This window comes from Neofelis nebulosa, chromosome 3 (assembly GCF_028018385.1).
Source record: "Neofelis nebulosa isolate mNeoNeb1 chromosome 3, mNeoNeb1.pri, whole genome shotgun sequence".
NCBI lineage: Eukaryota > Metazoa > Chordata > Mammalia > Carnivora > Felidae > Neofelis > Neofelis nebulosa.
In genome coordinates, this window is record NC_080784.1 from 64,211,497 (window position 1) to 64,459,700 (window position 248,204).

General features: G+C 39.0%; 2 protein-coding genes and 3 pseudogenes across 7 annotated transcripts; 1 reads left to right on the forward strand and 4 right to left on the reverse strand.

The window, feature by feature from the left end:
• Positions 1–17,970: 17,970 nt before the first annotated feature.
• MSMO1 (methylsterol monooxygenase 1) lies at positions 17,971–33,721 on the reverse strand. Its single transcript, XM_058720963.1, has 6 exons — positions 33,571–33,721; positions 27,005–27,290; positions 23,135–23,283; positions 21,921–22,047; positions 20,364–20,518; positions 17,971–18,993 (listed from the first exon to the last, which is right to left on the reverse strand). The coding sequence occupies exons 2-6, from the start codon at positions 27,257–27,259 to the stop codon at positions 18,798–18,800; spliced, it is 882 nt and encodes a 293-aa protein (XP_058576946.1). The 5' UTR covers positions 27,260–27,290; positions 33,571–33,721; the 3' UTR covers positions 17,971–18,797.
• Positions 33,722–37,740: 4,019 nt separating this feature from the next.
• KLHL2 (kelch like family member 2) lies at positions 37,741–159,546 on the reverse strand. 6 transcript variants are annotated; one of them, XM_058720954.1, is made up of 15 exons: positions 159,050–159,540; positions 146,069–146,194; positions 135,108–135,214; positions 106,614–106,735; positions 86,205–86,367; positions 66,137–66,246; positions 59,412–59,528; positions 58,047–58,196; positions 51,591–51,708; positions 45,914–46,111; positions 45,182–45,283; positions 43,725–43,853; positions 42,969–43,109; positions 40,020–40,163; positions 37,741–38,860 (listed from the first exon to the last, which is right to left on the reverse strand). In XM_058720954.1, exons 1-15 carry the CDS (start codon positions 159,073–159,075, stop codon positions 38,832–38,834), a joined length of 1,782 nt encoding a protein of 593 aa, XP_058576937.1. In that variant the 5' UTR covers positions 159,076–159,540; the 3' UTR covers positions 37,741–38,831. The 6 variants fall into 6 exon arrangements, with proteins under 6 accessions (XP_058576937.1, XP_058576941.1, XP_058576938.1 ...); XM_058720958.1 differs by lacking the exon at positions 40,020–40,163 and having other exon boundaries at positions 159,050–159,546; XM_058720955.1 differs by lacking the exon at positions 45,182–45,283 and having other exon boundaries at positions 159,050–159,544.
• On the reverse strand, positions 68,918–82,579 carry LOC131506256 (hsc70-interacting protein-like; annotated as a pseudogene).
• A 28,907-nt stretch (positions 159,547–188,453) lies between the features above and the next one.
• Positions 188,454–188,714, reverse strand: LOC131506896 (protein S100-A6-like; annotated as a pseudogene).
• A 7,512-nt stretch (positions 188,715–196,226) lies between these two features.
• On the forward strand, positions 196,227–206,128 carry LOC131507985 (NHP2-like protein 1; annotated as a pseudogene).
• Positions 206,129–248,204: the final 42,076 nt, after the last annotated feature.

The following is a 248,204-nucleotide window of genomic DNA, read 5'->3' on the forward strand; positions in this document are numbered from 1 at the left end:
TCAGCCAGCCTCCCCTCAACCATTCCTCTGCTCACACTCTGGCGGACCCCCGTGTGCCCGGCCAGGGCTGTAGAGGCTCTCCTGTTGCCCTCACTTCTCACTCCTCACATTTCTCGCAGTTGTCTCACCACTGGGTTGTGTGCGTATCAGGGTCAGTCAGGTGTGCCACCACAGTGTTCCTGCCACTTCCACTTGTGCTTGTGTAATTAATCAAAGAGGTGAAGTGATAAATCCAAGAGCAGAAAAAAGTTGAATGCTTTGGATGCACTCAAATTTTCAAAGTGGAATTAAGTGTGGAGAAAACAGTCAAGGACTGCGGAAAACATAAAAATCTCTAAAAATTCTGCTCTTAGATTTGTTCCAAAAGCTGCCACTTTACTATAAAGGAACTGAAACTGTTACCCTAAGGAACAGAACATACATTATCGTGAAAAGGCCTTGTTCCTGAAACTAGCAACCAAGAACCAACCAATGAATGAGCATGTGCTTCTATTTTAAATTTAAATAGATTATTTAAACTGCGCTTGTATGCTTCATTTTTTAATTTTTTAAAGTTTATTTATTTATTTTGAGACAGAGAAAGGTGCCAGTAGGGGAGAGGCAGAGAGAGGGAGAGGAAGAGAATCCCAATCCCGACACAGGGCTCAAACCCATGAACCTGTGAGATCATGACATGAGCTGAAATCGAGTCAGACCTTAACCTCCCGAGCCATGCAGGAGCCTCTGTATGTTTCATTTTTTATGATTCTCTTCTTCAACCGAGTTTTCCTTTAGCCATATTCCAGTTATATGAGGTAAGAAGGTAGATATGTGCCACAGCAGACGGGTAACAAGCAAATGCCTTCTGAATGTGCCACTTGAATGAGTACTGCCAATAATCCATCGCCAAGTATCACCACTAAGCATCTAATTACCACCTCAAATTAAATGTGGTCCAAAAGGTTTATCAATGGTTTTCTACAACTGTATCCTGTACCAATTTCTCTGTAACCTAGTGGCCACCTCAGTATTACCAACCTCCCAGCAACCTCATCCAAAAACATATAATATGAACCATATGTGTACCTTTAAATATTTTGGTAGCCATGTTTTTAGAAAGTAAAAAACAGGTGAAATTAATTTTAATACATTTTGTTTAACCCAATGCCCCCAAATATTATCATCTCAACCGGCAACCGATTTAGAATGTATCAATGAGGGGCACCTGTTAAGAGCCTGACTTCGACTCAGGTCATGATCTCACGGGTCGTGGGTTCAAGCCCCTCCTTGGGCTCTGTTGCTGACAGCTCAGCGCCCGGAGCCTGCTTTGGATTCTGTGTCTGCCTCTCTCTCTGCCCCTCCCCCACTCATGCTCTGTCTCTCTCTCTCTCTCTCTCTCCCTCAAAAATAAATGATCATTAAAAAAATTTTCTTAAAGAATGTATTAACGAACTATTTTTCCATACTAAGTCTTCAAAATCAGTTTTGTAACTTACATCACCACACATCAGTGCAATTCAGCCTAGCCATGTTGAAAGTGCTCAATAGGCACCTGTGGCTAGACAGCTGTATTGGACAGCTGACAAATCTTGCCGTTCTTATATTCCTATCTTCTAAAATTATTCTTTGTGATTTATCTTCACAGTTAATGCCATGGTCCAAGCACTGGTTATTTCTTTGCCTGGACTATGGCAACATCCTCTCCTGGAGGTGACTCTTCTCCATCACTTTAATCAGAGTTTTCAATCTTACTTCTTAAACCTCCTTCATCATTCACCCTGATTCATCATTCACACTATCCACCATCCTGTCACATCCATCACTCGGCGGATCAAAACCAAAGCTGCCAACCCCTTAGTGAAAATAAAAGGAAACCTTGTTTAGAGTGGAGTCAGGAGGCCAGCAGAGGGAGCTCTCAGCCCTACCACTCCTGGTGAGTTTCAGGCCCAACAGGAAGAGACACTAGATACCACTTCATTACCCCAGCCAAAGAAAGGAAGGTTTCCTCCTTCCATGGCAACAGCCCGGCCAATAAGAGACAGTTACAACTCAGGCAATGAAAAGCCACTGTACTTCCAGCTCCCAGTCTACTCCAATGAACTTTCAGTTTCTAACGGTCTCTCCCAACCCCTCCCCTTTTTGCTCTATAAAAGAGTGTTCCCCTCCTTACTTCTCCAGTCTCACCTATGGCTTTGCCCCATCTTGGTTGTCCTGGGCTAAAATTCTTAGCTGTTCCTGAATGAACCCATCTTTTGCTGGTGAAATGACTGGCAGTTTTATTTTTAAGTTTTATTTAACATCTTCGGAGAATTTTATTGGGGAGCCCTAGGAAATCTTACTTCTTGTGTCTCTTGCTGCTTCTTTCACTATTTCATTTACTCTCCCAACCTCATTTTGAATTCCTGCACCACCGTCCCCCAAACTACAACCATAGTGATATCTACACCAGCCTTACCTCCCACTCTGTCGTCCCTCCTCCCGAGGCCAGCCCCATCCCTTAGCTCCTATTCCCATCCTCTTCTCCACCAGGCGATCCTCCTCGCCTATACTTTCAGGTCCTCTTTCTCCCCTTGCAATTCCTCTTTGCACCATTCTCTTAAAAAACAAAAAAAAAAAAACCCTACATTCTGACTTGAGTTCACTTTCCCTAGCTAGCACCCAAATACCTCAACTTTGTCACATCTCATTCACTCTTCCACTCAACATCTACTCTGTAGATTTTATGCATCTAATCAGACTCAACACCAGGGGGCCTGGGTGGCTCGGTTGGTTAGGCCTACAACTTCGGCTAAGGTCACAATCTCACCGTCTGTGAGTTCAAGCCCCACATCAGGCTCTGCACTGTTCGTGCAGAGCCTACTTGGGATTTTCTCTCTCCCCCTCTCTCTCTGCCCCTGTCCTGCTTGGTCTCTCATTCTCTCTCAAAATAAATAAATAAACTTAAAACACAAAAAAGAATCAACGTTCATTGACCTTTCCTGGGCTTCCTCGGGGTCCCACACTCAGCTTAGTGTTCTTCCCTCCCTTGACATGCTCTGGGTGGCCTCTTCCATGCCCGTAGTTTTGGTTATCACCTCCCTGCTCCCGAGATCTAAAGCCTCATCTCCATTCCGTCCCATTTTAGAGATAGAGATGGCCTTTCGTGTGTTTGCCTCCGCGGCCTAACACAGCAGGATCCACAGTTATAGGGGCTCAATATGTTTGCATGTGAATGAATGAATTAGTGAATCTGCTACCAACTCCTGCTAACCATGGTACTCAGACTTCTCCCCAGGTTTGTAATGTTCTGCTTACTCAGTAAGCTCCTGGATTCCCACATTCTCCTCCAGGAACCCTTCCTCAGCATGACACAACTACGACAGCCTTCTCTTCACTCAGCAACCACGTCCACCAAGTTGCTTGCGTGTAATGTGAGTCATTTGCCAATTTTCTCATTTTATCTGTGTACTTGTTCAGTGTAGTTTCTGTTTACATTATTATTGTCCGTGTTATACTTTTAAGTCTACCACACCATAAGTTCAATATTCAGAAGCGAAAAGTGGGTTTTCTATTATGGTTTTACCTTTGGAAACCAAACTGCTGAAATGAAAATCAGATTGCCGATTTTCACTGCCAAAGAATGATTGGCTTTCCCTTCAGCTGCTGGAGGCTGACCAATGCAAAGAATGCATAACAATTTTACGATGTAGGATGCTAACAACTTAATGGGGCTCAGGAATGTTAAGGATTACATAGTATACGGACAAGTACCAGAATGTTTTTGTTATCAATAACAACCATGACTTATCTATTGCCTTATTTTTCAATCCATAATATTTCTTGTACCTTTTAAATTTGAGTGTCCAAAAATGAAAGCTATTTACCTCTGTTTCGTGCAACTTACAAGACATCGGGGTGATGTCACTTATTTAGTGAAAGCTGCTCACTTCTTTACAAGACTACAAAATTAGCAATGCATGTAAACACATTTTGTGCCCACACATGTTTTAAAGTATCTCCTGCCTTCGCCAACACTTTGGAAGCCTCCCTGCTACTAGATGGACTGACCAAAGTGCTAATTAGGTCAAAATTAATGAGGTTAATCATATACACAGAGAACAAAACAAACAAACCTCTTACTCATTGTCAGGACTATACCCTTAATTTCAGAAAAGCTTTGTGCATGACAGCAAACCCAACTCCACTGAAAGTTTAAGTCAGATGGCTGTAGGTGGGTGAGTGGTCAGTCACATTGTTACTGGCAAAAAAGAAAAAAAAAACAACAACATACACAGCACATTCATCAAGTGGATACTCAAACAATGTTCACCAATAGCTATGACTTTAATATAGTACCATACATAATTTTTGCTGTTAGAAACCTCAGTGTTGTCTGATTAGTCCTTGAAGTTAAATCAGGATTCTCCTGCAACCCAAACACAAAAGAACCTTCCACTGGCCCTTTTGTTGAAAAATTAATCTGTATGTGGAGTCTTGGTCCAAGCTTGGTTTGCTCTCCACTTGGTTGCACGATTTACTCCAGGGGCCTGCATCCTGAGATATGTAATTTGGGGGAGGGCAGATCATTCTACCATGTAGATGAGAGGCCAGGAGGTATGGAATGGTCACTGCCCAGCAGAGTCCTATGGGGGGCTGAGCCTAGGTCTTGGGGCCAGGTTTGCCTTCTTGTGAGTGACTTCATGGGTTGTCTTTGTCCGGGAGAATCTGTGGTCAAAAGAATAGAGTTTAGGTGAGAACTTAAGTCACATTTGTGTAAGAGAAGAATGAGGAGTTAGGGGTGGAGAGAGAATAGTGAAATAGCAAAGAAAAAGGAGGAAGAGGAGATGAGGGGGAGGAGGAGAGAAAAAGAAGAGAAGGGAAGAAAAAGCAAAAGTAAGGCAGTTGAAAATCCAGTACTATGTCTATTCAAGGGTCTTAGAAATTTTATAAACTTCATCTTCCTTAGTGTGAAATGTGTAGGAAATTTACCTTCCTTATGGATGATTAGTCCTAAATCAAACCGAAGAATCTCTATATCTTATTCAAGATACACAGCAGCATAACAAAAACAAAAAAAAGCATGACATTTATAAAGCATTTCAGTGTTCACAAAGTGTTTCTCCTGCATTTTCCAACTTTATTCTCAAACTTTTTTTCATTTTATTATCCACTTTTTACAGATAAGCCACCTGAATTCATGGAGGATAAATTCAAAAGCAAAGATATGTGAAATCAAAGAGAAATATTATTAAATCAAAGATGTATTTTAGAACTACCCCTTCATTTAATTTTTTGGACTTGAGCTCATTCTACTCTAGAAAAATGTACTATAAATCTGAAGTCTTAGCATGTTACTAGGAGCCAAGAACAAATTGAATTTCTGTGTCTTCCTCCCCTCTGTGAAAAAATTATTATGTCTGTGCTTTTACCAACGATAAAATGTGGTGTTCATTGGACTTCAACTAAAATTATATACTCTGCTATTTAAAAACAAGATACCAAAAATGGAAATAAAAAGATAATACAATAACTTGCTTATAAAATATAACAGACCCTAGTAGCTAAGGGAATGCATTGCTTTATTGCCCTTAAATTTTCCATTAATATAATACATAGAAAAAAGTCAGAAGTGCATCTTCTCTTATATACCCATGTTTGAGAATGAAATTACCAAAATGAAAATAAAATGTCATGCTCTCGTGAGACAAATGTCACAAAGGATGATTGATTTTCTCTTTGGCTATAAGATGTTGGCCATCTTATACATTTTAAACTCTTATAAATTAATAAATCTTGTAAATAAATAGGGTCTTTAATTAGGGAGTAAGTTAAATTGCTTCAGGAATCTATAATGGTAACTCTAAACTAAACATTACACAGGTGCACACAACACTAACCTTTCATCACAATTAATAATCATATCTACTTGGATCTTTAATACTCTTGTCAAAGTATTGATCCCCACTTCCCCTCCCTGTCGTAGACTCGTTCTTTCTTGTCCAGCAAGAAAGTGGGATGCAGGGGGGCGCCTGGGTGGCTCGGTCGGTTAAGCGTCCGACTTCAGCTCAGGTCACGATCTCACGGTCCGTGAGTTGGAGCCCCGCGTCGGGCTCTGGGCTGATGGCCCAGAGCCTGGAGCCTGCTTCTGATTCTGTGTCTCCCTCTCTCTCTGCTCCTCCCTGGTTCATGCTCTGTCTTTCTCTGTCTCAAAAATAAATAAACGTTAAAAAAAATTAAAAAAAAAAAAAAAAAGAAAAGAAAAGAAAGTGGGATGCAGGATTAAAATGTGAGAAATGGCTAATGTCCAGGAGAAGACAAGAGCCCCGATGAAGGGTTCTTGCTCCATTTTTATTAGGATCAGAGGGCTTACAAAAATGGTGATGGACATGCACAAAGAGGCAATGAAACTGTGAACATTAACCCATGGGCATGAGGTAAAGGGGGTTTTGAAAATATGCGGTGCTAGAGGTTTGGGTTAATACAAAACAAAATCCTGGCTCCGGTTGGAAGGTTGTTTACGGCAGACTGAGGCACTACCTCTGTCTACCTAAACTGGTCTAGGGGACAAAAAAGACAGAGCATGCAACCTCAGGGTCAACAAGGCACCTTTCTTTTGTTAATTAGCTCTGCTCTGGACAACTTCACCCTGCAGAGGTCTTACAGCTCTATTTACCTATCTACCTAATTCGGTCCTTCCTTCCTGTTAAAGCCACTTATTGTACTAAAGTGGGGGCGTTCCTGCCCTGAATACCTAATCTTGTTTACCTCGTATACCTTTGTCCTATACTGGGGTCTTTGCCCTGCCCTATCTATACTGGGGCCTTTGCCCCACCCTCTTTATACCCATTTGCCTAATCTCGTTTACCCAAACTTGGGTGAGAACATACTATGGCTTTCTAATTCTTTATGCCTTGTTAACACATCAGGGAATTCCTAAGCCTATTCCCCACACTTCCCTACACACACATACAACCCCTGTTTCTCCATGGGTATTTCATCTCAGAAATGGCCTCATTTTCTATTTGTTCAATAAAATTCCAATTGACAGCCTTGATCTTCCTTTTTTCCCCATGCCCCACATCAGCACTTTCCATCAATTCTACCATATATATACACACATATATGTATGTAATATGTATATATATATATATATATATATTCCACCCTTTCTTTTTTTTAATTTTTTTTTAATGTTTATTTATTTTTGAGAGAGTGAGAGAGACAGAATGCTAGCAGGGGAGGGGCAGAGAGAGAGGGAGACACAGAATCCAAAGCAGGCTCCAGGCTCTGAGCCATCAGCACAGAGCCAGAAGTGGGGCTCGAACCCATGAACCATGAGATCATGATCTGAGCCACAGTTGGATGCTCAACTGACTGAGCCACCCAGGTGCCCCTATATTCCACCGCTTCTTGCCATAACCACTGCCATTACCCTAATCTTGGCCTCCAACTTTTCTCACATCAACAATTGTGATCGCCTCCTAACTCATCTCCCTGCTTCTACACCCGTCCACCCTGAATTTATTATTCCCACTGCAGCCCATTTTCAAAATTTAAAGCAGATTATATCACTCCCCTGCTGAAAATTTCCAGGAACTTTCTAATGTACTTGGAATAAATTCCCAACTTCTTGCCTTGCCTGCCTCTCCCATCCCATCAATAACCACTCTCTTGGGATCCCTAAATGCAGTGGGGACTCCCAGGTACTATCTATCATATCTTCCTGTTCATTTCCTTCAACACACTTATCACAAAATGCCGTTTCTTTACTTGTGTTGCTTTTTTTTTTTTTTTTCCTATAAAAGATGAGCACCTTGAGGGTAGGTTCTTGACACTAGAGTCTAACTTACAGAAGAGATTCCATAAATATTTGTTGAAAATAATGAGACATATGTCCTGACATTTTAACTCAAGTCCACAAGAACTTTATCCCTTTTAAACTTTAAAGACTTTAAGGAAATAACCAATCCGCATCTAAAAGAAGAATATTATCCCTAATAGACTTAATATCTACAATCTTTTTTTCTTAAGTTTATTTATTTATTTTGAGAGAGAGAGAGAGAGAGAGCATGAGCAGGGGAGGGGTAGAGAGAGAGAGAGAGTCCCAAGACGGTTCCTCACTGACAGTGTGGAACCCGATGTGGGGCTCGAACTCACGAACCTCAAGATCACTACCTGGTCTGAAACCAAAAGCCGGAAGCTTAACCGACTGAGCCACCAAGGCGCCCCACTATCTACAATCTTTGAACAAGACACTGTCCTAATTATTGGCTTTAACTTTCTACCCCTATGCCATATTTCACAAATAAGGAGACTGAAGTTGAGAGATGTTAAATAATTAGTACAAGTTTATATAAACAGGAAGTGATGAAGTCAGGCTGATGGAGAAACTGCATCATTTTCATGGTATGGGCTTTCCATTCATTCATTCATTCAGTCAGTCAACAAACTTATTTAGAACCCACCATATGCCAGGTACTTGGTAGTTACTTGGTGGGATGTGGTCAGTGAGGAATGTAAATGGATTAACATATAGTCCCTGACAGAGAAGAGCTCAGAGCTCACTCTCCAGTGTAGAGACATAAGAGTGCCTTGTCCAGTGATAAACATGTTCTGTGGCTAGAACCAATCACCATGCATAGGAGAGTTTATTTCAATTAGGATGTAGCAGAATTGAAATCTTGGAAAAACACATCCTGTTATGATGTGACCTGTTGAATATTTTAAACACTTTGAAAACTATATACAATATAAAGTCCAATAACTAATTAATTCAGATTCAGAACACACTACACCCCAGCGGCTTGGGAACCGACTTGTGGCAGGGAGTGTTACCAAACACATTGAGTCATTAAGTCTTCTTAGTTGGGTAAAACAATTAGGTTCAGCTGCCACATCGCTCAAAATTGCTTCATGAAGGATTCTTTCAAGATTTAGTGTGCTATTTATTGTCTTGTTCCTTGCCTCAGCGAATTAATATGCTGATTCGTTGATTCGGCTTCAATTTTATTTCATACTTGCAGAATACCCCAACAGCACAACTAAAGCCCCGTCTTTAATCTAGTTTTATCTCTTCCTAGGAAGTAGTTGCTTATCTCCTTATTGTCTTCAGGCTGCCTCCCAACATCTCTGTCTTTCAACATCCACTTAATTGACCCGCCCCTGGATGTCTATGACCAACCCACACTTGGCTAGACAGCCAACTGGGGCCGAAATAACACCACCACATAGAGAAGGGGCTCAAATGGTACCTTGAGCTGATGGGATTATGTAGGAGAGGAAACAGAGGGCAAGAGAGAATGAGTCACAGGTACTCCGCTGGAAAATAAACCACAAGGCCCCTTGGCCATTCTTCTACCTTGGCTTGTCTCATGTATACGCCTCAGAGCAGGGCAAGCTCCCTTGTTTGAAATGCTTCTGGAACAAACTCCAAGTCACATCACGAGCTAGTGTTATTCTGCAACTTCTTTTCCCATTGCTCCCACTGCTTCCATCCATCTCTTAGTATGTGGCATATTCCTGGTCTGACCAGGTCTTAATGCATGTTGTTCACTGTACTGTGATTATTCTTCCCCTTCTGTCCCCACTCCATTTCTGGGTAACTTCTGTTGTTATTCAGGTCTCAGAGATCTTATGGGGGAACGTTCCCTAACAGCCTCCATCAGGTGTGAAAGATCCCATGGCTATGTGATCCCAAAGTTCCTTGTGTCTCTCTCCCTTCTCAGAGCTTTTTACTAATTACTTATTTAATTGACCAAAATCTCCTTTATACTATAAATTTTGTGAAGGCAAGAATCATGTCTCTCATGCCTTCTAGTGTCTTCTACTGCCTAGCATAGGTTGATACAAAACTAAAACTAAGCAAATATTTATTGACTGCATGAATATATAAATTCTTACAGAGATCAAGCAATGCTCCTCAGTTGACACTGGATACTCCACCATTCAAAAATAACTTGCTCAAAATCTACATGCGTTAAACTGCAACTGCTTCCATAGCTACGGGAAACAGCCCATGGTTATGGATGTATGCAGATCTGAGAGAAGTATTGTCCTGAGCTTGAGGAAGAACCATCACCACTGCCTATTTCTGCCAGTTCACATGGAACCTGGAATATAACTCTACTGACTCTGAAGTCCTGAGCAGCTGAACTAGTCAGGACTTGCTTTGTTACAACTTAAACTGAATTCAAAATGGCATAAGCAGGGGCACCTGGGTGACTCAGTTAGTTAAGCATCTGACTTTGGCTCAACCCATGATCTCACAGATCATGGGTTCGAGCCCCGCATAGGGCTCTCTGCTGTCAGCGCGAAGCCTGGCCTGCTTCAGATCCTCTCTCTGCCCCTCCCCCAGTCTCTCTCTCTCTCTCTCTCTCTTTCTCTCTCTCTCTCTCAAAAAAAAAAAACAACAATTTTTTTAATAGCATAAGTAAATAGGAAGTAATATAGGAAGGAAGGACAGAGGGAGGTGGGGAGGGAGGGAAGAAGGAAGGAAACTAATTCACAAAATGGAGCTGGCCTCTTTCCCAACTTCTTCCAAGGACTCCACCAACCCCAGGAATCTCCATCTAGCTATCCATCCACCTATACGTCCCTTTCTTGCCTCAACCTTCTGTGCTAGCTTCATTCTCTCCAGGGAGAAGGACTTCTACAGGGAGTTCTGCAGGCACTTTCAGCACTCTCTGTCAATGCCCATACATAAATTCCCTAAGAAAGATTATGGATCCGTCGGCAGACTTGGGTCAGGTGCCTATTCTCAGGCCAATCCCTGGAGATAAGAAAATGGGGCATTATGGTAGGTTACACCTACAATTTTTTTTTATCTAAAATCCTGGAACAAGGAAAATCTCTATAAAGACTAGAAATACAGGTAAAGATTCATTATCATCAAAAACATATCCAATCTGTAATAAAAATTAAATAATATTATCTGTGTTTTCAGGTTTTATATAAGACTTCATAGACTAGAAACTAGAGTTTTGCCTTTAAATAATGTTCATTATCTAAAAAGAGGTCAAGATTTTGTGTGTGTGGCTTTTTTCTAGCTTGATCTTTGTTTCTGGAAGACAAGCACTTTCCCCAACCATCCCTCAGCCAGAAATGGATGGAAGTCATCACCAAGTTCCCAGTCTGGGACTTTTCAGGCTATAAACAATTAAAGCTGTGGAGCCGACATGTGGCCATATTAGAAAGGAATATTTTTTTTTTTTTTAATTTTTTTTTTTCAACGTTTTTTATTTATTTTTGGGACAGAGAGAGACAGAGCATGAACGGGGGAGGGGCAGAGAGAGAGGGAGACACAGAATCGGAAACAGGCTCCAGGCTCCGAGCCATCAGCCCAGAGCCCGACGCGGGGCTCGAACTCACGGACCGCGAGATCGTGACCTGGCTGAAGTCGGACGCTTAACCGACTGCGCCACCCAGGCGCCCCGAAAGGAATATTTTTTAATGGTTAAGTCTCAGAACAGTGAAGTCTCAGAGTATTTTGTTGTCTTGTGATCTGTCCTCATTCCACTGAATTAGTACTTTAGAAAACCATTCTTACTCAATCCTCACAGTCTGGTGTAAGAAATTCTTTCTAATATGTAAGCTTAGTGTAGTAGGTAAGCGATGGCTATAGACTGCTCTTGGATTAAATGGTAAAAATAAACTGGAGTAGCATGAACAAGACTTAAGAAGATCATTTGCTTTGGTAAACTAAATGGTCTGGGGGCATAGCCACCTGGACAATCTAGTTCCAGAGTTGTTTTATGCTCTCAATCCAGCATCAACACTCCTCACAGCAGGAAAATCACTTCATTTATGAGGTGAAAAAAAAAACAAAACAAAACATGATTCATTTGGACTAAAATAAGAAAAACTGATAAAATGGATGATAAATATGATTTTCATGTAAAACTTCCATCAAGTTGAAAACTTGATTTTTTAAAGTTTTTGTGCATGAGGGTTCCCTTTTCTCCATATCCTTGCTAATACTTGTTATCTCTTGTCTTTGCAATAACAGCCATTCTGACATAAGTGAGGTGATATCTCATTGTGGTTTTGATTTGCATTTCCCTGATGGTGAGTGATGCTGAGCATCTTTCCATGTGCCTGTTGGCCATCTATATGTCTTCTTTGGTAAGATGTCTATTCAGGTCCTCTGCCCATTTTTTAATGGGATTATTTGGTTTTTTCATGTTGAGTTGTATGAATTCTCTATATATTTTGAGTGTTAACCCCCTATTAGATATATCATTTGTGACTATCTTCTCCCATTCACTAGGTTGCCTTTTCATTTTGTTGATGGTTTCCTTTGTTATGCAAAAGCTTTTTAGTTTGCTATAGTCCCATTTGCTTATTTTTGCTTTTTTTCCTTTGCTGGGGGAGACACATCCAGAAAAAAAGTTGCTTCACAGTTGAATTCTACCAAACATTTAAAGGAGAGTTAATACCGATATGTCTCAAACTCTTCCAAAAAAAACTAAAGAGAAGGGAAAGCTTACAAACACATTTTACACGGCCAGAATTACCCTGATACCAAAACCAGCAAAAATGAAACAAAAAAAGAAATTTACAGGTCAATATACCTGATTAATATAGATGAGACAATCCTCAACAAAATATTAGCAAACTGAATCCAACCATATATTAAAAGGATTACATACCACAATCAAGTGGGATTTATCTCAGGGATGCAAGGATGGTTCAACATCGGCAAATCAATCAACATAATACATCACATTAACAAAATAAAAGATAAAATAATATAACCATCTCAATAGACGCAGATAAAGCACTTGAAAAAATTCAACATTCATTCATGATGAAAATTCCCAACAAAGTGAGTATAGAGGAGATATACCTCAACATAATAAAGGTCATATGTTAACATCATACTCAACTTTGAAACTTACAAGACACCGATGAAAAAAACTGAAAAAGACACAAATAAATGGAAAGATATTCTGCGCTCATGGATTGGAAGAATTAACATTGTTAAAATGTCCATATTACCTAAATCAATCTACAGATTCCTTATAATATCTATTGAAATTTCAACAGCATACTTCACAGAACTAGAACAAATCTGAAATTTTCACAGAACTACAAAAGATCCTGAGTAGCCAAACCAATCTTGAGAAAGAAGAAGAAAGCTAAAGGCATCGCTCTTCCTGATTTCAAACTATACTACAAAGCTATAGTAATCAATACAGTCTGGTATTGATATAAAAACAGACACACAGATCAATGGAACAGAATTTGAGAGCCCAGAAACAAATTTATAGATACAAAGAACAGACTAGTGGCTTCCAAAAGCGGAAGGGGGTCAACAGTATGGTGCTGGATGGTAATGAAGTTTGTGGGGGTGATCACTTTGTAGTGCATACAGATGTCAAATCATAAATCTGTACATCTGAAATTTCTATATTAAAAACACAACAAAATGGACTTTATATTTCTGAGACAAATCCCATCTGATAATGTATAATCCTTTTTGTATCATCCTAGATTTGGTTTGCCAATATTTTCTTATGAATTTGTGCATATATACTCAAAAGGGATATTGCTCTGTAGTTTCTCCTTATTGTGATGTTGTTAATCTGGTTTTGGTATCTAGGTAATACTGGTCTCACAGAATGCATGTGAACTGAGTTTTAAACACTGCTGTTCTCTCTCTCTCTCTCTCTCTCTCTCTCTCTCTCTCTCTCTTTCAATTTATCTATCAGGTCACTGCCAAGTGTTTTCACTTTCCTGGAAAGTCCATATACCTATAGGTAAAAAGACTTGGGTCAACAATGATTGATTATACATTCATCCACTTAGTAAATATTTATAATGAAATCATTTTTTAAGAAGCATTTGTCAGCGTATTCTGGTTTCAGTCCAAAATAGCTGTATTTTAATTTTATTTAGCATTCTTAGAACACCAAACACTGTGTAGGAACTGAGATGGCTACTGTTCATAAGATCATCGCTATGACAATCCCTGAGTCTCCTGGGAGATACAGACCAGCACATATCCAGTGTGCTAAGTTCTATGATAGAAGTCAACAGTCAACAGTGTTATGGGAGTACTTCAGAGGAGTACCCATGTCTGACCAGAAGAGAAGAGGTTAGGGGCGCCTGGGTGGCTCAGTCGGTTAAGCATCCGACTTCGGCTCAGGTCATGACCTCACGGTCCGTGGGTTCGAGCCCCGCGTCGGGCTCTGTGCTGACAGCTCGGAGCCTGGAGCCTGTTTCGGATTCTGTGTCTCCCTCTCTCTCTGCCCCTCCCCCGTTCATGCTCTGTCTCTCTCTGTGTCAAAAATAAATAAACATTAAAAAATAAAAAATTAAAAAAATAAATAAAAAAGAAGAGAAGAGGTTAGAAAATGATCACCAGAAGGGAGTAGAAATTGAACAGAAGAGGCTAGGGTATCTCTGGATACTGAGGAGGCCATGGATCAAGTGGGCATGAGGCTAAGAACAGACAGACTCTAAGGTTACCTGCTGAACCGTGGATCCTAAACCTTTTTCCAGAATTGATTCCCAGAATGAATCTGGGCATCAGGATATATTTTTCCCCAGACAGAGATTGAAACTGAACCCAACCTATAGAGAAAGACAAAGGCTGAAAAGACTCTCTTGCTGCCTGATTATCTAAGATGGTTTCACAATCATATTTGCAAATTCTTTCCCCCCTCAGGAACTTGGAAATTTTTAAGTGCATTTAAAGTTATTAGGCACTTGATTAAATATCTCCTCCTCTCTCCTGGGATTCAGCTCTCAATCTTAGCAGGGCAATCTCGCTTCTTTTCCCAACGACAGATCATTTTCCCTTGGTAAGGAAGTGTAAGGGCTGAGTAGCTCCAACTGCTACTCTGTGTACTAACAGTGCATCACCTACTCGTGAGCAGTAACCAACGCCCTATTCTTGCTTCTTACTCTCTACTTCTTCTATTACTAGCAGATGAATTATTTTGTAGCAAAGAAAGCTCACTGAATCTCCATGGGCTACAAGAAGGCGCATTCAAATCTGCCAAAAGGTTAAATAAAATTTAAAATTTTCTTTGTAAGGTGGACACAATCTTTTGTCAAATTCGATAGACACGCGTGCCCTCTACACGTACCAAGCAGCATACTCCATAAGAATCTATGTTACTGAAGTCAAACTCTAAGCTGCCAGAACATTAAAGTGCAGCAGACTTCAACTGACCCAGGCAGCCCCGATGCAGAGTTTCTTTCACCTTTGGCGTGTACTTCAATGGGCATCCCCCTTTGCCCTCTGCTCTCCCCAGCATTTGCTGTTACTTACTTAAGACTTTCTCAATTGATTGTTAAAATGGCAGCACAGTTGCCAAATCCTACATTAAGGTGCTGTTGTGTGCTCTCTTTTTTTAATCGATCGACATTTCTTGAACTCCTATAACATAGGAGGCATCCATCACATCAGATGTGCAAAGGATATGGAGGAAAATACAGAGAATAGGAAAATCCCAGCCTGCCCTGCAGGCAGCTTAGCCGCTCATGACCTGCATGCCTTTGATCATATTAATAACCCTCGCTGCGCCTCTGTTTCAGGCTGAGATTAGCATGAGCAAAGGTACAATAGTACATAGTGCAAAATAGGTAACTTTGGCTAAAAAGAGGTAGCAGCACATAGTAGCCTGTGCTAAGGAGTGATAGAGACGAGTGTTACAGAACCCACCGTGGGGAGAGTGGGGAGAGGTTGCAGTCACCTGAAGCGGGAATAAGACCTTATAGGAGTAAGAAGGAGGGGGCGGTGGAGGGAGGCTTGAGCCGGGTCCTTAAAAGTAGGGAAAGGTACGGAGTTTTTAACAGAACGAATAGCTAACGTTTATTGCCCACAGCAACACATACATACTCCACATGGAGGATCTTACTTAATCCTCACAAAACTCCTATGAATTACTATTATCCTCATTTCATACGTGAGGAAATGGGTTTAGAGGAAGAGGAGGGGAAAAGGCTTTCCAGGAAGTGAAATGACTTATCTGGAGCAAAGGAATGAGACCTGCTATGAGGGCATCTGCGGCTTTGTCTCTCCTGTTCCTGTCCCTGCAGTGCTGGTTTCAGTCCATGAGCAAGCAGCTCCTGTGTTTACTTGTCCCGTGATCCTCTTCTCTGCCACCAGCCCTTTCCTTTCCATACACAGCGAGCCTGCATCTGTCCCCGGAGTTTTGCTTATTCTCCTAGTAGGCTTAAGGTAATTTCAGTTAGTGCATTTTAGCCTCCCACATCCCCTTGCTTTTGACATGTGGACTTCAGCAGTACTCTAAAGACATTTCAAATGGTCCTCTAGTGATTTTATGTAAGAATGTCAGCATTTGCCAGTACCCTGCCATTCATGTGACCAATGGCGTGCCACTCTTCCGAACATTGGCAGAGATGCTAGTCTTTTAGAATGGATTGGGAGTTAAATCCTCAGAGATGAACATACAACCCTCTGCCCCCTTGCTCACAAATGGTTTCGGGTCTTTCTCCAGCTGGGGGGATATGGGACTTGAACATGGATTTAACAGCCCTAGGCTTTACATAAGAGCATAAGAAATGGGAGATGTGGGACAGGGGAGGTCTCATGACACACTGCAAACCCAGGCTTTTTTAAAGGTCTAAATGTCTTTAGCCAGGATATGTAGAAGAGTGAGATACTAGTTCACTGGGACAACACAGATGTAACTCTAACATTCATTTTAGCTACAATATTAACCTTAAGCTTTCAAATTACTTCATTACCACTATCTTTACTTTTGGTAAAATCCAAAATAGATAACCCGAAACAGAATATTTTGCTATTTTCTAGAGTAGGAGAGCTATGTATTTTATTTGTACTCTAGTCTTACTTGTTTCATTTTTGTCTGTCAAGTGTAATAGAGAAGATAGTTTAATCCAGGGAATTTTAAGAGGTCTGGCCAGTAAATCATATTAAAATGTATTTGTACGAAAGTGTTGTGTGAGCCTTGCTTTCTGGGTAGCTACTGATTTAGAACTTTCTTCTCAAAAGCCTGTACATGACAAGGAGAAATTTTGGAGACCCATCCCCTGAGATTTTTATAGAAGATGCAAGTCTCCAGTGTAGTGAGCATAGTAGCCACAAGCACGGCTTCTGAAGTCAAAAGGCTAGCCCTGTGATCGTGAGTCACTTAACCTCTCAGACAATGCCCTCACAGAGAGGCGGAGAGAATGGCATTTGCCTCAGAGACTTAAATGAAACCATACATTAAAAGCTCATGGCAGAAGTCAGGGTATACATTAAGTGCTCAGTAAGTTAACTAGTATGAAAAGAATGAATGAGGTGAACCAAGGTGTTTAGCACCATTTCCAACAGTAGATGTCACCCTCCTCCCAAGTACTGAGTCAAAACGTCTGTGCATTCCATGAACATTAGAGAACAGAGGGTAGAGAATAAAATTTCCTACAGATAGCTTATAATTAAACAGCACGATTTTAAGTACAGCCCCCAAATCGCTGTTTGAGAATTAAGAGCTAACATTTTAAACCACGCCCACACAGGAAGGGAAAGGGATAGAAAGAATGAAAAGGGTCATATGGTCTAGGTACAAATTAGAAAACATGGTCTAGCAGAATGGTCTCAGTTCAACTTTCTGAATCCTTATTTGAATCTCTTTATGTTTGCAAAAGAAGGAAAAGAAACTTACCCAAAAATGGCTCCATATTATAAATAACAATTTGGCAGAATTATCAATTCTTTGAGTTGAAATCTAGGTATGAGATTAAATCAGCTCTAAAAAGTTTAGTTCTATTCTTCCATCTGCACAGAAAACATACACCTCAAAACAGAGAAAAGAGCTGACTCAATATCCTCCATCTTATTAGCTCAATGGAATTGCCTGCAATCATAGCCTTATAAATACATGTTGAAACTGCCAAAGAAGTTCAGCAAATGAAGCACTTAAAAAAGTAGAATTATTCCTTTTATTACAAAACTTAATAATTTAACGATTTCTGTACTTTTCTTTATAAGAATAAAAAAATGACAGCTGATACTCAAAACCGGAAACCAGATAATCAGACAAAAAACATCACATTTATTTCAACAGTTCAAAGTGCAAATACAGCAAGTCAGTCCACAATGTTTCAAGATACAGTTTTAAGTATAATGAAAACTTGATCTACAAAAATGAAAAGGTAAACAGCAGAAATAAAGCTCAATTTTTTTTAAAAATTCAAGTAACCCAAAAACCCTTAGACTAAAACATTCCACTTATGACGATTCAGAAATGCCTTCATTTATGGATACCAGTAATATTTTACAATCCAAAAGGACTTCTCAAAGAAAGAGAATCACCCAAAACCGGTCAGCTTAGGACAAGAGTGGAGGTTCTTGGTGCGGGCTCTCCCTGATTTGGCGGCCTCACTCACACTGTCAATTGATGTGGTCCAACCCATGATACTTTGAGGTTTAGGCAAATTCTAAAAAATGTGTGAAGTTCAATATGAGGCCAACACCCTGCTAAGAGTTTTTGAAACGGCCCCCATAGATTTAAAAGATTTTATAGACCAATTTTCACTTCAGGACTATGGTGTTATTGGGGGAAAGACATAGATTAATACTTCTTCCATTACTTCGCACCTTTCCGTAAGGTTAGCAACATGGCCTTTGAAACTTCCTTGTGACAATCGTCCTTCAGTATCTATTTACTTATTTCCACACATACAGAACTTTTATATAGAGTAGAAAAAGTTCCCACTAGGAAGATAATTAAAGGTTGTTAATGTTCCTTGTATCACCTGGCAGCCAAGACACGTTTATTTCTGCTCCGCAGAAGCAATGTTAGCTACTTGCTTCAATTCAGGAAAGTGTATCTTCAGAAAGGTTTAGATGAGATATTTATTTACTCGGTCTTTTTTCCAACCGTCTTCATCTTTTCATTATAGGCAATAAATTGAGAGTCTGTTCCAAAAATTCTATCCCACCATGTAAATGTTGAAGCATAATTTCCGATGAAGTTCATATGGTGGAAATCATGATGCCGAGAACCAGCATAGAAAGGGATCAGATTTAAAGGGTTGAGAGGAATGTCATAACCACTGAAATAAAAATGATAAAGATTATGAAGGAAATAAACCCACTTCAAATAACTGACATTTTCATTGACAGTCATCTGCCTGTTAACTAATTCGAGTAACATTCCATGTCACCTAAGTCACATTTATTTCCGACATGTTTACAAAGACAAAACCTCACAGAAAAATGGTACATATTCTAGAAACCATTTCAAGAAATTAAAATAAAAACCTTAATAGATCTTTGGAACTTAATTTGATATATCATGGGATCAGAGAGAGGGCTTATAGTAATGAATCTTTAGACACAGCCTTTCAAGAATTATTTTTCTTTTCTGTTTTAGAGGAGCTTTCTCACCACAGTTTGTAATGCCCATAAACGTATGTGTCCTTTAGGAAAAGTTAAATGAAAGGAGTGACTGGGGACTCCTGGGTGGCTCAGTCAGTTAAGTGTCCAACTTTTGATTTCAGCTCAGGTCACGATCTCACGCTTCATGAGATGGAGCCCCGCGTTGGGCTCTGTGCTGACACCACGGAGCCTGCTTGGAATTCTCTCCCTCCCTCTCTCTCAAAAGAAAATAAATAAACAAAAATTCTAAAAAACAAAACATATGTAACAAACAAGGCTAACATGAACCAAGAGGTTACAAGACATATAACCTAACAAAAATGGGCAAACGATATAAAAGGGTTACTCAAAGAAGACAAAACACATCGACTGATGAGCACACACAGACGCACAGCCTCTCAAGTCCCTGAAGAAATGCAGATCACAATACTGAAAACTCTTCAGTTCTCTTAAGGACAAAGAGTAAAGACTGTATCTATCTGGCTTGGAAGGTGTTGCGGGAGGGCAAGCATTCTCGTATATACTCCTCCTGGGGATGTAAATAGGGACCCTTTTGGAAGGCAGTTGGGCAGTATCAATCAAAATTTTATTTCACTTGACCAAGCAATACATGAGTACATTCTAACTGTAAAAATGACAACTGCCAGAGACAGGAATGTAAAAAAAAAAAAAAAAAAAGTTTATCTAATGATTATGTTCTCATGTTTCCTTTAAATAAAAATAACAAAACTAATGTGTCTTATTAGTCTGCTTAGAAAGATCGGGGCGCCCAGGGGAATCAGTCGGTTAAGCATCCGACTTTGGCTCAGGTCATAATCTCGTGGTTTGTGACTTCGAGCCCCACGTTGGGCTCTGTGCTGACCGCTCGGAGCCTGAAGCCTGCTTCAGATTCTGTGTCTCCCTCTCTCTCTGCCCCTTCCATGCTCATGCTCTGTCTCCAAATAATAAATAAACAGTAAAAAAAATTTTAAAAAAGATAATCTTACGACTGTGAAAACAAAGATATATTTTGATACCTTATACCTGAATAGAAACCATAGCTCACCTATGGACGTCAATAGTTTCCATCAAACGAATGGTCACCCATGCCCAAAGGAAAATGACATGATCACATAAAAGCATGATTCCAATAAAAAATCCAGTTCCAAGAATCAGAGTTTCCAAGGGATGTGCATATTCAGCTTCCATTCCAAATGGAGCCTAAAATAAATAGGTAAGAATTACTTAATGTGTTGTGACTGTTAATTTTATGTGTCAGCTTAGCTAGGCTACAGTGCCCAACAGTTTGATTGGTCAAATACCAGTCTGGATACTGTTGTGAAAGTACTTTTTTGATGTGACTAACATTTAACTGAGGAGACTTTGAGTAAAGGAGATTACTCTCCATACTGCAAGTGCTCTTTATCCAATCAGTCGAAGACCTTAAAAGCAAAGACTGAGGCTTCTCAAGGAAGAAAGGATTCTCAAGACTGAAATACAGAAACCCTGCTCAAATTTCCAGCCTGTGGTCTGTCCTACGCATTTCAGACTTGCCAGGCCCCACAATCACATGAGCCAATTCCCTAAAATAAATCTGTGTGTATCTCCTATTGATTTTGTTTCTCTGGAGAACCATGACTAATACATAACATTAAATATATTCTAATTTATTTATACATATGGTTTTATAATATTATATTGTTTCTTTATGTAATGACAGTATACCTAGCTGAAGATATATAAACAATAACCGTAATTCTCAATAAAAACATCTTTTTGTGGGGCCTGGATGGCTTAGTTGGTTGAGTTCAACTCTTGATTTCAGCTCATGATTTCACGGTTCATGAGTTTGAGCCCCGTGTTGGGCTCTGTGCTGACAGTGCGTAACCTGCTTGGGATTCTCTCTCCCTTTCTCTCTGACCCTCCCCTGCTTGCTCATGCGTGCGCGCGCTCTCTCTCTCTCTCTCAAAAATAAAGAAAACTTGAAGCAAACATCTTTTTGTTTCTACCAAACATCAAAAGGTCTAAAGATGTCCCTAATAAAATCTTAATAACTGCCTTTAATGGTGTTAGATAAAAACATTAAACAACTTAAACTCTAATTTTGGTTTATGCAGTTGAATTTGTTCTGCCCAGAAAAGGACACTTGATTTAGCAGACCCTGTCATCAGGATCAATGTGGAACACATTGACATAACCAGTTGGACAAAGGTACATGAAAGCAGTTCTGATCAAATCAGTTTTTGTGGAGGCCAGAATGAGGTGGAACTGTGTTAATCAAACAAGTCAGTAATTGTTTCAGAAGTTTAAAGATGAAAGGTTCATTGTTTTGGGATCCAATTTAAATGACTTTAACATCACTATGGCCTCTATTAATCTGCCACATACCAACTGTGATAGGATAGTGCTCTGGCCCCAAAGATGAGTGACTGAACTATTTCATATAACATTTTTCTTGAAAATTTATAGAACTGGTTGTATGTATGTATGTGCGTGTGTGTGTGTTATGGTCTTAACATGTTCATGCCAAATAAAAAGCAATACAAACATCACTGACAGTTTTTTAAAAGCTTGAAGAAAAACATTTTGCCTCTAATGGAAAACAAAAAAAATTCTAACATACCTGAAACTCATGATGAACTTTATGAATATATTTATATATTCTTTTATGATGTAAGAGTCTATGCAGAAAATAGTGCCAGGTATCTTCAATCACTGCGCAGCCTAAGCATTTTACCAACAGCAGACACCTTTAAGATGAAAATACTGTAATGAGTATACGATAACTTACTTAAACAATCTAGATTTTTCCTTGGGATCACTGCTTGAGGAATTACATGAAACCAAATACCCACCAACCACCTGACCTAACTGGATACACTGACCAGCAAACTCTCAGAACTGATAAGTACAACGTGACTATATTATAGCTGGTATTATAATACCTCTGAAGAAGGGGTAAAGAGATTGACACTGTAGCAATTCTAATTCATTTTTTAAAAATGCACATGTATAGGGGTGCCTGGCTGGTTCACCAGGTAGAACACATAACTCTTGATCTCAGGGTTGTGAGTTTGAGGTCCACATTGCTCCACTTAAAAAAAAAACCAAAAAACAAAAAACAAAAAAACTGAAAAAATTTCACATGTATAAAATCAGAGTTAAACAAAATCCAAAACATCTAGGAAAGGAATAATACTGATGAAGGACTTGAACTGAGATTATTAAGAGTTAAAATCATCACTTCTGTTCCACCAAAGAGAGGGTCATAAGAGCAAGGGGCAAAAACATTTTATATACAAATGAACACATACACAACGCTTTTATACGTTAAACATATATTACAAAGAAAAGAAAAAGTGTACACCTAATATTGGTATATCTGTATTTGGGTATGTCAGGAGCAAACAGTTGAACACAAATATTATTTGAACACAAATACTTGTGCTCAGATAATATATATGTGTCTATATGGACACAACTTTTATAAATCTCACAATTACTCTCTTCTCTTTTTATTCATTATGGACTTAAAATGTAACAGAGTTTTTCTTGGTTGAAGCATATGGATCTGTATACAGTCACATAAAGGGTGCTACTGAAACTTCTGATGTATGTAAGAAATCACTTTCCAATAAAATATTACATTAAAATAGAGAGACATAAAAAATGGGAACATTTTAAGTTTCTACTAATGGTTTACTTTTCTACATTGTATTTACTTCTAAAGTTTAGAATAAACATTAACCAAATGAAGAAAGAAGATCAACATTAAGGATATTTTAACTAGATAAGAAACCATGACTGAGTATCAAAATCAAATCTTTATCTACATACCATCTTGGCATTCTTTCCCAATCATAAGGAATATTAAAATACTCTGTAAAATAATAAGTTCCACATATCAAAGGAAGCTGGATACAAAAGTGATTAAAGAGAAGTACTTTAAAACATTTCCACTGGTTTTCCCATGTTTCTGGTTTATCCTAGGGAGAAAAATCGTAGTATTTAGTATTGTGTCGGTAATTTGACCTGAAAATCAGAGTGAATTCTAATTATTTCTGTAATGTTTCTATGTGACCTTAATTCTACATTATTTAATTAATCTTATATTACAGTGACTATGTTGCAATAAGCAAGGGCCAGGAATCACAGTACCCTCCCCTTCTAAATTCTTGACAACTATGGTAATGAGTTAAAATAGGTGAAGAAACTGTTCCCAAACAAACCCAGGAATAAAGGTCACAAACAAACTGAAAAAAAAAAAACAAAACAAAAAAACACCACACTGTGAATCACTCTTCCGTCTTTGCTGCCCACAGAGCCCTCACTTCTGTCAGCAGGAATTTCAGAGAAGACATGTGTTATGCTGAGATCACAGGCAGGTTCTCCCAGCTGTCATACAGACCGCACTGGAAACCTGGATTACGGAGGTGAAGTGATGCCTCCAGCCATTTAGCGGTACTCAGAAATAAGTGTATTCCCAGAAATAAGTGGATTTTTGTCATTTCCAATGACAGAATTATAACTCTCTGAGCTGGAAGAACGTCAGAAATGAGTCCGGTGGTTCCCAAAGAATGGAGAGCTACTGCCCACAGATGACGACATTCAGAGATGAAAGTCAAAATGAGAAAAGTGAGATCAATGTTGTAAAAATGTTCAGAAAACCTCATCAGGATATCGACTTGGTTAGCAAGCCACATAAAAGAATCTAAACTTATTCGATTTAAAGGGCTGCAGTTAGATAAGAAAAGGTGCTTCTGGTTTCATAAAAAGACGGTGATAATATATAATAGTTATTGCTTTGTTTTGCACGTCCTTACTTAAAAATCCAGACAGCTGCCAGTCAAACTTTTTTAACTAAACCATAATATCCCAAGCAAGGAAACTACTGCTCAGTAGTAGAAGCCCAGAGAGGTCTGCTACCTTGCCCAGGATCACACGGGCAGGGACCCGAACTAGGACTAACTAAAATCTAGGTCTCCAGTTCTGGTCTTAAAATTCTCTTTTTTGTTGCTCTTAAAATTCCTTGAGTTATCCTCTCTAACAAAAAAAAAGAAAAAGCATTTAATAGATAACCAATCTAGAGAGCCAGCCTCCAATCCTAGGGCCACCATCACTAGCTAACTAGCTCTGAGATGCTCACAACTCTGTTTCCTCAACAATAAAATGAAGGGATTAGACAAGATAATTATTAATTAGCTATCTCTACTCTGAGATTATCTGACCTCCTTACTCCAAACCTCCAGTCTGTGATTGGGGACAAAATAAATTAAAGAGCCTAGCTTGGGCAAATTTTCCCTACAAATTCCATTTAACAGACTTTTAATATGCTAGCTTGAATGTGATACCCTAATTTAGCTGCAGAAATTAACACACAAATCAGTCAACTATAAAATCACATGGTTAAAATGTACATAAATTAGTTTAAAAGAAAATGAACAATGGGGGAGCCTGGGTAGATAATGAACAATGGGGGAGCCTGGGGTGGGGGGGTGGTGGGGGTGGGGTGGTGGTAATCTGCTTGGAATTCTCTCCCTCCTCTCTCTGGCCCTCCCCTTGCTAGCTCTCTCTCAAAATAAATAAATAAATAAATATTAGAAAAAAAGATAGTGAACAATCAAAAACTCCTACCTAGTGGAACATCAGAGTTTACTGCATTTTACACTTTATATATCACTGCATCCTAATATGAAGGAATACCATTATTAGGACAATCGAATGTTTTTAGTATACGCGTCCCTGAGGAAAACTGCTAGAGAACTATGAAGACGTGATGTTCTGTAAATTTCCCTCTCACCAGTGAGCACGCGCACTGACTATCCCCTAGTCTATCCTGTTTGAAACTGCTCTCCTCACTGCCAGCAACCTTCTTCCTGTGCCCACAAACAAGGGTTTCAGGGCTTTTGCCTTCAAAATGCATAAACCTGTAATTAACTGTACTGATTCTGTTGCTTGTTTTTAAACCCTTTTATGAGAACTTGTACTGATTTACCAACACAGTTCATTTTGGTATCAAAAAGCTCAAAGCAGGGATTTTGATGGTGTTGAACCTCAAAGGAAGACAAGACAGCATGAGGCCATATACCGGCCCTTTCCATTTCTGTTTCTAAGTCCACCTGTAACCAACTAGACAATTACTTGTACGGTCTTTTGCCACCTTTTAAAGTCATTCATAAAACACTGACTGAAAAAGGTCTTCTTCTCTCTGGAAAAGTGACCACCTTCTGACCAGTGAGTCAAGTGCGGAGGGCAGAAGGAGGCCAGGGACACTCTGGCCTGGCCAGACATACCATGATTCAGCCCTATAAGCAAACAAATCAAGAGGTGACACACTCTAGTCAGAATCATCCCAAACATGCATGAAGACAGACATCCAAATTGAACTCTGCCTTTCAAAGCAGGCCCTGTTATAAAAAGCATTTTGGAACTTCTGTCCTTAATTTAGGGTAAGAGAATACTCCCCTTTGGGCATGTCCCTTTTTCCTTCCTCTCCAATCTTTTTGTTCTTCCCTTGGCTTACAGTCTAGTTGCCTGATCGCCTGCAGTATCCCCGGACAGGATCAATGATGGCCTTTGTGTGAGCACTTAAACTCACTGGGAGAGGCAGCGGGGCAAACAGACCCATGGGGGAGAATGTGCACACCGCCTGCCACCTGATGGGTACTTAGTAAGTGCAAATTAGTCTCCACAAAGGAACACTCTCAAATGTTCTACCAAGACCACGTGTCCTTGAGTTTTAGTCTGGCATGACTTTTTAGAAAAGTAAACAGCAAGCATTAGAAACTATCATGGGTTTGCCAAGTGCTGATAAAGCATCTCTAATAAGCTAGTCCAGACTCTTTGCTGGGACCCCTGTCACACTCTAGTTGACACTCTGGTAGAGCTCACCATTTTCCCTGTGATTAAAACTGAAAAGCAGCACTGTGTATATCTCAACACTTTGTCACGCACGGTGGGATCTCAAGAAATTTAGTGCACTAAAACAAGTATCTAGAAACTAGGGGCCTCAGGACTTCCTCATTTGGGATGACATGAATGCTGCTCAACCACTACCATATTATTTAAGGAAAAAACAAAACGTTTAATAACCCCAATCAAGATCTTAGAATATTAACATACACTTAGCAGCTGAGACATCAGGGGTAGGAGCGAATTGCAAATTATCTACAAATCCCCATAACTTTCCTTTCCAGCTAGTTTAAGAGATTAAAATTTCTAAGCCCAAATTAGACAAATATCACATCTAATGAAAGCATAATTTAACAAATTATTCTTGAAACATTAGCAATAACAATCTAGGGCTGTGCTGTCCAATATGGTAGAACTAGAAATGTGTGGCTATTGAACGTTTTAAATATGGCTAGTCCAAACTGAGATGGGCCAAAATTAATGTAAAATACACAATTGATTTCAGTCTTATTGTGAGAATAAGAACATAAAATATCTCATTAAGTACTTTTATACTGATTACTTAAGATAATAGTTTAGATTTACTGTATTAAATGAAGCATAATACTAAAATTAATTCCCCTATTTCTTTATACTTTTTTATGTATTCTATCAGAAAATATAAAATTATGCATGTTCCTTCACTGAATTTCCATCGGACAGCCGTGATCTAGATTCTCTCAGAACAAAGTTATATTTACTTTTAAAACCTTCCACATCAACGATAACATTGCATTGTAAGTCCATCACACTCACCTTCTGAATTTTGTACTTTTTCATGTAAGGTATAAATTGAAACAAAAATCCAGGTAAACAGAACAAGAAATAAAGCGCCTCATGAACTATCAAAGATCCCCATGTTGCAATCTGGAATTTCGTGTAATTATTCAACATATAGTTCCAAGCATTTTTAAATGGTTCTTGTAGAGGGTTCTCAGGTAACAGGGAATCTACATACTCCACAGCCAAGGATGCCGAACTAAAGATGCTGATACTTTCATTTGTTGCCATTTTCCAAATCTCTGCAGAAAGCCTTAGAATTCTGTAAAAATAGACAAATAAATACATAAAACAGTGAAATTTCAGCAAAATAATTTTTAAAATTCATCTTCTGATAATTTTTAAAACAACAAATAAATACTAAAGAAGTACCAATTCTCAGATCCTAAACATGTGATTAAAAAAAAAAAGTCAACTACTAGATGTCATCACCGTGTCCATTTGAGGACACTGATTTAAAAGCCACACGTTAAGTTTCAAGAGCAGGATCTAAAAGAACACTGGACCACGTTAAGTTTCAAGAGCAGGATCTAAAAGAACACTGGACAAAGAATTTCAGACTATATTTATTTATTTATTTATTTTCAATATATGAAATTTATTGTCAAATTGGTTTCCATACAACACCCAGTGCTCATCCCAAAAAGTGCCCTCCTCAATGCCCATCACTCACCCTCCGTGTGTTCTCAGTTTTTAAGAGTCTCTTATGCTTTGGCTCTCTCCCACTCTAACCTCTTTTTTTTTTTTTTTCCTCCCCCTCCCCCATGGGTTTCTGTTAAGTTTCTCAGGATCCATATAAGAGTGAAACCATATGGTATCCGTCTTTCTCTGTATGGCTTATTTCACTTAGCATCACACTCTCCAGTTCCATCCACGTTGCTACAAAGGGCCAGATTTCATTCTTTCTCATTGCCATGTAGTACTCCATTGTGTATATAAACCACAATTTCTTTATCCATTCATCAGTTGATGGACATTTAGGCTCTTTCCATAATTTGGCTATTGTTGAGAGTGCTGCTATAAACATTTGGGTAAAAGTGCCCCTATGCATCAGCACTCCTGTATCCCTTGGATAAATTCCTAGCAGTGCTATTGCTGGGTCATAGGGTAGGTCTATTTTTAATTTTCTGAGGAACCTCCACACTGCTTTCCAGAGCGGCTGCACCAGTTTGCATTCCCACCAACAGTGCAAGAGGGTTCCCGTTTCTCCACATCCTCTCCAGCATCTATAGTCTCCTGATTTGTTCATTTTGGCCACTCTGACTGGCGTGAGGTGATATCTGAGTGTGGTTTTGATTTCTATTTCCCTGATGAGGAGCGACGTTGAGCATCTTTTCATGTGCCTGTTGGCCATCCAGATGTCAGACTATCTTTATTTTTTTTATTTTTTTTTTTTCCTTTTATTTTTTTTTTATTTTTTATTTTTTTTCTTTTTATTTATTTATTTATTTATTTATTTATTTTTTAATATATGAAATTTACTGTCAAATTGGTTTCCATACAACACCCAGTGCTCATCCCAAAAGGTGCCCTCCTCAATACCCATCACCCACCCTGCCCTCCCTCCCACCCCCCATCAACCCTCAGTTTGTTCTCAGTTTTTAACAGTCTCTTATGCTTTGGCTCTCTCCCACTCTAACCTCTTTTTTTTTTTTTTTTCCCTCAGACTATCTTTAAAGAGACTTTTCAGTGTGGTCTCCTTGGAAAAACTTGTAATTTCAATTAGCAATAATGGAGTTTGAGTGTCACTTAAAACCAAAAAAAAAAAAAAAAAAAATCTGCCAAATAAGACTACATAAAAATTAAATACTTCTGACTGGGGAATAAATAATTATAAGTAAAGTCAAAGATCGAATGACAAACTGGAAAAAATATTTCCAACACTCATGACAAAAGGCTGCCAAGTGTGCTTTAAAGAAAGACTAAAAACCCAACAGAACAATGCCAAAAGACATTCCCAAGGAGTTTATGGAAAAATAAATATAATACAAATGTTCACTAAACAAATATGCAGCTCAGTTCCACTCAAAGAAATACATCCTAAACCAAAAATCTTTAAAAGTTTCATGGTGCTCAGGACCCAATATCGGAAACACACTTTGGGGGAACAGGCATCATTATACATTGCTAATGGAAGGATTAGTATGTCTGAGGAAAAATTCACAGTATTTGTCACAATTAAAAATAAATACACCCTTTGATCCAGCAATTTTCTTACTCAGGTACACTAAGACTGAAGGAAGCATTGCTTATAGCAGCCAAAACAAAGAAAAAAGAAAAACAACATAAATAAGTCCATCAACAAGAAAGGAGTTAAATAAACCCTAAGTCCTTTCACAGGCAATTATACAGCCACTTAAAAGAACAAGGAAAATCTGTATGTTCTTCATAGAAGGATGTCTAAGATACAATGTTAAATGAAACAGCAGGTTGCAGAATAATACCCATAAACAAGAGCCCCCCCACTTTGTTTTTGTGAAAACGTTATATATTTATCTGTGTGTGTGCACACGTGTGTACACACACACACACACACACACACACACACACACACACACACACACGATGTATGGAAGGATATCCAGGAAACAATTGAGAGTGGTGACCTTTAGAGGAAGAGATCAAGAGGAAAAGATGCACACTCTTGTCCATGTGCACACACGGGATGAGGGGCGGTGAGACGGGAGGAGAAAAATTCTACTTTCCATTTTATACCTTTTTGCAATTATAATTTTCTCATGAATATACTTTACCTATATAATAAATAAGCACAACGGGTCATGAAATCAAAAAAGAAAAACTTACAAAGAATGTTACTTTCCTAAAAATGTTCCCTGTTGTTCCTAATGTGCAAATTATGAAGGACAACTTTAAAGACAAATTGTTTAAAGCCTCAGAAGCATTCTTTTTTTTTTTTTAATGTTTATTTATTTTTGAAGCAGAAAGAGAAAGACAGTGTGAGCAGAGGAGGAGCAGAGAGAATCCGAAGCAGCTCCAGGCTCTGAGCTGCCAGCACAGAGCCCGACACGGAGCTAGAACACGAACGGTGAGATCATCACCTGAGCCGAAGCCGGACGCTTAACCCACTGAGTCACCCAGGCGCCCCAGAAGCACTCTTAATAGTGCTCAAAATGCCCCACTCCCAATGCTGACCTCTCACTGTGCCTCACAGAGGATACTGGGGAGCTCAGTCAACTTTCTCAGGTCTCTGAATTCACTTTGTATCCTTAGTTCTTTTGTCCTACTCATTCTCAAATGGCTTATACTATGGGACTACAGTTACATCCTGGCCATTCCAACCTCAAAATTTCTCTTTTCTCACTCACCCTCTCTGAGAGTGACTAGTGTTTTGTTCCCTTCTTACCTTAAGAACTAGTCTGTCACTTATCCTTTCTTACTTTTCATCTTGCCCTCTTCACTGAGTCCATTCCTTCAAGTTTAGAAAACATACTCATGTCTTCATACTCGTACTTTCACAAGAAAGTCTTCCTTTCTTGTGAAAAGTTTTCCTAACCTGTATCCCCCACTTCCCCAAGCCACTGTCCCACTTTTCTTCTTTGAACCAACCTCTTTTTTCTCTAGGGAGAAATCAACAAAAAGCCTCTCCCTGCTTTGTTTGCATCCAAACACGTCACTCAACCACTTGCAATCTAGCTCCCATTCACGCCAAGGTGTCTTCAGTCTCCTAACTCACAAGATAAAAGTCATTCCAATCCTCATTTTTCATGAGATCATCACCAAATTTGACAATGCTTAACCAACATCACTTAGTAGCTGTGTGACGTTAAGCAAGTTATAGAACCTCTCTGAACCTCAGTTTTATCATCTGCAAAATGTACAGAATAGTAACTAGAAGGTGGGATCTTTTCATAATGTATGTGTATGTTTATATATATATATGATATATATATCATATACATATATAGCATTTATATATATATCTCATATATGAGATATATAGAGAGAGATACACATATCACTACAATGTACACCTTAAATATCTTACCTGTCAATTATACCTCAATAAAGCTGAAAAAAGAAAAATAGTTTTAATGAGTCCAAGACATAATACACGTGAAGTACTTAACTTAGGACCTGACACACAGTAGCTAAGCTAACAATAATTGAGCACTTCCTATATGCCAGGAACTGTGTTCTAAGAGCGCTACATGCTCTCTCTATATTAAAGACTTTAATTCTTCACAAAGCAGGTGATTTTATTATTTCCATCTTATAAATGAAAAACTGAGGTTTAGAAAGAGTAATCAACTTCTTTTTTAATGTTTATTTATTTTGAGACAGAGAGAGCATGGGGGGGGGGGGGGGCGTGCAATGAAAGAGGGAGACACAGAATCTGAAACAGGCTCCAGGCTCTGAAAGGTCAGCACAGAACCCAATGCGAGGCTCGAACCCACAAACCGTGAGATCATGACCTGAACCGAAGTTGGTCTTTCAACCAACTGAGCCACCCAGGTGCCCCAGAGTGAGCAACTTTCTTAACCCAAGTTACAAAAATACTAACTGGGGGAGATTATGCTCTCATTCACTATGGTCTATTGTAATCATCAATAATAAAGCATACAACAGGGGAGCCTGGGTGGCTCAGTCTGTTAAGTGTCCGACTTCAGCTCAGGTCATGATTTCAGTTGGTGGGTTGGAGCCCTGCGTCGGGTTCTGTGCTGACAGCTTGGAGCCTGGAGCCTGCTTTGGATTCTGTGTCTCCCTCTCTGCCCCTCCCCTGCTCACGCTGTCTCCTTCAAAAATAAATAAACATTGGGGCACCTGGGTGGCTCAGTCGGTTAAGCGTCCGACTTCGGCTCAGGTCACGATCTCGCGGTCCGTGAGTTCCAGCCCCGCGTCGGGCTCTGGGTTGACGGCTCAGAGCCTGGAGCCTGCTTCCGATTCTGTGTCTCCCTCTCTCTCTGCCCCTCCCCTGTTCATGCTCTGTCTCTGTCTCAAAAATAAATAAACATTAAAAAAAAATTTTTTTTAAAAACAAAAATAAACATTAAAAAAATTTTTGCTAAAAAGAAATTATCTATAGTATCTATAGTCTTTCTGTCCCTAGCCCTTTCTCCTAAACTCCAGGTTCTGATTATCTAAAACTCTACCGGCCATCTTCAATTACACAGTTCAGAGTTCCATCAAACTCAACATGCCCCAAAATTCAGCCAACTGCTCCCTGTAACCCTGCCCAAATATTCTATCTTCCTTAACCTCTAATTTGGGGAACTGCACCATCATCTACTTAGTCATCTCTGAAAGAATGTTCCCGGTCTCTCCTCTGCTGCCTAGGTCAAGCCTTCAAACTTACCCCCAATTTAGAGACTTGGTGTAATTCAGGGGTTTACTCTCCCAACACAGGAAAGGAGAGTTGGATACATCTTTGCCAAATGAACAAAACCAAAAAACTAGGAATTAAACTTAAGGAGAGGGGAGGGGAAATAAAGAGTTCTTTTCCCTTTTCTCATCCTTGTGCAACCTGATTGGGAGCCTGCTCCATTCTCAGGAAGAAAAAAAAATGAGTTATCTGTGTATTCTCTGAGAAACTCTGAAGTTTGGCTGAGCACGGTCGGCCCAGTGTCCGTCCTTTGGCCCATATACCTTGGCTGAGCCCGGACTGCAGCAAACAGTTCCCTCGTTGGCTGGCGTTGCCCAATCTCTTAGCTTGCCCTCCTTAAACACTACCTTTAAGGTACAACGGCAGGGTCTAGCTAAACAGCAGAGTTAACCCCCTTCTTTAAAAAAGATGTCAAAGGGGGCGCCTGGGTGGCGCAGTCGGTTAAGCGTCCGGCTTCAGCCAGGTCACGATCTCACGGTCCGTGAGTTCGAGCCCCGCGTCAGGCTCTGGGCTGATGGCTCAGAGCCTGGAGCCTGTTTCCGATTCTGTGTCTCCCTCTCTCTGTCCCTCCCCCGTTCATGCTCTGTCTCTCTCTGTCCCAAAAATAAATAAACGTTGAAAAAAAAAATTAAAAAAAAAAAAAAAAAAAGATGTCAAGGGAATGCATCCCTGAAAGATAAAAACCAAGGCCCTGAGCGAGGCGAAACAGGCCCTGCCAGGCCTTCACTCTTCACCTCTCTTATCTCCCACCTTCCCGCTGTATTCTCACACTTCACGTGTAACGGGCACAACACTCCCTTGTCGGTAACGTCCGCCATCCAACTCCTATTCATCCTTCAGTGACCTCTCAGACTCCCTTCCCAACCCCACTACCTCCACTGCACATACGCAAGAGACCTTATCTCCCCAGTAGTGCTTCTGCTTTTGCAAAACTTTCATCACTCCCTCACCCTGTGAACTATCTCCTAATATATCCCGTCTTCGGATGACTGTAAACTTTTAAAGGGCAAGAACCATGCCCCAGCCTAAATTCATCATTTGAGATTGCACACGGCTTTCACCTGTTCCCCTTGCCTTCCGTCCTCGCAGCGGGCGCTGGCGCCCTGCGAGCGCGCATCCACGGCCCACCCCGCTCCCCTCAATACCACGGGGCAGCTGGCCGGAGCCCTCCCGCTCCCCCTTCCTGGCCTACCAGTCTCACCTGGACGACCGCGCGGGAACTGCGGGCCACCGTCACCCAGACTCCACCAGGTGCTGCACCTTCGGAACCTGCCTTTCCGGCTCGAGGGTGGAGCTAAGAGGCCGAGGCGGCTTCTTTTGCTGTTATTGGCTTGCGAGGGCTCCCAACCCTCCTTCTCCGCGCTGTGATTGGTCCTTGCAGTAGGCGGACTCGTGTGACTCGCGTGAACAAATCCCTGGCGGTCCCAGCCATTGGCTCTGCGAATGGAGTGAGGATAGTGAGACCGAGGCGTCTAGCCAGTAGCCAGCGCCGCAGCGCGCCTGGAGGCGGGGAAGCGCGAGGACGCGTGACGGCGTGAGGGGGCGGACACTACCACCACTAGAGAGCCGCTGCAAGGAGTTGCCTTGGCAACCGCGGTTCTTGAGGAGTTGCTGCCGGCCCCCGCGCAGTCCCTGGAAGAGGGTACCAGGCCGCCCTCCGCGCGACTTTAAAATGTGACTTGTGTAGCAGTCGCTTGGCAAAAACCTGGGAAGAAAAAGTATAAATGAGTTTTAAGATCTGTTTTGACGGTTTCTTTACAGACAGCCTTGCCTCCCTCTGCTCTACCTTGGATCTAGATCATTCTTCTTCCTTGTTTCCCCAGCCCCAGTGTCCCTTAATAACCCCCTATATGTGGAAGATGGAGAATTTCAAACGCAATATATCTCCTGTGATCATCTAAAGAGTTATGATTACCCCCATTTTCAGATGAGAAAACACGAAGCTCAGAAAAGTTTAGCAAATGGTTTGACTTGGCAGACGGCTGCTCCCTGGGGTGTTTAGGCGTCAATCTAGCCCATAGGCCGTGACCTGAGAACGCCCACGTGGTGTACGTGGTGTAATCCAGGTGTGGGACAAACGGGCAGAGAGCTTGATGCGCTTACAACTTTTCGGGAGCCCTAGCCTCGTCTCCGCCATGTGTCAACAGTAAAATACTTGTGTACGAGGCAATAAGAGTCGTGTGTACAGATGGTGTAATAGTATACGAATTTAAACAGGGCCTTCTAAAAATTCGCACAAAGGCACCATTTGGGCTAGGTGAAAGCACTTGCTATTCAGTAGTTTCTGGAAACAGGATGCCGTTGTTTCTCTCAGGGCTATGCTCAAACTGGTGCTTCTGCCTGAAGTACTCAGCCATCTCTTCCCTTACCCATCACCCATCAACTCAGGCACTATCAGCTTGAGGAAGTCCCCTTTTGGTGGATGTCTCTCGATAAGTTCAGTGACTCTCTCGTCTAACTGTCCCATGTCTGACAACCACGTTCTCTGTAAAGTATCAGGACAGCGAGGTCAAATCAAATGAAAAGCAAATGGATCTGCCCTTTTGGTGGTCAGAACCCTGTAGGACGCCTGTGCAGGCAGGTGAATGGTGTCCTGGAATGGATGCTGTGGTGCACCACCCAAATCCCCCTCTTCAGGACTGAAGCAGGCATTTAGCTTCTGAGTGTTGGCAAGGACAGCCACCTCTCCCCACTGGCACACCCCCTTTCCATGGGACCGGAGTCCAGTGACTGGATGATGCCGCAGTACAAAAGTGCAGCCCCTCATCCTAATTTAGGACTACTTTGCTTGTCCAGCCCAGCTCCAGAGATCCCCCCTCTTATTGGCTGAGGTTACCAGGCTTTCTCAATCAGCAGTGTGCTCTTGGGTAACTTCTCAAAGTCTTATCTAGTACATTTGTAAAATGAGTATTGTAATAATACCTACATCTCATTTGCACAAGTATCTGGAATACAGGAAGTGTTCAGTAAAGTGCTTACTGACCATTTCAGATCATATCCACCATAGTAGATACATTTTCTAAATCAGAGCAGGTGTATGTATTGGAGGGGCCAAATTATTATTTTAAATCTTGGACATTTAGAGCTGAAAGAAAATACAGATATGGCAGCCAACTCAGTTATTTCCCTACAATGAAGAAATGGGATGTTCAGAGAAGAGCAACGAAGGCGGTAATTTATCGAGGGTCCTCTGTATTTCAAGCTTATTATAACACACATCATTTCTTTCAAATCCCACAATAACCTTGTGACACAGGCACTACTGTTGCCATTTTAGAGAAGACAAAATAACAGTCAGAGGTTAAGTAATGTGTTTAAAGTCACAGCAAGCAGCTGTTGGAGAGGGATATAAATTTAGAGCCACCTTCTGATTCTTATGCCCATGGGTTTTCCAGTACACATCTTTTTCTTCTTTAGAGTCATGAGGCCAGGGTTGGAACCCCAGTCTTGATTCAAAGTGTGATTCCACTCTCCCCTGTAACCTCCTCTTCCAACTGAGGCACTGGCAGCCATACAAGCCAATAGGAGGCAATTTGCTCAAGATCAAACTGAAACAAGAGGCAGGCATAGCACATCAATGTGTATTATGCTACCCTTGTCTCTAATAAAATAAGTCTCATAACTCGGGGTGCCTGGGTGGCTCAGGCGGTTGAGCATTTGGCTCTTGGTTTCAGCTCAGGTCATGATCTTATGGTTCGTGGGATGGGGCTCTGTGCTGACAGTGCAGAGCCTGCTTGGAATTCTCACACCCTCCCACTCTCTCCCACTCTCTCTGTGCCTCCCCCTTCTCTCTCCGTCGTTCTCTCTCCAAATAAACAAAAAAAGTCTCATAACTCATCAGCAGCTAAGATTATGAATACCCAGGACCTCATGCTCTAAGAGATGATAATAAAAACCAGGAATCATATGCCAGAGTCTAAAGGAACTCCTAGCAGTATGCACCCCATCCACCGTACCCTTGCCACCAGTGCATTTGGCCAAGAAAGCAGAGATCCACACAAAGCAGGAAGCAGATTTCCTTCCCAATGCAGATGCTCAAATCTAGTCTTGAACTCTGCTCAAACCTGGTGCTGTTTCTTTGGCAGGATTTCTAACATGCCCCTCTGTCTTAAGTTCTGCTCTTTTTTGTACGATAATAGAACATACCAGGAATGGTCTTCTATGCCTTTTTAAAAAGGGGTGGGGGGGGGTGTTCCAAACTGGAAAGACAGAGAGGCATGGGGGAACAGGGTACATCCAAAGCCTCTGAGAACAGTTATGAATCCACCCACTGACAAAACGTGGCAAAACTACGTTATAGTATAGCTATTAAAGCTTCAAAGGAAGTAAAGACAAAGTGGTGTTTGACATTTTAAGTATTTAAGTCTCTGTTACCTTAATAGATTGCATTTTAAGAAAAGCTTACACATTTTTTAGATAAGTCTAATAATGCACAGAGAGTTTCATAGAATATTAGTGTTTGGAAGCGATCAGGAAAGATAATGACACACATTTTCCTTGATGCCACTGTGGGAAACAGCTAATAGTGCTCTAAGTTCATTAGATCCTCAACATGTTCGTTGACAGTAGATGTGCTTGGAGCCACACTAATGCAGAAATTCACTTTTTCATATGGTAAGCAGAGGCTTTTTCTTTTTCTGATTAAGTTCTTTATATTTCCATTTATAATTGGAAGTTCGAGTATTAAATATGGTTGTTTAAATTTCAGTACTCTGTATTAAACTAAATGGAAATTTTATCACAGGTATAATTCTTTCCTCTTGGTTAGCCATTGTTCTGGCTAACGTTCTGTCTATGCTAGCCTTTTAAATTCCTCTTCTGAGGCACAGCCACCATATCCCATCGCACTTTCTCCTTCCCATTCCCCTCCCCACTCGTCCTTCCCCTCTTCCCCTTCCCATCTCCTTCCCTCCCCCTCTGCACCCTGTCAGGGGTCCACAACCTCAGCTGTCCATCTTGCTCCCCCACTCCCAATCCTTCAATTCCTTTTATTTAGTATCAAAATCACAATTCCTTTCTCAGTTACTTTAGAGCAGATTTTTTTTTTTTTCTTTTTGGTCCATTGCTCTTTGTTCTATTGTTATCTTGTGCTTAGATTAGGGGACAGAGGAATATAAAAACTTTAAATTTCACCAATACTTGGGAGACTTTTCTCTGATGGTTGAGGTAACTTTTTCTTGGATAACAATTTTCAGGGACCTCAGTTAATGATAACAGACTTGCCTTATAGGTTACTTTGGCATCAAATTTAAAATACTGATTTGTGAAGTTACAGAAAATGCAAACTTTAAAAAAAGAACAGAAAAACGAAGTCGGCAACTTTCTTAATATGAAACTAAATAGATACAAATCAAGGACAATGTGAAACAAATAATATACAAACTTTTATTCAAAGATATTCAAGAAAGACATGTTTTGGTCATCTTAAAGTGAGATTAATTGAAGATCTCAGAAAAATTGTATTTGATCAACGCACATGGCTACTCACAGAAAGTTCTCTCTTCTGTTAATAGCAGCTAAATTTATACACACAGAAAAAATTCTTAAGACCATGCAAATTCAGTTGAATTCCATACATTCATTATATTCATCAAAAACCTGCAGTAATATTCATGCCAAAGAGTTACTTTAAGAAAAAAATTAAAAATACACACCAAAACATGACCAAGATTAAACTAAAGAAAATAATAAATAAGCATAATTTATATTTCATTTAAAAAAGTTTGGCATCACACACAGTCAAGTGTGTTACACCATGTTCATTCCTCAGAAGTGGCATTTTAAAGTGTTAAGCATTGTTAAATATCAAAAAATACAACTCTGTTTTACAATGTAGTACTGGCATAATTCAAAGTACTGTGCCAATTATAAATAGTATAATCAAGTTTCAAACATCTTTTCAAACATATTTAAAGGAAAGCATATAGACACACATTATATGCACACAATTTATTGTACTCATGTAATCAAAGGTATTTTATAAAAGCAAACAGTTTTATCCCTCACCTAGTTTGTGTACTTACATAGATTTTAATACCTGTTCAAAGATTTTCAGTTCCTGTGTATACAGATTTTCAGGAGAAGGAATAAAGATAAAATTTAATTTTACAAGAACACACATTATTTTATCTTCCTTCACAAAATAATCCATAGTCATTCAAGGTTGGTAAAGAACTAGTCTTTAAGAAAGCAACTGTTGTCTAAAGACTACAGAGTAAGTACTGCAGTCCGGGATTCTTATTAAAACTCAGTCAGCTGCTGCTCATTGCAGAAAAAGCCTATGCGGTGCTTCTACCAAAAATAATCTTCAGTGTCTGAGGCCTCTCAGGGCAGCCGATCGTAGCTTCTGCTGAGACGTAAAGTGCAGCCACAAGTGGAGAAGTGCTAGGCTCTGAGTCACTTCAGAAATACTTGGTGAAGCCTGTCTCTCCAGTATAAATATGCCAACAATGCCCTTCAGGCTCATAGTGGTTTATCAATAACTGTGACTCCTGAGCAAAGACACAAAGAAGTAAGACAGAAGTCACAGGCAGCATTCTGTACCTCTCAGAAAGCAGTGGACTCTTTCCTACAAAAACATCAGGGACTGAACAAATCATGGTGTTTCAAGGTCTCTTTCTTAAACTTTATTTAATACTACTATCATTTTAATCTAAATGACAGCTAAATCTCTGTTCCGGTTATGGACCAGAACCACATCAGACTATTTAATCCAGAACTAACCTTTTGCTCTTTATAGTTATAATTAAAGGAAAATAATTTTATTTTATTCAGGAAATGTCAAAATCCACCTAATACTCAAAGGGACACAAGAGACTTTTGGGGGTGATGGATATTTTCATTATCTTGATTGTGATGATGGGTTCATGGGTATATACACATGTCGAAACTAGTAAAATTCTACATTTTTAATATATGCTGTTTACTTTATGTCCATTATATCTCAATAAAGCTATTTAAAAAATTCACCTAATTTTGAGCTATGTTATTCTGGGATCCTACTATATATAGTTCTTCTATTAGGTGTTTGGATGATACCTAAATAACAGTGATGGTTAGTTAGTATAAACTTCTTTTCTCTCCACTATTGGGTCAATATCAGAATGAATATTAGAATTTAGAGTGATATACATACGTATCTGTCATCAGAATAATATGCAACATACAATTTTAAAGACCCGTCATTATATTTATTATTACTACCAAACTCTTACTAAGACAGTGGGCCAAAAATGGTATTTTATATGATTCAACCACTGTTTTGCTTAAGTAAGAAAAATTATGCCACTGTCTTACTGTAGTACTATCACACGGCACCCTGCCAGGGGAGATGTTCTAGTGGTTATATTTCTTGGATAGCTGAGTAATTAAAGACTTGCCACATAGTGAACTCCACTCTATGTAGATTTTAGCCATATTAAATTTTATTGTACTGTTCTACACTGGAAAGGTTTGGGATTTTGAATTCAAATGACTGTAGAATGACAAAAGAATACCAGTGCCTTATTTTAGAATATATACATCCAGTATTAATTATTTTGAGAAAAGAAATATACTTTGAGAAAATTCTTCTGACAACATTCTTACATAAAAATCAAGATGATGTAATCTTTCTCATATTCCAATAGAAGACAATTAGACAATTATTACCTGCGTAACTTCTCCCTGTGCTCATACAAGATGACACAACTGTCCATTTATCAGTCGTTGGGTTATAATATTCTACTGATGCCAAGTTACAGGAACCATCATCCCCTCCAACTACATATAACAGACCATTAACTGCACAAACTCCTTTAAAAAAATTATGGAGAGAAAAAACAATTAATTTTAAAACTTTGGGGAAATATAAATACCCCTATATGTGTTTGGTGAGGTGTTCCAGAGACACTGATTTCCTTGAAAAGAGGCAAGAAGAGAAGATGGTGAACATGAAAACAATTCCTCTTATATTTGAGAGGTGAACACCACTTCCGAGCTCCTACTCATGCCATGTAGGCAGTAGCTGCTTATGCGGGCACTATTTCAGTTAGTCTTGACAACAACCCTACTTTACGGGTCAGAGACGATTTTAATTCTTATTTTGTTAAAGAAAAATTAAAGGTCAAAACGTTCAGTTAACTTTCCCAAAGTCAGCTTCTTAGGGAACCCTAAAGAAAAAATATATATTGGTAGAAGGTAAAAATGATTTTGAACCCTGAAATGATACTGAATGGTTAGCTATTTTATCTCCTGTAAGAGGAGAGAACACTATTATTTATTACTAGAATAACTCATTTTTTTGGAAAAATTCAAAATACCTAGAAAAGCATATATAAAAAAAGATCACCTCTAATTCTGTACTACTTAGAATAATGGCCAGTGAAATTCTGATCTCTACTCTTGCAGACTCTTTTCTATGCATATATACTCAGATACTTCTTTTTTTAATCTTAAAGTTCCTCATACTACACATGCTACTTTATTACCCACCCACTCCTAAATGATATACCTTGGACACTTCCCTAAGTTAATAAATACAGATCTATGTAATTTATAATGGCTGCATAGTACTCCATCTATAATACCATAATTTGTTTGTCTTTTAGATATTGTTATTTTCAGGTATTTTTGCTCTTATCATGATGTTGCAATGAACAAGGATTCCTCTTGCATACTTTTTTTGCATACTTGTGCAACTATTTCCTAAATATATTTTTTTACAAAGAAAATTGCTGAGTTAAAAAGATAAATACCTTTTTTTAAGATTTTATTTTTAAGTAATCTCTACACTCAGCATGGGGTTCAAGCTTACAACCCCGAAATCCAGAGTCGCATGCTCTACCGACTGAGCCAGCGAGGCATGCCAAGATGAACACCTTTTAAAAGCTCTTTATTTTAGTGTATATTTTAAAAGCATATTTCTAAGAATTTTAAACAAGGTTCAGAGCTATTAATAAACTGGCACTTGGAGGGCATTAAAACATCCAGAGGATGCTGCCCACACACTGGTCTCTGTAGTTTTGTAGATGGTTTTTCTAACATAATGAACAGATGCCTGCGGATTTTTAACATAACAAAATAATGAGTTCAAATCTCTATATGGCATTTAAAAGTGGACAAGCAATAGTATTTTCTGTGCAAATGGAATGGATCTTCTCTACTCAAATTCAATTGTGTTACTATTCTAGTCTCTTGACAGGGAGCAAACTCATACCATTTTAATGTAGCTCAAACACTTGAAAAGCAAGAGCAAGATCGTAGTTCTACATACACAAATGACTACCTTATTCTTCTCACTAGCAGAAATGAACTAATTTTGATTTGAAAACAATAAAACACAGGTAGAGAAGAAAGTCACAGACTATTCCAATCTTTAGGAAAATAATGAAAGCTAAATGCAAATAAATCTCCCAGTCCAGCAAGGCACATGAATGTATTACTGTGGCTTTTCTAACTTTGTATACACCAGGGTCAAGCACTTATTCTACTTAATAATTTGTGGGTCTTACCATAGTTCTGGACTGTCTAAAGCAGAGAGGTTTTTAGCACCTCACCAAATACAACTGACTAGATGAGGGGAAAGGTCAAGTGGAATTAATTATAAATTCTGTTCTGTTACAGACAGTCCTTGCAGTCCCACGTACTTTGTCTCCCCTCATGATCACATTGAATTAAACAGAAATTTTTTTTTAATGTTTATTTTTGAGAGAGAGAGTGTGTGTGTGCCTGTGTGCACGATGGGGAGGGGCAGAGAGAGGAAGAGGAATACAAAGGATCTGAAGTTGGCTCCACGCTGACAGCAGTAAGCCCTAAGCGGGGCTCGAACTAATGAACAACAAGATCATGACCTGAGCCAAAGTTGGACGCTTAACCAACTGAGCCACCCAGGCGTCCCAAATAGAAATTTTTGTAAAAATAAAGAGAAATTCAGAGGAGCATTTTGGGCAGGATCGAGGGTGCATCTTGCGACATCATCCAGTGGTGAACAGTGAGTTTGAGAATCATGAGGAACTTATTTTGGACTGGAAAATGGCATGAAGATAATGGCATTTTCAAATAGACCAGCATTTCCCGAAAAGACAATCTAGCTATCCTGGATCTAGTTTCCATTTCTATTTTCCTTTCATGGATCTTCTTTCTAAGAGGTTAGTTCCCTAATCTTGAAGACCTCAGTTTTCTTAAAATTACTTGTTGCTATTGTTGTTTCAGTTTTTCCATTTTTAGAAATCAAGAACTAGTAAATTAGGGTTAGCTTCTTCAAGCTTCAGATTCAGGTAAACAACTAGCTTTTAACCTGGTACCAATATTTACTCAACCAGACTAAATTGAGAACTGTAGTCTCTAGTACATTATGCATGGTATGCAATAAAAAATGTTTGTGGTTAAGAATGAATGAATTCAAGCATCAAATATAGAGGGCTCTTCCTCTCATTTAGTCACCAAAAAGGAGCCACTAAGCTAGGCATACACTATATAAAATTATTACATAAGCTTCTGTCTTTAAAGAACCAATCTATTAGAAAACCCAAATCACTAAAAGAATAAATATACAGCAATACTAGTAAAACTCTGAATACAAATCAATATACATTTCGTAACTGTAAGCTAGACAGATACCTGCATTTCTTCTGCACATGTTCATATCTGCAACCTGCCTCCATGTATTGGTGGTGGGATCATACACTTCAACACTTTTTCGTACTAAAGGACCATCATGACCCCCTACAGCATACAGTAAATTGTTTAACACACCAACACCTATAAAACACAAAGAACCAAACTAGAGCAGAGTAAAAGGGACAAGAAATTTAGAACATATTGGGGTTTCTACAAATGACTTGTAAAAGTAAGTCAATATTAAAGCATACAATCTAAGAAATGGAAATGAACAGAATTGACAAGTGAGTATCCCAATAAGAACTATTATTCTAAAAGAGGGATGTCAAATAGAATAAAAATAATATGTACGTGAAACACAGAGAGGCAAGTCCTTTAACATGATCTCTTGAAATCAACTTTCATGGTGTAAGCAAACCAGTATTAAAGCACAAAATTTGTAAGAAAAGGATATGAAGAGACTTGATTATTGAGTTCAATAAGCACTCAAAACAAAAACTAAAAGGAATGCCAAACAATATAAATAATTAAATGAAACCCAGAAGAAGCCTTTAATATAGCACTTACGAATTTTACAGTGATATTTAAGTACACCTACTACCACTACCTGCATAATTCAAAAGACATTTGACAGTGGCATTAAAATCAGTATGTATATTTTCCGATGGTATAAAGAGATGCTAATGAATCATTTCACTTGTTTAACTCTTTTCCATCATTTTCATACTTCAATTGCTAAATGAGTTTCCTGCGTACCGGCTCCACTCCGTCTGGTGCTCATTTCTGCTATATAGGTCCACTCATTTGTGGTAGCATTATAGCATTCGACTGTGCTAAGACACTGACGTGACGCTCCATCATACCCCCCTACAGCATAGAGCAAACCTAAACAAGGAATCACAAAGAAAGCCAAATTCATAAAAAGCCATTTTTTCAAGTCATAAAGTATTTTCCTCCACAGTAGCAGTTTCCCTTTTGTTACTCATTTTTATAAATTATGAAGATCTTGCCTAATGGTGACAGTAGAGTTACCAAACTGCATTATGAAGATCTATACGTGATGGTATTAATTTAACATTTTCGTCAATAAATCTGACTATAAAACAGAAACATAAAACTCACTACATCTTTGGATAACATTATTTGGTAAGTGAACAACATCCTGGAAAACAGAATATAGTAATCTTAGTAACTTGGCAAAAAACAGTTAAGTCAAGAATTAGTACCAATATGCAATAGAATATTATTTGGCAATAAAAAGAAATGAGGTACTAGTAAATGTTATAGCATAGATGAACCTTGAAAACTTTATGCTAAATCAAAGAAGCCAGTCACAAAAGAACACATACTATATGACTTCATTAATATGACATTTCCAAAAATGGGAAATTTATCCAGAGACAGAAAGTAGAGTAGTGGCTGCCGAGGTCTAGGGAGAATGGGGATGACAGTTAAGGGGAGTGGACTGCTTCTTGGGTTAAAAATGTTCTAAAATGCATTGTGGTGATGGACGTACATTGAATTGAACACTTTAAATGGCTGAATTGTTTGGTATGTGAATTATATCGCAAGAAAGCTTTTCAAAAAAAAACTCAGTGCAAAGAATTACACCCACAGTAGGGAGGGAGCGAGAACCCACAGATCTGCCCAAGCAAATAAAATAAAAATCACACCAAAAAATAATACTTATAGCCTACTTAAGCTCTGTTGGTAAACAAAGTAGGATATAAATAAATAACTGTGGCAATACATCCTCTTAAATGTGAAATAGCCTTTCTCTAGAATTAAAATGTTTCACTTATGTCATTTGATTTGTTCCCCAAATAATTGTATTAAGATCAGTTAACAGTTTTATGTAAGGTACAGACACACACACACACACACACACACACACACACACACACACACAGAGAGGGAGAGAGAGAGAGAGAGAGAGAGAGAAAGAGGGAGGGAGAGAAAGGGGCAAAGAAGAGGACAGAGGGAGAGAAGGAGGTGAGGGGGAAACAAGGGCCTTACATAGGTTACTTTATATAGACAAACTAATTTAAAAAAATAAATAAAATTTTACGATGGCTACTCCTTTCCTTTTTTAAATGATCATTTGCTTGCTCATTTAGAAAACTGGTGTTTGGATTACTAGAAGAATCACTGCTAGCAATCCAGAAGCCATATGTGCCTGGAAATGTTCACCTAAAAGAACAGTCAGCACCCACCTCCAACAACACCGACACCCACGCTGCTCCTCCTTGTGTTCATGGGAGCCACGTGAAACCACTCATTAGACTTTATATTATATGCCTCCACAGATGATAAACCTATAATAAAGCACAATGCTCTTCATTTCCTCCTCTAAAAAAAAGTGAGGTAATTTTTCTTTTATATATATTATTAGGGAAAAATACTTTAGGTATGTTAAATTGGGCTAAAATGAAAAGAGGAAAATGGTGGAAGGTAAACATGTCAATTACATAATAAATAGGCATAGCCTCTCTTCCCCAGGGCCCCTAACCATGCTACTCACACTTACTAGCTTTTTAAATGTAGTAAGAGGACTGACAGTGATCCATAAGGAAGAAAATTTATATACTTAGTATTCTTACACCATTTAAAAGAGTTCTTTTAACATTTATTTATTTTGAGAGAGAGAGAGAGAACAGGTGCAAGCAGGGGAAGGGGCAGAAAGAGAATTCCAAGCAGACTCTGTGCACTATCAGCACAGATCTCATGAACTGTGAGATCATGACCTGAGCCAAAATTAAGAGTTGGACGCTTAACCACCTCAGCCACCCAGGTGCCCCTAAAAGAATTCTTGATGGGAGTTTTTAAACTTATCTTTATAAATTCCCGTTAAAACACTCAATGTCTAATTTTGCCCCAATTCGTTCCCTAAATGTGATTGTTGTGTTAATTCTAATGCAATGTAGAAAAGATGAAAAGGAAGTTACCTGTACTGCCATCAAAGCCTCCCACAGCATATAACAATCCATTTAATACAGCAGCCCCCAAAGTGCTTCTGCGGTCTCGCATGTTAGCAACACTGGTCCACTGATCTTTCACGGGGTCATAGGAATCTACAGTGCGGACTCTTAAGGAGCCATTAAAGCCACCAACAGCAAAAACGAGCCCAGCCATGTAGACCATCCCTGCAAGAGAAATCCAGCAGTTAACGATGAGTATGCAACCATACTCATACCATAGATAGACTACCATACTGTCTAAAGGCTGCATTCCAGTAAGTCTATAGCTGTTGTCAGAATATAAGCTACTCTTAGGAGAATGCTGACTGAATAGAATTCTACTCATTAGCAAGAGTATCTAACCCATACATTTTCCTCCTTTCTAAGATTATTAAAAAATCCAATGGTATGGGCTGACATATTATTCTGACTCTTGACTTTTTCAAATATTTATTTATAGACTTAAATACTGAGCCAAGAAGTTTGCCAACCACTTGTATACAGCTCCCATGGCTTTCAGTTTTGGATCTTCTACTTTATATGTGTATCTTAATTTGCACAATATACTTCTGGTTTATCACAGTGCGATAAATCAGGGGACAGTAAATTACAGCCTGCAAGCTGATTATTTTTTGTAGAACCTATGAGCTGGGAAGGGGTTTTACATTTTTTTAAATTTATGTATTTATTTTGAAAGAAAGAGACACACACGAGAGGGGCAGAGACAGAGAATCCCAAGCAGGCTCTGCACTGTCAGCGTAGAACCTGATGAGGGACTTGAACTCACCAACCATGAGATCATGACCTGAGATGAAACCAAGAGTCGGACACTTAACCGACTGAGCCACCTAGGTGCCCTTACATTTTTTTAATGGTTGAAAAACCACCAAAAGAAAATTTTGTGACACGTAAAAAATTACATGAAATTCAAATTTCTGCATTCCTAAGTCTTACACAGCCCCACCCATTCATTAATGTAGTATCTATGACTACTTTCACATGATAGTGGGACATGAGTTGTGACAAAAACCATATAACCCCCAGAGCCTAAAATACTCACTCTCTGGTCCCAAAGAAGTTCGCTGACCCTGGGCTAAAGAGAGGTTAGGGCATCCCTGGATGGAGAAGCCAAATTGCTAGCCTCTGGATCTCAACCACCTTTTCACTTTTCTAAGCTTTCTCCTGTGCTTCTCCTGATCTGAGAAGCCCCTCTCACCATCCACTGTGCTTTCTTCGAGTTTAAAGTCCTACTGAAAGTTCCACATTCTCTAGGAGGCCTTCCTCGAACCACTTGAGCCTGAAGAAATTACCTCTAGCTCCTGAACCCCTAGAGCAAATAATACTCTATACAGAACATTTGAGGTTAATAAATCTTACTGAACCTGCATTATCATCACTTTAAATTGTTCAAAGTTTTATTTTTAAATTCTGTAGTGTTTATGTCACTGCTCAGATGAAGGCAGGCATTGTGCCTCACAGTTCTCTGAATCCAGCCGGGAGAACAGGAATCACCAGCTCTGTGTTGACCAGCTCAGTGTTTCCTATGATGGTGTCAGGCAAGCATACATCACTACCCCCGACTGTCTTACCCTCTGATGCTTCATCCCCAGCTCCCAAAATATTTAGGGATGTGTAGTCCTTCATATGGCACGAAGACTCCTACTGTTCAAATGAAGCTGCCCATGTTGGCAGCTCCCTGTCAGAGAAAGGAATGACTTCTCAGTCCCTGCTTCAATCAGGAAATGAAAACTCAAGCTAGTTTCTGGTAAATCTTCAGAGTTTGGGGAGAGCTGTAGGCCCTGGACAATTTAAGTAGGCAGGAGACTAACAAATGCTAGAGAGTAACCCCTGGATTCCTGAGTGCCCTCAGTAGCAGAAAATGTGGTAGATCTCCTGGGAAGGTGGGGGGAGAGGCAGTGAGCAGTGAACACCGCAGGCAATATATTTCACCGTGAAAATGCCCTATATCCCAATTCATAAGGAGCACTGGGGAATGTTCACTGTGAAATTTGGTCCATTTCAATGTTTTCTTTTCTCTACAAACAAAACAAAAATCTATCATTTCTTGCAGACAGTATAATATGCTTACCAAGTGGTAGGGTATAAATGACCAAGTGGTAGGGTATAAATATATGAGTCCAAACACTCTGGGGGAGAGGTGGGTGAACTAAAAGAATTGATACTTGGGGCACCTGGGTGGCTCAGTTGGTTAAGTGTCTGACTTTGGCTCAGGTTGTGATCTTGGAATTCATGAGTTAGAGCCCCACGTCAGGCTCTGCACTGACTGCAGAGCCTGCTTGGGATTCTTTCTCTCTTTCTCTCTCTCTCTCTCTCTCCCTCCCTCCCTCCCTCCCTCTCTGTCTCCCACTTGTGCACTCGCTTGCATGCTCTCTCTCAAAATAAATAAACTTAAAAAAAAATAAATAAAAGAACTGATATTCTTCACAGTTATAGGGAAGCAAAGCACCCAGACGTTTGAGTAATTTGGCCATAATTCCACAGTTAAAGGGCATCAACTCTAATCTAAAGTGGGTAGAGAAGCACACTGTACCTTCATGGGGACACAATGAAAGTAAAATTTACTCATGAACAGTAAACTTTGGAATGGACCCAGGCTAATGACTTATGGTGCAATAAAAAGGAAACTGAATCAGGAATCAGATATGAAGTAAGAAACCAGTTATAAGTATCACAGAAGACTCCAACAGTAACAATAAAGATAAAATACCTAAGAATAAACTTGCCAAGAAACATGTAGAAGCATATGAAGAAAATGTTAAAAATCTACTGAAGAGGGGCACTTGGGTGGCTCAGTTAAGTGTCTGACTTCGGCTCAAGTCATGATCTCACGCTTTGTGAGCTCGAGCACTGCGTCAGGCTCTGTGCTGACAGCTCAGAGCCTGGAGCCTGCTTCACATTCTATGTCTCCCTCTCCCTCTGCCCCACCTCCGCTCACGCTGTTTCTCTCTCTCTCTCAAAAATAAATAAAAACATTAAAAAAATTTTAATAAATAAAAAAATTAAAATCTGAAGAAAGAAGACAGGAGTCCCATCACCAGTCCCATCACATATGAAATTATAAACCACAGTAATTATAACAACAACTGCTCTGTTTTTTTTTTTTTTTAATTTTTTTTTTAACGTTTATTTATTTTTGAGACAGAGAGAGACACAGCATGAACAGGGGAGGGGCAGAGAGAGAGGGAGACACAGAATCGGAAGCAGGCTTCAGGCTCTGAGCCATCAGCCCAGAGCCCGACGCGGGGCTCGAACTCGCAGACCGCGAGATCGTGACCTGAGCTGAAGTCGGACGCTTAACCGACTGCGCCACCCAGGCGCCCCAACAACTGCTCTGTTTTGATGCATAAATTGGCAAGACAAATCAACGGAACACGATATTTAGAATAAAACCAAGTAAATGTAGAAATTTAGTATATGATAAGGGCAGCACTTCAAATGAGTAGAAAGAGCTAGGTTAGCCATTAGAAGTCTTTGGACAACCGGATACCATTAAAAAAACAAACTCTACATCTTACTTCTTATATCAAAATAAAGTCTAGATGTTTTTGATATGAATATAAAAAATAAAACTCTGAAAGTACTAGAAAAATTCGTATTTTAGAATATAATTTTGTTTCAGGGAAGAAACCTAACAGGTACCACCTTAACCAAGTGATTGAGGTTACTATCACCAGAAATACCCCATCTAATCATGAGAAAACATCACACCCAAAACTGAGAGACATTCTTCAGAATACCTGACCAAGTACTCTTCCAAAGAATCAAGGGCATGAAAAATAAGGAAAGACTATGGAACTATTACAGAGGACTATCACAGAGGTCAGAGGAGGCTAAGAAAATATGACAATTAAATACAATGTGGGATCCTGAAACAGAATAAGGACATTAATGAAAAAACTCATAAAATACGAAGTCTGTAGTTTAGTTAACAGTAATGTACCAACACTAATTTCTTAGTTTTGATAATTGTATCACAGTTGTGTAAGATAATAATATTAAGGAATAAATATATCAGAGCTCTTTGTAGCATCTTTGTAACTCTTCTGTAGGTGTAAAATTATTTCAACACAGAAGTAAATAATTTTTTTAACTTAAAAAAATAAAAAACGTGTATGTACATACACACACAGTTTTACAGTAAGGGTTTTCTACACACGAAATAAATCCTTAAGTCTAAAGGCAAAACTCTGATGTACAGGACTTCATAAAAAGGCAAAAATTTGGGGAGCTTGGGTGGCTCAATCAATTGAGCGTCTGACTCCTGATTTCTGCTCAGGTCATGATCTCACAATTCGTGGGATTGAGTCCCCCTTGGGCTCTGCGCTGACAACATGAAGCCTGTTTGGGATTCTTGCTCTCCCTCTCTCTCTGCCATCCCCCTGCTTGTTCACACGCACACACACTCTCTCTCAAAATAAATAAATAAACCAAAAAAAATGGCAAAAATTTTACATGGCAAAAATAACACAGGTAAAATCAACAAAGATTAACACAAATATTCACACATGTGACAGACAAAAATGGTACTTTCCTTACCATATATCTGTCAAATCAATAAAATAATATAATAAGAAATGGCAAAAATCATAAACTGACAATTCAGAAAGATGTTTAACTTTCCTCATAATAAAAGAAGTATAAAGTAAAATAACATTTTTCACCTACCAGACTAGCAAAACTCTAAACATTTAATCACAAGATGTTGTGAGGAATGTAGGGAAATTGACACCTTCATATTTTACTATTAGTAGTAATAATTGGTAGTTCCTCTTAGGATACCCTTTGAATCAGTCATTACAGTTCTAGAGTTTTACACCCCACTAAAATATACTGGCACGTGTACATAATAATGTATATATAAGGAATTCATTCTGGCATTGTTTATAATGTAAATTTAAAAACAATTTTTAATGTTCAATTAAAAATTCACAAAAATTACACTACATCCAGACCGCCCCCCCCCCCCCCCAAAATACTAAACAGCTCTTAAAGAATGAAGTAACTCTATGCTGACAGGTAACAATCACCAAGAAATACTGCTCAAGTACTGCCTTCCATTTTGCTATGGAAGCTATGAATTATGGATCCAAATTTGAGTCCCAGGAAGAATCCTTAGAATTTACAACTGCCTATTCTGACTGCAGTTTTGGCTAAATAAGGTCTATTTCAACAAATGTTTATAAAGTGCATGCTTGGAAGTAGGCAACTTACTGTGGATTACGGCTAAGTCAGGAGTCTCTTAGAACTAAGGGTCCCACTCTACAAAAATTATTTTTCAGCACTTCAGCAAAGGTAACTAGGAAAATACTGACCAAATTGCTAAGCTATGCTGCTTTATATTAGAGAATCAGAAAGGTACGTAAAGATGAAGACTGAGTGGCTGTTCCCAATAACGTCTTGGGACATTAAAGACACGTCTATTTTGGGGCACCTGATTGACTCAGTTGGCTAAGCCTCCAACTCCTGATTTCGGGTCAGGTCATGATCTCATAGTTGGTGGGTTTGAGCCCCACATCAGGCTTTGTGCTGACAGCATGGAGCCTGCTTGGGATTCTCTCTCTATCCTAATTAATAAAACAGGACCTCAGAGAGAAGCTCCCAATGACACAGCAGTAGAGAAATGACCATAATGCATCATGCTTACCTGCCCTACATCTCCTGGAAGGCAATTCTGCTACTTGGTGCCACCGCTCTTCTTTAAAGTCGTAGCATTCCACACTCCGGATAGCCTTTGGTGCTTGGCCCCCAACTACCACCATCAGCTGGAGGGCAGAAATGTAAGCATTTGAATAAACAACTATTGCATTCTGGGGGGATTTAAAATGTCTTACAAAGACATCGATGTGGAGAGTGTTAGGATGAAGATGGTGGGGTGAGCTGGGGAAAAACAACCACCTAATCAACACTTAGTAAACATCAACAAAGGGGGCACATGTTAGAACTACAATTCTATCATCTAGCACATTTAGTCAAAAATAAGGATTTCAGAAACTAAAATAAGTTTCTGATCCTTCAAGCAAAAGCAGAATTAAAGCCAAAAAACAGCAGGCAGTCAGCACTGGCAAGGCTGCAGTACGTCATAGGGCTTGCTATAAACTAAACCCTGGCTTTGTAACGACCGGGGATTAGATCTCCACAATCCAGGAGTACAGACAGAAGTGAAATTTATGTTAGTGGGTAGGTGAGATGAAAAGGATGGTAAGGCATTAAAAGAAACATGGAAGAAGGTGGGGGGAAAAAAACCTACTGAAAAAGGGGGAATAATTGAACTGGGAGTTCACAAGAGAGCACACATTCCTGTATCTCAAATAGGGATGCCACACAAATAAATAATGGAGATGCTAGAAATCATAATGAATGAATGTACAATAACCTAGTGCTGAGAATAAACAAGGTCTACAGATTTCTTCATTTCAACTCAATCCAACAACTATTTACTAAGTGCCTGTCATCCATCTATACTTGTCCAGAACTAAGCTAGGTGTTATACACATAAGAAATATAAGACGTAGTCTCTACCTCCCAAGAGCTTATAGATCTCACTAACGAGACAAGACCCATGAAGTAATTCAAGAACAATATACATTTATTTATGACCAAAAAGGTATACGATTAGTACAGACATTAGTCACTAATGCTGATCAGAAAATGGAATGTTGCCATAATTTAATGAGAGCTTCCTGGAGGGAGTGGAACCTTGAGAGACAGGTGGAATTTAGCAGTCACTGTGTTTGTCTTTTACTGAGTACAAAGGGGCACTTTTTGGCAACAATGGAAACACAGCTGTCAAATCAGAAGAACATAAAAGTTAATGATGTCACATATGGAAAACTTTAAAGAATGGCAAGGACCTTAGGGGAAAGTTGAAATGATGATAGGAGAAAATAGATGTTCAAAGGAAATAAAAAAATCAAAACAAACAGAAAGTGGAATGATTCATACATACAAAGAGGGGAGGTTTGCAACCTTGACTATGACCTACCTGTACTTAGAACTACAGAAAGACAGGTGCACAGAAAACAGGATTCCTTAGAGTAAATCCCAAGTTTCCAAAAAGAATCCTATTTTAGTAATTTATTAACTGGAGAGTTTAAGGAATTTTAAAGGTTTTAAAAAGAAGACTGAGCATAGACCAATTACACGATTTTCTTCAGATGTGTCATTTTTCTAATGTTGATGTAAATAAATAAACGGAAGAATTAACAAAGAAAGTCCACGATATTCTCTCCACATATTACGGAAGAGGAAAGAACAGGGAAGGAGGCAAGGTTGTAAAATCACAGAGGTAGAATAGACAGAAAGATCAACACCATATCCAGGTGTTTATATAAGATCGATCAGAATTTAAACTTCTAAACACTGTCTGGCAGTTAGGCAATAGTTAAGAGGCTTAGTTAACATCTCTGATAAAGATCAATCTAAAAAAATCTCCACACCTGAAAAACATAATCCAGTGAAGAAATGGGCAGAAGACATGAATAGACACTTCTCTAAAGAAGACATCCAGATGGCCAACAGGCACATGAAAAGATGCTCAACGTTGCTCCTCATCAGGGAGATACAAATCAAAACCACACTCAGATACCACCTCACACAGGTCAGAGTGGCTAAAATGAACAAATCAGGAGACTATAGATGCTGGCGAGGATGTGGGGAAACGGGAACCCTCTTACACTGTTGGTGGGAATGCAAACTGGTGCAGCCGCTCTGGAAAACAGTGGGGAGGTTCCTCAAAAAATTAAAAATAGATCTACCCTATGACCCAGCAATAGCACTGCCAGGAATTGACCCAAGGGATACAGGAGTGCTGATGCATAGGGGCACTTGTACCCCAATGTTTATAGCAGCACTCTCAACAATAGCCAAATTATGGAAAGAGCCTAAATGTCCATCAACTGACAAATGGGTAAAGAAGATGTGGTTTATATATACAATGGAATACTACTTGGCAAGGAGAAAGAATGAAATCTGCCCATTTGTAGCAAAGGGGATGGAACTGGAGAGTATTATGCTAAGTGAAATAAGTCAAGCAGAGAAAGACAGATACCATATGTTTTCACTCATATGTGGATCCTGAGAAACTTAACAGAAGACCAGAGGGGAGGGAAAGGGAGTAAAAAAAAAAAGTTACAGAGAGGAAAGGAGGCAAACCATAAGAGACTCTTAAATACTGAGAACTGAGGGTTGATGGAGGGTGGGGGAGAGGGGAAAGTGGGTGATGGGCATTGAGAAGGGCACCTGTTGGGATGAGCACTGGGTGTTGTATGGAAACCAATTTGCCAGTAAATTATACCTACTATCTATCTATCTATAGATAGATAGATATAGATATACATATGAAATAAATCAAGCACATGTTGTTAATGTTCTAGAACAAGATTAAGTCTAAGTATAGTTATACATTTTGAAAACATTGTACTTCTCTATGCTCTGCTTACTTATTAAGGTTTTTGACATGTTCAAAAAAACTAACCAGGCTAATTTTTTAAGTCTATTCTAAATCATTTAAGGGGATTCAATTATTTTTATAATAAGAGTTGAAATATTTAAGGAAGATTAACTTATGAAGTTTATTGGCAATTATTTAATAAATCAAACATTTAAGAAAATGTAAAAAAAAGAATAAAAAGTTTATTATTATTATTTTTTTACAAACCTCTAGCTATTCTACCACTGTTCAATAGAAATGTGATATATATAATGTGCATATCATTGTAAATTTTCTAGCAGCCACATTAAAAAGCATTAAAAGAAAAAAAAAATCTCCAAAGGGAATATTTTTTTAAAAAACCTTGAGAAACAATATGGGTTTATTAGCTTTCATGATTCTTAAACTTTGAATCTCATGTTTTCCACGCAGTAGTTCACTTTTGCGTATCAAAATAAGAATGGAAGAGAAAATGTACTACTGAGTACAGAGAATGCTAGTGTTATCTGTTCTGTACTCACCCAAGTAAAATGGGGTGAGGATTTGGGACTCCAGGAATCAGAGAGAACAGGGGCAAAGAATGTATAATGGGAACACAAGAGAGCAAGGATATTTGTATGACATCAAGAGACTGCACTAATAACCACTATGCTACTAACCATCAAAAGAGGTACTCATGACTCTAACACTCCAGTTATTTGTAAAAGACATTTGATATCATTTGAGAAACACCAAACTAATTATGCTACTGTAAAGAAATAGAAAACTGGGAACACTTTTGGTATGAAAAAATTAAATGTGACATATTTAAGGAAGGCAAGGGGTAGGGAGTTAAAAAAATTCAAGTGGCCATCCTAAAATGTAGATCGATTAAACTTCATTTTTTTTCTTCACCTATTAAGTATTAGTTAGAAATTGCCTCCTGAAAACTCCAGTTTCATAATTTTCCAGTTGGAAATCTCAACACATATGCTGGGTAAAATACGGAAAAATAGATACACAGAACTAATGATAGCATTTGTTAAAAAAAAAAAACAGATTCCAAAGTAAAAAAGAAGCCACAAAGTATAGTAGCAAACACACATAGTTTGTCACTATGATGTCCAAAGCCAAGAGCGCCTTACAAAATCCCAATACTGTTTACTGGAGATGCAAAACTAATGTCTGAGATATACAAAGAATCATTCATGCAAATTTGTATGTATATATCAGAGCCTAATATAAAAAGTACTAAGTCACTGTCATGGTAGACATATTGCCAAAACATTACAAAAGTTTCCTTAGAAACACTACCGCATTTTGTCTGATTTTACTTATCATTACTATGGAATATGTAGGCATGAGAAATTAATCTTTGCTTCATTCTTACCTACTCAGAATTAATCTTGAATATAACCACTTGAAAATGCTGAAAGAGCATCCAACATAAGCACTTTTTCAAAAATATATGTAGATAAGTAAATTTTGAGAAGGGATCATACAAATGCAAGGTCAAAGCAACAGTGGAGTTCACTACCATTTGCCATGTCTGCTGCCCCTCCTCCCTAGCCACCTGAGAAAGCAGAATGAAACAGAACCTTCATGGACGGTATACCAACCACAAAAAAAAAAAAAAAAAAAAAGCTAAAGAATTGAGAAATCCAAAAGTATAATAGATTGGAAGGGCCATTCCAAAGCCATAGCCAGAAAAGCCCAGAAACAATATACACTGAACAGATAATCACAACTCTACAAAAGAGAAAATAAAATACCTGATAAGATTTTACCAAGAACTCTTTAGAAAGTTTCCAAAAGTGACATGTTTATTCCAGAAATTAGAAGAGAGTTAGTTTTCACTCTAAAGGTCTTTGCAGGATAAAGACAGCAATGCTAAAGATGCCAGAAGAGGGGATATACAGATATGAAATGTTTAAAAAAGTATTAAAGATAAAACAAACCAGAAGGAAGCTGACAAAACTAGCATAAAATAGTAATTTAAATGGGCTAAGACTATGAACACTTATTATAATTTTTTTTTAAGAACAAAAACTGACACCAAATAATATGGACAAATATGAAGTGATGAAGATTTATAAAGATGGCTATTTATAAAAGCAGGTAAAAGGGTATTTGGAAAATGTAAACATTTATAAAACCAGCAGACCCAGATGGCATGCATACTAAGATGTTAAGGGAACTAGCTAATGTACTTACTGAGCCACTTACAATTATTTTTGAAAAATCTTGGAGAACTGAGGAGAGATCAGAAAATTTAAAAACGGCAAATACCAATTCTCAAAACAGGGTAGGAAGTGAATGCCTTGTAAATACCTTCTAAGTGATAATAGTTCTGAGTAAAAATTTAGAATATTTTGAGAAAAGCATCCAAACCTCTAGGAGACGACAAAATGATGAGTAACACGCAGAGGGATGTTAAAAAAAAAAAAAAATCATGCCAAATTTGAGTCTATTTGATCCTGAATCTCACTGGACATTACAGGCCAAATTACTTATTTTTGGCTGAGATAAATTATCTCTGTTTAGATAATAAACATAATCATATGGACTGAAATTTTCTGCAAATGGACTATGTCAGTGAGTGGGTATTTCTAGCAAGGTATCACCAGGGAGAGTGCTGAGGTTCATTCTAGATTAAAATGTTTACTAATGATCTAGAAAAAGGAGTAAATAGCATACTGGTAAAATACACAGTTGGTTCTAAATTGAGAACTGATGTTAACACTGGGCAGAACAGAAAAACAGTATCGATAAATATGTGAAGCAATTAAAAATGTAGATTCCAAAAATAAAACTTGAAAAAAACACTAAAAAACATTAAGTGAAAGAATTTAAAAGACATAATTTAATGGAAAGGATAGAGTGGCAACTAAAGATGATATAAAAAAAAAACAATGGGTAACAGATTCTTATTTCTTAATTGATCATTGCCCCAAATGCATACAGGAGCTAAAAAATACATAAATAAAAGCATTACTATGGATCATTCTGATTAGACCCTACACAAAATGACACATAAAGTGCTGGTCTTCCAGTACTGTGAAGATGAAAAATGAGTACAAGAAATTGCAAACAGAGACAGAAATGAGGGGTTTTTCTGAAAGGAAAATTAAATCAGTGAAACATACATGGCTTCAACTAAAAAGATAAAGGTAGAATATGAACGTTGACACAAGGGAAATATGAACACTGGAGATCTGGGAGGACATATGGTGAACCTTGCACTGATGGCTACATAGGAAGTGTGAGTGCACCGTCAAAGAGTATACAACAGGGAATAGGAAGGAAATGTACTGAACAGGCTATTCATCAGCTTTAACTCTAATATGTAATTCTGAGAAACTACTTGGTCTTCAATTATTATCTATATGCACAGCTTCCAGAGAAATCTTTTTACCTACTCTGATTTTCCTTTCTACTCTAACTGAAGCTAATGAGACTCAGAAGGGAAAAAGATCAGTTGCCTTCTGTTCCAGAACAGTGACATCATGCGGTTTATAAAGATTAAATGAACCAAACAATCCCCACCCTCTACAGACAAACCCAACAGGGAAGTTGAGTTATATACACTACAGTGAATTTCCAGGCACATAAAAATTCCAGACGAGTAAAAGTATTAACAGCCTCACTATGGGCCTTTCAGATGAAATAATAAGTGTGAACAATAGATCCTACTTTGGGAAGGTTCATGGGTGTCCTCAGTCGGGTCCGGACACTCTTCATTAATATACGCTGCTCTGTCGGCAGCAAATGATACTTCATAGCTTCAATGAGGTAATCTTTGCAGGCACTGCTATTCTTGACCAATGCCTCCTCTTCAACCCTCTGTAAGAAGAGAGAAGACACACCCCATGAGGGGAACAACTATTTCATGATAAAACGGACAAAGCAACAGAGTAAAGAAGAGGGAAAAAAGCAGTAACTATCCTCTCTGGTTCAGTCTTTCCCTTACAAAGGAACATTTATAAATATCACCAAGAGAAAAATAAATGAAGTCCAAAAATGCTCAAGTATCTGGTGTGCAGAGAAAAACATATGTATGCAACAAAAAGAAGAACTACAATCAAAATTATATACCTCAACATCGGCTACAGAATAATCTTTAGATCATACTATATTTGCCTATTTCTTATCTTTAAACATCAAGCCAAAGAGTAAGAAAAGAATTTAGACAATGAGTTCTTCAGGTAGAGTAGGCAATACTAATAAGCTAAAGACAATTTTTCAAACACAAAAAGGCAAATAAAATATCCAGAAGAGGGACTCAAAATATTCTATAACAATGTGCCTACACCACAACTAAATCTTGTACCTGCTATTCCTGACCTCAAATGCAGGACAGGTTTTTCTGTTCATTTTCTTAATAGTGGAGTATCAATGATTATACAGATCACAACAAATAATGAGGCTTCAAGAAATCCTAAAATGCTCAGACTGAATCTCTTAATAGAGAAGGTTTCCTTGGATGGCTCCAATTATAAAAATGTTGAAATGTTCCAAGTAGGATACTAATAATAAAAAAATAAATTCAAAGTTGTTCATAGACTGCTAAAGATCCATTTATTTCTACTTATTTCAAATATGGTGGTTTTCCTCACCTTAGAAACAAAGACAGAAACCCAATGCATGCCACTATAATACTATGAAGTCAAATTCAATGGTATTTGGGTCACATGTCAAAACTCCATTTCTGCAGGGCAATCAGAAGAAGCTATCAAAGGGAAAGCACAGAAGATGCAGAGCAGGGACACAGAGCCACAGGTGCATTTATTTATGTGTAAATGACCATAAATACTGCCTCAATAAGTTCTAGTATCTGCTTGCCCACATCAGAAGTGGGGAGAAGTAAATTTCCAAGAATGGGGAGTGGTCTAAGTAAAGGAGCAGCTGCCGAGGACTGCAGGTGCCTTTATCATTCTCTGTCCTGCGCCCTGTGGTCTGCATTCTGCAGGTGTTATCACCGTGTTAACAGAGATCTCCATGCTGTCAGCCCAGTGACAAAGTGCTATGTGTATTCAGGTGTTGTGAATATGCTTTTACCTGAACTAAATATTCCCGAGGAAGCAAAGGTAACCGCACATGTTCCATCAGCCGTGCCATAAATTCCTGCCTTACATCCTTGTCATGGTTTACCCAAGCTATTACTGCTTCAAATACCTTGCAGAAAATGTGGGGAAAAGAAAATAAGTAATGAGTTATGTACCAAGGCATCTGAATAAAGTATGATGAGATTACATTTTATATGAAACTCTTGCTAAGACATTCAAGTTTAATACATGGCTCAGGGGCACCTGGGTGGCTCAGTATTTAAAAAGTTATCCAATCTATTTCTTTTTTTTTTTTTTCATTTGACATAAGTACTTTTTTCCCCTGCTTTATTGAAATATAATTGACAGATAACATTGTATAAGTTTAAAGTGTTCATTGATAGACTTGTACATTGTGAAATGATTGCCATCAAAGCTCTAGCTAACCCTTCCATCATGTCACATAATTACTTCTTTTTTTGTGGTGTGAACATTCAAGATCTATTCTCTTAGCAACTTTCAAGTATATAATGCAGTTTTATTAACTATAATCACCATACTATACATTCTCCAGAACTTATTCATCTTATAACGAGAAGTTTGTACCTCTTTGACCAACATCTCCCCATGTCTCTCACCCTCAACCCCATCTACCACCACTCTACTATGTTTCTGTGAGTTGTTTATTTAGATTCCACATATAAATGATACCATACAGTATTTGTCTTTCTCTGTCTTATTTCAATTAGCATAATGCCTTCAAGGTCCACACATGTTGTCACAAATGGCAGTATTTCCTCTTCTCTCATAGTTGAATAATATTCCTGTATATGTGTGTGTGTGTGATACTTCCTTATGCATCCATCCACTGAGGGACAACAGGCTGTTTCCAAATCTTGGCTATTATGAATAATGCTGCAATAAATCAATGCACATGCGAGTGCAGATGTCTCTTCAAGATTCTGTTTTCATTTGCTTTGGCTATATACCCAGAAGTGGCATTGTTGGATCATATGGTAGTTCTATTATTAATGTTGTAAGTACTTTTAGTACTTTTATGTATCTAGTATTTTTCATTTGGTATTAACTAAGCACTGAACCAAGTACCTTATCTAATCTTCTTGAACTTAAGTGGTAGCTGTGATAATCAGATGATACGTGATCTAATTCACTGTTGATGACTTTTCTAAATTGAATTTGGTTCTATTTACTTGATTTAAATCTCAAGTCTCTTGCAATTCCTATCAAAATAACATCAGCATTCTTCACAGAGCTAGAACAAACAATCCTAACATTTAAATGGAACCAGAAAAGACCCCGAATAACAAAAGCAATCTTGAAAAAGAAAACCAAAGCTGGAGGCATCACAATCCTTCAAGACGTATTACGAAGCTGTAATCATCAAGTCAGTATGGTACTAGCACAAAAACACACTCAGATCAATGGAACAGAATAGAAAACCCAGAAATGGACCCACAAACGTATGGCCAACTAATCTTTGACAAAGCAGGAAAGAATATCTAATGGAATAAAGACAGTCTTTTCAGCAAGTGGTGCTGGGAAAACTGGACAGCGACATGCAGAAGAATGAACCTGGGCCACTTTCTTCTACCATACACAAAAATAAACTCGAAATGGATGAAAGACCCAAACATAAAATAAGAAGCCATCAAAACCCTCAACGAGAGAGCAGGCAAAACCTCTTTGACCTTGGCCACAGGAACTTCTTACTCAACATGTCTCCGGAGGCAAGGGAAACAAAAGCAAAAATGAACTACTGGGACCTCGTCAAAATAAAAAGCTTCTGCACAGCAAAGGAAACAATCAGCAAAACTAAAAGGCAACCAACTGACAGAATGGGAGAAGATATTCGCAAATGACATATCAGATAAAGGGTTAGCATCCAAACTCTATAAAGAATTTCTCAAACTCAATACCCACAAAACAAATAATCCAGTGAAGACATGTGTAAAAGACATGAATAGACACTTCTCCAAAGAAGACATCCAGATGGCCAACTGACACATGAAGAAATGCTCAACATCACTCATCATCAGGAAAATACAAATCAAAACAATGAGATACCACCTCACACCTGTCAGAATGGCAAATATTTAACAACTGAGGCAATGACAGATGTTGGCAAGGATGCTGAGAAAGAGGATCTCTTTTGCACTGCTGGTGGGAATGCAAACTGGTATAGGCACTCTGGAAAACAGTATGGGGGCTCCTCAAAAAATTAAAAATAGAACTACCCTATGACCCAGCAATTGCACTACTAGGTATTTTTCCAAGGGATACAGGTATGCTGTTTTGAAGGGGCACATGCACCCCAATGTTTATAGCAGTGCTACCGACAGTAGTCAAAAGTTTGGAAAGAGGGGCGCCTGGGTGGCGCAGTCGGTTAAGCGTCCGACTTCAGCCAGGTCACGATCTCGCGGTCCGTGAGTTCGAGCCCCGCGTCAGGCTCTGGGCTGATGGCTCAGAGCCTGGAGCCTGTTTCCGATTCTGTGTCTCCCTCTCTCTCTCTGCCCCTCCCCCGTTCATGCTCTGTCTCTCTCTGTCCCAAAAATAAATAAAAAACGTTGAAAAAAAAATTTAAAAAAAAAGTTTGGAGGGGCGCCTGGGTGGCGCAGTCGGTTAAGCGTCCGACTTCAGCCAGGTCACGATCTCGCGGTCCGTGAGTTCGAGCCCCGCGTCAGGCTCTGGGCTGATGGCTCGGAGCCTGGAGCCTGTTTCCGATTCTGTGTCTCCCTCTCTCTCTGCCCCTCCCCCGTTCATGCTCTGTCTCTCTCTGTCCCAAAAATAAATAAAAAACGTTGAAAAAAAAAAATTTAAAAAAAAAAAAAAAAAAAAAAAAAAAAAGTTTGGAAAGAGCCCAAATGCCCATCGATGGATGAATGGATAAAGAAGATGTGGTATATATCTACTATGGAGTATTACGCGGCAATCAAAAAGAATGAAATTTTGCCATTTGTAACTACATGGATGGAACTAGAGGGTATTATGCTAAGCAAAATTAGTCACAGAAAGACAAATATCATAAGGCTTCATTCATATGATGAATTTAAGATGCAAAACAGATGAACATAAGGGAAGGGAAGCAAAAATAATATAAAAACAGGGAGGGGGACAAAATATAAGAGACTCTTAAATATAGAGAACAAACAAAGGGTTACTGTGGAGAGGTTGTTGGAGGGGGAGGATAGGCTAAATGGGTAAGGGGCATTAAGGAATCTACTCCTGAAATCATTGTTGCACTATATGCTAACTAATTTGGATGTAAATTAAAAACTAAATTAATTAAAAAAATAAATTTCAAGTCTCTTTGGAATAAAGCACCCAAAATATTAAAGCAAAGTGATGTTGTGGGATGAAAATCATATACCCTTATAAACAACTATTTTTGGCATTTCTTTAGATTTACAAATAGATGTGGACCATACACTTCTAAACTGAGGGTCTGCAAAATAGATGAACTTTCTTTTCTCACAATGGAATATGTTAAAATCTAATATTTGAATTTTTTCAAAAAATGAAATAAGATCATTACAAATTAACAACATAAACCTATGAGAAAGCTAATAAGCTAATATGAAGATAATAATTGACTACATAATTTCCTTCCAGACTGATGAACACATAATCAATAATTTTTAAAGTGTTGTAGAAAATGCTTAATGATGATAGTTAAGTTGATTACCAGGAACAAAAAATATTTATTTTGATACAGGAAAAGAGCGAGAAATTAAAAATAATCTACATTATAATGAACATGCCTCCTTAATTTATTTGGTCAACAAGCACCTACCAAGTACCTCTATGTGTTGGCTGCTAGAAATAGAGGATCCTGTAAATTCTATCTACTATTTCTCAGCTCTGCTTTCTCTTCACCTGTTTATACCATCCTGAATCAGATCCAACTACTCACTGGTTTGACTTCAACATCCTATCTGTCCCTCACCCCATTTCTGGGGTTTTGTTCATTCAGCATATCACCACTGTGACAGGTGGTCTCCAAACTGGTCCCCTAATAAAGTACATCTCTCAGTATCCACATCTTATGCAGTAAACCTCCCACAGGGAATCTAAGCTGTCCCTGTGTAACCAAAAAAAAAAAAAAAAAAAATATTGCAGATGCAGCACTGTGTGACTTCTGAAGCTGGGTCATAAGAAGCTTTTCTCATTCATTATGGTCTCTTGAAATGCTCATTTCAGGGGAAGCCAGATGTCATGTAAGAAGTCTGATTACTTGAGGTGCACCTGGATGGCTCAGTCGGTTAAGTAGCCAACTCTTGATTTCAGCTCAGGTCATGATCTCATGGTCCTTTGAGTTCAAGCCCCACGTCAGGCTCTGCACTGACAGCATGGAGTCTGCTTGGAATTCTCCCTCTCCCTCTCTCCCTGTCCCTCCCCTGTTCACTAATGCTCTCTCTCTCTCTTTCTCAAAATAAATAAACATTAAAAAGAAAAAATAAGTCTGATTACTTAAGATCAATCACCATGCTATGAGGAACCCAAGCTAGCCACAGAGAAGGAGGGTAGGGAAGGGGACGGAGAAAGAGGTCAGAGGAAAGGGAGATACCAACCAAACTTCAGCCCAGGAGCCAGATAAGTGAATGAAGGAGCCATCGTGGATATTCTGGATGGATGTCCAGACGGACTGAAACCCCAGCTATACGGCTAATTTGGTATCACGCTGGTATCTCCAGATATTCAAGCCAAGCCAGCTGAAGCCCCAGACACTACAGACTGTTCCTATATGCCCTGAATGAATTCTGCCCACAGAATTGTGAGCATAATAAAATGGTTATTGTTTTGTGTCACTACACTTTGCAGTGGCTTGTTATGCAGCAGTGGAAAATCAAAACAACCTTCATGGCATTTCTATAATATAGGTATTACCATGGCATTCTCCTACCATTTAAAACCCTTTAAAGGCTTTTTGTTACAAGGATGACGTCAAGTTTCTTTAATACGGCTGAGAAGATATTTTATGTCATCTTCCCATCTTATCTCCCAGCATTCTGCCATACATATTCCAAACTCTAATCACAAAGAACCAACCTAATATAATTATTCTTTCATGCCTTTTTTACATTTATGTATTGTACCTCTTCCTGGAATGCCCTTCCCATTCCCACCCATCCCGACTTCCCTGGAAAACTCATAAACATTTTTAAAAACTTGGATCATAACTTTGGGAACAAGCTGATCTTGTTCCCATCCCTGGAATGATGTAATGTTCCTACAGTACCCTCTACAGCATTCTGTAGTCATCCATTTACCCCGCTGGTTGTCCCTCCAGTGGAGTAAAGAGTTCTATTTTGTTAGTATTGCCATATCTGGGACTCCGTGACAGTGTCTGGTACAAAGTAGGCACTCAATATGCGTCTGTATGCGTCTGAATAGTGATGTTTTCCTCTCCCCTGTATTTCTAAAGTGCTAAGATTATACATCTAACAACCATTTACTGCATGTTTTTTCATATGGTATAGTAAATACGTCTTTTTGTGCCCAGGCAGGAATAAAGCTAAATTTCATACAACTTTAAATGTAAAGCATCAAGGGGGGTGCCTGGGTGGCTGAGTTTGTTAAGCACCTGACTCTTGATTTCGGCTCAGGTCATGGTCTCACAGTTCGAGAGTTTGAATCCTGCATCAGACCCTGCACTGACAGTGCGGAGTCTGCTTGGAATTCTCTCTCTTCCTCTCTCTGCCCCTCCCCTGCTCGTGCGCGTGTGCTCTCTCTCTCTCAAAATAAATAAATAAACTTAAAAAAAAAGTTAAAATTTTTTTTTTAATGTTTTATTTATTCTTGAGAGAGAGAGAGAGACAGAGCATGAGTGGTAGAGAGGCAGAGCAAGAGAGGGACACAGAATCAGAAGCAGGCTCCAGGCTCTGAGCTGCCAGCACAGAGCCCAGTGGAGGGCTTGAACTCACAATCCGTGAGATCATGACCTGAGCTGAAGTCAGATGCTCAACTGACTGAGCCCCTAGGCACCCCTTTAAAAAACGTTTTAAATGTAAAGCATCGAAAGAAAGAAAGTTTCACTTCCTTCAAACTCAGTATGTTCACAAGCTTTTGTGCCCTGATTCCCATAGGATACAACACCTATCCAAAGAATAAAACTCACTAAGAGAAGATTCTTCATCAACAGGAAAGGTACAGGTGGCTGACATAGGTAAGCTCAAAATGTGGAGAGATGGGAGGCTACAACCAGACAAAGCAGTTGCACAGTGCTCTGGAAGGGAGGAGGGAAGCACTGGGCCGGGCAGAGTATAAGTAGTAGGAGATCAGTCTAAAGAGCATGGTCACGAATGTTCAGTCTAGAACAAGCTAAACTTTATTAGCCCTGGTAACTTCCACCAACACACATGATGGTGAAATTACTTTGGTCTGAGAAATACTGCATTTAGATCACAATTTTTACAGACATCTAGCTGTGGGAAGAAACCTAGCACCCATAAGGGCTTATTTCAGTTTAATGTGTTCAGGCACTTGCTGTGGGGTCAAGTACAAAACTCTAATGTCTAGCAATTTAGGGAACTTCCTATGGAGTGAAGAAACACACCAATTTGCACAGATAATCAAGTTGACTGAGTTTTTAATACCTTACAGATCAAAGGTCACTGGCTATCACTACACATATAGGATTACAAAGTTACAAAGCAAAGTGAAATAAAGAAAGGAAAAATATTACATCACTATATACTAGGAAAAAAAATTTTTCCTTACCTTCTCTTCTGAAGAAATGGTAAGTTTGTCGCTTGAGATTAAGCTGCACACTTGTTCAATGCCAAGATTGAGAAATTCTTCACTAAGGACAACATCTGCAAAATGCTGCTCTGTTTGGAGGTTAAAAATAAAATCCATTAACACCAACATTCCATTATCCAGCTTCAAGCTGCTTTAAAAAAGAAGAGGTTTTTCTAAATCTAACCTAAGAATGAAAATAACAAATTACTTCCTCAAAGCAAGAACTAACAAAGCCCAAACAAACTCACCTGGGGAAGTGGTCTCTACTTGAATAACAAAGCAGAAGCATGAGCAGAAAGGCTGCCTTATCACATACTCAGCTGAATCACTTGTGTTTTATGTTGGTATTTTAAACATGTATTCCTTACACAGTAATAAGACTACCAGTATTTAAATCAGTAAAACCTTTTGATTACATAAATCAGAAAAATATATGGCATTATATACTAACACATTTGAATGTATTATGTAAAACATTAGAGGGTTCTAGAACATAATGGAGGAAGGATGGAAACCTGCTTTACTTGAAAACTTTAAACAAAGAAATTTTAAATGCCAGTTTGAATATATGACCATCATTTAAAAAACAGAATTGATTTATAATATAGATAACTCTGGATTCTATGACAGTTTATCTGGGGATGAAATCACACTATTTTTTACTTTCAACCCCTTTCCAAAAACTAGTAAAATTAGTAATTCTTAAAATACTAAAAAAACCTTTCTTTGATTTCAATGATAAAATATTCCCACTTCTCCAAAGGGGGCAAAAAAAAACTATTAGTATAATCAATGACTTTACAACTTTAAGAATAAATCATCTACAAAGTAACCTTTACTGAAACTCCAGCTCTCATTTATAAGACATGAGCTCACAAGGAAATGTGGCACTTTGGAGACAGACACACCAAGGTTAAATCAGAGCTCTGTCACGTACTAACTTGGAAAACCTTGGGCAAGTTATGTCATTTCTCTAAGCCTTGGTTTCCTCATCTATAAAAGGAGAATAATAATACCTTACGTAATAAGACTGCTGTGAGGATTAAATGAACTAAGCACCTAGCATTGTGGCACAGTAGAGAGTAAGGATTTAATAGTATAGCTCTTAAGTGTATTGTAATCCCTAAGTTCTAAGGTAAACCTAGGTATTTTCTAGGTCTTCACAATTAACCATATTCTAATAGTAATTTTGTTAAAAGGCTTCCTTAGGTGAAATAAAGACTTATCTCAAATGTATTTCAACATACCACAGAAACGATTAGTTGGCTTCCCTTTCAGAAACACTTCAAAATCTGGATTTACATAAACCCTATAACTATTCACTTTACAAAAGATTCCTTACAAAATCACTTTAAAAATGATAAGCAGCTCTAGGATAATTATAAAATGATGTGGATTTACAAATAATCTGACACACAATTTTTTTCTGTTGGAAAAAGTTTATTTTATCTTTTTAATTTATTTTTTATTAGAGTTGACAATATTAATATTAGTTTCAGGTGTATAACACAGTGATTCAACAATTCTATACATTATGCAGTACTCACCAAGGAAAGTATAGTTACCATCTGTCATCATGCAGTTATTACACTATTACTGAGTATATTTCCAATTTGAACTTTTCATCCCTATGACTTATTTATTTTGTAACTGCAAGTTTGTACCTCTTAATCCCCTTCAACTATTTCACCCATCCATCTATCTTTTTACCTCTGGCAACCACCAGTTTGTTCTCTGTATTCAAGAGACTGTTTCCAGACTTATGTGTGTGGATTTTGTGTTTTTTAGATTCTGTATGTTAAGTGAAATCATATGGTTTTTGTTTTTCTCTGAGAAAGGGCCATCCATATTATTGCAAGTGGCAAGATTTCATTCTTTTCCATGGCTGAGTCACATTCATTGTATCCATATACTACTTGTTCTTTATCCATTCATCTATCAATAGATACTTCGGCTGCTTCCATATCTTGGCTATTGTAAACAGTGCTGCAATAAACATTGGGGGGGGGCATATAGTTTTGTTTTGCCACAATAAACCTAAGGTTGCATATATCTTTTCAAATTGGTGGTTCGTTTTCTTTAGGTAAATATCCAGCAGTGGAATTACTGGATCAAATAACATTTCTATCTTTAATTTTTGAGAAACCTCCCTACTGTTTTCCACAGTGGCTGCAAGTATTTACATTCCCACCAGCGTGCACTCAAAACACCTTTTCTCCACACCCTTGCCAACATTTGCGTTTCATTTCTTTTCTTTTTAATACTAGTCATTGTGACCGGTGTGAGACGATATCTCTTCATGGTTTTGATTTGTATTTCCCTGATGATTAGTGATGTTGAACAAGCACTTTTTTATGTGTCTGTTGGTTATCTGAATGCCTTCTTTGGAAAACTGCCTATTCAGGTCCTCTGTCCATTTTTAAAACAGATTATTTGGTTTTTTTGTTACAGAGTTATAGGAGTTTTTTTTTTGTTTGTTTATTTATTTTGAGAGACAGAGAGAGAAAAAGAGAGAGAGAGCAAGCAAGCAGGGGAGGGGCAGAGAGAGAGGAAGAGAATCCTAAGCAGGGTCTGCACCATCAACGCAGAACCTGACACTGGGCTTGAACTCACAAACTGCGAGATCATAACTTGAGCTGCAGTCAGACATTTAACTGACTGAGCCCCCAGGTGTTCCATGAGTTCTTTATATGTTTTTCATATTAACCCTTTTTAGGATACAGTATTTGCCAACATCTTCTCCCATTCAGTAGGTTGCCATTCTTTTTTTTTTTTTTTTTTATGGTTTCTCTCACTGTGTAAATGTTTTTAGTTTGATGTAATTCTGGTATTTCATTTTTGCTTTTGTTTCTCCTTGTCTGAGAAGACATATCCAGCAAAACGTTGTGAAAGCTGATGTCAAAGAGAGTATTGTTTATGTTTTCTTTTAGGAGTTTTACGGTTTCAGGCCTTACATTTAGTTCTTTAATCCATTTTGAGTTTACTTTTGTGTATGGCTTAATGAAATTCCAGTTACACTCTTTTGCATGTAACTGTCCAGTTTTCCCAGCACCATTTATCAAAAAGACTATCTTTTCCCTAATGTATATTCTTGCCTCCTTTGTCATAGATTAATCGACCATGTTATTTTGGGGCTCCCAATTCTGTTCCATTGGCCTAAATGTCAATTTTTATGCCAGTACTGCCCTCTTCTGATTATTATACTTTTGTAATATAGTTTGAAATGAGAAAGTGTGATGCCTCCATTTTTGTTCTTTTTTTCCAGTCTGAAACCATAGTTTATTTTTAATGTAGCTAGAAATCCAATAACTGTATATTTTTAAGCAGAAAAAAACTCCTTTACTTTTCTTTCTTTCAGCATTGCTAGCATAAGAAAAAAAACACTTCTGGTTTAGAAATGATACTGAGTTTCTATGAAAATGAAGGTACTTCGTATTTGTGGAAATTAAAAGCACAGGACACATTTTCAGAAGACCACAAATTTTACTTTTACCCCTTTATGGTAATATTTGAAATGTTAGAATGTACTTAGCTAATATATAATTAAGTAAATTAAATAAGGGACCCCAAAAGGAACTGGTCTTCTTGAGTTATTCACAGCACACATTAGAAATTTTTAGAGAGAACACACATTAACAACAACAAAAAAACACTGACAAGCCCAAATGCAAGTTTATATGCTGAGTATTTTTAAAGGGTTTAAAAAGCATGTTAGCAGACAGCCTTTTCTCACTTATACAACAGATGCATTTCTATCTGCTTGTGCACAGCAAAGGGTGAGAACCTGAATCAACTTACTTATGCCTTCAGAAATGTGCTATTTCAGAAATGTATTCCATGGAATTTTATTCACTGCTCCTATCACTGTCTCTTCAAATAAGCAAAGTACAGAGGCTTTTATCCCTTGAAACTGTTTTTAAACATCAGCACTTTAAATTGAAAGATAGGAGGAAACTTAGCAATTCCTGGTACCGCGCCTGGACTTAGTCTTAATAAATGTAAGAGGTGAAATGTGCAACAGAAAATCTATCATTTCTTTATTCTTGGAGGAGAAGGAGGGAGAAACAGGAGAGACGGAGGTACGGTGTAATATTTAAGAGCTGAATAGGAGCACAATGACTCATAATACCATCAACTCCACATTGAAGAACCATGGAACTCATCAATTTTATAATTCATGCTGAACCACAAGTTTGGTTCCCTTCTATGTATATCAATGAATTCAAACCTCACGCTCTCCAAAATATGAAGATGAATAATGGAAGATAAACTCCAACTATAACAGATATTTCATAAGTAGAAGACTAAACACCAAAGGGAATCCCTCTTAGACAGCCAAAGCATAAAAGACTCTTAAAAACTGAGAACAAACTGAGGGCTGATGGGGGGTGGGAGGGAGGGGAGGGTGGGTGATGGGTATTGAGGAGGGCACCTTTTGGGATGAGCACTGGGTGTTGTATGGAAACCAATCTGACAATAAATTTCATATATTGAAAAAAAAAAAAAAAACAAAGGGAATCCCTCTTTCCAACATCTTTTGATATGGTAACATTTCACTGAGGGGGAAACCTAACACTTAACTATGAAATCTTTTGGTCAAGTAAGAAATTACAACTGCTTACATAATCACTATATGTATTACATATTAAATTAAACCCAGCATTACCTATGCTTGCATAATTATGCTGTGAATGATGATAGCAGTGATGATGCCACCAAAAAAAGGACTACTTTTAACCCCAAAAAAGAGTAAGCGTGGGCAGCGGGGGAGGGGAGGTGACAACAAGTAGAAAGCACACAAAGAGATGGGCATTTTCTGACCAGGAAAGGTCATTCTAAACACAGAAATCTAAAAAGAAAAGTATTCCCCTGTGTGGAAATAATGTGAAACATTTATTTTCTGTATCAGACAAGAACACAACTAAGAAATCCAACCCTACTGCAGCATTATAAAAATCATGCCCTCACCAGTGTAAGCGTAAATGCATCTGCACAAGGGCAACGCCACATAAAAGGAGCAAGGTTGCTGCTGTTCTGCCAGTACTTCCGGCCCCTACCCAGGTCCTACTGCAATACTGGTGGTCCCAAAGGTTTTATTGAAATAAATCATGTTTAAAAAATAAAGCACTTAAAAAGACAAGTCAAAATGCCTCAGTAATCATATATCCAACTCAAACTGCATCTATTTAAATGTTATATTTGCCTCTTGCTAATAAACCTCTATTTCACTCAAGCTGAGCAGTAAATCTTCCATACTGAAAAGTATCTTCCTTGCCCAATTAACCCAAAGGGAAAAAACTGAAATCATTAGTGAAGAAAAACGTAGGGGTTAACACCCCCTTTTAATATGTTTTAAAATATTTTTAAGGTTGAAAAAGTGTTTAAAGTTTGTAATTCCCGGTAGGAAATCATTATCTGAATGAACCCCCTAATGGCAAGCCACTGTAAAATGTTTCAGTTGCATGCGAGGCAGAAGGGTAGGGATTATCTTCACAGCACCCCAGCTTTCTCCATGAGAAGGTCAGAGGGACGCTGACTCCTTCTCCTCCAGGGTTTGTATTATTGCAGCATCCAATAGGTGGTCTACATTGCTTTTCCTTCAGCAAGGGCTTTATTTGTCAGAAGGGCATTATGCCTGACCTCCAAATTTGGCTGACGATTTACCCATGAGATTCATAACATTTGGGTTGCTCTGATATCCAGACATATTTGCTGGGTTCTGGGTCACATCCTGGAAGGCCACCATAACTTCTGGATACTGCATGGCTTCTGGGTCACTGAGAATTTCATGGAGCCCAGGCATTCCTGCCATTCCAGGCCTTCCTTGAGGAAAATTACCAGGCATTAAGAAGAAAGTTATCTGGGAAAGAGCCATAGTGAGCTCCTGATTGTCCTCTGGCTTCTTCCTCCCTCCGGGCTCTCTCATGTTCTTCCAGAGCCTTCTTAACCCTTTCTATTCTTTCTTTGATCTCTTGCTCTTTCAGTTTTTGCTCATACTTTGTTCGATATTCAGCAATTTTCTGGGCCCTTGGTTGAACTTCTTTCAGCATTGCACTAGCATCTTCGTCATAATCCAGTTTACAAGTAAGGGCAAGATCACGTAGTCCAGAAGTCTGTGGTGCTTTCCCTCACCACTTGTAAGGCTGAGCTGAATCAGGATTTATTTCAATAGCTCTATCACAGTCTCGGATGGCAGCATTTGGCTTCTGTAATTTGATGAAGACACTGGCTCTCTTGACATACAGAACAGCCAAGCGAGGATTCAGCTTGATGGCATCTGTGAACAAGTCAATGGCTTTCTGTAGTTCACCATCATTCAGGGCATCAATGGCAGCCACCGTTCTATCATTTGCCTGATCCATCATTTCCTCAGTTATCTCTATATTTTCATCCCCCATTTCTTGAGGGGCATCAGTATCCGGTTCAATCACACCACCATTGTCAATTTCTAGATCATTTTCCTCACTTGAAGGTTCATCTGTCTTTGTTTTCCTCTGCCTTCTCACTGTGTTTTCTTCCTCGATATGGTCTTCTCATTTAGTTTTATGGGTAGCAGGTGCTCCACTCACTCATGGAAAACACATTTCCTCAGTGTGTAGAACCCTCGGGTCCTGCTTACACATTTTCACAAAGGCCCCAAAGCTTCCTCACTTTGCGGGGTCCATGGTCCAAAGGTGGCAGGCGGTGGGCACGACTAAGGTTGTGGCTGATTCCAGGCGTGGGTACTAGCTCTGCATGACCATGTGGAAGGAAGCTGTTCTTCTTTCTTAAGAAGGATTGCTTGGGCTATTTGGAGTCCTTTGTGATTCCATAAAATTTTTAGGAATTTTTTTTTTTCTATTTGTTGAACAATACCACTGGCATTCTGATACGGACTGTACTGAATCTATAGGTAGCTTTGGATGGTATGGACATTTTGATAATATTAATTCTTCTGATTCATGAACACAGGATGTCATTCCATTTATTTGTATCTTTTTCAATTTCTTTCATCTAAGTCTTGCAGTTTTCAATGTACAGATCTTTCACCTCTTTGGTTAAATTTATTCCTAAGTATTTTGTTGTTTTTGATGCTATTACAAACGGGATTGTTTATCTGTTTTTCAGATATTTCATTGTTAGCATACAGAAAGTCAAGTTTGCGTGTTGATTTTGTATCACATAACTTCACTGAATTTGTTGATTAGTTCTAAGTTGTTTTTTTTTTTTATGGAATCTTAGGATTTTCTATATATATGAGATCATACCATCTGCAAAGACAATTTTACTTCTTCATTTCCAATTCAATACCTGTTATTTCTCTCTCTTGCCTGATTGCTTGGCTAGGACTTCCAGTACTATGGTGAATAGGAGTGGTAAGAGTGGGCATCCTTGTGTTCCTGATCTTGAAGGAAAACTTTTCAGCTCTTTCACTGCTGAGTATGATGTTAGCTATGTGTTTGCCATACATGACCTTTACTATATTAAGGTTTAATATATTAAGGTATGCTCCTTCTATACCTAATTTGTTGAGAGTTTGTCTCATGGAAGGATGCTGTATTTTGTCAAATACTTTTTCAGCATCTGAGATGATCACATAATTTTTATCCTTCATTCTATTCATGTGTTGTACCACATGTATTGATTTGCAGATGTTGAACTATGTTTGAATCCTCTGGATAAATCTCATTTGATCATGATGTATGATTCTTCTAATGAGCTGTTGAAATCAGTTTGCTAATATTTCAATGGGAAATTTTGCATCTATATTCATCAGTGATATCGGGCTATAGCTTTCTCATTCTCTGGAAGAACATGAGAGAGCCCAGAGGAAGGAAAAAGCCAGAGGACAATCAGGAGCTCACTATGGCTCTCTCCCAGGTGGCTTTCCTCAGAATGCCTGGAAGAACAGGAATGCCTGGGCTCAATGAAATTCTCAGACAGTATTCTCAGATAATGTCCTTATCTGGCTTTGGTAGTTTTAACCCTTGCAAAATGAGTTTGGGAATATTCCCTCCTCTTCTATGTTTTGGAAGAATTGGAGGATTAGTGCTAATTCTTTAAATGTTTGATAGCATTCATCAGTGAAGCCATATGGTCATGGACTTTTCTTTTGGGGAGTTTTTGATTACTGATTTGTCTTTGATTTTTGACTGCTTTATTATAATGTGTCTTGAAGAAAATTTCTTTAAGTTGATTTTGTTTGGTGTCCTACAAAAGCTTCATGAACTTAAATTAAATATCCAAATCTTCATCCAGATTCGGGTAGTTCTCAGCCATTATTTCTTTAAATAAACTTTCTGCCCCTTCTCCCTTTCTTCTCCTTCTCAACTACAGTGATTCGCCAGTTGGTCCTTTTGATGGTCTCTCATAGATCATGTATTCTTGCATTCTTTTTCCCTTGTTCTCCTCAGACTAGATAGTTTCAAACTTCCTGTCTTCAATTTCACGGGTTCTTTCTTCTGCTTGATCAAGTCTGTTGTTGTTGCTCTCCACTGCATTTTTCATTTCATTCACTGAATTCTTCAGCTCCAAAACTTTTTTTTATGATTTCTTTTTGTTAAACTTTTCATTTTATTCATGTATTGTTTTCCTGAAATCACTGAATTATCTGTGTTTTCTTGTAGCTCATTGAGTTTTCTTAAAACAGCTACTTTGAATTCTTTATCAGGAAAATCACAGATCTCAATGTTTTTGGGTTTGGTTATGGGAAGATTGCTATAATCTTTTGGTGGTGTCATGTTATCTTGATTTTTCATGTTTCTTGGCGTTGTGTGCTGCTGTCTTTACATCTGAAGTGCAATCATCTCCTCCAATCTTAACTGGAGTAATACCTTCCTTCAGCCCTGCTAGAGATTCCGAGGATAATCTTAAAAGCAAAAAAGGGAGGGGGGGGGACCTTGTAACACACAAGGGAGTTCCCATAAGGCTATCAAGGAGATTTCTCAGCAAAAACCGTATGGGCTAGGAGAGAGTGGGATGATCTATTCAAGGTGCTGAGAGAAAACAAACACAAAAAAACCTGCCAACCAAGAATATTTGGCAAAGTTGTCCTTCATAAATGTAGGAGAAATACTTTCCCAGATAAAAAAGCTAAGGTAATTCACCATCACTAGACCTGCCTTAGTAATGCTGACAGGGGTGCCTGGGTGGCTCAGTCAGTTAGTTGAGTGTCCGACTTTGACTCAGGTCATGATCTTGTAGTTCGTGAGTTAGAGCCTTGCATCAGGCTCTGTGCTGACAGCTCAGAGCCCAGAGTCTGCTTCAGATTCTGTGTGTCTCTCTCTCTCTTTGCCCACCCTACCCTCCGATTGCGCGCGCGCTCTCTCTCTCTCTCTCCCAAAAATAAACTTTAAAAAAAAGAAATGTTGACAGGAGTTCATCAAGCTGAAATGAAAAGATCCTAATTATTAGTAATATGAAAACATATGGAAATATGCAACACTTTGTTCATGGATAGATACAGAATATTTGTTGTTGGGGGTGGTGGGGCAAAAACAAGGGATGTCTTATGCCACTGTGATAAAAAAAAAAATGTTTCAGGGGCACCTGGGTGACTCAGTGGGTTAAGCATCTGACTCTTAATTTTGGCTCAGAGCATGATGCCGCAGTGTGTGGGTTTGAGCCCTGCATCAGTCTCTGCACTGACAGTGTGGAGCCTGATTGAGATTTTCTCTCTCTCTCTCTCTCTCCCTGCCCTTCACCTGCTTGTGCTCTTTCTTTCAAATTAAACTTAAAAAAAGAAAAGGTTTTTAATCATATGAAAATATTAATGATTAAAATTTTTAAACAAAGAAAAAAAAACCAAAATATTCCCAAACTAGGCCTAGTTTTCTTCCCCAATAAGAAAGAAAAGCATTGCTATAGACAATCGATGTATTTTACTGTCTTGACTTCAGTGGACAAATGCTGTCCTAAGAAAAAAACAACTGCTTACCCTCCTCATCCTGGGCCACTGCCCCACTTTGCTGGCCTTTATGCCAAACTTCTTTAGGGCAGATCTTAATAATGAAGCCTCTGTATTTTGATTCACACTCACGTCTTTATCTGTTGTAACACAGCCTTTGGCCCATCCTTCTTCCCCTGAATTTGTTCTTTGGAAGTCCTTTTCTTGAGATTAAAACTTCTCAACCCCTGCACAGTGTTTAACCCTAAGGTCACTCTCTCCCAGTCTGGATTCTATTAATACTTTTTTGAAAAAAATTTTTAAAAGATTTTATTTTTTTAAGTAATCTCTATACCCAACATGTGAGTTCAGGCCTGAACTCATAACCCCAAGAACAAGAGTCACATGCTCTACGAACTGAGCCAGCCAGGTGCCCCTCTAATCTTTCTGATCACTCGGTCTGTCTCCTTCAGCTCCCTAAAACTGGGTATTACTTACAGTTCTGACTGCCCTGAGCCCTCTTTTCATTCTTTGCTTCTTCTCCCTTAAGTATCTCATCCACATTTTTGTGTCCCAGTTATCTTTAACTAGCACTCCAGTATGGTTGCTCCCAGATCCAACCTCTCTCCCCAAACTCAATATTTGAATTTCCAGCTGTTAGTCCCCACATGATCTCCATCATGGCTCTTTTAAACAGACAGATCCACCCCTTACTGTGTACCCAGCAGTACACATAAGCAGTCCTCTAAAACCCTCACTTTATTCACCACTTTAGGCCACTTACAATGGCCTGCTTTGAGCTGTACTGTCTTAATTTTTCATCATTGTGCATTTTTCTACTCCTTGGCTGGATTCTTAGCTAGGTCTGATTATCTCCTCAAAATAAATCAAGGTCTTCTACTAGCCTGCTGTCTTTGCTTATTGCTAATAAACTTGCCCAGTGGGAGAACTTCTAAAATTGATAGTGCATTTCACTGTTCATTCTCCCTTAAGCCATCAAGACTAAGACCCACCTACACCTCAAACAGGGTCAGTACCTTCCTCCAAACACCTGCTTGCTCTCCTGTACTCCTTTTGTGTCTTAATGGCTCTCCTACCCACACTGATTCCAAGGCTAAATGAAATCTCAGTTGATTCCTCACTCCCTTTTCTCTCTTTTTTATTACAGTAAAACATATAACATAAAATTTAGCATCTTAACCATGTTTAAGTATACAGTTCAGTAGTTTTAAGTACACTTAGATTGTTATGAAACAGATCTCCACAACTTTTTCATCTTGAAAATATGCAGCTCTATAGCCATTAAAGAACTCCCCTTTTCCCCCTTGTACATCCCTTCCTCCCTTTAAACCTGAAAATAAATTGTTTCACAAATCCTATTGATTCTTTCTCTGTAATGCCATAGAAAATCATAAGATTTAGTGGGGTAAGGGATCTGAAAGGTCCCCAGACACAACTTTTATTATGTCAGGGTAATCTCTAAAACTTTTATATTCAGTGGATATCTGGTATAGTTCACAGATATCAGCAGACATCAAGGCATTCACACCATTCTTGAACACTGACTGTAAGTGGAAGTTCTGCTTTATGTTGCACTAAAATATTTTCCCCTCTGATTCTGTAGCACTGATTCTAACTCTGCCCACCACAGAACAAGATTACTCTCTCTTGCCCATGAAATTCCTTCAGACTTTTACAGAGCATTATATTCTCCCAAATTTCCCTCCCAAGGTCTGTAACTCTTAAGTCTTTCAAGCATTCCTTGTATAATATCATTTGGGGTCTTCGGTTTGTCAGTCTCTCTCAAAATATGTAACCTGAAAATGAACTCAATTTCACAGATACGGTCCGACCCGGGAAGAACAGAATGAGATAATCACCATACATCTTTCCAGACACAGTTACAGTACTGTTATTGAATACACTATCAACTAAAACCCTAACATCTTTGGATTGGTTTGGCTAATACAAACCTAATACTTGTCATTAAGCCAAGATAAGAACTTCTTTCTTTTCACTGAATGAATTCTGATTCAGCTTGCTGCACCTCAGCAAGGTAAGGTATTAATTAACAGCTACTGCAAACTGGAAATATGCACACACTAAAATGCACTCACAAAATATTTATTTAAAATGTAATGCTAAAGGGCAGATCACATCAGAGTTTAGTGTGTTTCCTTTACTCACATCCAGGGTTAGTTTCCACATCCCCAATCTTGCTTCAGTCACCTCCTCTCTATCTTCATTATCATGGTTCTCTGTTGCCAACTTCAACTATTGTTTCCAATCCTTTCACTGACATGCTGACAGACTACTCTTGTTTAACAGCACAGAGCTTTCACTGTGACTTCAGTAACTTGCTCTTACTAGTTTACCACCGCTGCTGAGTAAAACCAAGCTAGTTAAAAATTTTTTTTAACATTTATTTATTTTTGAGACAGAGAGCATGAACAGGGGAGGGTCAGAGAAAGAGGGAGACACAGAATCTGAAACAGGCTCTAGGCTCTGAGCTGTCAGCACAGAGCCCGACGTGGGGCCCAAACCCACGGACCGCGAGATCATGACCTGAGCCGAAGTCGGACGCTTAACCGACTGAGCCACCCAGGCGCCCCTAAAACCAAGCTAGTTAAACTGGCATTCAACAATCAGTTCCTTTTTTTCTAAAAAAAAAATCCCATGACTGCAGTAGGGCATAATTCCCAGCAGTACAGACTACACCATGAATATGCAATATACATTAAACACATACATTGTACATATAGGATATACAGAGGTATTCTTCCTTATTGGTAAGGATTCTCTTCACTCTCTAGTAGGACAGCTGCACTTTGCTGTCTGCTTCCCTTCTGCAACTAAAATAAACTTATCAAGAAATGACTACCCTATGATACAGCAATTGCACTATTAGGTATTTGTCCAAAGAAGACAAAAATACAGATTCAAAGGGGATACATGCACCCCGATGTGTATAGCAGCATTATCAACAATAACCAGATTATATAGAGAGCCCAAATATCCACCAACTGATGAATGGATAAAGATGTGTTGGTGCACCTGGGTGGCTTAGTCAGTTAAGTGTCTGACACTTGATTTCAGCTCAGGTCATGATCATATGGTTTCGTGAGTTCAAGCCCCGCTTCGGTCTCGGTGCTCACAGTACAAAGCCTTCTTGGGATTCTTCCCCTCTTTCTGTCCCTCCTCTGCTTGCATTCTCTCTCTTAAAAATAAATAAACTTAAAAAAAAAAAAAAGATGTGGTGCATATATACAATGGAATATTACTCAGTCATCAAAAAAATGAAATCTTGCCACTTGCAACAATGTGGATGGAGCTAGAATGTATTATGCTAAGTGAAATAAGTTAATCAGAGAAAGACAAATATCATATGATTTCAGTCATATGGAAGTTAAGAAACAAAATAAAAGAACATGGGAAGGGGAAGAGAAGAGATGGAAACAAATCACAAGAGACTCTTAATGACAGAGAACAAACTGAAGGTTGATGGAGGGAGGTGGGTGGGAGATGGGCTAGATGGGTGATGGGCATTACAGAGGGCACTTATTGTGATGAGCACTGGGTGTTGTATGTAAGCGATGCATCACTGACTTCTAGTCCTGAAACCAGTATTACACTGTATATTAACCAAAATTTAAATTTAAAAAATTCTGAAAAAAAAAAAAAAAGACAACCCATAGGATTTGTTACACCAGGTTTATTGGGTTCATTAGTTCTGGTCTCTCATCCAAAATTAAGTCCAATGAAAGTGATAATAAATGTCCAAAGTTTTTCTTGTTCCATTTTGTACACAGTGATAAGCCACAAAGTACCCTTTAGGTTTGATTTCTCAATACCAAACACCTTGTTGATCAAAATTAAGCCATGAAGAATTCCTATAATTTCTCTATATTCCATCTGGCGCAGAATTCCATCTGAGAAGTGAGGTAAGTGCATGGATAACAATAGTATTTTAACACACAAACAGCTCATCCCTGAGAGAGAAAGTATTTTTGGGAAAATAAAAGTCTCTCTGGTCTTCATCTTCCTAATTAATAAAACAAAAGTTATCTTAGCAGATAACTGCTAAGGTTCCTACAAGTGCTAATACTCTGTGATTCTTTCATTCTGAATACTATTTAGTCTCTAGGGAAAAAAAATTACACATATATATCCAGCAGCTCCATTAACACAGATAGCTTTGGTAATATCTAAAAACAGCTAACTCATCTCAATGAGAAAAACTATCAACAAAGCAGAGCAGAAGAGACTGCATGTTTACCAGGACACAAATGAGGACCATAATGAATGTAAAAATATAAAAATGATTAATTCTTGTAAGAAGCATCAATTAACTTGGCATGAATTCAAGAAGTGCTGTACATCAAATTCTTTCACAGTTTTCCAAAGGAAGAATCTTCTGTAGCAGTAAATTAACATTGCAATAGACCCTCAAATAATCAGCACCTATTCTTCATTGCATATCATACAATCTAGGCTAGTAATACTATTAATTAAAACCACCCTCTTGGGTGTCTAGGTGGCTCAGTCGGTTAAGCATCAGACTTCGGCTCAGGTCATGATCTCACGGTTCGGTTGGTGAGTTTGAGTCCTGCACTGGGTTCTGTCCTGACGGCTCAGAGCCTGAAGCCTGCTTCGGATTCTGTGTCTCCCTCTCTCTCTCTGCCCCTTCCCTACTTGCACTGTGTCTCTCTCTTAAAATTAAACATTAAAAACAAAAAATAAAAAATACTCTCTTAACACAAGTTTCTTTCAAAAAGGCAGGCTTCAAAATCATGGGCTTATTTTGACAGATGTTTACCCCAAGCAGTGATTCCTAGCCTAAATTACAGAAGAGTGAGCAAATGACTAAAGCAAATTGATTGGAAAGGAAAACAAAACAAAAAAAAAGTTACAGGAACTACTTTTACAAGAGAATAAGGCAAAATGTGGATATAGTGAATCTGGGTGTAAGTGGAATATTACTGGCCTATAAACTCCTTATAAGCAGGGGTTACATCGCACTGAGCTTATCACCCCCAGCAGTCTGGGTGGAGTTAGGTGCATAAAGAGGGTAGCTTTGAAATGACTGACGATTGAGTCTAGGTGGAACAGCCAAAAGATTACTGGGGTACTGGCATCAGAGAGCACACAGATTTATGAAGAAATACAAAAGTATGAAAAGGCAGGAATATAGTCAGCACAAAGGTTGAGACCTTGGCATTCCAAATAGCAGCAAGGTTCAACATGCCCCAGAATTGTGTTCTAAGGTGGCAGGTAGGTTTATATAGGAAAGATGGCAGTCACAAGCAACTATGAGGAAGGAGTCTCAAGGAAGTCAACAATATAGATCTTGAACTTGCTGATGGCAGTAGAAAAGAAGTAGAGAGGGAAGAAACACTCTAGGTGTCAAAGACAGAGGTAGACACAGGCCTGGAGAGAAAACAGGCTGCAGAGAGAATGCTGTAGGCTGACAGCCAGCCAGTGCAGAGCCGAGGATGGTGCCTGGAACGGAACAGTCTGAAGTCGTATCCCTTTACCCACCTTCCCCGTGAGTCGGGGGAGTAGTCTCCTAAAAAAGTTTGCCCCCAACATGCAGGTTTGCAGGGAGGGAGCAAAGTTTTATTTAAGACAAAGGGAGAGGGAACATACATGAAAGCAGGGGGGCATGTGGAAAGTTTGATCACTGTACAAGCACAGTGCAAAGGCTAAGTGGAGGGCAGCCCAGGCATCCAGGCCCAGGATGTAAAGAGATAACAGGGTTAAGAGCAAGAGTAGAATGAGAAATAAACTGAAAAGTATGGCAGTGACTGGAGAAGACTTCTTTGCAGGTTGTCCTAATACCGAAGAATGAGGAGTGTTCACCAAGCCCAGAATTTCAGTTGGAGCACTGGCTTGAAAACGATACGGCAAATTTCCCCAGAGATCACTTAGAACTAATAGTAAGCAGCTTCTCAAATTTTTCATATAGGGAGTGGTGAGATGAAGAAATGACTAAGAATCTAAAACTATTGTTCCCCTTAAGTGTGTTTGAAATTCTTTTATAATTCTACAACTGGCAACTTTTATTTATCAACATAGAAGGTTAAAATCTAACTTTCAAGTTCAAATCTAACTTCCGAAACAGTGTGGGACTATTAAAATGCATCAAAACCAGTAAGTTCGGTTTTTATCTCCTCTATATTTTTATCCTGAGGAAAATGCTAAAGGTATTTGTGATTTGGGACATGGTTAAATACGGATGCCACTCAAAACATGGGAAGTAAAAGCATCCACAATCCAGCATTATCGAAACAAGTCTATACAACTTGGAATTAAGTGTGAAAGTTTTCTTTTTCAGGCTTGAAGCAAACATAATTTCATATAGCTTTTTAGCTAAGAAAATAGTCATTCAAGACCATAACAAAGGCTGATTACAGTCCAGAACACCATGCCTCAACATGCAAATCATTTCCTTGGCTGGTCTGGTTGCCCTCAGTTGTCCAGGATTTGAAGAACATATCACTACATGCCCTGGTGAAGCGGTGTGGGCCAGTGTGACAGGCTGTGACTGCCAGCATCATGCTGCGGAAGCCATGAGTGTACAGCAGGATGAATAGAAGGATTTATACCCTCCCTGCCCAGACTTTCTATCCTGCCTACTTGGTTTCTCACATTTTTACTTTCTTCAAAAATGCGATATTATGAAAAAATAACAAGTTCATAGAAGACATTTCCATGGGACACCTTAATTCTTTCATTATACCTGTATAATTTAATTTAACTATAATAAACATCAGAGAGCTCTTTTCCAATCTGCAAGAGAAAGGAATAAAGCAGATCTTATGTCCAGAATCTCTGGTGAGTTTTCAAAGGACAGGAGTGCTCCAGTCTCTGAAGTGCAGGCTATGCTGGATCAGAAAGTGCCCTGAGGTTAAGCAAGGCTTCTTTCCTCTCCTTCCCCATTCTTCCTCTCTGCCAGCTCCCCTCTCTCCTCCCTTCTTCTTTCCTTGTATGTATGTCTGTATGAACCCTTCTATTATTGCTCTGTATTCCTTCCTTCCTTCCCCTTTCCTTTACTTTCCTTTCCTTTCCTTCCTAGAAAGGCCTGTCACAGGCCTACCTAGCCCACTATCTAGGACAGAAAAATGAAAAGGTAACATATTAACTTTCTCAGTTGTCACTGTCTCCCTTCACCGCACCCCCCCCCCCCCCCCCCCCCGCCGAGATCATTTCACATGCTGGATTGTTTGAACGTGAAAGTAACTGAAGAATTTGGGCAGATTTTCTGGATGCAAAAAGTGCTTGAATTGTACAAAGAAAGAAGGGAAGGACTAAAAAACTATCATTTGTTCACAACAGAAAAAAAAAGTTACCTTCCTGCAAGGACTCCTGACCTCCCCACCTCCTATCTGCTTAAGATATAAACAACAATCAGATATTTTCACTAGGAAGAACAACTGTTTTTTAGTAGTCTACTGAATTACATAATTCAGAAAGCTTGTTATTAATATACCAAAGTATATGGAGATAGTTTCATTATATGAAGTTGGTCAATGCAATTTTATTTCTTTAAAATTATGAGTGAAATATATAGATAATATGACAGAATGGCTTCAAATAATACAAGATGCAAAAATTCATCAAGATGTAGACCTACCATTTGTACTCTTCTACATATACATTAGATTTCATTAAAAATAACATAAAAAATAACAACAGAGGGGGGGATAGTTAATAACAGAGGGATATATAGTTGAACAAGATTTTCCATGAATTTACAACATTTAAAGTTCAATGATGAATACTATTCTATTTTTATATGTGTCACAGTTTTTCATAATAAAAAATGCTGTAAAATGTTACTTATAAACTCAAGCAAATATAAGATTCAAATGAATGGTATAAAAACAGTGTATCTTTTAAGACTAGACTTTGATTTAAAATATAGAACATTAAAAGCTAAGAACTGTGGCGCCTGGGTGGCTCAGTCAGTTGAGCATCTGACTCTTCATTTCAGCTAGGTCATGAGCCTCACGTCGAGCTCCACACTGAACATGGAGCCTGCTTGGGATTCTCTTTCTCTCCTTCTCCCCCGCTTGTGCTCTCTCTCTCTCTCTCTCTCTCAAATATTAATTAATTAATTAATTAATTAAGGGGAGCCTGGCTGTCTCAGTTGGTAGAGTATGCAACTCTTGATCTCAGAGTTATGAATTCAAGCCCCACATTGGGCATGGAGTCTAGCTTCAAAAAAAAAGAAAAAAAAGGAATTTTTCTTCATAATTTTGCTGAAAATGACAATAAACTCTCCATGAAAATGTCTTTGCATAATTATGAAGAAAGACTCTACAAACCAAGATACAGAAGTGTTCAAATTCTAGTAGAGAATTGTTCATATTTTATACTTTATAACAATACATTTAAGATTTTAAATAAGAGAAAGAAATAATTAAATCTCATAAAAATCTCCTAAACACACAGTACATGAGTTGGTTCTGACAGGAGAAGAACTAGGAGTTCCAGTATATCATGTGAATTATGGGTGGACATCTTTTGCATGAATCCTGCTTTACTCATTCTGTCCCCAGCCTCTCTCCCTACCTCTTAAAAGTCAGTAATGTGTATCAAGTAATATGAGACAACCAGCTGCCCAAGAAAGATATGTTAAACAGTGATTGTTTCCTGCAGAAAAAAAAAAAAAAAACATCCAAAAATATACAAGCCTCCTTCATTCTCCCAATATAAATCACTTATAACAGGCACATTATGTCTAGAGTTAATGGATCTTACAGATTTAGAAGGAAACTTTTCTATTTAGCTGAAGAACAGCTGAAGAACACTGGAACAGATCACTGAATCCAAATTTATCTTTGGTTTTTCTTAAAATGCCTCATCCCACTCAAAAGGATTACATGAATATCATTACATATTATAGGCATTCCCCAACTTACAGAAGGGTTATGTGCTAAAAGTTCATCTCTAACTAAGCTTTCTGAAATTCAGATCACATTTTCTCACTGAAAGAATTTTATAAAGGGTAGTCAGGTCAGTCAGGTCACCCTAAGAAATCTATGAAGTTCAAACTTACTGGACCTTTTATGTTTCTCTGCAGCACTGTGGTTTTCTTTTCTTTCCAACTAGCCACCTAACCATTATTTCTTTGAAAAAATGCAACAGAGATTCTAGGAATACTCGTCTCCAATGCTTTGTGCGTGCATGCACATGCGCACGCGCACGCGCGCGCGCGCACACACACACACACACACACACACACACACACACACACCTTGCCCAGATCTATGTGCCACGATGTCCCTTACCCATCAGAGTAAGCACAGTGGAACAGTTTAGACAAGGGGCTCTTGCGTTTGAAGGCTGAAGGAAGTTTTAGGGTTCTGTTTTATTGGGTCTCACAAATACAGGACAGAGATGGTGGGTTATAACTTCTATCAGGCTTATCTTCTCAAAGATGATTTAAAAAATTAGAAGCTTCCTAATAATCACTTTTAATACATATATTTTTAAATGCTTATAAACCCAGAGGAAAAATCAATTAGAGGTTACTTTTGTGTACTTTAGCTACATCCAAAGCTATAACAAGAAACTCTCCTCCTAGACTGGAGTGATGGGGGGATCAGAGGGTCCCTACACAGCAACTGAAGTGATGGCTTCCTTGACAAGGGCAAAGGGCTGCCCTCTGCCACAGGAGGGCGCCAGCAGGAGGTCCTGAGAACTGTTGTCTAAGGAGAAAGCTGCCTGTATTTCAAATCTACTTTTCCACTCTACCCAAAGGCAACTAGATTTCATCACCTTGAAAATGGTTAAGCCACTAGATTGTTCTCCTGGGTGCAAGAAAAAGGTGTAAGAAGCCATAGAAATAAAATGACTTAGTTTCATATGCAAATATTTTCTCATATGCCTGTTAATTTGACAGTTTGAAAGAAAGAGATATAGAGATTCAATACTTGCATAAAACTGCTATTCTATTCTTTAGACTCAATACCAATTTATAGAGTTTTTTGAGGTCAGAATTTTATAAGTATGCTTTAATTGTGCAGTGATACATTATAAGATTTTAAATGGATTTTTATAAGGTTCAGATCCAGAAACATGACATAACTTTCCAGAAATTATTACAGAATTTTATCAGAACTCAAGAGTTCCAGATTCCTCCCGGTCTCAAACTCAGCTGAGGTCTACTCTACTTGCCTGCATAGGTGTTGGCTTTGTTCAGGAGGTCTGTGCAAGCGTGCATATCAGCAAAAGCCCGAATTCCTAAGCAGTTGACAGGGTGAAGCTGAGATTCCAAAAATTCACAGCAAGTCTTCTTCACATCCTGTAACTGTAACAGCCCAGCTGCTGGGAGAAGTACCTGCAACATCCAAGGAAGCAGTTAGGCAGGTGGATGAAAGAACAGTCACTACTTACCACTCCTACCCAGGGCACAACAGATGCAGGCAGAATTTATCTGCATCCGGACCCAAACACTCCATAGAAGAGGAATGCAACAACCATTTGCCAAAAGGGTGATGCCCACATTCCCCCATAATTTCTACAGTATTTTTCAAGGATCTCTTCCTGGCCATAAGAATATAAGAGATAGAAGATCATATTAGATTAAGGGTTCTGTTTATAAGCATAAACCAAATGCACCTTTGAATTTTAAAAATATAAATTATTAGGATGCTAGGGGGTGCTATACGGTTCAGTGAAAATGGTTTTTCCCCTTAATTCAAGCAGTCATGAGTTTCAGCGATTTGTAGGGAAGGCATGAGCCCAAAGTAATACATATCACAACAAAGCCTCATTTTGTTCTCCCACTGTCTGAAGAGCACAACAAGCTGCTTTCCTTAAGAGGACAGAGCAGTTTTAAATTCAACAGTCTCTGTACAAGCAGTTTCTCTCAAATGTAATGTATGTGCTAAAAAAGAAAACACAATAGGTAATTACCTAATATTAACTTTTTAATTTGTATTTTTATTTGAGTAACTCCACGAGATTTTGTATTAATTATAAGTTTTTCTATGGGATTTAACCAGTATCTTTACTATAAATACTATATTCAATACCACAACTACTTTTCAAATAGGTCAATAATGGAAATAATTTTTTCTTGTAAGTGAATTAGTGTGAAGCTATGTTAAGTATCACATCTGAAAGTCAAATTAAGTGGGAAAACATAAAAAATGAAGTTCTTGAACATCTGCTGCTCTTTTACAAAGGCAAAAGAAAAAATAAGCCTCAACTATTAGAACAATGGTCAATTTTAGAAAAGATCACATTAGCATAAAAAAATAAATAAAACCTAAGTTCCTTCAGGAATTGACTCTTATATCTGCCAAGCTGTAGCCCAAAGGGAAAAAGAGAAAAGAAACAGTAGTTCTAGAAATGTTTTATAATTTTCCTGTATCTATGTAATAAGTCCTAAATGTGTAAAAAAAAGAATATGTTTGTGTCTTTGCATAACAGAAACTACTCTTTTTTTTTTAAGGAACCACAGTATTACCTCTCAAATCTAAAGGTTGCATGTGTGTTAACCCACATGCATACAAATGGTCATGAATTAAAGACTGAGAAAATAACTTTGTGTTTTAGTGCAACTGTACCAACTAATAGTTTTCTCTAAAAACATACAAACAGTACCTAGTGGGCTTTTCCTTCTGAGTTTAAGAAACATAAAGTGCAAATAATGCTGTTTATGGCCAAATCTTTTGTATAATATGTATAGTGTGTTTCATTATGTTATGAGAAATGATCTCCATGGAAACCTTTAGTTGTTGATAATTTGCAAATGGGAGGTTTTCCCACACGCGTATAATTGTGCTCTGAAGCAACATAAAATACATTCCAAGATGCTTAAGAGTGCTGCCATTTAATTCAGCGAACACATACAGTTAAGAAAGTGGTCTTCAGTGTAAGATTCAATCTCTGTGAAATTTGCACAAGTAGTAATGATCACCCATCTGATCAGCATTTTCCCAGGGACAATCCAGTGAGGTAGAGTAGTATTCAAACTGCTTGGTAATGTAGAAAAGGCAGGAGCTTTGGGGGAAAAACATGGCTGAGCAGAAATGAGCTCACTCATGCACTGGTGGTAGGAGTGTATACTAGCTTCAACGTTCTTGAAAAACAATTTGCCCATTTCAGTCAAAACTACAAATGCACGGGTGTGCCTGAGTGGCTCAGTCGGTTGAGTAGCTGACTCTCGACTTCTGCTCAGGTCATGATCCCAAAGTCATGAGTCTGAGCACCATGCTGGGCTTCACACAGTGTGGAGCCTCTTAAGATTCTCGCTCTTCTTCTCCTCCCCCCTTCCCCCCCCCCCCCCGTTCACAGCGTCTCTCCCTCTCTCTCAAATAATTAAAAGAAAAAAATACAAATGCACAATCCTCTAACCCAGCAATTTAACCTATAGATACACTGATAAATGCACAAAATCTCACATGCACAAGACATTATTTGGAGCACTTGGAGCACTACTCTGGGTAATAGCAAAAGTGAGGGTAAAGCCTAAATGTCCATTGTGAGGAGACCAATTAAACAATATCATCCATTCAATGGAATACTCTGCAGTCATTCAAAAGAATGAGGAAACTATATGAATGGGACAGTTTCTAAAATACATTCTTCAGTGAAAAAAATTAGTGATTGATTCATACTATGCTAACTAATACATATACTCCCTCACATATATATATATATATATATATATATATATATATATATATATCCATCTAAAAAAAGCAGCTACAGCAAGCTTTTAAAATTTTTGTTTCATTACTTGCAACTTCATCACTACCAAGCCCAGATCTACCTCATCAGGAGACTGAAATTCATAAAACTGTGTAATATATACACCAGGAATAGAAAAGTTATTCCAATTGTAAGCCATGTAGCTAGAAATTCACGTATAATTTTAATTTTTAAATGACAATGATGAGTCAAGTGGTTCCATGTTTGGCAAACAATACGTATTAAATACACCTTAAAGGTTAGTCAAATGTATAAAACAAGCTTACTCATAATTTCGTTGTCAGTAAATCCTTTAAAATTGCCTCAGTTTTATGACATAATTTTACTAGGACTAAATTTCAGTAGCTCCTAAGTATTAATTATGTACAGCTTCAAAAACAATGAATAACTAGCCCAGGCTTACTAACATGACCCACAGTCACTCATGCTGAAAACAGGAAAGCAGCCAGGGCCACACCTACTTTATGTATTAGATAGCCAGCAAAAAAACAAAACAAAATAAAAATGCTTCTAATTTCAGATGAACCACCTCTCACAATCAGAACCACTCAGTTGGCAGCCTGTGAGCTAGATGCCTCGAGATCAAATCAAATCAAACCTTCTAATTTGTCTGATAAAGAAATCAAATCCCAGAGGAAGCCAGAAGACATGACCAAGTCATACAGCTGGTCAGTGGAAAGCTGAGAATATAATCAAATTTACCAACTCTTTGGTCTATTGTTCTTTCTACTACCTTGGGCCCTATCTGTAGGTGCAGAATGGAAGTGCTTGTCCAATTTTTAAATCTCCAATACTGCTCTTTTCAGCAAGAGTAATAAAGACCACAATCATTTCAACAACCCATTCTTGCAATTGCTTCCATTTACTGAGTAATTACTACCTCAGGCACTGTGCTAAGCACTTGTCACACAATAATATCTGATTGTCTCCATTTCACACAAGTGAATATAGAGGGTTGGAGAAGATGGGTAACTTGCCCAAAGTCACACACCTCATATGGAACAGGTAGAGTCCGCTCTAAGAGCAGTATTTAACCAAAGTGAGTTGTAACGCTTTTAGATGGCACACATAAACATTGTGGTGTCAATAGTTAGGAATACGATTGTAAATACGATTTATTTAAACAAGAACTGAGCCAATGTAGAGAAAACATCAAGTATTTACCAGTGTCAGCAGTATAGAATATAGCAAAATCATGAAAGTACACACAAATTACTAAACTTTAGAAAACTCTGAATTGAGAGGTCACATTAATCCTTCAATATCTGATAGCATTCTGATTTTTACGGTTTTTACATACCACTAAAAGGAAGGATGTGCTTTAATCTGGGGCTATCACAGTCCCATGGCATATTTTCTACAGAGTGGATAAACTCTACTCTTAGTAACAAATGTCGGTAACACCCAGCAATGTAAAGAAGTGGTTTCTTAATTTGTTATTTAGGTCACAAAAATATCTTGGGCATTGTAATTAAGAGGTCTGAAGAATAAATCTGTGCCTTTAAAACTAATTTTTCTGAGCTCCCTAGAGCAAAGGTACAGCTGAATAGTGCTGCTTCTTATATGAAATGGAATCACATTGACACAATAAACCTCCAGCCACATAGCATTATGACCCAATGGAAATTTCCACTTGTTCCATTTTTCCATACACTAGTATTAACCCTGAAATTGATTAAAATAACCCTACAGTGCTCTATGATCTAAAATATATTCTAAAACATCAAAGAAAAAGCAATTATATTTGTTATATAATACAAATGTTAATGATGTATTCTAAGAATCAAAAAGTGATTAATTCCCATATATTCTATTCCCATATATACTAAAGGGACGGCCACACTCCAAAAGCTGAAATATTTCTCTCGATTATGTTGAGCCCTAAGAAAAAATACAAAGTTGGCAGTGTGTCTTGGGGCCCAGCCTTTACCTCTCCCTCCAGCAGCCTCCTCCCTTGCTTCCCCTTTAGTTCTATTCTATCAACCTGGAGCTTCTCCACTCAGACCCTGGTGTTTTCACCATGATCTCTCAGTCCCTTTCAGGTCACTACTAACAGCATCACACCATTTCATCTGCTTTGTAACACTCACCAATGTCAGAAATGATTTTATGTATCTGCTCTCATGTTTACTGTCTCTCTCTCTGCAAAAGAATATATGCTCTGGGACCACATCTGTTTACCCCCATTGTAACCTCAGGCACTACAAGAATATCTAGATGTATAATAAACGAATCAACCTGAATGTAAATTAACGTGTTACTCTCATAGGTATTTGTATTTTAAAAGAGATACAAATTTGGATGTCCTTTAACCCAGAAATATAAACTGTATTTCTAGGCTGTGTCTATATGGGACATCTGTGACCTACTGCAAATCCTTTCAGCCCCAACTCTTGCTCAAGCCAACACTGCAGCAACCAGGTCCAAGTAGACTTTGATCACCTTTGTGAAAATGTAACTTCACTGTGCCTCACCACACCTCCTACCATAGCTCTCTCTGCCTTCCCAGCCAGGGAATGCACTGGGGACTCACACCTGCGCTATCTGGAAGCACAGGGAAAATAATGCTTATGGGGCCACCCTGACCTATGGAGAATGGTCTAAGGAAAGATGACAGCTAAATGCTTCTCCTCTCTATTCCCAAGCAGATACTTCTGAGACACATTTCATAAGCCTCCTCAGAAGGTCCTGGTAAGAACAAACATCTTACATTTTAGCTGTAACCAGATCTATACCACACTTTGAATTGGTTTTCCCTCCTTTCCAATTCAAATTCCCTATTCATTCACTGTTGCTCTCTTGGATCACTTTCCAAATAAACTAACTGTACGAAATCTTGCTTTCAGGGAAACCCCAGGCCATTACACTGCACATGGAATAAACTGTAAGTGTGAATATACTTAGTTATAAGAATATGAATTATAGTGCTGTTTATACTATTAAAAATTGAAAAGAACTCAAATGTCCAATAACAAGAGACAGATGAAGTAGATTCTGTACTATCAGTAAAACTGAATACTTTGTAAATATTAAAGGACATACAATAGACACATATCTAATGACCTGGAAAAATATTCCAAATACATTCAGTATACAAAGATAATTTCTAAACAAAATATACAATACAATCCGCTTCTTTGTAAACACACAAACACAACAACATAAAGGGCACTAGAGGAATATAAATATACTGCAATTGTTAACAGGGATCATCTCTGGTTAGTGGTAGTGTTAAGACTTTCTATTTACTTCTTTTTATTTGCATTTCCTAAATTTTCAATAATGAATATGTACCATTTAAATAGTCACATATTATTTAAGAGAAAGTCGGGGAGAAACAAACAAAAGACTGTCTTTCTGGATCTCTAGAACTCCAGACAATATAGCAATGGTGAAGGGAGCTATTTATTTAATAATTATCACCCACCGCTTGCCAGACATTGCTTCAGTTTGACCTGTATTCTGAGTATCAGGAGTCTCAAAGGCCTATGATCATCAAACTAGTGTTCTGCAGAGTGTTATGGAGGCTCTACACATTACTCTTCCTGTTCACGTGAATAGCGCTATCTCCAAGTGCTGGGAAAAACATGAAGTAATAGAACATGACCAGCTGATTAAATAAACTTAAAATCGACCACTTCAGCAAATAGAAAAAAATTATTTTCACCTAGATATGCTGATTTCCAAAATAGGGAGACAATAAAAGCCTAAGCATTTTACACTGTGGAAACATTTTCTGCAATGAACAAAAGAAGCAGGGGAAAAGCTACCACTGATTAGAGAAGACAAGTAGAACACTAGACAGAGAAGACACCCGAGACAAACAATTAGCACCCGTGTGACACTCTTACACCAGCTGCACATTTTAAAGTAAGATGCTTTCATCCTACTTCACTTTGTTTGACAAGCCAAATTATACAGAAGATGTTTCGCTTAGACAAGTACACTCCTTCTGCTTGGCTATTAGGATCTGCAATTTATTTTCAGCTCGGGCATTTACTCCATAGGGGGAAATAATTTATGTAGTAAGTCTTTTAAATCCTGAGCCATTAGCAGTGTGTTTATTAGAAGAGACTACCAAGGGGTCTGACTGCTCCATAGACAAGATTTCCAGATGTCTATGAAAGTATGCAAATATGAAACAGCTCAGTCACTGTTAACTTTACAGTAGGTTTACTGCTAAAAAGCAGGGTTTTTGTTCATTTCCCAGCCATTTTATATTCACATGAGAAGCACCTGTTTGTTTACAGAGTAAGGAAGGGCCTTGTGTGTCAGGAATGACCTGGAAACAAAAAAGGAGACAGCTGTTCAAAGAGCATGCAGAGACAGAAGAAATTATCCCCAAACTTAAAGAAGCTCTATGTTGTTGGACCAAAAAAGTCTCACTACGAAAGAAAACCTATAACTTTCATTAGCATATATCTTCCAAAATCTGCATTTAGTCCCCAAATTATAAATAAGTCATGTTTCACAAGTTTACTTTTTCAATTGGCTGCTTACTACTCATTTAATCATAGAAACAGTATTGAAAAGTTATAAATCACAATATCAAAGAATATAATATTACTACTTGACTGCTGTGACCCTATGGGGCACTGGGTGCAGGAAAGAAGGAGAAAGAAAGTTTCCTTCCTCTTTCTGGGGTGCAGGCCTGGCTGGGGGCAGAATTTTGAAATAGGAAGTGTGTGCCCTTGGCATCCTGCCACCTCATTCACACTTTTACAACTCAAAGCCCTAAACCTTGGCCACCAGGAGTCAGCCTCTGCTCTGTGCACCCAGCTATGGTTCTCCACACAGATCTGCCTTTCCTGACTGCTAAGTGTTTCATCCTGTAAATATACTGACCTCACCTCTCTCCTCCCAACACCCCGCACCCCAAGCTCCATCCCCTCGGGATAGCTACTGCCAGCAGAGTCAAAATGAAAGCCGTCTTATTATTAATTCATACTAATTGCTAATAATGCATCACCTTCCAGGACAAATCCCTTCCAGGGATATTTAATGTTTTAAGAGATGCTAACTCTTAAGCAGAATACATCTGTAACTGAGGTCATTTCCAATGGTATAATAAATGAAGCGAAAAGGCAAAAGAAGTATGGAAAGAGGGAATATGTGGGCAATGTGGCTTTCCCACAGGCTGAAAACCACCTATCCTATACTTCCCTTTTAACAACTGCTTTTTCCATTCTTTTTAACCTAAGTTTTCTCTAAAATTTCTAACTTATTCAACAGTGGCTCAAATGTATAACAAAGACAGCACCTACCTTGTAGAGTTGTTGAAAAAAATTAAATAAGATGGCCTACCATTCAACACAGTGCCTGACACATGGTAGAGTAGAGCATTAGCTCCAATTCAAGGCATTGCTTCTCGGATTGAATCCAACATCCAATCCCATGACAAGAGAATGCCAGGATTTCCTTTCTCCCTCACAAGATGATGTTCTATGACAGATCATTTCCAAAGAGCATAAGGTTGCTTTCTTTTTTGAGCAAATATTCCCAAAGTAAAAAATACAATCCAGGACACTTTGGAAAAGAACAAACACAGCATGTGAAAAAGGGAAATACAGGGGCACCTACGTGGGTGGCTCAGTTGGATGAACATCCGACTACAGCTCAGGTCATGATCTTGCAGTTCGTGAGTTTGAGCTCCACACTGGGCTCGCTGCTGTCAGCACAGAGTCCACTTTGGATCCTCTGTTCCCCAGTCTTTGCCCCTCCCCCGCTTGTGCTCTCCCCAAAATAAATATTTTTAAAAAAGAAAATGGGAAATATGTTCGATATCCCACTAGTTATTAAGTAAATATAAATTCAAATAATGAGACCTCACTTTGTAACTATTGCTACTTTTAACAACATATATTCAGGTCAAGGTACGGTAAGCCTTGGCCCCTATCACATTTTTGCCTTCACTGTAAACTAGTCAACTCTCTTAGAAGGGAAATAGACAAGGGGCGCCTAGGTGGCTCAGTCAGTTGAGCGTCCGCCTTCAGCTCAGGTCATAAACTCACGGCCTGTGGGTTCAAGCCCCATGTCAGGCTCTGTGCTAACAGCTCAGAGCCTGGAACCTGCTTCCGATTTTGTCTCGGTCTCTTTCTGCCCCTCTCCCACTTGTGCACCGTCTCTCTCTCTCTCTCTCTCAAATACAAATAAACATTTAAAAAAATTTTTTAAAGAAAGGAAATAGGCAGTATTCATCAAAGGTACCAAAAAATATAAAAGTTTAAAGCATTTGATGCTGGAAGTACGTTCCTAAAAATCTACCCTGAGAAAATAGTTCAAAAATTGGAACAGACTAAATCCATAAATTTTACTTTAGCATTATTTATAAGAGTTCCTGGGGGAAAAACCAGAAACAACTATGGATTTAACAATATGGCAACAATTAAGTGCATTATGTTAAACCACATGATGAAACATTATAATCAATGACAACGAAGACTAATAATGGTTTTAAAAAACTAATATTTCTAAAATATTTGCAATAACATACAATATTATAAAATTGGATTGACACACTGCTCTAACCTATACTCATATTAGAAAAACTTAATAGACATCAAGTTCCTTTGATGTCAAGGAACTTGATTAGTAAAACAACGTTGACAGAGAAAAAACAAACAACAGAACATTTCCACACAACTTATTTTTTCTAACACATAATGGACGTAGAGACAGTGGCGCACTGGTCTTTTTAACAACAGATTGGCTCCCTGCCCTCGCATCTGTCAGTTCTATAGCTGGCAGCACTGGATCTGGATCCAATCCTGTCTCTAATCAGAGAGAACGTCTGGGCTCTAACTAACAAGCAGCACAACCTGGTTGACTTCATGTCAGTGCTAATGTGACACTGGGTACTTTGATGCTTTGTTTCCTGGACAAAGTTCCAGCCCACCTTCCTGTAACTAGGACCCTCTCCTAGTGGGCATCAGCAATGTGGCCCTACTTCACTGTGCATGGAGCAGTTCTCCTGGAGGCTGAAATGCTGCCCCTGGGTGCCAGCCCAGAAAATAAAGCCTTGTTCCCAGGCTCCCTTCTCCTCTTGTTCTGCAAGGACCTCCTGCCGGGCTCAACTTCTATTCATCAAACATGCCTATCCTATGGGCAGTTCCTGATTACTCACCTAAGAAATACTTATTGAGCACATAGTCTAGGGTGTAATCACTAGTGTAGGTTCTAGGGCAATGGCAGTGAACAGAATGTACAAATATACCTGCCATCCTAAAGCTTGGATTCTAATAGGTAGTGCTTCCATTTAGTAAGGGCATGTGTAATTTCCATCATCCCAGCACTCCAGCCCTTCAAAGTGGCCTTTGGATCTCAAAGTCTACAGTCTAGGGGCACGTGGGTGACTTGGTCGGTTAAGCATCTAACTCTTGTTTTTGGCTCAGGTTGTGCTCTCACAGTTCGTGAGTTTGAGTCCTGCATCGGGCTCTGTGCTGATAGCGCAGAGCCTGCCTGGGATTCTCTCTCTCCCTCTCTCTCTCTGCCCCTCCCTTGTTCTTTCGCTTTCTCTCTCTCCCTCAAAATAAATAAATAAATAAACAAACAAAAAATTTTTTTAATAAAAATAAAGTCTAGAGGCACTGGAGGACTCAAGAGCTATAGATTTTAATCCCCATCTGTCACTAAATTCCTATAAAGCCTCAGGAGCAGAATAGAGTTAGCATGAAAGGAATGGAGAATGGAAACCATACCACAGGCTCAAGAGGCAGAGAACTCTGGTCTTGAGTGCCAGCTGTGTGAGCCAAGAAAACCACTTAACCCTTCTGAGCTGCAATTCTCTAAGCTGTAAAAAACAATTCTGTATCCAAGATGTTGTAAAAACTAAATGAGATTAGTACTTTAGCAAAGTGGCTGGAACAGGGAAGGTAGGCAGCCCCTTCTTCCTCAATGAATATTTTATTCTATTTCCACTACCATTTATCAGAATTAATCCACTTTAATTTCCTCTCCTTTAGTCCTTCCTCTCCAAAATCACTACAAATAAAAAAACATGAGTACTAGTCTCTTGACTAACTGATCATGCATTTTACTCCTATTATAGATCAAAATTTCCCCTGTATCTCCCCTGGATTCTCCAGGATTCTTCCTTTCCACAACCTCAGAATTTCATGAATAACCAAAGAACAGACCAACAGACTGTCAGTGATTCCACATCCACCTTCCAAAAACAGAATTTAAACTGGTGGTGAGACTGAGGCATCAATGCACTGTCTAAAGAAGAACACAGGGACCAAAAAGTCCTGTCAGCAGGCTTCAAAAATATTTGTTAAAGAAACAAATAAAAGCAAGCAAGTTTAAGGGGCCAATGTTATCAATAAAGGTGATGAGTCTTAGTACGAGGGACCAGTGACACTTCCGGCTTTTCAAAGGTGCTGCATGGATGTATGTACAACTGTGCATGAGAAATGCCAAACTGTCCCAATAAGTTATCTTCACTGTCTTTCTGTGGCAGTCATTCCTTAGACCAGGGAAAGTAATCCAAATCACTCTCCAGGGTACTATGTTGCTTTATTATACACAACTCCCTCTTCCTCTCCTCCCTCTTGGTCTTTCCCCTCTTCCCCTCTCCCTCTCACCTTTCTGTCTTTGCCCGCTCCTTTTCCATCTTCTTTCTAAATTGATTTCTATTATTCAGAGCCTCTCCACCCCTGCAGATTACCAAGTCTATTCCAGTGGAATTTTTTTAAGAACAAAGAGACTGATAATACTTTTTGAAGATTTTTGTTTGTTTGTTTTCACAAATATAACACTTAAACCACATAGACACCCATGCATGTATGCACACAAACACGCACATCCATAACACACTCTTCCTCCTTAGACAAATGACTTTTTCTGTTGCATGTCATTTTTCACCAAAAATTATTTTATATTCTCTCTTTCCAACCATGTCTGTAATCAATATTCATATACTATCATCTCCCAAACTGTCAAAGCCTAGGCTTGACATGAAAGAGAGATCACAGGATAAAATTATTGCTGGAGAATAAAAAGTGAGAAAATATATGATAAGAAAGCACATGTCAAGCAAAAAAAAAATCACATTTAATAGACAATTTAATAACTTTACCTATCTGATTAGCCTCTCCCTGACCCTAACTACAGCTTAATTATAGACTATGTATTTCTCAACGTTCTTTATCAAAGTGCCTTAAATCCTATTCATAACAGCCCCAAAATTTAATTTTTTTAATGTTTATTTATTTTTGAGAGAGAAAGAGAGAGTGCACACATGCAAGTGAGCAGGGGAGGGGCCCAGAGAGAGGGAGACACAGGATCCAAAGCAGGCTCCAGGCTCTGAGCTGTCAGCACGGAGCCCTATGTGGGGCTTGAACCCACAGACCACGAGATCATGACCTGAGCTGAAGTCAGACGCTCCACTGACTGAGCCACCCAAGCGCTCCAAGACAATCCAAAACGTTAAATACAGGTCCATTATCACCCCCCCCAAACCGCAATAAACCCATACAATGGAACACTCAGTATTTATAAAAAGGAACTAACTACTGAAACTTGCAGCAACACAGATAAATCTCACAAATATTATGTTGTGCCAAAGAAGTCAGCCTCAAAAGAATACATTCTGTGTGATTCTATTTATATTAAGTTCAATAACAGGCAAAACTTAGAAATCTTATCAATGGTTGCCTGGAGTCAGGGGTAAGAAATTTATTAGAAAGAAGCTTGAAATTACAAAGGTTCAATATCCTGATTTGGGTGTATGCATTTGCTAAAACTTAGCAAACTGAACAGTTAAGATGCATGATGTACGAACAATAGCCCACTAGGAAAAAAAAAATGAGTGCTTTAAGCCCACACAAAGATTAACCAGAAGTCAGTGAAAGGCATTTATAAATTATGAAACAAAATTTTTAAATGGAAAATAATAATCCTCTCTGCTAGAATCCCAAATAAGAAAATAAAAACATATTAAAATGTATTTACATGACCAAATCTCTATACTAGTATTTGTAAAGTTAATTTAAAACAATAGCTTTTGAATACATGTTAGTGATACAGCTATCTTCTATTTTCACAAAAAAATAAAGTTTTCATAAATTACATATCCTGGGAAAAGACACATGTACACATGTACACCAGATGATCAGAAGCATATTAATTCTAATGTGACATTGGAATTAAGACTTCGAGGTCCAAAAGGTAGTACTTTTTAAAGCTGTATGTCAATAATGCTAGGATTTACAAAACCTTTGGCTTATTTCAAACCAAATATGCCAGAACCACAGATAATTCAACCACTCTAGGCTCTCACCACCTAAAATGGTTTGAAGAAAGGGACCCTGAACACTGGCAACAACCTGGCACAGATGTACTATGCTCGACGCAGGCTCCAAACCTAAACAACGTGATATAAAGGTCAAAGATCAAGAAAAAAATCCACCTAATAAGGACTTTGATATATATCTAACTTTTCTAACTTTTTTCCCCTGCTCAAATTAGAACACTGCTATAAGATGCTAGGTCATAAACAGGATGGAGTCATTTTTTGCTCATCAAGATAAATTCTTCCTATACACCCCATGAAGCTAATTAAAATATGACTCACAAGATGATTCAACCATGGACATCTTCAAAGATTATGTATTTCAATAACATAAAACCATAAGTACCTTAATTATTAATATTTCTGGAGTACGTAGCTTTTCTCTCAACAAATACTTAAAAAACATTTTAAGTTTGATGTCTATCTAGTTTTATAACATGTTCTTATGATAAAGCTTCTAGATTTTTCTCAAACTAGCTGAACTCCAATGGCTTCTTCTATACTAAATTTTAAATAATAAGCTTTCATTTATTCTATACTCTTAACTTGTACAGAGTAAAACATAATTTAACTGGCATGACTGAAGAACAGATATTCTAGCTGGTCAAGCATTTTCATTAAAATTATAAGGATTACCAAGTTCAGACTTAAAATATAATAAAATACAATTAACATCAAAATTCAATTGTAAATAAATTTAAATTGTCTCGTAATTATTTTTTTAAGTTTATTTTATTTTGAGAGAAAGAGACAGAGAGAGAGAGAGAGAGCACACATACATGAGCAAGTTGAAGGCAGAGAGAAGGAAAAAGAAGTCCAAGCAGGCTCCACACTGTCAACCCAGAGCCCAAAAAGGGGTTGATCTCACGAACTGTGAAATCATGACCTGAGCAGAAATCAGGAGTCAGATGCTTAACCTACTGTGCCACCCAGGTGCCCCTACAGTAATTATTAATATAAAAGAAATTCACCACTTGGGGCCTCTGGATAATAATAAAGTAAAATTATCACTATTCTGGTAAAGTGATAAAATACTAGGTTAAGAGTTTTCTGGGTATTAGGATGTCAGACAAATTCATTTAAGTGATAGGATTTCCCATTGTTATCCCATAAACAACCACTAATCCTCAAAGTTTGATTCAATACATTTTTATGCTTGGGTTTTTTTGGGGGGGTTTTTTGTTTTGTTTTGTTTTTTACCTTTTAACATGTGTTTTCTAAGCACATCATCTGCCAAACTCTTTTAGTCGCAAAGAACTTCCTTTCTATCTCATAAGAAAAAGAGAACATGGGTGGAAAAAACAATAAGGCTTCCATAAACTCTGCTAGGAAAAATATCACTTTTCTTTGAGCCACTGCATGTCAAACCAATAAAAAAGGGTGTTACAAATTATACTGCAATCACCCCAGAGTGCTGCCTCCACACTAACCAAATAAACAAGTCTTGTCGGGTGGAGAGAAATCTATAGCAAATTAAGATTTTTTTTTTTTTTTTTGGTCACAAATATATTTCCTGATTCAGAATATAAAAAATGAGGGTAAGGTTACACGAGCCGTTTTCTTTAACCCAATGATCCCAAACAATCTCAGTGGGTTCTTCTTCCTCATGGTCTCAAGACTTTTTATTGCTGCCTCATTTCTTATTTCTGCTCAACATTTATAGAGCACTTCAATATTTTTATAAGCTTTAACTGGTATATTTTATAGCATTTCTGTGAGATGTCAAAGTAGTATTAGCCTTATTTATAATAGCTGAAAAGCAGAAAGTTAATGTTTTCCTCAAGGCCATTCCTGAAGTCAGTGGTTAAATTCAAGATTTGAACTCTGAATTCTCATACAATAATTAGCCAGAGTTTTTTTTAAGCACATGAAAGTTTTCTAGCAGGGAGCAAGTCTAAGGGGGCTGCATATTATTTTCTGAGTTATTCAGTAATAATTTGAATATGTAGTATTATATACTTAATTTTAATTATCTATTAAACTAAAAACATTTACAAAACTGCTCAATAGATGTTTTGTTCACCCTCAAGAGAAGCATTCTACTGAACTGCTTTGGTACTTAGGCAACTTCTAATTGTGTGGCTAAGAATGGAAAGTGGTCATTCAATCAAGATAACTAAAAAGCAGATCTGGAATGTGACTATAATTAAGGTTAAAACATAACCAAGTGTATAGTTACAGTCTCTGTCAGAAGAAATCACTTTTTTAACGTTTATTTTTGAGAGACCAATAGAGACGGAGCGCCAAGCAGGAGAGGGACAGAGAAAGAAGACACAGTATCTGAAGCAGGCTCCAGGCTTGAGCTGACAGCACAGAACCCGATGCTGGGCTCGAACCCATGAGCCACGAGATCATGACCTGAGCCAAACTCTGACACTTAACAGACTGAGCCACCTAGACTCCCCATGATATTACATAATTTAAATAAACACAAATAATCCAATGAACTGTAAGTGTAAAAGGAGAGCTGTTCCTACGAAAACTAAGTTGACTGCTTTAGAATGACTTGATCAACATGTTACTGCAAAAAAAAAAAAAAAAAAGGGTTTCTCAAATTATACATGGGGAAGGAAAGAGAAATTGTGTAACTGAAAGATGACTTTGCACTGAGATTTCAAGTGTCTGAGCTCTTGCTGTACTTTTTTTTTAAATTTTTTTTAAATTTTTTTTTTTCAACGTTTTTTATTTATTTTTGGGACAGAGAGAGACAGAGCATGAACAGGGGAGGGGCAGAGAGAGAGGGAGACACAGAATCGGAAACAGGCTCCAGGCTCCGAGCCATCAGCCCAGAGCCTGACGCGGGGCTCGAACTCACGGACCGCGAGATCGTGACCTGGCTGAAGTCGGACGCTTAACCGACTGCGCCACCCAGGCGCCCCTTGCTGTACTTTTTTAAAAACTGTAAAATTAGAGTTGATCCATCATTATGATGTCATATGTGTAAAAACACATATGGCTCTCTAAGCAGCTGACCATACTAAGTTTTACAACAAAAGATTGCCATACGATTGTACAGTTGCATATTTTAGGTTAAAATAAAATATCTGGGGTATACATGTATCCTTGTTTGATGATTTCTCCACTTTAACAATATTTTGTTGATCAAGCAGTCAACCACATCAACAGGTCTCCTACTGTGAATGCCCCTCTCTGCGAGGTCTTCTTTTTAGGACCGGCTGGTAAAACGCTATAGAACAACATTCTGTCAGCACTTCTGGTCTGAAACGAACAAAAAAAACCTGCCCTACACCACCAGCAAAATGGACACACTATGTCGAATTTTCTACTGTACTGAGATTGTGTAAAATACTTTGGTGTGTTTGTCGCCAAAAGCTAATTTTAAATGTCTCTTGAAAAACTCTCATTTAAATTCTGTTCCTTTTCTAAAAGGATTGGATTTTCTATTTCAAACAATTTCAATTCATGCAAAACATAGAAGTTTCCTGAACTGTTTAAAACCTATCCATTCACAATTATGAGATGCTTAAGTTCTTCTTAAATGACAAAAGTTCTAATGCAGACAGAACTTGTAGATGAACACTCATAATATTAATTCGGGAATAAGAATTTACTTACATTGGCACTGCCTATTAACATCCGTACCTTTGTTTTTCACACTTACATCAAGTGAAAAAGATTCTTAGCTACTTTTAGCAAGCCAAAACAAATACCCAAAAGCTGAGAAGTCAAAATGTATATAAACCCACAAATTTAGCAATGAAGTAAAGGCTTTTAAAAATTCAAGTTGCTTTAGAAGTCTCCAAAAATGCTGATCAACACATAGAATGAAGAAGAGTTAAAAGGTACTTTTATTTATAAACTCTCTAAGCAACTATTAGTTCATGACAACTTAACAGTTGCTGTATGATAATGAACTAATTACTTAACCTTCTTTAGCTTCCTTAATTGCAAAATGGAGTAAAACCTACCTCAAAAGGTGATGAATATCAAATGAGATTTATGGAAAATACCTAGCACATAGTTGAAAATAAACTCACGTGAAAGCCTTTCATTCATATAAATGTATATATTTATATATTTATTATTTTATATTTTATTTTTATATTTAATATATATTATATTTATATATATATATATATATATATATAATATATATATTATTTTTTCCAAGTATTCCTAAGAGTGGGAGAGTGAGGGAGGGAGAAAGACAAAGTACATGAATTCTCTAAAAGTATATGTGTATATGCAAAACTCTGCGTATAAATGGTTATATGTACTTTACTTGGGAAAAGGTCCATAGTTTTTCATCAGACTCTCAAAGGAATCCACGATAAGCCCCAAATTTAAAAAACTACTTCATAATAGCCCTTGGCTTTATTTTCTCTGTTCCCAGATGTATAGTTTATAAAATTTGACTGGAAACTCTAGACACAAGTTAAATCTAAATTACTCAGTAGCAGCAACAAAAAAAATGTTCAATTAAAAGCATGGTCATGGTAAGATATATATCCTCCTTTTATTTCTCCTTTAAAAAAATACACAAATTCATTTGGCTCAAATTATTCCCCAACCTTGCCATAAATTAAAGCAAATATCTAAACTCAAAGCCAAAGTTAAAAAACCTAAACAAAAAAAACCCAACAGCAACAGCAAAAAATCAGGGAAATCATAAACAGCCAAGAATTAAAGTCCTATTACTTATATAACACTAATGATTATACTGTTTTTGGAGTTAATGCTTGAAATTAATCCATTCCTCATTCTGACTCAAAGTTAACAACCTTTACTTCAAATAGCTGTTATATATTTTTTAAATTTGTGCAATAGGAGACTCACAGAAGGAACCCTAAACTAGGAATCAGGAAAACCAGGGTTATGGTCCTATTCGGTCACGAACTAAGACAGCTGGACCCCAACACTCTATGGCACTATGATTCTACATCAAAACATGCAATCCCAAAGTAAAAGGCTAAGATACCTGCTATCCTAAAATTGTATTTTATTATTGCTAAAACAGAAACATGGTAAAAGAGAGGTGACCTGACAAGAGATTTGATTCTAGGTGTAATGAGAAAATATACCTACAACAACAAATTTTTGAATTACAGGAAGTTCTATCCCCACAGTCAGTTCTCTCAAAGGAGATAGGGTCAGGGTGGGCGTCCAGCTGGCGCCACTTTAAACTTTAGCTTAACATTAATAAGAACACAAGATACCTCCACCCTAACACTCCTTTCCCTAAGGTGAACAGCACTTATAAGAAAGATCTAACAAAGTACAGACAGGCAAAAATACAAAAAACAGTGGAGACAGCAGTTTGTTGTATCTTGATAGGTAAACTCTTACTTTGTATTTCACCGAAAAATTACGGAAAAGGCAACTTGTTTTAATCAATTTTATTTCCAAACTGCCTTTTCTAAAATAAGTATTTTTCGATGGACAAAAATAAGGCTTTGCACACTAAGGTACCCCTATGTTCTCTTCCCCCTTCCCCTCAAAATAAAAACTACATGAATATTAAGCATTTAACAAGTCTGCCAAATACACCTCTTTGAACATATTCCTGTAGGAGCTGAACACATATACAAAAGGCAAATCAGCATGGCAAGAGGTTTTCTGAAAGGCTGCAATGACTAATATTTCAGGACTGGAACGTGATAGTTATTAAAAGAAACACGAGAGGCGAGACGTTCTCCCAGTTCCGCATAGACCCATGTCTCCACTGCAAGAACTACTACAAACAGCATTCAGTGCTGAATTCACACAGTCTATTGTCTCAGGCCTAAATCATCTTTTGCAAATTTCCCTCATGTCACATATTACGTGAATCAAAGAAACCAATCAGCAATTCATTTGCTGAAGGTCAGATATAGGGCACAGTAAGGCCCATGCACTCAAATGAATTTAAAAAGGGAGGAAAAAGAAAACCAAGATAACTTCTTGTTGAAAATGATGCCCTAGAATCCAGCAGACAGTAGAACTATACAGAAAAAATTAGATTGAGATCATACGGTGGTAGTTACCTCCTGACATGTACTAAACACCTTCCTCCAGGTTAAAACAAAAGTTCACCTAGCAAGTGGTTCACACCTTTATACATGACTTGAATATCAACCAAGGTTTTTTCAAATGCCTTCCGTCATGAACTGGATTGCCAAGCAAAGGCAAATGAGGCCACCCATGAAAGACCACCAGAAGGCCTCACCACTGCCAATATTTCAGATTTAATAAAAGCATTCTTAGCAAGTTCATGTCCAAAGATTTCAGTCTCCAAATTCAAATATTTTGCATCCTATTTCAACTAATTACAAAAGCGTTAAAAGACTGAGCTCAGACTTTCCTATTCGAGTAAGTAGAATTTACAGACCACTTCTTAAGAAATAGTCCTAATTTGGGGCGCCTGGGTGACTCAGTCGGTTAGGCATCCAAGTTTGGCTCAGGTCATGATCTCACGGTTTGTGAGTTCAAGCCCCACATCGGGCTCTGTGCTGACAGCTCAGAGCCTGGAGCCTGCTTCGGATTCTGTGTCTCCCTCTCTCTGTTCCTCCCCCACTTGCACTGACTGTCTCTCTCTCTCTCTCTCTCTCTCTCTCAAAAATAAATAAAGATTAAAAAAAAAAGAAAAGAAATAGTCCTCTTTTTTGTTGTCCTCAAGACATACTTTACCTGTTGGAAGGAGTGTAAATAAATATAAACTTTCAGATGGAAGTTTGGCATGCCTATGAAAAATTAAAACATGCATGTACCTTTTGATCCACCAATTACATTTGAGAAGTCTATTATATGACATTTTGGATGTAAATATAAAAATGTTCATTCAATGCAGTATTTTTATAAAGGTAGGAAAATCATATATGCTGATTAACATATGGGATGCCATTCAAAAGAACGGGTTAGACCCACATGTATTGATGTGTAAAGAACTTCAAGAAACTTTGTACAGTGAGAAAAGCAAGTTTCAGAAAAACTGTGCATGTGTGTGAATGCATGTATATATAAAACTGCACAAAAAATGGTCTGAAAGAATTCACACCAAGCAGGTAACAGAAGCTACCCTCTGGGAAGGAGAGTGGATCAATGTGTGTGGGCTGGGGTGGGCGAAAAAGGAAGGGCAGTTTAAAATTGGGACCTTCACTTTCTGTGCTTTATGCACCTGTATTATTCACTTACATCATAGATTACAAAACATTTATTCTTTACAGAAAGCGAGAAAATGCAATGTCAAATTTTAGCTAAGCTCTAGAATCACTTATATGCTGCAACAGGAAAAGAAGTAAAGACCACTGATAGTCAAAAACATCCCTGTAGATTTGAACCTCAAGGGAACAGAGAAATGTAGGCAGCATCAGTCAGTAGTTACAAACGAATATGACAGCATTTTCACAAACAAGCATCACTCAGAGAACTAAAAGATTACAACTTTAAGATTATAAAGGACACTGAAATCAGAAACATTACTCAAAAGATATAATCATTCCAAATGTCTCCTGGAAATTCAGTTTTAACAATGAATTCTATTACTTTGGTACAAAAAGTATACTGTGGGTATGCTCTTTTGACTTAAAAATCTGGCATATACAAAGAGCTAAATGGTATGGGGTGTTTATTCTTACCTGTACATTTTCTTCTGTAACCTGAATTTCTGCAGTGTAAACATAATCAATTAGCATCCTCAGGGTCCAGCCATCTACCTCTTTTATTCGAACTCTCTTTGCTCGGCTCTCACTCATCTCACCTAAAACACAAAAGAGTGAGAGTAATGCTACAGCAAGACACTCTGTGAAAATACCAATGCCAAGACAGATTCATCCATTTTCTTGCCACTCATTGTATTTTGGAGGCAACACAATCCGCCGCTTCTTGCAGACCTGCAACATTTCATCACCTCCCCTGAAAGCTTACCTGAGCAAACCATAATATGTACTTTCATTACCCACTTACACCTGAAAATCACATCACCACACTGAATGTGCCACGTGTCCAACCTGTGACATTGTAAGTTCAGTATCTGATGCTTTCCATGGTTTTTCTGGTCCGTGCTTTTTTTTTTTTTTTTTTTTGTAAGAGAGAGAGAGAGGAGAGAGGAACAGAGGGGCAGAAGGAGAGAAAGAGAGAATCCCAAGCAGGCTCTGCTGACACAGGGCTCAATCCCATGACCCCAGGATCATGACCTGAACCAAAATCAAGAGGCAGAAGTTCAACAGACTGAGGCACCCAGGTGCCTCTGATCCACGCTTCTGAGCATCTTGTTTTCTTTTTGGCTTTCCACCCGTGACTCTTCTAGTCAAACCCCTTTTGGCTAACAGCAACCAGTACTTGCTAAAAAGGACTCACTGGCCTAGCAGCATTCATTCAACAAGCACAGCAGTGCTGGTCATGGGCATGAGTGGCCTGGACACAGAGCCTCTGCCCTGGGGGATGACACAACCTTCATGCAGGAAACAAGTAGAACACACATTACAGAAGATGCTGAGGGAAGACAACACAAAAGAGGGATCATAAAAAGGTTAGTCAATGGCAAGGGCTTGTTATAGGGATCTTCTAGCCCAAGTTCTCATCCGGTTTGTCATCTACAGTCACTTTGCCCACAAATGGTAAGTCATTTCCATACCAACATTTATTACTAAAGCCAGACATTCTTCTACGTCACTGCCTGCTAGAAAGTGCTATACAACCTCTCTCTTTTACTCACTGAACTAATTAAGCATTCAAGGATCATAAATAAGATCCTCTCGTGTGGAAAGAAACAGGAAAGCAGAAAAGAGAAGGGAATGTAGGGAGAGAAAGCAGTAGGTTTGAGCACACATGTGTGGACAAGAGAAAATGACCCAAGACATAGGGAAACACAAACTTTCGAATGGAGGAGAAAGAAAACTTCAATCAAAAATGACACGGGCAGAAAAAAAAAAATGACAGAGGCAGTTTAAAAATTATGATGAGTGCTATAAGACACCTTAAAGAAAAGGTTTGGTTCTAGAATTCTTTAAAGATTAAAGAAGCATGAAAACGATGCTGCCACCCTCACCTTCACCTTAATCCAGCATCTCCTGTTAGAAAAACAACATAATTAAGCCTCAGGATTTCTTGAAAGTTCATTTCTTTTTTAGACACAGTACACTGCCAGCGACCATAAGCTATCAGAAAAGCCTATGGGAATCAATAATTACACCAAATTCCTTCGTAAACACAAACCCTGGGAGGAAAGAAATAATAATGATGTACATTTAACTGCGTGCTTCCCTGGAGATTATTTCTGACAAGATCTCAGAAAGAAGCTGTTTTCCTAAGAGCTAAAATATCTCAAAACTATCCTGCCACTTCCCAGGGGAGGAAACATCCATCTGTATTATAAGGGAAGGGAGCTGGTTAATGAGAAAGAGGTATATATGCCTATACAGCAGAAGACAGGGATTGGGTTACGAGTCTGCTGCCTAAGCACGTTTTTCCCTCTAAAAAAAGGGAGAAAAAAGAAGGGCTGAGAAATACAGAAATATAATTCTTCATCTGCGTATAAGGCACGTTCCTCTATCCTACTCTCCCTGGATCTTGTAGACAGATGGGATTTGTATTATCTGGAAGTTCTTTGGTGCCAAAAGTAAAGACACTTGGGTAATTCTCACTTGGACTTTAGACAAAAGCCACACCTAATTCATCTATAAGGCTCAAGCGATGCATAAAACCCCACAGGGCCTGGGGCCACACGAATATAAAACCATGCACTTAGTTCTCAAGGACTGAATTCACCTCTTAGGACTTAGGCATGACTTAGCTTAGACACAAACACGTCTGACTTTAATTTATATATATATGACTGCCAAGCAATTTTTAATATCATTTCTAAAGTATTACTAGAAGACATACTTTGCTAATTCATACATTCCAAGGATCATTTTTAATATGAATTCTTTCCCCAGAAAACTGCATCTGCTTCCAACAAATTCAATCTCTATCATACACTGCTTTAGAAATGTTTTAATCTTTGTTTCATGTTAACCTGTGAAAGAGTATCAAAACAAATAGCTTGTCACAGATTGCATTAATAGCTTAAGAATTCCAGTAAATACTGAGAATTAATACTAAATACATACTAAAGGCAGTTGTAAAAGGTTTAGATTTAGAGTAAAAGTAGATTTAGATCTAATTCTAGTTTTGTTTTGTTTTTTTTTTAACGTTTATTTATTTTTGAGACAGAGAGAGACAGAGCATGAACGGGGGAGGGTCAGAGAGAGGGAGACACAGAATCCGAAACAGGCTCCAGGCTGTCAGCACAGAGCCCGACGCGGGGCTCGAACTCACGGACCGCGAGATGGTGACCTGAGCCGAAGTTGGCCGCTCAACCGACTGAGCCACCCAGGTGCCCCTCTAATTCTAGTTTTTATATACCACCTGAGTTACTGCTCTTTGCTGTTTATAGAGAAAACCTTTAAGTAGTATGGTTTGTGACATTTACTTTTGACAAGGCATTAAAAAAACATATCCAATGTAGTCAGGTGTCCAACTCTTGATTTTAGCTCAGGTCATGGTCTTGTGGTTTGTGGGATTGAACCCTGTGTAGGACTTCATACTGACAGTGCAGAGTCTACTTGGGATTCTCTCTCCCTCTCTTACTGCCCCTCCCTCCCTCCCTCTCTCAAAATAAATGAATAAACATTTAAAAATTAAAGAAATAGGGGTACCTGGGTGGCTCAGTTGGTTAAACATCTGACTTTGACTCAGGTCATGATCTCACAGCTCATGGGTTCAAGCCCTGTGTCGGGCTCTGGGCTGACAGCTCAGAGCCTGGATCCTGCTTTGGATTCTGTGTTTCCAGCTCTCTCTGTCCCTCCCCACTCATGCTCTGTCTCTCTCTCTCATAAATAAATAAACATTAAAAAAGTTTTTTAATAAAACAGAATAATTAAAAAATATCCAATGATACTGTACAGAGTTTACCTGGTGTCGTTTTTAACTTCACAGAGTCTCTCTCCAAATTAGAGTGTTATGCTTCTGTATTTCGATCATGTAGACCTCTGAAGCTCTATGTGGATATCCACACAGACATCATCACTAAAATTCTGAGAGTCACTTTTGACTCTCCCCTCTTCCTTACCCACCCATGCCATCATTCACTAAAACCTGCAGAATTAAGCCCAGGGAGATCTCAAATCAAATACACCCCCCCTCATCCCTTCCACCACTATGTCACCAGGGTCCCTGCTAACACCACCACAGCAACTTCCTAATTGTTTCCCAACCCCCAGGAGGACTCCACAGATCTAACCATGGCACTCAAAAGCCATGAGCTGCTCTTAGTCCAAGTGTGTGAGCCCCTTCCACATCCCATCCCTGCTTAGCTATCCAGCTTCCTCTCTCCCTCTCCCACTTCTAGCCTTAAAATGTATCAGGAAAGAACTTCCCATAGTTCACATACAGCGAACAATATCCTGCTTTAATGCCTTTGTTGAGTTTTCTCTTTCTCTCCCCATGCTTCCATTTACCAGGCTAATCTCCATTCTTCAAGATTCAGCTGGACCCTCTGCAAATAGGCTTACCTGTTAATGAGCCAAGGCTGGGTTAGGCTCCCAACCTGGGTACACTTGGGTACCTACTGCAAATGCACTCTGTTATACTATACCTAGCTCTCCCCACCTAAATCTTGAACTCCCTGAGAGTGAGATGTCTTTCTCATCTTGTCTCTGTATCCCACAATGACTGACCTATTGTAGATACCCAATAAATTCTGGTTGGATAAATGAATGACTAAAAAAATTAAAAGTAAAGTGTAACAATTTAAAATGTAGGATCTTTACTCAACATAATTAACATGTGAATTAATCTCAAGCATGGGTATTCTAGCTATGAAGGATTTCAGTCAATATTCATTGAATATCCACTATACATCCCAGGCCAAGCTAAGCCCTTCACTAGTGAACACTGCACCATCTCTACTTTTTTTCTTTTGATTTTTTTATTGTTTATTTATTTTTGAAAGACAGAGAGATGGAGCTTGAGTGGGGGAGGGGCAGAGAGAGAGACAGAGAGAGAGACACAGAATCTGAAGCAAGCTCCAGGTTTTGAGCTGTCAGCACAGAGCCCAATGCAGGCTTGAACCCATGGACTGCTGAGATCATGACATGAGCTGTAGAGGGATGCTTAATCTGCTGAGCCACCCACATGCCCCTCATCTCTACTTTCTTTGAGAAAAAAATGAAGTCCTCCAAATTGTAAAAGTTTATGGACATATCTCTGAATAGGAACATTTCCATCTCAAGGACCCTTTAATTAAGACTCCAGAAATCCAGCACAAACTGGTAACTTTATTTATCCATTCTAAAGTTCTAAAAAGTGAATAGGTTGAGACGGCAAACCCTAAGATCTGTTTCAATACAAAAATCCTATGATTCTAACTTCAGTTACTGTTCAGCATATAAAAATACTTGGAAAAAAAACATAAAAACAAAGAATCTTTACTCTGCTGAAACCTTAAGAAGTGAATGACAAATTTATAGCTACATTTAATAAATAAATTTTATTCCATTACTTTCAAGTTCACATATATTCTAATCATTATTCTAATCATGTATTTGCCATTAGTCCTGGGTTACAAAGAAGCTATTGACACACAGGTATTTTCATTCTGGCAACCTGTCCTGGATGCCCCTGCCAGTCATTCCCTATGATGGTCATGGTGCATAACTCCCCAATTCTACCAATAATAAGAGGCAAACATGGTAACTGCATTCCCCTGCCAGTTTTGGTCTAGTTTGAGTAACTTCTGGAAAAGTTCTACTAGACCCTAAAGGGGAGAAAAAAAGAAAAAGCAATCCCTCTCTTTCCTTGAGATGTTGGGTTCACTCTGATAGGCATCTTGCATTCATGAGGGGCAGCAACCTTGGTATAAAATTTTTACTGAGGCTAGCAGACAGAGAGACAGAAGAAAGCAGATCCTTCATGAAATCTTTCAGCTGCAGATCTGACCATGCCTGGTGTCCAGCCTACTTTCCAGTTATGAGAGAAGAGATTTCCTTACTATTTAAACCAGTTTAAGTACAGTTTCTGTTATGTGCAGACTAAAGCATCCTAACTTAGGCTCTTAATACACAAGACCCTATTTAATTCTCTTCACAGCAGTCAATAATATCAGAAATTATATTTTCTTTGAATTTACTCTGTCTAGCCTTTCCTCCTCTTCCAATGACAATCATGAGAACAGGGACCTGTCTTATCCATTTCTAACGTCCCCAAACCTAGGATAATGCCTAGCACATAGAAGATGCTGAACAAATATTCCTTGATGAACAAAAGCATGAATCTTAGACAAATATAACCATACATCTAAAACTCTCACTTCTTGGGGAGAGAAAAGCCATGGAGGGTAGGGAGCTGTTTTTGCAGAGAGGACAAAGGGGGAGAGGGAGGACAGAGAAAGGGGAAGAGTGCAGGAAAAATGCTTCACCTATAGTAGCTGGAGAGAAAGAGTGAAAAATGCTCATGGGGAAATGAACAAGAAATCTGTTCTCCAAAACTATTGATGGGAAGAAAGGCGAGGGTTTCAATACCACCAGGATTCTATAAACCGTGAAATGCAGAGTCTCAAGTTTCAGAGATGGACTCTCTAAGGGGAGAAAAGACAAAACAAAGACTAGAAAGGTCCAGAGATCATCACCAGAAACACCAACTCTACAGGCAACACAATGGCACTAAATTCATATCTTTCACTACTCACTCTAAATGTCGATGGACTAAATGCTCCAATCAAAAGACACTGGGTATCAGAATGGATAAGAAAACAAGACTCATCTATATGCTGCTAAAAAAGAGACTCGTTTTAGATCTAAATACACTTGCAGATTGAAAGTTAAGGGGATGGAGAATAATCTATCATGCTAATAATAGTCACCAAAAGAAAGGTGCAGTAGTCATCCTTGTATCAGGATGAAGATAAAACTTTAAAATAAAAACTATAACAGATGAAGAAGGACACTATATCACAATTAACGGGTCTATCCACCAAGAAGACCTAACAATTGTAAATATTTATTCCTCCAATGTGAAAGCACCCAAATATATAAATCAATCACAAAAATAAAGAAACTCATTGATAATAATACCATAATAGTAGGGGACTTCAACACCCCACTTACAGCAACGGACAAATCATCTAAGCAGAACATCAACAAGGAAACAATGGCTTTGAATGACACACTGGACCAGATAGACTTAACAGATACATTCAGAACATTTCATCCTAAAGCAGGAGAATGCACATTCTTCTTGAGTGTACATGGAACATTCTCTAGAACAGATAGCATATTGGGACACAAATCAGCCATCAACAAGTACAAAAAGATTGAGATCATACTGTGCATATTTTCAGACCACAATGCTATGAAACTCGAAATCAACCACAAGAAAAAATTTGGAAAGACCATGAATACTTGGAGATAAAATAACATCCTACTAAAGAATGGGAACTCTTTCAGAGGAGCCAGGATAGCGGAACAGCATGGAAGATTTTTTGTGTGTCTTGCATCCATGAAATACAGACAGACCAACACTAAATCCTCCTACACACCTAGAAAACTGATTGGAGGATTAACACAGCAGTCTGCACAACCTGAACCACAGAATTCAGCAGGTACACAGCGCGGAGAGGTGGACTAGGGGAGTGAGAAGGCACGGGAAGGGAGGTGCTTTTGCAAGTGGAGAGAGGATGGAGACTGGGGGTGTGGGGGAAAATACGGGAAAAGCACCCCTCCCCAAAAGCAGCTGGAGAGAAAGTGGAAAGTTGGAAACAGCTACAGGGACTAAACTAAAAAGGGAGTAAGGAGAAAGGAGAGGGTTTAAATTCCATTAAGACTGTAAACAAGGGGAACACAAAGTGCGCAACTCCTCAGCTCAATACCTGGTGGTACTCTGGTGAGAAGGGCAAATCCCCAGGAACAGAGTGGGGTCCGGGAGGTTCTTGGGCTACACGGGGATAAGTGGTTCCACTGCTGGAAGGACATTTGGTAGAGACTATTGAAGCCACCTGGTCCCAGCAGACTCCAGAAAACGGCCACATTCGCTGGTGCTGGAACAAGGTCGTTAAGGGTGAAGCCTGGTGCTAGATATATGTTGTGATTTTCCATAACCCCTGAAAAGCTGCTGCTACGCTATCTTGCGAACTTTTTCTGGGGCAGGCTGGAACCTGGCCACAGTCTCTGGGCACTGGAAGCAGCACAGTCCAGCAAGCATTCCGGGGTGCAGCCAACATTCGGCCATTGCTTGGTGAGACCCTCCCACAGAGGGGCAAACAGGTCAAAGCCACCGTCCTTCAGAAGTAAGGGACCAGGGAAAACAGCCGCATCTGAGACAAAACTCGGGAGAGAGGTACTGCCTGGGGCTTGGTCACCGACAGTGAAGAAGCAGGGAGTGGACTAAAGCTGAAGACAGAGGATGGGTGCACGATTGCTGATCAGAGAGAACAGAGTTCCCATACTAGAGACCGGGTAGCTGGGTGACGCCATTTTCACTGCTCCCGCACATACGCACAGACACCTACCAGCGCTAAAACCATCCACCCCAGTAGGCTAGTAGCGCCATCTAGTGGAGAACAGAGTCTTTACACTGAGCCCCGCCCAACTGGGCCAACCTCGCTCTTCAAGAACACAAGTCTCACTGCCTACTTAGTTTATGGACTATAAAGCGCTACATAGACTGATGTCTAGGGGAAAACGAAGTAATTTCAGTCCTATTTCAATCTGTTAGCAGGTCCATCTATTCAATTTTCTTTTTTTTCTCCTTTACACTATTCTTTTTCTTGAATACAGAAAGAGAAAAAATTCATTTTTATTTTCAACTTTTTATTAAAAATATTTTTAATTTTTTTTACTATATTTTTTGTGTCAATTTTTTCAAATTCTATCTTACTTCCATCATTCTATTTTTGTCTACTTCAGTGTATTCACCTTCTCAAATTTTCAAACGATTTCCTTTTCTTTTTTTTTTTTTCATTTCTATTCTTTTTCTTGAGTTCAGAAAAACTTCATTTTTACTTTCAATTGCAACTAAAAATATTTTCCTTTAATTTTTTACTATATTTTTTGCTTTTATATAAATTTTTTCAAATTCCATTTTACTTCCATTTTATTTTAGACTCCCACTACTTTGAAAGTGTATTCACTTTTTAAAACGATTTCCTTTTTTCTTCTTTTTCATTCCTTTTCTTTTTCTTAAACAGAAAGAGAAAAAATTCATTTTTATTTTGAATTATTATTAAAAATATTTTTAATTTTTTTCTACTATATTCTTTACTTTTGTGTAAATCTTTTTAAATTCTATTTTACTCCCATCATCTCATTTTAGTCTACTTGAGTGTATTCATTTTTTCAAATTCTCAATTTCCTTTTTTTTCTTCCCCCTTTTTTTCTCTAATCTGTCAAACCACTTTCAACACCCAGACCAAATCACACCTATGATCTAGCATCATTTACTCGATTTTTTTGTGTATGTTCTTAATTTTTTAATTTTAATTTTTTAATTTTAATTTTTCTACCTTATTAATTCCTTTTCTCCCTTCAAAATCACAAAATGAAGGAATTTACCCCAAAGGAAAAAGCATGAAGAAACAACAGGCAGGGATTTAACCAACACAGATACAAGCAAGATGTCTGAACCAGAATTTAGAATCACGATAATAATACTAGCTGCAGTCGAAAACAGATTAGAATCCCTTTCTGCAGAGATAAAAGAAGTAAAAAATAGAATGAAATTAAAAATGCTATAACTGAACTGCAATCATGGATGGATGCAGCCGCGGCAAGGATGGATGAGGCAGAACAGAGAATCAGTGATATAGAGGACAAACTTATAGAGAATAATGAGGCAGAAAAAAAGAGGGAGATGAAGGCAAAAGAGCATGATTTAAGAATTAGAGAAATCAGTGACTCATTAAAAAGGAACCACATCAGAATCATAGGGGTCCCAGAAGAGGAAGAGAGAGAAATAGGGGTAGAAGGGTTATGTGAGCAAATCATAGCAGAAAACTTTCCTAATCTGGGAAAAGACACAGACGTCAAAATCTGGGAAGCACAGAGAACGACCCCCATTAGATTCAACAAAACCCAACCATCAACAAGGCATATCATAGTCAAATTCACAAAATACTCAGGCAAGGAGAGAATCATGAAGGCAGCAAGGGAAAAAAAGTCCCTAACCTACAAGGGAAGACAGATCAGGTTTGCAGCAGCCCTATCCACAGAAACTTGGCGTGGCAGGATATATTCAATGTGCTGAATCAGAAAAATATGCAGCCAAGAATTCTTTACCCAGCAAGGCTGTCATTCAAAATAGAAGGAAGGATAAAAAGTTTCCCAAACAAAAACTAAAGGAGTTTGTGACCACTAAACCAGCCCTGCAAGAAATTTTAAGGGGGACTCTCTGAGGGGAGAAAAGATGAATACATATACATATACATAGCAACAAAGATTATAAAGGACCAGAAACACCACCAGAAAATCCAACTCCACAAGCATCATAATGGCAATGAATTCGTATCTTTCAGTACTCACTCTAAACGTCAATGGACTCAATGCTCCAATCAAAAAACATAGGGTAACAGAATGGATAAGAAAACAAGATCCATCTATATGCTGTTTACAAGAGACCCACTTTAGACCTAATGACACCTTCAGATTGAAAATAAGGGGATGGAGAACCATCTATCATGCTAATGGTCAACCAAAGAAAGTCAGAGTAGCCATACTTATATCACAAAACCTAGACTTTAAAATAAAGACTGTATCAAGAGATGCAGAAGGGCATTATATCATAATCAAGGGGGTCTATCCACCAAGAAGACCTAACAATTGTAAACATTTATGCACCAAATATGGAAGCACCCAAATATATACATCGATGAATCACAAACATAAAGAAACTCATCAATACTAATACCATAATAGTAGGAGACTTCAATACCCCTCTCACAACAATGGACAGATCATCTAATCAAAAAATCAACAAGGAAACAATGGCCTTGAATGACACACTGGACCAGACGAACTTAACAGATATATTGAGAACATTTCATCCTAAAGCAGCAGAATATACATTATTCTCCAGTGTACATGGAACGTTCTCCAGAATAGACCATATTCTGGACACAAATCAGCCCTAAGTAAGTACAAAAAGATCGAGAGCATACAGTGCCTATTTTCAGACCACAAAGCTATCAAACTCAAAATCAACCACAAGAAAAATTTGAAAGGTAACAAATACTTGGAGACTGAAGAACATCCTACTAAAGAATGAATGGGCTAACCAAGCAGTTTAAGAGGAAATTTAAAAGTATATGGAAGTCAATGAAAATGATAACACCACAACCCAAAACCTTTGGGATGCACCAAAGGCGGTCATAAGAGTAAAGTATATAGCAATCCAGGCCTTCCTAAAGAAGGAAGACAGATCTTAGATACATATCCTAACGTTACGCCTTAAGGAGCTGGAAAAAGAATAGCAAATAAACCCCAAACCAGCAGAAAACAGAAAATAATAAAGATTAGAGCAGAAATTAATGCTATTGAAACAAAAAACAAAACAAAACAAAACAAAACAAAAAAAAAAACAGAACAGATCAATGAAACCAGATGCTGGTTCTTTGAAAGAATTAACAAAATTGATAAACCACTAGCCAGTTTGATCAAAAAGAAAAAGGAAAGGACCCAAATAAATAAAGTCAAGAATGAAACAGGAGAGATCACAACCAACACAGCAGAAATAAAAACAATAATAAGAGAATATTACGGCAATTATATGCCAATAAAATGGGCAATCTGGAAGAAATGGACAAATTCCTAAAAGATATACACCACCAAAACTGAAACAGGAAGAAATAAAAAATTTGAACAGACCTATGACCAGTAAGGAAATCAAAGTAGTAATCAAAAATCTGCCAAAAAACAAGAGTCCGGGGCCAGATGGCTTTCCAGGGAAATTCTACCTAACATTTAAGGAAGAGTGAACACCTATTCTCTTGAAGCTGTTCCAAAAAATAGAAATGGAAGGAAAACTTCCAAACTCTTTCTATGAAGCCAGCATTACGTTCATTCCAAAACCAGACAGAGACCCCACTAAGAAGGAGAACTATATAGACCAATTTCCCTGATGAACATGGATGCAAAAATCCTGAACAAGATATTAGCCAACTGGATCCAAAAATACATTAAAAAAAATGTATTCATCACGACCAAGTGGGATTTATACCTGGGATGCAGGGTTGGTTCAATATCCACAAAACAATTAACGTGATTTATCACACCAATAAAAGAAAGGACAAGAGCCATATGATCATCTCAATAGATGCAGAGAAAGCATGTGACAAAATACAGCATCCTTTCTTGATAAAAACCCTCAAGAGGGGCGCCTGGGTGGCGCAGTCGGTTAAGCGTCTGACTTCAGCCAGGTCACGATCTCGCGGTCCGTGAGTTCGAGCCCCGCGTCAGGCTCTGGGCTGATGGCTCGGAACCTGGAGCCTGTTTCCGATTCTGTGTCTCCCTCTCTCTCTGCCCCTCCCCCGTTCATGCTCTGTCTCTCTCTGTCCCAAAAATAAAAATAATAAAAAAAAATAAAAAATAAAAAATAAAAAAACCCTCAAGAAAGTAGGGATAGAAGGAGCATACCTCGAGATCATAAAAGCCATATAAGAACGACCCAACGTTAATATCATCCTCAATGGGGAAAAACTGAGAGCTTTCCCCCGAACATCAGGAACAAGACAGGGATGTCCACTCTTGCCACTGTTATTCAACATAGGATTGGAAGTCTTAGCCTCTGCAATCAGACAACACAAAGAAATAAAAGGCATCCAAATTGGCCAGGAGGAGGTCAAACTTTCACTCTTTGCAGATGACATGATACTGTATATGGAATACCCAAAAGATTCCACAAAAAAAACTGTTAGAATTGATTCATGAATTCAGCAAAGTTGCAGGATATAAAATCAGTGCACAGAAATCAGGTGCATTCCTATACACCAACAATGAAGCGACAGAAAGAGAAATCAAGGAATTGATCCCATTTACAGTTGCACCAAAACCCATAAAATACCTAGGAATAAATCTAACCAAAGAGGTGAAAAATCTATATGCTGAAAATTATAGAAAGCTTATGAAAGAAAAGACACCAAAAAATGGAAAAAGATTCCCTGCTCCTGGATAGGAAGAACAAATACTGTTAACATGTCAATACTACCCAAAGCAATCTACATATTCAATGAAATCCCTATCAAAATAACACCAGCATTCTTCACAGAGCTACAACAAATAATCCTAAAACTTGTATGGAACCAGAAAAGACCCCGAATAGCCAAAGAGATCTTGAAAAAGAAAACCAAAGCTGGAGGCATCACAATCCCAGACTTCAAGCTATACTACAAAGCTGTAATCATCAAGACAGTATGGTACTGTCACAAGAACAGACACTCAGATCAATGGAACAGAATAGAGAACCCAGAAATGGACCCAAAAACGTACGGCCAACTAATCTTTGACAAAGCGGGAAAGAATATCCAATGAAATAAAGACAGTCTCTTCAGCAAGTTGTGTTGGGAAAACTGGACAGTAACATGCAGAAGAATGAACCTGGACCACTTTCTTACACCATACACAAAAATAAACTCAAAATGGATGAAAGACCTCATCTTTGATCTTGGCCACAGCAACTTCTTACTCAACACGTCTCTGGAGGCAAGGGAAACAAAAGCAAAAATGAACTACTAGGACCTCGTCAAAATAAAAAGCTTCTGCACAGCGAAGAAAACAATCAACAAAACTAAAAGGTAACTGACAGAATGGGAGAAGATATTTGCAAATGACATATCAGATAAAGGGTTAGTATCCAACATCTATGAAGAACTTATCAAACTCAACACCCAAAAAACAAATAATTCAGTGAAGAAATGTGCAAAAGACATGAATAGACACTTCTCCAAGGAAGACACAGATGGCCAATGGACACATGAAAAAATGGTCAACATCACTCACCATCAGGGAAATACAAAGCAGAACCACAATGAGATACCACCTTACACCTGTCAGAATGGCTAACATTAACAACTCAGGCAACAACAGATGTTGGCGAGGATGCAGACAAAGAAGATCTCTTTTGCATTGTTGGTGGGAATGCAAGCTGGTGCAGCCACTCTGGAAAACAGGTTCCTCAAAAAACTAAAAATGGAGCTACCCTACAACCCAGCATTGCACTACTAGGCATTTATCCAAGGGATACAGGTGTGCTGTTTTGAAGGGACACATGCAGCCTCCATGTTTATAGCAGCACTATCAACAATACGCAAAGTATGGAAAGAGCCCAAATGTCCATCGATGGATGAATGGATAAAGAAAATGTGATATATATATTAAATGGAGTATTACTCAGCAATCAAAAAGAATGAAATCTTGCCATTTGCAACTACGTGGAGGGAACTGGAAGGTATTATGCTAAGTGAAATTAGTCAGAGAAAGACAAAAATCGTATGACTTAACTCATATGAGGACTTTAAGAGACAAAACAGATGAACATAAGGGAAGGGAAACAAAAATAATATAAAAACAGGGAGGGGGACAAAACAGAAGAGACTCATAAATATGAAGAACTGAGGGTTACACAAGTGATTGTGAGAGGGGGGATGGGCTAAATGGGTAAGGGGCATTAAGGAGTCTACTCCCGAAATCATTGTTGCACTATATGCTAACTAATTTGCATGTAAATTTTAAGAAATAAAAAATCAAATTAAAAAAAAGAAAAAGTACATGGAAGCCAATGAAAATGAAAACACGAAAACCCCAAACCTCTGGGACACAGCAAAGGAGGTCATAAGAGGGAGGTATATAGCAATCAGGTCTTCTTAAAGAAGGAAGAAAGGTCTCAAATACACAACCTAACCTTACACCTAAAAGAGCTGGAAAAGACCAGCAAATAAAGCCCAAAACCAGCAGAAGTCGGGAAATAATGAAGATTAAAGCAGAAATCAGTAATGTATATTTAAAAAAAAAAAAAAAAAACAGGTGAACAGATCAATGAAACCAGGAGCTGGTTCTCTGAAAGAATTAACAAAAGTCATAAACCCCTAGCCAGTTTCATCAAAAAGAAAAGGGAAAGGACCCAAACAAATAAGATCAAGAATTAAAGACGGGTGATCACAACCAACACCACAGAAATACAAACAATAATAATAAAATATGAGCAACTATATGTCAACACATTTGGCCAATCGGGAACAAACAGAAAAATTCCTAGAAACATATAAACTACCAAAACTCAGATAGGAGGTAGAAAATTTGAACAGACCCACATTCAGTAAAGAAATTGAATCAGTAATCAAAATCTCCCAACAAACGAGAGTCCAGAGCCAGATGGCTTTCCAGGGGAATTCTACCAAACATTTAAAGAAGAGTAGCACCTATTCTTTTGAAGCTGTTCCAAAAAATAGAATGGAAGCAAAAACTTCCAAATTCAGTCTATGCAGCCAGCATTACCTTGATTCCAAAACCTGACAAAGACTCCACTAAAAAGGAGAACTACAGACCAATTTCCCTGATGAACATGGATGCAAAAATTCCCAACTAGAACTAGCCAACAATACATTAAAAGAATTATTCACCAGGATCAAGTGGGATTTATTCCTAGGATTCAGGTCTGGTTCGTATCTGCAAATCAGTGTGATATATCACGTTAATAACAGAAAGGATAAGAATCACATGATCCTCTCAATAGATGCAGAGAAAGCATTTGACAAAATACAGCATCCTTTCTTGATAACCCTTAAGTAGGAATAAAAGGATTATGCCTCAAGATCATAGAGGCCACTACAAAAGACCCACAGGTAATATCATCCTCAATGAGGAAAAACTGAGAGCTTTCCCCCTAAGGTCAGGAACACAAGGATGTCCATTCTCACCACTGTTATTCAACATAGTGTTGCAAGTCATAGCCTCAGCAATAAGACAACACAAAGAAATAAAAAGCATCCTAATGGGCAAAGAGGAAATCAAACTTTCACTCTTGGAGGACGACTTGATACTCTATGTGTAAAACCCAAAAGAGTCCACCAAAAAACTGCTAGAATTGATCCATGAATTCAGCAAAGTCGCAGAATATAAAATCAATGCAAAGAAATCAGCTGCATTTCCATACACCAATAATGAAGCAGCAGAAAAAGAAATCAAGGAATCAATCCCATTTATTGCACCAAAAACCATAAAATATCTAGGAATAAACCTAACCAAAGAGGTGAAAAATCTATACACTGACAATTATAGAAAGCTTATGAAAGAAATTGAAGACACAAAAAATTAGAAAAACATTCTATGCTCATAGATTTGAAGAATACCGTTAAAATGTCAATACCACCCAAAGCAAGCTACATATTCAATACAATCCCTATCAAAATAACACCAGGATTCTTCACAGAGCTACAACACATAATCCTAAAATTTGTATGGAACCAGAAAAGATCCCAAATAGCCAAAGCAATCCTGAAAAAGAAAACCAAAGCTGGAGGCATTACTTCAAGCTGTATTACAAAGCTGTAATCATCAAGACAGTATGGTACTGGCACAAAAACAGACACTTAGATCAGTGGAGCAGAATACAGAACCCAGAAATGGACCCACAAAAGTATGGCCAACTTTGGCAAAGCAGGAAAGAATATCCAATGGAATAAAGACAGTCTCTTCAGCAAATGGGTGTTGGAAACACTGAACAGCAACATGCAGAAGAATGAACCTGGACTATTTTCTTACTCCATACACAAAAATAAACTCAAAATGGATGAAAGACCTAAACATGAGGCAGGAAACCATCAAAATCCTAGAGGAGAAAACAGGCAACAACCTCCTTCACAGTGGCCACAGCAACTTCTTACTTGACATGTCTCCAGAGGCAAGGGAAACAAAAGCAAAAATGAACTATTTGGACCTCTCTGCACAGTAAAGGAAACAATCAGCAAAACTAAAAGGCAGCCAACAGAATGAGAGAAGATATTTGCAAATGACAAATCAGATAAAGGATTAGTATAGAAAGTCTATAAAGAAATTGTCAAACTCAACACCCAAAAACCATGTAATCCAGTGAAGAAATGGGCAAAAGACATAGACACTTTTCCAAAGAATACAACCAGATGTCTAACAGACACATGAAAAGATGCTCAACATCATTCATTATCAGGGAAATACAAATCAAAACCACAATGAGATACCACCTCACGCCTGTCAGAATGGCTCACATTAACAACTCAGGCAACAACAGATGTTGACAAGGATGCGGAGAGAGAGGATCTCTTTTGTACTGCTGGTGGGAATGCAAACTGGTGTAGGCACTCTGGAAAACAGTATGGAGTTTCCTCAAAAAATTAAAAATAGAACTACCTATAACCCAGCAATTGTACTGCTAGGTATTTATCCAAAGGATACAGGAGTGCTGTTTTGAAGGGGCACGTGCACCCCAATGTTTGTAGCAGTGATATTGACAATAGCCAAAGTATGGAAAGAGCCAAAATGTCCATCTACTGATGAATGGATAAAGATGTGGTACGTATGTATGTATATGTGTGTGTGTGTGTGTGTGTGTGTGTGTGTGTGTGTATATATATATATATACACACACACACACACATATACATACATACGTATGTAATGTATACACACACACACACACACACTGGAATATTACTCAGTGATCAAAAAGAATGAAATCTTGCCATTTGTAACAATATGGAAGGAATTAGAGTGTATTATGCTAAGCAAAATAAGTCAGAGAAAGACAAATATCATATGATTTCACTCACATGTGGAATTTAAGATACAAAACAGATGCACATAAGGGAAGGGAAGCAAAAATAATGTAAAAACAGAGTGGGAGACAAACCATAAGAGACTCTTAAATACAGAGAACTGAGGGTTGCTGGAAGGGTGTTGGGTGGGGGAATGAACTACATGAGCAAGGGACATCAAGGAGGACACTTGCTGGGATGAGCACTGGGTGTTATATGTAAGTGACGAATCACTAAAATCTATTCCTGAAATCATTATTATACTATATGTTAACTAACTTGGATTTAAATTTAAAAAAAGAAAGTAAAATAAAATAGAAATCTCACTTATCATTCAAATGATAATCCCCATTTTCCTATTCTACTCACCGAATCATGTTCAATATGACAAAGGAAATCATCAAAAAGCACAAAAGAGTAAAAACAAAAATCCAATTATTTCCTACTAGATGTCAGATATTTTAGCCTGGGGTACTAAATAGGCCTCAAATGTATTTGTAAGAGAAACAACATTTTAAATTCCACATTTATAAGAAACAAGTAATTGAAAAACACAAGAACTCAAATGATATATGCTTCCTTAAGTAAGAATTAAACCACCTGGACTTGCTCTAAATAGGCCCATACTTCACAGAGTAAAATCCTGTGACTGTATCACACAATTACTTTTCACCTCCTTTCTCTACCCAAATACTTGGAACTACAAAGAGTAACACAATCCTTTTTTTAGGTAATAGAATTTGAATAAAAATTCCTCCTACAATTTATAGGAGATTAGAAACAAGGGCCAAAAAAGAACCTCTTCATGTTCCCCATTTCCTAATAGGTGAGGCCTAGGAAAACAAGAATAGGGTAACGACCTATGCCACTGCAAGCACTTCTGATTACCCACCGAGCAGGAGAAAATAAATATACATACTGTACGATGGAATGGCAGCATGCAAAGGTCTACTGGTTTCCTCGCTCTATTTTTTATAATAAAGTTTAACAGGGTTTCAGACCAAAAAACAAAAAACAAAAAACAAAACAAAAAGATACAAGGGATTCATATTCTAGCAAATCACAAAAAAAATATATGTACGCTAAACCACCTACACCAAATCTCCTTATCTTCCTCACCTAATCTCTGACAAGTGATGGGCTATTCAGTGGATTCAAAAGTAGAAATGTACAAAGACTGCCAGAAAAGTGAATAGCATCTATTGCTAAAGAACCAAAAAGTCAGGGGCACCTGGGCAGCTCAGATGGTTAAGCGACCAACTTCAGCTCAGGTCATGATCTCAGCATTTCTCAGCCCACATGGGCTGACAGCTCGGAGCCTGGAGCCTGCTTCAGATTCTGTGTCTCCTTCTCTCTCTACCCCTCCCCTGCTCATGCCCTGTCTCTGTCTCTCTCTCTCTCTGTCTTTCTCTCTCCCTCTCAAAAATAAACATTAAAAAAAATCTTTTTTTAAGTCAAGCCTAATAAGTATATGAAAAGATGTTCATTCAACATCATCACTTATTTGGGAATTGCAAATTAAAACTACAAGAGATGCCATTTTACACCCATTAGAATGACTACAATTAAAAAAAAATTAACAAGTGTTGATGGAGATGTGCAGAAATGGGAACCATCCTACATTAACAGTAGGAATGTAATATGGTACACCTTTAAAAACAGCATAGCAGTCATTGTTAAGTTTAAAGAAATTTACCCAGCAATTCCACTCCTAGGTATCTACTTCCATGAGAAATGAAAATAAATGTCCATGTAAACAATGGCACATGGATATTCACACCAGCATTATTCCCAACAGCCCAAAACTGAAATTAACCCATATGTCCATCAACTGGAGAATGGACAGCCAAAATGTGATACATCCATACAATTTTATCTATTTAGCAATAAAGAAGAACTGATAATAAATACTATAACACAGAAATAATTTACATACATAAACCCAAAATCATTAATGTGGGAATAAAAATGTTCCAAAATTGACTTATGGTGATGACCACTAAATACATTTACTAAAATTCACTGCCACTACACTGGAAATGTGTAAATTTCATAATATGTAAAATATGCATCAAAAAAGTTGTGAAAAAAACACAACTGAGGTATTCAATTCATTTTATATGAATCAGAAATTAACACAGTATCCCTATTTTGCATTTATCTTAGTATACCGCAATCTAAAATTTGACTACATGTAAAAGGTATATTAGACTAAAAACAACAACAACAACAAAAAAAAACAGGGAAAGTGAAATGTAGTTTAGGTCATAAGGTAAACAGAAAAGAAGACAAAGATATAACAAGATCTCCCATCTATCTTTAGCATGCATGTCTCTGGATACCTAAGGGTCAGGGAGATTGGAGACTCTAAGTGCTGCCTTTTGAAGGGAAAGGAAACTAACCTTGATCCTGCAGTTTTAAGTTACTTTGATCTTGCATTTTTAAGTTAATCACTATATATTTGTGTAGCTCTATAAAAAATAAAACATTTATCAAAATAAATTCTAGTCTAAGCGTTCCTCAATCTTCTACTCTTAAAAAATATAAGGACATTTAGAAATTTAGAGTAAAAGAAAAATAATTGATCATATGGTATTCTTATTTTTAATTTTTTGAGGAACCTCCATAGTGTTTTCCACAGTGGCTGCACCAATTTACATTTCCACCAGCAGTGTACAAAAGTTACTTTTTTCCTACATCTTTGCTAACACTTGTTACTTCTTGTCCTTTTGATTCCAGCCATTCTGATAGGTGTGATTTGCATTTCCCTGATGATTAGTGATGTTGAGTACCATTTCATGTGTCTGTTGGCCATCAGTGGTCTTCTTTGGAAATGTCTATTCAGGTCCCTGCACATTTTTTACTGAATTATTTGGTTTTTGATATTCAGTTATAAAGGTTCTTTATATATTTTGGATTTACAAAAAACAACAACAACCAAAAAAACACACCAAAAGCATTAATTCGAACAGATACATTTACCCCTATGTTTACTGCATTATTTACAACAGCCAAGATATAAAAGCAACCCAAATGGCCATCGATAGATGAATGGAAAAAGAACATCTGGTATACAATATTAGCTGTAAAAAAAGAATAAGATCTTGGCATTTGTACCACTATGGGTAGACCTAGAGGGTACCATGCTAAATGAAGTAAGTCAGAGAAAGATATATACCATATGATATCATTTATATATGGTATCTAAAAAACAAAACAACAAACAAGCAGAAACAGACCCATAAATACAAAGAACATAAACAGACCCGTAAATACAAAAAACTTGCCGTCACCAGAGGGGAAAGGGGGGCAGGACAGGCAAAGGGGAGAAGAGGAGTTGGGGATACAGCTTCTAGTAAGGGAATAAGTTAAGAGCATAAAAGATACAGCATAGGGAATACAGTCAATGGTACTGTAATATCATAGTATGGTGACAGATGGTGGCTACAGTTGTGGTGAGCACAGCATAACATATAGAGATGCAGAATTACTATGCTGTACACCTGGAACTAATGTAACATTGTGTGTCTGCTATTCTTCAATTCAAATAATAATAACATAATTCATAATTACTGCCAAAATTAATCATATATTTTCTATGGGCCAAGTAGAGTGCTAAGAAATTCATATATATGATCTGATTTAATTTTTATAAAAATCCTAGAAAGTGGGTAAAATGACCATCCTCCTTCTCCAGATGGGAAAACTGAAGCATAAGTTGATGATGTGAGTTTCCCATGGTTTCCAACAAGGAAATAGCAATAGCAGTGTCATGTGAGAGAATGCCACCTACAGGGGACAGCCCTACACTAGGGAATTCCTAAGTTAGGCTGACACATTCCAGCCAGAACCTTCCTCTCATAAGCCTGGAGACTCTGTTTAGAACACTGTCCAGGGGAAATAAATAAGATGTAAGATGTAAACCATGAGACTGAAATGAACCCTAGGACATAAAAATCTGACTAGTCCCACATTATTAGTATTGACTTTTCAAATCAGCCTCAGCTAAAGGCACCCTCCCAACTTGGCTCACAGCCCCTCCGCTATCATTCCTACATTCTTGATTCTTTAACTCCGTTCAGGAACAGCAAGGCTGCAACACGCTGAATAGTGAGGGCCTTCCAGACTCTCCTCTACTCCCAAAACATTAAGCCCATCCTCTTCAGGTGGCCTTCTGGACTCCTCTTCATTGGTGTGAACCCTTTGAACCTATCTGGCTTCAGGAAATGTCAGATCCCCTTCTCTCAGTGCTGTCCATCACAGCCCTCGCCATCTGCATCACTGCTTGGGCAACCAGATCTTCCATACCCTACTACATACTTAAAGTGTGCGTATTGTTACTGGGGGTGGGAAGCACACTTACACGATTGTATATTCCTGGAAGTATCTAAGCAAAATGTTAGGCACAAGAAATACTTCATGATTTCTAAAGTATGAATATCTTTTATTATTTGCACTTTTTCATGTAACTATATTCGTATTCTTAAGTGTTTTGTTTTGTTTTTTTAGAGAGAGAGCACACGAGGCGGGGAGGGGAAAGAGGGAAAGAAAGAGATCTTAAGCAGGCTCTACACTTAGTTAGTTGGAGTGGAGCCTGACACGGGGATTGGTCCCCCGACCCTGGGATGATGACCTGAGCCAAAATCAAGAGTAAGACACTCAACCAACTGAGCCCCCCAGACACCCCTGTATTTATAAGTATTTTGTTTGTTCTACCAATACTCTTAAGATTATAAGCTCACTGTTCTAATATATGACTTCATTTCTTTGTACAGTAATATGTTTAATTTTTTTAAGAGAATGAGTGGGCAAGCATAAATTACTTTTTTTCCAGAAGTACTGAAGTCATTTCATATATTTTTAGTTACCTAAGTGACCACCATTTATTTTTATATATTTAAATCAAAGGACATTAAATAAACATCTCTTTATTCACTGTAAACAATCAACGAAACATACGTGAAAATCATTTGGAAAAAAAAAGTGGAAAACAGTAAAAGCACTTTTCTTTTGCCAAAATAACCAAGTGTCAAAAGTTGTTATAGGGGAGTTCCGGAAGATGGCGGCGTAGGAGGACGCTGGGCTCACCGCGCGTCCTGCTGATCACTTAGATTCCACCTACACCTGCCTAAAGAACCCAGAAAACTGCCAGAGGATTAGCAGAACGGAGTCTCCGGAGCCAAGCGCTGACGAGAGGCCCACGGAAGAGGGTAGGAAGGGCGGGGAGGCGGTGCGCGCTCCACGGACTGGCGGGAGGGAGCCGGGGCGGAGGGGCGGCTCGCCGGCCAAGCAGAGCTCCCGAGTCGGGCTGGCAAAAGCGGAGGGGCCGGACGGACTGTGTTCCGACAGCAAGCGCGACTTAGCGTCTGGGAGGTCATAAGTTAACAGCTCTGCTCAGAAAGCGGGAAGGCTGGAGGACAAAGGGAGGGAGAGCTGCTGAGCCCCCGGACGGACGGCAGAGCTCAGCTTGGCGGGGAACAAAGGCGCTCGCCAGCGCCATCTCCCCCGCCCATCCCCCAGCCAAAATCCCAAAGAGAACCAGTTCCTGCCAGGGAACTTGCTCGCTCCGCGCAAACACCCAACTCTGTGCTTCTGCGGAGCCAAACCTCCGGCAGCGGATCTGACTCCCTCCCGCTGCCACAGGGCCCCTCCTGAAGTGGATCACCTAAGGAGAAGCGAGCTAAGCCTGCCCCTCCTGCCCCCGTGCACCTTGCCTACCCACCCCAGCTAATACGCCAGATCCCCAGCACCACAAGCCTGGCAGTGTGCAAGTAGCCCAGACGGGCCACGCCACCCCACAGTGAATCCCGCCCCTAGGAGAGGGGAAGAGAAGGCACTCACCAGTCTGACTGTGGCCCCAGCGGTGGGCTGGGGGCAGACATCAGGTCGGACTGTGGCCCTGCCCACCAACTCCAGTTATACACCACAGCACAGGGGAAGTGCCCTGCAGGTCCTCACCGCTCCAGGGACTATCCAAAATGACCAAACGGAAGAATTCCCCTCAGAAGAATCTCCAGGAAATAACAACAGCTAATGAACTGATCAAAAAGGATTTAAATAATATAACAGAAAGTGAATTTAGAATAATAGTCATAAAATTAATCGCTGGGCTTGAAAACAGTATACAGGACAGCAGAGAATCTCTTGCTACAGAGATCAAGGGACTAAGGAACAGTCACGAGGAGCTGAAAAACGCTTTAAACGAAATGCAAAACAAAATGGAAACCACGACGGCTCGGATTGAAGAGGCAGAGGAGAGACTAGGTGAACTAGAAGATAAAGTTATGGAGAAGGAGGAAGCTGAAAGAAAGAGAGATAAAAAAATCCAGGAGTATGAGGGGAAAATTAGAGAACTAAGTGATACACTAAAAAGAAATAATATACGCATAATTGGTATCCCAGAGGAGGAAGAGAGAGGGAAAGGTGCTGAAGGGGTACTTGAAGAAATTATAGCTGAGAACTTCCCTGAACTGGGGAAGGAAAAAGGCATTGAAATCCAAGAGGCACAGAGAACTCCCTTCAGACGTAACTTGAATCGATCTTCTGCACGACATATCATAGTGAAACTGGCAAAATACAAGGATAAAGAGAAAATTCTGAAAGCAGCAAGGGATAAACGTGCCCTCACATATAAAGGGAGACCTATAAGACTCGTGACTGATCTCTCCTTTGAAACTTGGCAGGCCAGAAAGGCTTGGCACGATATCTTCAGTGTGCTAAACAGAAAAAATATGCAGCCGAGAATCCTTTATCCAGCAAGTCTGTCATTTAGAATAGAAGGAGAGATAAAGGTCTTCCCAAACAAACAAAAACTGAAGGAATTTGTCACCACGAAACCAGCCCTACAAGAGATCCTAAGGGGGATCCTGTGAGACAAAGTACCAGAGACATCACTACAAGCATAAAACATACAGACATCACAATGACTCTAAACCCGTATCTTTCTATAATAACACTGAATGTAAATGGATTAAATGCGCCATCCAAAAGACATAGGGTATCAGAATGGATAAAAAAACAAGACCCATCTATTTGCTGTCTACAAGAGACTCATTTGAGATCTGAGGACACCTTTAGATTGAGAGTGAGGGGATGGAGAACTATTTATCATGCTACTGGAAGCCAAAAGAAAGCTGGAGTAGCCATACTTATATCAGACAAACTAGACTTTAAATTAAAGGCTGTAACAAGAGATGAAGAAGGGCATTATATAATAATTACAGGGTCTATCCATCAGGAAGAGCTAACAATTATAAATGTCTATGCGCCAAATACTGGAGCCCCCAGATATATAAAACAGTTACTCATAAACATAAGCAACCTTATTGATAAGAATGTGGTCATTGCAGGGGACTTTAACACCCCACTTACAGAAATGGATAGATCATCTAGACACACAGTCAATAAAGAAACAAGGGCCCTGAATGATACATTGGATCAGATGGACTTGACAGATATATTTAGAACTCTGCATCCCAAAGCAACAGAATATACTTTCTTCTCGAGTGCACATGGAACATTCTCCAAGATAGATCATATACTGGGTCACAAAACAGCCCTTCATAAGTTTACAGGAATTGAAATTATACCATGCATACTTTCAGACCACAATGCTATGAAGCTTGAAATCAACCACAGGAAAAAGTCTGGAAAACTTCCAAAAGCGTGGAGGTTAAAGAACACCCTACTAACGAATGAGTGGGTCAACCAGGCAATTAGAGAAGAAATTAAAAAATATATGGAAACAAACGAAAATGAAAATACAACAATCCAAACGCTTTGGGACGCAGCGAAGGCAGTCCTGAGAGGAAAATACATTGCAATCCAGGCCTATCTCAAGAAACAAGAAAAATCCCAAATACAAAATCTAACAGCACACCTAAAGGAAATAGAAGCAAAACAGCAAAGGCAGCCTAAACCCAGCAGAAGAAGAGAAATCATAAAGATCAGAGCAGAAATAAACAATATAGAATCTAAAAAAACTGTAGAGCAGATCAACAAAACCAAGAGTTGGTTTTTTGAAAAAATAAACAAAATTGACAAACCTCTAGCCAGGCTTCTCAAAAAGAAAAGGGAGATGACCCAAATAGATAAAATCATGAATGAAAATGGAAATATTACAACCAATCCCTCAGAGATACAAACAATTATCAGGGAATACTATGAAAAATTATATGCCAACAAATTGGACAACCTGGAAGAAATGGACAAATTCCTAAACACCCACACTCTTCCAAAACTCAATCAGGAGGAAATAGAAAGCTTGAACAGACCCATAACCGGCGAAGAAATTGAATCAGTTATCAAAAATCTCCCAACAAATAAGAGTCCAGGACCAGATGGCTTCCCAGGGGAGTTCTACCAGACGTTTAAAGCAGAGATAATACCTATCCTTCTCAAGCTATTCCAAGAAATAGAAAGGGAAGGAAAACTTCCAGACTCATTCTATGAAGCCAGTATTACTTTGATTCCTAAACCAGACAGAGACCCAGTAAAAAAAGAGAACTACAGGCCAATATCTCTGATGAATATGGATGCAAAAATTCTCAATAAGATACTAGCAAATCGAATTCAACAGCATATAAAAAGAATTATTCACCATGATCAAGTGGGATTCATTCCTGGGATGCAGGGCTGGTTCAACATTCGCAAATCGATCAACGTGATACATCACATTAACAAAAAAAAAGAGAAGAACCATATGATCCTGTCAATCGATGCAGAAAAGGCCTTTGACAAAATCCAGCACCCTTTCTTAATAAAAACCCTTGAGAAAGTCGGGATAGAAGGAACATACTTAAAGATCATAAAAGCCATTTATGAAAAGCCCACAGCTAACATCATCCTCAATGGGGAAAAACTGAGAGCTTTTTCCCTGAGATCAGGAACACGACAGGGATGCCCACTCTCACCGCTGCTGTTTAATATAGTGCTGGAAGTTCTAGCATCAGCAATCAGACAACAAAAGGAAATCAAAGGCATCCAAATTGGCAAAGATGAAGTCAAGCTTTCGCTTTTTGCAGATGACATGATATTATACATGGAAAATCCGATAGACTCCACCAAAAGTCTGCTAGAACTGATACATGAATTCAGCAAAGTTGCAGGATACAAAATCAATGTACAGAAATCAGTTGCATTCTTATACACTAACAATGAAGCAACAGAAAGACAAATAAAGAAACTGATCCCATTCACAATAGCACCAAGAAGCATAAAATACCTAGGAATAAATCTAACCAAAGATGTAAAAGATCTGTATGCTGAAAACTATAGAAAGCTTATGCAGGTAATTGAAGAAGATATAAAGAAATGGAAAGACATTCCCTGCTCATGGATTGGAAGAATAAATATTGTCAAAATGTCAATACTACCCAAAGCTATCTACACATTCAATGCAATCCCAATCAAAATTGCACCAGCATTCTTCTTGAAACTAGAACAAGCAATCCTAAAATTCATATGGAACCACAAAAGGCCCCGAATAGCCAAAGTAATTTTGAAGAAGAAGACCAAAGCAGGAGGCATCACAATCCCAGACTTTAGCCTCTACTACAAAGCTGTCATCATCAAGACAGCATGGTATTGGCATAAAAACAGACACATAGACCAATGGAATCGAATAGAAACCCCAGAACTAGACCCACAAACGTATGGCCAACTCATTTTTGACAAAGCAGGAAAGAACATCCAATGGAAAAAAGACAGTCTCTTTAACAAATGGTGCTGGGAGAACTGGACAGCAACATGCAGAAGGTTGAAACTAGACCACTTTCTCACACCATTCACAAAAATAAACTCAAAATGGATCAAGGACCTGAATGTGAGACAGGAAACCATCAAAACCTTAGAGGAGAAAGCAGGAAAAGACCTCTCTGACCTCAGCTGTAGCAATCTCTTACTCGGCACATCCCCAAAGGCAAGGGAATTAAAAGCAAAAGTGAATTACTGGGACCTTATGAAGATAAAAAGCTTCTGCACAGCAAAGGAAACAACCAACAAAACTAAAAGGCAACCAACGGAATGGGAAAAGATATTTGCAAATGACATATCGGACAAAGGGCTAGTATCCAAAATCTACAAAGAGCTCATCAAACTCCACACCCGAAAAACAAATAACCCAGTGAAGAAATGGGCAGAAAACATGAATAGACACTTCTCTAAAGAAGACATCCGGATGGCCAACAGGCACATGAAAAGATGTTCGACGTCGCTCCTCATCAGGGAAATACAAATCAAAACCACACTCAGATACCACCTCACGCCAGTCAGAGTGGCCAAAATGAAGAAATCAGGAGACTATAGATGCTGGAGAGGATGTGGAGAGACGGGAACCCTCTTGCACTGTTGGTGGGAATGCAAATTGGTGCAGCCACTCTGGAAAGCAGTGTGGAGGTTCCTCAGAAAATTAAAAATAGACCTACCCTATGACCCAGCAATAGCACTGCTAGGAATTTATCCAAGGGATACAGGAGTACTGATGCATAGGGGCACTTGTACCCCAATGTTTATAGCAGCACTCTCAACAATAGCCAAATTATGGAAAGAGCCTAAATGTCCATCAACTGATGAATGGATAAAGAAATTGTGGTTTATATACACAATGGAATACTACGTGGCAATGAGAAAAAATGAAATATGGCCTTTTGTAGCAACGTGGATGGAACTGGAGAGTGTGATGCTAAGTGAAATAAGCCATACAGAGAAAGACAGATACCATATGGTTTCACTCTTATGTGGATCCTGAGAAACGTAACAGAAACCCATGGGGGAGGGGAAGGGAAAAAAAAAAAAAAAAAGAGGTTAGAGTGGGAGAGAGCCAAAGCATAAGAGACTGTTAAAAACTGAGAACAAACTGAGGGTTGATGGGGGGTGGGAGGGAGGGCAGGGTGGGTGATGGGTATTGAGGAGGGCACCTTTTGGGATGAGCACTGGGTGTTGTATGGAAACCAATTTGACAGTAAATTTCATATATTAAAAAATAAATAAATAAATAAATAAATTAAAAAAAAAAAAAAAAAAAAAAAGTTGTTATAATTGGCAGGCAGGTAAACTCAGCCAGTATATGTAGATGTAAATACAACGGGGCAAAACTAGCATAAAACTATGAGTATGGGAATATAATGCACATATACACACATGATTACAAAACCGAAAAACAACAGGGAGGAGGAATTTGAAACAAAGCAAGAGCGTTTACTTCCATTACAGTACTTCATTTCATAACAATAAAATGTTAATAAGAAAAGAAAATGTGGAAAGAAAAGCCCAGATCTGTATACGTTTGAAAAATACCCAGAACTAAGACATTTCATACCTGTAAACATGGCATGAAAATAAGGACTACAGGCAGCCAGCACCACTCTGTGAGCAGAGATCTCCATGTCTTCAGCCACAATCGTGACATCACACAGCAAGTTTTGACTGTTCACAAAGCAGAGAAAGAGAAAATTTTAATGATACCAATAATAAATGTATTCAGCATCCTGTGCTAAAATATTACAGTAAAAATTGCAACATATTACACTCTTCTGAAGTTGAGACTTTTAAAACTGCCATCCTTTACTTTAAAACAGAACTCCTTAAACGTGAAGCACACAGAAAACAGTCACAACAAAGACCCGACATGCATTGGGCCCTCACTCAGAATCCTAACTTTGTTCAACAGAGAAACCTTTCCCAACTTGATTAATGATTTCTCAACCTAAATAAATTACTGGCAGCAAACCATCAATGGATTGTAAAAGGAGAGGATGTTTGAATTAAGAAGTGGCAGATGGCAGTCTCACATTAAGATGAGACAAAATAAATTGTATGTAGAAAACCAAATTGGGTCAAAGTACCAAAAAAAAAAAAAAAAGATATTTAAAATGATGCTGGGTCATCAAGCAAAGGTAAAACTATATTCCATTACTCCCACTACTTAAAAGGCATAGAAGACATTTGAGGCTTAACTTAATCACAACATTTTACCAATGCAAACTATCTCTTTCCTCAAAGCTGGAAAACATTACCACGTACAAAATTAAAAAGCATTTTGTTACCTTAAAACAAACCATTATTCAGCAAGCATAATTATACCTCCCATTCTGAAATATCCATTTTGAGCCATTCAAAACCATACGGTGAACACTTTCTACATTCTACACAAACTGCTAGATGAGCTTCTCCCGCTAAATAAGAATGTCACAGGATATCTTTTTGGCAAAAAGTGGTGCTGATGCTTATTCCAGAACAAGCAAGGAGGCTGCAGCTCTAAAACTGACCTTACTGGTAGTCATGTCATTAATGACTGAAACAGGTGTGGTGAACCCAAAAGTCCTTTCCACACCTCACACACCCAAGCATGAATTTGTGTGTATCCCACACACAGGTGACACTTGTCCCCTCCTCCACTATTCTATCTCCTACAAGGATGGCCTGCGGCCTGCTATAATTTTCTAATAGCTCACAAGCAACATTTTCACATGAGCTTAACCAAATCCTTGAAGTTTTCCACTTTTCCACACTGCCTGTTTCTGTAGAATTCACACCAAAAGTTTTTGGAGATCCTACTGGCATTGACTTTCCCTCCGTTCTAGGGGAAACTGTAAGAAAAAGGAACACGGAAGCGCCGGTGATAACTGTGCTCCAGAGCCTCCCTGCTGATGAGCCTGCTGTGTCCTTTAGAGCAAAGTATGGCTCATGGGTGTCAATTTAATGGCTCAGGATGCTGTATGAGACATCAGGTAGGTCCCACGTTAGAGTCATGGAAGTTAGAGTCATCAAAGGTGGCATAAGGTCACTCTTCGTGATTCCTCCACTGTGAACACCGACAAAGTCTATGTCTGCTCTGAGAATATAAAAACCATACTGCAATTCTATGAATTCCATGGTTTCACAAGTAACCAGGGTGGGAAAATTCAGTGGTGTTTTCAGGAGGTTACTATGCAAGTGCTTTACCTGCATGTTCTATCTCATTTAGGACCCACCACAATCTTACGAGGTAGGTATTATTATGATTTTTACCCCCAAAATGTACAGCTGGGGAAGTCAAGGTTAAAGATGAACAATCAGCCTTAAGCCCCCACTTGTAGAATGCCAGGATTCAAATCCATGGAGTCTGGCTCCAAAGCCTTTTAACCACTACACAAAACCACCTGTGTGTTTTCAAGACTTGTTAAAGCTTGAATAAAACAGGGAATAAAAAGTATAAATCAAATAACACCAATCTATTATTTGGCATACTATATACTAGAAACAGTTTTAAGTTCTGTTAAACTTAAAATTAAAAGGCACAGTTTTAGTGGGGTTTTAGCACTACAAGAATATTTAGAAAGATCAAATTCAACAAAGCACTGCAATATCATCTCTGACCTTAAGGAGTCTAGCAGAAAGGAATGACCGTGCCAAGATTACAGGATAAAGTAGAAAAAATCACTGTAAAGGTGCTATGGGGAAGCATCTAAAGCAGACTGGGGGTGAGAAAAGTCTTCCTGCAGCTACTGACCTTAAGCTGAGTTTTATAAACAAGTAGGCATTAGCGGGATAGAGAAGGAGCAAGGGAGCTCCTAACAGAGAGAACAGTATGTGCTACTGCATGGAGACGTGAGGCAGCACAGCACAATGGGGAACCCTGGAAAAAGGAAAGCAGAGAGAAAGAAGGGTGATCGAAGAGGAGGTCAGCAGAGATGCACACAGTCTCTCAAGGACGGGGCCATCCAGGTTTTCCTACTATGGCCAGTGCATCTGGACACAACTCAAACATGAGCCAAGTACATTTTTATGCCGATTTTCCTTTTGTCAGTAGTAATCCTTCTTAGTGCTCTAGGTTCAAGATGGAACATAAGTGGAATTACACTTGGACACCCCAAAAATCACATAATTAATTACATTTAGCTTCAATTACAATTACTTATTGATCAAAACCATCTAGCATAACACCTGCTGGCTGTCACATAATTAGCTCAGCCTTACTGGCTTATTAGCTGACATTAGTTAACTAGAAGGTAAAAACACTGCCAAATCAGTATGTAGCCACACCCTGGGTTAGGTCACACAGAATCTAAGGGTCACATTCTAAAACAATAACATATTTGGTTCTAGTGCTTCATTTTTTATCTTTTTGTGTCCAGCAATAACATATTTTATTTTGTAATGTTTTTCAATTTTTTCAATATTTTTTTTTTGAGAGAGAGAAACAGCATGAGCAGGGGAGGAGCAGAGAGAGAGACGGGAACACAGAATCGAAAGCAGGCTCCAGGCTCTGAGCCGTCAGCACAGAGCCTGATGCGGGGCTTGAATCCATGAACCATGAGATCATTACCTGAGCTGAAGTTGGATGCTTAACCGACTGAGCCACCCAGGTGCCCGAACAATAACATATTTTAAAACGGCACTCAAAGACAAGAGAGACCAGGAGCATTTGGGTGGCTCAGTGGGTTAAGCGTCTGACTTTTGATTTCAGTTCAGGTCATGATCCCAGGGTCATGGGATTAAGCCCTGAGTCAGGCTTCACACTCACATGGATTAAGATTCTCTCTCTCCCTTGTCCCTCTCCCCCGCTCCCGCTTGCTCTTAAAAAAAAAAAAGAGAGAGAGAGATCTGACCAGCTTTCTTATCTTTCAGCCAGTGTGTATCTGAGTATGGCCCTTACCTCTTTCCAAATGTGCATGCTTGTAAGTAGTACAATAACTTTTGGATGAGGAGGAGGAGGACAGGTACAAATGAAAAGTTTGGCAATAAAAATTAAAGTGAGTTTCTGAGTTTATATTCCTATTACTTGAAATTCAATGAAAGAATGAATGATAGAAGGAAAAGTCTTCCAGAATAGTAAGACAAATAATTGCTATTTAGCAAAATTTGCATCTATTCATTCATCATCAAATATCCAGAGTGGCTACTGTGCGCCTAGCACTATGTTCATTTACCACAATAGCAAGGCAATGCCCATGACAGCAAGGAGTTCCCAGTGGAGTGGGGAGAAACAGACAAGCTAACAGCTAATTACAAAAATGAAACTGTGACTTTTAAGATGGGGCACGTGTGGCATGTTTGGGAAGATATAAGAGAGGCGAAGCCCAACCTTAAGGTGGCTTTGCAAAGGAAGATGCCTCTAAGCTCAAATGTGGAGAACAAAAATTATATAGGCCTTTTGTAAAACCCAAATTGCCTAGAAAAATGAAAGGCACTCCAGAACCTAAATGAAATAGCATCATGCAAATTGGTCCTTCTCAGGAAAAATGCTGCTTTGAAAATTAATGAAACATGCCTGACATACCAAGACATCCTTTAGTTTCCTGACACAAAGTCACAAATTCCTAAGAGGAGAAAAACCGATCACTGCTGTGTACATATCAGGCTTTCAGAGGTCAAAAATAATTAGTAGTCACATGAAACAAAAATTGACTTTCTACTGGAAGCCGGCAAGGTGAGGCAATCACATGGCATCTGTCCGTCTGTCTTCCTCAGGTGCCACGGAAAACCTAGAGGCACTGCCTGCCACATGGAGTGGACTCGGTGGCTCGTGAGACGAGGCTTCCACCACAGCCCAGGGGCAAACCCCATACCACGGCCTGGAATGTGTCCAAAGTCATCTCTGGAACAGCAACAGGTGTTAGGATAAAGAAACAATAGCAAGACATAAAAAGAAACGAGGCAAGGGGTCAGAGGTCAAGGAAAGAAGCCAAGAAGTTTAAAAACTGGTCAGGAAGCAGAGGGAGAGCCAGATGTGGAGCTGCTGTTCAGGACATGGCTGCATCACTGAGTACTGGTCACTCGGCATGAAGGGAGATGAGCTGGTTTAAAGGCGAAAGGCTGCACAACTGCTGACTTAAATTAGTCATATTTAACCAACCCTCCTCTGACAATTTCATTTAACAGACAAGGGAGATGCAATCTGGCTTATAATGTCAATAATCTCGAAGATCAACAGAACTCCATGGCATGTGTCACCACCATCTTCCTTCTTTTTCTTCTTAAAACTATGATGGTTTGATTTTGATATGAATTTGAATTTCTGTGGCAGTTAAGCACAGGGAAAAATGTAGAGGCTGGGTTTACCCAACACAGATTCACCACCATAGTGTAAGTCCTGATAGCACAGCCCCCTCAACAGATTTGCACCTGCTGAAATTTTCAAACAGAAAGCAGGAAGTGGTGACAATGTGGAAAGTTGTAGGACAACCTACTACAGTCAATAACTTAGAAACTGCCTTAAACTAGCAAGGGTCCCAGAATATAGAGATTATTCTTTTCAAACAGAATCAAGACAGCAGAATGACAGTGAGGGGTGTCTAGGTGGCTCAGTCGGTTAAGCATCCGACTTCAGTTCAGGTCATGATCTTGCAGTTCATGAGTTCGAGCCCTGCATCAGGTAAGTTTAAGCCTCGCTTTGGGTTCCCATGCTGACAGTGAGGAGGCTGTGTGGGATTCTCTCTCTCTCTCTCTCTCTCTCTCCCTCTCTCTGCCTCCTCATGAGATTCTCCCTCTCTCCCTTTCTCTCTCTCAAAAAAGAAAAAAATTAAAAAATAAAAAAGAGTGACAGTGAAAAATGACAAAACGGAGCCACTGGAAGGCACAGAGGAAAGTGTGTTACTAAATACCTGCAGAGAAGGGAAGGTAACATCTCCAGATTTGAGGACCTGCAAAAACACTTGGTCACAGTTGAGAGAAGATGAAAAGAATAACTAGAAATAAAATGAAGGAAGAGATTAGGGACAGAGAAAAGCTGGTGGGGAGAAGAACAGAGAAATGAGGAAGGTGAAGGATTTCGGGGGGTAGGGGCGGGAAGAGTAATGCAGCAGAGATGAGTTTCTGAATATGCAGATGAAAAGCCTCTCTGGTAGAAAGTGTAGGATGCATACAAAGGAAACTTCCTCATTACAAAGTATTTTTTAATTGGTGAAATAAATCATAAGCTACTCTTAGCTATAATAATTTAAAGAAAAAAGCCAGAGTAAGATCTTCTGATTTTCTGATTTAACAGGCATAGTAAAAGCGAGCTCTGAAGCAGGTAGGTATTCAACAACATAAAGAAAGGGAAAAGAAAGGAGTTGGGTCAGTAAACTCATTTATTACTATCCACTATTGGTATTCTTTGAAATGTTCAATGATCCTATCCATGCTCAATAAACACCACTTAAAAAGAGATTAATCACATGTGCTTAAGAAACACTGCAGAAGATTACCAGTTAAAGTGAGACTAGAAGTTTCAAACTGTATCTTAAAATTTCTAAATAAACAAGTCTATTTGATTTGGGGCTATACCCAACTGCTCTATCTTTCAAGGAATGTTTTACATCCTACTCTAGTATAACATGAAAACAAAAGAACCTGGCAATGTTTTACTACAGAAAAAAATATATGTTTGAGCAATAAAAAAAACTCACATCGTATGTAACTTCCTGAAATCTCTTTTAAAAACAGTCACATAAAGGGGTGCCTGGGTAGCTCAGTCAGTTAAGCATTTGACTTTGGCTCAGGTCATGATCTCATGGTTCATGAGTTTGAGCTCCCCCACTTGCACTGTCTTCCTGTCTCTCTCTCTCTCTCTCTCTCTCTCTCTCTCTCTCTCTCTCAAGAATAAACATTAAAAAAAAAATTAAAAACAGTTATATAAAGCTGTGAAGAGAAAGGGAGATTCACTTAAGTTTGTTCTTTAATTCACTTGCCATCTAAGCAACAGAGTATAAATAACTAAAGAGCCACAACTCCAATTTTTCATAGATGCACAATAGAAATCCTACTGGTGATCTGGATCCACAAGGTCTAAATGTCCTGGAGGAAAAATACAATAGGCACTCCTTTAAAAGACAGCTTCAGGCTTTTTTGATTAAATTATACTTGGGAAGGTAAAAACTGCTGTTATAACTGACCTACTAAATATTTATGACTTAGATATGATATATAGAGGAGCACTTGAACTGCTTCAAATGATTTATCCTTACTAAAAACTTTCAACTCCTTAATATAACTTAAGGATCAAAATTCTCTTCCTTCGAAACAAGCAACAGGTTGGCCCTAACTAACAGTCACTGAAATTTTTAAAGCTCAGATACTCTTATCCCATAACCTACAAAACAGAAGTTGTGTGTGTATGTTTAATGTAAAGGCAAAAAGCTATCTCTTGACATTTCCTTTTTGGGGCCACCTCAAAAAGCCCATAGCATAATGTTCTCAATAAAACCTATGTCTGAGATTTAGTCTGCTTGTCTTCTCCACAGACTCACTACAGTGTTTTACACATAATTAGATCTATTGCTTTGATTTTGAAAATGTCAGTATCCTGAAAAATTCCTACCCCCACCAATTCAAGCTTGGGAAGTTGAAAGAGCTGAATTTTCTGCCAGAGATGCGTTGCTAAAAAGACCCATCCTTTCACTACACTGCCAGGTTATGCCTCCAACACCATTCATTTTACAATGCTGCTCCCTTTTTCAAAAACCTTCACTGATTCCCAGTGCCCACAGGATTAAGTCCAAATTCATCACGCTATTTAAGCCTGCACAATTCAGTCCTTCTCCCGCTCCTAACCTTTTCTGCACAGACTCCCCAGCACGAACTCTTGATTCACTTTATCCAACAAGTTATGTTTATCCCCCCCGTAGCTCATGCAGTCATCCAGGCCAGGAACTGCCTTTCCTCTCCTGTCCTTTGTATGAATCCTACTGCCCGCGATCAGGTCCAGCAGAAACCTCTTCTTTGGGCTGCTGTGGATTTCTCCTGTGAAAATCCTCTTCAGCATGCACTGTTCCCCCACCTCATCCTCTCCTCTAGACATCTCCTATAGCAATCTAGACATTCGCAGGGCATGGGCCAAGTCTGATGCTGTTTCTGGCTCCCGCACAGCCGCGCATGCTAGCAGATTTCAAAGGAGAACCAGCTGCTTACAAACACTTGTAGAATACACTGTTTACAAGTAACTGCAGGGTTTTTAAGCCAAGTAATTTTAAGCTATTCAAGCTCATATTGGGCTGGGACATGGAGCTATATCTGGGCCTCCTGTCTAAAAAAGAAAACAAAAACAAAAAACTAGTTTAAAGAAAATGTCACATTCTTTTTCTATAAACTATATTAATTCTCAAACTTAAACTTTACAAAGCTCTTGCCCGCTCACTCCCACTCCCCCAACCACACCTTACAACAACCATAACTAGAAAAAAAAGTTACTTTTACTCCTAAAATATCACTTCCATCAGTCAAACATTCATAAAAACGCTCTCTAGTGTATGGCTGTTATTCTACCAGTTAAAGGCAAGGGCCCAAGAGCAGAGCAATAAGAACAAGGAAGTTCTCTCTTCCCAGAAGTCAGGAAACCACCCTCAGCTACCTCTTCCTGGCAGCAGGAAGTTGATGCAATGGCAGGAAATTAAAGATTTTCAGCTGTTTAAAGAATAGGCTTCCTCCAAGATTTTTTTTTTAATTACTCAAATGGGCCATAAGGGTTAAGAGAGAAGTGAATGATATTTTTAAAATTTTTTAATGTTTATTTTTATTTTTGAGAGACAGAGAGAGAGCATGAGCAGGAGAGCGGCAGAGAGGGAGAGAGACCCAGAATATGAAGCAGGCTCCAGGCTCAGAACCCAATGCGGGGCTGGAACTCACGAGCCATGAAATCACGACCTGAGCCAAAGTCAGACGCTCAACCAACTGAGTCACCCAGGTGCCCCAGAAGTGAATGATATTTAAAACAAAACAAAAGGGTTCTGATGAATCCCAAGAGAGTTTATTTAAAAAAAAAAAAACAAAAAAAAAAACCAATATCAGTTAGTGAGTTTATTAAAACAATCCTGGATATAGAGCTGGCAGCAAACACCCTCTGGCTATTTAAAAGTCGTTCTTTGTGAAAATCAGCATCAACTACCAGCCTGGTGACACGTTGGTTCCTGATATGGTACGACACAAAGAGACAAAGAGTAAGACGCTGTTTCACAGCCATATAGTTCACACCCAAAACGGGACAAATAGGTACATGAAGGCTAGAGCAAAATAAACCCAGGATGAAGCAAGGACACCAGTGCTGTGCATGTAAGCAGGAAAAAATCTCACAGACTCAGAGAAGTCAGAGCAGCAATGAACCTCACATTCCATCCTGTCTCCTCCCTTCATTTTATAGTTAAGCCTCAAAGAAGTAAAACAGTTCGCCCAAGTCCAGAGTGTGTCCCTAAACCGGGGTCATCCACCTCAGGGGAAGGTGTCACCTTCCCTGAAGTTTAGTGAGTCATGCCTAGGTCAACAGAGGCCCTACTCACACCAGTGGAAGGCCATGGTTATGGTGCTCCCACAGAAGGGGGTGGGGAGAGGAAATGTGAACAGGAAAAAGTCAGTCTTTCTAGACTTTTCAAAGAAAGAGAAGAGCCATTAAAAATCTCAGTCTTAAAATGACCAGACTAGGGTCACCTGGGTGGTTTAGTCGGTTAACCGTCCGACTTCAGCTCAGGTTATGATCTCGTGGTTTGTGAGTCTGAGCCCTGTGCTGACAGCTCAGAGCCTGGAGCCTGCTTCAGATTCTGGGTCTCTGTCTCTCTCTGCACCTTCCCCGCTCACACTCTGTCTCTCTGTCTCAAAAATAAACATTAAAAAAAAAACATTTTAATGACTATTTTTCTTACTTTTCAGTTCCATTTAGTAACCACTGCAGTTTACATTCAATAACTACTGTTAAAACGGGATTAAAAAACTAGAACAGCACATCCGGACCTGCTGGGTTATCCCAACTACATATTTTCCCAAAGACTAAATGAAAACATTAGAAATACTATCAGAGCTGGACTAGGAAGCAAATCAAGTATGCTATAGTCGATTTAACTTCCTTGTCCCTCTCCACTTCACTCTCCACCTAGCAGCAAGTATGTTCTTTTCACAGTACAAATCTGATCATGTCACTACCCTGCTTTAACACTCTCCAGTGGCTTCCTCCCATGACAACAAGACTGAAATGTGTAAGGCCCAGAGTATGCTGGGCCCCACCTGCCCACTCAGGCTCCTCTCTTGCCATGACCCCCTTGACATTTGTGCTCCAGCTGCCCCTCATTTCCTCCAATGAGGCCAGCTCTGTCCCACCACCAGACTTGGGCATTGCCATTCCCTGTGCGTGGAACAGTTTTCTAACCTCTCCCACCCCCATCCTGCCTTCATTTCCTTACCTCTGTTTTGCTTTAGTTCTCAGCACAAATATTTCTATCAGGTCGGGAAGCCTTTCCTGACCACTGTTATCAACCTTCACAGCACCAGGCAGCCCTCCTTCATAGCACTTACTGCCATTAAAATTTACAGTAAATTATGTGTGTAATCCTCTGATTAATGCCTGCTCCCTGCATTCAACCATAAGCTATGTGTCTCATGCTCACCATTGTATCTCCAGCACCCAACAGATAAATATTTATTGAATCTTTACGTAAAGAAAAAACAAACAAATGATGGGCCTAAAGGGTGGACTTTTACGAAGACATAGCACATAGAGATTGAAGGACAGTTTAAGTCACTCCCTTCTTTTTAGTCCAAGCTTTTAAATATATGTACTTTCACAAAGAGAACAATGCAGAAAAAAATACTTTCACAAAGGGCTAAGAAAACTAAACCAAGGTTAATACACACATTAGTCTTTTAATTAAAAAAAAAACAACTATTCATTTTCCAATCAACTTTTAAAGTCACTTCTTTCATATCAGTGACCTTTAACATACTTAAGAATAACGTTAACAATGGGCAGGTCACCAGTCCTCAAAATTACTACCACCACCACCACCACCAAAGTATCACATTTTTCCCTTACAGTTTTCTTTCCGTATCTTTGTGATAAGTGAGAAACCCTACACCAAGCCATCCAATAGAACTATGGGAAATATATGTAATATAAAATATAATGCAATTCATAATTTTCTAGTAATCACATTAAAAAAAGAAACAAGTGAAAATAATTTCAATAATATATTCTATTTAACCCAAAATATCCCATATATTATCATTTTTAAATGTAACCAATATTCTTAAAAGTTATTAATAAAACATTGTACATTCTTTTTTGTACTAAATCTTGGAAATCCACTTTGTATTTTCTACTTACAGAACATCTTAATTCAGATTAACCACATATGGCTAGTTGCTACATATCGGAGACCAGCCTTATACCATTCATGCTTCTGATTAAAAAAAAAAAACAAAAAACCGGTAGAAACAGCTTTTAATGTTCTCTATATCAAATAAAGAACCAATGAGGCATGAAGAGCATATTCACTAGAAACAACTACAAAATAAAGGGAAGAGACCCATGTTACATGAATATTAATGTAATAATACCTTCTTAATTCATTCATGACTTTGAAAGCTTTCTTCATATGCCAAGGATTCACTGTCACTGGGCAGTGTTTTTCAGTATTATCATCTTTTGAATCGAGAGGCTTCTGATGACCCTGCTTTGTGCATCTGTACATAAAAGAAAAAAAACAGAAAAGATCTTATTAAAAATAATTTAGTTCTGGCTTGTTAGGCTATAAGAGATACAACAAATCTCTCAAATTCATTTAGAAGAAGTCTTGCAGTATATCCCAATGTAAGATCAAGACACAATTCAGAGCACTTTCTGATGGTCACTACGATTTCAACAAAAAAGTGGGTAACCACCTCCACGGTGTCAAAGCTCTATCACAAAGGAGCACAGAAAATTCAGTAAAAGTGGTTCAGCAGATACTTTGAAATAAAAATGCTGAGAAATGATCTCTGTTGGAAATTAACATGCTTTTAACAATCTGCTGTAGTCATACATTATTTACAAACCAAGACAGAAACAGGACCATATTTTACACAAACTTCAAAAACTTAGACTCTGATTTGAACTTTGCTCTCTACCTGCCAGGCTATTTATTTACCCCATATATTTCAGACCTACTCTTGTAACAAGAGATTAATCCTGTTAGTTAAAGTTTATTGAGTATTTACTATTCAGCAGCCACTGTGCTAAGTTGTTTACTTGTATTATTTGCTTAATCTTCACAACAACTCTGTGAGCTCATTACTATTACCATCCCCATTTAACAGATGAAAAGATGAAGGCAAAAAACAATTTAGGTAACTAAATAGTAGAGCTGGGTAAGAGCAAAGTCAGTCTGACTCTTTGAGCCCATTCTTTTCACTAATGTTCAATACCATTTCCTACATTAAGCAATGATATTTAACTTCATATTTAAACATAATTTTTAAGAGCACAGGCTGTATTAGTATTGCTGTATAAACTACTCTTTTGAGACTTGGGAGCAAAAAAATTAACAAATAAAATCAGGGTACCATGGCAGGGAGTGGGGATTAACTACTAATGGACACAAGGGAACTTTCTGAGAAGACAGTTGCGCAACTCTAGAAATGTACTAAAAAATCACTGAATTGTACAACTGTAATAGGTGAATTTTATGGCATGTAAATTATACCTCAATAAAGCTATTAAAGAAAAAAAATCAGGATACCAAATTAAGCCTAAAGAAGTCATACTTGCATATATATCACACAAAGGACAAGAGGCAAACATCATTATTTATTGCCATATTTCTCTTCGTACCTCTTCCTTTCCTGACCCATTCTGAAAGGATCATTTATTTTTAAAGTATTACCTCTTACGAATTCACTCAGCAAACATTTTTTGAGTCCCAACTATGTACCAAGCACCATTCTAGGCACTTGGAATACAGGTGAACAGTGAACAAAAAAAAGACTCCCACCCTCACAGAGCTTGGAGTCTAGCAGGGGCGATGGGGAGGAGACAATACGCAGAACAAATCAGTAAAACAGGCAGCACATCATAAAATAAGAGCTACGGATATAAGAACAAAGGCAGGGTAAAAAGAATCGAGAGGACGGAGTGATACAACTTGCACTAGTCAAGAGGGTCATCAGAGAAGTGAGATCTGAACCAAGACTAGGAGGTGAGAGAAGGTCCAGAAGGAATGAAGAGCTAGAGCCAAGGCCTACATGTGCCTGGTGTGTTCCAGGAATGGTGAGGACAGGGCTGGGGCTAGGGGGGCAGAGGGGAGTGCAGATCATGTAGGACCTGTGGGACACTGTAAGGACTTTGGCTTTTACCCTGAGTGAATAGGGAGGCATCACAGAAGAATGACACCATCCAAGTTACGTTTTCAATAGGATCATTTGGCTGCTGGGTGAGAATAGTCAATGTGGGCAAAGATAAAAGAGTGTAAACTATTTAGAAGAGTGATTCAGTAGGAGATGCCAGAGGCTCGGAGCACGGTAGTAGCAGTGGAGGTAGGAGCAGTGATGAGAAGTCGCTGGGTTCTGGGTATATTTTAAAGGTAGTGTCAACGAGATTTGTTGACGAAATGCACGTGGTGCATCAAAGAAAATCAGGATGACTCCCAATTTTTTGGTTTGAGCAACTGGAAGGACTGAGTTTCCATTGAGATGGGGAAGGCTGCAGGTGGAACCAGTTTGGGGGTAGGAAGATCAAGAGCTTAGCCTTCACACATGTTGGTTTTAAGATATCAGACATCCAAATGAAGATGTAAAATTGGCATATTAGAGTCTAGAGTTGGAGAGGAAACTTTAGCTGGGTAGAAACGTACACATAGAAGGTACACGAAGCAATGGAACTCAAGCACTCAAACATTAATGTAACCTCTACCATTAACTACAGATGCTATCTTTGCTCAGTCCTCCATTCAACACTAATTGAGGCATCTGATTCTTCAAGGGTTTGCATACCAGAAGTGGAGATAAGTCATGTGTCCCTATCACTTGGGAGTTTTTAAAGGGGGGCCTTACAAGCAAATGAGTACAAGACCCTGCCTCCTGGAGGTGAGCCCACAGCTGGAATGGGAGAATAGGACAGTACATCCTCGTGTGTGTGTGTGTGTGTGTGTGTGTGTGTGTGTGTGTGTGTGTAGAGGGATGAGTTACGCTTGGCCTGAGAAAAAGAGCTAGTAAATCTAGGAGACAAAGATGAAAGAACATTCAGATCTGGTGGAGGGGACTGGGAAACATTTTATAGTTTAAGACATATTCTCATGCTATTCCCCACCACCCTTTCATAAAGAAAACAGTAGGAGGAAAGGGAAATTATATAGATATATTCAACCTATGCAAACTTTCTGACCACATAACACTGAACGTCCGCATGTATAGCAACTTAAGAAGTTTTACATTAGCTTCTAGTTTAATAACTTAAGAGTTTATAACAAAAGGGAAATATAATATTGAGGACTGACAAAACTATCACAGAAGGGCTTTTCAATGCTCAGAATGGAAGTGAGAGCAACTCAGTCCTAGAAAGAATACCATTATTTAAGAGCCAAGAGTGTTTATATTTGCTTAAGAAATTATGAATTAAAACTGCCTGCATTAGAGAATTAACTTTAAGACAGCTACCATACATGGGGCGCCTGGGTGGCTCAGTTGGTTGAGCCTCTGACTTTGGCTCAGGTCATGATCTTGCAGTTCATGGGTTCAAGCCCCTGCTCAGAGCCTGCTTCGGATTCTGTGTCTTACTTTCTCTCTGCCCCTCCCCCGCTCACACTCTGTCTCTCTCAAAAATAAACATTAAAAAAAAATTTCTTTTAAAACTACCATATAGCAATCAATATCTATATAGGTGCATTCTTAAAGCTATGTTCAGCTCCTGCTTTTTCTGATGTACTCCATAAACTCTACAAAGAAAAGACTTTATTCAAAGGCTTAAAGGAATAAGTAAGAAATAACACTGACTTTTTTTTTTTAAGTGTTCTCTGTACTGAGAGCTACTTACAAATACAGCACCCTGCTGCACAGGGCTACATTTTCAACACTAAAGTCCTTTCCATAATTTTCCATTTCCTATATGGTTTTGTGTTAGATAGTCTCTCACTCAGAAGAACTGAGTAACAAAATGATACATCATGCCTAAAACTACAGATGTGGAAAATAAACATACACTAGGAAGCAGCTAAGTGGGAGGTGAAGGTTTACCCTTTCAGGTATACCAGTAAGTGCAGTTAAACCTTCTCCCTGCTTCCCTTCTGAAGCAGGGAGGTAGCCTTTTCCAGAGAAGCTCCTCATTCTGAGAACTGTCTTCTTTTAATTATCTAGAAGAGATACTTTTTCAAAGTTCTTTCATTTTAAGTCTTTCCCCAAGTCTAACTTGCAACCAGTCTTAAAACTTTCCAATAGCTTACTGCTATCAAAACATACTCAACATAGTTGAGGTTTCCAAGGGTCTGGATCCCAATACACAGCTATGTTTTATAAGAATCTTTGAGTCTTCCTTCAATGACTGACTCTTGTGTAAATTTCCAGCTGTGGGTAAGGTTGGCTTCTCAGACCAGGTAACTAGGTAACTCTAACTCTGCCCCAAAACACACTAGTGACAGAAATGAACTCTCAGAGAAGAAGAAAATAAAGTCTCTCACAGGGCTGTCTCCCTCAAAGAGTCAATATCCATAAGCAAAGGTTTAAACCTACTGCAAGAATTCTGTGGCCATCTTAGAAATGAGGCATAGTTTCTTTAGATATACATTACTTGTTCTGGCAGAGTGATTCCTAATGGCAGGGGTCAGAAGGATGAGAAGCAAGGAGTACCTGGGTGGCTCAGTCGGTTAAGTGTCCAACTCCTGATTTTGGCTCAGGTCATGATCTCATGGTTTGTGAGATGGGGTCCCATGTTGAGCTCAGTGCTGTCAGCTTGGGGATTCTCTCTCTCCCACTGTCTCTGTCCCTTCCTCACTCATGCTCTCTCTCTCTCTCTCAAAATAAATAAGCTTCAGAAAAAATTTTAGGAGCACCTGGGTGGCTCAGTTGGTTAAGCATCCAACTTGGGCTCAGGTCATGATCTCACGGTTCGTGAGTTTGAGCCCCGTGTCAGGCTCTAACAGCTCAGAGCCTGGAGCCTGCTTCAGATTCTGTGTGTCCCTCTCTCTCTGCCCCTTCCCTGCGTGTGTGCACTCTCTCTTACTTTCTCTCTCAAAATTAAAAAAAAATTTTTTAATTATTGATTTTTAAAAATCAATGAGCCAAACAATTTTTCAAACTGCACTCAACCATCCCTTTTCCCATGAAGATTTGGGCAAGCCCTTTTTATAGGACTAGGTATATCTGAATGACAGCATCTCCAGAAGCAGGGGTGAAAGGCAGCTATGTATAATTTCAAAACAAAACAAAAAAAGTGATGTAATATGTCCCACCACCCACTTTCCTCCCACCCCGGGACAATCATCTCAGATTGAGAACAAACACTTTAGAACATATGAGTTGTTCATGTTTTTAGGGTTTTCTGGTAGAAACAATGCTGTAACTCATGTGAATGATGCAGCTGCAAAATTTAACAGGGGACCAGACATTTTCACATGCAGGACACAAATACTTAGCCCCTGGGTGGCCACCATCTCTGCTCTCCCCTCTGCCTGTTCACCTCAAAGGCTGTAAGACTCCCTTGCTCACAATGAGTCACCCACCATTACTCACAAACTTCTGCCAAGTTCACATCAGCAGCTGTTGTTTTCAGTCACCATCCATGCTCTACGGCTCTGAAGTTTCTCCATTACTTTATAATATCTCTTCTATTTTCTGTGCTGTCGTCCCTAACTAAACTTCCACTCAGAAGCTGATTATACTAACAACACTCCAGTTTGCAAGTCCAAGACATCAGAAGGCCGATATTTTAACTAGTATGTTATGCTACTCTACAGTTTCCCAACAAAATAGTCTCACATCCTTCATCTCACCCAAATAACCACCGTAGTATTTAGAGGTTGTAAAAATAGAGGGCTTTCTCCACTGGAAACAGGATTTGGTTTGTGGAAGAGTTGTGGCTTCAGTTTTTGCAATTAGCTAAAGACAAAGAGACATGCTCTGCAGATTCTCTTCAATTGTTTGGAATTCAAACTTTCATTAGGTATAGAGCCAGCAGACTAACTATCATCTACAGACATTTATTTGGTCCTATTACCAAATAAATATAGCTTTAAAAAAGTTAGTGTCTATATCTATTTACATGTAAGAATTTGGATTGTACCTTCAGTATGAAGACCTATAGAACTGAATATAAAGCATCTTGTGAGACAAAACAAAATCCCTGCTCTCCAGTCACAGAACACCTTACAAGACATCATAATGATGCCACTGAAATCTTGCCATTTGTGATGACATGGATGAACCTAAAGGGTATTGTGCTAATTGAAAAAAGTCAGACAAAGACAAATGCCACATGATTTCACTTATATGTGCAATCTAAACAAACAAACAACAAAAAAAGAGAAAAAGACTCATAAATATAGAGAGTACAATCTGGTGGTTGCTAGCGAGGAGAAGGTTTGGGGAGTGAGAGAAACAGGTGAAGGGGATTAAGAGGTACCAACTTCCAGTTATAAAATAAGGCACAAGGATGAAAAGTACAGCATAGGAAATATAGTCAATAATATTGTAATAACTTTGCATGGTGACAGAACAAAAGGTAATGCCACGGAATACATCAGTATAGCACATATATTGCCAAAAGTTATGTTTCAGATTTCTCTGAGCTGGAAAAGCTGGAAATGCCCAATTTTCCTAAAATGGATTAGCAATTAAGGGAGAGCACTGAACCTACTGGAGGACAGAGGGAGATCTCACACACACCCTGGACCCACTACTCTCCCCGCTGGGATTTAGTCATGTGGCTTTATGTTAAGTGTGCGGAGAAGCACTGGCAGGAGGACGTGGTTGGGATGTCTGAAGTGGAGAGGTTGATGGAAGTTGGAATATAATTGCTCTCTGATAGTAGAACAATAGAGCTGTAAAAAGCTCTGCTTCAGTTCAACTCAGCTTGCTCTCCCTCTTTCCCTCCCACCTACATGACAAACAGAGCACAATCAGGCACTTTTTGTCCCTGGCAGTGACTATTACCAGGAAAGGGACCAGGGTAAAAAGCATGTCTTATGCAAGATCAATCTTATTTTAAAGAATTTGTTATAAACAAACAGTTAACAAAGCGCTGTCAGAGTGGGATATTTGTGATGTGCTAAAATAGGGAGAAAGAGGTCGGTGATCCATTTCAAACACTTCCGTGTCTTTTATCAACTCTTTTTTCTGGCCTTTCTTTTGCCACTTTCCCTAGTATTACCAGCACTTGGCTAGTAAGAGAGGGCAGCAATTTGATTTCACAATTCAGTTGACTAGGCTACATTTTCTAACACTCGGATGAAAACACACTAGAAGAGGACCAGAATCAGCTGGAAGACCTGAATGGTATTCCTGACGATGCCAAATACTAACCAAGTGACCTTGGGTGTAGTCACTTGGCCTCTCTGGCCTTTAGACTGTTTACTTACAAAATAAGGTGCTGTTATTCCACAAATATGTCTAATACGAAATGTAATAGGAAAGTCAAAGATAATAACACCTCACCTACTTGCCTCAGGGAGCTGTACAAGCATTAAATACTGTATGAATGTAAACACAGAGTTAAGAAGAAAAATGTTGAGGTTAGGAGCTGAACTGAATATAGAGATATATTTTTATGGATGTGACTGGCCTTCCTCCTTTTTAATTGTGACATTCAATTAAAAATTATTAGCAATACTCCACGCAACCACCAGTGTTAATAAATCAAGTAGATAAGCACTGCCTAGATGCTGACTGCATACCCTAACATAAGCAGAATGGGGGAGATGAAGGAGGCTGAACGCAAGAAACTTCTCCAGTTACCATCTAACTGGGGAGGCACATCTGAAACCACCAGGGAATGGCACAAGTCAGCACACAGGTGCAAAATAATGGGCTACCAACACTAGAGGAATGCAAAGAGCAGCTGGAATGAATAAGAGTAAATAGGGAAGACTTTGTGAAGGAAGAGAGGGTTCCAAGTGGGCTTTGGAAGAATTCCAAGTTGTTTTAACTGGGGACAGGCTGGGAAAAGGCTGGGGATTCCTCACTCATGATAAGGCAGAGTTTACTCTAGGAGGTCAAAGCACATAATACTTTTGAACATACTGTAAAATTAGGACAAAATGATCGAGGACTCTGACCATCTATCTGGTTGAGATAACTGGTTTGGTAAGTCACTTGATGTGACTCTAAGATGCTGGGGTCAAAATAGTAAGTGGATTGAAAGGTGAGGAAACAACACATAGAGTTCAACAGGAGAAAAGGTAAAAGAAAAATGCAGGTATCAAGGGATGAAATCTGTTCAGGATAGAAGGAGTCAGAATGGACACTTGAAACCATGAGTATACAGTTTCCAGAAGTTGATTAAGTGTGGAGGATGATGAGAGACAGAGAGACAGAGAGACAGAGAGAGAGAGAGAAATCAAAGACCACGCCAAGGCTTTGGGTATCTGGGACCAAAAGGATGATTATTCCATTGATTATGTGCAGATGTTATAAAGGGAAATCAGTTTGAGAACAAAGGTTACAAACTCAGTTTCAGACATGTTGAATCTGATGTGTAAGCTAAGAGCAGAGAAGTTCTATAAGAAGTTGAAAATCCAAGACTGAGGCACAGATCTAGAGCCTAGGCTTAAGACACAGATGGAGCCACAACTTAGTGATCAATAGTTATTAAAAAGAACTGGCCAAAACCTGCATCTGTGAGGAGCAGCCACTGCCAATGAACCGTAACAGAAGAAAAGCCATCTAAGACAGAAAACAGTGATCAGTGAGAGAGTCCCAACTTCTCCTCCTACTTGATAACCTTCGAAAAGGAATTTACCATCTGAAAAAAGATAAGAACCTACACCAACATAATCTCATGTTCACAAGATTAAATGAGATAAAGTAATAAAGTAAATCACATTTAGCAACCTAAAACCTACGGGAGGGAACCAAGAAAAAGCAGTGTCATAGAAAGCAAGGGCTTATTTTCAAGGCAGGATCAGTGAAAAGAACTGGTCAAAAAAATACTTCAGCAAATGCCAGCCGTCTGAAATGTAAAACAGTAAAGCACATAACACACAAAGTATACTGACCCTAGCACTACGGGAATTGTATTAAATATTTGTTTGCTATCAGTTTCAACCACAATGAAAAAGACTTTGTTTTCTGAGATATTCCCAAAGTCTGGTCATAGTAAGCACCCAATAAATATGAATGAAAAACCTTATCTCCCTTATTATAAATAGTAAACAATATTTAGAATTTGGAAGAATTCTATAGAAGAGCATCTGAAAAGCAATTTTCATTCTCTGTATCACCTGAAAAGAACCTTCTTCCTGGTCTTAAGGAAGAAGTTCAACTGTTTTCATAAACACTTCTAGTGCAGTTCCATTACAGCCACAGATGAGTAAATTTACAGTCACCTTCAAGAAAGCAGGCTTACTGATATTTATTGAATGCCTACTGTGTGTATTATAGAAACAAGAGGTTTGGGGCTATTTAGTGGGAGAGGGAGGAGTGATTTCCCAGCATCAGAAAAATTTAAGACTACTGCATCAATGTTACCTATTTCCAGAATCCACTTCTCAAGTTCCCAAATACACCTCAGAATTTTCCTTACATAACACTTCTTTCAACACACAGTGATCCATGTCTTCTTTCAACATTACCTTGTCAGCCATTATTACTCCTACATATTTTAAACATCTTTGTCTGTCACTGAGGAGATTCACCTATCATCTGACAGATGCCCAATTTACATTCATGCCTACTTAAACAAAACCAAGAATACATTCCAATGTGCTGTAAGACAAACCAATGAATACTGGGGTAACCTGCGTCAAGGTTCCAAATTCACAGTAACTCAATCTTAAAATTAGAAAGAACATTAAACGTCATCTGGTCCGGTGGATCACAAAAGCTGGGCTCCAGTAAACTTTTTATTGATCCGTGACAAAATAAGGAAAATATAGTAAGTTTTCATAAAACTAAATTAATTCAATTTAAAGACTATCCTTTTAAGTCTGAGATTACGTCTTTCTTTGTATTTGGAAAGGGACACTAAACTGTCCTTCCTTTTACAAAAAAAAAAAAAAAATGGTGATAGCTGATAATTATTATTTCATCAATTTTTTTTCTACTAAGCAAAAAAATAAGTTAGCAGTTCTGTGATGGACCTCAGTTTATTTATTTATTTTTTTAACTTTAAAGGTCAGTGAAATCCAAAATTCTGAAAACCTCTGCTCTGATTCAACCAATCTTCTGCTGCCTAAATCCCTATGAACACGGTCAAGAAGATGTCTGTCTGCCTACGCTTGAACAACTCTGATGCCAAGAGTCTCCAGTGATGTGGAATCGCTGATCCAAGATATGGTTGTATGTGAGACATGTTTGCTGAGCTCTCTGAAGGAAAAGCAAAGATGTAAGGCTTGTAAAGAGAAAGCCAACATGTAAAAGCAGAGCCATTAAGAAAACAAGGACCAAAACAATGTTCAGTGAGAGGTGGTCAAAGGGATGCATGCCACCCTATACCTCAGCCTTCCCTCAATTTCATAATTATGAAAATCTTTTACAAAAATAACTATAAAAGCTAGAATATGCAAAACATTCCTGAGGTCAGGGCTGCACGTCTCAGTTTACCACCCAAAATTCCTATACTAACTAACCTACATCTAATTTTTAGTTACACACCTTCAGATTCAATCAGAGGCAAATGTCCCATCATCTTAATATCACCCAGACTCCTAAATGCAAGAGAATCTAAACGTCACATATAAGATCCAAAAAACAACAGGCAGAGAGATATGAAGCCCAGTGACAATATGAGAATCAAAAAGGATGAGGAGAACTTGGAGGCAAAGAGTGAAAGAGTGGAAAGAGTAGAAGAGATCAAAACCTAATTTCAACGAGCCCATCCCATCCCAAAGGAACTAGAGAACCTGGGCAGTCATCCTACCCCTCCAAGACAATGTGCTAACAGGCTGAAGGGCAGCAAGGTGGGATCTGAAAACAGTGTAAAACTAGCTGTCACAAGAGAAGGACGAGCATAAGCTCCTCCACAGTGGCAGGCAGAGACAGGCATTCAAATATTCGCAGAATTAATGAGTTAATAAACAGACACTCACCCAAAGAGGATCTGAGCTCCTGCTTCCAACCACATCACCCAAGGCATTTTAAGTCCACATCAAACATCTTTCCTTGCCTTAAAGCTCAGGTTAAAAATCTAACCTTACAAGAAGCTGAGCCCTCCCAATAACTTTGACTGCCTCCATCTACCCAACTCAAGCCCAGTGAGGCCCAATAAAGCTCCTTCCCAAAGACACTGTCTGCAATCCTCAAATACAGCACCTATGATTTAGTGTGGAAGGAAAAAGTAAGCTAATGGGAGTGAAGGCAAATAGGCCAAGGGGCAGGAAGGGAACCTATTTCTGATTCTAACAAATTCTGGAATGAGGGTTAATTTTAGATGGGCCAAATGAAAATAAACCCCATTTGTATTTAGTATTAAATGAATATCAACAATCAAGAAGTCTCACCAACTTTAGCCACCCCTCATTAAAAGAAGTTTTAACAAATCTTTCATCCCTGCTGACATTCCTTGTTTTCCATTACATCTCAGCCTGTCATTGTTCCAGCATTATTGATGGAGTCTCAATACCAGAGAATTGTGCTGGATACCAAAATTATGATTAATTGATCTGTCCTAGATTCAGTTTATCACTATTTCCATGCACACGTCCATTTCATTTTCAATTATTTCTATTTAAATCATTTTCTATATCTCTAGTCCCTCCCTCCAGAGGCTGCTTTTTGTCCACACCCTTTTTTCCACCTGCATTCTAAGAGCCCCTTGTTCTTTCCTGTAGTTTCCTCTGCTCCAAAAGTAAAAGGGGACTGCAGGAAACTGATATAAAGGGAACAGGCTTAGTATAGATAACATGCCTACATGATATATTCCATATACTATGTGCTACCTACATACAAGAACCATTTCCTGCCTTAATTGTCTCTAAGCCTGGACAGAACCCATGTGCTGGTGCTATATTCATGCTGCTGATGCTAACAATCCACCATCATGTTTCCTAGGGTTTAGGAGCCTTCCCAAACCTGCTAAAGAACATGACCCGATCACAAAGCCCTCAAAGCTAAGTGATCACGAAGCCACTGAGCCCTTGCTTCTACTGGCCAGGAAGGGTCAATTCATCAGTTTTATCATCTACTCCTTAGATCCCCATGACCTGTTCCACTCAAGCTAAAAATTCTGTAAGGCACTTTTAGAAATTACAGTTCCAGGATCTTATAGTTCCAGCTCTCCTTAAAAGGGCTGGACATCAAAAAATTATTCAGTCCAGGCCAAATACCCATATTTTGGCTGGAATTCTGCCAAATAACCACAAGAGGCTGGTGCGGTACAACTGCCATGGAGTGAAGCTGGCCAAATCTAAGTGAAAAACGATAAGGCTCCATGAATAAGCTCTCGTGAAAAGGTACACTGATCTCAGAATGAGGTTTGCTTGAGGTTTGAAAAGTCAGATTCAAGGGGCTCTTGTTCCCTGATAAAGGTTAAACTAAGGAAGGCAAATCAAAATGGAAATTTTCAAAACTCCTGGGGATTTATAGTCCACTTTTACCAAATACTTTCAAAAAATATATACTGCACTGAATAATGCAATTCTTCAGTATCTTCCACGTAATTGTTTAACTGTTATTATTTCTGGAAAGTAGTTTCGCTGCAGGTATCTTGAATGTATTTGGGTACCAAGGAAGAAGACACCTGTGCCTGACAGGTAGCTACACTACTAATTTGCCTAGGGTACCAAGGAAACAGAAGATGCTCTGGTTTCTGGATACAATTTTCTGCAGTGCCAGGTAAAAGAGGTCACATGCCCTGAACAGCCGTGGCTCACTTAGAGTGATGTAAAAGCTCTTCAGATATTAATTTTGCTAGAAATTCGAAGAAGCAAGCAATCTAAGGTCAATTCATTTAGACGCCGGTGTCTGGTACTTTCCAGTTCCCTTTTTTCAACGGACTCCCGTGCAGCATATCTCCATCCCTTAGAAAGGGGTTGGCAAGCTAGGCACCAGCAGCCCAAGCGTTCCAGGGAGGCGCACACAGGACGGGCAGAGTCCCCAAGCCCAGCCCAGCCGGAATCTTCTATTCGCCTGGGATGGGGAAGCCCCTTCCCTAGATACTATCCAGGGTTCTAAGTCACTGCCTGGCCAGGCTGAGTTTCCGCCCGCGTCCGCCTCAGGACTGCGGGAACCGCACCTCGTCACGCCCCGCAGCTCCCACCTCCCGCCGCCCCCAGCGTCCGCTCCCCGGCGGCTCCGGGCGTCTTCCGCCGGCGGGCACCGGGCGGCCGTGCCCGAGCAGCGCCCGTGGCCGGCGACACGCGCCGCAGCGGCGCGCTTATCCGCAGCCGCACAGCCCGCCCGCCTGCCCGCCCGCTCACTCACGCGGGAGGCAGCGGCGGCGTCTCCATTGTGGCTCCTCTCGGGCTTCAGAACGCAGGCACCGACCGCCGCCGCCAGCACCATTCCAGCCGCGGACGCCGGCACTGCCCGCCCGCCGAGCCGCGTTCCATCCGCCCCGGAGGGGGCGCCGCGCTCGCCTCACCGCGCGCCACCACCTGCGGCGGCGGCCCCCGCGGCCATGGCCCGCTCGGCCGGGCGCGCTCCGTCTGCCTGCGCGGCTCCCGCGCTCTCCGGAGTGCGGGGCGGTGGCGGCGGCGGCGGCGGGACGGGCGGGCGCGCGGGCTCGGCCACTTCCGGGTTTGGCCCCGGCCGCGCCGACGCCGTGACGGGACGGCGATGAGGCCTCCCGCGGCGGCCGAGGACCCCTCCCTCGGCGCCTCCCCTTCCTCTTGCTGCTGCTGCTGCTGCTTCTGCTGCTGCTGAGGGTGCTGGCGCTGCGGAGGGTGCTGCTCCTGCTGTTGCTGTTTGAGGGTGCTGCTGCTGCTGCCGCCGCCACTACTGCTGTTGTTGGTGGAGGCGGGCGGGCGCCAGCCAGGAGCGGGCGGGCGTGCCCAGACGCGGGCTCGCGGGGCGGGACGGGGGCGGCGGCCGCCCGCAGCTGGGGTTGTGGGTCACCCGGGCGGGGGAGCTAGAAAATGGGGCGGGGGGCGGGTTGTCTGTGAGGAAAAAGGGCACCCGAAAGCACGGCATATTAGCGCTCGCTATTCACTTACTGCTCTGCTTTGCAAGCGTGTTCACATCCTTCGCTTTTGATTTGAGCCTATGCCTGGGGAGAGGGAAAGGGTAGGCATAACCAACCACTTCCTTTAGAAATGGTGAAACTGAGGCAGGAAGAAATGAATTTGCCTGTCCAGTGTTCCAAGCAGGGACCTGGGCCTCCCCTCTCAGTGTATGATCCCTTCGTTGGAGAAGTGAAATGAGCACCTACTAGACAAGGTGTTGGTACGGAATGCGATGAGAGGGCAAAGCCAGGTCTGTGGGCTCGTGGAGCTGTCAATCTAGACGGGCGGAGAAACAAACGAACGATGCCTGCTATGAAGAAAATCAGAGTGAGGAGCTGGGATGCTATTTTAGGAGTAGCCAGAGAAGGCCCCGCAAATGATGTCATTTAAACAGAGATGGAATAAAATGAATCTTGAGGAAAGCAAAGAGCCCTCAGGGCAAGGGAAGAGTCATGCAAAGACTCCTATGCAAAATCTTGCCTGGCTTGTTGAGGAACTGAAAGGAGAACAATGTAGCAGGTGGTTGTCCAGGTGTGTCCAATAGCATCTGGGAATTTGTTAGAAATACGAATTCTGGAGGCCCACTTCAGATCTACTGAACCAGAAACTCTGGGGTGGAGCCTAGCCGTCTGTGCTATAACAAGCCTTCCAGAAGATGCTGATGCGTGCTAAGGTTTGAGAACCTCCGGTGTAGCTGAAGCAGAGTGAGGACAGGAAACGAGATGTTGTATGGGGCAGACTGGCATATCACAGAGGCCTTGTAGGCCATCATAAAAGATTTGACTCTTACCGAAAAGCAACTGGAAAGTTGTGAGCAGCTTGATCTCATAATTAAAAGGACACCTTTGCTGGTATTTGTTTTAAAATACTCCACCAAGGGGCGCCTGGGTGGCGCAGTCGGTTAAGCGTCCGACTTCAGCCAGGTCAGGATCTCGCGGTCCGTGAGTTCGAGCCCCGCGTCAGGCTCTGGGCTGATGGCTCGGAGCCTGGAGCCTGTTTCCGATTCTGTGTCTCCCTCTCTCTCTGCCCCTCCCCCGTTCATGCTCTGTCTCTCTCTGTCCCAAAAATAAATAAAAAACGTTGAAAAAAAAAATAAAAAAAAAAATAAATAAAATACTCCACCAAAAAAAAAAAAAAAAAAAAAAAAGAGGGTAAAAAATAGGGGGAAAAAAAGATAAGGAAGGGGACACCTGGATGGCTCAGTCCGTTAAGCCTTTCACTTTTGATTTCGGGTCAGGTCATGATGTCACAATTTGTGAGTTCGAGCCCCACATTGGTCTCTGTGCTGACAGCATGGGACCTGTTTGGGATTCTTTCTCCCTGTCTCTCTCTCCCTCTCTCTCTCTCTCTCTCTGCCCCTCTCCTCACTTGCTCTCTCTCTCAAAATAAATAAATAAACACTTAAAAAAGCTTTAGAAAAATATGAGCAAAATGTTAATTTTTGATGCTAGGTGATGGGTACATGGGGGTAGTCATCATTTATGTGTATGTATGTGTATGCTTTTAAAGGTCCATAATAAAAAGTTGTTTTTTTTTTTTTTCCAAACGATGACTGATTGCTATGTGAGCAGTATATATAGGGAAACAAGAGAGCAAGCACAGAGATTAGCCTAACTGGAATAAAAAAATAAGGATGACCTGGACTAAAGTCAGTGTGATGGAGAGAAGTGGTCATATTCCAATCCTATTTAGAAGATAAAGCACACAGGAATTGCTGATAGGTTAGATATGAGTATAAGAGAAAGAACAGAGTCAAAAATGATGCCCAGTGTTTTAGTCTGGGTTCTTGGGAGAATGGAGCTGACATTTACTGAGAATGGGGAAATAGAAAGAAACAGATTTGGTCAGGGGGAGGGGAGTATTTTTAAACTCTGATTTAGACACAGTTAAGTTTGAGGTGTCTATCAAACATCCATGTGAAGATAGGAGTAGACAATTAGATATATGTATCTGGAGGGGATATAAATGTGGAGTTTGTCAGCATAGATATTATTTAAAGTCATGGAACTGGTTGAGATCAACTAGATAACGTAGCTACAGAAAAGAAGAGGACCAAGAATTGAGCCCTGAGGCACTCCAACATTAAGATAATAAGATAAGCAGAATTCAGCAAAGGAGACAGAGAAAGAGCAGTGGGTAAGGTAGGAGGAGGACAAGAAGTTTCTTGGTGGCCTAGTGAAATGTTCTAGGAAAAGGCAATACTTTGGTATGCCTTAACGTGAGCTAACCTTTCTATAATGTGGTGGCATTATTGATCCATCATGAGTAGGAAATGCCTAAGGATGTCATCATTGATGACATTCTCTCATTGATGGTTTTTCTCGGGTCACCAAAAAACCTCCTACTTTATAAGGTCGTTGTAAGAATTAAGTGAAATCATCTATGTAAGCATATAACACTAAATGTACAATGAGGGCACTTAATACATGGTCGTTGCTATTATTTCTACACATTTCCGTGACTGTCCGTTATATCTGTACCTGGCTTTGCTAGGAATTGAGTTTAAATGCTAGTCCCAAGAGATACACACTAACTTAGATTTGATCAAACCTGTGGCCTGACTTCTTTCTTCTGCATGCAAGTTGAGTGAACAGGGCTGTTTGATCAGCCATTTCAGGAACTCTTTCAGGAGAAAACAAAAACAAAAAACAAAAAAGTCTCCTATTGCTTTCGTATACTTCTACCCAAATAAGGAGGTGTCAGTCTGACAAGTAGATACGCAAGTCCAAACCATAGCTCCTTTCACATCTCCCCTGGATTAATTTTATCTGTTATAATTCTCTGCTTGTTAGGGGATCCAGATCATCTAGAATGCTTAATGTCTACCCAAACTTTTTGTTTTTCATATCTATTTCTAAATTTATAGACTTTACAAATGATCTGGGAAAGAATACCTTTTTACCCTCATACAGTTCAACCTCACTGAGAGTTAAACATCAGCCCACAAGCTCTAGTATTCTAGCTTGTTGGCCACCAGGTAGATTTGAAGGCAGTCTATACACGTTTCTTTTCTTTTTTTTAATGTTTATTTTTGAGAGAGAAAGACAGACAGAGCATGAGTGGGGGAAGGGCAGAGAGCGAGGGAGACACAGAATCCGAAGCAGGCTCCAGGCTCTGAGCTGTCAGCACAGAGCCCGATGTGGGGCTCAAACTCACGGACAGCAAGATCATGACCTGAGCTGAAGTCTGACGCCCAACCAACTGAGCCACCTAGGCGCCTTGAAGGCAGTCCATGTTTCTAACTCAAGTCTCTGCCATGGAGCCCGTTCCTTGCGAAGAAGAGGAACAGCCAAACCCACAACTTGGCATCTCATCTGAGAATCTTGAAGCAATTTGAAAATGTTAATTCATCTATGCTGAGCTTTTGTTGTTTTCTGAAAAGACAGTGATGGAACCCTTGGCTTTCAGACATATGTAGACCTGCCTAAGATCAGCAGCAATTTATGAGGCCAGTTTCCATTTTCATCTTTGTGTGGGCCAAGTAACTTCACAAAACTGGCCCTTGGCAATCAAACATCAAGATTTAATGCTGCCTCACCCTTCACGAGGGAAGTAAACAAAAATGCTTGTCAGGATGAACACAAGGGCATCTGTGGGAGAAAAAACTTTTAATATATCTTCCTTTGTATATGAGTTTCACTATTTTCTCAAGTAAAGGATGCAAAAGATTGGGAGTAGCTTTCCAAGGGCCGCTAAGGACTTCTCATTTCTCTTTCCCTTGGAATGGTGCTCACTGGACATGCAAAGGTGTTTGACCTCTCCCTGCTTGGGTTATGAGCTCCACCCACCTGCTGATTATTCTTTGGATGAGCTCCTCGCTCCTTACAGAGGGATGAGACCTTACAAAAGTCCGTCCATTTGTTATACTGTTGAAAGAGAACAATTCCTTAGCCATATTAGTAAGCATAACATAAAGCTAATGTGAATAACCAGATTATATCACTTGTAAAGAAGATGGAACCACACAGAGGAACATGTCCATGACAGGAGCTGGTGGCAAAAATTACTGAGATTCATTTGGAATCCGATATTGCAGTAAAACTAATGACATGACATGGCAGGTGCAAACACATCACGTGGCAAGAATCTGGGAACTGAGAATCGTTCCTGTAAAGAAAAGACTTCACTTCACTAAACAGTATAAAACTGTAAGATCCTGTTTTTGTAGTTCCTTTCAGTGTAAAGATAGCAAGTATGAAAAGCATCACGTGTTCAAAAATATGGTTTTAAAGAAGATGGAGACCTTCTAAACAGTCTCATTTTCTATCATAAAGAGTTAGTTTAAAATGCATTTCTTGAGTTGTTTCTCTAATTTTAAATCAGGGTTTTTTGCTTTTATTCCTCGGATTTGGAAGCAGCTTAGTGTACATAATATACTATGAAGCATTTCAAAGTATCCTTGCAAGATTTTGCTATTTAGCAAATAGGTTTGTCGATACATTAAAAGTATTTATTACAAGCTTTGTGCTGTTAAGTGGGGTGAAGTGTGTCTTCTGCTCCAGACCAATAGACAATTCTAATTGAAGGAATCCTTCATTTTTATGACTCCAGTTTACTATGCAAATGCTTGCTTCCTTGTTTTCATAGTCTTTAAGATACCAACCTTTCTTCCAGCACAGCACACCTGCCCATTACCCTGTATCAGAGGTTCCTGGAGAAATGAAAGCAAATTGTTTGCTGCAAAGTTTAATTGGAAATCTGTTGGAAGTGGTACAGGAAGTATCCAAAAATAGACTTCACACTAATGTATATCAGGTAAGCAGTTTCTCTGTGCTTTTTTAAGAAAAGGAAATCTACTTAATCTATTTTTACTTGTATATAGTTATAAGGTATCTATTTATGTAGTCTAGTGATGTAATACCTCATTATAGAATTATCTAGGACTAAACATCTTTCTACACAGTCAGCAATGCTGGCGGAAAGGAAAAGCAAGTAAAAATTCTTGACAAATTACAGGAAGCATTATTAGCATGCTGTCATTCATCTCAAGTTATGCACACACACACACACACACACACACACACACACACACACACACACACGAGCTTTTATCCACTGCTTCTCTTTGTTCATCACAGCTGACTGTTAATAGCATAGAACCTAAGCAGTACTGTGAAATGAGTTTGTTGCTGGCATTCTCATTTTCCCCATTCTGTTCCTTTTTTTTTCCTTTTGGCATCAATATACCTATCACCTCTAACCATCACCAGCTACAGGTCTCCAGTGTCCTTTCTTCATCCGTAACAAAACCTATAATAACAGTTAACAGAATGATTGATTAGTGGATTACACTTTCATACAATAGCTTTAATATAATGAGGTAACTTCATATTGGTATTACTCTAGCTGAAGAGAATCTTCATCATCTACTCCCTATTCTTTCTCCTAGAATGCATTCCAATGCCTTCTATATTCTCTCAATCACAACATTTTTTGATAATAAAGTGTGATGTTGAAATGTGTCATTTTCATTAATGGAGGTGTTACTGTGCAACACTGTGAATGCTTTACTTAAAGAACAATGCTGACAGAAGAGATGAAAAATATTCTTGAACTCTAGACTTTTTGAGACCAAACCTCCAGGAGTTTGTATTATTTGTTCAACTTGTTCACATGGTAATATGAAAAGATAAGTCTTGAATTTCCACACAAATCCTAAAATTGGAGCTCAGCCCAAGTCTTGGAATTATTTTTGCAAGTGAGGATCTTTTGCCAAGAAATCCTTTCTAGTTCTTAATCTGGTTCTAGTCAGCTTCTGGATGCAGAGAAGCATGTTTAATGCAGGATATAAGTGGTTAGTCAATTCCTGAGGCATCCATATTTCTTCATTTTCCTTGTTAAGATCTTGGTAACAATCCAACCCAAGAAATAGAGTTGAATCCAGGCTGCATATGTATGAGAACTATTCTTCATTGAACTAAAAATGAACCTAAGTTGCCATTTTGAAGTCTTTGTTAAAAGCCAACTAAAATTAAATCATGAGAAAAATATTCATACTCATATTTTCTGAGGCAAACTGGTTCAAGCAAATCTTAATTGTATTATACTTACGTATTATGTCAATTTTGTATGCCAGATAGGGAAAACCCTGACCACCCTATTTTAGGTTACAGCTGTACCCTTAACACTCCCTAAACTCCTTTTCTAATTTATTTTTCCCCAAAGCACTTATCCCAATTTAACAAGCTGTGTTTTACACGTTTATTTCATTTATTGTCTGTCTTCTCCCTTGGAATGTAAGCTCCGTGAAGGCATAGATTTTAGTCTGCTTGGTCCCTGCCATATGCAGGCTTAGAAACATTCTGGCACATAGTATGCGTGCAAACAATACTATTGAATGAGCAAATTGACACGATTTATTGTATTCACCAAGCAAAACATTTACTCCCAAGAACACATATTCTAACTCAGATTCAGGCAATGTGCATTTTAACACCTATATACAACATCTATATATTAATTTTTCTTTCTTTTCTTTTTTTCTTTCTTTTTTTTTCTTTTCTTTTTTCTTTTTTTTTTTTGTCTTTTTTTTTTTGCTTTTGGAAGCATAAAATCAATGCTCCCAAAAATAAGTCACAGAGAAACTTATGTTGATTTCAGTCAGTGAATCAGCCAACATGTGTCAAATGACTTGTTTGATGAATATACTGTGATAGGTTAGGAGTTGCGGGGAGTGGTAGAAATAATAAAAAGCTTAAGCCAAGAGTTCTGCCTTTAAGAAACTTGTAGCGGGGCACCTGGGTGGCTTAGTCGGTTGAGCATTTGACTTTGGCTCAGGTCATGATCTCGCGGTCTATGAGTTCGAGCCCTGCCTCAGGCTCTGTGCTGACGGCTCAGAGCCTGGAGCCTGCTTCAGATTCTTTGTCTCCCTCTCTCTGACCATTCCCCACTCATTCTCTCTCTCTCTCTCTCTCTCTCTCTCTCTCTCTCTCTCTGTCAAAAATAAATAAAACATTTTTTAAAAATTTAAAAAAAAAGAAACTTGTAGCTAACTTCAGACACAAGAAATAAATCCAGTATATTAAATCAAATTAATTAGGGGCGCCTGGGTGGCGCAGTCGGTTAAGCATCCGACTTCAGCCAGGTCACGATCTCACGGTCCGTGAGTTCGAGCCCCGCGTCAGGCTCTGGGCTGATGGCTCGGAGCCTGGAGCCTGTTTCGGATTCTGTGTCTCCCTCTCTCTCTGCCCCTCCCCCGTTCATGCTCTGTCTCTCTCTGTCCCAAAAATAAATAAAAAACGTTGAAAAAAAATTAAAAAAAAATTTAAAAAAAATTAATTGAACAAAAATACCAGACAACAAAGTCTTCACAAATAAGATGAATACTGACTTGAGCACTTAAGAAAGAGAAAGCACATAGTAGGAAAAGAGAATGTATTCATGGACAGTAAAGGGGGATTTTAGACAACAAATGATTTGAAGATGGGTAATAAGAAACAAAGCCAAGATGTTAATGTGAAGGTCAGATTCTAGAGATCCTTGAATAGATTCTGGGCTTTATATGAAGTAAGTAGACAAGTATTAGAGGAATATGCTGTCTGTATGTATGTCTGTGTGTTTGGGCAGGTAGTGGAGTACAAACTCTACTGTAAGAATTTCATGGGGCGCCTGGGTGGCCCAGTCGGTTAAGCAGCTGACTTCCCCTCAGGTCGTGATCTCGAGGTCTGTGAGTTCGAGCCCTGCGTTGGGCTCTGTGCTGACGGCTCAGAGCCTGGAACCTGTTTTGGATTCTGTGTCTGCCTCTCTCTGCCCCTCCCCCGTTCATGCTCTGTCTCTCTCTGTCTCAAAAATAAATAAATGTTAAAAAAAAAGAATTTCAATCTGGCATTGGTGTGCAAAATTAGCAGATGGAAGAGACTGGAAGCAAGAAGATGAGTTGGGAAACTATCTTATACCAAGAGTTCGTGTGTGAGACGACAAAACTTGAAGTAGAGCAGAGTGCTATTAATGAAAAGAAAAGGCCAAATGGCAAAGATGAAATAAGCATGACTTGTTGACTAGTTGGACATGGAGGCAAAGGAACATAAGTCGTCAAACACCCCAGGGTTTTGAACCTAAGAACATGGTGATAGAATTGATAAAAAGAAGAAAAAATCACATGAGCTAAATGATAATGGGTACGGTTGCAGGCCTGCAGAGTTTGCAGTAATGGCAGGATACGGAAGTGAAATGTCCAGCAGGAAGCTGCAGATAAGGCAGGACAAGGCCGCTTGGTACAAAGATACAATCACTCATAGAGTTATCCAACCCCGAAGAAACAGGTAATGCAACTTTCTGTGGCCAGCTACTTTGTTGTAAGAGATAAACTCTCCAGTGTGTTCGCCACATTTTTCTATGCATAGGTTGACGGCCCTGTTTTGTTACTTGTTAACTTCTTAGTTGCTGATTTTTTTTTTAATTAGGGACATAGTACGTGATTCTATTCTTACAGTAAAAACTCAGACCATAAAGTGAAATCTCCCACTGACCTCTTCCCAGTCCCTTCCCAGAGGTAACCCATTAACCGTTTTATGTATGTCCTTTCAAACATTTTTCTGTGCAGTTACATGTGGATATAGTACATACAGAAACACATGTGTTTGTATTTGTTTGGTTTACATAAGCGGAAACACGCTGCATGGTACCATCAGCCCATTAGCAGCTGCTAAGGAAATCTTACTGCCAATTTGCTGTAGCTGTGGGGAACCCAGGCAGGGATAGCTCGGCTGCCAGTTGCCAATACATCCAAGATTTTAACTGATACTAATTTCAGGGAAAATTCTGAACATCGGAAGTTTGGCTAATGCATTAGATTAGATTCAACAGTACCTCGCCAGATAGATACTCCATTGCGTCTCGGTACCACAGACGATTTTTCCCTCCCCTCTCACCAAAACACACACACTCTTTTAGAAATCATATTTTTGTCCTCATCTTTAGGCAATAAGATTCAAGTCACTACTTCTCCAGTAATTTTTTTTAATGAGTTACATTACCAGAAATCCTTAGTATTTCTAGATTCTCTATTTCTGTTTTTTTCATCTCTTTCTAATCTGTACCTTTTCTCGCCATACTTTTTTCATTCCAGTTACTGCTTTTAATTGTTTTCAAGTTTATTTATTTATTTAGAGAGAGCGTGCACACAAGCAGGGAAAGGGCAGAGGGAAAGAGAGGCAGAATCCCAAGCAGGCTCTGTGCCATCAGCACAGAGCCAGATATGGGGCCCGAACCCATCAACTGTGAGAACATGACCTGAGCTGACATCAAGAGTTGGAGGCTTACTCTTAAAAACTGAGAATAAACTGAGGGTTGACGGGGGGGGGGGGGGGGGGGGGTGGGGGGGGGTGGGAGGGAGGGGAAAGTGGGTGATGGGCATTGGGGAGGGCCCCTGTTGGGATGAGCACTGGGTGTTGTATGGAAACCTATTTGACAATAAATTTCATATTAAAAAAAAAAAGTAAATAAAAAAAAGAGTTGGAGGCTTAACCAACTATGCCATCCAGCCTCTCCAAGGGACTGCTTTTAAAAAGAAGGCTTTCTCTTTACAACTCAGAGTATGGGACTGCCTGGGTGGCCCAGTTGGTTAAGCGACCAACTCTTGATGTTGGCTCAGATCATGATCTCATGGTTCGTGAGATCTAGCTCCATGTTGGGCTCTGTACTGACAGTGTGGAGCCTCCTTGGGATTCTCTCTCTCCGTCTCTGTCTGTTCCCCTACCCCGACTTGCTCTAATGCACGCACTCTCTCCCTCACTCTCTCAAAACAAATAAATTTTAAAAAAATTTAAAAATAAAACTCAGGGTATGAGGAAGATCTAGAAGATTTGAGTTATGGTTGATAGCTGTTCATTCTATATTGGTCAAAAGCTGCTGAAATTTCAAATTTCATTCTTTTGTGTTTTTGTTCCTGGTTAAACTTTCCTAAAACCATAGTAATTACATGCCTACTTATAATGATTTACTGATTTACTTTAAAGCGTATTTAAATATTGCAGCAACATGCATTTTATTTAGCACAATCTGTTTTTAAAGTTCTAACTGTGGGAAGCTATATATGCTCATAATTACAGTTTATTTGAATGTGTAATATTTTTGGAAAGTGAAGTACCATACTTTGGGGGGGTGGAATGAAAATAATTTATGTATTTTTAAATGAACTAAAGATTTTTTTTAATGTTCAGTATCTAGGGTAATTTTTAAATTCGTTGGTTCTATTTTATATTTTAAGCCTTGAATAAAAATATCTTTATACAATGAAATCTCACTAATGTTTTCAAAATCCATATCATGTGACCACCTCTAACTACTTTGGTAATTGTGGTGATTAAAATATCATTGAGAGATTTTTTTTCTTATACTGAACTCCATACAAAACCACTTTTGCAAGTAAGTGGATGTGTCTTTCAAAAAACTAGCTGAAAATTATTTACATTTATCAGTAACTAATTATAATCATGGTATTAGAAAAGTATGGCTAAAGCCACTTTGATAACTCATCCCGTCTGTTAGTTTCATATGGGAGTATGACCAACCCTATAAACATTCAGGATATATTTCAGAATGTTCCCCAATAACTCATTCCACACTTTTACAGTCCTTTTCAAGATTTAGTACCTAGCACTGTGTTTACTTTGGAGACAGACGCAAAAAATAACCTGTCTGGGAACAGCTTGTCTACCCTGAGGAAATGAGATATACATACCTAAAATTATAGGGCAATATGGTTTATGACTGTAAAGATATTATGAGTTGGATTATTCCAGAAACACCTTTTGGAAAGTAATAATTTGATTTGAGCCTTGGGGGACATGTAAGATTTACATTAGTAGAGAAGAAAAGGGAACAGTTTCCTCACATAGGGAAGGAAAAAACAAAAAACAGAAAACAAAAAACAAATGGTAGATGTGGGAAAAATTGTAGGTCTACCCTAACTGGAGTTTAAAAAGAATAGGTGAGATTGAACAGGTAAGACAAGGTATTTTCCCAGAGGACCCCCAAGGCCTCAGTGTGGGATGGTTGACAATTGGTCTAATAAACTAGAAGACCGAGGATTTTTAACAAGTGAGTAAAACATTCAGGCATTACTTTATTAAGATTTATCTGGCTGAGGTGGATAGACCAAGTTGTAAGTTGGAAGGTTTTAGAAGGACGGACATTGATTAAAGATGGCTTTACACGTGTATCAAAAGGTTTAAAAAATACATATGTCCTGGGGCACCTGGGTGGCTCAGCTGGTTAAGCGTCCAACTTCGGCTCAGGTCATGATCTCACTGATCGTGAGTTCAAGCCCCTTGTCGGGCTCTGTGCTGACAGCTCAGAGCCTGGAACCTGTTTGAGATGTTGTGTTTTCCTCTCTCTCTGCCCCTCTCCTGCTCAAACTCTGTGTCTGTCTCAAAAATAAAGAAACTTTAAAAGTTGTTTTAAAAATACATATGCCCTGTGACACAGCAGTTCCACTTTTAGGAATTTATCCTAAAGAAGTAATCATAGATGCAGATAAGTCAGCTACCAGGATATTTAATGCAGTGTATTTCAATAACAATAAATTGGAAACTTACATTGGTGACCAAATGTTATTATAATACCAACATATAGTGGCCTGTTATGGGACCATTAAAATTGATACGTTATAAGACTATTTAATGTCATAAAAACACGACATACTGTTGATAGGAAAAGAAAGTTACAAAATTTGTGTATAGTATGATCCTGTGAATGTAAAAGGAAAAAAAGGTGTGTGTGTGACAGAAAGAGAGAGAGCATCTCTGTGTGTAACTGATAAGTTGAGCAAAAATGACACATTTTGATTGGGTGAAAAGTGCAATTTTTATCTTCCAATGTCCTTTTAAGTGTGTGTTCATTGGTGTTCCTGCCCTAAGGTGAAGTGTGGGAGAGCCCCATCACTTTCAGGAAACAAAAATTTCTTCAGCCAGTTACAGTTCTACAAAAACCACAACTCAGTCTCAATAGTCAAAGTTCCAATCCTGGCTTTGTGCTAATTTTTCCTCTCCCCCTCCCCCCCCCCCCCCCCGCCCACTTCTCTGACTACTTCAATCTGAAATCTTGCAAAGGGAAAAGTTGGAGAGGGAGTGAGATCCCTCAGCAATACTCTTTAGACTTTGGATGGCTAATCAGGAAATTTGCATTCGAGAACCACCTCTGTGTATCAAACTAGTAAATTAACCACACCAATTTTTCATCACCTCATGTGAAAAATGGAACTAATAACACTTGGCCTACCTACATCTTAGATTTATTAGGCACATCAAATCATATCGCAGAAGCAGAATTACTTTGCAGAGTTGAAAAGTGTTTTAGCAGTGCATTAGGAGATACAACCCACTAGACGAGGGATCCAGAAGCCAAATGCCGACAGGAGGCCAGGAAGGTAACATAAATGGCTATATCATTGAAGATGTGAGGTCGTAAATAGCAACTGTAACAACGGGCATCTGACCTTAACGTTGAGGATGTGGTACACAGTGGTAGGGAAGATGGTACGAAGGATGGAGAGCTCGTGCCCAGTGGGAGGGAACAGCTGCCCCTCAGATCGAAGCAGCTCGTGCCATGGAGACATGCAGGCCGTATTGAGATGCTCTGATATTTCAAGGGAAGTCCCAATTTCTGATTTTTTGTGAAATTTAATTTTCCAATATTGACAACTGACTTAAATACCAAACGCAACATAGACCAACAATGTGTGATTTGAATTTACAGTGAACAAAGGCTAGATTCAGGCCCCACGACATCACTTCATAATCCTGCGCTAGACTACAAACAACTTGAGGGCAGAGATCTTGACTTTTATCTCTGTGGTCCTGATATTTTATATAATGTCTGACATAGCTGGTGCTTAATATACGCTGGCAAAATGATAGATGTGCACTGCTAAATTGAAAGACTGTTTCTACACATGAAGTCATCCAACAGCTCAAGACTGCCTCGTCATAAGGGTTTTTTTTAATATATATATATAAATTTAATTGTAACAATCCTCCCTTTTATTTTCCCAACCAGTCAAAGTAGAGTAGGGGAAACAAGTAGAAGACAGCTAAAGGAATACCTGCAACATAAAAGGTGAATGTGAGCAAAGAGTTACATTAAATAAATAAATTGTAAGAGGTTTTGTTATTTCTGGTGCTTTGTTTAATCTCCTATAAGGAGATTGGGTTTATCTGATTGAAGTGGGTGGATTTAGTGAACTAAAGAGGTAGGTGAGAAGAACAGCACCTAACTTAGGGGATGTGGGTGTCTGTTGTGGGGACCACGAGTAGTCAGAGAAGACTTCCTAAGGATGTGTTGCCATTTAATTCAACAAGTGATTTAATTGAACAAATATCTATTGAATATTTACTATGGAATATATCAGTGAGCAAAACAAAGACTCTAATCCTCATGGAACTTCTATTTTGCTGGTGGGGACAGACAGACAATAGACATAATGTATTAGAGAATTATATAGTACCAGGGAGCCTGAGTGGCTCAGTCGGTTAAGCATCCGTGATCTCACGGTTTGTGGGTTCGAGCCCCACATCAGGCTGTGTGCTGACAGTTTAGAGCCTGGAGCCTGCTTTGGATTCTGTGTCTGTCTCCCTTCCTCTCTGCCCCTCCCCTGCTCATGCTCTGTCTCTCTCTGCCTCTCAAAAATAAATAACTGTGGAAAAAAGTATTTTAAGAAAAAAAGAAAATTATGTAGTATGTTAGATGGTATGATGGTCAATTTTATGTGCTGGTTGGCTAGGCTATAGCCCCTAGTTATTCAAACACTGATCTAGGTGTTGCTGTGAAGGTTATCCTGGATAATCTGGGTAGACCTGATTCAATCAGTTGAATGACCTTAAGCATAGAACTGAGGTTTCTCCACAGAATGAGAAATTCTGTCTACGGACTTCAACTTCAACTCACATTGGCAAGTTCTAGCCTGCCCTTCCTGACAGCCTGCCCTGTGGATTTTGGACTTGCCCAACTAGCCCCCATAGCTGCGTAAGCCAATTCCTTATACTATATTTTAAAAAAAAGTCATTTGTGTTTGTATCAAACTACTGCCACGAAACAAACCACCCTCCAAATTTAATGACTTCATCACCATTTGCCCAAGATTCGGTGCACTGGCAATTTGGATTTAGCTAGGGTAGTTCATCTCCCCTCCATGCCATGTCAGCTGGAATCACTCATGTGTTTGCAATCGTTTGGCAAGCCAGCTGGGCTGGCTACCACCAACCAAATGGCCTCATTCACAGACAGGTCTAACAGCTGAGTGAGGTGGCCGGGCCTCTGGGACAGCTGTCTTACCAGCAGACTAGCCCAAGCTTCTTTAGGTGATGGCTGGGTTCAAAAAAACAGCAAGCAAGCCAGTGCAAATACTCCATGTTCAGGCACTCATCAAGCCTCTGCTTCTGCTATTGGCCAAAGCAGGCCATATGGCCAAGCCCAAAATCAATGTGGGAGAACACATTACAGGGGCCTGGGTTTAGAGATGCATGACTCATTGGGTTTGCCATTACTTCAACAACCCACCATAGGGGCGCCTGGGTGGCTCAGTCAGTTGAATGTCTGACTCTTGTTTTCGGCTCAGGTCATGATCTCACGGTTTGTGCTTGAGATTCTCTTTCTCCCTCTCTCTCTCTGCCCCTCCCCCACTCACTCTGTCTCTCTGAAAATAAATAAACTTAAAAAGATAATAATAATTGGCTAGGATTTGAGCCAAATCTGACTTCAGGGACTGTGCTCTTAACCACTAAGCTCTACACGAGGGAAAGCCGTGGGAGAGAGACCAGAGGGGTGAGTTGGGGCAGATGGTGATGGGCCCTGAACACCGTCAGGGTCGTTTCCTCCAGGTCCATGCAAACTGCAACAGCAGGTATAGGAAGCAGCAGGTAGAGGATTTGTGGGCTGGGATTCCTGAAAAAAGAGAGAAAAGCTTTAACCAAGAAATAGAGCCAGAGTCATAGCCTGGGAGAAAATGAACCCTGGACCAAACCACAGAAGGCAGGTGGTGGCATAAATAGATGTCAGCATCTAGAAGTAGATACTGAAGAAGGTCAAGAGAAAGGAGTGAAAACAGTGTTCTAGACGTTGCTGCAGACAAACCAGAAGTTAATTTTGCATCTTTAGGGTGAGGTACCCCTAAAAACTGGCATCTGCTTTTGTAACAATTTGTCTGGAGTCATGCTCATCATAGCAGAAATAAATTCAGTTTTACTCCGTTTTCGTGGGGGTGCGGGTGTATGTAAAAGCCGGGAATAGTGGATGTGCCGAAATAACAGTGAGCAGCTTTGAGCAGCCTCTGAGCGTATTTATAGATATCAAGCACACGAAACACGCCCACATCATACACCCTCTCCCCAGGAATCCAGGATGTATGCAGAATAATACAAGGTGTACATTTGGCAGTCTGTACCACACAGGGGTGTGCTGGGTGTAATAATTTTAAAAATCCTTTATCATACCTGACCAGTATTTTATCAAAGCTGTATGATGAATGATTAAAAGGCTTGTAGACAGAATCATTTTGAATGCACAATTTTTCTTTTTTCCAACATTGGTGCGACATAATCTGTCTGAATCTCTTTTTTTTTTTTTATTTATTTTTTTATTTTTTAAATTTACATCCAAGTTAGTTAGCATATAATGCAACAATGATTTCAGGAGTAGACTCCTTAATGCCCCTTACCCATTTAGCCCATACTCCCTCCCATAATCCCTCCAGTAACCCTCTGTTTGTTCTCCATATTTCTGAGTCTCTTATGTTTTTGTCCCCTTCCCTGTCTTTATATTATTTTTCTTCCCTTCCCCCATGTTCATCTGTTTTGTATCTCAAAGTCCTCATATGAGTGAAGTCATATGATTTTTGTCTTTCTCTAACTGACTAATGTCACTTAGCATAATGCCCTCCAGTTACATCCACATAGTTGCAAATGGCAAGATTTCATTCTTTTTGATTGCCAAGTAATACTCCATTATCTTCTTTATCCATTCACCCATCTTCTTTATCCATTCACCCATCGATGGACATTTGGGCTCTTTCCATACTTTGCCTATTGTTGATAGTGCTGCTATAAACATAGAGATGCATGTGTCCCTTCAAAACAGCACACCTGTATCCCGTGGATAAATGCCTAGTAGTGCAATTGCTGGGTCATAGGGTAGTTCTATTTTTAGTTTTTTGAGGAACCTCCATACTGTTTTCCAGAGTGCCTACACCAGTTTGCATTCCCACCAGCAGTGCAAAAGAGATCCTCTCTCTCCACATCCTCGCCAACATCTGTTGTTGCCTGAGTTGTTAATGTGAGCCATTCTGACAGGCGTGAGGTGGTATCTCATTGTGGTTTTGATTTGTATTTCCCTGATGATGAGTGATGTTGAGCATTTTTTCATGTGTCCATTGGCCATCTGGATGTCTTCTTTGGAGAAGTGTCTATTCATGTCTTTTGCCCATTTCTTCACTGGATTATTTGTGTTTTGGGTGTTGAGTTTGATAGGTTCTTCATAGATTTTGGATACTAACCCTTTATCTGATATGTCATTTTCAAATATCTTCTCCCATTCTGTCGGTTGGTTGCCTTTTAGTTTTGCTGATTGTTTCCTTCGCTGTGCAGAAGCTTTTTATTTTGATGAGGTCCCAGTAGTTCATTTTTGCTTTTGTTTCCCTTGCCTCTGGAGATGGGTTGAGTAAGAAGTTGCTGTGGCCAAGATCAAAGAGGTTTTTGCCTGCTTTCTCCTCGAGGATTTTGATGGCTTCCTGTCTTTCATTGATCTTTCATCCATTTTGAGTTTATTTTTGTGTATGGTGGAAGAAAGTGGTCCAGGTTCATTCTTCTGCATGTCGCTGCCCAGTTTTCCCAGCACCACTTGCTGAAGAGACTGTCTTTATTCCATTGGATATTCTTTCCCGCTTTGTCAAAGATTAGTTGGCCATATGTTTGTGTGTCCATTTCTGGGTTCTCTATTCTGTTCCATTGATCTGAGTGTCCGTTCTTGTGACAGTACCATACTGTCTTGATGATTACAGCTTTGTAGTATAGCTTGAAGTCTGGGATTGTGATGCCTCCAGCTTTGGTTTTCTTTTTCAAGATCGCTTTGGCTATTTGGGGTCTTTTCTGGTTCCTTACAAGTTTTAGGATTATTTGTTGTAGCTCCGTGAAGAATGCTGGTGTTAACTTTGATAGGGTGTTGCATTGAATATGTAGATTGCTTTGGGTAGTATCGACATGTTAACAATATTTGTTCTTCCTATCCAGGAGCATGGAATATTTTTCCATTTTTTTTGTGTCTTCTTCAATTTCTTTCATAAGCTTTCTATAGTTTTCAGTGTATAGATTTTTCACCTCTTTGGTTAGATTTATTCCTAGGTATTTTATGGGTTTTGGTGCAACTGTAAATGGGATCGATTACTTGATTTCTCTTTCTGTCGCTTCATTGTTGTGTGTAGAAATGCAACTGATTTCTGTGCACTGATTTTATATCCTGCAACTTTGCTGAATTCATGAAACAATTCTAGCAGTTTTTTGGTGGAATCTTTTAGGTTTTCCATATAGAGTATCATGTCATCTGCGAAGAGTGAAAGTTTGACCTCCTCCTGGCTATTTCGGATGCCTTTTATTTCTTTGTATTGTCTGATTGCTGAGGCTAAGACTTACAATACTATGTTAAATAACAGTGTTGAGGGTGGACATCCCTCACTTTTTCCTGACCTTAGGGGGAAAGCTCTTAGTTTTTCCCCATTGAGGATGATATTGGCATTGGGTCTTTCATATATGGTTTTTATGATCTCAAGTTATACTCCTTCTATCCCTACTTTCTTGAGGGTTTTTTATCAAGAAAGGATGCTGCATTTTGTCAAATGCTTTCTCTGCATCTATTGAGAGGATCGTGTGGTTCTTGTCCTTTCTTTTATTGATGTGATGAATCACATTAATTGTTTTGCGGATATTGAACCAGCCCTGCATCAGGTATAAATCCCACTTGGTCGTGGTGAATAATATTTTTAATGTATTATTGGAACCAGTTGGCTAATATTGTGTTGAGGATTTTCACATCCATGTTCATCAGGGAAATTGGTCTATAGTTCTCCTTTTTAGTGGGATCTTTGTCTGGTTTTGGATGTCTGAATCTCTTAACGTCAAGATATATCAGTTGTGACCTCAGGTGAATGGATTAATGATAAGATGGCAAAGGGTTGAAACTATTCCTTTTTACTCCATTCAGTTCTCTACCATCACTTTTAACAACAACAACAAAAATAGATTGCTTTTATGGTCAAGAAAACCTTACTAAAAAAAAAAAAACTAATGGAATCTCTAGACAGAACTGTCTGGCTCTGTTAGTATGAAACACAAGCAGAGAATTATCAGGGAACAGGGGGTACAGGTACTTTTGTCCGAGGGGTACTCCCCCAGTGCTCCACGCCCCAAATATTGGGAATGGAGTCATTAAATGCTAGGATCAAATTCCAACCAATAATAGTCTCTAGGCATGAAATTTCAGGGCTCTGGTAGCCTTTTGATTTGTTATCTTTATAGGCAATGGAGGCACACATTGTTTATCAGAAAAGACATCAGTTTTTCACTCACCAGGAAAGAAAGAAAGAAAGAAAGAAAGAAAGAAAGAAAGAAAGAAAGAAAGAAAGAAAGAAAGAAAGAAAGAGGGCTGCCTTGGTGGCTCAGTCGGTTAAGCACCCGACTCTTGATTTCAGCTCAGGTCATGATCTTGGCAGTTCGTGAGTTTGAGCTCCACGTTGGGCTCTATGCACGCAGCACGGAACCTGCTTAGGATCCTCTCTGTCCCTCTCTCTCTGCCCGTCTCTCACTTGCAGTCTCTCTTTCTCAAAAATAAAGAAACATTAAAAAAGGAAAGAAAGAAAAAACAAAGAAATTACTGTGAGACCCAGGCTTAAAACAGACAGTACAAAAGATTGAGGGCATCTGCTCTCCTGCCACCAATTTAGTGAGGTGCAAAGAAGAGGAAAGATTGGCAGAGACTCAGAAATGCTTAATATGAGAGAGAACACAGGCATAGGCTTGTCTGTTCTATACCAAGTGTGCCCGAAGTATGTTTTTATTTTTTTTATTATTTTTTTTAATCTTTATTCATTTTTGAGAGGGAGACAGAGTGTGAGCGGGAGAGGAGCAGAGAGAGAGACACAGAATCCGAAGCAGGCCACAGGCCCCGAGCGGAGCCGTCAGCACAGAGCCTGACGCGGGGCTCGAACCCACAAACCGTGAGATCATGACCTGAGCCGAAGTCGGACGCTCAACCGACTGAGCCACCCAGTATGTTTTTAATGATACAAACTTATTGAGCACCTACCCTGCTGCTGAGTGTGACGGGGGATGCACCAGCAAATAAAACACCACTTCTGATCTCAAGAAGGTGATAATTTAACCATCCATGCTGCTCTCTAGGACTTTGTAGCAACTCAAACACTCTCCCCTGTTTCTTGGAATTGGATCTGCTTATTTGCTTGATTTCTTCTTGGTCTCTCGCTACTTCCCGCCACTAGTTTCCCCACATATTTGATGGCTGGTGGACTTTATTTTTTATTTCAAGTCTCTCACATCTGATTTCCTGGGAGAAAAAAAGACAGATTAACATGTTATTGGTTGGGATGTATTCAGTGACTCACTCCTCAGGGTTCCTAACTCACAAGAGCTCAGTGACAGGAGAAAACACCTCTTTTTCCAAGCTGTTAATTCCTTCTTTAGGTATAAACCATCTCTTTTAACATAATTTCATAATGAGTTCTCTTCGGACATAGTAACAGTAGCAAAAGTTATTAATCCAATCTTTCTGACCTTTAAATGATCAGTTAGGTCCTATACATCTGAGTTCTTTGTCTGGCTCTGTGACACCCAGCAATATCACACTACCAGGTTTCAGTTGTACCTGTTACTATCTGACTAACTGTCCAAAGGAGAAAGCAGAGGAAAGCTGAAGCCATCTGGCTTCTGGCTACCACAGGTCCCTAGAACAAATTTTTCCTGCTTGCTTGCTTCTCTTTTTGAATAATAGCATGGAGCTCATGGAATGTTCTGAGGAGAAACGTTAAATAAGCTAGTGCCTGGATTCATAGGAACAGGGAGAAATAAAACACGTAGAATTTCTGAATGTCATTTATTGAAAAGAAGGGGAAAGGGATGAGGCTAGGGCACATTTCATTCTTTTTTTTTTCCTCTGTCGTTTTCCCTTCAGTGTGAGAACACTCTATATATAATATCCTTCCAGCCTGCACATATATCCGTGGTGTCCCGGGTAAAGCTCTGTCTCCTCAAGCTCCAGTAGGCCTTCACTGAGAAGTAGCCCAGGACAGGGAAGGGATAGTAACCCAGGCCAAACAAAAGAAAAGCACACAAAACTATTATTCTTTTAAATTTAGACAGAGTTCAGGAATCTATAGAAATTCAGAGATGAAAGAGCCCATTTTTGGTTAAGAAGACAAGGAAGGGATAACAGAGTGGGTGGCTTTTGAGTTGAGTTTTGAAGGATGAGTAGGATTTCCATGGCAGAGTTGATGGATGGGGAAAGACAAACTACCTGCTTCCGTCGTAGTGTGAGATTGTAACTCCTCCTCCCTGAGATCCATAGCTTCCTCTATAGAATGAAGATGTGAGACTCTGGAAAGTTTCCTCCCAATTCATCTCTTGTTCTAGCATGTGATTCAGTCTCCAAGTGAACTTTGGCTAATATTTGCTTGGATCTTCACCAAGATCTTTCCCACTCCTCTTCTCCTTTATGCTAATTTTTGTCTTTCTCCATTTCCCCCCATTTATCTTCTTTAAGTTAATAATGAGACAATCATAGCTTATATAAATAAGTGTACTTGTTGGCCAGTGCTATGATCATGTTGCATATAAACAACCCCACAGTTTAGTGGCCTTTGACATTAATTCTCCCACTCAGGTTTCTGGGGTAGCTGCTCTGGCCTGGACTTTTCTGGACCCTTCTGGTTCACCTTCCAATCTTAGTCAGCTCTAGTTTATTCTCATTATCACTTCCAGCTAAGGTTTTGTATTCTTACCTTTGGCTATACCATCTCCCAACACATTGTTTATGTGGAAAAAGACAGAGTTAATATTCATTAGCTAAATCAACAAAAAACCCACAAAATTTTCCAGAATCTTGTTTAATGTTGAAATGAATGTTCTAGAAATAGCTAAAATCAAACCATAAGGAACTGCTGTCTGGACCAAGCTGTATACACATGACACAACTACCATTGTTGTGTGGTGAATAAAAGTGATGATGAGGATTTAGTAATATCTCACTAAAAAAAGCTAGTACTTTAAGAAGATGAGATACTTCTAGTAAGGCAAGATCACAACTTCTTCTGAAGAAAGTGTTGGCTAAGTAAATTATTAATGAAAAAAATCCAAGAGGAACCATTAACAGTCTTCAGAAAGTCCTTTCCAGCATTCTTGAAATTCTATGGCAACATTTATTTGCATATGAATGATGAACAAATTAAAAATTATTTTTATCTGTTTGTTAAAACAGGTTCAAAAGAAGCTCTCCTTAGAAGTTTTGTGGAAATTAGCCCACATTGCAGAAGAGCTTTAAAATACAAACTTGTAGATCTCAAAAAGAACTCTATAAAGTCTTTCAGATAATTTTTCTGAATTAGAGTTTTTCCCACATTAAGCAATTTTGCCCACCTACTGATGACTTTTAACAAAGCATTTTAGGAGGGATAGCAAATAGAGGATTACGTTGGATATTTTAACCCAGATAAGTCAGCCCAGACAAACCCCATTACATCATGACACAACTATACCACACTGTACCACACTGAGACCTAACTGTACCAAAACAACCTGAGAAGAAAAATTATGGGAAACACAAAAAATATGAGTATTACGCTCCAGAATTGACTCTGCTTATATCTTTTTTTTTTTTTTTTTGACTCTGCTTGTTTCTTAAAATAAGTCTTCTTCCATGGGACACAGGTAGAATGTCCCTGTTTATTCTCCAGGGAATGCGTTTCTCTAATAGTTCAGTGTAATTGTTGTGCAAGGAATGGTAAACATATGAAAATATGTGCATGTTTGCTATGCTATTTGCCTCCAAATGACATGTGCTTGTGAGTATTATTTGTGATTCTAGTTTCTGGCAGTAATAGACTCATTATCTTAAAATGTTTAATCCCTGGGATGGCTGGGTGGCTCAGTCAGTTAAGCCTCTGACTCTTGATTTTGGTTCAGGTCATAATCTTAAGGTCATGGGATTGAGCCCCACGTCAGGCTCTGCAGTGAGTGTGGAACCTGCTTGATATTCTCTCTCTCCCTCTCTCTCTGCCCCTCCCCCGCTTGCACTCACATGCACAAGCTTTTTCTCTAAAAAAATAAATAGATAAATAAATAAATAAATGGGTGGCTCAGTCGGTTAAGCATCTGACTTTAGCTCAGGTCATGATCTCACAGTCTGTGAGTTCAAGCCCCGTGTAGGGCTCTGTGCTGACAGCTCAGAGCCTGGACCCTGCTTCAGATTCTGTGTCTCCCTCTTTCTCTGCCCCTCCCCTGCTCATGCTCTGTCTTTCTCTGTCTCAAAAATAAATAAAAACATTAAAAAATTTTTAAACAAACAAACAAACAAATGTTTAAAAAAAATGTTTAATCCAGGGGTGCCTGCGTGGTTCAGTCAGTTAAGTGTTCGACTTTGGCTCATGTCATGATCTCACAGTTCATGAGTTCAAGCCTCCAGTGGGGTTCTGTGCTGACAGCTCAGAGCCTGGAGCCTGCTTCAGATTCTGTGCCCCCCTCTCTCTCTGCCCCTCCCCTGCTCATACTCTGTCTCTATCTCTATCTCTCAAAAATAAATAAAAATTTTTAAAAAATTAATGTTTAATCCCTGTGCACTGTAGTAAATAGCATTTTTAAGTACTATATGTTCAATTTGATGATGGTTTATTGTTAGTGATCCTGTGTTTCTTTGTAAACCTAAAAATCAAATAAATTTTTCTTAATTTTCTCTCTCCTTTTCTTCCCAATTGTGTTCATGCATTCTCTCTCTCTCTCTCTCTCTCTCTCTCTCTCTCACTACCACATCTTCCACTGTTTATTTTCCCAACCACCTTAGACCCAGTCAAATACTTTAACCTTTTGGAATTGACATTTGGCAAGGGTTAGTTTTATCTGTTTCATTTCTGAAATGCAGTACCAAAGATTTCAACTGAACTCAGCCTTTTATCACACTAATCAAGGCACAGACTAAGCCTTCCAAATTCACAGTTTGCTCATGAACTCGACAAGTATGGGATGGGGGAGGAAACTAGAACACTCCGTACTGCATGATCCTCCCCATCGCTCTGTCACCTCTTTTACCAAGAAAATTTTCTGAAACTCCAAGCTAAATGACCATTTCTTTTTAACCCTCTTTCCTTCACAGTAGTTTTCAGTATTTATACCTGCTTCTCAAGCTTCTTTTACCTATACACCTAATTTTTCCCGAGTTTTACCTTCTGTGTCTTGTTATAAAAATCAGTGTCTCTGCAAAAATATACAATTATAATTTTTTAAAGTTTATTTATCTATTTTGAGAGAGAGAGAGAGAGAGGACAAGTGGGGGAGGACCAGAGAGAGAGGAAGTGAGAGAGAATCCCAAGCAGGCTCTGCACTGACAGCAGAGAGCCGGACATGGGGCTTGAACTCACAAACCGAGAGATCATGACCTGAGCCAAAACCAAGAGCTGGATGCTTAACCGACTGAGCCACCCAGGCACCCCAATTATAATATTGAATTCTTTTCCATTGACATACCCTGGAGATTCTCATTCACCCCTGAGTGAGGAGTGGAGGGCCTGGGGTTGACTCTGTACTCTGTTTGAGAATCACTGCTCCCACTGTACTGCTCCTGGGAGCTTGGTTAGTAAATCTGCCAAAACTGAAAAAGAAATTCTAAAGGATAAGCCGTTATTGTTGTAGATATTCCAAATTGCATTAAACTAAGAGTTAGGGCTGTAAACTATAAATGAATTGGTCCCTCGGGGAAATATGCAGGTTTCTATGAGGCTCTACAGTTGGTCCTAGAACCTTGCACTGACTTTAGAGATTTTGCAACTAATAAAGACTAGCAGCCCATGATAATCTTTGTTTTGCTAAATAGAATTTAGAGAGCTGTTTGACTAATCTAAGTGAGTTTTCTATTTTCAATCCCTTTTCCAAAATATGTGGTTCTGCATTTCCGTTTTTAAATGAAACTGGCTTATGCACATTCCTTACAAAAATGAGATCCAGAAGTTAGTGATTAACGAATAGATAAGGCTGAACAACATTGGAACAATGTGGTAAGCTTGTCCTCTGTTAGGATTTCTCTGACCTTGGGAACTTGGGTTTCTAAAGCTGAAGGCTTTTTGGTTTTTATTTGTTTACTTTCCTTGGCAAAGCAACAAGGTAGAATTTGTCTATGAATGTGAAACACCAAAAATATTAAAGTTTACACATGCTTTCATTTTTTCCCTTTAGTTATCAATATGGAATAAGTGCACCCATAGCATTTTTTTTCCTTTTCCCAAAAATAGTTTATCAATATTATCTCATTAACCAACACTTACTGCCCCCCTGTGGCATAAGGCAATGTTCTCTTCCCTCTCTGTCTCTATTTAAAAAAAAAAAAAAAATTAATGTTTATTTATTTTTGAGAGAGAGAGAGAGACAGAGACAGAGTGTGAGTGGGGGAGGGGCAGAGAAAGAAGGAGACACAGAATCTAAAGCAGGCTCCAGGCTCTGAGCTGTCAACACAGAGCTGAACACGGGGCTCCAACTCAACAACCATGAGATCATGACCTGAGCTGAAGTCGGTCACTTAACCAACTGAGCCACCCAGGCGCCCCGGCTCTCTGTCTGTTTATTGGGCTGACAAAATCTTCTAGAAATAAAGACATTTGTCCAAACCAAACAGGGTAACACTGCTAGAACTGGAATAGAATTTTAAACAGCAGTGTCTAAAATTTCTCAATCAAATTGCAGTAGAATATGTAATTTGACTCAATGTATATACAGTGTTAAGGAGGCTTATTTAAGACAACATTTTATTTAGAGGATGCCTTTTGGCAGTTTCCTTACATGAAAAAACTAAACCTTAAATAACTATATGTGAAAAATTTTAAGAAATATAAAGCCCATTCTGTTCTATTGCTCTATGTGTCTATTTTTGTGCTAGTACCATACTGTTTTTGATCACTATAGCTTTGCAATATAGCTTGAAGTCTGGAAGTGTGATGCCTCCACCTTTGCTTTTATTTTTCAGGGTTGCTTTGGCTCTTTGGGGTCTTTTGCGGGAGTTCTATACAAATTTTAGGATTGTTTGTTCTAGCTCTGTGAAAAATGCTACTGGTATTTTGGTAAGGCACAAAAATAGACACGTAGATCCGTAAATAAAACAGAATAGGGGCGCCTGGGTGGCTCAGTTGGATGAGCTTCCGACTTCAGCTCAGGTCATGATCTCACGGTTCATGGGTTTGAGCCCCTCATCGGGCTCTGTGCTGGCAGCTCAGAGCCTGGATCCTGCTTCCAATTCTGTGTATCACGCTCACTCGCGTGCACTTTCTCTCTCTCTCCCCCCTCGTAATCTGTTTCTCCCTCTCTCTCTCTCAAAAATAAACATTTAATAAATAAATAAATAGAACAGAATAGAAAACCAGAAATGAACCCACAACTGTATGGTCAATTAATCTTCACCAAAGCAGGAAAGAATATCCAATGGCAGAAACAACAGTCTCTTCAACAAAGGTGTTGGAAAAACTGGACCGCAACGTGCAAAAGAATGAAACTAGACCACTTTCTTACACCATACACTAAAACAAGTTCAAAATGGATTAAAGACCTAAGTGTGAGACCTGAAACCATAAAAATCCTGGGAGAGAACACAGGCAGTAACTTTTTTTACTCTGACCATAGCAACTTCTTTCTAGATATGTCTCCCAGGGCAAGAGAAACAAAAGCAAAACTAAATGATTGAGAATTCATCAAAATAAAAAGCTTCTTCACAGCAAAGGAAACAAAAAACAAAAAGGCAACCTATGGAATGAGAAAAGATATTTGCAAATGACATATATGGTAAAGGGTTAGTATCCAATACTAGAACTTATAAACTCAACACCCGAAACACAAATAATCCAATTTAAAAAATGGGCACAGGACATGAACAGACATTTCCCCAGAGAAGACATCCAGATGGCCAACAGACACATGAAAAGATGCTCAGTATCACTGATCATCAGGGAAATGCAAATCAAAACTACAATGAGATACAACTTCACACCTGTCAGAATGACGAAAATCAGCAACACAAGAAACAACAGGTGTTGAAAAAGATGTGGAGAAAGGGAAACTCTCTCGCACTGTTGCAAACTGGCGCAGCCACTCTGGAAAACAGTATGGAAATTCCTCAAAAAGTTAAAAATAGAACTGCCCTACAATTCAGCAATTGCACTACTGTGTGTTTACCCCCAAAATACAAAAATGCACCCGGATGTTTACAGCAGCATTATCTACAATATCCAAATTATGGAAACAGCCCAAGTAGCCACTGACCTATGAATGGATAAAGAAGATGTGGTATATCCATCAATAAATATGTGGAACTTAAGGAAGAAAGCAAATGAACGAAGGGGGAAAGAGAGAGAGGCAAACAAAGAAACAGGCTCCTAACTATAGAGAACAAACTGATGGTTACCAGAGGGGAGATAGGTGGGGGGATGGGTGAAATAGGTGACGGGGATTAAGAAGTGCACTTGTGATGAGCGCCAGGTGTCATATGGAAGTATTGAGTCACTACATGGTACACCTGAAACCAATATAACACTGTGTTACCTATACAAGGATTAGAATAAAGACTTAAAAAAAAAGAAATATAAAGACCACATTGGTTGCTCTCAATATTATGGAGATCTTGCCTAATAGCTGCTTGTGTTCAGAAATGCTTCAGGTCATGGAAGGGAAGACTAAATCTATTTCTAAATCCAGTCCACTCTTTTGGAACATAATACCCTCTTGAAATACATTTGATAGTTCAATTACCAATTCTGTTTCTTTGCCAGAAATATGCTTCTGGCAATAGTGTGCAATAGACTTGGCCTTGCCCTGATGCTATATTTTGGCCTGTGACTCCGAATGTTTCCTTCATGGAAGTCGATAGTGCTTTACAATGATGCTTTTCCTAGCCTTGTGATGCATCATTTTTGTATATTTCACAGGAATGCAAATATATTTTGTAAATTCAAGAGATTTAAGTTTCTGAATAATGAGTGCCACTTTTGAGTATAAATGTAATATTTTGGTGGTAGAATGTTTTAAAAAGATACATAGATACAATGTGAACTCTTTGAAGCCACATTATTGGGTAGGCAGTCATCTGACCTTATACTAACCACCTTATTTCTAGTGTACTAAATACCTCTCAACATCTCCTGTAGTCACTGAGCTTTTTTTTACATTTTTCTTTAGGACTGAGGGTATTTTAGGGGAGAAGTTTTCCTTGACATGATCACTGTTCCCGTATCTGCTAACATATGCATTGCTGTGCTGAAAGGAGCTGCATTTAGGGTCCTATTTTTTTTTTTTAATTCTTTTTTGATAGCATCAATTTAAAAAAAATTTTTTTTAACGTTTTGTTTATTTTTGAGACAGGGAGAGACAGAGCATGAACAGGGGAGGGTCAGAGAGAGAGGGAGACACAGAATCTGAAACAGGCTCCAGGCTCTGAGCTGTCAGCACAGAGCCCGACGTGGGGCTCGAACTCACGGACCGCGAGGTCGTGACCTGAGCCGAAGTCGGCTGCTTAACCGACTGAGCCACCCAGGCGCCCCTTGATAGCGTCAATTTTTTTTTTTTTAATTTTTTTTTAACGTTTATTTTTGAGACAGAGACAGAGCATGAACGGGGGAGGGTCACAGAGAGAGGGAGACACAGAATCTGAAACAGGCTCCAGGCTCTGAGCTGTCGGCACAGAGCCCGAAGCGGGGCTCGAACTCACGGACTGTGAGATCGTGACCTGAGCCGAAGTCAGACGCTTAACCGACCAAGCCACCCAGGCGCCCCGATAGCATCAATTTTTAAAACTAGCTTGCTGTTTTTAGAACATGATATATGCTCACTATGAACAAAATTTGTTTTTTCTTTTTTTTTCAAAATTTTCTTTAAATTATAGTCAGTTAACATGTAGTGTAATATTGGTTTCAGGAGTAGAATTTAGTGATTCATCACTTACATTTAACACCCAGTGCTCAACGCAACAAGTGCCCTCCTTAGTACCCATCACCCATTTAGCCCATCCCCCCCACACCACCCCTCCAGCAACTTGAACAAAATTCTAACATGACAGAAGAGTACAAATAAGAAAATAAATACACACCTAAAAGCGCATCACCAGAGAAAACATCTGACAGTGTGGTGAACATCCTTTAGGCATATCTACCCATTTGTAGACTAGTGCAATTTTACATAAGGGAAATCACTCACTGTATACACTATTCTGAAACATGCTTCTTTTCATGTTAATCATTTGTCCCTGAGATCCTTCCATACCCATCAATAAAGAACTACTTTCTTGTTTTACAGGCTGCAGTGTTTTCTTTTTTTTTTTTTTAACTAAAAAAAAAAAAAAAAAAAAAGATAATTATCGAACAATTACCCACCACTGGATTTGACTTACGCAGGCCCTATAGAGGGTGTCTCCACCTTCCTGATTTATTTTCAGCCCTTAAGGGCATCATTGTAGATGAAAATCAGGGTGACATAATCCTGGAAGTTTACCACCTGGTCCTTGTTCCAGTCCAGGTCATCCATGAGCTTTGCAATTTCAGTATCCTACACCTTTGGGCCAATGGTGAACTCTTTCTGGATCAGCAACTTCAACTTCTTCTTGCTCAGGGTGTTCTTGTCACCTTCCCTGCCCAAGTACTTGTGGAAGATGGCCACAAAGAGGCCAATAGCCTGATCCAGGGGGTACGCCATGGTTGGACACTAGGTTCAGCGAGCACAGCCTGGAGAGCATGGAGGGACCAGCGGGCGGTGGCCAGCCTACCTCTTTGCCTACAGGCTTCAGTGTATTCTACTGAATTCATGTGTCACCTTGACACAACTTATCTAGGCTATTTCTAAATTTCTACCATTATAAACAAAGCCACGATGAGTATCCTGTGAGAGTATATCTATTCTCACTTATCCCTTTATTTCTTTTGGATAAATTCATGCATGTGTGATTTTGGGTCATTTTTATGAATATTGCCAAACTATCCTCTAGAAATATTGTACCAATTTACATTCTCACCAGTAGGACATGAAAGTATACATTTCCTGAGACTATATCCAACTCTGAATGTTATTAACCTTTTCAATATTTGTTGAGGACCAAACAATAATATTTCATTAATAGTTTACTTAGCTAGCATTTGATTCCTAATAAAATTAAGCATCTCCTATGCTTATTGGTTATTTGGATTACTTCTTTTTATAAATTTCCTCTTCATATTCTTTTGTCATCTTTCTTTTGTTTTTTCCCCCATAAAGGTATGAATGTATGTGTGTGTGTACATATGTGTGTGTATTAGCACTTTGTTATATATCATTTTCCGAAACATTTTTCTAATTTGTCATCTGTCTCTCTCCCTTCCAGATAGTGTGAATTATGAGTTCGTTTTCTATTTGGTTGTCTGCAATGCAAAAGTTTAAAAGGTCAAAGTTAACAATCTTATCCTTTTTGGTTTCTGAGTTTTTGTGACATGGTTTTAAAAAGTTCTCCATATCTCAGGGCACCTGGGTGGCTCAGTCAACTAAGCATGTGACTCTTGGTTTTGGCTCAGGTCATGATCTCACAGCTGCTTGTGTTCAAGCCCCACATCGGGTTCTGTGCTGTCAGTGGGGAGCCTGCTTGGGATTCTCTCTCTCCCTCTCTTGCTGCCCCTCCCCGACTCATGTTGTCTCTGTCTCTCTCAAAATAAATAAATAAACTTAAACAACAATTTTTTAAGGGGTACCTGGGTGGCTCAGTTGGTTAAGCATCAGACTTCGGCTCAGGTCATGATGCAGTTGGTGGGTTCAAGCCTCTCATCAGGCTCTGTGCTGACAGCTCAGAGCCTGGACCCCGCTTTGGATTCTTTGTCTCCCTCTCTGCCCCTCCCCCCACTCATGCTCTGTCTCTCTCTCAAAAATAAATAAACATTAAACAATTTTTTAAAAGTCTCCCATATCTCAAAGGGAAAAATATTCACTCATTTTTTTCCCTCAAGTACTTTTGTTCCATCTATCACACTTACATCTGTGATATATCTAGGAGGTATTTACGCAAAAGGAGTTAAAGTCTGGATCTCTATGTTTTTTGTTTTTGTTTTTTGCTGGATGACTAATCTATTGTCCCAAACCCTTACTGAATGACCTTTCTTTTTTTTTTTTTGTTTATTTTTTTTATTTAAAAAAATTTTTTTTAAGTTTATTTATTTTTGAAACAGAGAGAGACAGAGCATGAATGGGGGAGGGGCAGAGAGCGAGGGAGACACAGAATCGGAAGCAGGCTCCAGGCTCTGAGCCATCAGCCCAGAGCCCGACGTGGGGCTCGAACTCACAGACCGCGAGATTGTGACCTGAACTGAAGTCAGACCTTCAACCGACTGAGCCACTCAGGCGCCCCTGAATGACCTTTCTTTACCACTTATTCAAAATGCTACCTTGGGGTGCCTAGGTGACTCAGTCTGTTAAGTGCCTGACTTCAGCTTAGGTCATGATCTCACAGTTAGTGAGTTCGAGCCCCCATCCAGCTCTGTGCTGATAGCCCATAGCCTGCTTCAGATCCTCTGTCTTCCTCTCTCTGCCCCTTCCCTGTTTGTGCTCGCTCTCTCTCTTTCTCTCTCTGTCTTGAAAATTAAAATAAATAAATAAATAAATAAATAAATAAATATCTAAAAACAAAACAAAAAACCCCACAAAATGCTACCTTTATCTATAAATTAATATGTATGAATATATGCAGTATAGTGATTAACACTGTATTTGGAGTCAAACAGATCTCAATAAAGTTTGATCATTTTCTTCATATAGCACTTATTATTAATGTTTTCTTATGTAATTTAAATTTTTGTGGCTATTGAAATCAACATGTTGTCTGCCAACATATTTTATGATTAGGGATTTTTTTTGTATATAAGCCAACTATTAATTTTATGTATATATAGATTAAAATAACCTGCAAAAATGACAATTTTGCTGCTTCTATTCCAGCTCTTATTGAACTCCTTGTTTTAATATATTAGTGGCCCCTTTATTTTACCCCAGACATTAATGAGTTAAGGAAATATTCATCTAATTCTACTTTACTGAATGTTTTCATTGAAAATGGATATTAAGCTTTATTAAATGCATTTTTGGCATCAATCAAGATGAACATCAGTTTCTCTCCTTTGACCTATAAATATGGTGAATTATATTAATACTTTTATTTAATGCTATAAACTACATTTGCATTTCTGGAATAAATCCCACTTGGTCATGGATTATCAGTCTTTTAATATATTTCTACATTCTGTTCAAGACATGCAAGATTATTTTTGCATTTATAATTTGACTCTAAATAATGTATCCTAACAGTCCCACCATTTTTTTTTGTTCTACTTCAAGTACCAACTTTGAAGTCAATTAATTTAAAATATTATGCTTTATAAAATGGAACTACTAAACAAAATCAGAAATGAGAGAGGAGAAATAACAACCAACACCACAAAAATACAAAGATTATAAGAGAATAATATGAAAAATTATATGCAAAAATATTGTACAACTTAGAAGGAATGGATAAATTCCTAGAAATATATAATCTCCCAAAACAGAATCAGAAAGAAATAGAAAATTTGAACAGATTGATTATCAGCAATGAAATTGAATCAATAATGAAAACACTCCCAGAAAACAAAAGCCCAGGACTACATGGCTCCACAAGTGAATTCTACCAAACATTTAAAGAAGAGTTAATACCTATCCTTCTCAAACTATTCCAAAAAATAGAGGAGGAAGGAAAACTTTCAAATTCACTGTATGAGGCCACAATTACGCTGATACCAAAACCTAATAAAGGCACCACACAAAAAAAGAGACCAATATCTCTGATGAACATAGATGCAAGCATCCTTAACAAAATATTAGCAAACAGAATCCAACAATACATTCAAAACTCATTCACCATAATCAAGTGGTATTTATTCCTGGGTTGCAAGAGTGGTTCAATACATGTAAATCAATCAACATGATACATCGTATTAACAAGAGAAAGGATAAAGGCTGTATGATCATTTCAATAGATGCAGAGAAAGCATTTGACAAACTACAACATCCATTCATGATAAAAATGTTCAGCAAAGTAGGTTTAGAGGGAATATACCTCAACATAATAAAGACCATATGTGAAAAACCCACAGCTAATATCACACTCAATGGTGAAAAGCTTAGAGCTTTTCTCCCAAGATCAGGAACAAGACGAGGATGTCCACTCTCATCACTTCTATTTAACATAGTACAGGAAGTCCTAGCCACAGCAATCACATAACTAAAAGAAATAGAAGTCATCCAAGTTGGTAAAGAAGAAGTTAAACTTTCACTATTGCAGATGACAAGGAGGTGAAAGACCAATACTCTGAACACTAAAACACTGATGAAAGAAATTGAAGAAGACACAAAGGAATGGAAAGATAATCTATACTCGTGCATTGGGAGAACAAATATTGTTAAATTGTCCATGCTACCCAAAGCAGTCTACAGATTTAATGCAATCCCTATTAAAATACCAATAATTTTTTTCACAGAACTAGAAAAAATAATCCTAAAATTTGTGTGGAACCACAAAAGACTAGCCAAAGCAATCTTGAAAAAGAAGAAGACTAGAGGTATCACAATCCCATATTTTATGATATACTACAAAGTAGTGGTAATCAAAACAATATGGTACTGGCACAAAAATAAACACAAAAATCAATAGAACAAAATAGAGAGTCCATAAATAAATCTATGATTGTATGGTCAATTTATCTTTGACAAACAAGGCAAGAATGTGTAATGGGAAAAAGACAGTCTCTTCAATAAACAGTGTTGGGAAAACTGGACAGCTACGTGCAATGGACCACTTTCATACGCTATAGGAAAAAAAAAAACTCAAAATGGATTAAAGACCTAAATGTGAAACCTGAAACCATAAAAATCCTAGAAAAAAGCATAAACAGTAATTTCTGACATTGGCAGTAGCAACATTTTTCTGGATATACCTCTAAGGCAAGGGAATCAAAATAAAAAGTAAAATAGAATATTGGAAAGTTTCTGCACAGAAAAGGAAATGATCAACAAAACAAAAGACAACCTACTGAATAGAAGATATTTGCAAATGATAATATATTCAATAAGGGGTTAGTATCCAAAATATATAAAGACCTTATACAACTCAACACCAAAAGACCCCAAATAATCCAATTTAAAAATGCGCGGAAGACATAAACAGACATTTCTCCAAAGAAGACATCCAGATGGCCAACAGATACATAAAAATATGCCTAACATCACTTACCAACAGGGAAATGCAAATCAAAATTACAATGAGATAGGGGCGCCTGGGTGGCGCAGTCGGTTAAGCGTCCGACTTCAGCCAGGTCACGATCTCGCGGTCCGTGAGTTCGAGCCCTGCGTCAGGCTCTGGGCTGATGGCTCGGAGCCTGGAGCCTGTTTCCGATTCTGTGTCTCCCTCTCTCTGCCCCTCCCCCGTTCATGCTCTGTCTCTCTCTGTCCCAAAAATAAATAAAAACGTTGAAAAAAAAAATTAAAACAAACAAACAAACAAAATTACAATGAGATATCACCTCACACCTGTCAGAATGGCTAAAATCAACAACATAAGAAATAACAGGTGTTGGCAAGGATGTGGAGAAAAAGAAACGTTTGTGCCCTGTTGATGGGAATGCAAACTGGTGCAGCCACTGTGGAAAACCTTAACAAATTAAAAAGACAATTATCATGATTCAGTAATTCTGCCACTAAGTATTTACTCAAAGAATAGGAAAATACTAATTTAAAAAGATACATGCATCCCTTTGTTTATCACAGCACTATTTACAATAACCAAAGTATGAAAGCAACCCAACTGCCATTTGATAGATGAATTAGGATAAAGAAGTGACATCTATATATCTATATCTATATCTATGAACATAGTGGAATATTACTTAACCATAAAAAAAGAATTAAATCTTGCCATTTGCAAAAACATGGACGGATCTAGAAGGTATAATGCTAAGTGAAATAAGTCAGTCAGAGAAAGACAAATACCATATGATTTTACTTATATGAGGAATTTAAGAACCAAAACAAATGAACAAAGTAAAAAGAGACAAAAAACCAAACTCTTAGATGCAGAGAACAAACTGGTGACTATCAGAGGGGAGGTGGGTAGAGGGATGGGTAAAATGGGTGAAGGGAATGAAGACATTTATCATAATGAACACCGAGTAATGTATAGAATTGTTGAATCCCTATATTGTACACCTGAAATTAATATAACACTGTATGTTAATTTATACTGGAATTAGAAAAATTAAAAACAAAAATTAAATAAAATGTATAAATACATAAATAAATGAATAAATAAAATGGAACTACTATCATGTGTGAATTCTACCCTAAGAGAGTGAAATAAATGGTCTATATGAATTTTCTAAAGCATAATTGTGTATTATCTCATAATATATAATTACATTAAAAATTTGAACTTGAAGGTATATCTACAAGAGAGTGATACATATGTCCCACAAAAAATGTGTACACAAATGTCCATAGAATTATTCATAGTAGCCCAACTGGAAACAACCCAAATATCCACCAATTGACAACTGGATAAACAAAATATGGTATTTTGTTTATATATATATAATTTATATATAGATTTATATATTATATATAATTATATATATAAATAATAAATAAATAAATATTTATATATATTTTATATATATTATATATAATATATAAATAAATAATAAATAAATAAATAATATATATATTTATATATATATAATTTATATATAGAAAATTTAGATCCACACAAAAATAGTCAAGTGGTTACCAACAGACATCAAAGCCAATTAATTGAGAAAGATGGTCTTTTCAACAAACATTACTGGAACCAAATAGTTTTCATACAGAAAAAAATGAACCATAAATACTATAAACAAACATTAACTTGCATTAATATAAAAGCCCAAACTTCTGGAAGAAAACGTAGGAGAAAATCTTTGTGATCTTGGGTTAGGCAAGGTCAAAGCACAAACGATTAAAAAAAAAAAAAAGGATAATTTGAACCTCATCATATTTAAAAACTTTTGATCTTTAAAAGACAGAAATTCTGAGCTTCCTTTCTTGCTGGTGATCTGAAGAGGTTGGAGGACTAAGGAAGGACTCATGCACTCATGGATGGGAGATAGATTCACGCACATTCTGAAGAGCAGTCTGGCAGTACTTCATCAAACTAAGTACATGTACAATGTGTGGCCCAGCAGTCTTCCTCATGGGTGTATACGATATCCTCACACAAGTCCAGGAAGTGACATGTCAACCTACTTTCATTGGGGTATTAATGGTGGTAGACACCAAAATAGTATAAAGCAAAAAAAGCAACTATTAATTTATATAGAAAACTTTTTAGCATTCCCAGACCCCCAAAATAACCTCTTTTAGGCTTTTCTGATACGTTCGGACACATCTTGCTAACAGACACACAAATAAACTGAGATAAAGCACAAATGTTCACGAACGATTCAAAGTTACAGCAGCTTGATGTTGAGGTGCTGAGGGTAGTTCCCAGGAAAGAAGCCCACTAGGGTTACTCTTGCTGTTTGGGGGCAGAGATGAGGGGCATGACCCACAAAACAAACTCTGACCGCTATTTGCACTGTTTGTCTTTTTTATAAAAGTGAAAGTCCTCTTTGGATTTCTTTCAAGTTAGCTAAAAGAGTTACTAATGTAGGTCTTTTGTAAGAGTGAAATGGCATAACATGAACTTTTGAGAAATGGGGGAAGACTGTATATAACATCAACCATAATCTTCAAACCTGAAAGCAATTCATCCTGGTAGATTCTACTTTTTTCAGATTACAAAAAAGAAAATGACCCCTCTGCACCCATTAGGATGGCTATTTTTTCTTAAGGAAAATAACAAGTATTGGTGAAAATGTAGGGAGAAATCGGAACCCTTGTGTAATGCTGGTGGGAATGTAAAATGTTGCAACAGCTGTGGAAAACAGGTTGGCTGTTCCTCAAAAAGTTAAACATAGAAGTTTGCAGGGTGGTGGAGTGCAAAGGTCAGGAAAGAATTCTTGAGACATTGTATGGCTCAATTTATTAAGTTTATTGAAGTAGCACAGGGACAGTAGAGAAAGACCTGCACTTGAGCTATGTGAAAGCTGGCGGTTATCTGCTTAGTGCTCAGGGGGGAGGGGACGGGACATGCAAGAAGTATTAGATCATAAATGTCTTCCTCGAATTTCTCCTCACAAAACTACTTTCACAAGATTTCTCTGGTGCTTATCATTCAGTTGGATATTAACTATCGGTAAGATTTACAAGCCGTCATGAGACCCATTAAGAATGTGGCAACCAGGGGCACCTGGCAGATTCAGTCGGTAAAAACATGCGACTCTTGATCTCGGGGTTATGAGTTTGAGCCCCACAGTGGGCGTAGAGATTATTTAAAATAAATTCTTTAAAAAAAAAAAATGTGGCAACCAGCACGTATTTGATCCTTATCGGAACTATGCAGGCTATAGGTCAGCCTTCCAGGCTAAAAGTGAACATTTTTCTGCTTCCAACCCTCATCAGAAGTACCATATGACTCCACAGTTCCGCTTCTGGATTTATACACCTCCAAGAGTTGGAAATAGGGACTTAAACATATACTTGTACACGAATGTTTATAGCAGTGTTACGGTAAGCGTAAGCGAAAGGTGGAAACAACCCAAATGTCCATGGGAATGGATAAACACAACGTGGTATATACATCCAATGGAATATTATTCATCTGTAACAAGGCATGAAATTCTGATACATGCTACAGTGTGGTTAAAACTTGAAAATATTATGCTAAGTGAAAGAAGCCAGACACAAAGGACAACTATTTTATAATTCCACTTATGTAAGGTTCCTAGAATAGGCAAGTTCCTAGAAACAGAAAGTAGAGTAGATGTTGCCAGGGGCTGGGACCAGAAGGAAATGGTGTGTTGTCGTTTAATGGATATAGAGTTTCTGTTTGGGATGATGAAAAATTCTGGAAATGGACAGTGGTCGTGGTTGCAGAATACTGGGAATGCACTTAATACCGCTAAATTGTACATCTAAAAATGGTTGAAATGGCAAATTTTGTGTTATGTCTATTTTTTCCATAATAAAGAGAGACAGCAAACACAAGGTTCAGAAGAGCTAAGTGACTTACCCGAGGCTATCTCCCTAGCAGATGCCAGAATTGGGATCAAACCCCTTCCAACTGCCCCCAGGGTGGGACTTTCTTGCCCTGCCCCCTACTATCTCCATCCTCCTGCCATCTCAGCATCTCAGCATGAGAGCTGAAACAAGGCAGAGGCGCCTCCTTGGACCTCAGCTGGGAACCTGTGCATCAGGCTACTCAAATTTTTCCAGGCTCTGCACATGTCCACAAATGACCATGAAAGTACCACGAGTATTGATTTGGGGATTACAAAGAAATTTTAGCAAGTAGGTGAATCCATGGACACACAATCTGTGAACAACGGGGATCGATCATATTCACTAAAATGTATTTTTAAAATTGGCCAAGTTTCGGAAGTTATCTTCCAACAAAATGGGTACAGATTTATATAAGGTAGTCTCTCTCTGGCTTTACTTGAATGGACATTTCTTCAGCACACGTGGAAAACATGTCAAGCTCTGTATACACTCTTACATGCACGTAACATTCACCTGAGAAGCTTGTTAAAATGCAGCTCCTGGCCCTCTGAAGAGGTTCTAAGTGATCTAGGATTGAACCCAGGCATCTGCATTTTTAAAAGCAAGCTCAGATGATTCTGACAGCTGAAAAGAAAAGAAAGTATATGGCAGTCCTAAACCTGGGCCTAACTCTTATTTATGCACTGCAGCCAAAAACTACAAGTAACACATCTGTAAGTCAAACAGACTTGGTTTCTTGGCTGGTCTCACTGCAACCACACACCATGGAGACCACACACCATGCAGGAACTATGAGGGCATCTCATTAGGACAGAGTTAGAAGGAACTGTCTGTGGGAACTTGGCTCGTGTTAGACATTTTGGAGAAGAGTTCAACACAAGCAGGTGTCTGCCATGGATTGGATGCTGGCAGGAAGTAATTGGGTATCTATAATTGGGTACCTTGATCATTTTTATCTAGAAGGCAGGAGAAACGAAGAGGGGTTAGAGCTGCCATTGGTAAAGAACCAGACCAGGAGTTACTCTGCTGGGAGACAGGACGTTTGATTGTTTTTATGATTTCATAGTGACCTTGTTTTTTGTTAAGCTCAGACCCAACTCCACAGTGGTCTTGCTTTTGTTTCACTTCATTACCAAGACAAAGTGCCCTCATCCAATGTTGGTGCTCTAAGAGATTGTTTATACTCAACAGGAAACCATCATGGCCTGGCTGTGAGCGCCATGAACTCTATGGCCCAGTTGACAGGACCAGGCCAGCTCCCAGCTCTTGAGGGTTATTTTGTTCTTTTTGGTCCTCTTAGACATCAGTTGTTTGTCCCATTTGCCCCTTCTTCCATGGTCCTGTCACTCTCCCTCATTCCATTTTGCCAATGTCTTACCAGATTCAAATTCAGCAATCGGCTTGTCTAACATTCGCATAAAATGTCCCATGCTCAAAAGGGTACCAGCACCTATATTTCCTGATAACACATATACAAATGATAGGGAGAAATGCTCCCCAAACACTCACAGTAAAAGTGAGATGATACTTGAAGTTGCTATCTCAAAGGAAAAATTTTGTCTTTTTTTTTTTTTTATAGCTCTTGGCATATCATAAATGTTAAGCAAATATGAAATGGATTGTGGTGGTGAGCTTGGGAAGAAAAAGGAGGAAGCAGTTGCGTTAAAAGGAGTCAGAGGTGTTTAATCTCATTTTAAATCCTCAGAGAAGTTATAACCACCTCTAACAAACAGCTTTAAGTGAGTTGTGGTAAAAAGGTGTGGATCTAGTGATCAGAGGGTCATTAAGAAAACCATTATGTAGCCTAGATTTCTTAGAAAAACAGTACTTTTTAAGACTTTTAGGAGAGCCAAATTCAATTTCCAGTGGTTCTGGATCTACCTTAGACAGGATGGCTCAAGCTGATGGGTTTGCACAGTGATGCAAATGGTTAATAAAACCTAGATATCTGTAAATGGAGTGACGGTTACCGTAAGTATGCTAATTATTAATAACTACAAATACTTGAGTTTAGGCATTCCCAGGATGCTTTTACTTGCTCAGAATCTGGGAAGTAGAAATGCCAAACATTTACATCATAAAAAACAGGATTTGCCCATTGAAAATACCTGCCTTTGATCATATATTTGGGCAGTATCATCCACCAAAAATTTTTGAATTATTATCTCTATAAACCAAGTCTCTGATAGTTCCAAATAATGACTGAGTGTTTTAGTGACTGAAGAAGAAAATCTACTGTTACCAAAAAGAAAAGGTAAAGATGAAACTAGCCCAGGGAAGGGGCGCCTGGGTGGCGTAGTCGGTTAATCGTCCGACTTCAGCCAGGTCACGATCTCGCGGTCTGTGAGTTCGAGCCCCGCGTCAGGCTCTGGGCTGATGGCTCGGAGCCTGGAGCCTGTTTCCGATTCTGTGTCTCCCTCTCTCTCTGCCCCTCCCCCGTTCATGCTCTGTCTCTCTCTGTCCCAAAAATAAATAAATTAATTAATTAAAAAAAAAAAAAAAGTTGAAAAAAAGAAACTAGCCCAGGGAAGAGAGAGAGAAATCACAACAACTTGACAAATGAAGCAGCTCTAGGTAATCTATTCACAGCAGCTCTCCCAATTCTAGGTGATCTTTATTCCTCTCTGAAACAACAGACTCTCTGAAAGCTCTATTCTGAAAGGAAAAAAAAATTGTATTTCCAAATGCGGAACACTTAATTACTCCCTTAGTATCGTTACCTCTTAATTTCTCTAGATGTTGTCTGGAAAGAGAAATAGCATAAACATACAGAGAATTCTCTATTTTTTTGAGACTAGATTTATTTCAATCTTGATAGTTACATAGAAGCACATGATTACTCTATAAATGATCCAAGTAAAATATGTGTTTTAGGATCTTTATTGGTGTGTTGACAATACACATCGATTTAATGAAACCGTTATATAAAAGGAAACCCGTATGAAATAGACCAGTGGTGGGCAAATGTAAGTATATTTTAGTTTTGTATCAAAAAACAAAATGATAGACTTGCCTGTTTACAACATTTAAAACTGAAGTATGTATCACATAATTCTCTGGCTATGTGTCACGTTATTATTTGCCAATCTTCCCCATAAGAGATGAAAGATTGGAAATATGTTCTTCAATTGAGGAGAGTCTAGGTGGTTCCAGAAATGAATGTATACAGAGCCAAGTAGGTAGAATTTGTGGATACATTGGAAAGCATAGTTCTGTCAGGCTTCCGCCCAGTTTTCCAACCATACCTACACTTGGTCTGTGTCTCTCTGAGCCGTCAAAGTCCTGAACCTCTTAACTGTCGTACAACAAGCTAGAGTTCACATACTTTGCTGGTAAAGTATACATGAACATGAGACTTTCTTCTACAGTTCTTATTTGCGTGGCTTTTCCTTCCTTCCTTCTTTCCTTCTTTTCTTTTTTTTAAGTAGGCTCCATGCCTAATGTGGGGCTTGAACTCATGACCCTGAGATCAAGCGTTACATGTTCTACCAACTGAGCCACCCAGGTGCTCCTATTTGCCTCACTTTTAAAACCAGGTGAATTGTTTATGTAATAAGTAAAAACAGCAAAATCTCTGTTGCATTTACTTGAACCACAACCGAGAATGATACAAAAGGAAAAAAATCCTGATTAGGAGAAGGAGAAGAATGAAAAGGTGCTTCGATCTCATGAACGTAGCGTTGGAATTTATATATACATAGATGATTTACGTGTCTTCATGAACTTAAAGCAGTTTTTCTGCAAGACACATATCTGCAACACGTTTTGAGAGCAGACACATCATGAAACAGTACAATCACGAGGATGGCATTTAGGTGTGTTCTCTTTCAGGGTTAACATACCACAATTTTCCTCAGTCTGTTCATGTGTTTAATTGCCTTCTGTTATTATTTTTTATGCAAGACATCTAGCCGGAGAATTGGAGCAATTACGTTTGGCTCGGATTCCCTCTGAGAACAGAGCCTACTAATTGCAGCGAAATTCACCCTTCACCTGCGCTTTCAGTTGTCTGCCTCAGACTCGTGTACCCAGGCAGAATGTAGGGCTTGGGACATTGTTCAGGTAAACTAACAGCCTCAAAATAATTTGGAGGAAAAAATACATTTTCTAAAATACAATATGGTTGTGAATTTACAATGGTTTTGAGAACATACTTTACTCACCAATTGTTTATAAATGACTGCTCAGCACGTCCCTTGGGTATTTAATATTCACATAATAATATATGTGCAATACTAGTTATAAAAGGAAAAATGTAGTTCAAACTACATGGAAAAGACTGAATCATTGAACGGAGTCGTAATATTTGGAGAATCATTGTAATGGTATTTGAGCCACAGGTCCACTATTTTCATGTGACTGTTCAGTAGTAGGGAGATGGCAATACGGTTGACCTTGATCAACACAGGGATTAGAAGCACCGACCCCTGAGTAGTCAAAAATTTCAGTATAATATTTTTTAAATTTTTTTAACATTTATTCATTTTTGAAAGACAGAGAGACACAGAGTGCGAATGGGGAAGGGGGCAGAGAGAGAGGGAGACACAGAATTTGAAGCAGGCTCCAGGCTCCAGGCTCCAAGCTGTCAGCACGGAGCCTGATGCGGGGCTCGAACTCAAAGACAACAGATCAAGACCTGAGCCAAAGTCGACCGCCCAACCAACTGAACCACCCAGGTGCCCCAATCTTAGTATAAATTTGACTCCCCTAAAATTTAGCAACTAGTAGCCTATTGTTGACCAGAAGGCTTACTAATAACATCAACAGTCGATGAACAAATATTTTGTACGTTATATGCATTTTTTAAATATTTTATTTATTTCTGAGAGAGCACAAGCATAGGAGGGGCAGAGAGAGGAGGACAAATGATCTAAAGGGGGCTCTGCGCACTGACAGCAGCGAACCCGATGTGCGGCTGAAACTCACAAACAGTGAAATCATTACCTGAGCTGAAGTCAGATGTTCCATTGACCGAGCTACTCAGGTGCCGCTGTATGTTACATGTATTAAAAACTGTATTCTTACAATAAAATAAGCTAAAGAAAAGAAAATGTTATGAAGAAAATCATAAGGAAGAGAAAATACATTTACAGTACCGGACTGTATCAAAACCAATCTGTATGGATACAGACCCGTGCAGTTCAAATCTGTATTGTTCAAACCATACACCTCAGCCAGACTGAAATATTTTTGTGTTTCTGATTTTGTCATGTTCGCACAGAAGCAGCCTTGCTGAGAAACACTAGGATGTAGATCATTTCCCCCATCCTTGTCAAGACTAGATATTCTCTTGTCTTTAGTTTTTACCTCTAATCCTGACAAAGTAATGCTGGCTTCCCTCCCCCGCTCCCCACATCAGGTCCACCCTGCAGTTGGGCCAAAAGGCTGCCCAGATCAGCTCCCAAAAGACCCCAGGAAGGCAGTTCTAGGTGGGCCTAGAAAATGCACCAAGTTTCTATTGGGTCAGAGTTGCTTCTCTACAGTGATGCTGGTTTTATTTTTGTTTTCTCCCTGCTTTTCTGTAATAGTTAACTATCTTTATTTCTAAAAAACTATTTATACTTATATATTTTACTGTCGTGCTACCCCTATCATTTAACTTCTCATTTTATCACCAATTCCTAAATTTATTTATCTGACATAGTTGTTAAATTTCATGTTCTTGTAAAAAAAAAAAAAACAGGATCTATTTTGGATTTACATTATACTTAAGTTTCCCTCTCCTTATCTTTTATTTAGATGTACTTCTCCATTCTCCAGTACATTTTTCTCAGTTTAATAGTGTCTTGCTTGTCTGATCAAGAGCTACTCGAAGTTTGGTATTACTAGGGTCAAGGTCAACCTTTGGATTATCAATAAATAGGATTTTAACTTAAAAAAAGTAGTGTTGGTTAGTTTTCTGTTCAGTTCCATCAATTTAGCCTTGTCCCTCTTTCTATAGTATATTCTCTTTTTTTATGCATAGCTTTATACATTTTTATCCCCTTAAAGAAAGAAGCTCACATTTGTAATTTTAACCTGAAAATTAAAAAAACTCACATAATCTGAATTGCTCAATCCTCGGTATTTTTAATACACAATATTGCCTATATGACTGTACTACAATCATCTTTTAGCATGCTTTGTGTTACCTTGATCTTTTTAACTATAAACAGAGAGTCAAAGTTCTTTTACCAAATTTGGCTTATGGAATTGGAATTCAGTCCTAAACCTGCCTCAAAATAGATGAATAGGCAAATAGCAGCATATTTATCAGGACAAATCACTTCCAAAGGAAAAGGCTGGAGAAGTACTGTTTTAAAATAAAACTTCTGGTGGGCACCTGGGGGGCTTATTCAGTTGAGCATCTGACTTCCGCTCAGGTCACGGTCTCACAGTTCGAGGCTTGTGTTGGGTTCTGTGCTGTTAGCCCAGAGCCTGGAACCTGCTTCTGATTCTGTCTCCCTCTCCTCTCTCTCTCTCTCTCTCTCTCTCTCTCTCTCTCTCACACACACACACACACACACACGCACACGCACAAATAAATAAACATCAAAAAAACTTAAAGTAAAACCTCTGGGAACAATCACTTGCTTATCTCACATTATTATCTTTAATTAAGTGCCTATTGATTCTACTCATGCTGGCAGTTGGATTTGTAGGTTTTTGTTTTTCCTGAGGAAGGCTCTTCTGGACCTGCATGTCTTGGAGGCAATTCCAGCATGCCTGGGCTGAAGATCAAAAAATAAAATAAAATAAATGTAAGAATTCAAAATCTTAGGGAACAATATGGTAATTAAGACACATGGCAACTGGTGGCAATTACTGCTTCCCTCCTTGCTCCTCAAGCTGTCACTAAAAGTCCTCTTTTCAGGCTGGCCTCTTTACCTATTTAACATCCAGATTCCTCTGAAACTGTCTGCTTTCTGGGAAAAAAAAGTTCCAGGCTCACCTTGATTTTTTTCTGCCCCAAGACACTGGATCAGCTATTTTGAAAAGCTCTGCTTCTTTTTAATGGAAAACAATACTGGAGGATAAAAAAAAGACAAAATCGGGCACTACAATGTATTTTAGATTGCTTAACAGGACCGCTGGAAGGAGGCAGATGACATCAGAGAAGACAGTCCCTAACATACTGTAACAGCAATAATCCCTTAACAACAACAATGAATTCATGTTGATGTTTCCAATTTACCTCCAGTTAAATTGAGTCCCTCTTGTATTGTTCTGCTAGGACAGCTGATTTTTCCACTTTAGTTAATGGAGCTCTGGTTTACATTAACATGCCACAGTACGGGTTGTCATACTATGCATTTTAATTATTGTGTTGTCCCCTAAAATGTCAAGTTCTTAGAATTCTTTGAATTTCATCTTTGGATGCTCAACCCCGGTGTCTGGAATTGCCTCCAATGTATGCAAGTCCACGGAGCTCTCTCTACCCCCTTCTCAATATCACCAGAAACACCGAGCAAATATCTTTAAAACTGAAAGAAACCCACGCTTCCTCAGGAACACATCCACAGATCCAACTCAGCCTCATAGGCTAAGTCAGTGGACACTTAGTCAAAGATAATAATATCCAATGGGCAAATTATTGGTTCTCCAAATTACTTTGTTTTTCAACAATGCTTCTCTAGCCTTCTTCTTTTGACCTGATTTTTCCATTATGTTTTTTTTTCTCTTACACTCTCATGTCGTATGTTTGAGTATTCCTTCATTTCTTTTCTTTTAAATATTTATTTATTTTGAGAGAGAGTGAGAGAGCACGATCAGGAGAAAGGGCAGAGACAGGAGAGAGAGAGTACCCCAAGCAGGCTCAGAGCTCTCAGCAAGAAGCCCAAAATGGGGCTTGATCTCAGGAACTATGAGATCATGACCTGAGCCAAAATCAAGAGTCGGAGGCTCAACTGACTGAGCCGCCCAGATGCCCCACATATTCCTTTATTTCTAAGGCTGTCTTAGGGCTGAATTCCAATTTCAAAAGTCCTCGGATGCATATGTATTGTCTCAGTGTTGTTCAATCCCAGTGATCCAAACCAGGCAAAAGATAATCTGAAAACAAAACTAAATTATAGCTAGAATCATTAGAAAATTAAGTTACATGGAATAGAGAATTCTCTTCCTGGAAAGTTTACTCTGAACAACTTCTGCTGTATTTCTTGTTGATTCTGCTATATTCCCATAAGAACCATTTCATAAAAGACAAAAGCCCAATTGAACTAAATCATACTTCCATATTCAAATAACTTTTAGATATTCCCCTAATGGCATTATGTAATTCCCAGACACTTGGCCCATCTACAGACTCCTGTAGTTCAAGAATTTTTTTCACCCATTAAATTATAACGATAAGAAGTTTTAGTGCAACATATCCAGGTTCTCAATGGATTCAAACACCCCATGCCTATACACCACTCCTGTACTTTACAATAATTGTCTAGTCACCGCGGAAATAAATACTTCAATTTCCATTCCTCCGGTTGGCGCTCCCCCTCTGGCGTCAGCTGCGCTCCTGGGGAGGGGACCATGGAGTGGCAGACAGGACTGAGGCTGATGTAAATCAGAAGGCCCCTGACGCCCACCTCACCAAGGAACTACTGGACCTTGTTCAGCAGTCATGTAACTACAGGCGGCATCCGAAAGGAGCTAAGGAAGCCGCCAAAACCCTCATCAGAGGCGTCTCTGAGTTCATCGTGATGGTTGCAGACGCTGAGCCGCTGGAGATCATCCTGCACCTTCCCCTCTGTTTGGATAAGAATGTGCCCTACCCCTAAGTGTTTGTGCACCCCAAGCAGGCCCTGGGGGCGGGCCTGCAGGGTCTCCAGGCCTGTCATCGCCTGGTCTGTCGCCAGCAAAGAAGGCTCACAGCTGAAGCAGCAGATCCAGTCCATTCAGCAGTCCATTCAAAGACTCTCAGCCTAAACGGACGGCCCCTGCCCCACTCCTCGCTGAATCCCCCCACGCCCTCCCCACCCTGGGGCTGTATATCATGCTGTCTGTGTTAGCATGTAGTACCTCAAGCCACCTTCTCTTATGATATTACGGTACTAAATCTGGTTTTTGCATTTTGTATTATTTTTATTTAACTGGTTGTCATCCATATATTAATCCCCCACCCCAGCCCAATCTCCCATTCTACTCTTTCTGCCTTCTTATCGTCCCTTTTGAAAAACGAACTAATGCCAAGAACAGGCCAACACAGTGGTGACACCATTCAAAGGCAGGGAAGAGCCAGGATAGAGATCCGGTTTCAGCTTTCAGCCACTAGCTTCTTATGGTGTGTAGAACATGATGGATATAAACACCATTCACTTTGTAGCCCTTGTGCCTGGTGTACAAATAATTCCATACAGTATTTGCTCTCTATGAAGATGATGTACCATCTGGGGAGACTGCATGTATCCTGTGAGGCTGTTAGGTGTATGTTCAAGTGTTATTTGCTAATCTGCTTCTGCTGTTTGCTTTGGTAATATGGTGTTATTCCCCCTCTCCCCCAACTCCTAAACATGCCCCTGAGGGCAGCAGCATGCCAAAGATGTGAGGCAGAATTCCAGAGGCTGCCTGGGGAAGTTAGACATGGGGCAGTTGACCTACGTCATGAAGGAGTCCAGAGTAGCAAGAAAAAAGAGTCAACTGATGGTGGAATGAAGAAGTCTGGGCAAGTCATGGAGACCTGACTGGATGCTACAGCAGAGATGTTGGAGTCAAGGAAACATCCTTTGTGGTGAATGGAGATGTCTTCAGTGGACACTTGGTACCAGCCCTGAGAGCCCTTACCCCTGTTTCCTGCAACAATGTGGGTCAGATACATGTATGTATTCTTTAGTTTTTTTATTTTAATTTCTTTTTTTAATTTACATCCAAGTTAGTTAGCATATAGTGCAACAATGATTTCAGGAGTAGATTCCTTAATGCCCCTTACTCATCAGCCCATCCCCCCTCCCACAACCCCTCCAGTAACCCTCTGTTTGTTCTCCATATTTCTGAGTCTCTTATGCTTTTGTCTCCCTCCCTGTTTTTATATTATTTTTGCTTCCCTTCCCTTGTGTTCATCTGTTTTGTATCTCAACATCCTCATATGAGTGAAGTCATATGATTTTTGTCTTTCTCTGACTAAGTTCACTTAGCATAATACCCTCTAGTTCCATCCATGTAGTCGCAAATGGCCAGATTTCATTCTTTTTGATTGCCGAGGAATACTCCATTGTATATATATACCATGTCTTCTTTATCTACTCATCCATCAGTGGACATCTGGGCTCTTTCCATACTTTGGCTATTGTTGATAGTGCTGCTATAAACATTGGGGTGTGTGTGTCCCTTCGAAACAGCACACCTGTATCCCTTGGATAAATGCCTAGTACTGCAATTGCTAGGTCATTGAGTAGTTCTATTTTTAATTTTTTGAGGAACCTCCATAATGTTTTCCAGAGTGGCTGCACCAGCTTGCATTCCCACCAACAGTGCAAAAGAGATCCTCTTTCTCTGCATCCTCGCCAACATCTGTTGTTGCCTGAGTTGTTAATGTTAGCCATTCTGACAGGAGTGAGGTGGCATCTCATTGCGGTTTTGATTTGTATTTCCCTGATGATGAGAGATGTTGAGCATTTTTTCATGTGTCGGTTGACCATCCGGATGTCTTCTTTGGAGAAGTGTCTATTCATGTCTTTTGCCCATTTCTTCACTGGATTATTTGTTTTTTGGGTGTTGAGTTTGAGAAGTTCTTTATAGATTTTGGATACTAATCCTTTATCTGATATGTCATTTGCAAATATCTTTTCCCATCTGTCGGTTGCCTTTTAGTTTTGTTGATTGTTTCCTTCGCTGTACAGAAACTTTTAATCTGGATGATGTCCCAATAGTGCATTTTTGCTTTTGTTTCCCCGGCCTCCAGAGACATATTGAGTAAGAAGTTGCTGCGGCCAAGGTCAAAGAGGTTTTTGCCTGCTTTCTCCCCTAGGATTTTGATGGCTTCCTGTCTAACATTGAGGTCTTTCATCCATTTTGAGTTTATTTTTGTGTATGGAGTGAGAAAGATTAGTTGGCCACATATTTGTGGGTCCATTTCTGGGTTCTGTATTCTGTTCCATTGATCTGAGTGTCTGTTCTTGTGCCAGTATCATACTGTCTTGAGGATTATAGCTTTGTAATATAGCTTGAAGACCAGTAGATGTATGTATTCTTCATCACATCAGAAGGACAGTGCTAGTGGGCCAGTCTTGTGAGCATTCTAATAAAAAAAGATAAGAACATTCATAAAAAATACATGAATATATATGAAAGAAAAATATAAAGGAATATGAATATTCTTATTCCAATTTTTAAAAAAGGAAATAAATACTTCAAATAATCCACTGATATTAAAGATTTTTTAAAAATATAAAAAAGAAAGGAAAAGACGGTTTCTCTTTCAGTTAGAAGCATAGGGAAATCTCATAACTAAGAAACATTAACTTCTTCAGTTTTATTGTACCATACATGTCAATTATTCTTTTGATGATAGAAGGAGAGAGTTTTACTCCATTGTAACCAGATGGAAGAAAAATAAATGTGAGTCCAAATAGGCAGGTTTGTAGTTTTGCTGTCACGAAGATGAAGAGCCTGAAGTCTGATGATTTCTGTTTTCTCATTGAATTTTGTTTCACAATGAAATATTAAGGAAGAGCATCATCTCAAGAATGAGTATATCAGGAGTGCAGAAAGTTTAAACATAGAATAGGAAATGTAACATCATTATCTCAAGGCGCGGGAAAACTGGCCAATTGGGAACACCAAGGGATTGATAGGCAGAACCAAGTATCCATGAGGTCTGTGACCATGAATTTAAAGTAGAAGTGTTTACCTAGATTGTGTGATTCAAAAACGTCCAAGGTGGCAAAAGAAAACTTGGAATCAGAATTATTCTGACACACCCCATCCTGACCCCAGCCAAATGCCAAGGGTGGGGAGAGGGGAAAGTGAGGTGAGATTATCTATCTACAAGTGAGCTATTAAAATGTTAGGTCATAGAATCTAGACCACCAAAGAGAGAAGGAGGTTGAGAGAGTCCTGACACTGCATTATGGTCAAGAGACTAGATGCTAATAAGAGGTTGAGGAGTAGAGGTTACTAGAGCAACTGAACTGAAAGAATAGGGAGTGATAGTTAAAGAATGAGTGTTTGAAAACAAAGTTTCAGCAGTGGACATATTTTTTGAGATTGGTATCTTGGTTGTGACCGTGGGAAGTGGTTGCCAGGAATCGAGTAGAGGAAAAAGTCATTAGAGATGTCTTAGGTCCTTTTCAGTCTTACATTTTCAATTGACTATTAATGGTACATAAGAAAAATGTTGATTTTTTAAATTTGTATCTTGTCTCTGATGACCTTACTAAACAATCTAATTGGTTCTAATTATTTTAAAGTTGATTTCTCTTGAATTCTCTGGGGAGATAATCATCTTACTGACAAATAACAACAGATTTGTCTCTTCCTTTCTAGTAATTCTACCCAACCTTTTCTTCTTGCCTTATTGAATTGCCTAGAGAACCCTCTTGCACTGTTGGTGGGAATGCAAACTGGTGCAGCCGCTCTGGAAAACAGTGTGGAGGTTCCTCAAAAAATTAAAAATAGACCTACCCTACGACCCAGAAGTAGCACTGCTAGGAATTTACCCAAGAGATACAGGAGTACTGATGCATAGGGGCACTTGTACCCCAATGTTTATAGCAGCACTCTCAACAATAGCCAAATTATGGAAAGAGCCTAAATGTCCATCAACTGATGAATGGATAAAGAAATTGTGGTTTATATACACAATGGAGTACTATGTGGCAATGAGAAAGAATGAAATATGGCCCTTTGTAGCAACGTGGATGGAACTGGAGAGTGTTATGCTAAGTCAAATAATCCATACACTGAAAGACAGATACCATATGTTTTCACTCTTATGTGGATCCTGAGAAACTTAACAGAAACCATGGGGGAGGGGAAGGAAAAAAAAAAAAGAGAGAGAGAGGTTAGAGTGGGAGAGAGCCAAAGCATAAGAGACTCTTTAAAACTGAGAACAAACTGAGGGCTGATGGAGGGTGGGAGGGAAGGGAGGGTGGGTGATGGGTATTGAAGAGGGCATCTTTTGGGATGAGCACTGGGTGTTGTATGGAAACCAATTTGACAATAAATTTCATATATTAAAAAAAAAAATAAATTGCCTAGAATACCCAGTAAAATGTTGAATAGTGATTACCAGGGTCCACTTTGGTTCCTGACCTTAACAAAAATACTTCTACTATTTTTTTAATGTTTATTTTTTGAGAGAGAGAGAGAGAGAGAGAGTGAGAGCATGTGTGCACATGAGTGGGGGAGGAGCAGAGAGAGAAGGAGACACAGAATCTGATGCAGGCTCCAGGATCTGAGCTGTCAACACAGAGCCGGAACTCACGAACTGTGAGATCATGACCTGAGCTGAATGAAGTAGGATGCTTAACCAACTGAGCCACCCGTGTGCCCGATGAATACTTCTACTATTTTATCATGAAATATGGTGTTGGTTATGGCTTTCTGATATATTCTTTTTATCAAACTAATAAGTCTTCTCTTATTCCTAAGGTTTGTTTTACTTCTTGCTTTGAAATCAGAAATGTGTATTACATTTTACTGAATTTTTTTCATCATTTATGAAAGTAAACATAACTTTCTCCCCAATCCCTTAATACAATGGCTGTCATATTAAAAATGCAGACACTATTTCAATCCAATTCAACAAATATTCTTTGACTCCTTACTATATGCTACACTGTAATTTAGACTGTTATTGTTCAGTGTTGAACAAAATATGTATTTTTAAAAATCTCTTCCCTCATCTAGTTTTCATTCTTATGGATCCATCTACCTCAGTGCTCCCACTTCTAGGGATTTATTCCACAAATATATGGTTAAATGTATGTAGGTTCAGGGGTATGTATTGGAACAGTTTTCTGTGTTGTAGAATATTCAATAACAGATGAGTAAAAAAGGAATAATGACCTATACACAGATAGAACACTGTGCAACTATTAAAAGAATGAGGTAGACACATGTGTAGTGACATGAAAATTTCTTTAAGATGATTAATTTTTTTAAAGTGCATCCTGGATCCATTATGCAAAAGATACGTGTGTTTATGATGTACACGTATAGAGAGAGAAGTGAAGGATACTGTGATCGTTAATTTTATGTGTCAGCTGGACGGGGCTAAGACATATCCAGATAGCTGGTAAAACATTATTTTGGGGTGTGTCTGTGAGAGCATCTCTGGAAGAGATGAGCATTTGAATCAGTAGACTGAAGAAAGCAGACCACCCTCACCAGTGTGGGTGGGCATCATCCAATTCTGTGAGGATGTGACTGAAACACAAAGGTAGAGGAGGGATAAATATGGCCTCTCTGCTTGGGCTGAGACATCCGTCTTCTCCTGCACTCAGATATCGGTGGTCCTCGTTCTTGGGCTTTTGGACTCAGACTAGGACTTACGCCATTGCTCTTCACTCCCCGTCTTCAGGCCTTTAGACTTGGACTAAATACCACTGGTTTGTTTGGTTCTTTAGCTTGCAGATGGCAGACTGTGGGACATCTTGGCCTCAGTAACCGTGTGAACCAGTTCCTGTAATAAATCTCTTATGTCTACATCTACGTCTACATGTATCTTCTCGGTTCTGTTTCTCTGGAGAACCATGACTAATACAGATATCCATCAAACTGTAACAGTGGTGGTTGCCTCTAGGGAGGGAATTCGGAATGGGAGTGGGGTGAGTAGAAGCCACAATATGTTACTCTATGGACTTATGTATTGCTCCAACCATTTGCAATGAGAATTTATTTGTGTATATTTGTGAAATTTTAAAAAGAGAGAGAGTGAAAAAACAGTATGAAACTGCTGTGAAACCAGCAAAATTTTGACAGATGGTCTGTCAAAACTACCAGGAAAAAATGCAAGCACTAGGAAAATAACAGAGGAAAAAAAAAAAAAATCAGGGAAATATCTTCGGTTAATTAGCACTGAGAAAGAAAAGAAAGAGAACGATAGAAAAATAACCTAAGTAGTTAGAATCTAAACCTAAAGCAGGAGATCTGAGAGATCTTGAAGAGCTCTTAAGTATGACCACAGCCCATTACATCTGTGATTTATGAAGACCATTTTGTCAAAATGAGAGCATCACGAGTCTCTCTTGCAGCTCTATTTCAGAAAAGCTGGAAGGCATCATTTCGTTTCAACACCCGAGAGGAAACAATCATGAGCCAAGAAAGATTTAAATATCCTCTGAGACAAGAGTTTTGCTTGCCAACTTTTAAGAAGCCAAGATTTACTTGTCATGATGAACCAAGATGCTGAGCAGAGAACAGATTCCCAAGTCAAAGTCAGGGACCGAGCACAGTGACATCTGCAAGTCAGATGTTTTTATTCAAGAGTTGTTGTTTTTTTCATTTTTAGATTAGAAAATTATTTGATATATGCTTCTCCAGTCAAAATCAGATCACATCAAAGGGAGACCACGGCAGCTTTCTGGATATTTAGCTGTCCATGTCACTGAGCTCCCCTGTTCCTTGCACATTATCCAGCAGTTTAGAAAACACTTGCTCATGCGTTACCTCAGGGGGTTCTCAGAACAAATCCAGGACTGGTACTATTGATCTTAGCTTAAAGGAGTAGCTTCAACCAAGATCACCTTAGTGAATGGCATAGATCTAGGGCTGCTGACTCCAGCATTCCCCACAGTGATTGTTCAGGCAGAGACAATTAATGTGTTTGATCTTTTCTTAAGCAATATTTGGGTAGCAGTACAAGAGGAGGAAAGTAGATAGCTTGGGATGGAGCAGGAGAACCGAAACAGGAAATAAATAGTACAAAATGAGCTTGGGGAAGCATGTAAAAGGGGAAGTGAATGAGCAGTCTTGATTTAGCTGGAGGGTTTTTTATCTGTTGTGATTAGGCATACCAAATGCCACTGTAGAACTTTGAAAAGGGAAACGGCATGACGAAAACTGTGGTTGAGGGAAATTATTTGAAGCATCCAGCATCAAAGGAAATGGTAAAAGTGTATCGGAAACAAGGGGAGTGGGGCAGTACAGAAAAGGTGATGAAAACCAGAAATATCTAGCGCTTGGGGCGCCTGGGTGGCTCAGTCCGTTGGGCGTCCGACTTCAGCTCAGGTCACAATCTCACAGTTCGTGAGTTCGAGCCCCGCGTCGGGCTCTGTGCTGACAGCTCAGAGCCTGGAGCCTGCTTCACATTCTGTGTCTCCCTCTCTCTCTGCCCCTTCCCTGCTCATGCTGTGTCTCTCTCTGTCTCAAAAATAAATAAACATTAAAAAAAAAATTAAAAAAAAAAAAAGAAAGAAATATCCAGCGCTAGGAGATTCCCAAGACCCTGGAAAGACGAGCCAGTCAGACTGTGAATGAAGAATGAATCAAAAGATATATGCCAACATTTTGTACCAAGTACGCCAGACTGAAGTAATGCTAGTGACCAGTAGAAATGTTGACAGGGCGGCTTTTTTTTTTTCTTTTTAGTTTTCAAAGGCTTTTTACTGGAGAAAAAAACCAAACAAACCCAAAACGCAAATCAAAATATTTCCCATCTGAGGCTATTTCTTTTTTTGTCTTTTAAAAATTTTATTACGCAGCTCTCTCCCATTCCCATGTGTCAGAGGAAAGATGTCCTTGCTCTTTCCAAAACCAATAGTGGAGAATGTTTAGAAAACAAAAGTCCAACTAGTTTTCCTCCTTCCCTGCTCCCAAATACCCACCGAGTGTCAACCAAAATAGCAGGACTTGCCCCCTTAATGCTTACATTTAATTCACATTTTTTTATTTTTTTAAAGTTTATTTATTTGGGGGCACCTGGCTGGCTCAGTCAGATAAGCAACCCACTTCAGCTCAGGTCATGATCTCACAGTTCCTGGGTTTGAGCCCCAAGTGGGGTTCTGTGCTGACAGTTCAGAGCCTGGAGCCTGCCTCAGATTCTGTGTCTCCCTCTTTCTCTGATCCTCCCCTGCTCGCACTCTGTCTGTCTCTCTCAAAAATAAACAATAAAAAAACTTTAAGTTTATTTATTTATTTTGAGATAGAGAGAGAGAGAGCATGCACACACACACACACACACACACGCACGCATAAATGTGAGAGGGGCAGAGAGAGAGGGAGAGAAAGAATCCCATACAGGCTCTGCGTGCTATTGGCACAGAACCCGATGCAGGGCTTGAACACATGAACCATGAGATCATGACCTGAGCAGAAATCAAGTGTCTGACACTTAACCAACTGAGCCACCCAGGCGCCCCTAATTTAACATTTTTAGCACAACACTGGAGATTGACTCTAAATCAGCAACAAAAATTGTATATTGACAACATTCTCCAAAACACAAAAGAACACAACCAAACCCTTTAGACACAGTAACTTTAGGAGTTTTATCTATGCAGCAGTTATTTTTTTTAATCACCCAGCGATTTTATATTATATGTATATAAATTTTCTTCCTTTCCTTTGTGGTTTTTCACCCCGGTGCTCAGAAAGACAGAGGCGGGGTGTCCAGCTCTGTGGTCTGAGGAGGGCAGGCTCTCCTGGCAAGACCACATCTCAGAGCAGGTTGCAAGATATGCAATGGGAATTCCAGGATCCTCTGTCCCCAGAGATTTCTTTCCTCTGCAGGGACAAATCCTCACCTCTAAAAATGTCCCCCCCACCCCCGATATGTAAAGCTTCAGGTGTCAATAATCAAGTGAAACTTCTTATAAGGAGTTGGTGGTATAAGTCTGGAGAAAAGTAAGAAATGACTGCTAGACCTTTATATATGAAAGCCGTTTATTTAGTTAGGTGATCATGACAATCAGGAGCATTGAGAACTGCCCATGTATAAGAAACACTGGAGAGGTCCACCTAGTAGCAGGCAGATGGGGAACTCTAGCCAAGAAGGAGAGATCAAGGTAATAGTGAAGGTTTCAGCAAACGGCATCCACCAAAGTGGGAAGAAGGAACAGGAATCACTAATCTACCCAACAAGACCTGCAAGTCTGCAAATACAGCCTCATGGAACATGTCTGTTAAGCTATGGTTTTACAGCAGACATCCTCTTTGCTTTTGCTAACCTCTTATTAAATGGAAGCAATCCTAGACTTAACAGCACTCATTATTGCTACGAAGAGATTATTGGAGAATGGCAGGGTGTTGGAATTACTTTATTCTAAAGGTATATAAAATAAAAGGGAGGAAAGCAAAGCCCAAGTTTTAGAGATAGCCCATAGTGAGAGAACAGGGGAAATGTTAGTGAAGGAGAAAGAGAGGAAGATAATGGTAGGAGGAAAGGAGAAAATAACAGTATCTCAAATCTTAGGCTAAGGTAAAGCAGAAAAAGAGAAGTGCTGTTAAATGTAACAAAAAAATCAAAAAGTATGAGAACACACCAAATAAAGGTTTCAGTTATTTGATAATCAGGAAACCATTGGAGATGAAAAGAAAGGTAATTTTGGTGAAGATGCGGGGATGAAAATGTGAGAATGGAGAGCAAATTGCTGGGAAGGAATGGTGGTTAGGAAGGCCATAGGGAAAGAACAACTCTGAAAGACAGGAAAATAATGCAATGACAATTGTTAGGGAAAGAAAATTGAATTTAATTGAAGAAGCATTTAAGGAACATGTATGGTATGCATAGCATTCTGTTAGGTGCAAAAAAAAATGTTTTAAGAAGAAATAGTCAAAGGAAAGTAAACAGCAGGAAAGAGAGATGAGAAAGGTGGTTCCCAAAAGGCTAACGCAGGGAACCCAGAAAGAATAATAATCTGTCAGCTGGCTGCTCAGGTATGGTAGAGGAGGCGTGGAGGACGAGTTGGGGTAAATGAAAAGCAGGAGCAGAGAAAAACTCAGCATAAAAGTTTGGCCTCAAAAGGGAACTGGTAATTACTAACTAAGTACAAGATTGGCATCTCCAGTCAAATTGTAGATAAACGTAAGGCTGGAGTGGGGGTCAGGGAGGTGAGGGTGGAGGGTCTGTAAGAAGCTTAAGCTGAGGTCAATCGTGGGGACAGACCAGATCACTGATAGCAGCCTGTTGTTTGTTTGTTTCTTTCTTTTTTTATTTACATCCAAGTTAGTTAGCATATAATGCAACAATGATTTCAGGGGTAGATTCCTTAATGCCCCTTAGGCATTCAGCCCATCCCCGCCTCCCACAATGGCATGTTGTTTCTGAAGTCAAAACAGAGCTGGATTTCAAATCTGGTCCTGTCACCCTCTATTTGTATGACCTTGGGGAAATTACTTAACTCTTTGGAGCTCTAGTTTTTCCCCTGGAGAAAGAGCTATCTCATAGTGTTACTGTGAAAAGTGTATGATGGGAATGCAAGCTGGTGCAGCCACTCTAGAAAACAGTATGGAGGTTCCTCAAAACACTAAAAATAGAACTACCCTACGACCCAGCAATTTCACTACTAGGCATTTATCCAAGGGATACAGGTGTGCTGTTTCGAAGGGACACATGCACCCCCCCATGTTTATAGCAGCACTATCAACGATATGCAAAGTATGGAAAGAGCCCAAATGTCCATCGATGGATGAATGGATAAAGAAGATGTGGTATATACATATACAATGGAGTATTACTTGGCAATCAAAAAGAATGAAATCTGGCCATTTGCAACTACGTGGATGGAACTGGAGGGTATTATGCTAAGTGAAATTAGTCAGTCAGAGAACGACAAAAATCATATGACTTCACTCATATGAAGACTTTAAGAGACCAAACAGATGAACATAAGGGAAGGGAAACAAAAATAATATAACAACAGGGAGGGGGACAAAACAGAAGAGACTTATAAATATGGAGAACAAATGGAGGCTTACTGGAGGGATTGTGGGAGGGGGGATGGGCTAAATGGGTAAGGGGCTTTAAGGAATCTACTCCTGAAATAATTGCTGCACTATATGCTAACTAATTTGGATGTAAATTTTTAAAAATTAAAATTAAAAGGATTAAAAAAAGAAATTGCCAACACCAAAATGTGAAAAAATAAATAAACAAATACATACATACATACATACATACATACAACTTCACATAACATAAGGGTAGAAAAACGTGGTCTTCTGGATCTTTCAACATGACTAAAATATGTAAAATTGAATAGCGACAAAGGATAGACAATTAAGCCTTTCATTATGGATGAAGACAGCCTATTATCAAAGCATCTAATTAATTTAAGTTGTGACATTTTTTGAAATTAAAAAGTAATCTGCAGGAGGAGTCTTTAATAGTATTGACTTTTAGTCAAGAAGTTACGTTCCTTTTGCTTTCGAGTTTAATTCAATAAAATAATTTTGTTGTATAATCTCCCTCTCTAAAAGCGAAGCAGAAGGATTTACCCAAACAGCATTGTAAGAGAAGTACTGGTGTTCTGATAAAACTTCTAAGGAACTTAATGCATTCAATTCTCTCCAGAATGTAAATAAACCACAACTTTTTCAGTTAAAAAAAACAAAACAAAACAGTGTATGAGATAGTGCCTGTAAAAGCAAGTAGTTGATATTCAGTAAGTACTGAATGTGGCTATTTAGCCACTGTTATGAACATAAAGTACAAAAGGACAAAAACGTGGGTGAGGGGTACAACATTGGATTGCATCTGGACACTAAGGCACTATGGTTCTGGAGTAAGGGAAGCAGGAAGGAAAACACCTCAGAACTCAACATTCAGTCAGAGGGCTGGGAGATAGTCTTTGATACTTTCTGAGAGATATCGTCAGTAGTGCTATCAAAGAGGACCCCCTCCCCTTAGAACAGCAAAACAGCATTTCAATTTTAATATGTTTATTATTAAGCTAATACATATGCAAAAAAAAAGTCTGTATAGAAAAGCCAGGGACACCTGGGTGGTTCAGTTGGGTGAGCGTCCAGCTCTTGATTTTGTCTCAGGTCGTGATCCCAGGGTCGTGGGATCAAGCCCCAAGTCAGGCTTGGTGCTGACACAGAGCCTGCTGGGGGTTCTCTCTCCCTCGCTCTCTGTCCGTCCCTTGCTCAAGAGCTATCACGCACACGTGCACCATCTCTCTCAAAATAAATAAACTTAAAGAGAAAAGAAAACGAAAATCCAGAAAATATTAAAAATGAGTTTAAAAAGTTATGTAGTTCTATATGTGGGAGCTAACCACTATTAAAATGGTAGGGTAATTCCTTAGTTTTGTTTTCTGCATACATGTAGGGGGGTAACAACTGAATCCTACTTTGTTCACTTAATATCATATCATAGCTTTTCTCCATACTTCATCTTATGGGTATACCATACGTCATTTATCAAACAGCTTACTATTGAACACTTGAGTGTTTTTAATTTTCTCTAATATAAGTACTGGAGTGATATTAATATCACTTTGCATCATTTAAAACAGTTGTGTAGTACTCTATTGTGTTACTAAGCCTTAATTTACTCCCCATTTGTCTCCTACTTGACATTTCAATTTTTTCTTTCTTTTTGTTCTTTGATATTGAAACAATATCATAATGTACTTGTTCATACTTTTACATATTTGTGTGTATGTGTGGAGACAAATTCCTTGAAAAAAAAACACACACACAACTTTTCAAAAAACCCAAACTCTTGATACAGACAGCCAAATTTACCTCTGGGAAGTTTGTGTTGATTTTCACCCCATCAGCAGAACCTGACTGCCCATTTCAACACATGCACATTAATAATGAACAATGATCGTTTTCTTAAATGTATTGCTAAATTGCTGATCGAACCAATAGTTTATGCTTTATTTTTCATTTATTATTAACAAATTGCTGATCAAACCAATAGTTTTTGCTTTATTTTTCACTTACTATTAACCAACTTGTACACATACATTTTTATTGGCCGTTTGTTTTTCATAGAATCCTTTTTAAAATCTCTTTTAAGGAAAATATGACAATCACAGAAGCCTATTTTTAAGTACCATAACTTGAACATCAGAAATCACACTTTTTGCACAATTCTCGAAGGGCTTTGTTCTGTTGCCCACAACCTAATAGCTGGAAGCAGAAGCATTTGGCTTCAACCCCCAGTAGCTCTTCATTATTTAAAGGATGGGATGGAAAACTCTAGTGGATATCTGAGACTATGTCAGTAACAGAGCCTCTGTTATCTTCTCTGAGTGCTATTTCCTCATGTACTCTCTGTTGCGGTGCATTGAAGGGCTAGGATGCATAGACCATAGACTGTATATTTTTCTACCATGTTTGATTAAGCTCTGCCATTTCCTTCAAGTTGGAAATAAGACACTGGATGATGGAAGTGTTGACTGGAATTAATTGTCAAACAAGGCAGTGGGTATATTTCTTTTCTCATGGCTAGTGATAGTAAGGGTAGGGAAGTGCAGACATTTCAAACAGAAACAATCTTATTTAAAGAAAGAAAAAGAAAAAGAAACAATCTTAGTTAGATGGAAGAGACCACAAAGATTGCAATAGCAAAATCTGGTTGCCCAAATCTCTCCTATTCTGGGAACTCCTTCCTTCCCTGCTCACCCCTGAAATATATCTAAATTATCACCAACAGGTTGATTCTGCTATAGACAACTGTCAGAAACTAGGCCAATCTCAACCCTTGGGAACTGGAAATTTTTCTCACCAGGTGGTTGGACCTGAAGGCTAATAAAAATTTGGTACATTTTGGCAGGTAGGTTTTCTGCCATGTGGCTTGGGAAGCAGAGAAAGTTGGTTAGCAAGAGGGAAGAAGGTAATAGATGAGAAATAGTGCGAAATATTTCCTTGGTTCACTATGATGCTGCAGGCTCTAGTTCTAGTCCACTGGCATGTGTCCCTGCCTGTATCTTTATAATCAATTCTCTCAAATTCATTCTCTATCTATCTTCTTAGTGCTGGCAAGGGTTGGTTTCCATTGCCTGCAGACAAGAGAATTCTAAACAATGCAACCACCCCAATCTCTTTTTCTATCACCTTACCTATAAATAAAGAACATGCTGATGATTTTAAATTGATGAGGAAAGGGATATATCTTTTCCCCAATGCCTTTATCCCAACTGTTTTCTTTTCTCTAGCAAAGCAAAATACTTGCAAACCATTTACTATCATGTTCTTGTAAATGTAATGAAGTTAATTGTAAATGTGGTCAATTCAATTAGTAGATGTAATCAATCCAATTGTACGACAACCTTATTGTGTGATTGCCTTGGATATTCCTCTTACTCAGAAGAATGCTAAGTCTTTTAAAGAGCATTCCAATTAATTATTTTCCTAGGCAGTCTTAGATAGTAAGGTGGGCATGTTTTGAGACATTTTTGAAAGATTTTCGGGGTGCTTGGATGGCTCAGTAGGTTAAGTGTCTGACTCTCGATCTCAGCTCAGGTCTTGATCTCAGGGTCGTGTGTTCAAACTCCGCATTGGGCTCCATGTTGGGCACGGAACCTACTGAGAAAGAAAGAAAGAAAGAAAGAAAGAAAGAAAGAAAGAAAGAAAGAAAGAAAGAAAGAAAGAAAGAAAGAAAGAAAGGATTGATTTTCCTATTCAAAAATATTTCCCCATTTGGGATGATGAAAACATTCTAGAATTTGATAGTGGTGATGGCTGCACAACCTGGTAAATATATTTTTTTAAAAACCCACAGAATTGTACACTTTATTTTTATTTTTAATTTTTGAGAAAGACTGAGTGAGAGAGAGGGTGCATGCATGAACGAACATGAACACAAGCAGGGGAGTGGCAGAGAGAGGGCGAGAGGGAGAATGAACCCCAAGGAGGAGCCTCACCCATTGTGAGTCTGAAGCAGGGCTCGATCTCACGACCCTGAGATCATGACCTGAGTTGAAACCAAGAATTGGATAGTTAACCTACTGAGCCACCCAGGCACCCAGAATTATACACTTTATTTATTTTTATTTTTTTTAACCTTTATTTATTGTTGAGAGATGGAGAGAGACAGAGCACAAGCAGGGGAGGGGCAGAGAGAGAAGGAGACACAGAATCTGAAGTAGGCTCCAAGCTCTGAGCTGTCAGAACACAGCCCAACATGGGGCTCGAACCCATGAACCATGAGATCATGAAATGAACCGAAGTTGGATACTTAATCGACTGAACCACCCAGGCGCCCCAGAATTGTACACTTTAAATGGTGACTTTTATGCCATATAAATTAAATCACATAAAAATTAATAAAACGAAAAACAACAACAATGAAAACCTGGCCACGCTGAGTAATACATATTTAAATTAGAATAGGAAGTAATAAAATTAAGTTTGTTGATGATATAATACAGAAAAAAGAAATGTGTCACCAACTGCCATACCAAAATGTCTCTAACTCTATTACTGGAGAAATTGGTCCTTTAATTAAAGCTTTGCCACTTTTGGAACCCCCATTCATGAGCCAATAAAATTTTCAAGGTTACATAAAAAAAAACAAAAAACAAAACAAAAAAACACTATTGGCCATTCACTCTTTTAGTTTAACTTATCTGGTAAGCAGCAATCACTTATCAGGGTGTGAAGAGAGAAAATATGATGGAAAAGTATAAATTCCCTTCAGTGTAGACAGTTGATGGGGGAAGATAGTGGTGAGAAAGTGGGCAGTGAGCAAAGAATGGACTGTAAATCATGCTAGGCCCTGGACAACTAGAAGATAACATTAGTGCTTGGGGTCTATATAGAGTAGCAGGGGATCAGATTGTGGAGTAGGAAGAAAAAAGAAGAGGAAAGAGAAGTGCCAAATAGAACAGAAGTGCAGGGAAGGGGGTGGGTAATGAAGCACTTAAGCCACATTTGAGCTCCCTTATAACTACCCCAGAGTGGATCCAGCCTGCTTTCATCCTTCTGAAATCCTGAGCTTTCCATGGAAATCGCAAAGACAAATCTTAGAACAAAACTAAATTATTAATGATCCTTAAAACAAAATGGACTTTTTATCTCTCTGACAACACACATGTTCTCCTTTGCTTGCTAACTACAGATCACACACAGCTTACATTTCTCTTTGTTCTCCAAGTGGTACATGAACTTTTTGAATTCTTGCCATATTATAGAATGACAGGATGGGGTTTCGTCAATGAGGTGTGATGGGTAAGTCTAAGTTACACAGGCAGCAAAGCACTAAAGTTTTCACTAAACTACTCCAAAGACTCTTAAGAAAGCACAATGAAAATGAATTCTTTAGAAATAGTATTTACTAATATTTAAAAAATAATGATTAAAATTATGTCACTGTTCCCATCCAAAATTAAAATGAACTTACAGATAGATGATTAAGTAATGACTTTGTAATTCAATACGTACATAGAGAATTTAGAGAATTTAGGTAATGTTACTTTCTCATCAAAATGTTTTGGGATAAATTTGACCTAGGCTTTATCTTTGCCCATGTAAACAAATGCCTATGAGCCACGGAGAAGTAAATGGAATTAGCAATTGCTTGAGAGAAGACCAATGAATGCAGTGGTGATGGTTAGGTACTAAGATAGAATTGTTCTAATAGTAACAGCTAAACTTTACTGAATACTGACTGTGTACCAGGATTTGTTCTATGCATTTTACACATACTAACTCATTTAAAGTTTACCATAGAGGGGCACCTGGGTGGCGCAGTTGGTTAAGCGTCCAACTCTTGATCTCAGCTCAGGTCATGATCTCACAGTTTGTGAGTTCAAGCCCCATGTCGGGCTCTCTCTCAAAATAAATAAACTTTAAAAATTTAATAAATAGGGGCACCTGGGTGGCTCAGTCGGTTAGGCATCTGACTTCGGCTCAGGTCATGATCTCACAGTTTGTGGGTTTGAGCGTTGGGCTCTGTGCTGACAGCTTGGAGCCCGGAGCCTTCTTTGGATTCTGTGTCTCCCTCTCTCTCTGCTCCTCCCTCACTCATGCTGTCTCTCTCTGTCTCACAAAAATAAAATAAAACATTAAAAAAAATTTATAAAAAATTTAGTAAATAAAATTTACTCAGTTGGTGGAGCATTTGACTTCGGCTCAGGTCGTGATCTTATGGTTCGTGAATTCAAGCCCCACATCAGGCTTGCTGCTGTCAGCTCAGAACCCGCTTAGGATCCTCTGTCCCTCGCTCATGTTCTCTCTCTCAAAAATCAATAAACATTTTAAATAAATAAATAAATAAATAAATAAATAAATAAATAAATAAAGTTTACTACAATGCCATGAGATAGGTAAGGTTAGTATCTCCACTTACAAAATGAGGAAATGAGGAAGAAGTGAGAGTTTTACCCCTAAGGTCAGGAACAAGACAAGGATGTCCACTGTTACCACTTTTATTCAACTTGGGACTGGAAGTCCTAGCTACAGCAATTAGACAACAAGAAGAAATAAAAGACATCCAAATAGGTAAGGAAAAAGTCAAACTTTCACTGTTTGAAGTTGACAAGATATTATATATAGAAAATCCCAAAGAGGATGAGCACTGGGTGTTGTATGGAAACCAATCTGACAATAAATTTCATATATTGAAAAAAAAAAAAAAAAGAAAATCCCAAAGATTCCACCAAAAAACTGCTAGGACTGATAAATGAATTCAATAAAGTTGCAGGATACAAAATCACTATGTGGAAATCTGTTGCATTTCTATACACTAATAATGAAGCAGCAGAAAGAGATATTAAGAAAACAATCCCATTTACAATGTAGCAAAAGTAATAAGACACCTAGGAATAAACCTAATCAAAGAGGTAAAAGAACTGTACTCTGAAAAACTGTAAAACAGTGATGAAGGAAATTGAGTACGACACAAAGAAATGTAAAGACATTCCATGCTCCTGGATAGGAAGAACAAATATTGTTTAAATGTCTATACTACCCAAAGCCATCTACACATTTAATGCAATCCCTATCAAAATACCAACAGCATTTTTAGAACTAGAACTAATGATCCTATAATTTATATGGAACCACAAAAGACCCCAAATAGCCAAAACAATTTTAAAAAAGGAAGGTAAAGCTGGAGGCATCACAATTCCAGACTTCAAGTTCTAGTACAAAGTTGTAGTAATCAAAACAGTATAGTACTGGCACAAAAATACACACATAAGTCAATAGAACAGAATAGAAAATCCAGAAATAAACCCACAATTATATGGTCAATTAATCTTCTACAAAGCAAGAGAGAATATCCAGTGGCAAAAAGACAGTCTCAGGGGCTTCTGGGTGGCTCGGTTGGTTAAGCATCTGACTCTGGATTTCAGCTCAGGTCATGATCTTGTGGTTCGTGAGATGGAGCCCCGCATCAGGCTCTGCACTAATATCACAGAGACTGCTTGGGATTCTCTCTCTCCCCTTCTCTCTGCCCCTCCCCACTTGCTCTCTCTCTGTCTCAAAAATAAATAAATAAACATTAAAAAAAATTTTTTTAAAGAAACAAAGACGGTCTCTTAAATCAATGGTGTTGGAAAAACTGGACAGCTATATGCAAAAGAATGAAACTGGACCACTTCCTTTCACCATACATAAAAGTAAACTCAAAATGGATTAAAGACCTGAATGTGAGACCTGAAATCATAAAAATCCTAGAAAAGAGCACAGGCAGTAATGTCTCTGACATTGACCATAGCAACATTTTTCTAGATATGTCTCCTGAGGCAAGGGAAACGCAAAAGTGAACTACTGGGATCTCATCAAAATAAAAAGCTTCTTAAAAAATAATAAATAAATAAAATAAATAAAAAGCTTAACCCAAATAATCCAATTAAAAAATGGGCAGAAGACATGAACAGACATTTCTCCCAAAAAGACATCCAGATGGCCAACAGACACTGAAAATATGCCTAAAATTACTTACCACTGGGAGAATGCAAATGACTTCACACCTGTCAGAATGGCTAAAATTAACAGCACAAGAAACAACAGGTGTTGGTGAGGATATGGAGAAAGGGGAACCCTCTTACACTGTTGGTGGGAATGCAAACTGGTGCAGCCACTCTGGAAAACAGTATGGAGGTCCCTCAAAAAGTGAAAAATAAACCTACCTAATGAGCCAGCAATTGCAATACTCTGTATTTACCCCCAAAATACATAAACACGAATTCAAAGGGATACATGTGCCCTGATGTTTATAGCAGCATTATTTACAATAGCCAAGTTATGGAAGGAGCCAAATTATGGGGAGTCCACAGATAGATAAATGGGTAAAGAAGAGGTAGTATGTATATATATATATATACATACATATATATATATATGTGTATATATATATACATATATATATATGTATATATATGTGTGTGTGTATGTATATATATGTGTATACATATATACATATATATTTATATACACATATACATTTCCATATATATATACATATACACACATATAAATATGTATATATATATACACACACAATGGAATGTTATTCAGTCATAAAAAAAGAATGAAATCTTGCTATTTACAATGACATGGATGGAGAGCGTAGAATGCTAAATGAAATAAGTCAGTCAGAGAGAGACAAATATCATATGATTTCACTCATATGTGGAATTTAAGAAACAAAACAAAAGAGCAAAGGGAAAAAGAGAGAGAGAGAGACAGGCAAACCAAGAAAGAGATTCTGATAGAGAACAAACTGATTGTTACCAGAGGGGAGGGGAGTGGATGGGGGAAATAGGTGATGGGGATTAAGGAGGGCACTTGTGATGAGCACTGGGTGCTGAATGGAAATGTTGAATAACTATATTGTACACCTGAGACTAATATTACACTGTATGTTAACTATATTGGAATTCAAAGAAATTTTTAATGAGGAAATGAAGGTACCAGCCTGCTGGTGACAGGAGTAAAATAAATTGCAGGGAGATCCCAGATTTAAAGTAAAATTCAAGAAGTTTGATTAGTTCTCCCCTCTCCCTAGAAATTCTCCTTCCAGTGTTAAAATTTGCAGATTCTGGGTTTTGTCTCATTATCTCACTTGTAAGGTTTGTCACCTTGAGTGCCTTGCCCAAATCCCCCAGGGGACTGTCATGACTCTGTATGAATTCTGTGGGTATAGTTCTAGAACCTCCCAGACTAAAGTGAGCTTTGACGCTTTGCTTTTGTTGCCTAAAAGGACTTCAGACTTTATTCAGAGTGAGATGGCAAGCCATATGAGCATTTTGAGCAGACAAGTGTCATGATTTTATTTTTGTTTTTCACAGATCACTCTGGCTGGATGTGTAGAAAATAGATTGGGATGAGGGCAAGGACTGAAACAGAGAAACTAATTAGAAAGCCATTGAAACAGTCCAGGTGAGAAATAATTATGGTCTAGGTTAGGGAGGTGGTACAGAAGGTAGTGGGAGATAGATTTTTAAATATATTTTGAAAGTAAAGCCAGTAGGATTTGCTAATGGCTTAATTGTGGGCTATCTCCAAGTTTATTGGCCTTAGAAACTAATTGAAAGGAGTCTTTCTATTCAATAATATGGGGAAATCCATGGAGAAGGATAGAAAATTAAGAGTTGTTTTTTTGGATATTTTAAGTTGAGATGCCCTTTAGACATTCAACTGACAATATTTAGTAGGCTTTTAAATACATGAGTCTGTACTGTAGAAGAGAGGTACCTTTGTTTTTTTTTTTTTTTTAATTCCTCCTCCCACCATGTTCTCAAGCAAAGACTTAACTCATATCAAGCTACAAATTAAGATGGAAATTTTACACATTCTCCTTTTAGAAATGGTTTAATTTCAATAAAGGACAAAATGTTATGCCATTTCCTGGTGGCACAATTTCAGACATTCATATTACTCCAATTTGGGGTGAATAAAAAAGGCATCTAAGTGTTGCCTGGGCCATACCACAGAAGTAGGTATTTATAATACTATATAGTCACTCCTCATGATAATCTATGTTCAAGAAGCAGACATCCTTATAGAAATGTCAATGAGTACCTTGACATTTTACCACTTTGAAGAAGAAATTTCTTGTATTAAATATGTTCTTGGATTAAACAGATAGTTGGTAAAAATTATGCTTAAAATAAATTTACCTCCTTTTGCTCACTGAATGGTTTTTAAATATGGATGAAGAGGGAGAGGTAGGGAATGTTTTCACAAGCTGAAATTTTATCAGGAAATACATAAAGACACTAAAATCACAGCACCCTATCAGAATGTGTGAAAAAAATACAGTATACAAAAAATGTTTTAAAGTCTGACGTTTTTACATGCAAAAAAGACACGCATTTTCTTTATAAAATATACTTAACTGTATTTCTCAACAGCTAAATACGTTTCTATAGTTGGATTTATAGCTGGAAAAAAAAGGAACATTCTCTAAAATGTCCAACAGAAAACACTGAAACCACTGTTATTTTGCTTTTATGTTATTGTTTGTTTTTCTCAAATATTCTTCAAAATAAAAACCCTTATCATATCTTGCACTAAATTTAGAGTGCTGTTTCACTAACATATATAAGATATAATATTTTACAAAATATACTTACACATACATTATGTTTGTCTATTTGATCTGTGCAACAATCTTTCAGAGCAAGTGGTATTAAAATCCCCATTTTGCAAGTGAGAAAAGTTGACACTCAAAAAAGGTTAAATGATATGCATAAGATGATATAATCAACTGATGGTTTTAAAATAGGCTACAGTTTGGTTCTTCAGATTCCGTAACATGCTGATGCTTTGCATTTCCCCTCCTCCCAACCCACAATACCCATTCAAATTTTATCCATTTTCCTTTTCCTTGAAACCATAATGTTTCTATCAAAAGAGGCTTTTTCAGGGTGCCTGGGTGGCTCAGTCAGTTAAGCGCCTGATTCTTGATTTCTGCTCAGGTCATGATCTCATGGTTTGTGGGTTCAAGCCCCACACTAACTGTGTGGAGCCTGCTTGGGATTCTCTCTCTCTCTCCCTCGCTTTCTGCCCCTCCTGTGCACACACTCTCTCTCTCTTTCTCTCAAAATAAATAAAATTTTGGGGCGCCTGGGTGGCACAGTCGGTTAAGCGTCCGACTTCAGCCAGGTCACGATCTCGCGGTCCGTGAGTTCGAGCCCCGCGTCAGGCTCTGGGCTGATGGCTCGGAGCCTGGAGCCTGCTTGGGATTCTGTGTCTCCCTCTCTCTCTGCCCCTCCCCTGTTCATGCTCTGTCTCTCTCTGTCCCAAAAATAAATAAAAAACGTTGAAAAAAAAAATTAAAAAAATAAATAAATAAAATTTTAAAAAACAATTCTTAAAGTGGTTTTTTAAAGAAAATACTCACTGCCCTTGCCAAGACAGTTGCCCTTGCCCAGAATGAAAGAACAATCAAATGTTTTCTGTGAGCCTGACAGAGAAAGGAAAGAATTTGTCTGAACATGCCATGTATCCCTCTTTCTCCCCTACTTCCTACTTCTACCTTCCAAATCTGATCCCGATCTATGTTAAAGGCTGCTTTAAACCCCTTCTAATTCGAACATCTGAGTCATCTCATAGCTGACCCCTATTGATTCTCTTCCCCTTGAAAGTGACTGATATTTTTCTAGTTCTTTGTATGTCAAGTAATTTGGGGCTGTATCTTGGAGCTCGTGAATGTTGGAAAGACTCTGGATTTTATTATATTTCTCCTAAGAGTGTGGCCAGTTTTGTTTTAGAGATAGTGATCATTTAGCAGATAGTTAATTTGGCTAGATTCAAACTACAAACTTTGTCTCACCTGCAGTGGGGGGCAGCTCAAATATCAGCTCCGTTCTTTTCTCTTTAGCTGCACTGCTTGCAGTCTGACACCATGCATGGCTCAGGAAGCAGCCTGAGTCTTGGTGAAATTTATACACAACATTTTGGACTCCCTTCTCTAGCTCTTTCCTTTCTAGGATTTCTCCATTATGCTTGTTCTGCACGCCCCCTATTTGCCCCAAAGTTATTCTTCATATCAGAAAGATGGCTAACTTCCTAATGGTGTTTTAGCTGCTATGTACCCTGAAATGACTGTGTCCACTCAGGGAAAAGCTTCAAATCAACAGGAAGCTCCCCCTGTCATTGTCTCTCCCTCCAAGTTTCAACTCTTCTACAAAAACCTACTGCTTTGCCCACTCTTTATAGGTCGTTGTTTTTTATATTTTTTCCAGAGTTTACAACTGTTGTCTGCAGTAGGTTTGATCTATCAGTTTGCTATGCTATACCAGAAGCATACTTCTCCATATAGATCTCCATTTCAGTTATCTGTTGCAACAACCCAAAATTTGGTGGCTTAAAATAACAACTATTTGTTCACAATTTTGCAACTTGGGCTGGACTTAACTGGGTGGTTCTTCTCCATGTAGTGTTGGATGCAGCCATCTGGAAGCTTGAATGGGGTGGAAAATCCAAAATAGCTCCACTCACATGCCTGACACCTCAGATGGAATGGCTGAAACAGCTTTGGGACTGATCAGATGGCTTGCTTTTTGCTTTCTTTCGAGCAAGATAGCTGGACCTGTTTATGTTGTGGCTTAACGTTTCAAATGGAAGTATTCCAAGAGCACAAGCCCCAATATACAAATACTTATAAAGCCTCTGTTTGCATCACACTTGTTAATGTACCATTGGCGAAACAAATCACATATCTAAGCTGAGAGTCAACATGGGAAGGAACTGCACAAGAATGACTCAAGCCGTTGAGTTGAGGCTACCAATGTAATAGTCTACCATAATCTCTCAGGTACCTCTCCTCCATTCAAGTTATAGGTTACCTCTCCCCACTCTTCTACCTCAAGTATCTTTCTCTATCATTTGTTCCTTCCTCAACCTCTCTCTCTCTCTCCCTCTATTGATTCTTTCCACCAGTATGTAGGTGATCTCCATATCTTGCTCTTAAAATAACACAAAACTTGACTTTGAGCTAGTACCCTATCTCTCTATTAACTCTCACAATCAAACTTCTTAAACAGTTGTCCCATTCAACTGTTTCCAGTTCTCCATCTTGTGATTATTTGACTCCATAAGTGATATGGCTTCATGCACACCACTACATTGGATTGCTCTCACCAAGGTCACTCACACCTTTTTATTGTTAACTATAACAGCTGTGGCTCAGTTCTTTGATTAACTCTCAATAGCATTGAGCAGTGTAGATCAATCCCTTCTTGAAACACTCTCTTCCTTGTACCCACCTTACTTTATCTTCTTCCCTTGACAGTACAGTTCCTTGATGCTCCATTTATTCCATGTCAGTTTTTAAAGTGTTGTCCTTCCTGAGGTTTTATCTTGAGCTCCCTTCTTTTTTTGCTCTAACATTATTTCTTGTCATCTCATCCTTTTCAGTGCCTTTAGTTACCATCTATATGCCGTTACCTCCTGAACCTAAATCTTTGGCCCAGATCTCTCTCCCTTAGCTTCAGAAGTATACATCCAATTACCTACTCGACATTTCTGCTTGCTTATTTCACAGGTAACCCCAAATGAAGTTGTTTCCACTCTCCCCAAAACTATCTCTCTTCTTGTGATATCTCTCTTCATGACCAACACCATCAATGGCTCTCGGCTATCCTCTTACCTCCCTTTTACCCACTCCCACCTCCATCCAACCGACAGTGCTCTGTCCCCAAGTAGATCAGCCATCAATGATCTCATTCAGGTTTCTGCCAGGATATCATCTGATTTCCCTGAATACACTGTCAGGTTTCCTGCCATACCCCATCCACATCCCAATCCTTCAGGCACATATATACATAAGCTATTTATCACAGACAATCCAGAATGATCTTTCTATATGAAATTTATCCACTCATTTTAAATCCTTCAGTGGGTCCCCAACATCTGTAGAATAAAATCTCAACTCCTTACTTGGGTGACAAGGTCCTTACTGATTTGGCACCTACTGCTCAAACTTCCTTTCTTAGCTCTCTTCAACTTCCTCTCAAATCCTCCCCCTTCACTCACTTTCCCTCTTCTGCTTTTCTAATTACACACAATCTCAGTCACCGTGGCACCGGGAAATTCAACATGTTATCTCTGAAGTTAGACTAATTGGCTGTTCTGTCACTGCCTTAGATGTGTGACCTCGAGCAATTTACAAGACCTCTCTGTGCTTCAGTTTCTTATCTGTAACACCAGAATTGTAATAGTATCTACTTCATAAAGCTGCTGTGAGAATAAACAGGTAATGTATGCAAACTCCTTGGCCTAGTGCCTAGCACCTAACAAACACTCAATTAACATTATAGCTTTGGGGCACCTGGGTGGCTCAGTCGGTTAAGCATCTGACTCTTGATTTGGGCTCATGTCATGATCTCACAGTCATGAGATTGAGCCTCCTGTTGGGCTCTGTGCTGAGTGTGGAGACTGCTTGGGATTCTCTCTCTCCCTCTCTCTGCCCCTCCCCCATTTGCACACATGCGCTCTTCAGAATAAATAAACATTAAAAAAACACATAGCTTTTATTATTTTTTTTCCAGCCACACTATTTTTAGTTCTTCAGTCTATTCATCTCCTTCCTTCTGAGTCATTTGTGAGCTGCTCCCTCAACCTAGAACATTCTCCTTCCTCCAACATCCTCCTCACAATCTCCCCTTCCACCACCACCGCCTAGCCAACCCATACACATACTTCAAGTGTTAGTTTAGACATCATTTTCCACTGGAGGTCTCCCTTCCAAACTACTGTATTTCTTTCTATCTATAGTATCTATCACACTGAAGCATCATCTCCTGTTTATTTCTTAGCATCTCCACTAGACTGGAAATTCTCTGAGTGATTTGGGTGATATCTTTCTTTCTCACTCTCTTCCTGTAATGGACTGAATTATGTCTCCCCAAAATACATATGTTGAAGTCCTAACTCTCGATAACTCAGAATTTGAAGACAAATTCTTTAAAAAAAGGGAATTAGGTCAAAATGAGCTCATTAGAGTGGGCCCTAATCCAATATAACTAATGTCCGAAATTGGACATAGACATGTATGTGTATAGAAGAAAGATTGTGTGAAGACAGAGAAGACTGCTATCTACGTCTTCTAAGCTAAGGAGAAAGGCCTCAGGAGACATCAACCCTGCCAACATCATAGATTTCTCCAGAACTATGAGACAATGCCACCCAGTGTGTGGTACTTTGTTATGGTGGTCCTAGCAAACTAATATACTTCCTCATGTTGCATCTAGCAACATGCCTTGCAAACAATAAAAGCTCAAAATTATTTGCTGCATGAAAACAAATCATCCCGTTTTCTCCAATCCTATTAGAAAACGCCCCAATGAGTTGGAATAACAGTAATAAGCTAAGCCTTTTTGTCCAGACCAAAGATACCACAGAAATGTGAGATTAAACCAAAATCGAAATCTAAACACCAAGTTTCAAACACTTGCAAATCACTTCCCTTTTTTTCCCTTTCAGAAACAGAAGGTAGGAAATCTTTTTTTTTTTTTTTAATGTTTATTTATTTTTGAGAGAGACAGAACGCAAGTGGGTTAGGGGCAGAGAGACAGGGAGACACAGAATCCAAAGCAGGCTCCAATCTGCGAGCCGTCAGCACAGAGCCCGATGCGGGGCTCGAACTCACAGAGCTGTGAGATCATGACCTGAGCTGAAGTCAGATGCTCAACCGACTGAGCCACTCAGGTGTCCCAGAAGGTAGGAAATCTTAAAAGTTGTTTATAAACAGCTGAAGCAAAAGAGAATATTTACAGTATCTATATTCCAAGCAACTTTCCTTTTGATTGATTTCATCCCTGTTATTTAATTAATGGGGGTGTGTATCTGAAAAAGTCACCAAAAGTGCTCAGGATGCCTGCAACCGGCATCCAAAAGCCCCAAGTCCTTCAGGCCTTCAGAGGTAGCAGGGAAATAGTGGGGGACAAATAAACAGTCCAAAAGATTCTCTTGCTAGGAAACAACTTTCATTCCCTCATTAACTTTCTCTTGATGGGCTAAGATAACCCAAAGCAGAGAACCAAATGAAATGATTCCTCTATCTTAGTTTGCTACTATATCAGTATGTAAAGTTTATTTGATCTTTTCCTCAATCAAAAAACGAGGCTCCCTAAGATATAAAGAGTCCATTTGAATATAATATCTGCTGAAAAATTACAAGAATGAATGGAAACTCCAAATCTGCAATGAAACAGTTTTATATTGCTTTGCATGTAGTTTAAAATCTTCATGGGGCGCCTGGGTGGCTCAGTCGGTTGAGCGGCCGACTTCGGCTCGGGTCATGATCTTGAGGTCCGTGGGTTCGAGCCCCGCGTCGGGCTCTGTGCTGACAGCTCAGAGCCTGGAGCCTGTTTCGGATTCTGTGTCTCCCTCTCTCTGACCCTCCCCCGTTCATGCTCTGTCTCTCTCTGTCTCAAAAATAAATAAACGTTAGGGGCACCTGGGTGGCTTGGTCGGTTAACCGTCTGACTTCAGCTCAGGTCATGATCTCACACTCCGTGAGTTCCAGCCCCGCGTCAGGCTCTGTGCTGACAGCTCAGAGCCTGGAGCCTGTTTCAGATTCTGTGTCTCCCTCTCTCTCTGCCCCTCCCCTGTTCATGCTCTGTCTCTCTCCATCTCAAAAAAATAAATAAACGTTAAAAAAAATTAAAAAAAAATAAACGTTAAAAAAAATATCTTCAATCATCTAAAATTTCTGTAAAGACAACATTGAAGAAATTCCTTTTCTGTAAAATGAGCATAATCTCACCTACTTCATCAGGTTATGAGGTTTAATGAGGTAACTTTTAGAAAATAGCAACATAATACCTAGTGTATAAAGGACATTTAAGAAATATTAATCTCCTTTCCCCGCTTTCCTTCCAGAGGAAGGAAAAATAAAGACAACCAGAAAGTTCCTTCTCAAACTCGCAAAGAATTTCGGTTATATTACCTGGCTTTGTGTTCCTGCAGCCTGCACACAGAAGAGTATCACACAGCAACAGATTAGTGTAGTACGTAAGAGTATGGCCTTAGTGATGACGATGATCATAGTTGAGGCACATTAGCAAAATCTCACACTTTAAAATTCTGTTTTCAGCGATTCAGGAAGTCAACCTCCTCACACAATGCCTGGTAAATACTAGTGCTATTCAAATAATAGTCCACTTTATTAATTTAGTATCCACTGAAAAGCCACTTCATACATGTCACTAACAGGAAACAAATATCTATCTTTACGTGCTGAGACGGAAACACTAAACATTTGTCCCGTTTGATGAAAAACATTACGCTGGAGTCCACGGTCTCCATCTTACTGATAGAGGAACAGCGCCGCTCAGCGGGCTGGTTGAGAACTGCACCTCTAAATGTAAGTGGTTTGGGAGCGTTTACAACTAAGTATTTTAGCTACTGCGAAGCAAGTCGGTTTCTTAAAGTTTCTGGATAGCTCGCAGTCCTAAAGCATTGAGATGGACATAGCACCCTGCCGAACCTTATTGCTTACTCCTAGGGAGTGGCCCCCTAGCGGTATAGGGGATGTGGTGTGGAGTGGAAGAGGAAGGAGGAAGGGGTGATAAGGTGGAGAAGAGTTCATACCACAGAGTATATCCTAGGGAGAGCTCTAAGTCTGTTTGGAAGAAATACTTTGATGAGCTACTTGGAGAGGAGGGTAGGGCATCAAGGTCCTGCTCAGGCAACAAGAGATGTAAGCTGAATGGATATGCATGAAAAACGAAGGGTTTTTTGCTCCTAAAAAGGAGAGAAAAGTGGAAAAGAGGAAGAGGACTGAGTCAGTAGGACAGCAGGAAGCCCTACCTTCCCCAAATCCTCAGACAATCCTATAGAATCCGCAAGCACCTGGCATAAATTGGTTTCCTGTAGAAATCAGCGAAGGCAGAAGGGCAAGAAGACTTGAGCTAAGCTAACGTCTGGGTTCCTTTTGAAAGCCTCGTCTTTTCCTGGCTTTGGAGGGGTGAGTGATGGTAAGAAGCAACAAACCACTTCCTCAGTCTCTCTGACTAGCTTCTCAATCTCTTGCTTCTATGTTTGGTTAATTATGTTATGGACCAGAAGGCAGGCCCTCAAATTCTAGACCGCAGACTGTCCAATGGCATAGAAACAGAGTTGTGAGACAGGTGGGAGGATTATCATCCCATCTTGGGGAGAAACGAATTGAAGTATCATTATGTGATTTGCCAAAACAACACTTTGAGTTCATCATTGGTGCCATCTGAATTTCTGCCAAGGAAAAACATCTAATCAGGGTGATTGCGCAAAGTGTTTTTCACCCACTATGATGCTGCTGAACTTAATCAAAGAGCATTTATTAAGTACTTAATTACATGCAGTGCTGTGCTGGATACCCACAGAGAGAGCTATGTGCACTGGCCCCTCCTTTCCAGCAATTTGCATATGGAGAATTGCAGGAGACAGAGAAGGAGACAAGAAGGAAGCTACAATTTCACGAGTTCCTCATATGTGCCAAGGCCCAAATAGATTCAACACGTGATTTAATACTTCCTGTCACCTTATGAGACACAGATCACTGTGTCCATCTCATAGATAACGGAAAATGAGGCTCAGAGGGGTAAGTGGTAGAGCTGGAAATCAAGCTGAGTTTTCTGGCTCGAAGGGTCTTTCTCCATGCCATGTTGGTGTGGGAGGAGCCCAGGCTGACATGGGAAAGGGTGCCCAGAATGAAAAGCCTCCTTAAAACAAGAAGCTGACTTCTAAGCGTTTAGGGGTGGAAGGCAGAGATATGTGTGTTATGTATACTTTGAGATAAAAGAAAATATGCCCCGCAGACACTTCTTTCAGTCTCTAAAAATTTGAGATGAGAATGTTTTGTTCATTACCTAAGGCTTGAGGTGCCTGAGAGATAGCTGCCCCCCTCTCTCTCTCCTACCCCTCCCTCACTCCCCGTCCTCCCCCCACCTCCATCAGCCTCTTTAAGAGACTCTGACAGTGCCTTCGGGGGTTAATGCCCAGACCTGAGCCAGTGAATCTGCCCCAGATGCAGGGCATTCTGGGAATAAAGCTGCAAGGTTATGGCAGGATCCACAACAAACCTGCCCAAATGAGAAATTCACTGCTGTTGGTAGCCCAGCGATGTGACAGGATGCCCAGCCAAGGACCCTGCCACCCAAGTAGCCATTTTACTGCCTGGCATTAGTCCACCACTCACTGTCAGCATGTGATGTTTGAGTGTTGGAGGGGGGTTCCCCCTGCTTTGCCTCAGACATCCTACACTACTTACCTACCCACTGCCCCCCATCAGCCCTTTGGCTGTTTCACATAGATCTTATTATCCGTGTATTGATCTAATTAATGAAGAGCATGGGTGGCTCCCCAGTTCAACACCTTTCCACACCTCTTCCTCTCAACCCCTCAGGCGCTCCTTTCTGTTCTTCTACTGTTCCTCTCATCTCTGTTCCTCCTTCCCACATCTCTCCTTCTAGCCCATCCTCCTTGCTCTATTTCCCCCACTCCCTACATTCCATCAGCGTCTTATTTTTACACCTTGTCCCGTGTTTCTCCTTGACTGAGGTCAATTCAGCCACCATTTGTTGCATATTTAGTTCTGGGTTGTGTGTGATAAATTCCACCTTAGGGTGTCTGAGGCATAGTCAGGGTGGGGGTGGGGGTGGGGGGAGTAAGGCATAAGCAGAATACTTCTAGTGATTCCAGGAAATAATTATTATTGGGAGTCAGACAAGAGCGCCTGGCTGGCTCAGTCGGTGGAGCTTGTGACTCTTGATCTAGGGGTTGTGAGTTTGAGCCCCGTGTTGGCAATAGATATTACTTAAAAAAAATTAATTAAAGGGGTGCTGGGGTGGCTCAGTTGGTTGAGCGTCCCACTTCGTTTCAGGTCATGATCTCCCGGTTGTGGGTTCGAGCCCCGCGTTGTGCTGTGTGCTGATAGCTCAGAGCCCGGAGCCTGCTTCAGATTCTGTGTGTGTGTGTGTGTCTCTCTCTCTGCCCTTCCCCCATTCATGCTCTGTCTCTTTCTCTCTCTCAAAACTGAATAAACTTAAAAAAATAAATTAAATTAAAAATTATTGGGAGTCAGACAGAAAAACGGTATGTACTAGTATCTAAAGAGATGAGAAAGATTTTTATCTTCTTTTTAGCTCTCTAAACTCTGAATACCTGGCTTAAAATTTGTTCATCTCTCTCACTCACTAAAGGATAAAGGTCAATTGAAAACGTGAAAAGAATGAGAAAATAATACTTCTTTTAAAAAAAATTCAGGGTTATTACTTTCAGGTGGCTGGAAAAAGGCTGTATAGGGAAAGAAGAGGGGGTGGCCGGTTGCCATGTGTTGAGTGGACAGGCATTATGATAAATAAGCGCGGTCCTTGCCCTTGAGTCAACAGCCCTGCTCAGCGCGGAGGAGACCCTTCCTCTCAGCCTCCCCTGGTCTGCAGTCCCGGAGGACTCTTCCCTGCATTTCTGTTCATGTTTCCTCCCATCCCCCCTCCCTTCCTTCCTTTCTCTTTTCCCTTCCTTCCTTCCTTCCTTCCTCCCTTCCTTTATTTCTTCAATTACGATTCCCCAAGTTTGATTCAATATATATAATTCAAAAACCAACCCTGTTTCAGACATTTAGACAATGAGGTGGGTTTTTAAGTCCTTTTTCTAACATTTTATTTCTCTTGGCTACTTTCCAATGACACACCAAGGGACAACTTCATCTTTTAAATATATATTTTATGTATGTTGTTGGATATTTTTTTCTAAAAGAAAATTTTCTACGGATTTCCCAAAGCACAATTCTTTTCTAAACTATTTTTAATTATAAAAACATCATACCTGTTCTAGAAATATACCTCTGCCTATGCACCAAGATGCACAGGTATACATAAAAAAAAAAAAAAAAAAAGTAAGGGTGCCTGGATAGCTCAGTCAGTTAAGCACAGGACTCTTGATTTCAGCTCAGGTCATGATCTCACATTTGTAAGACTGAGCCCTGCATCAGGTTCCATGCTGGGCATGGAATCTGCTTAAGATTCTCTGTCTGTCTCCCTCTGCCCCTCTCCCTGCCTTGCTTACTCTCTCTCCCTAAAATAAAAAAAATGAAAGAAAGAAAGAAAGAAAGAAAGAAAGAAAGAAAGAAAGAAAAGAGAAAAGAAAAGAAAAGAAAAAGAAAGAAAAGAAAGGGAAAGAAAGAAGGATGTTCATTTGTGCCTGGGTGGCTCAGCTGGTTGGGCACCCGACTTTGGCTCAAGTCATGATCTCACGTTGTGTGGGTTCGAGCCTGAGTCAGGTTCTGTGCTAACAGCTCAGAGCCTGGAGCCTCCTTCACATTCTGTGTCTTCCTCTCTCTCTGCCACTCCCCTGCTTGCTCTCTTGTCTCTCTCTCAAAACTAATAAACATTAAAAAAAATTTTTTTTAAGTAACAAATAACTGAAAGCAAGCTAAATATCCATTATCTGAAACTGGTTAATAGACTATGGTATTCATAATTAGAACACTATTCAGAAATTAAAAAAAAAAAAAATGGACCTACATATGTTATAAAAACAAAAACTCAGTTTTACAATAGAGGGAAAAAATAATTTTATTCATGGAAAAAATGTATGTGGACTAGAAAAACCAAATGTTTTAATATGCAAATTTATGCTGTAAAAATATATAGAAAAATATCTAGAGAAATATATGCACAAAAAATGCTCACTGCAAGTCATGAATTACCTGTTTAATTAAAAATTTAAAAATTAAGGTTTTAAAAAGTCATACATAGTAAAAATTTCATAGTGCAGGAGAAACAAAACATTTTTCTACAACCTCAGTCCTACTCAAATAGAGGTAATCGTGAATGATTCTTGTATATTCTTGCAGAACATTTTCATAACTATACAAAGACAAATATATGAAGAGCTATTTTGCCTCCAGTGGAAACATGTACATATAATTGCAAATTGAGATTTTTTTTTACTCAGTATATCATTCTGCAGTACATATTGATCAGTGTTATAGATGTACCCCTATGCTTTTTAATGGTAAGTTTCATTGGTACAGTATTATATTTAGTCCTCTATTGACATATATCTAGAGTGTTACTGTTTTTAATAAAGAGGATGTTTCAGATACAATGGTGCAACAAATGTCCATAAACAAATATCTTTCTTACTTTTTCTAGTATAACTTCAGGAAAAACTCCTACAATTAAAGGATAAATATTTAAAAGGTAGATAAATGTTGATTTGATAAGTTTGACAGACTTGGCCAAATTGTTCTCAGAATGTCGCAGTAACTCATACTGTTTCTAATAGTGTGCAAATGTTATAATACTGTTCATCTTTGTCAATCTGATAAATAAAATAGCATCTTTTGGGACGCCTGGGTGGCTCAGTCACTTGAGTGGCCAACTCTTGATTTCAGCTCAGGTCATGACACCAGGGTGGTGGGATCAAACCCCATGTCAGGCTTGGCGCTGAGCACGGAGCCTGCTTGGGATTCTCTCTCTCTCTCTCTCTCTCTCTCTCTCTCTCTGCCCCTCTCCCTTACTCATGCTCTCTCTAAAATAAGAATAAAATTTAAAAAGATAAAATAAAATTAAAAAATAGCATCTTTTGTTGTCTTAATTTGCATTTTCAAAATTATGAGTGAAGTTGAACATACTTATGCTGCTTGCATTTCTATTTTTGTAAACCACTTGTTCTTATCATTTGCCCATTTTTTGAAACTTTTTTTAACATTAACTTGAAGTGCTTTTTGTATAACAAAAAATTAGCTCTTTATCATGTGAGTTAGAGTTAGGATCATGCAATAATTCATAGTTGCATGGTAAGCAATTGTGTGTGTGTATTACAGACTTTTTATTTTTTATTTTTTTAATGTTTATTTATTTTTGAGAGAGAGAAGGAGACACAAAATCTGAAACAGGCTCCAGGCTCTGAGCCTGGACAGAGTCCGGTGTGAGGCTAGAACCCAGGAACAGCAAGATCATGACCTGAGCCAAAATCGGACACTTAACCAAATGAGCCACCCAGGTGCCCAATATTCCAGACTTTTTAAAAACTATATTTTTATTGTGGTAAAATATTTATAACATATCATTTGCCATGCTAACCATTTTTAAGTGTACAATTCAGTGGTATTAATTACATTTATAATATTATTCAACCATCACCACTATTGATTTTCAAAAATTTTCCTCACCCCAAATAAAAATTCTTACTCTTTATGGAATAATTCCCACTCTCTCCTTTCCCCAGCCCCTGGTAATCTCTAATCTACTATCAGTTTCTTCTAGATACTTATAGAAGTGGAATCATATGATATTTGTCCTTTTGGGTTTCACTTATTTCACTTAGCGTAATATTTTCAAGGTTCATCCACACCATAGCAGGTATCAGAACTTCATTCCTTTTTATGGCTGGATAATATTCCATTGTATGTACATACTACATTTTATTTATCCATTCATCTGTTGATGGACACTTGGGTTGTTTCCACCTCTTGGCTATTGTGAACAATGCTGTAATAGACAATAATGTACAAGTACCTGTGTGAGTGCCCACTTTCAGTTTCTTTGGCTATATACACGGGAGTGAAATTCTCTTAAACTGACTTTATGTTTAGCATTTTGAAGAACTGCCAAACTGTTCTGGCTGCATCACTTACTTCCCACCAGTAATGTACAAGAGTTCCAAATTTTTCTACATTGTCACCAACATTTGTTATCTTTCATTTTTCTAAGGATCGCCATTCTAGTAGATGTGAAGCACTATCTCATTGTAGTTTGGCCTTTCCCCAATGACTAATGATGCTGAGCATCTTTTCGTGTGCTTATTGGCCATTTAGATATCTTATTTGTAAAAAACTCTGTTCAAGTTCTTTGCCCATTTTTAAATTGAGTAGTTTGGTTTTTGTTAGTATTGTTGTTGTCATTGTTTTTGAGTCGTAGGGGTTCTTTCTATATTCTGGATATTAACCCCTTCTAAGATATATGATTCACAAATATTTTCTCATTATGTGGATTGTCTTTTCACTTTCTTGTCTTCTGATATGCAAAAGTTTTTAATTTAATTTTATTTTCTACATAGCATGACTCTTATTTTGCAAACTACTGTTACAACAAACTATATTATACAGCCTCTTTTTGCCAATAAATATAGATCTACCTCATTTAAAAAGTTGTTGGATAATATTCTAAGTATGGATACATAGTTTACTTAACTATTCCACAAATAATAAATATTTGGATTGTTTTCAGTTACTTGGCATTTAGCATTTATATTTTAATTTTAAGTTGTCTTTTTCTTTTCCATGCAGAAGTTTCAAACTTTTTATGTAATCAAATGTATTGCACTTTTTTCTTTAGTGCTTCTGAGTTTGGGGTCATGCATGGAAAGTCTCTCTTTTTTCTTCCACTGTGTTACAACGTTTTTTCCCTAGAATTTTGTTCATTTATTTTTATGTTTAAATCTTTGAACTATTAGGAACTTATTTTGGCTTAATAAATATGGGAGTGATCAGTTTTTCTTTCTTCCCAATGGCTAGCTGACTTTCCCAACAGCATTCGCTAAATAATCCACCAACTGGGGTGCCTTATAAAAGAGATACAAAGTTCAAGTTGAGGGTGCCTGGGTGGCTCAGTTGGTTAATCATCCAACTTCAGCTCAGGTCATGCTTTCACAGTTTGTGACTTTGAGCCCTGTGTCCATTTCTGTGTTGACAGATCAGAGCCTGAAGCCTGCTTTGGATTCTGTGTCTCCCTCCCTCTCTCCCCTTCCCTCGTTTGCTCTCTCTCTCTCTCTGTCTCTCAAAAATAAACAAAACATTAAAAAACATTTTAAAGGTCAAGTTGAAAAAGAAGTAGGACCTTTTAGCACACAAGGGTTAGACTCTGAGTCTCCTGAAAGAGAGTGAAGCTTACTTATCTTTCAGAACTGAATCAGAGCCAAATTAGGGAGCTACTGCTCAGCTTAGTGTACAAGACTATAGCTTCTAATTGGCGTTCTTTATTCATGCCCTTCAGTTCAAATATCCCTTCCTTTCTACTTTGCTCTGTGGAACCCAATTCAATTGCCATCTCATCCATAATAAAATTATTTCCTCGTTCTCCAAAAGTTTGTTTTTGCTCCTGCTCTACTTCAAACATGTATCAGAATGTCTAGGAATCCTTTTCAACTGTGAACTCTAAGAATAGAAAGGTAAAAATGGGAAAGGGTTGACAGGAGATACCAGAAAATTGGGCTGACGCTGGAGATCATAACAGAGTATTAAAGCATAATTAGGAGAAAGCTGAGGCCTGATGGGAATTCGTGAGTATAATTTACTCAGTCCATGTAGAGGTTCATTCTAAAGGCAAGAGTCTAAGGCAAATCCAAGATCAGCATTTACAAAGACTAGCCAGGAGGAAAGGAATAATAAAAGGAAACAAAACCTACTGAATTTTTACTTTGCTACAGGGCCTACCAGGGTCCCATATTGGAGAACTTTAATACATATTTATTGATGAATAAATAAATGACTAAGTGAGTACCAAACATGAAATCAGACTCCAATTTTCTCTATTATTAACAAATGACCAGGGCACCTGGGTGGCTAAACCGGTTAAGCGTCAGACTTCGGCTCAGGTCATAATCTCCCACTTTGTAGGATTGACCACCACCTCAGTCTCCACGCTGACAGAGCAGAGCCTGCTCGGGATATTCTCTCTCCCTCTTTCTTTGCCCTGCCCCTGCTTGCACACTTGTGCTCTCTTTCTCTCTCTCTCTTTCAAAATAAATAGACATTTAAAAAAGAGATTTTAAAAAGTGAAATAAAGTGCAAGTAATAATATTACACAACCCCAGCTCTGAGGACTATCATAAGGACCAAAATAGTATGTGGTTTTCAAATGTGTAAATGCTTTGTCAATTGTGATGACCATATAAACACTGCACTTAGACAGGCAAGGCATAGACACACCCATGAACAAATTTAAATATTATTTGTTTCTGTCTTTTGTTTTGTCTCTTTTTTAACACTCTAAGTAACTTAATTTTTTCTTTAATGTTTATTTATTTTTGAGACAGAGAGAGACAGAGTGAGACAGAGTATGAACGGGGGAGGGTCAGAGAGAGAGGGAGACACAGAATCTGAAACAGGCTCCAGGCCTGTCTGCACAGAGCTGTCAGCACAGAGCCCGATGCGGGGCTCGAACTCACGGACCGTGAGATCATGACCTGAGCCGAAGTCAGACACTTAACCAACTGAGCCATCCAGGCGCCCCATAAGTAACTTAATTTTTTACTTAACTTAAAGAATAAGCCCATGTCTAGCTTATATTAACAAAGGTGTTATAAACAAAAAATCATCACATATCCTGGTTTATTTCACCTTGGTCCAAACAACTTCAGAGATTTGGAAGTTATAAGGTTTTCTGAATATTGGAAAATCAACATAATTATTTTGTAAGTTACTGGAAGACACTTTCAAATGCGCTTTAAACTGCAGCACACTGAATTATGAATTGCATTTTAAAACAAAAATTTTGGGGCACCCGAGTGGCTCAGTCAGTTGAGCGACCGACTTCAGCTCAGGTCATGATTTCAAGGTTTGTGAGTTTGAGCCCTGCATTGGGCTCTGTGCTGGCAGCTCAGGGCCTGGAGCCTGCTTCTGATTCTGTGTCTTCCTTCCTCCTCCTCCCTGCTCGTGCTCTGTCTCTCTCTGTCTCTCAAAAATGAATAAGTGTTAAAAATTTTTAAATAAATAAATGAAACAAAAAATTTACTTCTTAAATACCTAGAACGTAATTAAATGAGAGATCACTGCAAAAAGCTTAAAGCCCCATCTTCTGGTTTATTCTGAAATAAGGAAATCCACCCATGAAAATGCTGAAAACTAACTTGGCTGGATTACAGATCAGAAGTGAGCAGAGATCAGGTAAGATTAGCTCTAGAATAACTAAGGAGTAGCTTTGATTTTCATGAAGGTTACAAAATGCATTTTCATCCTAAGTTTCTGTAAATGCTTTTCTAAAACTTTAAAAGAAAAAAAAAATTCTTGGTCTAAAACTTCACATACTTGGTATCTATCCAAAGATAAATTATTTTTGGAAGTTTTAGCAAATTTGTTCTCCCACTCCCGCATTAGTCAGTGGAGCTAAAATAAATCTTTCTGCCTTCAGAAACAAGTGTGTTTTTAAATGTCAGCACAAGAACTTCAGGAGAACACAAACCAATAACGTGGGAGGAGGTGCTGGATAACAAGTCTGAAATTTCATAGGTTCTGAGGACCTCTAAATATACATTCTTCACCCAAATTTGAAGTGTTTGGTTACAATTGGATTCTATTTGTGGGACCTCGTGCTCTCAAAGACCCCAAAATTTATAGAATAAATGGAAATGGCAGAATATTTCCAATTGCTCACCATTTAACACTACCATTAAACTTCTTTCTAGAAAAAAAAAATTTCTAGGAAAAGTATATAAGCCAAAAATAATTTGATACATTAAAATAACTGTAGACTTACTTTTTCTGTCTGTTCATTGAAAGGGAAATTGTCAGCAGCATCTCTCTAGGTATCTAAGAGAAGCTTAGCTACAAACCTTTATAAGTGCATTCCTGACAGAGGTACAGGGAAGCTTAAGAGAATCGTAGACAAGTCTAGCCAGGATTGACTCAATCTAAAATGATTTAAAAAATCAAGTTAAGGGGCGCCTGGGTAGCTCAGTCAGTTAAGTGATGGACTTTTAATTTCAGCTCAGGTCATGATCTCATGGTTTGTGAGTTCGAGCCCCACATCAGGCTCCACACTGACAGAGAACCCCTGACACGCTTGGGATTCTTTCTCTCTGCCCCTCCCATGCTATGTCTCTCTCTTTTTCTCAAAATAAGTAAAGTAAACTTAAAAATAAAAAGCCAAGTTAAAATCAGTATTAGTAGCTAATGAGATCTCACTTAAAAATCAATAATAGGGGTGCCTGGGTGGTTCAGTCGGTTAAGCATCCAACTCTTGGTTTGGGCTCAGGTTGTGATCTCACGGTTCGTGTGTTTGAGCCCCAAGTGGGGCTCCACACTGTCAGTAAAGAGCCTGCCTGGGATTTTCTCCCTCTCTCTCTGCCATTCCCCTGATTGTGCTCTCTCTCTCTCAAAATAAATAAATAAACTTAAAAAAATAATAAATGTTTTAAAAAATAATAAAAATAAAATCAATAATAAATATTAATTAAGCACCTATTGTTTGCATTATACATGATACTATGGTAGGCTGAATAATCGAAGTTGTGTTGTTAACATTATAAAGTGAATTAAGGACATATTTCATATTGATGTTAAAAAATGAGATATTATTAACATTTTAGTATCTGTGATCAAGCTAAGCACTGTGCTCGAAATAATGTTGATGGTGACAACATTTATAGGAAAGATGGAAATCTTTGGAAATTAGATCCAAATCTAAAGGTGAACCATTTGGCAGAAAAACAGGTTCTCTTTATCTTCTTATTCCTCATAGGTAAACAAATGCAAGAATTTCCACTAAAAATATTTCAATCGTGCAACAATGAAATGTCACATACCTTTATAAATATAACTTCTTTTATGGGGCTTTGCTTATTTAAATTGCTTTGACCAACACTAGAATTTTATATGGACATAAGATTTTAACAATCTTCCCTGATAATGACTAAGTTTTAATTTCCCATACATTTCATCTGTGCCTGAGTTCTATAAGAATTCCTTTTGGAATTTTGAAGAGAGTTCCCCAGAACTGTATTCCACTACCTAACCCATTGTTTCTGTTTATATTCCCTGAGTAGATGGCAATTATATATTATGGGGCAATTATATATTAGTGGCAATTATATAGTTTTCTTTATTTCTTTTTTTTTTTTCTTAGGTTCATTTATTTATTTTGACAGAGATAGAAAACCACAGGGAGAGACAGAGAGAGATGGGGACAGAGGACCCAAAGCAGGCTCTGTGCTGACAGCAGAGAATCTGATATGGGACTTGAACTTGTGAACCATGAGATCATGACCTGAGCCAAAGTCGGATGCTCAACCAGCAGAGTCACCCACGTGCCCCAATATATTTTTCTTTATTTCTAACTTTTCCCCTGGACGTACTAAATTTTTTTTTTTTTTTTTAACGTTTATTTATTTTTGAGACAGAGAGAGAGAGACAGAGCATGAACGGGGGAGGAGCAGAGAGAGAGGGAGACACAGAATCGGAAGCAGGCTCCAGGCTCTGGGCCATCAGCCCAGAGCCCGACGCGGGGCTCGAACTCACGGACCGCGAGATCGTGACCTGGCTGAAGTCGGACGCTTAACCGACTGCGCCACCCAGGCGCCCCTTTTTTTTTTTTTTTTTTTTAAATTTTTTTTTTTTTTTAACGTTTATTTATTTTTGAGACAGAGAGAGAGAGACAGAGCATGAACGGGGGAGGAGCAGAGAGAGAGGGAGACACAGAATCGGAAGCAGGCTCCAGGCTCTGGGCCATCAGCCCAGAGCCCGACGCGGGGCTCGAACTCACGGACCGCGAGATCGTGACCTGGCTGAAGTCGGACGCTTAACCGACTGCGCCACCCAGGCGCCCCTTTTTTTTTTTTTTTTTTTTTAAATTTTTTTTTTTTTTTTAACGTTTATTTATTTTTGAGACAGAGAGAGAGAGACAGAGCATGAACGGGGGAGGAGCAGAGAGAGAGGGAGACACAGAATCGGAAGCAGGCTCCAGGCTCTGGGCCATCAGCCCAGAGCCCGACGTCCCCTGGACGTACTAAACATAACTATGCTTGCGTGGCTAGGCCTAAAATTAAATCTTCTTCTTTCTAAATTTTCACTTGCCTTTCTACAGAGCATTGTTTTCTACCACTCTTTCTAATCCCTGGAAGTTGCCGTCTCCTATTGAAGCACACCTCCTAGCCTGACCTCACTCCTCTACCAACCCACTCCTATAAAATCTTGCAAACTTCAAAATTTTATTTCCTAACACCATTGCCCCCTTCTGGTTTGCACAGAGTAATCACAGATTATTCCCACAATGAAGCCTGTTAGCCTACCAAGGGCACCATCATCTCCCCCCACCCCCCGCCAACCTTTTTATTTTGAAAAATGTCAACTTCCAGAAAAAAGGCTTCCTGAACTATTTGAGTAATGTAATATTTTAATGTACTATTAAAACAGTGACTATGTTAATAATACTTTAATAAACCTGACTTAGACAAAAAAGGTGACTAACCTTTCTGAGTGCTTAGAGGCAACACTGTACCAAGAGCATTACATGCATTATTTCATTTAATCAAAAATCCCTCTGAAATTAGATCTATTAACAGTTCCATTTTTACAGATGAGATAACTGACTCCTAGAGAATTTAAATAAAGTGCCCAATATCATACTCCTAGTAAGATGCAGAATTCTAACCTTCATGACTAATTCCAGAGCCCGGGTCTTTATCTTTTTTCATTTCGTTTCGTTTCATTTCGTTTCATTTCATTTCATTTCATTTCATTTCATTTCATTTCATTTCATTTCATTTCATGGAGAGAGAGAGAGAGAACACATGAGGGGCAGAGAGAGACTGAGAGAAAGAGAGAATCTCAAGCAGGCCCCATGCTCAGTGTGGACGTCCTTATTTTTAGCTATTGAAGTAGTTGGAATGAAGTTTCATAATGTCCTCAACTAACTTTCAAAACGTTTGGTTAAAAAAAAAGTGTATGAACACTTGCATGCGCGCGCGCACACACACACACACACACACACACACAGCCAACTGTGGCATAACATGAACAACTGATGAATCGATGTGAGGGCCACACTGATGTTCATTATACTAGTCTTTCAATATTTCCCTATGTTTGACATTTTTCAAGATAAAATGTTAAAGGAAAATGAATGCCTACAAAAGGCTCTTGATAAATAACTCAGAATCTCAGGAAATTTTTAAATTTCCTGAGATTTAAAATTTTTGTTTAACATTTATTCATCTTTGAGAGACAGAGAATGGGTGGGGAAGGGGCAGAGAGAGACACACACAGAATCCAAAGCAGGCTTCAGGCTCCGAGCTGTCAGCACAGAGGGTGGGGGCTCCAACTCACAAACTGTGAGATCATGACCTGAGCTGAAGTCAGACGCTCAACCGACTGAACCACCCAGACACCTCTAAATTTCCTGAGATTTTAAAGATCAGGTAGAGTCTTATATCATGTTTTCCTTGGCTGATGTTTGAATAATTTTATTTCACCAATGGCATAAACAGGATTACATTATATGCAGTGTAAAAATACACATTAAAAAGTATGGGTGG

Excerpts from the sequence above, each read along its gene's own strand:
- KLHL2 (XM_058720954.1), bottom strand. The coding sequence starts at position 159,075 with ATGGAGACGCCGCCGCTGCCTCCCGC. Across the intron at positions 51,709-58,046 it reads CACCCATGAACCTTCCCAAA|CTGATGGTGGTAGTTGGGGG; the intron begins GTAGGATCTATT and ends TCTGCCCTCCAG. Across the intron at positions 40,164-42,968 it reads CATGTGCAGAAGAAATGCAG|GAGTTTGTGCAGTTAATGGT; the intron begins GTATCTGTCTAG and ends ATTTTTTTAAAG.
- MSMO1 (XM_058720963.1), bottom strand. The coding sequence starts at position 27,259 with ATGGCAACAAATGAAAGTATCAGCATCTTTAGTTCGGCATCCTTGGCT. Across the intron at positions 22,048-23,134 it reads TGGGAAAGAATGCCAAGATG|GTGTCTGCTGTTGGTAAAAT; the intron begins GTATGTAGATAA and ends TTCATCTTAAAG. Across the intron at positions 18,994-20,363 it reads GAAACTATTGACGTCCATAG|TGGTTATGACATTCCTCTCA; the intron begins GTGAGCTATGGT and ends TTTTTATTTCAG.